The 288358-nt window shown below is 37.0% G+C and overlaps 5 protein-coding genes across 16 annotated transcripts in view; 3 read left to right on the top strand and 2 right to left on the bottom strand.

Moving 5' to 3' along the window:
* The window catches only part of disc1 (DISC1 scaffold protein), a 69638-nt gene extending 20174 nt beyond the window's left edge, over positions 1–49464 (top strand). Inside the window, exons 7-14 of one of the 3 annotated variants that reach the window (XM_079855657.1) lie at positions 2412–2466; positions 6173–6275; positions 8872–9060; positions 18885–18945; positions 26111–26345; positions 30542–30586; positions 36027–36144; positions 41187–42862. In XM_079855657.1, the coding sequence (XP_079711783.1) occupies positions 2412–2466; positions 6173–6275; positions 8872–9060; positions 18885–18945; positions 26111–26345; positions 30542–30586; positions 36027–36144; positions 41187–41365 (985 nt within the window). In that variant the 3' untranslated portion in view covers positions 41366–42862. Of the gene's footprint in view, positions 1–2411; positions 2467–6172; positions 6276–8871; positions 9061–18884; positions 18946–26110; positions 26346–30541; positions 30587–36026; positions 36163–41186; positions 42863–49297 lie in introns of those variants that run through there. The other 2 variants (XM_079855656.1, XM_079855658.1) reach the window with 2 other exon arrangements.
* Positions 49465–96894: 47430 nt separating this feature from the next.
* Positions 96895–235043, bottom strand: LOC307148969 (signal-induced proliferation-associated 1-like protein 2). Of its 6 annotated transcripts, XM_079854951.1 has the most exons (22): positions 234887–235038; positions 181736–183499; positions 177202–177335; positions 175918–176106; positions 167459–167633; positions 166608–166711; positions 164548–164705; positions 162309–162885; positions 150029–150303; positions 143124–143366; positions 140257–140406; positions 139037–139146; positions 137832–137914; positions 132659–133065; positions 129899–130093; positions 126673–126726; positions 124300–124450; positions 113859–114078; positions 106093–106224; positions 101938–102055; positions 99160–99241; positions 96895–97863 (listed from the first exon to the last, which is right to left on the bottom strand). In XM_079854951.1, the coding sequence occupies exons 2-22, from the start codon at positions 183123–183125 to the stop codon at positions 97717–97719; spliced, it is 5094 nt and encodes a 1697-aa protein (XP_079711077.1). In that variant the 5' UTR covers positions 183126–183499; positions 234887–235038; the 3' UTR covers positions 96895–97716. The 6 variants fall into 6 exon arrangements, with proteins under 6 accessions (XP_079711077.1, XP_079711080.1, XP_079711078.1 ...); XM_079854954.1 differs by lacking the exon at positions 129899–130093 and having other exon boundaries at positions 234887–235043; XM_079854952.1 differs by lacking the exon at positions 126673–126726.
* Positions 235044–236543: 1500 nt separating this feature from the next.
* map10 (microtubule associated protein 10) lies at positions 236544–240957 on the top strand. Of its 2 annotated transcripts, none has more exons than XM_079856350.1 (2): positions 236544–237522; positions 239209–240957. In XM_079856350.1, the coding sequence occupies exons 1-2, from the start codon at positions 236667–236669 to the stop codon at positions 240636–240638; spliced, it is 2286 nt and encodes a 761-aa protein (XP_079712476.1). In that variant the 5' UTR covers positions 236544–236666; the 3' UTR covers positions 240639–240957. The 2 variants fall into 2 exon arrangements, with proteins under 2 accessions (XP_079712476.1, XP_079712477.1); XM_079856351.1 differs by having other exon boundaries at positions 236550–237522; positions 239218–240867.
* Positions 240958–241716: 759 nt separating this feature from the next.
* ntpcr (nucleoside-triphosphatase, cancer-related) lies at positions 241717–252124 on the top strand. Its single transcript, XM_079855368.1, has 5 exons — positions 241717–241871; positions 243446–243608; positions 243682–243778; positions 249568–249768; positions 251905–252124. The coding sequence occupies exons 1-5, from the start codon at positions 241838–241840 to the stop codon at positions 251971–251973; spliced, it is 564 nt and encodes a 187-aa protein (XP_079711494.1). The 5' UTR covers positions 241717–241837; the 3' UTR covers positions 251974–252124.
* Positions 252125–266829: 14705 nt separating this feature from the next.
* Positions 266830–288358, bottom strand: part of mymx (myomixer) — a 50934-nt gene continuing 29405 nt past the window's right edge. For all 4 annotated transcript variants that reach the window (XM_079855364.1, XM_079855366.1, XM_079855365.1 and 1 more), the window contains exons 16-32: positions 287229–287485; positions 286656–286776; positions 285720–285917; positions 285439–285591; positions 283448–283665; positions 282527–282710; positions 281622–281777; positions 279419–279730; positions 273235–275181; positions 272553–272618; positions 272309–272389; positions 272068–272154; positions 271410–271501; positions 271239–271324; positions 270883–271155; positions 269763–269870; positions 266830–268806 (exon numbers count right to left, since the gene is read on the bottom strand). In XM_079855364.1, coding sequence (XP_079711490.1) covers positions 268577–268806; positions 269763–269870; positions 270883–271155; positions 271239–271324; positions 271410–271501; positions 272068–272154; positions 272309–272389; positions 272553–272618; positions 273235–275181; positions 279419–279730; positions 281622–281777; positions 282527–282710; positions 283448–283665; positions 285439–285591; positions 285720–285917; positions 286656–286776; positions 287229–287485 — 4569 coding nt within the window. In that variant the 3' untranslated portion in view covers positions 266830–268576. The remainder of the gene's footprint in view (positions 268807–269762; positions 269871–270882; positions 271156–271238; positions 271325–271409; positions 271502–272067; positions 272155–272308; positions 272390–272552; positions 272619–273234; positions 275182–279418; positions 279731–281621; positions 281778–282526; positions 282711–283447; positions 283666–285438; positions 285592–285719; positions 285918–286655; positions 286777–287228; positions 287486–288358) is intronic.

Raw genomic sequence — 288358 nt, 5'->3', positions numbered from 1 at the left:
ATTCATTTGAAGGCACCATGTTTGAAAAAGTGCAGATGTAAATGAGGATTGCAAGCTACAGAGGAGTGATTGAATCATACAGGTTTAGAAAATAAATTAATAATAATTATTATTATTTATTTTATTAATATTGTTAATATTAATAATAAAAAAGCAGCAACAACAGAAATAATAATAATTTCAATAATAAAACTTATTACTCTTGGTGTTATTGATAATAACAACAAATTCATATTATTTTTTATTATTATTATAGTGATTTAATTGATTGGTGATTTCTTTTTTATTATTGATGATGATTTATTATTGATGATGATAATAATATCACTAATAATCATTTATTATGATTTACAATTGATTTTTTATTATTATTATTATTATTATTATTATACAGTTTAACCATTTAACTAATAAATAATTATTTACTATGATTTACTATTGATTTACTACTACTACTATTATTTTTATTATTATTATAGATAATAATTATATTTATTTAATATAATGTATTCAAATATATTATAATAAGTTTAATATATTTAAAGTATTATTATTATGATGATGATGATGATAATAAAAATAATGATTATTTATGATTTACCATTGATTTATGATTTACTATTATTAATATAATTAATTGTAATTAAAAGTGGAAGTTCGAGTACATAATCTGATACTTTTGTGATGCCATCAGTTTGTATTAAGATTAAAATCTCTCTTCTTATTGACCTCTTTCTGTAACTTTTTGTATAATTTCTGTCTTCTGTCCGTCAGGTGAGGGCAGAACAGAAACCGAAAACTGATATTTTAAAGCAAATGAATGTGTACAGTCCTGTCACAACATCAGATGACACCTTGACACTTTAAGATTGACGTGCTTCAGTTGAATCTCAGTTTCTGGTGAAAAAACGAAGGGCATCGAAACTTCTGCCTCTGAGCAGAGAAGTATTGAACTCTAGATTGCCTGACTCTGTTTGGTCTCTCACAGATTGATTTTGATGCATATGTAGATTTATCGGAGGTACGGTGCAGATTGAGGTCATAACATTGAGCTGAGCTAAACAAACCCTGCTGAGAGATTGATTTATTTTCTCCTGCAGTGAGGGCCGATTTAAAGTGAGTTTTGAGGAGAAGCAGCTGAGTCCACATGGACTCTTCAGTGCTATTTTTGCTCGTGCAATCCTCTCTCCCTTCATCTCTCTTTTATTGTATTTTTACCCGTGCCTTCTGGAAGTGAGACGCACTTTTCAGCGTGGTTATGAATTTTTATTGCTTTCAGGCTTTACAGATCCTCGTGTGGTTTCTGTCCAAAACCTGTGCGTAATGTTTAAGAAGAAACTCTCAAGGCTCCTGACCTTTTCTCAGTCTGAGATGTTACTGAAATCATATCCAGGGATCTGTATGTAACCAGCAGGAGGCGCTTTATGCATTTGTTTAATAACAGTATAAAGTGCTGTATTTAAACACTCACAACCTGTTATACAATATTGCTTGCTTGTATTTATTAATGGTGTTGATAAATCAAGTACCATTATTACTGTTTGATTGGGCTGGGAGAAAAAAATCGAAAAATATTTTTATTTTTACGATTCTAAAATCGATTTTTTTATTCCAGAATCGATATTAATTCAAATTCAATTGCTTTATTTTTGTCCTTGCTAATAGACGAGGTTGACAGAAGTTAGCCACTTTCGTTCTAACAGAGGATGAAATGTGTCGTTATCTATCTTGACAAAATCATATCGCAACATTCAGATTTGTGTTGGCGCTGACCCGGAGAGAGTCGTCATGAAACCGCTTCACAGTCTTTTCAACCTCATAGTATCATTATTTCTGTGATGCAATAGTTCAAATTATCATAGAAGTACTGGGATAAAAGTTTAAAGTTCAAAAATGAGCACTGATGTCTACAGTAGAGATCAAAATCAGCTTTTGATAGAAATTTGGTGCTTAAAATCATGCATTTATCGATTACATTGTTTCACATTGTTAAGTGACTGTTAAAAAATGTATTTGTTATTGAATCATTTATTAAAGAGAATGTAGTGTTGTATGATGCTTCTGACTAAAACTCAGAAAGATGTGATGATTTGTTTGTGTAAATATGACTAATCATGAACACATCATGTACATGTCTGTATAAGTGTATGATTTAACTTTTTCGTGATGGTCTAGTGTTAAAAAAATTGCAATCTATTGCAATATCGAATCGCAATACTTGTAGAAACGCAATTCTTAATAAAATCACAATACATATCGTATCGGCACCCAAGTATCGTGATCGTATCGAATCGGGAGGTGCATCGTCCCAGCCCTACTATTTGGCATGATTTATTATGGTGAAATGTATGACTTTATTGTTCACATCTCATTATTGTCAGCATTATTTACATGGTTTATTTACCTTTCAGACTTCAGGAGCAGGAGCGAATGCTGAGTTTGTCCATCAAAGAGGCAACGGCTAAAGTAAGTCCACATATTAATCACATATTAATCGAACCAGTCAACACTGTATTTAATAAGTGTTAATGTCACGTAATTATAGGTCATAAAGAACATTCCTGTTAGTTGCATGAAATATTACTGATTTTGTTTGCAATTTGGGTGAGATGTTTCATTCACAACCTCATAATGTACGAATGCCAGATTAATGCACTTGTTTTAGGCATAAACCTCATTAGATTTAGATGATATACTGTATCTCACAATGCAATGCACTCGACTTCACCTTTCATTTCCAGTGTGATGAAAGAACAGTAAATGATCTCAGCCATGATTGTCAAGTGACTCAGTATTTGATTATATTGACCATTATTTTTTATTTGCATAAAATTTTATTAAAAAAGCAAAATAACCATTCTGATAACTGGACAAGCAACATAATAAGGTCATATGACAACAATGTAGCTTAGTACAATGTAAAAATGCATTTTTTGCAGCAGCAGCAGCAGCATATACTGTATTATCCGGACTATAAGATGCATTCTTGAGAGAAAATTGCATTGGTGAATAAGTCACATTTTATTATTACATATTCATAAATAATGTAAATAAACTAAATGTTTACAAGCATTATAAACTCTAGAAACATGCATTTTAGTTCCCCTCACTCCACAACGGGGCAAGGTCAGTGGATATTCGGGGCTTTAGCCCAAACTAAAAGTGGGTATTTTTATTTAAAGGAATTAGTGAAATAATTTGAACTATTTGCAAATATTTTATTTTTGTTTTATTTTTAATTATGCATGCATTCTCGCTAAATGAATCAAGGAAATTATAGCATATTTTCAATTCAAAAAGGCAAAATTTAATAAATAAATTAAAAAAAAAAGTTGAGTAATTTGCGTCACCGGATACTGTCGGTAGTTGAACATTTCTATTGTAAAACAGTCAAATGTTAAATGTTTATCTACTTACATTTTACCAGGCATTCGTTCACTTCTTTAATCATTTTGACATTGATGAGCTAGACCGCTGAACTTTTAGTCTTCCTAACAACAAACAGAGCGGTGCGTAGTGGAGCGCATCAGAGCAGCATCAAGAATATCAAATATATTGCAGTTAATCTCTTATTTGCATCTTAAGTTTATTGCCAATAATAATGACAGGTTTGCGAAAGTGTAGAACTCGGTGAGCTCGCGCAAAACACATCTTCAGCACAGCGACTCATTTAAATGCCTCTGATTGGCCGATGCGTTCAACAGACATGTCTGTGATTGGCTACAATGCTCAACGCTGCAAAAGCACATCGTAAGTATCTTTAATGCAAAGGGAAAAATATAAATAAAACTGTAATATGCACTTTTCATGATTAGGTAATTGCGGCTGCTGTAATCTTATTCACACTTATTTTTCTGATGAATTGTTTTGCTCTATGAGAAAGACAAGGTACCAAAATATGCGGGGCTTTACTAAAAACATTCTGGGTTAGCCCAGCCCTAGCGCCGCCCCTGCTCCACAACAAATCCTTTAAATGTAATGGTTTTCAGAACAGAAATGAAAAAGTTTTGAGGCATTCATTGTAAACACATTTTTTTTATAAACGGCAATCCTGTTTAAAGTGAAATACGGTATACAACTAAACTCTCATTCGGGACAAATACAAATGCGTGCACTTTTAATTGCATTATACAAGTCGCATTACTATGGTACTGGTGTCAGTTGAGTTCCTGTTGCAATAAATTGTGATGTGTGAGAGAGTTTGGTTAGTTAACTTCTGTCAGCTCTCCCACCACAATTGGAGACAAAATTAGATGCTTTCCTCCTGTGAGCAGCATGGGAAATTGTCATTTAGCTCTCAGTGTGTGTGTGTGTGTGTGTGTGTGAGCTGGTGTCAGTGGGATCGGTGTGGCTGCAGTGTGAGCCTCGGGCTCAGAGAGTGTGTGTTGGCACCGCGGGTTGGATCTGAGCTGCCTGAAAAATGGCACAGTGTGACTTTGCCCTCTGGTCTGCCATTATCTGATGCACAGCTTCGGCACGTCTGGCTGCGTCTCACAACCACTCTCACGTCGGGAGGTCCGTTGTGTCTCTACTGAGGCATCTGGTCCATGATTACAGACTTCCAGAATGTTCTGTGGCGTTTTATTTTATTTTATTTTATTTTATTTTATTTTATTTTATTTTATTTTATTTTATTTTATTTTATTTTATTTTATTTTATTTTATTTTATTATTTTGTATTATTTATTTATTTATTTATTTATTTATTTATTTATTTATTTTTAAGTCGCTTACCGAAAAGTAAAATAAAATAAAAAATAAAATAAATAAAATAAAACAATTTTAATACAACACATACATTTGTGCCTGACATAAATGAAAAAATAAATAAAATAAAAAATCCTACATACAACATAAATCAGTGCCACATAAACTTAATAAGAGAATATCTTAAATAAAATAAAATAACAAAATAAAATAAAATACAACATACATCTGTGTCACATATTTTATTTTATTTTATTTTATTTTATTTTATTAGATATTCTATTCTATTCTATTCTATTCTATTCTATTCTATTCTATTCTATTCTATTCTATTCTATTCTATTTTATGTGGCACAAATGTTTTTTTTATTACCGAAAAGTAATGTAAAATAAAAAATACAATAAATAAATAAATGAAATAAAAATCTTAAATACAGTACATACATTTGTGCCATATTTTTTTAGAGTATCTTAAATCAAATAAAACATAAATGAAAAAATAAATAAAATAATAAAAAAGCCTACATACAAGATAAATTTGTGCCACAAACTTTTTAAGATAATATCTTAAATAAAATAAAATACAACATACATTTGTCTCAGATATTTTTTTTATTTTATTTTATAAGATATTCTATTAACACAACTTTTTATTTGGCACAAAATGTTATTATTTTAATTATTATTATTTATTTTTCACAAGAATAAATAATAATTTATGTGGCACAGATGTGTTGTATTCCAGATTTTATTTATATATATATATATATATATATATATATATATATTTTTTTTTAACCTTTTCTTTTACTCTTAACAAAGAAACTTTATATGGAACAAATTGTATGTTGTATTTTATATTTTTATTTTATTTTATGCAAAAAATTCTCCTAACCGAAAAAGTTTATGTGGCCTATATACAACTTTATTTATATGAATTAGAGGCAAGACACTCTCATCCTTCTTAGGACACAAACACGTTATTTGAGACCCTAAATTCTAAATATCGGAATATTAACAGCTGTCGTACATTAGCATTCAGTATTGATAATGTGAAATTAAATGAAAAATGCGTCATATTTCGTATTTTCAACATAATTTAAAGTTATTTGGGTAACACTTTACAATAACATTCATTAGTTAATGAACTAACTAACCATGAGCAATACATTTGTTACTGTATCTGTTCATCTTTGTTAGCATTAGTTAATAATAATAATACAGCTGTTCATTGTTTGTTCATGTTAGTTCACAGTGCATTAACTAATGTTAACAATATTTTAATAAAGTATTAGTAAATGTTGAAATTAACATTAACAAAGGTTAATAAATGCTGTATAAGTGTAGCTCATGCTAACTAATGTTAGCTAAAGAACCTTATTGTAAAGTGTTAGCGTTATTTGTGACTTTTCGTGGCTGCTCTTGTCCTCCAGGTGTGTGATGTCTTCTGTGTGTCTTGGTTCAGGTGGTGATGGGTCAGAGGCTGTCGGGTCGTGTGCGGCGTAAGGTCAGCGAGAGTGAAGCGCAGCTGCTGGTCCTGCATGAGGCGAAGCTGTCGGCCATCTCAGGTAGAGCCTGTCCTCTGTCACTCTGTGCTCCTCCATGACGGGACTCAAACTCTCTGTCCTGCGCTGTGGTGTTTCTGCACACTCACGCCTGATCGCTCTGCCTTCAGACTCTACTGTACACTACCGCTCAAGAGTCTCTTCTGCTCATTTGAGCAAACATGCGGTTAAAACAGTGAAATATTATTACAAATTAAATTAGTTGATTTCATGTGAATGTAATTAAGTTTTAAATATCCATCCATCCATCCATCCATTTATCCATCCATCCATCCATCGTTCCATCCATCTTTCCATCTATCGTTCTATCTATCTATCCATCCATCCATCCATCCATTTATCCATTCATTTATCCATCCATCCATCGTTCCATCCATCTATCTATCTGTCGTTCTATCTATCGTTCCATCCATCCATCCATCCATTTATCCATCCATCCATCCATCCATCGTTCTATCTATCTATCATCCATCGATCTATCCATCTATCTATCCATTCATCCATCGTTCTATCTATCTGTCTATCATTCTATCTATCGTTCCATCCATCATTCCATCCATCCATCCATCCATCATCCATCCATCCATCTATTGTTCCATCCATCCATCCATCCATCCATCTATTGTTCCATCCATCCATCCATCTATCTGTCTATCGTTCTATCTATTCATCCATCCATCCATCCATCCATCCATTTATCCAATCATTTATCCATCCATCCATCGTTCCATCCATCTATCTATCTGTCGTTCTATCTATCGTTCTATCTATCGTTCCATCCATCCATCCATCCATCCATTTATCCATCCATCATCCATCCATCGTTCTATCTATCCATCATCTATCGATCCATCGATCTATCCATCTATCTATCCATTCATCCATCATTCTATCTATCTGTCTATCGTTCCATCCATCATTCCATCTATCCATCCATCCATCCATCCATTTATCCATTCATTTATCCATCCATCCATCGTTCCATCCATCTATCTATCTATCGTTCTATCTATCTATCCATCCATCCATCCATCCATTTATCCATTCATTTATCCATCCATCCATCGTTCCATCCATCTATCTATCTATCGTTCTATCTATCTATCCATCCATCCATCCATCCATTTATCCATCCATCCATCCATCCATCGTTCTATCTATCTATCATCCATCGATCTATCCATCTATCTATCCATTCATCCATCGTTCTATCTATCTGTCTATCATTCTATCTATCGTTCCATCCATCATTCCATCCATCCATCCATCCATCATCCATCCATCCATCTATTGTTCCATCCATCCATCCATCCATCCATCTATTGTTCCATCCATCCATCCATCTATCTGTCTATCGTTCTATCTATTCATCCATCCATCCATCCATCCATCCATTTATCCAATCATTTATCCATCCATCCATCGTTCCATCCATCTATCTATCTGTCGTTCTATCTATCGTTCTATCTATCGTTCCATCCATCCATCCATCCATCCATTTATCCATCCATCATCCATCCATCGTTCTATCTATCCATCATCTATCGATCCATCGATCTATCCATCTATCTATCCATTCATCCATCATTCTATCTATCTGTCTATCGTTCCATCCATCATTCCATCTATCCATCCATCCATCCATCCATCCATCTATTGTTCCATCCATCCATCCATCCATCCATCCATCCATCCATCCATCCATCTGTCTATCGTTCTATCTATCATTCCATCATCCATCCATCCATCCATCCATCCATCCATCCAATTATCTATCTATCTATCTATCTATCTATCTATCTATCTATCTATCTATCTATCTATCTATCTATCTATCTATCTATCTATCTATCCATCCATCCATCATTCCATCCATCATTCCATCCATCTATCTGTCTATCGTTCTGTCTATCGTTCTATCTATCGTTCTGTCTATCGTTCTATCTATCGTTCCATCCATCCATCCATCCATCCAATTATCTATCTATCTATCTATCTATCTATCTATCTATCTATCTATCTATCTATCTATCTATCTATCTATCTATCTATCTATCTATCTATCTATCTATCTATCTATCTATCTATCCAGCATTCCATCCATCATTCCATCCATCTATCTGTCTATCGTTCTGTCTGTCGTTCTATCCATCCATCCGTCCGTCCGTCCGTCCGTCCGTCCATCCATCCATCCATCCATCCATCCATCCATCCATCCATCCATCCATCGTTCCATCTATCTATCTATCTATCTATCTATCTATCTATCTATCTATCCATTGATCCATCATCTATCTATCCATTCATCCATCGTTCTATCTATCCATCCATCCATCTATCCATCTATCTATCTGTCTATCGTTCTATCTATCGTTCCATCTATCATTCCATCCATCCATCCATCCATCCAATCCCGATTTGCAGTTTATCTGTATTATATAGTGTGTGAGTTTGTGGTGAGTGTCCGAAATCATAGTGCGCTCAATATGACATGTCAAAGTTGCCTATCGAAATCACTATTACTTTCTGGTGGCGTTCTGAACTTTTCCAACTATTATGATGTTCATTTAGATGCATCTGTGTTTTGTTCTTGCTGCAGGAAATGACTTCAGCAGTGCGAAAGAACTGAAGGCAGAAATCAGGAGTGTGTACGGAGAGAGGGATCGTCTGGAGGCGCTGGTGAAGAAACTGCAGGCGCTGAGCGCTGGAAGTGGACTCGATCTGACCCGCATGAAGGAGCAACACAACCACATCAAACTGGAGCTGCGGGAGAGAGAAGCCCAGTACGGTGAGCAACACTCTCACACACCACACGAAGGAGAGACTCTATTCATAAGAACCCAGACCTTGAAGAGTCGCCGGCACAGGGGGGAGCCATTTCTTCATGTGTTTCGGCTGAAAACGTGTTCAAGTTTTGTAGGTTTCACTATTGATTTATATAGAGTGGATATCTCTATTCCTCACACAGTGTCTCTCTGAACTGTGTTTTCAAACAAAATCCTTTGACATTGAGTCCTTATTGAGCGAGTATAAAATAAAAAACAGCTCTTTTGTTATTGATTATGTTGAATTAAACACAGCCGGGTGAATCTCACAAAAACTGATCATATTTCAAAACAAAATTAGTTGGATAGAAATATTTATAATATATACATAATATTTTAATGTTCATAAAGAAAATCTTTATAAATGTTTCAATAAAAATCCAATAAATGTTATATTTAAAATCTGCTTAAATAATTTTTTAGTGTACAAATACTATTATAATGTATGATAATTATACAGAATTTTAATTTATATATATATATATATATATATATATATATATATATATATATATATTAGGGCTGTCAAACGATTAATCGCGATTAATTGCATCCAAAATAAAAGTTTGTGTTTACATAATATATGTGTGTGTATGGAGTATAATTATTTTCTATATATAAATACACACACATGCATATATATTTAAGAAAAATGTGTTATTTATATATAAAATATTTATATATAATATAAATTATATATAATATAAATATATATACACAGTATATACATGCAAATATTTCTTAAATATATACATGCATGTGTGTGTATTTATATATAGAAAATAATTATACACCGTACACACATATATATTATGTAAAAACAAACTTTTATTTTGGATGCGATTAATCGCGATTAATCGTTTGACAGCCCTAATATATATATATATATATATATATATATATATATATATATATATATATATATATATATATATATATATATATATTATATATATATATATATATATATATATATATATATATATATTTCTTTTTACTTATATTGAAACATTTATTTATGTACTTTTCTATTTAGCTTTATACTCAATAATGTTAATGATCCTGCTAGAGGATTTATTTTCATTATGAAAAATGAATAAACAATTTTTTTTATATTAATGAAGATCATCCTTTTTATTGAAAAAGTAGCATAAATTACATTCAGTGTATAAATACTACTATAATATATGAATCATATTATTTTACTGTATTTATTAATTTATATATGTATTTATTTAGCTTTGTTCAATAATGTTAATGATCCTGCTAGAGGCTTCTTTTTTATTATGCAAAATATAATTTCATCTTTTTTAGATTAATGCAAATCATCCTATTCAGACTTTTTATGTAAAGTCAGCATAAATTAAATTCAGTGTACAAGATATCCCATGAATAAATAATGTATGAATACTTATATTAGTTAATTTATATGTTTTTATATTCAACAATGTTAATTATCCTAAAATAGGCTTCAATTTCTTCATGCAAATTATAATTTCCTTTTTTTTTTTTGAGGTGCAATATGATCTAGACTCGTTGACATGTTTTGTGAAATTCATCCAGTGTTTAATGGTTAAAAAATGGAAAGCTGTCTGAATGTCTGGCTCCCGTCACTAGTGTAAATCCACTGGTAACGCACTGGTCTTGTTCCGGTATCGTCTGACTATAGTTGGCGATAATGACCAGATGCACATTCAAATCTTCCCAACTTGGCTGTGGCGTTCTGTCCTCCCATGAGGATTTGTGCAGGATGGAGATTGCGGGCGGTGGTCTTTCATTTATTCGGTTCTCTACACGTCCAACAACAGTAGGAGAAGCCGGCTGACAGCCAACGGGAATCTCGCCAGCTCTCGCCCTGCCCGTTATAGGGATTACACTCGTCTGCTTAATTTGACACACACACATTTTACTCAACAAAGAGCTCGGCTGGTCTGTGTCTTTGTGCTGGGATGAGAGAGACTGTGAGCTAATGATAGGCTGAGCGTTGATGCTAAATATGCAAAGCGGCTGAATATGATACAGAACACAAAAGATCTTTGACATGAACGGGCTGCTCCTGATAGGGTCTTATTAGCTTGTCTTCCAACCGGGGTAATAACATGCTGACACACTTATTTGCCACATACCTGCCATCAAATCACTGTTTTGGGCATAAGAAAAAGGGTTTGCGTGCTTCACTTGTCACGTCGGGGTTGTAGTTTGCGGTTGCGTTGGTATACTTGCGTAATTAGGAATATATTTCCACATATTAAATGGTATTTTTAAACATGAGTCTTTGTCCCAGCTTGTGCAAAAACAAAGAGCTGTTGTTTTCATCTCACTTTCAGAAAGGAATTCCTAAATGGAGCGGAAAAAGCTCAAATTAAACTTCTATTTGAGAAATATGATTCGTTTTTTTGGACTTATTGGGCATTGGTAGTATCAAGGTCATTTGCACATTTGCAGACTTGCACATGCATCCTGGAATTCAATTTAAATACTAATTTTTTAATACCGAAGTACCATTTTATTACCATCACTCTACCACAGTACTTTTTAGCAAGGGAATTGTACTTGTAATTGTAATTGTACTTTAGTATGCAGATTTGCAGACATTATAAATTCAGAGGTGATCAGTGCATGTTAGTCATATATCTCTAAAACTCATTGGGGAAACATGTCAACAGGTTACATTTATAGGCTGGACCACTCAAAACTTACAATTGATGTCTAAAATGTCTAAATTAATAAACAATAATAATGTTCTACACCCCAAAATAGTCCAAATTTAGCATTTTCTACACTCTCTTAGAAGTAAACGTGCAGTTTTTTGTTGCTGTGCCTTTAAGACTCCTGTATAAACCTCCTCATCGCATGAGATATGAAACTTATTCTGCACTTATTAATTAAAATGCATGTGTAATTCTTCAGGCTGCAAACTATAAACATGTTAACAGGTTAAATGTTTAGGCTGGACCGCTCAAAACTCACAATTGCAAGTTTACATCTTGCATTTCTGACTATTTTCTCAAAACTAAGAATTGCAATATGTAAACTTGCAAATCCAAGTTGCAATCGGCCTCAGCGGTCTAACATCGCTTTTGTGTTGCATTATGAATTGCATTTGGACACATTTCGTAATGCACATCACATGAAATCCTGCAATGCACTGGGTTTAGGTTTGTCTGTCATCTCTTGAAATCATTTGTCTTGTGAGGTGACGAGACAAAGTGTCTGTGATGACATTTCTGTAAAACGATTGCGTCTTGAACGTTTTGCGACAGTTTCCAATGAGTGGAGATAGAAGAGTGTTCAGTTTTATCCGAAATGAATGTGAATCTGGCAATTTTTTATTAAGTTGCGAGAAAGAGTTAAAATGTATACACAAGCCTGACTAGTCGAGTAGTTCAGGACAGTAACTGGTTGATTTAACTGCTTAATGCCTGGTTCAGATTACACCATTTTGACTCCTAAAATCTTGTCGTGTCGTGGACAAGAAACATGTCAGACTACATGTTCCTTTCCGACCAGTCATCGCGTGCCGTCTCACACACATACACACACTCATTTGCACACATACACACGCACTCACTCACACTCACTCGCACGCACACTCACACACACACACGCGCGCACTCACTCGCGCGCACACACACTCACACTCTCGCTCACTCACTCACGCACACACACACACACGCACACACACACGCGCGCACACACTCTCGCTCACTCACTCGTGCACACACACGCGCGCGCACTCACTCACACTCTCGCGCACACACACACACATTCACTCACTCGCGCACACACACACACACACACACACACACACACACACACACACACTCACTCGCACACACACACACACACACACACACACACACACACACACACACACACACACACACACACACACACACACACACACACACACACACACACACACACACACACACACAACACACACACACACACACACACTCACTCACTCTTGATGGAACTGTCGTGGAGGACCGGAAAAAAATTAAACATGCTAGTCTTTTTATGTTGTGAAGCGTCGCAGACACGACGTCGGTTGTCGCCCACTATGACACACTATACGAGATGAAATGATCGAATCTTGCGTCCCGTTGCCCGTTGTTGTTTACGAATCCCCACGACACCCTACGTCAGACGGGTCGTGCCAAAATCGGGCTAAAATCGTGTAATCTGAACCAGGCATAAGACTAGTCTGACAAGTTAGTTATCTACATTTCTTTAAAGATTTGTCAAAACTTACGTCAGATGCATAAAAAAACATAGACGGGTCTAATTTGAATCCGAAAAGAACTATAGTTCTTAAGACACAGTCATAACATATTGACTGTGTTTATGCAACTGACCCCAAGTCTGTTCTTTTCAGTCTGTCTGTGTGCTGTGATCATGTCGTCTTCCTCTTTCTGGAAGCTGCTGAGGAAATGAGTCTTTAACAAAATAAACAACAGGAGAAGACCTGCGTGCAGTAAATATATACAGAAACCTGATCGTCCAACATCTACCTCACAAGACAAATGATTTCAAGAGATGACAGACAAACCTAAACCCAGTGCATTGCAGATGAGACGCTTTATGTTTGAAAAGGTCATTATGTATAATGATAAAAGCATGCTGCGCTCGCTGGATTTCATGTGATGTGCATTACGAAATGTGTCCAAATGCAATTCATAATGCAACACAAAAGCGATGTTAGACCGCTGAGGCCGATTGCAACTTGGATTTGCAAGTTTACATATTGCAATTCTTAGTTTTGAGAAAATAGTCAGAAATGCAAGATGTAAACTTGCAATTGTAATTTTTGAGCGGTCCAGCCTAAACATTTAACCTGTTAACATGTTTATAGTTTGCAGCCTGAAGAATTACACATGTGTTTTAATTAATAAGAGCAGAATAAGTTTAATATTTCATGTGATGAGGAGGTTTATACAGGAGTCTTAAAGGCACAGCAACAAAAAACTGCATGTTTACTTCTAAGAGAGTGTAGAAAATGCTAACTTGGACTATTTTGGGGTGTAGAACATCTTTATTATTGTTTATTAATTTAGACATTTTATTCATTTTATTTCTACAAAGATTCACTCACCAAAATAATACATCAGACTCTGATGTTGAATGACAAAATAACCTTATAAAATGTATACACTACACGGATGAGTGCATAAGTGCATACCGTATAGATATATATAGTGATGATAACTCTGATGCAAAGCATCACTAGTACTTATATTGTCCTTGAAAATTCCTCAAAAAGGTCATGCACCTTTTTGTCGCTATTCCAGTCCACATTTATTATATTACATAGAAATCAAATCTCATTATTATCAAACACTTGTCTATGCTCACGGTTAGTGCAGTTGCCCCCAGCAGGTCAAGTTTAGATACTCTACGAGTGCTGACTAAGATGCTTTTGTGCTTCTCTCTCTCCGTGCCGTTGTGCTGAGACTCAGAAACACAGACAGAGGCCCATTAATCACAGCCGTCTCTGACTCAATTAAAACAACAGACTATTCCTCTTATGCCCTGTTGCACTAGCATTTCATGCCCACGCATCTGCATTGAAACAGGTGTATCGTCTGCTTTTGAGGCATATTAATGGTGTAAAAGAGGCTTTGTGTTCTTTTACACATGGCAAACAATTACCATCTTTCTCTGAATAAATGCATGCACTTTTTGCGATCATTAGCTCACGAGCGTCCTTCAGATGCATTAGCAGAATGTGTCTGTTTGTGTTCACACCACACGGCATGATAGTGAAGTTGTCAGAAAAGTGCTAATTAATGAAGTCGTTTTGCTTTTTGTCACATCTGAGCATACCTTCCTAATCAGGCAAGAAGATCAGCTCCTGAAAGCAAGAAAAAGAGACGCTGATCCGGTGTTTTTCTGTTTGTCAGCTTAATTAACTCTTATTGCAGGAAAGGTGTTGCAGCTTTCTGTTGCTCTTCTTCTGGTTGAAGTTATGCATGTTTTTATTGATAGATAATGTTCAGAATAGCATACTATCATACTAATATTATTTGTGTAGTATGCATACTGTGTACAGTATGCAAATGTTGTTTGCATGGGATAATGTGTGCAAAATGTGCGATACGGCCTGATAATGTGAAGTGAACCAGTTAAATAAATGTGAGAGCTGCATGTTCAAAGTCAGAACACGGTGATGCTGCACTTTCCACAGGCTTGTGGTTTCAGAACAGTTTGCAAACAATGAATAGTGTTTATTATTTAATTATTTATGCTAAGCTGTTTATTATGATCTACTGTTGATCCAATATGACAGTGTTTATATCTCTGAATGAGCATCAATGACATTTCAAAATTAGAGTCCTGGCGTATTTCAGGCTTGTTTATATTTAAAATCCTGCATTATGTATAAAATCTTTTTTTCTTATTCTGGATATTATTGGTTACACGATTAAATCTGGCATTTAGTTCAGCAAGAACTTGAATAGATTCTCTCTGAATCGTCCCATTACAGGAAGAGTCTATTATTCATATGTATTATTATATTAGTACATAAACCAAACACCATTTTAATGCACATGTGTATATTGAATAAAACATGTCTTGAGTATTTTAAACTTGCAATCACCCTGTTTTGCAGACGACTGTTTAATAAAGTAAAAGAAGCTAAGATACAACATTTATTTAGAGATAAGTTGTTCTGTATGGACATACGGTACAGGGTTGTTATCGTTGACTAAAACCAAAGCCATAAATTTAAGTTTAGTTACTTCAGATAAAATAAACGTTAACTGAAATCAAATAAAATATGAAAAAAGCCTTCAAATTATCCTATTCCAGCTAGTTATCAGTAAAACATTTCTCATTTTCATTTAGTTTGACTTGAAGTACTAAAATAACTAAAACTAAAATAAAAACTATGTTGACATATGTGACCCTGGATCACAAAACCAGTCTCGAGTCGCACGGGTATATTTGTGGCAATAGCCAACAATACATTGTATGGGTCAAAATTATCGATTTTTCTTTTATGCCAAAAATCATTAGGATATTAAGTAAAGATCATGATTCATGAAGATATTTAGTCAATTTCCTACCGTAAATATATAAAACATTTATTTTTGTGAGTGAATGCAGCACAATCACGAACATAAATGAACAACTTTAAAGGAGATTTTCTCAATGTTTCGATATTTTTTTTCACCATCAGATTCCAGAGAGTTGTATCTCGGCCAAATATTGTCCTATCCTAACAATCCATACATCAATGGAAAGCTTATTTATTCAGCTTAATTTATATGATGTATAAATCTCAATTTCAAAAGATTTACCCATGTGACTGGTTTTGTCATCCAGGGTCACATATTATAAAAAAGAGAAATGACAAAAACACAAAAAAGAAAATTTAAAATTTAAAATAAAAATTTAATTGGAAAACATAAAAGTAAAAACATTCAAAATATGAATAAAAACTAGTATCACAATTATAGTAAAGTAATTCTGATTCGAAATTAAATAAATGTTATGAATTATACATTTTTTCATTTAAATGAATTGTACTTGTGTAGGTCTTAAATTGATATTAAAATCTCTGCAGAGACTCTGTTGATCAGAGGTTATCCCTCAGCTCTGGATTATCAGGAACTCGACACAGGCTGAATCTGAACCTGCGGATCTACTCAAAGCTGATGCATGAGCACAAACCTGCTAGGCCTCGACTTATTATATTTTTCATTCTCTCACCATTTCCCACTCTCCAATGTTTAACAGATTGCTGCATTATTTACCATCCAAGAAAAACTAAATACATGCAACACTTCTTCACTATGTGCCACTATCACCATCTGCCTGTGATCTGCTGTTGAAGATCCTCACAGTATGTTGCTCACAGCATCTCTCACTGTAAAGATGTTGACCGGCTCGTCTGTGGGAAAGCTAGGCTCCATCACGAGGGCGAGGGTGACGTATACAGTGCTATGCATAAGTTTAGACACCCATGCTAAAGTTGACTAAAAAGAGGAATAAAAAATCATCTTTTGGAAATTGAACTTAATGCCTTAATTTAAAAAATTAGGAAAAATCCAACCTTTAAGGACACCAATTTTCTTTGTGAATGAATAATGTATCGTAAATAAATGTTCTTCCTTAAAATACAGGGTGCATAAGTCTGGACACCCCTATGTTAAATTCCCATAGAGGCAGGCAGATTTTTATTTTTCAAGGCCAGTTACTTCATGGATCCAGGATACTATGCATCCTGATAAAGTTCCCTTGGCCTTTGGAATTAAAATAGCCCCACATCATCACATAGCCTTCACCATACCTAGAGATTGGCATGGGGTACTTTCCATAAGATCATCTCTCAATGCAAATCAAACTAGCTATTAGGCTAACTGAAATAAAACCATGCCAATTTCCAAAAGATGATTTTTTTATTCCTCTTTTTAGTCAACTTTAGCATGGGTGTCTAAACTTATGCATAGCACTGTATATGGACCAGTGGCGGCATTAGAGCACATTTCAGTGATTGAATCTGAATTCGTGTCTGTCATCAGATCAGGTTCAGACTGAATCTGGGGTAAAATTCACAGATTTTTCTCTCTGGCTGTGTCTTGAGTCGGACTTGGATTAGGAAGAGAACGCAGTTTGAATAAGACACTGTCAGGATCAATGTTCACACATCAGTGGACATCGTGCTCGATGCTTTAAAATCAGGACACAAACAGGAATAGTAGTGACTCAATGAGAAAATGGTTGACATTAGCGTCCTTGAGCCCTGGAAAGGCGCTATATAAATAAAACATTATTATTATTATTATTATTATTATTATTATTATTATTAACATGCAGATTTTTTTTTTTTTTTTTTTTACAGTGATGATTAATGATTGTGTGATTTTGGGTGATATTTCATCCAAAAAAGCAAAAGTAAATACAATTTTGGGTAACACTTTGTTTTACAGTGTCCTTGTTGCATATGTTACATGTACTTGCATAGTAATTACAGTAAATTCTGCATAATTACATGCAACTAACCCTCAACCAAATCCTAATCCTACCCTAACCCTATAGTAAGTACATGTAGTTAATTAATATTATTCAGTACTTAAATATATAATTACACTGCAACAATGACACCTTAAAATAAACTGTAACCCAATTTTGCATAAAGAAAGAAAGCCTAAAACCTATTTTAAGGACCATTAAGATATTTAGCATTTTCATTCATTAAGCAAGCACATTTGCTCCCAATTATTAAACATTGATACAAAAAATCTAATTGTTCTATTATTTGAAAGTTTGTGTGTGTGTATATATGTATATATATTTTCTGTAATTAATCATGATTAATAAAACCTAACATGAAAGTTTTTTATATATTTTTATATTGTAATATTTTAACATTTAATCTCCGAATTAGCATAGAAACAACATAAAGATAGTAACCTATACTTTAAATATTTGTTTAATGGCATCTTTTAATGAATGAAGGCCAGTATCACCAATAACAATATTGCTTCTGATGTCTCTATGAAATTAATTTTTTCCTCCTGAATTTTAGCCATTAGGATATATAGCCGAAAGTAGGCTATATCCTATAAGCATATGTTCTTCTGTCTTGTTTTTTTAAATGTCACAAACAAAATAAAAAATCCATTGTCTACACCATGTGATGAGAATTTGAAGGGAAAAGTTTAGTCGTTATTGAAATATGACCTGGATAAGTTTTCAAGAGCCTTGACCGGACATGAATATGAATGATTTGCCAGCATCTCTCCTTGATGTACATTATTTTCTTTCCCCTCAACAGAGCGCAGTGTAAGAGAAAACACTCTGAAGTATATTGAGCTTCTGGAGGACAGACTTCACAGGTACTGGATATTTCTCATCTCGCCGTCTCTCACACTCTTTCACACAAACAACCCCTCGTTTCGTCCCTCGGGTGATTTTTCCTTATTATTTCAACAGTTCGCACTGTCTGGCCTTATTTCAGTCCTGTCTCTCTGGATGTTTCAGCGTATTAAATCATTCAGGTCCACGCTGACTGCATCAGTCCGTTCCTGATAAGCTCATCTTCATGTGTCCAAAGTGACATTTCCAAATTAAGAGGAAATGAAACGAAAAAAATGAGATGTGAGCTGCCACTTCAATAAATGTGCATTTGTTTTGAGCACTCTTGGCTCATTTTTTGCTGTTTTTAATGATTTTTTTTTAGCTCTAGAGGCACTTGCAGCTGATTCTGAACAAGCTCCGCCCACTTAGAATGAAATTCTGATTGACATGTGAAGCGACCAATCACAGATCTTCTTTTTAGTTTTTTACATTCCATTCCGTGGTGGGTTTATCTGAAATATTAATAATGTTGTTGCTGTTGCTGTTGTTTTAGATAAACCAAGATGTGCTTGACATATATAAACCAAGATGTGCTTGACATTTAAAATCTATAAAAATAATGCTAAATGCAAATAACAACTGAAACTATAGAAATAGATAGTTTATTTAATAGTTCTATTATATATAGACATAATATTACAAATATTTTCCACTTTTTTTAGACATCTAGGCTAAATATACTATATTGTTGGACTAATGTAGTTAAAGGATTAGTTCACTTCAGAATTAAAATTTCCTGATAATTTACTTTTCATCCAAGATGTTCATGTCTTGAAAAGTAATTAAGGTTTTTGAGGAAAACATTCCAGGATTTCCAGGAAATTATCAGGAAATTTTAATTCTGAAGTGAACTAATCCTTTAACTGCATTATTAATAATTTAAGTACATTATCATTTAGTTTGATACGTTAACATTTTTTGGGTCGTCATTTGATTTCCAGTGTAAAATCTGCGACCTGAAGCAAAGCCGTTTGAGAACCTCTGGTTCAATTAATGTGAAAATAGGAACACAATCCCGCCCTATTATTTTCGACCTTTTAATATTAAGTCTGCATAAGTGGCGACCAGAAGCTGTACATTTCAAGCATACTAGTAATAAAAGGTTAGACTTTCCTTCGCTCTGACCATGCTCCAGCTGCAAAGCTTTTATTTAGCATCTCTCTCAACCTAAATGCCACACAAATTGGCATAATTGAATGAGTTATTAGTTGCTGTACTCAACCGTAGAAATGTAGCATTCATTACATTTCAATAAAACACTATGGGCGTCCATCTGGAGGGAAGTATGGCATATGGTTTACCGTTCGCTTCTTTGGAATAGCACATGCTCGGATGCCAGAAGCGCTGTCTCTTGCCAAGGTTATTACTGTACGAGCTGAAGAGGAGGGGCTGTGGCACGGGACTGTCTCCAGAAAACCCTCTCTTCTCGCTTTCCTTCAATTTTATTTTACCCAGAGTGATTGTTCTCCTTGTTACTCACCATGGAAACCCGACTCCAAAAAGCAGGCAGGCATTAGCCGCCGGTCATACTCAACCCGACGAGGGTTTCTTTTGTTCGCCCAGCTACAAATAAATGGACCAAACTCACTAGCTCTCTCTCTTTCCTGTGGCACAAATGGGAATAATAAAAGAATAGCTCGCCTAAAAATGAAAATATTCCATTTGCTCACTCGTATGTCGTTCCAAACCTGTATAACTTTCTTTCTTCTGGTGGGACTGCTCGTTTTCATTCACTGAACGTATATATGGGGATTGACACTGTCAAGCTTTCAGAAATAAAATAAAAAAGCACCTAAAAGTACCTTTTTTTGTCATTTTGGAGCCTCTGGTCACTATGTATGAAAAGAGCAATTCTTCTTATCAAACAACATTTTTCACTTAAAATTCAAATTGGATGAACCACATTCAAAGCCGTCTTAGTTTGCAGATTAACACAGCTATTCTATATTGCAAGTTGCTTATGAACTATATTAATTTGTTGAAGGATTGTTCATTTTATGGGTGCATTTATTTGAAAAAAATAAAAACAGTAATATTGTGAAATATTATTACCATTTGAAATAACTGTTTTCTAGGTGAATATATAGTAAAGTGTATTTTATTCCTGTGATCAAAGCTGAATTTTCAGCATCATTACTCCAGTCTTCAGTGTCACATGATCCTCTTTAGAAATCATTATAATATGATGATTTAATGCTCAAGAAACATTTCTAATTATTATCAATGTTGAAAACAGTTGGTGCTTCATATTTTTTTGTGGAAACCGTGATACATTTATCATTTAAAAACTTTGGGTATGTCAAAGAATCAGGAAAAAAATGCATCACGGTTTCCACAAAAATATTAAGTTTCTTTCAAAAACGTACAAAAATCTTAATGATTCCAAAGTTTTGACTGGTAGTGTATATGCTTGACGGTGGCAGTTTTGGGTGAGTGTGTGTGTGTGTGCATATAAAGGAATAATAAGGAAAGCTCAAACATCCATTTCTTAACAGACATGCGTGTTTATTTTAGCACTTCCATCAGTGAAACAGCACACTACAACCTGTAAAACATTGAAATAAATATCAGTAAATAATGTTAAAGGAACACGCCGACTTTTTGGGACTTATTCATCGTATCCCCCAGAGTATGTGTACGGTTAGAAGATGGCTGTGTCTCATGTGACCTTGTTATTTGTACATGCTGTGACTATACAAATCACAACATGTAATTAGGAAAATGTTGGCGTTATTTTGTCACTTATTGGGAGCGGTATGCTAGCTGGAGCCATTTACCTCCAGTCTTTGTGCTAAGCTAGGCTAGCGGTGGGTGTGTCTGACAGAGTTACGGCACACACGGAGATGAGAAGGGTATGTGTGGACTTATCTAACTCTGGGGGATACGGTGAATAAGCTAAAGTCCCAAAAAGTCGGCGTGTTCCTTTAACCTTAATAATATAAGAAAGTTAAATATTATTTAAAAAAATGATTCGTTTTATATTTCCCCACAAGATGCACCCCACAAGCACAAACTGTGTTAAATAGAATTTGACGTGCAAGCAAAAAGGATTCTGTCACACAGCGTTTTTTTTCTACTTTACCAAAGGAAAGAATGCGATTGTAATAGCCCTAATTAAACGCGAACCAAAAGGAAGAAACGTTTATAATCCCCTGTGAGACGTGAAGATTTGGGTAAAGAAACAAGAGATCTCATGTCCAGTGGAATAACTAATGCAATACTGTTAAATTGGCTGATGATCGGGTGACCTGATTGCTAAACAGAATACAAAGCCAACAAAGCTTAAATTTATGGACTTGCGTACCTCTTTCATTCGGCAATAAATCCAAATGTTTCCATGGCTGCGATCTAACATTTAATTGTTGATAACCTATTATTTATTTTGTAATCAAAGCTTTGTGCTTCACTCGTGTCATAATGTTCACGTAAAACAGCATTCACATGCAACAAAATTAAGTGTTTTGGTGTATCACCGCCGGTGCCAAGTTTACCGGCACAGCCCTAGTAATGCTTCTTTACCTGCTTGTTCCTTCCATCACACACACACACACACACACGCACACGCACACACACGTACGTGTCTCTTCCTGAGGTGTTAAAATTAAGTTATCTATCTCTTTTTAGCACTGACTGGTGTCAGAAAATGCAGCGAGATGATAGATGGTCTTTTTTGTGGTGCCAACATTTTCATTGCTTTAATACATAAATAAAATAAAAATCATCTGGTGAGAACCATCAAGGGCCTGCTTTACTAAAGCATTTGATAAAGTATCACTAAAAATAGTATACCGTTTTTATTAGATTCACAATTGTATCCTGCAGGAATTGCTGTGAATTTAGGCATTCTAACATCAAATTCTGTTCCAACATTTTAACAGCAGCCCAACACATCAAATTATATTGACATTGAATATTTAGCAACATTCTAACATGTCAAATTCTATTGGAATCCAAAATTTTAGCAACATTCTAACGTCAAATTCTACTAAAATTCAACATTTTAACAGCATTGAAACACACCAAATTCTATTGACATTCAACATTTAGCAACATTCTAACATCAAATTCTATTGTAACCCAACATTCTGACATCAATTTCTATTGGAATCCAACATTTTAGCAACATTCTAACATGTCAAATTCTGTTGGAATCCAGCATTTTAACACATCAAATTCTAATGACATTGAACATTTAGCAACATTCTAACATGTCAAATTCTATTGGAATCCAACATTTTAGCAACATTCTAACGTCAAATTCTACTAAAATTCAACATTTTAACAGCCTTGAAACACCAAATTCTATTGACATTCAACATTTAGCAACATTCTAACGTCAAATTCTATTGTAACCCAACATTAACAACATTCTGACATCAATTTCTATTGGAATCCAACATTTTAGCAACATTCTACCATGTCAAATTCTATTGGAATCCAACTTTTTAGCAACATTCTAACGTCAAATTCTACTAAAATTCAACATTTTAACAGCCTTGAAACACCAAATTCTATTGACATTCAACATTTAGCAACATTCTAACGTCAAATTCTATTGTAACCCAACATTAACAACATTCTGACATCAATTTCTATTGGAATCCAACATTTTAGCAACAGTCTAACATGTCAAATTCTGTTGGAATCCAGCATTTTAACACATCAAATTCTAATGACATTGAACATTTAGCAACATTCTAACATGTCAAATTCTATTGGAATCCAACATTTTAGCAACATTCTAACGTCAAATTCTACTAAAATTCAACATTTTAACAGCCTTGAAACACCAAATTCTATTGACATTCAACATTTAGCAACATTCTAACGTCAAATTCTATTGTAACCCAACATTAACAACATTCTGACATCAATTTCTATTGACATTCAACATTTAGCAACATTCTAACGTCAAATTCTATTGTAACCCAACATTAACAACATTCTGACATCAATTTCTATTGGAATCCAACATTTAGCAACATTCTAATGCCAACTTCAATTGTGAGTCATGGAGAGATCCATGGAGAGATCCTTTATGCACATTTACTTTACTTTCTCTGCCCTTCATGATGCATGAAACCAAACACAAACATGTAAATGAATCTCTGTAGGTTTGTGTGGCAGCGTAATAAAGCCACCGGGAGGAGCAAAGAGGTTTCTGGAGAGAGTACAGCGTTGTCTGTCGTCGCTTTAGGAAGCTGTCTGTCTCTGGAGACAGTGGGTGTGAAGACCGTAATTATTGTTCTCTCCGTATGAGTTTGCCCACAGAAGAGCCGAACTCCAGTTTCATGGACTGTAGGAGACGGCAGCGAGCTTTAGTGTCTTTATATAGTGACATATATGACATTGAAGCCAAAAGAGTCCCTCTGAAAATAATGAGGGACCATGATATATGGTAGTCTATAGCCCTATTCAGACGGGATTAACTTTACAAGGGTAGATGGAGTAATGTAATTTTACCACAGGACGTCTGTAATATGAATGGCCAATTCGCACAGGATAAGATAGTGGGAGAGTATCTCCATTTACACACCGCCGTCACTCCTGTCGTCATGTGTGTATTACGTTGCTTCCTGATGTCACGTGCGCAAACACATATAACCCATATTTATAAAACAGTTATGTCTGGTCGAACGATGTATTAATGAACTTCAGATTGGATTGTGTTGGTAATAGGCTCTTACCTAACACTAAAAGATGTTTCGTGCCTCTGACAAGTGCTGTCGATCTTCTCTCTGATCTGAATGGTGTGTGTGTGGAAAACACTTGAGTTTTGCTACTGACTCGTCCCAGCGTCTAGAACACAACTGATGCTTCTTCAAGCGTCTCCATACTTGAAAAACCCGCGGAAAACTACTTTTAAACAGGAAATGATGGAATATTTACGTACATATTTACAGCGGGTCTATTCGCACGGGATTAGCATTACCTGAGGTCATTTTTCCGGACCTTTTTACTGAAGGTAAAAGTCGCTGTAATCTTCACTGACTTTGTCTGTAATGATCTCTGAGATGCACATTCGGACGGGACTAAAATCACTGAGAAGCTCTGGTAATTATTACTTTACCCCTCCTCTCCATGTTAAGTTTAGTCCGAAAAGGGCTAATGAAATGTTTCTTTTTATTATTATCTGCCAGGTTGAAAAGTCTGAACAAGTGAAAACTATAGCATGACGTTAAATTAGAAACCTTCTAGCTCTGAACAGTTCTCTTAAATGTTCGCAAATGGGATTATTCGCCCCAGGTTTTTCCTTGTTGGATAGTTTCTCATGCAATCTTGTTTTTTATATTCTACCGTTATTTTGAGTTTTTTAATGTTTTTGAAAGAAGTGTTCATTAAGGCTGCATTTATTTGATAAAAAAAAAACAGTAATATTGTGAAATATTATTACAATTTAAAATAACTGTTTTCTGTGTGAATATATGTTAAAATGTAATTTATTCCTGTGATCAAAGCTGAATTTTCAGCATCATTACTCCAGTCTTCAGTGTCACATGATCCTTCAGAAATCACTCTAATATGATGATTTGACGCTCAAGGAACATTTCTGATTATTATCAATGTTGAAAACAGTTGCTGCTTCAGATTTATGTGGAAACTGTGATGCATTTGATTTTTCAGGATCCTTTGATGAATAGAAAGTTCAAAAGAACAACATTTATTTGAAATGGAAATATTTGTAACATTACATAAATGTCTTTACTGTCACTTTTGATCAGTTCAGTGTATCCTTGCGAAATAAAAGTATTAATTTATTTTAAAAAACAAACAAACTTTAGTGGACATCTAATATTAAAAGTGGAGCATCTTCTCTGCCTTGCGTCTAAAAAAACGTATAGTTAAAAGACGCTGCAAAGCCACTGGCAAAGAAGTAATCTAATTTCATGAATATACATGAACTTTCAGTCTTATTTTTCATAAAAATTCATGAACTAATGGAAAGACTCCAATAGTTTGATACATCAGCTTTGACAGGAGCTCAAATAAATTAAGTTCCTCTGTTTTAGAGATTTGTCCTTAGTTACAGTCACCCCCAAAAAGTATTAATGCACTTAATTCAGACTTAGACGTGTGTGAATGTCGTTGCATATAAAGGTAAAGCATCAAAGCAAGTGTAATTTATTGTATTTCTCTCTGTAGCTGTGGCTGTCCAGCGCTGGAACACATTTGGGAGGCAGATTTGGAGGCTTGTCATCTTCTCCTGAAAGGCCTGGATCAGCCCAGCGTCTCAGAAGCGGAGGATCTCCCCTCGACACCTGGACCGGGTCCAGATGTTCTGTTGATCACTGAAGAGGAGGCGGACTGTGCCATGCTGACGGCTCTGGGGGGGCGCTGGTGTCCTGAGGCTGATCTACAGCACTCAGAGTTCACAAAGGTAAAGCCACACACACACACACACACACACACACACACACACACCATTGTGCTTTTATAACAATCAAACATGAAACATTAAAATTTGCTTTCTTTAAAGAGGTCCTATAATGCCCTTTTCACAAGATGTAAAATAAGTAAAAATTATAAAAAAAATAAGAGTGTGTATGTGAAGTTTTAGCTCAAAATGTTTCATCCCAATGTCAAAACATCCCCACAGATGTTTTTTATAGCATGTTAAAATTGTCACTTTTTGAGGGTGAGCAAAAACACGCAGTTTTTGTGTCTGTCCCTTTAAATGTAAATGAGCTGCTGCTCCTGGCGCAGAGGGCGGAGCGGACATGCATTGAAAAGTTCAGAAACTGTTCAGCCTTTTATGTTCAAACCGGACAATAATGGAGAGACTCAAGAAGAAATGACAACATGTAGAAGCAACAGGACATTTCTGAATGGATAGTTGATGAATTTATGTAGCTTATGTGTAGTTAACTTCTAGTCATTGATTCTGTCTTGATAATCTATAAATCGTGTTCAGGGGGCGGGGTTTATGTAAATTCTAGGGTTGGTGATGTCACTAACCCGGGAGGAATGTGGTGTAGTCTCTACCAGCCGTTTGTTGTAGTCCTTAAAAAGCAAATATCTCCCTTTGCTTTGAACTTTGAGCTTCGTAACTTTGCAGATGTTGTTCATGCTCAAACAGCAACATTACACACTAACTAAAGTTAAAAAAGTGAAATCATAATCAACCACCCCTTTAATGCATGTTCATGGTCTAAAAATGTTTGTCTTTGTAAACTTTCATCAAAATGTTTAACCTACTCCACCTCTGAAATTATTTGTATTTTTCGACTGACTTCACTATAGGCCACTTCAGTTGTCTTGCTAATGAAATAATAGTCCAAGAAATCTTCTTTTTTTTTTGTGGAACCGTTTGTTGAACCTTTAGACAAAATCTGTATCAATAGTATGATATAATGTGGATGAAAAAATGGCTCAATTTTATTCAGAGGCCCAAACTGAGCAAAAATATGCAGATGCTTGTATTTATTTTGGCCACAAAGTAAGATGAAATTCTATTACCTGTAATGTAAATCATTAAAGGACAAGTTCGGTATTTTACACTTAAAGCCCTGTTTACAGATCGTTTCTGATGAAATAGAACGGTTAAGATTAAAATGTGGACACATGCTGCTGTCCCGAGAATTTTAGGTTTATTTCGCTTTCCCCCCCACCTACACAATGGCAGCCTATGGGCACTGGAACAATCCTTCCTAAAACGCATTAAACTTTCGTTTACAAAGACGTGAAACTCACCGAGTGGTCAGGGGTGTTCAATGATATGCTCACACAAAAATCGCTGCAAAAGATGCTTTCCAACAGGTGTTTTACCATTCGTTGTAAAACTGTGGATCTATTTTTCCAAACGTCTCACACCCGCAGATTCTTCCGTTGAGAGCTTGAATAATAAACACTCCAGCCCAGTTGGTGGCGATAATGCACCTTTGCCAATTACAAGCAAACCACTGGCATTTAATTGAATACACCAGGGTTCACCAATCTCGGTCCTGGAGGGCCGATGTCCTGCAGAGTTTAGCTCCAACCCCAATTAAACACACCTGAACCAGCTAATTAAGGTCTCACTAGGCATACTAGAAACTTTCAAACAGGTGTGTTGGAGCTGGTTGGAGCAAAACTCTGCAGGACAGCGGCCCTCCAGGACCGAGATTGGTGAACCCTGGAATACACAGAAGAAGCAGAAGAAGAAGCGGCGGAGTAATACCGTACCGCACACAGCCCATCCAATTCAAGTCAATGGAGGAGACAAAAACTACGATAAAACCTGTTGGAAAGCATCTTTTGCAGCGATTTTTGTGTGAGCATATCAGTGAACACCCCTGACCACTCGGTGAGTTTCACGTCTTTGTAAACGAAAGTTTAATGCGTTTTAGGAAGGATTGTTCCAGTGCCCATAGGCTGCCATTGTGTAGGTGGGGGGGAGAAGCGAAATAAACCTAGAATTCTCGGGACAGCAGCATGTGTCCACATTTTTATCTCAACCGTTCTATTTCATCAGAAACGATCTGTAAACAGGGCTTTAAGTGTAAAATACCGAACTTGTCCTTTAAGGTCTTTATAACAGCATAACAAATACTTGCGTAAAATGATAGAAATATCAGTCATCACTATATCTGACAATAATATGTCTTAGTAAGATGATATTTAAGGTTGTTTTTTTGATCTAAGGTCTGTAGTTTTAAAACACAATGCAATGCAATATAACAATAATTGAGAGATTACCAAATAAACCATCCTCAAAAGCCTGATGATCATATTTAATACTTACATTTTTCTAAAAAAAATTATATATGGATAAGTTATTCAGTCAAGTAAGTGTTCATCTTGAAATATTACTAACAATATCCTATAGTGATTCTTACGTTTACTTGATAAAAACCAGTAAAGATTTCACAGCAAAAAAGACACGTGAAGAACGAGCTGAAGCCTGACGTTTGTACAATTATACTAAAAGTGTAAACTATCAATCAACCAACAGAAGGCATGCAGTAGATTGTTTGATCATATTGATACTTTAGAGGCCTTAGAAATATTCATATCAAATATGATACAGTAGGCTTTATAGGGTTAATGTTAACCAGCAGTGATCGTATTGATAATAATGGCATGGTACTGTGATAAAAACCATACTTTTTTTTACTTGATGAACATAATTTGTGTAGTTTGGACAGTTTTATATATGCACGTCATCTTGGACTGATTTTAACCTGAAGAGTACAGCACCAACTCACACTGGAAAATGAAAGACAAAATGAGAAACGTCTACAAATAGAAACCATGTTCCTTCGACTCCTTTCATTTCCATAAAAACCATCCATTTTCTGAATGACTCTAATTTCCACTCTTTTCTTTTTCTTCTCCGTTCTCTGCCCTTCTTGTTCATAACTTTCTCTAACTGGTTGTGATATGTTCCGGCTCAGCAGGACTCTATTGTCTGTAAGTGCATGGCTGTGTCTCTCTTTCTCTTTCTGTCTTTTGTCTGTTGAAGATCAGCCACTCCTCCTAACACTCCTCCAGGACTCCAGGTGAGGAGACACACTGTTTCCCTCTCCGCTTTCATCCTCAATAACGCCTGCACAGCATCTTATTGATGTTATTTTAATATTATTTGAATAAAAATCCAAGAAATATTCATATAATAACAGTATATTATTATTATTACTGTATTTATTGGACTATTATCTATTGGACACTCTTGCAAATAATAATTGCAATTAATAATAATACAATTTAATGTAATGTAATACAATAATAATATTGTATAAGTATTGTTGTTATTAAATATTGTAAAATATATAAATATGCTACATAATTAAATATTTAATATTATTATTATTATTATTGGACTATCTATTGGACACATTTATTACTGTAAATAAGATTTAATAATAATGTAATTAAATATAATGTAATATAATAATAATAATAATAATAATAATAATGTAAAATATTTAAATAAATTACATATGAATTAAATATATAATTGTTGTCTTCTTCTTGGCAGCCCAGTAGTAAATTATATTAAATATGTATAAATATTAATTATTTTTATTTACTATAATTAACAAATTTCGTTGTTATTGTATTTGTGCTATTGGATACACTTTTATATAAGTCTGTATACTTATATGCTTCTTTTTTTTTCAGTGCTATGTTTCTTATGAATATATTTCTTTGGCAAAATACCAATGACTTTCTGACAAACTAAATATGATTTTAAACCAAGTCAGAATCTAATAAGAGGCAGTGGTCTCCACTTTAATATTGCTCCCTGCTGACAGGAGATGATAATTAATATTGTGTCATTTAAATCCAAATCTATGAGAAATGAAGCTGTAATGTGTTTTACTGAGGTCGCCTCCCATCAGCTCGAGTTGAACTAATATATCTGCCACTGTGCTAATTATTGTCTGCTTTAGCACACAAATCCTGAATGCAATCATTACCACACAGATGGGCCGAACCCATTCAATTATTTTTCTTCTTGTCAGCCGTAATGACGAGTTATTGCGCACTTCCCGTAATGTCAGTGCGCTGAGTGCTTTTTAATAATAGATGAGGTTTATTGTTTTGTTTTAATCTTCTGCTAAAGTGAATCATTCGTCCTCCTGTCTCTTGCAGAAATTAGAGGAGTTTCTCTTCTGTTTGGAGGACGAGTCTCCTGAGGTGAGTGAAAGACTTCAGTCTGTCATCTCAGTGTTTACTCTGTGTTACAGAGCACAATGTTATCAAATTGTTTCAGAATATAACTTTATAAGTAGTGTGGTTTTTTTTATGGTACATTTAGTCAATTTTCCACCTTTACGACCCCTTTTTTTTAATCACTTGTAAGGAAGAAGCTCATAAGGTTTCGGAATGACACGGAATCATTCGGAATGATTTTTCTGTTTTTTTTATTTTTATTAAAGGAACACTCTGGGCCCTATTTTAACGATCTGAACCGCAAGTATAAAGCGCGAAACGCAAGTAACTTTGTGGGCGGATCTCTGGCGCTGTTGCTATTACACCGGCGGGATAAATGACTCTTGCGCCCGACGCAAATCTAAAATGTGTTGGTCTGAAGTCGCTTCATTACTCATAGGTGTGGTTTGGGCGTAACGTGAAATAAACCAATCAGAGCGTCATCTCACATTCCCTTTAAGAGCAGGCGCGCTTGTTCCATGGCGGATTGCTATTATAACGGCGGATTTGCCAGGAGCGGTTCACAGCCGAGGAGACCGACGTTCTCGTCAGGGCCGTAAAACACAGAGAAGTGACATTGGTGATGGAGAAACACACCCAGATTAGCTTCGGTTAAACAGGCGTATAATAATTTGGGTAAATGTGTAAGCTAGATTTATGCCTATTTTTTCACATCTTAATGGACACCACAATGATTTCCCTAGTGTGTTAATATTTTTCCTTGTAATAATGTATGGTTTTCTAAAAATGGGAACTGCTGCGTCTGTGTGTTGATGAGAGAAGCAAAGTGTATGTGCGTTGTGCACACGCTACATTGATTATGGCCAAACATGCGCCCTTAAAATAGTATCTGAATAACATGCGCAACGCGCCACTGACTTTAGACGAGGTTTCTCCAGGTCAGTGGCGGAATTGTTTTCTAAACCTGCAAAATAGCACCAGGGAACGTTTGCGCCGAAACACGCCTCCTCTTTTCGGTGAACCGCCCCCGGGAGCGCAAGTTCATTCCCTAATTTACCAACGTGCGTCTGTGGAGGGAAAAGTCCGCTGTGCGCGGGTGCAAAATAGGAATGATACATGCGTCGGTGTACAAAGTCAATTGCGCTGGGTGCAAGATAGGGCCCGCTGACTTTTTGGGACTTCATCTTATTCCCCGTATCCTCCAGAGTTAGATAAGTCCATACATACCCTTCTCATCTCCGTGCGTGCCGTAACTCTGTCTGACGCACCCACCGCTAGCCTAGCTTAGCACAAAGACTGGAGGTAAATGGCTCCAGCTAGCATACCACTCCCAATAAGTGACAAAATAACGCTAACATTTTCCTATTTACATGTTGTGATTTGTACAAATAACAAGGTCACATGAGACACAGCCATCTTCTAACCGTACACATACTGGGAACTATATTCTCAGAAGGCGAAGCACTGCTACTTGGGCGGAGTGATTTGCTCACAGCACCTGAGAAGCCCCAAAAAATCGGCGTGTTCCTTTAAAGAAAAGCACAAGCATCTCAAGCACAGTACAATCAGATTGTTACAGAATTAAGTGGGGGGGGGGAAGCAAAAAATAAACAAGCATAATAAATGCCCACATAATAATGAACATGTAATCACAATAATATATGCATATATATTTATAATCGGAATGATTCTTTAACTCTGATCTAAACAATCATATTAACAAGTGATGCCCCAAAATCGAACATTCAGGATGCATTTGTTCAAAAAACGAAAATGACTTGTCATTTTGTCATAATTTACTCACCTTCAAGTTGTTCCAAACCTATATTAATATCTTGTGCTGAACATTGAAGATATTTTGAGGAATGTTAGTAACCCAACAGTGTTTGGTCCGCATTGACTTCCATAGTTTTTTTTTCTCTATACAATGGAAGTCAATGCAGACCAGCGACTGTTTGGTTACCGACATTCTTCAAAATATCTTCCTTTATGTTCAGCAGAAGAAATAAATTCATACTTGAGGGTGAGTAAATAATGACAGAATTTTCATTTTTTGGGTGAACTATCCCTTTAAGCGTCTCAGTGTTAAATAGGCTGCACATCTCTTCGTAAGTAGGAATAGTGCGTTTGATATGATCAGAATTATATTGATCTTCCCTTCACGAATGATTTCTTGAGTAATATGCCTCTCATGATTATCACAAAGGTGCAATTTTTGCAGTCTATATGCATTCGAGTGTGTCGCCGTCCTATAAGACGCTATAAAGAGATTGTGGTGACCTTTAAAAACACACACGCCCAGCATGATTTCCATTAGGTCTCAATAACTGTATCTCACAGCTTTCTGTGGATGTTGTTCTTGAATTTGTCCCCGGAGACTCTAGCCCAGCCTCATTCAAAAGTGTTTTAATTCGCCCACAGTGTGATGTTAGCATCTATAAAAGGTGTTTCATTAGCTGGTGCGGTGGGTCTAAAAATAGACGAAGACCTCATTACAGCCGACACGAGGCCGTTCCTGAGGGAAATGAGCGGACGTGAGTCAGTCGACCACCTTAAGACGCTCCCTGACTCTGAGCTCGGGAGGAAAACAGTGAATCACGGTTTGATGGAATTGGGACAGACCCGGCCGTGTGGACCTGTCCCAGTTACCTGCCTCATGCTAAACTGTTGAGTGAAGTCATTAGAGCGTTACGGAGGTACAGACTGTCAGTTCTGGAGTCTTATGAGGGGAACTGGGGAAGAGGAGCTGACAGTCATTGACGGTTTTAACATGATCATTTTATGCTTCACTTTGTTTGAGATTTGCAAATAGAGATTAAGGATATTTCACTATTTTTCATGACTGACCCTGTTAGCTCATGTTTTTCTCAGTTGCTTGTAAAAAGATCATATGGAAAGCATCGCAATCTATTTTATCCCTTGTTTATGTTTACAAAATATGGTAACACTTTACAATAAGGTTCATTAGTTAACATTAGTTAATGTATTAACTAACATGAACTAACAATGAGCAATACATGTTACAGTATTTATTAATCTTTGTTAATATTTAATAAAAATACAGCTGTTCATTGTTAGTTCACGGTGCATTAACTAATGTTCAAATACAACCTTTGATTTTAATAATGTATTAGTAAATGTTGAAATTAATATTAATTAAGATTAATAAATGCTGTAGAAGTATTGTCCATTCTTAGTTCGTGTTAACTAATGAACCTTATTGTAAAGTGTTACCTAAAACATACAAATCATTGTTATTTTAGTATTATTGATTTACTCTTAAGGTATTTATTAATATCTTTAACAGGGTTATTATCGTTAACTAAAACTTATTAAAAACATTTCTGTTAATTGAAATAAAGCTCAAATAAAATAAAATATAAACAAATATTAGTTGAGAAGCTTGCCTTGGCAATCAACTGAAATAATCTTAAGTTGAAGCACTAAAATTATTAACTGGAAATAAAAAAAATAAACCTTTTTTTTTTTTACCAGCCATGAAACAGATTAATCCTTATTAAAGTTACAAAGGTTATGCAGAACAAGAGCAATGAGTGATTGTTCTTTGTCTTTTGTTGTTTGATTAACATTAATGACACAGACGGCTGCAGGAATATTAGGCTGCTGTCACTTTAAGAGCTAATGCATGGATCCAATATACTGTTACATGTGTTTTATTTCTCAACTGTTTACGTTCCGTTAAGACATAACTGACTATATTTAAAAGGATTCTTGCCAAGACAGGTATTTTGACACAATTTAGTTTGAATATGTCTGTTCAAGCGCAAGAAGATGTGAAAGAGAGCTCTTTTCAGTACTCGTGCGCTGGCTTAGGCGCGTGCTTCGAATAGTGAAGCGAGTAACAAATTGAGTTCCCTTTCGCATCTTCTTGAGCTTGAATATTTAATTCGGCAAGGCTTTTTTGTGATGATGCAACACTGCCCCGTCAACTATACCGAGTGTAGCATGCCCCCTGAACAAGGATGAGACTTTTACTGATGGTTTTATGATGTTTAATCCTTTATGAACCTTAATCCATACACCATATCACCAACGTAAGAGCTGAAATGTATACAAAACATATAACTGATCAGCTAACATTGTTCACATTCACATGGTGTCTTACATTTGTGCAAAAACGAACATATTAACAGACAAAATGCTCAACTGATTTAATTAACACACCTTTTGCCTCTTCGGAGGGGCTGCAAGTATGAAATTCGACGTTTACCAGGTCTCCGTATCGAAGCTATTGCCGTATTTGGGATAACAAGCTATATGCTATAAACTGCGCTAGCTTGGGAGCGCGCATTCAAAAAGAAAACAAATGCGCGTAGCTTAAAGGGGGGGGTGAAATGCTCATTTTCACTCAATCTCCTGTTAATCTTGAGTACCTATAGAGTAATATTGCATCCTTCATATCTCCAAAAAGTCTTTAGTTTTATTATATTTATAACAGAAAGATAGACTGTACCGAGTCTTTCCGGAAAAAAACGAGCGGCTGGAGGCGGGCCCTGTGGGCGAAGCTAAAGCTGTGCTAACGCGCCGAGCTAGTAACAACACACAGAGACAATAGAAGCAGTTTTACTCACCGAACCTTTATCATTGTGACTGCTCGATCCTTAAGCATTAGACGGTCTGCAAATCCGTGGATCTGGGCTTTGTTTATAAAACAATCATCGTCGAAATGCAGGGAACAACAGTCTTACACAACTCCGTTTATGCTCAGGAAAACAAACTCCATCCACTGGTCCCTTAACGCTGGGTTCTTTGGGAATCTGTGCAGGGTTGTCTTGCCCTGGCAACCAAAAACACACTTCTTTGGTGACATTGGCTTCCCAAAAGCCGGGCAGGGCGCTTTGATGGCGAACTGCTTTCGCTCTCTTGCTCTGGTCTACGAGTGCGCGCCCGCGATCTTACCGGAGAAGTGCCCTCAGGACCCATATAAGGAAATTCCGTTACATCTGACGTCACACATACCCATACTCGAAAAAAACTTTCCGAAACTTGTGACAAACCGGAAGGACGATTTTTGGCACAGAAATACTCCTTCAAACGTACAATTTAATTTTGGAAACTTTGTCCATGTTTAGCATGGGAATCCAACTCTTTAACAGTGTAAAAAACTCAGTATGCATGAAATAGCATTTCACCCCCCCTTTAAGATCGGAAGTCAACCATTTCAATACAGAAAATTTCAAAATAAAAGACAATCACCTTTTCTGTAACAAAATATACTTATGGTTATTTACACAGAGTGTCGTTCACGTTCTCACAATTTTGAATTGTTATAATTGACTCAATTTCATATATTCGCCAACAACAGTTTTTACTCGCATTTGGCTCTTGGCGAGTGTTAATTTTAGGCCTTGGCCACACTTGACCAACTAAAGATGTGTGTGAGCAACAGTGTTTTGCAGGTTTAATGATCTCCTGCTGATTGTGGGTGTGTTTTGTGTCTCAGGATCTGTGTGGAGAGACTTCAGAGCTGACGGAGCGCTGTGAACTCATCAGTAACCGACTGCATTACCTGGAAGACCAGCTTCAGTCCGCCATAGACAACCATGACAAGGACCTCACTCATATCCTTACAAAGCTAGGTGTGCGTGCATGTCTGTGCGTGATTGGATTTTTACTGATAGGATATAGATATAGGATATCTATTTACACTTGGCACATAAATGTGTCTCCGCAAAACGGATATAAACCCTATCTTCTATTCCCGCGCTATATTCAAATTTAATGTACACGTCAATGAAAGCATGCGTGTTGCAGTAGCGCTGTCATCAGGGTGAAGAAAGTAGTCTACCTGTAATATGAAACTTTCCTGTAAATGTGAAGATACATTTCTGGCTCTCACAGATTTTAAATCGTAATTTTGGCAGCCCTGTAATGGCTCATACCATTAACATTAACACATGAGCTGTTGAATACGCTATTAAACCACGCTCATTCAGAATGTGCATTTATTGCATAGACGAAGAACATAATGTGTTTAAAATGCATACACAGTTCAGTTGAATAACATTTGTCCTGTTTAACTCGTTAATCTGAACGAAGCAAACTGTTCATCCTCAATTTAACAACAACACTGAGATAGGAGCGCACAGTTTATATGCGTGTGTAATCAGATGCGTGTGAAAGTTGCGTTTATTACTACAATGCTAGGTAAATATTTATATATGTGACCCTGGATCACAAAACCAGTCACAAGTCGCACGGGTATATTTGTATACTCATTGTATGGGTCAAAATTATCGATTTTTCTTTTATGTCAAAAATCATTAGGATATTAAGTAAAGATCATGATCCATGAAGATATTTTGTAAATTTCCTACCGTAAATATATAAAACATTTATTTCTGTGAGTGAATGCAGCACAATCGCCAACATAAATGAACAACTTTAAAGGAGATTTTCTCAATGTTTTGATTTCTTGTGCACCCTCAGATTCCAGATATACAAATAGTTGTATCTCGGTCAAATATTGTCCTATCATAACAAACCATACATCAATGGAAAGCTTATTTGTATATGTATAAATCTAAATTTAAAAACATTGACCCATGTGACTGATTTTGTGGTCCAGGGTCAGATATGTGTTTGTGTGTGAATAAATCCATCTCGAAAGCGTTTTCGGAACGCATTTACACCTGGTCTTTTCACCCAGAAAACCCTAGTAACGCCCTAGCAACCACTCAGAACATTCTAGCAATGCCCTAGCAACCACCCAGAGCACCTTAACAATGCCATAGCAACCACCTTGAACAATCTAGCAATGCCCCTAGAAACCTGAACTCATTATTCTGCACTCATTACGGTGTCCTTGTGGGTTTCTTCACATTTATTGGTTGTCAGACTGGAATGAAATGATCTGTGCGCTTCATTCTCAGTTCTCATCATTCCTCCGTCACTTACAGCCACAGGAACACGTCCCATACGCTCATTAGAGCCCTTAATGTGACGCTTTAAAACTAGTCTCGTTTGACAGCACATGATGCTCTCTTCTGGACGGGAATTAAGGATAATCCTGAATGCATCACTGGCCATTTCTTTTCTTTTTTGAGAGCTATTGAATATGAGGGATAAGAAAAGGAACTGCTTTTAGTTATTAGAGAAATTCTGAGCTCAGCAAAGGTTGAAAGGAAGCGACAGACAGGGAAAAGGGGAATGGAGAGAGCCTAGTCCGCCCGTCACTCTCCAGTGAGATTAAAGCGTGAGATGAAGGGAAAGGTTATGACATAGTGCGCTGTCATCGCTCTGACATCTTCATATTTCTGCCGAGTGGATCCGTGCTTTGCTCTCACTGAGAGGAAACAATATAGAGGAGATTGATTTGATCTGGTTCTGCTTTATTCCGTCCAACTTTGTTCCTTTTTATAGAGTATTTCTCGTTCTGCTTCAGGATCAAGGTTTTACATTAGACATCAATGGGCACTACTTTCAGTTATTTTATGCTTAATGTATATGATGTTTACATGCACGTTCTTAATAAGCCGAAAATGCTTATCAGAGTAAAGTCATAATCGTCTCAAGCATAAACCGATAGTCGATAAACCCGATTTCGCTCAGCATGTAAACACATAAACCTGCTTTCTGTCGGCTTATTAAAGTGCGCGTGTGTGACAGGAACGTGTCCTTACTGTGGATTTAAGCGCATCCAGAGTGTTTTGCAGTACGGGAGGAGGAGATATATCGCAAACTCAATCTTTCTCGATCACACTCTTTTCCTGAAATCTCGAGCAGCAGCAGAAGTGGTTCTTGAGAGGATACATACAGTATATGAGCCGCATGTTTCCCTCTGACATGTTGCAATACTCCTCTTCGGTTATTAATGCTTTGTTTAACATCAAAACTGACATGACAAATGAAATGAAGTCAGATACGCAAATTATAAGGTTTTGACTTGGGATGCACGATATATCGTCCACCATATCGGTATCGGCCGATATATGTTCATTTTTGATGTTATCGTTATCGGCCCCGATAAGACAATTTGGCTGATATATTAAAGCCGATAAATAATGGATTATTTCCTTCAGCTGAGATACTTCGATGCGCATTGTTCAACATGATGCTTTCGAATAGCTTGAAATATGATTGGAATCACTTTGTGATTTGGAAAATACAGTTAAGTGCAACGTGCAGCGCAAGTCTGTCATATAAGTTATATAATATTATAATTAAAAACATTATAATTGTGTGTTTAGGACATGACGTTTAATGGTGAGACTTTTGTTTTTGTAATCAGGCTCTCAAAAATGATATAAAAATTTACATTTATCGGCCAATATATCGGTTATCGGCTTTCAAATATAAAGAATTAACGATATCGGCCAAAATATTTATATCAGTGAATCGCTAGTTTTGACATCACTACTGGGAAATAACCAGATTTATTATTAAAGTGTTGTATATGATGTTTACAGTACTTGCGTTGTCAGGTTATTGATTTGCATGTAAACCCAGACAACAGGTTATTTCAATAAGAGGATTTTTGTGAGTTATCAGCGTACTAATGTGCATGTAAACATGATCAAAAACTTGAGGAACACATAAAGCTTGTTTGATTGCACTGGTTAAGCAGACAGATGAGCAGATAAACACATAATAAGCCAAGGTTTGAGCCTGAGGAACTTCATTAGATCCGTCCCTTCAGCCGGAGGGAGATCTTACCGATCCTCTTTCATAATTCATGAAGCACTCTTTAACGGCTGGTTAATTATGAATGAGGACAATCTGGGGCCATTTGGAGAGCAAAACGTGCCCGTCAGGCCCCATCTGCCACAAGAGTGCCTTTGATTCGCCACTTATACCGGACACTCGGTCCCACTCCGACGAGTTAAACAATCCAGCGCTGATGAGGGTCTCTCCTCGTTCTCATAAAATGTGCATGAATTATTTAGGCAAGATTGCTTGAAGTGAGCGGGTCCGTCAGGAGATGAACTGAGCTTTTGAGTTATAAGTGGAGAGGGACGACCGTCGTGATCATATAATTGTGATTTCTGTGTCGGGTGGTCGGGCCAAACATAATGAAAGTCTTTCTAAGATGGGTCGTGATTGTGCTTTGTCTAACTCTGGCTCTAAAATTTGGTTTTGTCCCACACCTATTAATCTTGGGTAAAATAATTTTTACAAATAAATTATTTTAATAAAAATAATGTGATAATGCATATACCATGTACCAAACATATACCATTATATAAAATAAAAAAATATATAGATATACTTTTATTTAAAGTACATTTTTATACATACAAATATATACATTAGTGCTGTCAAAACGATGAATCGCATCTAAACTATTAATACGCACACCGGACAAGCGCAGCGCCACGTCTTTAAAATTCTAACACATTATTGTCTATGAGTGTACACACACTGGCGGTCTGTCCGCGGCGCCCAGCAACGGCTCCGGACCTTGCAACACTATCTCATGACCAATTCGTACGAGTGAGTAAAATGTGACTGATTCGTATGAATTCGTACGACCTCACTCGTACGATTTGTCTAAACCGCAGTGACGGTTTGGCTTAGGGGTGGGGACAGGGGTAGGTCATCGTATGAATTCATACCAATTGAGCAACTCGTTAAATATGTACGATTTAGCAAAAATCGTACAAATTTGTACGAGTGAGGTTGTATGAATTAGCCAGCAGCAATGCAAATTGCTGATGTTATCGGATTTTCAGGTGAGATTCAATTCATTCAGTTAACGGACGCTCTAAGGTAAAGTGTTCAGACTGCAGACTTAGCAACGATTGTATTTAATTGTACAGTACAACAATCATAACATAGTACAGACATGATCTTAATTTCATAATGTCCTTAAACATAACAATATTGCTGGCCATAAACTGAGAAAGTGCGCGTCCGGTGCGCGATACCTCAAGTTGTCCTAGAGCTTCTCGTCCGGTGTGCGACCGCCTTTACATACAAGTTTGTGTTTATATAACGTGTGTGTATATACACATAAACACACACACGTTTGTGTGTATATTATGTATATTACTACTAATTACTGCTAGAACTACTAATGGAGGGTGAATTGAGAAAAAAAAAAAATTACAAAACATAATGCATTATTGTCATTTTATTTCCGGCCATGCATTATTGCATTATTTTTATCAAAATAAGAGATCTCAGATAAACTTCTGATGGTGAATTTTGTTAGTAGAGTTGTGACAGATTTAGTTTTTCTTTTGCTGACTGTTAAAAATGTCTTTCATTTAAATTGCTTGTGCGAGGGTCAGTCTATCATTCTTACACTTCAAATTAACCCTTTCATTCATGAATTATGATAACCTCAGTCAGCATTTTTCTCCCATGTGTTTTTATTGCTGTTAGGGCATGAAAAACAAGACTGAAGAGATACTGTATTAAACATAATACAATAATCAAACAGATTTAGTGTGTGTATTTAACAAACCAATCAATAAAATTATATCGAATCATGTGAAAAGTATAAAATATATTCAACAAATATATATGCATATTTATTATAAATATAATCTTGTATTGTATTATGGATTCTGTTTGAGCATTTGTGATTCTGCTAGTGATGTGTTAGTGTGTGAATGGGTAGATGATGTTTGGTCACGTCTTCTTTAACTCTAATGCCCACTGTCCTTAGAGAAAGAGGTTCAAGAAGTGAAGGCCACTCTTCAAACCATGCTGTCACAGCTGAAGGAGGAGGAGGAGGATGAGGAGAATGAAGAGAAGTTTAGTGATGGAGAAGAAGAACAGGTTGAAGATGAAGCCCTAGAAGAGGAGCATTACTTCAGTGACAGCTGGGAAATCTGAACAGACTCATGAATTATATTTATATTGTGTCCAGTGTCTCTGGTTTGTGTATTTTATGTTGATGTTGCCTGTGAAAGTCTGTTGTCCATACTATTATGTTGCACTGAGCTCTAGCACTTAAAGGGAATTGATCATCTAAAAAATTAAAACATCATCGGTTCATTTACTCGTCATTCCTAAAGCATTTACGTTTACTCTAAGGTGCATTTTTAGTCCTATCCACTTTTGTTGGAAAGCAAAATCTTGAACATTTCCATTTAAGATCAATTTTTTTTTTTCATGCAAATGTTTTTGGAATGACATGTGAGTGAGTAAATGTTAACAAAATCTTTATTTTTCTTTATTAGGACCACTAACCATGTGAATCTTGTTTCCACAGTTGCCTTAAAATACAAAATCGAATTCCTGTCAGTGTTGCCAACCACTATTTTATTTGTATTCTAATGAGTTAGTGCTTAGTTATTTAATGTACTCTATTTGTCAGCCGTTTCCTTGCTTCTGCATCCAACAAAAGGCCTGATTTTGGAGCTTCCAGTTATTTCAGTATATTTAAAAAGCATGGCATCTTATTTATTTATTTAAATTGCTTTGATATATCATTATTGTTTCAAAAAAAAAAAAAAACATATACATGAAAATCTGTGTGGGACCAAATTTTTTATATATAGATTTAAAGACCAACAGACATCAAAAGGCAAAACCAGAAAGAGTGAAACGTAACCTTCCCAGTCAGGACTGAGTTTAAGTAACTCATTTGTGGCGTACGATTGAACTCTGAAGAGTGTTTTCAGGTTCATGACAGAAGTATGTGGTGCTTTGACTTGTTGAGCTTCACTTCAGGCGTGTTCAACGACTGTATTTCAGCCCTGCTGATTCTGTGTGAATTATGAGGGTCATGTGGCATCAAGTGCCTTTATTAGACTATTTTATATTGTCTCGTTATTTAAAACAGAAACAGGTGCTTTTTAAGTTTTTTTTTACTTAATTTCTTGAATTTTTTTAACAAAGCACTTTTCAGATGTAAGCTGTTTTTGTCATTGTTGTGAAAATGTCATTTGTTTGTTTGTACTAATCACATGAATGTGTGTTTGCATGTCTATCATCACTTTTTATATTTTGTTTTAAATACATTATATATACCCTCTGCAAAAATGCTTTTGTATTTTTTTTTATTATTATTTGCAAAATAGGACACCAGACCGCACAATTTAAAAAAAAGTCATCTTAAACAAATTCATCTTGAAAAAACATTTATCGCCTATTTGTGTAACGTGAGTTTCTGACTAAAAAGGCCTTCAGTTAGTGAAAAAATGAGGGCGGGACTTGATTTTAGGTTACTTTCATTGAAAATTTTCATTCAGAAATGTCAGATTGCAGCAATAAAACAGGGTTTAAACCAGGTAAAATTGAAAGTGCCCCGATCATGCTTTTTTGATTATTACCTTTCATACAGTTTGTAATATAGCTGATTTTGAATATAAAATGTCTGCAAAGATCAAAGTGCATGAATTTATTGTCTCCTAAAATTGTCTGTTTTCTGTGCTGCGAATCCATATTGCTGCACTTCCAAAGACTTACTGTTCACTGTGAGGAAAAGCTGAAATTCAGATATAGTAATGGGCATTTTGTTTCCGGCTCGCGCTGTAAGCATTCGACCAATCACAGCAGACTGGGTCTGGGCCGTCTGACCAATCAGAGCAGAGTAGCTCGCCATAAGGAGGGGTTTAGAGAGACTGAATCTTCGAACGAACCGTTTTCAGACTCTGAGAAAAGAGCTGATGCTGCAGTGTATGAGAAAATGAAAGTGTTTTAATGTATGTAAACCTGTAGTAGGACTCTAAAACAAAATTATGAACCTTTAAAATAGCATAATAAGGGCACTGTTGAGTTGTTGATGTTGAATTGAAATGACAGGAAGAATAATTAATAAATTGCAATTGAAAGAAATCAAACAAAATCGGGTGAGTTCTGAACGATGCTCAGCTCTGTTTAACACTCCGTTGGCATGTTAATTTCGATCAGATCACACTCGCATTGCTCTGCTTGAACACTGAGCACGAGATCCAGCAGAATAATGATCCAGACAGCGGAGCTCATGCTTCAGCTCATCTTTAGCGTTCAGGACGGGCACAATCTTGTCTCCTAATTGAATCTTTGTTTGTTCACGTTGCCGCTGCTCAGGTGGATTAGTTTCGCCCTTCAGTATGGAAATAGCTGGTTTGTGGGAGACGTGAAGAGCTGCTTATTATTTTACATTTATGCACTTAAGGAAATGTGAAGTATACTTCTGACGTGTCTGTTAACCTTGTATGATTGATTGAAAGTTGACGTGTTTGTTATGGACTCATTTCATGTCTAAATGTACGTCTGATGGTTTAAAGTGCCGTTAAAAAGCATTGTTTCCAAACAGGTTTCCCTTCTATTCTGCATCACTTTTGTAAATGTTCAAATTAATTCTAAATTTAATATGCAAATACAATTTTACATTTTCAGTTTAATATGCGGATACAAATACTAAACTGGCATCCATCAGTTGCTAAAAAAAATCTGAACCTAAAGCAACAAGCAACATTGTCTCAACCAATGATGTGAGTTGGGGGCGGGGCTACCCATTAGTTCGACCAATGGGAGATCACGACTTTGGAAACCCTGTTTGAACACATTTGTAATTCTGTGACTGTTATTTTATCATTATTTATATACTATTATTTATTAATATTTTCTTATTTAGTTTGCATTTTAATTTTATTTCAAGTTTTGTTATGTGCTTTTGCCATTTTTAGTCGTTTGTTTTTAAAGTATTTCTATTGGGCTTTAATTTATTATTATTTGAGTTTTAGTAATTTAGTACTTCAACTTGTTTCAGTTATTTACCAATGCAACATTTTTTTTAAGTCAATTTTTTGTCTAATATTTAATATTAATTTCAGCTTTATTTCATTTAATGAAATTATTATTATTATGCCATGTTGCACCTCCATCTTGAAAATACATTAGCCAAAGAGGGACATACCTGGAAATTCAAGCTTCGCCTTTCGCATTTTTACACTCAGTGCCGTGACGAATGCGAGGGGGAGATTACTCGTGACTGTCGGCAGATTTGAAATAACACGGCCACCGTAGGAGTTAAAACGCCCTCAGAATGGGAGGGGCTAGAAAGTAATATTCAGTTGGTAGTCAAAAACAATTTCACCGCTAGATGGGAGAAAATCCTACACAGTGTAGCTTTAAATTTTATTTAACAATAACCTTGTGGCTCATAAATGACACACTTCACCTTTAAAATTGGGAACCAGAATATTTCGCTTTTCCATCAGCAGTGAATTTAACTAGTCCATTTCTGGACAAACATTATATTTCTTGACTGGCCCTGGTTGTGACTCATCAAACATTTGAAGGAAAAACAACATTCAAATGTCCATTTAATTTGAAGAGAAAGTGTCCGAGGGCTTAATGAGCGTTCAGAAGGTCTTAAACAGCCGTCAGTGAAAGTGTGAGATGAAAAGAGGACATGAGCGAGTGATGAACGAGAGAACATTAATGGTTTCCCCTCATTCTTATTCCGTCATTCTGCCAGTGGAAATCACACTTAATTATGAGCACAATACCGGTGGGAGCAGTGCTGTCTGCCACACGCACGCACACACACACACACACACACACACACACACTTTAGGCCTGGATGAGATGTGACAGGCTGGCTGCTAATATGGCCCAAAACTGCAGGACTTTCACTGTCATTGTTTCACCACTAGATGTTTTAGCGTTTACCTCCTCTCAGGGACGTGCACAGGGGGGTTGCTCAGGTTGCCCGGGCAACTGACCATATCCCCTTCTCGACTCACGTTGCCCTTCCGAGGGGAAAAATTAAATAAATAAAAAGTACAGTGGATGCAGAATTTCACGTTGGCCTAGATAAAAAAAAATCGCAAAGCCTCATTCACTTCCATTCGGGCACTGAAAGTGAAAGTCAGTAGGGGAAGGGCAAACTCTGTTTACGTGGCTGCAGCGCTGCACGCGACCACCTGAGCTGAGCCTGCATTAGCGGCCCTAGATTGTCGCGGTTGTCGGGTGAGACGACTCAACGTTGTCGGAAAAGGTGAGTTTGTGATGTATAACAAACGAACGATCGTCATCAGGGTTCCAAACTGCGACCATTTTTTGAGAATGCGAGTTAAAATTTTATGTGGTCGCATTTGTGCGAGTGCATGGTCATGTACTCGGTTAAATTCACGTATGAATTTTCCTGCATTGAACTTGTTTTAGCTCCCGCCAAAGTGAATTTTTGTCCCGCCAAAGTCTTATTTGATCGGTGAGTAATGTAGATGAACTGCTGCGCTTGTGACAGGGCGCATGTTTAACTGAAAGAACGAGCAGAGAGAGAGAGAGAGAGACCCGGTCGTGCGCGCGCACTCTCTCTCTTCGGAGCCAGGCGAAAGTGTAAACAAGACTTCACCGTCTCCAAACTAAGCGCTGTCTTGCTCTCTCTCCCTCGCACATATTAATCAAAATAAATCGACACGGTGGTAAAAGGTCGGAAGACCAAAAGTTTCACGTGGAGCATTCAGAGATTTTTTTCCCTGAATTACCGCTGGGTGTGAATTGTGCTAAATAAGTTGCCTTACTTCTCTGAAAAGCGTTCCGGACATTCAGCTGGCATAAAACAACACTTTAATTAAACGGAAAAAAAAAAACTATCCAGTGATGAAATGTTTTCTGTGTTGACACAAATCTTGGATGTGTCCATGTCCTAACTGCTGGGATAATCACACAACGAGCATGACACGTCCAATTCGCGAACTAATGACTCCTTTGAACCGATTCATTTTACTGAATGGTTGAAACAACTGATCTTTCCAACAGTGAACTTAGGAGACGTCTGAATCGGTGTACACTCACCTAAAGGATTATTAGGAACACCTGTTCAATTTCTCATTAATGCAATTATCTAATCAACCAATCACATGGCAGTTGCTTCAATGCATTTAGGGGTGTGGTCCTGGTCAAGACAATCTCCTGAACTCCAAACTGAATGTCAGAATGGGAAAGAAAGGTGATTTAAGCAATTTTGAGCGTGGCATGGTTGTTGGTGCCAGACGGGCCGGTCTGAGTATTTCACAATCTGATCAGTTACTGGGATTTTCACGCACAACCATTTCTAGGGTTTACAAAGAATGGTGTGAAAAGGGAAAAACATCCAGTATGCGGCAGTCCTGTGGGCGAAAATGCCTTGTTGATGCTAGAGGTCAGAGGAGAATGGGCCGACTGATTCAAGCTGATAGAAGAGCAACTTTGACTGAAATAACCACTCGTTACAACCAAGGTATGCAGCAAAGCATTTGTGAAGCCACAACATGCACAACCTTGAGGCGGATGGGCTACAACAGCAGAAGACCCCACCGGGTACCACTCATCTCCACTACAAATAGGAAAAAGAGGCTACAATTTGCACGAGCTCACCAAAATTGGACAGTTGAAGACTGGAAAAATGTTGCCTGGTCTGATGAGTCTCGATTTCTGTTGAGACATTCAGATGGTAGAGTCAGAATTTGGCGTAAACAGAATGAGAACATGGATCCATCATGCCTTGTTACCACTGTGCAGGCTGGTGGTGGTGGTGTAATGGTGTGGGGGATGTTTTCTTGGCACACTTTAGGCCCCTTAGTGCCAATTGGGCATCGTTTAAATGCCATGGCCTACCTGAGCATTGTTTCTGACCATGTCCATCCCTTTATGACCACCATGTACCCATCCTCTGATGGCTACTTCCAGCAGGATAATGCACCATGTCACAAAGCTCGAATCATTTCAAATTGGTTTCTTGAACATGACAATGAGTTCACTGTACTAAAATGGCCCCCACAGTCACCAGATCTCAACCCAATAGAGCATCTTTGGGATGTGGTGGAACGGGAGCTTCGTGCCCTGGATGTGCATCCCACAAATCTCCATCAACTGCAAGATGCTATCCTATCAATATGGGCCAACATTTCTAAAGAATGCTTTCAGCACCTTGTTGAATCAATGCCACGTAGAATTAAGGCAGTTCTGAAGGCGAAAGGGGGTCAAACACAGTATTAGTATGGTGTTCCTAATAATCCTTTAGGTGAGTGTATATTTTAAGTTTCAATCACAAACTCAAACCTTTCCAAAAACTTTTTTATTTGACTAATATGAGCTCCCAAATGAGTTCGCCCCTGTTTTTAAGAGTTTCAATAGACATTTCAGCACATAAACAGAGAGTGGAAGGTATCAACAGATCTAAACCACGATTAAACACTTGATTTGAAATGTTTCTTAAATCAAACAGCAGCCTTGTCAGTGATGCACATTTACAGGTTTCAAATATTACAATTTATGGCTAAATATTGTATGAAATAAATGTGATATTTACTATTTAATTTATGTATCCTTTGCATTCATTAAACTGTATTATTTGAAGGCTAGATATCAAAGGTCTTTTGATGTTTCAGTCCATTTTAAATGTTTTAAATCATAAAACCATTAGGTCAGTATCACATGTTCGGTGTGTTTGGACAGATCTGTGTGAATGACCTGTGACGCTGAGTTTGTGTGACGGTCTCTCTCGACGTCCGCTGAGGTTGATGCAGATGCTTGTACATTCATAGACGATATTGTGTTGAGTCGTCATGGATCAGTCATGTTTTACCGCGCTGTTTAATCGCTGGACTTGGCAATGCTGTCTGTGATATTTCATCATGTTGAGGAGTGTGTGTGAGGTATGAATACACCGAGAGCTTCACTGCTTCATAATAAAACTGCTCTGATGAGATTATTGGTGTATTTTGTATCAGAGAATATCAATGGGATCAAGATCATCTTTCCACTGCACAGACAAAACAGACAGATCGATTGATAATGCATGTTCATATATATTTATAGTGTTTACATAGGCCTATAGTTAGTTCTGGCAAACACCTGTTATTTTGCAAATACTATTATTGTGTCACGGAATGTATTTTTAAGAGATTTTCAGGTGATTTATAGGCTTTTTTAAATGCTTAATCAAAATGAGCTAAAGCAACATGTTTCTTGAAGCATCATGGCACGAATCAGTTTGAACCACATGACAGTGTAAGTGTGTGTGTGTGTTGTGTGTTTTAGTTCGGCTTAAACACTGTATTAACCGGAACTAATAGACCTAATGTGTTTTATAATGCACTGTATGCTGTATTATGTGAAGTATGCATCAATAATCAATAATTCCTCCTCACATGCCCTCATTATGTTGCACGTTTTAAAGCAAGCGTCCAGTTCTGATCTCAGAGATAAATGGGTTACAGGCTTATATTATGTGTTATTTTGTTTTTATATGCCACTTTTGTGTAAAAGTTACATTTGATTGGACTGCAAAAGTTAGGAATAATATATTCAAAGAAGTCACAGTCAAACATGGCTATGCTCAGAAATAAATACTTCCATTGTATACTGCCTGCTATTTTTGAAAAATACTCACTACATACTAATTTTTAAAAACACAAAATTAAAAGTTTAATTATAAACTATATGCATGAGAAACTGTATCCTACAATGCAATTCACTCTTAGAAAAAAAGGTCAACTTATAGAGCAACTTATAAGTGCACTACATTGCAGGATACCGTATCTCATGCAGTGTGCATTGTTGTATACTGCACACATTTTGGCAAATGTAGATGATCTGAGTTTTCAATGAACATGGACATTTCGATATGCATACTGCTTTCTTTTAAAACTAGTAGCTAGTATGCGGTTTGAAACCGATGCAGTGGTTTTGTGAGAGAATCAGAATCCTGCTGTTTTGATTCATTCAGACACTCATATGATTAATATCCGGCTGTACAGAGACACAGCTTTTGTTTTGACAGTTCTTCAGTCAGCATTGAGTCGTTCACTCAGTTTTATCTCTAACAAAAACCCAAACAGCCTTCAGCTCACCTTGGGTTTGGTCTGAAATATCAGCATCTCTCACGACAGGGCCGGATCACACGCACCGCAGGAGGCCGATCGATGGCTGATGGATGAGGACGCTGACCTTTGACAGCTCAGATGTGAGAGCCGCAGGAGAATAAACTACAGGGGGATTCGCACGTCACCATCTCACGCTGAGCTTCATGTGAGGCCTGGTGAGACTCCACAAGGCCTTTTGTCTCTGGAGGTGAGATGGATTAAATGAAGAGGATTTTTAAGTATTATGGTGCATTAAAGCAAATATTCACAAGCATTCAATTCTGTTCCAGGATTATGCTGAAACTCTTTTTAAAACAGGCATGTTCAATGATGAAACAGTCAAGCATGTTTATCTTCTGAATGAGAGAATCTGAACGTCCGAAACATGTCAAAAAGCTTACGTTTATAGATTTTTAAAAATATGTTTTAAATATGAGTGGTGCTAGCCTGTGCAAAACTGCAGAATAATACCTTTATTTAGCAAGGACACACTGAATTGATCAGAAGTGACAATTTATAATGTTACAAAAATTTCTATTTTAAAATAAATGCTGCCTTTTCAACTATATTCATGGATCGTGTGACACTGAAGACTGACAAATCAGCTTTGATCACAGGAATAAATTACATTTTAAAATGTACTCAAACAGAAAACAGTTATTTTAAATTGTAATAATATTTTAAAATATTACTGTTTTTTTTTACTGTATTTTTAATCAAATAAATGCAGCCTTGGTGAGCAAAAGAGACTTATTTCAAAAACATTAAAAATCTTGCCGATCCCAAACTTTTGAACATTTGCAAACCATCATGTTGCATGGTACTCTGCAGTACTTCAAAAATTACTACGGTACCATGTCCAAAGAGCAAAGTGAAAAAGTGAATTTTTTCAACAAGTGGGCTGTGCCTTCACATCTCTGATTATCTCATGTTAGCATTTATCCATTTATACTTTGTCTCATTCGAGAAGATGATATTTTTTGCTCATTGTTAGCAAATGATGAGAATAATTAACTGTGCTGTTTTACATCCTAGATCAACACCACTCGACCCCTCCATCTGCTGAAGCATCATCCACTCAATCCTGCGCCTCAGCTGGACGTCTGGACCCTGTACCATGACCCTCATCATTAAAGCTGAAGTGCTGAGGACACGCTGACCTTCAGCTATTTTCTAGCTCACAGGTCCATAACCGCAGTCAGGAGGGAGTGAAATCACAGGCTCGGCTTTAAGAGCTTTAAAGTGCCGGGCAGATGTTCACAGGCGCACCAGGAGAAAACGAGAAAATCTCTCAGTGCAAGCGCTCTCGGGGACGATAAGTGGGACTGGCAGGCCTGGTCAACACCAGAGGGGCTCGAGTTGACTCTTGGCTTTTGTGAATCTTCAGTCGCTGAAGCGTTGCGGCGTTAATCTTTTTTGCATGATGTGATATTGAATCTATCGCTCACAGGCAAAGGCTTTTAAATGCATCAGGTTGCCATAAGAAAACACACGCAATATACACCATCCAAAACAATATTTAGGCTGGTTTGTGTTCACAAATTTATATGTTCAGCTATACTAATCTTTCAAATTCTCACCTTTATCATATTTATAGAAGGAATAAAACCATTTTTGCACCAGTTTAGCTGGGTACCACAGGGGTCTGTTGTGGGCCCGATCTTGTTTTCTTTGTAAAGGCTGCCCTTAGGGTCAATTTTCCATAAGCATGGAATCTCTTTTCACTTCTACACAGATGATATGCAGGTGTATTTCCCTCTGCAGAAGCACAACAAGAAGCAAGTAGAGTTTTTGTTGAATCGCTAATTTGGCTCCTCAGTATTTGAAGGAATTGATTTAGAAATATGAGGCGAAACGGTCTTTAAGGTCAGCTGACCATCTGGCTTTAACGATTCCTAGGACCAAACAGAAAACGGGTGGAGATTTGCAGCAGCAGCTCCTTAACTGTGGAATGATTTTCCTCTTTTTCTCAGATTGGCACCCAAGCTAAGTGTTTTAAAGGAGAACTCCGGTCAATTTTAACATTGAGCTCATTTTTTGGTACATTTGGAGTGCTGTCAATACAGAGAACAACGACAAAAATCGGTGTTGCCTACACCGTGTTATCCTCTTTTTAAAATTTGCACCCTGTTGACTTCAATGGGGCAAGTTTTAAACCTGCTTTTAGCCTCTTAACATCCTTGATGTGTCATTACAAGTGCACAGGTCATGTGAGTGATTCCTTCAGAGTGAACACGGTGAATCTGACTGCAGTAGATGTGAAAGATATGAATAAAAACGAAGTTAATTCGGCCAGCGCTCATACCTGTATTTATTTCCTGTTTTCGGTCGAAGTCCATAGTAGTCGATTGAAGAGTTCTCCACTGTTGCAATACAATACAATACAGTTTGTGTTTCAGCATTCAGACCTGTCAACTTCTGGCTTTGGGCGGGACTATCTGTTTGGCTGACCAATGACAGGCAGGGGGCGTGTTCATTATTTTTGCACTTCACCTTTAAATAACGAGTCATTGTTTTTTCACATTATAGTAATGAGAATGAGGTTTGTTTTTGGAATGTTTTTTTTTTTTTTTTTTTTTTTGTGCATTATGGTGTTTGATGGGTAAAATGCTTAATTGCATTAAATGCAAAATGTCACAATGCACAAAATCTTAATAGGATTCTTTAAGCATAATATTTTGCTGTGAAATGATGTGGAAAAGACAGGTTTCGTGAGATTCCACCCAAGAAAATTTGCAGGATAGACAGTGAGAGACGGCGCACTGTGACCACATCACAGCCAGACAGATCATAGCTGGAGGAAAGATGAGAGAGAAAGAGAGAGAGACAGTGAAGAAGGGGTGGGAAAACCACAGATGGTGATTCACTTCCTGGAGGGATGGAACCTAAAACTGAAATGATCTTTGCCTTTGATGGAGGAGATGATGCTGAAACCTGCTGCATCAGAAACCAGGGACAGTCATCATCAGTCTGCTATTCTATCGTCCATTGTGTAGAGGAGGCGGTGATGTACTTACAGTGTGCATTTATCTGTTGGAACTATCACCTTTTTGCCCTTAAGGCACTCGATGTACCGTAAAGGCTCACAACATGTTCCGTTCCATTGACTTGCATTCAAAAGAAGTTGTGGAATTTTCTGCATTCCAAAGTTCAAGTTTGGTGAACTCTGACCTGTACATCTCGAACCATGTGAAGACGTGTGACCAATAGAACAATACATACACAATACATCACAACGTGACGTCTTTTTGCAGTAGAGTAGATTTTATATTTATACATTTTGGGATTTATTATTATTTGTTATATGTTAAATTTATGTTTAAAAAAAAAGATGTTGCAGAATGTGACGAATGCAGCATGCTTAAAGAATAGTGTGACGGTGGTTTGAGGTATACTTGAAATTATGACTGAAGTGAAAGTCATAATTTTGACTTGGTGCATTTCATAGTGTCATATTTTTAGGACTACATCCATTCTAAGCACATTTCTTTCTCAATTCTCATTGCTGTGAAGTGCCCTAGTGATGGGAAGTTCAGATCATTTTAATGACTCTCTTGTTCGGTCTCGTTCGTTCATCAAAATGAACTAATCTTTTTTCGAGTCATTTTGTTCATTCAAGTGGCTTTGAATGTTATACATTTAACAGCCAAATTCCCCGAACACATCCACCTACGCAATCTTGATCATATTCTGAATTAAGAAATCATTATACTGTAATGCAGTAAAAAATAATTTACAGGGAACATAAATAATTACTTTACCTTCCGAGTCTCGTTCATTTGTCACGTGACAGACGCAATGAACGGATCGTTCATGAATGACCCATCACTGATGTGCCCAGATCGTTTGTTTCAGATTTGTTAATGTTGGTCAAGGTTATTCACAATCTGTCTTGTTGTATAGCGGTGTTCCACAGGGGTCTATTCTGGGCCCGATCTGGTTTTCTTTGTAACTGATGCCCCTAGGGTCAATTTTTCATAAGTATGGAATCTCTTTTCACTTCAAAAGTATCAAAATCAAACCATGGATGTCAAACTTTGAATATCTGAATGAAAATAAAACTGATGAATTTTTGTTTTAAAAAAAGACGTGTATCATGACCATTGCAGTTTTCGTAGAAATTGCACATGCTCAAAGAATAGTGTGATCGTGGTTTGATACTAATAATGATGACATAAAAAGAGATGAGAGAAAAAGTTTTGAAAATTGATTTTTTTTTATCTCATGACTAATTTCGACTTTTTAATGCCAACTTTTTATGTAATAATTATGACCTTTTTAAGTCATAATTTCGACTAAGGGTACTTTTTCATGACGATGTACCAAAAAACAATGGAAATGTTTTTGCTTTGCATTTTTGAAAAGTGTTGCATACAGACTGCAACATTTGTCAAAACGATCCCTGTTAAAGTCCACATGAAATCAAAATTGACTATATATTTACTTTGTTTGCCTAAATTGATCGGTTTGTGGTGAACAATTCATCCATGCAATCCATCCAAGTCAATCCACACAAAAAAAAATGTTTGGCTTCGTAATCTTTAATCAAAATCTGAAAATGCCCCTCCCCTCTGCATTGGAGGACCTTCCCTGATGACGTATGTTTGACGGCTTGGGTTGGGAAATGCTTAACCACTCCCCTCAAACCGTTAGTCTGCTATGAGCAGAGATGGAGAGGAGGAGCGCTAGAGTAAAACCCTGCCCTCTGTTCAATATTCCTTTTTACTGGGAAATACGTCACAACACTGGAGAAAAGTCGTTTGCAACTTCCGGTTCACGCAGACTTTAACATGGATCAGCGAAAACTACTAAAAACGCTGCATTCTGCTTCCATGTAAGTAGTTGGCGATGTCACTTTGTAAAGAAACACTGCGCACCTATAGACGTCTGGAATCGTTTTCAAAAATTTTAAAACCTATTTCAAAAGTTTGTTTTCAGGCCCTCAAAACGCTATTGTCATGTTAATGAACGATCAAAATGCATAATAGTTTTAAGTTTTTTTTTTTTGTTGTTGTTGAAAAGTTTTGTTTAAAACTGATTTTTTTTTTTTTGTTGCCTATGTCATAATTTCGATTTACAAAAGCATTATTTTTCTCCCCCTTCTGTGGTGGAAATGCGCTATTGTTCATGGACTGTACTGATGGCAAAAATTACATCACACAGACAGTAAGTATACTTTTCAGGTATGAATCACTTTGGATAAAGGCATCTTTTAAATGGTTGCCTTAACTTACAATAGTTCTCAGTTGTGTGAACTGACCCTTATTCCACCCACCCCGTCAGTCTCAAGATATTAGGAAACGTGTTTTCACATTTTCTAACCGGTTTTCTATGCTGTGTCCCATAATGTCTTGTAGCCTTGATGTGCAGCAACAAATATGTTGCCATTTATTAATTTTTGTTCAGTTAATAACCTGCAGCAGTTCATTATTGTTCTCAACAGTGGCTCAGTCTAACACACTTCAGCAGACGCTCACTATAGAGACCGCTGTAATGGCTGATTAGTCTTAAATGCATAATGACTCAGTACTTCATTCATTTGGGCTCCTCATTTAGTTTTCTCCAGTTTCCCGTTGGAAATGATTAAAATGCTCATCTATGTAGATCTAATCAAATCATGCCGTTATAAAACTCTAGATATCAGCCTGTGGGATTTGCTTTACATATTTTGCAATTTCATTCAAATCCTATAAAGACAAAAGCATGCACTATTTATACATTTAAAGTATGGTTTAAGCCGCACTTTCCAAAGGTTATATAGAGGCTGCATCTATTAAATCATTAATCTGCAACTCATGACCTTAATCTGGCATGTTAACCCTGTTTTAACCTCTTCTTGACTGGGTTATATGCTCATATGTGTTCACTCATGAGACTCAAGTTTTACACAGAATGGATTTTAAAATAGTAAAATATATTAAAGGTTTATGATTTTGATGGTTACATTAGTGCACTTATGGAAGTACACATGTGTCAAAAAATGAGCATACACACATTTTCAAAAGTATGGCATCAAGATGTAAATATTATCATGTGTGATAAAATTGCTCACTAACCTTATAAAGTTATATCCAATTTTTCAACTTCTGCTCATGTACAGTATATGATATGCTGGTAAACTTTTATATAACACAATATATAAAACTATAAAACATGATATAAGACTATTGAAAATGAAAAATGAAAATGAAATGAAAATGAAGAGTGCATTGCTTGTGAATTGAATACCGTAACCCTCTCTCTCTCTGTTTCTCTTATGAGTGGGAATAAATTTGGTTTATTCTTTAAAGGCTCTGAAGACAATAGGATGTGAGGCTGTCACTGAATGACACATGAGGTAATGTGTGCTTTAGTTTGCTTTAACAGTGTTGACAGCGTCCCCATAGGGCAGTCTGTGCATCAGTGTCGAGATCCTCCACGCTTCTGCTCGTGTTTATAGATGCTGGATGAATCTGAAGTGTCTGTTCGCTTTTTCACTGACCTGCTTTTGTAGAAATGAGATGAAATCTGCTGATGCATCTCTCCTGTCTCATGACTGTGGGCTTTAGAGACACTTTAGTGTGGACCGCTGGTCACAGAAGAAAGATCCAATCTCAGAAATGATTGACAGAACATCCATTTTTTATATACAGTATATAGGCTAATACTGCACAATACACACATATGTGAATTAGTAATACTAGATCTTACAGTATATGTGCATTAGTAATACTGATAATTTAAGGAGGGAAAGGAAAAAAATATTTTGCATAAAAAATAGGTTATCTTAGACTATTTCAAGACTGTAGTCTTGAATTGCATCACTGAATATATTTTTTGCATCAAAAGTTTCTTATTTCAATATATTTACATTTTTTTGCATTGAAATAAAAAACATTTGATCAAATTTTAGGGAAATTTTATGACATTCCCCCATAAAATCTTCATTAATATAATTTGTTTTAGTAAAAAATTGCTAAATTACGGTGATTTTTAATTAAAACCAGCATGGTTTTAACAAAAATACCATGATGTATAAATACAATTTATTTAAATTTTTTTACATTTTATTTTTAAGAATGTATGAAATGTGCTTTAAATTCATGAAAATAATTTCACAATAAACCTAAAATGAACCTTAAAATAGGTTTAATTTTCTTTATACAAAATATACTATATAGATATTGGTGGGAAATAGGCCTACGACTTGGCCTTTTTTTTTGCCAGTTATCCCGAGATTCACCCTGATGTGACACTTGAAATGAGTGAGCAGAGATAACAGCCAATCTCAGGGTCATTCTCGTGTAAGAATAGTTTCCTGCTGTCAGAGGAAGTTAACTGAAGTCTATTCCTCACAAGAGACTGCCAGGTCAAAGGTCAACAGGCTCAATCTGTCCCAGTGATTGAGACATGAAGCAGATCTTTGTGAAGATCCTCACAGACACTTCATTCTGCTGTTACTGTCATGATTCTGTGCATGTTATAGCCTAGTCTCATACTCACTCAGTGTTTTACAGTGGCTTTACTTCATGTGGACAGATGCAATCAAACCATAGACTGTAAAAAAATATGGACGTAGTGTCCGTGACGTCACCCGTAGGTTTCTGAAGAGCATTTTTGAAGCCTAAAGTGGGCGGAGCCGTCCGTCGCCATCTTGGCCTTGCATCACTCCCGGATAACAGAAAATAGGCAAACAGGCGGGGCGTGAGTGGAGCTGAGGAGCCGAGCCTGGCCATAGATATGAGCCTGGCTATCTGAAATCACCTAGCTCGACGTGATCGAGTTAGCTGATGATGTAAAGCCAATTAAAAGTTCCTGTTTTTGCCCTTCGAAATATTATAATAGTTAAAATACATGGCTACAAGTGAGACTGTGTATTACTTCGAGAGTGTTTGTGTGTGACAGTGATTTATGTGCATACATGTCAGTCACTCTTTCATGGTCCGTCAGCGCGGCATCGCTCAAGTTCGTAGAGAGCTTATTTAGTCCATTTTAAATTCTGATTTTGGCCGCCTCTCAAATGGGTTAAACCATAGATATATTGCCTTTGAAGTGCAAGTAAATGCGCTAGAAAATCCGCGCTCATTCATGGATGTGCATTTATTGCACGGACGGAGAAAGCGCCGACACCTGCAGGATTTCATCTGACGGTACATAAGCATATTATAATCCATCTGTTCCATGAGAGCAGAACGAACGAGCCTTTATTTGACGTTTTAAATTTGAAAACCCCAAAAAGCAACGGAATTGTCTGACATCCATTAGTGCATATTCACAGAGGAAAACAACTGAAATACAGCGCTGGTTGTTCTCTCAAACGATACTCGACGACAACGACTGAATCCAAAGACGTGGGCTTTGTACTCAAGTATTAAATTGTATGAAATAATCCCGAAAAAAGGCACAAACACCGCAGAGAAGGCAAGTTCAGCAGCTAACATTTGCTGAGGTGAAGTGACGGCTAGTAACAGCAGACAAACGGCTAGCATTGACATCAGCGGGAATCCACCTGTCACTCAAGTGGCCACACCCTTAAATTTAAATATTAATCAACTAAACAAATGAGTTATAAAAAAATTCACCCCCCTCACAGTTGTTATGAAGGGTCAAATTAGCTGTATAGACCAAAGCCACATAGAGATCCAGGCTGTAAACATGTTTTTTTCTGCTGTAAAGTTGGTAATTTTAACATGAGGGAGATACAGATTTGACTCACTTCTGCAGCCAGGCCAAGCGGCCAGTTAATGAATTGCAGTTTAACTCACTTCCGTGTTGGTTTCAAGAGAGAGACGGGGAGGTTGCCGCTTGAATCAAACATATTCCCGACAACAATTCTGATTGGCTGCCGGTGTTTTTATCATCATAATCAGCGGTTAAAGATTGTCCTGAAAGCGATTCCGGCGACATCGTTCCTCTGTGCCATTATCGTTTTTAGTTTTAGTGTGGACTACACTTTTCTTATAAGGTATAATCAGAACGATTAAAACTTTATTGTTACCGTTATCATCCTTTGCGTTAATTTTGCGTTGTGTTGTTTTTCTCGAATCTCTCTGGAATTGAGTTTAACCTGCTGTGACGTCACGTTTGCCCTTCATACACATGAATATTGACTTCCCTCCGCGCTCTTATATCTGTGTTTATGAATATAATATGTGCATATGTATGCGATGTGTGTCAGGTGCGATTACGGGTCGGACTGAGGGAGTCGTCCATGAGAGCATTGTTGGCATCCTAACGGGGAAATCAGGTGCTGTGGGACAGATGTCTTATTACTGCTGCTCGGCAGGACACACACACACACACACACACACACACACACACACACACACACACACACACACTAAGGCTCGAGCCTCGGATTCGCTGCGAGTAAAGGAATTACTTCCCATCGATCAGTGACCGTCTGCCTGAAACACTCCGCAGGGAATGACATCATCTTCAAGAAGCGCGAGGAGGTTTGTGTTTGTTTCTGGATGATTTCTGCTCTTCATTAACAGCAGAATAATGTGCTGAGAGGCTTAGGAAACATCTGTTCATGTGTGAGAGAAACTGAAGGGCAATGCACGCTGGATTCCCTCTTTCCCCCTCATCTTTTATACACCTTCCGTCCACAGGTTTTCTCAGTGGGCACTTTGGCTAAACAAAAACCAAAAGGATTATTAACTATGAATGCTAGATTCATCCTCGGCCTCTAGAATGAGTCGTTTCTGCGGTTTAGTTTCTATCTACTTTTTACATCATGATATGAGCCCTTTATTTATTTATGGTTTACTAATTTAGTATTTTATTGTTTTATTTATTTTTCAATTTAAAAATGATTTTAAATATTTCTTTAAAGGGGTCATGCCATGAGAAATCAAATTTGTCTTGATCTATTGACATATAAGAGGTCTTTGTACCATTAAAACATCCAGCAAGTTTAATGGCCTTAAACGTCCTTCTCATTATAAACAAAGCATTTATTTAATCAAGCTCCAAAAATGGCTCGTTTGGATATTGTGGAATCTGTGACGTCACACGGGCCAATACATTTGCATATGATTCCCCCCCAAGTGCAGCTCCTATCTCTCTTTGAATGGGGAAACATCAAATTCTCCAAAACTGTTCGCCAGGCTTACGATTAAATTTCATATTTGAAATCACCAATGAAATCTGACAACAACTGTCTCATACATTTTGTGTCTAAATGTTGGAATCATGAAAGAAAACGAAAATTTTCTGGGTGGATCAAGCTAATGCGTGTCTGACTGTTTCTAACACACGATGACTTTACCAATCGGCGATTGGCTCATATTAAAAAAGCCGGAACTTATTCCGCCATATTGAGCGTTGCACTTTTACCCATTCAAAACAATACGAGAAATGTGTCTTATGTTATTCTATAGCCTTTGGTTATACATCATCGCATCATGCGTTCAGTCACCGACACTGGCCTTCATTGAATGCAAGCGTCACGTTGCATCAAAAGCAAATAAAAGCCATTATAATCACTGATGCTGTCTACACTAAATACTTAAAACACATGAGTCTGTTGACAACAGGACAAATGGAAGAGTAAAGGAAAGTTCGCGTCCAGTTTAAACAGCTGGCTTGCGTCTCTGTACAGAAGGATCCCAGTGTCGGAAACAAGTGGACGGTTTATCTTAATGGCGTCCCGGATCGAGTCAGAGGATTATATGTTTAGAGCATTTAGTTTTGTGAACGAGGCACAGTGTACAGGAGAGTTCTCAAAGAAACTGTTGTTGACAGATGAAGCAGTCAGCGGTGTTAGATCCGACAACAGCAGCATCACAAACCACAAGTAAATGAATTCATAATTCGTTGTCTGTAAATAGTTTTAAAAACAACCAAACTGATTATTTTGAATGCTAACTAAAGATTCTAAAGCACTATTGAGTTTCATTCAGACCCACTTTTCTTCCTGAAATGGCGTGTTCTCCCGTTGCTCCTCAGTCTCAGTGGTGAGGTTTTGCTTTGCTGTATCAGTGGTTGGTGAATGTGATCTGTTTTCATTTGTCAGCTCTCTCTCTCTCTCTCTCTCTCACGGATGGTGGCACATGACAGAGTATCCTGACACACTCGACGGCTGATTGATATTTCCATCCCCAGCTCTGATGTTTTCTAGCAGGTGAATATGAGATGGGAAATGGTACAAAGTGCCCTGATTCTGCTGTCTGTTTTAACGTTTCTTACTCCAGCTGATTTACATAGAAATAAAGTTCTCTTTAGTTATTTTAAGCTCAAAGACTCTTAAAGTGAAAGTTCACCCAAAGATAACACTCGCCCTCTAAAGATGAAATGCAAAATGTGTTTTGCAGAAATTCACGCAGCTCTTTACCAGTCATTTGTCTAGTTGGATTTTTGTCTTAAAGTTGCAGTTACTGAGATTGAATTTGTTATTGTGTGACAATATCCGAAGGTTGTTGATTTGCTATGTTGGTAATAGAGGGAATGCATTGACGTCACTTTCCCGCAGGAACGCCCCATCAGCCGGACTGAGTGGCAGAAGAGCTGCTGTGTGACTGGATTTAATAGGAGAAACTGCGAAAACGTGAGTAAAACGAACGATTATCAGTTTAAACTAAAGGTTGGACTCAATATAGTGTTTCTTACAACTTACCAAAGATCCAGCGATCCGTGTATATTGACACGACTATATTGACAGGAATCCTGTTTCCTGACATTTATATGTGCCTGATTTAAACGCCGGAGAAATACATAAAGCCAATTTGCCTGTGAACACTGTATATAAACACAATATAGGTCTAAATCTGGATGATCACTTATATCAATGTTATTTATATCATCATATCGTCCAGCTTTAAAACTTGTATAGTTTTTTGTCAGTGTTTATTTAAAAACATCCAATTATGCAGAATATACAATGGTAAATATTAAATTGATAAGTTGTCAATACAATATATGACAATGCAATATATAGGATATGATTTTACCCCTAAATTTATCATATTGACACAAAATCTTTCTCTCAGACTTTCTCTGCCAGTTGTTTGCAGTGATCCATTTGCTTCGTCAGTCTGTAAAAATATACCTCAGATTTCTTGTCAAATCTAGTTGTACAGTCAATCTCAAAACTCTTTCCCATTTTAGATGTGTTTTGTGTGTTTTTCATGGCTTTCACGCTGAAAACCAATCAGTGTTTCTGCCACTCAGTGTGTGTGACCGCAGTCACTCCGGCCGATGCTCTATAAACAAAGTTGTGGAGCTGAGTCCAAGAGTTTTAACCAAGAGAAATCAGATGAATGTAACATCAATCCACTGAGATATGAAATAAATCAGGAATAGATGGGTAGTGACCGCTGACAAAGGTCAGGCTGGTTTTGCTGGTCCCATTAAACTGTTAGGCCTACAGATCAACCCCTCCAGACAAATACAGTTAATTCGAGGCAACTCGCGTAAAACAGGAATTGATGGCCTTTTCTAAAGTGATCCAGTAAAATGGAGATATACGAGGTAATTTTATACCCGTGGATTCCTGTTGTTGAACAGGGTTATGAATGTCCTTCTATTGTACATGAACAATAGTGGACATAATACAGGGATATGGTCTATTATAAAGCTGGAGCAGATGAAATGTTACACACTGGCTTCAGGAAAAGAATATGATAATATAACTTGAATGTTAGAAATCATGTTCAGGTCAATTTACATACACACGCACACACACGCGCACACACACTATACACTCACCTAAAGGATTATTAGGAACACCTGTTCAATTTCTGATTAATGCAATTATCAACCAATCACATGGCAGTTGCTTCAATGCATTTAGGGGTGTGGTCCTGGTCAAGACAATCTCCTGAACTCCAAACTGAATGTCAGAATGGGAAAGAAAGGTGATTTAAGCAATTTTGAGCGTGGCATGGTTGTTGGTGCCAGACGGGCCGGTCTGAGTATTTCACAATCTGATCAGTTACTGGGATTTTCACGCACAACCATTTCTAGGGTTTACAAAGAATGGTGTGAAAAGGGAAAAACATCCAGTATGCGGCAGTCCTGTGGGCGAAAATGCCTTGTTGATGCTAGACGTCAGAGGAGAATGGGCCGACTGATTCCAGCTGATAGAAGAGCAACTTTGACTGAAATAACCACTCGTTACAACCGAGGTATGCAGCAAAGCATTTGTGAAGCCACAACATGCACAACCTTGAGGCGGATGGGCTACAACAGCAGAAGACCCCACCGGGTACCACTCATCTCCACTACAAATAGGAAAAAGAGGCTACAATTTGCACGAGCTCACCAAAATTGGACAGTTGAAGACTGGAAAAATGTTGCCTGGTCTGATGAGTCTCGATTTCTGTTGAGACATTCAGATGGTAGAGTCAGAATTTGGCGTAAACAGAATGAGAACATGGATCCATCATGCCTTGTTACCACTGTGCAGGCTGGTGGTGGTGGTGTAATGGTGTGGGGGATGTTTTCTTGGCACACTTTAGGCTCCTTAGTGCCAATTGGGCATCGTTTAAATGCCACGGCCTACCTGAGCATTGTTTCTGACCATGTCCATCCCTTTATGACCACCATGTACCCATCCTCTGATGGCTACTTCCAGCAGGATAATACACCATGTCACAAAGCTCGAATAATTTCAAATTGGTTTCTTGAACATGACAATGAGTTCACTGTACTAAAATGGCCCCCACAGTCACCAGATCTCAACCCAATAGAGCATCTTTGGGATGTGGTGGAACGGGAGCTTCGTGCCCTGGATGTGCATCCCACAAATCTCCATCAACTCAATCTCCAGCAAGATGCTATCCTATCAATATGGGCCAACATTTCTAAAGAATGCTTTCATGGGCCTACAGGGTATGTTCTTTATTGTCATGAAAACTGTCACAATGCAAACCATATGAGTGGTTATACAAATAAGCTTTCTTTTGATTTTTGTAGTGAAATATCACGGGACGTGTTCTTGTTTTGTGAGATTCACCCAAAGCACTTTCAGCAGAGCTAAATATATCTTTCAGTTTCTGTTATCATTTCAATGAACATGAATTTTCCTGCCAAAGCCTGTATGTAATGCCATATAGACCAGTCAGTTTGAGCAGTGTGTACAGTGTGCACTTGGGCTGCACAATATATCGCAATTATCGAAATATCGCAAATGCATATCGCAACAGCTTACATGAACAAAATTCGTGGGGTCATGAACAAAAGACAAAGACAATATCACTCACTGCTCTCGGCTGAATAACTTTTGTAGCTTTAATAAGAATCAGTATATATTTAATTCATACAGTGAAAACTAAGCAGTGTTTTATTTTTACATTTGATTATTGAGTTTCTGTTGTTTAATAACCCTAATGTAGGATAACCTGAAACCCTAAACCCCTGTGGTTTACACTGATGTTAGAATAACACTTCTTATGCTACAGTAAAACACTGATGTTCACTTTCACAAGTTGTAGGGATCACAAAAGAGTATGAGGGTTATATAATTTGAAATATATTTGAAAGATAATTTAAGTTTATTTTACACACTTTAAGCATTATCGTATCGCATTATTTAATGAGTTATCGCATATCGCATTTTTCTTCAATATCGTGCAGCCCTATATGCACTACGTTCAGCATCGGGCTCCTAAATATAGACAGAGCTCCTGCATGTCTTCAGGCTATAAGCGTCTCTGTGCCGCTGACCTGCAGGGTGAGCTGGGAAAAGGCATTCGTTTTCCTTTTGACCTTTTGTGTTCCTGACTCCATCTCTCAGAGATAACCGTTTAACATACTATATTTCATTTAAAAAGCTGCACTTTAGGAACTGTATGTTTTGACATCCAAGTATTTAAATGTTTTGACTTTTTCCAGGGTTAAAGGGGAAACTGCATTTGTGAGTGAGCTAGACTGAATATATATGTGCCCTCGACACATTTGGCCCGGAGGGAAAGTCGTGTGTGTTTATCTGCCTCTCTGTGCTTGTGTTTGAGCTTGAATATGTGCAAACTGGTGTATTATATTTTGCCAATCTACACTGGAAGAAAAAAAGAAGTTGCTGCCTTAAATTAAGTACAATCAACTTAGATATGTAAGTCATTTCAACTTAAATTACATTAAACTGACTTAAAAATATTAGTTGAATCTTATACAACTTAAACTTATACAAGGTAGAACATTTATTCTTAACTTATTTTGATGAGATAAAGCAATGTAAAAACACGATGTCATAATTTATTGATCATATATATTTTTTTACAGTGTACAAAATATTCCAAATAATTAGTTAAACTGCAATATAAAAAAAATGATAAATACATTGCCAACAACTATCAAACAGAAAACTGTACATTTGAGTATGAAATGGAACTATGACTGTATAAAGAATGATTTTGAAGTTAATAAAACAACTTTAAAAAAAACAAAAAAGAACATAACATGAAACATGAAAAAACAACATGAAAAAACAAAACATGAAAGCTTGTTTCCGCCAAGAAAAAAAAAAAAAAAAATTTAAATGCAACTTTTTATCTCCCAATTCTGACTTTTTTTCTAGCAAATATAAGTTTATATCTCGCAATCCCCCCCCCCCCAAAAAACTTGCAATTACCTTTTCCTTTTTTTATTCAATTGAAGAAACAAGCTTCCATACAAAGATTATTGAAGTATGTCTTTTAACTTCAAAATTTCACATTTAATTCAATGCGTTACTTGCTGTTTCTTTGTATTTATTTGTGAAATGTACTAGCAATTTCTAAGTGAAAGTTCAAAGTAAATCCTACACCAGATGATATAATTTATTTATTTTATATATATATATATATATATCTTTTGCAATTAGAGCAGTTTTATCAGCATTAAACCTCAAGAGATAAATGTACAATAGATACAAGAAGAACTAACACTAGAAAACACTGTATTTAAAGACTGAGACTGCTGGTGACCCTCTGTACTCTTGTGAAGAACAAATGCATGAGTTTTATTCATCTGTCTGAAAGTTAAACTCTGAATCTTTCCTCCCACTACAAAGGCGTTGAGCTCAAAGGCAGAGACTCTCATTAGTGTGGGCGGATGAAGATCCTGGCAGCCTTTGTTATATCGAGAAAGCGCTAGAACAACGTCTGTGAAGTCCGTAACCGGAGGGACTGTCGGTCAGTTTAGATTGTGATCCTCATCAGGAGATGGGAAGAATCCTAGGTCGGTGAGAGTGATTTACACTACAAAGCGGAGATGAAGTGTAGTGTGCGACTCTTGAGGATAGACCACCCAAACACCAGAGATTGAGAACGCTTGAACCGATCTCATGTAACTGACCAGCATTTCATTTCCTGATATACTAGAGAGTGTGTGTGACAAGTGGGTGTTTGAGGTCTGTTCAGATAATTAAAGATGAGTTTGATGTTCAGACTGTGGTTGGGGATTTGTTCCACCAGCTTTTCAGAAAGTCAGAGTTTTAGGGCTGGCCGATATGACTATATATAACGCTGATAAATAGTGATCCTCCAGATTTAGATCTAGCTATATTGTATTTATAGTGTTGTCTAGCAGTGCTGAGTCTGAGCGTTCAAGGCAATGAAGAGATTTAAATATTGGTCTGTATTGTTTAATTTAGATATTTAAATGTTGATCGGTTTTGTTCTAAGTGATAGAAAAAAATTCTCAAAAAGTATTAACGTACTTAAAAGATTTAAATGTTGGGCTGTATTATGTTAAGTCAATCATTTTATCTTGTGAAACTCATCTTTGATCACCCAAATGACATATTTAAATGTTTTCTCCTTGAATAATTTTCTTCATGCCTTAAAATAGTATACGTGGTTCTATGAATATGCAAATGAGCCCCGCCTCCACTCACTCGCTCAGCTCAGAGATCCACTGGTTGACGATCACACGTTGATCTGATTGGTTACAAGGTAGTTTGTGACGTCAGAAACACCAGCGATTTCAAAGCGTGTTTTAGAGACTGTCTTTGGTTCACTGCAGTTTTAAGGAGGAAATACTCAGCAATGGTGTCAACTTATGAATTTACACATGGTTTGTCTTAAAGCGTATTAAAAACACCACATAGACACATAAACAACATTAAAAGCTGGATTTACAACACAGGGGGACTGTAAGAGATTCAAATTGTTCTATTAAGTGATTTAACTAGCTTCCGGTATTCCTGTATTTTTCTGTTAAGAGGTTTAAATGTACAGTTTTGTTCTAAGTGAGAGTATAAGCAATTCATTAAACGTATTAATGAAAATATAATAGAACTGATTTCATGCATCCATGAAAAGTCACCTTTGTGACCAATTGGATAAAAATATTTAAAATGTGGTTCAGAAAAGTGAAGTTAGTTCTAAGTAAAGCTCTAGAATCCTTTGAGTACGGATGCAACTTGGTTTGACATTGACTGAAAACCACAAAACGTGCTTACCATAAACTGCAAAAAACAAAGAACTGTTGCTCAACTTGTTGAACTGTTGCTGGTGTTCAACTGGGTAAGATATATGCTTGCACAGAAACGAAGTAAGTGTTCTGCAGTTTTGTGTTCCTCCGTACGGCACAGACTCCTGTCACTGTGATTGATTTAGTAAATCCCGCTGGCTAGTGTCCGTGGCACATGAAAGGGCTTTCAGATGTTGAAGAGACCCAGAATTCCCTCTGTGGTTCCTCGAACACTGGCCTTCTGTGTTTCTCATCTCACGATTTAAAATAGACAAGCACCCCAGATAGCAACATAATGTCGGCCCAGATCCGCATCTGTACACATGGATTCCACACGTTGGCCGTTGGCCGAATCTGGGACACTATGTTGCTGTCTGGGATCATATTCTTCAGAAGGTGATTCTGGACTGTTAAATTGTGTGTTTGAGTGACTGTAAAACAATAAGGAAGTGTCCGTGACGTCACCCCTAGGTTTCTGAAGAGCTTTTTTGAAGCCCAAAGTGGGCGGAGCCGGCCGTCGCCATCTTGGCAGCGTGTCAATCCCGGATAAACGAAAATGGGCAAAGAGGTGGATTGTATGAGGTGACGTGACGCTAACAGACAGCAGACAAACGGCTAGTAGTGACATCAGCGGCAATCCACCTGTCACTCATGTGGCCACGCCCTTAATTATGCAGAACTTTAAGGCTTAATATAATTTAAACGGATGAGTTATAAAAAAATCCACCCTCCTCACAGTTTTCATGAAAGGCAAGATTAGCTATATAGACCAAAACCACTTTTTGTTCCAGGCTGTAAACATGTTTTTTTCTGCTGTAAAGTTGGGCATTTTAACATGGGGGTCTATGGGATTGACTCTCTTTTGCAGCCGGTCTCTAGTGGCCAGTCGATGAACTGCAGTTTAAGTCACTTCCGTGTCGGATTCAAGAGAGAGACCGGAAAGTTGCCGCTTGGTGTAAACGTAACTGTGTTATTTTAGTATCATTGATATGCGATTATAGTGTTTGTTATATTATTTATTTTTATATAATTACACAATAATGGAATATTTCACCCAAACATGTATAATTCCTGCTGAAGTCTTGGGTTCAATTCCCATTTATAGCATGAACTGATAAAACATATACCTTCAATGCATTGTAAGTTGCTTTAGATAAATGCGTCTGCCAAATGCATGAATGCAATTGATAATTCTGTCCTCTCCAAACAAGCTATCATATAAAAAAATAATAATAATAATTTAGTGTTTTGTAGTGCTTTTTTTAAAAAGAGTCAAGCCAAAGAAAGTCATACAAGTCTTAAGATAAATGATGACAGAATTTTCATTTTGCAAGAATCATTGCTTAAACAATCGTAATTATAACGTGGTACTCTGGTAACATTTCAATTCAAAGTAAAAATAAACAGAATCTTCTGCTCACTTTCTTCATTTAATACTGAACAAATGAAAAGTCTCTTTGCAGTAGTCGTTCTATCGCTCCAGCTGTGGTTAAACTCTATAAATAGAATAATTTTGCTCTGTTCTGAATGAACACTATCACATCACATTATTTAAAGACTAACTGGATGAGAATAAAACCTCTAAAAGCAGAAAATGGCAAGGTGGAAACTGCAAACCAGGCTCTTTCATTCTTCTGAGAGGTATACAGGGAAGGCCTGCTTCGTGTCGGCTTTATTAAATTATTCAATTTCCTAAAGGTCTGTCTTGAGGTAGAATAGGTGCTATGTATAATTTACCTCATCATCCTCTCATTAGAAGATGCTTTTAATGTATTTGAGAGTCTTCTTGGATTTTTATATGGTCTTATGAATTATATGATTGTTCCTGTGCATACATTATGAATGCATCTCTCTCTGTGAAAAATAGTACCTTGTATCACAGTTTAATGTGTATAAGTTTGTCTCACATTCATTTTGACTAACAATATAAAGTCTGATTCAGATTCTGGATAAGAATCGCCTTTTTGCTTTGTGTTTGCTTTGTGTTTGCATGCTGTTCAGGGACAATAATGGAGTGAATAAATATAAATAAGTAACACACATAAACACACATAAATGAATAGTTTGCCGCTTCATTTGGCCCTGCTAGTGGTGCATTGTTTTACCTTTTAAAGTCAATATGAAAATATTCACAGCACCTTTTTTTGTCTGTAATGTGATGTTTTTTCTGAGTGAATCAGGATAATCAACGAGATATGAAACATCTATTAAAAACAAGAATTTTGATTTCATTGTGACTTTAAAGCAAATGACAGATGGTGCTCCACTTTCACATGGTCACCTCTTGCCAACGTCTTATCGGTGTGGCCGTGTGCTTCCGGATGCACTAAAACACAATTGTCATGTGAAATAGCTGGAGGGAAGAGAGAGAGAGAGAGAAATAGAGGGATAATGAGAGGAATCTCAGAGGAATCAGACATAAGAGCTCATCTCCAGTTTCCTCTGGTTCCTCTTCAGGCACAATAGAGGATGAGAGAAGAATTTGTGTTCAGCATCGTTCGTCCTGAATACATTAAGGAACCAACAATAACAAAAGCTAAGTGTCTTCTGAGCCAAAATATAGCTACTCATAAGCTGTGTCTGAAATCGCCCCGATACAGGGCATTATTTGAGGGGACAAACATTTGTAGTGGTGTCTGAAACCATAGTGGACGTTATTGAGTGCGCTCATTCAATCCCACAATGCACCGCAATAACGAGTGTACAACCAATTTACGCTCAATGGCTAGAGAATACCCATAATGCACTGTGAGAGCCGTGTGCCGAATTAATTCCTGCGTCTGACCAGAAGATGGCGCCATATCCGAATCATCCATTTTCCAAACCGCTGGTCCAATGTGGGTACAGTGTAATATCATAGTATAAATTCTGTGTTAATTGATTATTGAATTGTTTAATTAAGGTTTATACAGGCTAGTTTTCATGACAGAGTTCAAGATAAATCTTTTCATTTCTTCTGGAGCTACCACACTGTAAACCCTAAGGCTCAAAGATCTTTTATTGACAGTGTAAGAGTCCAGCACTTTGTAAAGTCTTCTCCAGCACATCCCAAAGACTGTCAATGAATTTAAGGTCTGGACACAATTCATGTGTGAAAATGATTCTTCAAGCTCCTCCCAACCATTCTTTCATAGTCTGAGTCTGATATGAATCTTGATATTGTCATCCTGGAATATGGTCATGATGTTTCTTCCTACATGGCTGTTTAAGAAATGAAAAGCTACACACTCCATCAATCAGGCTTAGAAGAACTTTTGCCAAACATATAATATGCCAGAAACATGATAATCACTGCAATGATGATCCAATCATAGACTCTTAAGCATTTGCCTATATGTGACTCTGGATCAGAAAACCAGTCTCGAGTCGCACGGGTGTATCTGTGGCAATAGCCAAAAATACATTGTATGGGTCAAAATTATAGATTTTTCTTTTATGCCAAAAATCATTAGGATATTAAGTAAAGATCATGTTCCATGAAGATATTTAGCAAATTTCCTACCGTAAATATATAAAACATTTATTTTTGTGAGTGAATGCAGCACAATCATGAACATAAATGCACAACTTTAAAGGAGATTTTCTCAATGTTTCGATTTTTTGCATCCTCAGATTCCAGATTTTCAATAGTTGTATCTCGGCCAAATATTGTCCTATCCTAACAAACCAGACATCAATGGAAAGCTTATTTATTCAGCTTCTAGATGATGTATACATCTCAATTTCAGAAAATTGACCCATGTGACTGGTTTGGTGGGTTAAATCCAAGCAGCGACTTGGCCTGGCAGTAAAATGCATGTTTGAATGTTTGTTTGTACTGTATTATGCGTTTCTTAATATGTTTGTCTTGATTTCTCACTGGTTTAGTTTTCTAAGCAGTTTAAGTTATCTTTATTGTTTGTGCGGTGTTTGGACAAATGTGCGCTGGAGATTCATGCACATTGAGAGCAGGATTATATATTATTAAACTAGTTTAATTTTAATTAGTTGTTTACTTGTATTTTTTTTACCTCTCATTTGTCTGTCTTGTACCTCAGATGATGTGAGAGTGTTGAATCTCGCAATGGGAGCGACTCTGGCAGGAATCCACTGAACATGGGGCACGAAAGAGGACGGGTGGTGCAAGCGTCCCACTGAGCTCAAAATGGTCCCAGATGGGCTGTGACAGGTTTGACGGGTGGCCTAAATCTCCAGTGTCAGTGTGTCCAGGGGAGGGTTATTTTAGGATTTTGGTGAGACTGTGTCCTCAGGCACCATTTTGCACATTTCTGAGTTGATGGTGTGACAACATAAATAAATGGCAGCTAATTAGACTAGGCACACAAAGCCCAGAGTACAACAGCACGGGAAACATCATGCTAATCTTTTGAGCTCAAGGGTTTATCGATAATTATTCATCAGCGGAGCAAAACTGCAGCAGCAAAATAAGCATGTCGGATGATTGACACACACACGTTAGCATCTGAAAACTGCAGAGCTGTTGTTATACTGTAATTGCAATCAGGTCTTCGGTTCATTAAAAATACCAGTCTCAGAGTTTTCATTCTCAAAAGTTGTTCGGCTCTCAGGTAATTTCAGGTCGTCACTTTAATAATGTGGTCATGCCTTTCACCCTAAAATATAAGAAATTATATTTTACATTAAAAATACGTTGGCCTGCTGTAAAGGCCATTGAGATATCTTGCATTGCAACATTATTTCGGTTAACTTAAACTAAAATAAACGATTACAATTTTTATTCGTTTAGTGAAATAAAGCTGACATAAAAGTAAATATTAGATGAACAAAATAAAACTTTAGATTAGAAATAAAATAAGTTTGAGTTGAAGTAATTACAAAAAAAAAAAAATACTAATAAATACTAAAATACTAATACTAATAAGTACTATTTAATAAATACTATTACTAACTAATGGAAATGTTTAATTGTAATTTTTAATTTGTTTGTTAAATTGTTTGTTAATTTGTCATTTTTAAAGGGGTGTTATAATGCCCTTTTCACAAGATGTAAAATAAGTCTCTGATGTCCCCAGAGTGTGTGTGTGAAGTTTTAGCTCAAAATACCCCACAGATATTTTTATATAGCATGTTAAAGTTGTCACTTTTTGAGGGTGAGGAAAAACTGTGTCTGTTCCTTTAAATGCAAATGAGCTGCTGCTCCCGACACAGAGGGCGGAGCTTCAACAGCTTGTGTCCTTTTACCTCACACACACATGTACTTAATTTCAAAAACGTTTAGCCTTTTAATGTTCAAACCGAAGTCAGACAAAATGGAGAGACTCTAGAAGAAGTGACAACATGTAGAAGCAACAGGACGTTTCTGAATGGTTAGTTGATGAATTTATGTAGTTTATGTGTAGTATCTTCTAGTCATTGATTAGCATATTCTGTCTTGATTATTATCATATTCTGGGCGGGGTTTAGGTCAATTTTAGGGTTGGTGATGTCACTAACCCGGGAGGAATGTGGTGTAGTCTCTACCAGCCGTTTGTTGTAGTTCTTAAAAAGCGATTTCTGTAAAATAAAATATTTCCCTTTGCTTTGAACTTTGAGCGTCGTAACTTTGCAGATGTTGTTTATGCTCAAACAGCAACATTACACACTAACTAAAGTTAGAAAAGTGAAATCATAATCAACCACCCCTTTAATTGTCCTAAATAGACAATCAATTTCAGCAGGCTTTAATATAATTTTTTTCTTTTTCATTTTGTGGTGACTTGTGAGATGTGACAGGTTCTGTGAGAATGAACAGAACCGTATTTATCATTTATCACCGTATTTCAATGATGTATGTGTATGGATCGTGGACAGAGCTGTACAAATGCCTGCCGGATTCTGGTGACACTTTGACCCCCTCAGTTTATGAGCTTCTCCGTTGATGAATGATCTCACAGCATGACCAGCCGAAGTGAAGTCTTGCAACGCTCAAAGGCCAACAGCAATCAATACACCAATCCTCCTGTCCCAGTATCTACAGGCCGAGACCACAGAGCTCACACCCAACACGGCAACATCTCATCGTTTCTGAGCTGTTTCAGATGATTGGATTTTTCCTATTTAACACGGAGACCGCTGTGTCAACCACATTACGAGAGGTCAATGCGTAAATCAAGGTTGAATTAGTTGCTCTGTGAGCGTGAAATACATTTCATTTGGGTGAGTGTCTTCAGCTGGGGGTTAATGGTCACTTCAGATCATTTTCTAATGGTTGGATATGTATGTGGTATATGAGCTGTTGATATTATTGGAGTTAAAAGGGTAGTAAAAAAAAGAAGAAATTAATTTTTGACCTCTGGACAGCTGACATCCATCAAGAAAACCAGTTTAAATGCAGAGAGGGATTTTCTTCCTCAGTGTTTTTCTCTTGTTTTCCAGTACAATTATCTAAAGATTCTTAAATCAAAATACATTTATTTGAGAAGGAAAATTACTTAAGATATAAAGTCTTGGATCAAAATGTATGCAAGAAAAATGCAATATCTGCCAATGGGTTAAAAAATTAAAAATTTTCTTACTTCATTGGCAGACCTTGGCCCGGTTTCACAGACAGGGCTTAGACTAAGCCAGGATTAGACCATAGATCAATTAGGACATTTAAGTAATTTTTATAAACATGCTTAGAAAAAAGCATTACCGATGTGCATCTTAAAACTAAAAAGGCACTGATATATTTTTAAGATCAGTCAGTGCAAGTTTATTTCAGTGGAAACAGCTCAGACTTACATTTTAGTCTAGGACTAGTCTTAAGCCCTGTCTGTGAAACCAGGGGCTTGTTTCGTGTTTTAAGCATAATGTCACTTAATTTAAATACGACAAGACAAGTAAATATATCTCGATTTAAGGATGTTAGATATTTTTACTGGAAAACAAGATGGTACCATCTGAATGAACATTTGGATATTTTCTTTGGAATATCATGGTATGATTATGGCAAACAGTCCTCCCCATGTAATGCATTAAATATTATCAAGGCATATACTTACATACCCCAGTTTAACATATGCATGATTTGAGTTTTTTGGGGTCAAACACATGTCGTCTTGGATCAATGCATTGACATTTTTGTTCCTGACCCATCAATAATGAACCTTCTCTGATACTGTGTAAACAACAGTTGTTACAATGTAAATACATTAGCATAATGTCTGTTGATATTTTGGGCTCTGATGTCTTTTACCCTGGTAAGGAGGGTTCAAGTGTTGATATTTTAAACTCCAGGCCTGAAGAGGTCGCTCTGACACCACTGCTAAACTGGTGCTCCGTCCTCTGAAAGAGGAATTGCATTTTGGGATTTGAGTTATGACTGCAGAAAAGTGAACCTTTATGATTGATTACTCTATGATACTACATTGCCACATGACCTCATCACTTTCCATGTGAATTGCATGACATCCTTAAAATAAAAAGTTATTTTGAAGCTTAATCCAATTTTGAGTAAAAAAAAAAAAAAAAAAAAAAAAGCTTATTGAAGATAATGCATTACCTTTAAAGTATTAACTATTAACACACATTTTGGTTACACTTTATTTTAAGGTGTCATTGTTACAGTGTAATTCTATATTTAAGTACTGAGTAATATTAAGCAACTACATGTACTTACTATAAGGTTAGGGTAGGGTTAGGATTTGGTTGAGGGTTAGTTGCATGTAATTATGCATAATTTACTGTTATTACTACGGTAAGTACATGTAACATATGCAACAAGGACACTGTAAAATAAAGTGTTTCCCACATTTTCTATATGCAGAGAAAACCCAACTGTAATTTTGTGTCAGTCTGATTATATAATGAGATGTTAAAAATCACAGCTGTAAATATTACACTGGAAATGCAAGATGTTGAGCATATTGCATTGTGATTTAGAGTATTTCATGCACTAAACACTTGTCACATTTTGGTAAAAGTAGTGTAGGTCATCTGAGTACTCTGGAAAATCTGTGCTAACACTTTACAATTAGTTAAACGGTTAATGCATTAACTAAGAATGAGCAATAGCTATATATTTTGCAGCTTTTATATTCCAGTTCATCTATATTCATTCTGTGCAATTTCTATAATGCAGTTATGAATGAAAGAAATGTTTACCGTAATTTCAGTTTCTGTTAGTGAACAATATATATATTTTTTAAGATTGTCTCTAAAACAATATATTCAGAGTTCTTAATCTTTTAATGACAAATATCAAGACATTACAATCATCTCAACCCCCGTTTCTCATTCTCTGGCTGCGTCTGAAATCACACAATCTCTTGAGCAGGGAGTAATTATGAGTAATTATAAGTCATTACTTCGCTACTGCTAAAATAGTAAGTTCAATATAGTGTATGAGTGTGTAGTATGAATGTAATTCGGATGTACTACATTCACCATGCTGACATTATCATGTGTCCTACCAGCATTGCTTCACTGTCATTCATAAATGCTCTCCCGTGGCCTCATGGGATAGTAAAGTGTCCATTGCATCGCGTCGGAAATAATAGGTCATCCGGGTACTTTCTGCCTGCTCCGTGAATTCTAACATACTTCTTTTGTGATATACTTGTAGGGAAGTATGTGATTTGGGACGCAGCCCATCCTCTCTCTGTGCTGGTCAGGTGACAGCAGGGCGGCCCGTGTGCTTTGTATTAATTTGTGGCTGATCTCAGAGGATAATGGGAGCAAATGTGTGTGCTCATCACCAGACACCCTCTCTTCCCATAATCCCGTCCAATAAGATGAGAGAACGCCACGGTTCATTAATCAGCGTTCTGCCGCCACCTGCAGTCATCAGCGCTTGAGCTCGCTCACCAGAGACCCGTCATCAAACCAAACTGAGGGATGCCCATCCTGAGAGCTATTTATATCCATCAATCTGTGCCAATGTGCTGGGATTAATTCACTGCTGATGTGTCAATCACAACAGCGTGTCATAAAGCTTCTCATGGCGTATCACGCGTGATGATTTCACATGCCTAGTCCCAATCAACCTGATGCATACATAGTGCTATGGTGTTGGGTGCTTTTGTGCATGTTGATATTATGGCTGGGCGGTATGACGATATATATCATTACCTAGGTCTTATTGTTAGAGATTTTGCTATATCGTATATATCGCGGTATGTAAATATATAGCACTATTGATGAAAGGCATGAATGAGAATATAAAGAGTGGGACGTGCTTAATGTTAAAAAGAGGTGTTAAAGGAATAGTTCACTTAAAAATGAAAATTCTGTCATTATTTACTCACCCTCAAGTTGTTTCAATGGGATCCATCAACTCTGGTGACAGTTTTAAGCGCAATAAGCCGTGAGAAAGAGCTAATGCGGTCAAGCGCTGACTGACACACAGTGAAAGCGCGAGCACAGAAAGCCGCTTCTATCATTATGCAATCGCAAATTCAGTTCTCTTTCACGTCTTATTGCGCTTGAACAGTCGAATACACGCGCAATTATGTCAAAATGCGCATCGTGTGCAGTATTCATGTAAACACAGCCGGTTATGTCTCAAGTGAAAGTAAACAGTTGTGTGTAAACCGGATGTGTATTGGTCTTACAGGGACAGCAACCTAATAAATCTATATAACTTTCTTCTCTTGACTGAATAACTTTTTTTTAGATTAATAAGAATAAATGTATATTTAATTTTACATTTGATAATTACATTTCTGTACTAATTACTAACTACATGTTAAATAAACCTATTGTACCTGAAAAATTAATTTATTAATTCAGATTTTTGTTATATTGTATTTGTCCATTTCTTTGTAATTTGCTGCTTTTTCCTATTTTTAATAACAGAAATGAGATAAAATAACACAAAATAACTATATATTGTCATATAAATTGTTTTCGTGAAATAAAAATTTTCATATCGTGAAATAATAATTTGGTCATATCGCCCACACCTAGTTGATACGAAGTACCAATATGCATTGTGTGGAACTAATGAATGCCTTTTGGTCACATGGCAGAGTGCCACTTTCACAAAGCCTTGTGTTTTTTCTCTACCATCATCATTAAAGTCAATGATTCGCGAGGCTCTCCGATGGCATAGCTTTAGCATATAAGCTCCTAAAGACTCTGATTCTGCATTTAATCGTCTACACAAAGCCTACTTAAAACTTCAACACTGCTCTTCTGCTGCCGTGCGCTGCGGTTTCCCTCAGGACATGCAAATCTAGTTATGTTTGAAGTGTGTCAGTAGTTTCTCCACAGATTTCTTTACAGTCTGCGAGAAGGTACTAAGATCCTAACATGGCCCTCCAGTGGGACCAGCACAACATAAAGCACTGAATCCTTCAAGTGCGCTCTGCCTTTCTATGCATTCACAGTGGGCAAGTAAATCTGAATACGCAGTGACATCTTAAAGCTTCATCATATTAGCACATTATCTCTCTTAAAGTCTCTAGTTCAGAGTGTGTTTACAGGCCCAGATGCGGTCGGTCTCCGCTAGACAGATCTCAGCAGCATGTGTTGGAGATTTCCTGAGACAGTGGGATAATTGTACTCTGGGTAAATGTGTCCTGCTGTTCAATGCCACTGAACACCGGGTGAATCTGATAGATGATCGAAATCGATTTCAGCTTTGAAGCCGGTTCAGAAACCCCATCTCTCGCACACACTGTGTTGGCATTTAGCAACGGGATATCAACTTCAAAAATACTGCGCTATTTATGTTGGCTTGAGAATGCCAGCTAACGCACTATACACAGTGCATATGTACTAAATGCATTCAGTCGTGTGGTGCATTCATTTTATAAGGTTATTATAGAGTCTGATGCGACGGTTGAGTGCATGACGTGTCCAACATTCCACACTTATTTTTTTCGATCATCATCCAGGTATTTGAAAAAGTGCACTTTTTCTATGTGGAGTTTTCAGTGTGAACACACCGACACTATTTATACTACAAAACATAGAAGAGTGCATAAGTATGTAAATTGGGATGCACCAAAGTGTCAAATCATATATTAAACATTCATACTTAAACATCAAGTATTAAACATTCTCCATGAAAGTAGATTAAACACTGTTAAAACATGCAGTGCTAAAACATGCTAGATTCTTGAAACATATTACCAATTTGTTGAATCATGCCAGCAACATGTTTATCCATCCATCCATCAAAACCTTCAAACTTAGGTTTCAATCATAAAAATACTTAAATCCTTCAAACTTCAAGCTTTTTAAACTACTTTAATCTTAAAACATACTTAACCTTTAAATTAAAAAAGTTAAAATCTTGGAAAACTAAAGCTTTACTTCAAACTTTCTGGCTTGGCTTTCTCAAGCCAACATAGAAGTTTGTCTACAAACTTATCTATCTAGTTTGGTTTAGAGTCAGTAAATACAAAGATAACCCTCAGGACTGGTAACCAGAAGTTTACTGGTCCATGCCCTGCAAGGAACGAGTCATGACCCATTATTTATTTATTTATTTATTTATCTATCAAGACGGTTAACCTGAGGCAAGTCTGTAAGTCACTTTGGATAAAAGCGTCTACTGAATGTTTGCATGTATGCCACTCAAAATAATTTTTTATTTGCACATGCAAGCAAGCAAATTAGTTTTATTTTGAATTAATTAGCATTGACCATGCATGTATTTAGATGAATTAATCCAAATCTAAAACCCAAAACAATCATTAACAAATAATATTATCCCACAACATATCATCAAAATCATATCACTGGTATAATAATGACTCCTCATAGATTAGAAATGTTTCCTCCTCAGTGTCTGTTGGCGGTTCTGCCCACACAGAAAACAACCATTATTATTCCATTAGTGGCTAAACCAGAACACAACTAATTACTGTACATCTCTAATTCACTCATTTCTCATTTCCTCTCTGGTCACTTGTTGGTTTTTCTTCATGTTTTTCATGAGATTATAGCGTTGGTGCATTCGTATTCCTCAGTTTATCATTGTGTTTTTATGTAAAATACCAGGCATCCTGTGAATCACGAGCAGAAAGGAAATACTGTGAGATGATCACATCCATCCATCCATAACCATCTGTCCAAGGATCCACTGAACATTTCACTGTCAAATCATCTTAAATGTGCGTTCAAGATAACTTGAGCAATGCTGCTTTTATGTGCAATCTGATTTATAAAAATACAACCGTTGAATTTTGTGACTTTTGAAGTCGTACATCATTTTGATGGTTTTTATTTTTTTGAGCAGTAAATGGTTGGAAATCATTTATTTTTCACAAATACAGCTTTATAATTTTTCCCCAGTCATATACATCTAGCCATTTGTTGCATATTGCACATTTTTACAGAGAGAAAAAGCAAGTATTGGACAATTTATTGCACATTGCGATGTAGAAAGCATCCAGAAATCAAGCACTTGAATGTGACACTCTTAAAACTTCAGAATCTTCTGACAAGCATTTGAAGGCAGCAAAAGACTAGATGAGTTTCATCTGTGTAAACACAGGAGAATTACTTCATATCGCTGCGTGCCATTCATCATCGGTATATCAATATAAGCTTATAAAACAGCATGACACAGGTGAAAGATATTACAGTGAAACAAGGTATTGTATTCCAGCTGAGCATGAATTCCACTGTGAAATGAGAAATAGGAAGGATGACTGAAGATTGGGCCATTTATCTTTATGTTGTTGTATAGTTGCATTGGTTCCTGCAGCAACAAAAAAGATTTTCATATAAGATGCATGCACAGAGAACATATTAGTGATGCTATAGCTTATGCGAAGCAATTTACAGTACACTAATGTTAGGAATAATTTCCCCTCCTAAAGCAATGTTGTCTTGATTGTGCAGGACTGTGATCAGTAGTTGAACTGGTAGCAGTGCATTAGGAAACTCACATAATGATGAAATATGAACCTTTGAATAAATGTAATCACATTAGAAATATAGTTCCTCCCAAAATTAAAAATCCTGTCATTTATTTATCATTTCATAGAATAAAGAAAATATACAGGGTTAGTGGTTGCAATCAGGCCTTTCTTTCTTCCAGTCCATTCCTCATGTCCAGACGACAAACAAACACATAATGACCTCCTCTCCCTTCCGCTGCTAACAGTGTTCTGTGGTGTTTGAGCCAATGCTAACAGCTAATTTGTTTTCTTTACTGTTTTAACAGGAAACTCATCTCATCCTACGCAGAGGAAGGTTACAGACCTCTTTACGCCAAACAAACGCACAGGCTATGGGAACGCTCCGGTTTAGCTGTCAAAAAACAGCCAAGCAAACAAAAATGCTAATGAATCAGTCAGCTTTGAGCGCAAGCCAGTGCTCCAGACATCTCCGTTTCTACAGCTGCATGAAGGTAAATAAACCGAATCTCAGCGATAAAGCAGCGTTCTGGAGGAGGAAGAAACATTCACGAAGAACAGCGATAAGGAAAGCTGTGCAACCACACTTAATGTAGCATATAATGATTAGAAAACCTCTCTCAAGTTATGACAATTACACAAGAAACACTACAATATTTTTTGCATGTGCTAAATTTCACGTCTGCCTAACATTTATTGATCCTGGAAAAACATCAAAAACAGTCAATTATTGGAAGTGAAAGAAAACAAGTAATAAAAACTCAGTGAGTGTTTTAGCGCAATTTTCTGACGTCATGGGATCACAACACTAAGAGATAGTAAATCTTTTTATGGTTTTTTTTTTTTTTTTTTTTTTTTGTGCGTTCCCGAGATTAGACCTTCCTTAACATAATGCCGAAAACCCGAAGTCTCTAGGTGGTCTGGTTGAGGAGGAGATAGAAGTGCAAGATTGGTGCGCACAGACAGAACAGAAATCATGAGTTAACAATCGCAATTTTGTCCGTAGGAAAATTGCGCTAAAAAGAAAGTTAGCACATGCAAAAATATAGTAGTGCTGTTGGGTACCCAGCATGCTTTGTGGCCAGATGCGCTCTGATCAGGTTTGTGTGAAATTACTTGAAGAGACTGGAGTTATGTGAAACGAATTTGTAAATAAGGTCACATGTTGTGTAGAATATAGTGTGTGTGTGTGTGTGTGTTTCCATTGTTGAGCTGTTTAGTCACAGATATTTAGTTCCAGTCTGCGGGCATTTTTATGAAATGTTTCCAGCTGTTTTGTTCTTAGTGTATTGTTTGCAACAATGACATCATCAACAAAATCACTTATGTTGAAAGTATGAATGAATGTATGTGTGTACTGAAAAAGAGACGAGCAAACTACAACTACAACACGACAGCCTTAGATGAAATCAACTATGGATAAAAGAAGACATTAAATCTCTCAAGATCTGATTTTATAACTCCAAAAATAGTATTACCAGCTTTACAAACCAGTTTGACAGATTTCTTTCACACATCTACAAAAGTTCTTATTGAGAAATACCAGAGGTTTTTCAGCTCTGGGTGGTTTTCATTTGAAGTCACCTTTATGATGATCAGTGTTTCCATTAGTTGAGCTCTTGGTTTTTTATTTGTTTGTCTTTGGTTGCTATAACAGTGTGTTTCTAAAACTTATTTGCAGTAACGAAGGAAATTAGATCAGGTGATGTTGGCTGACTATTGATGGTGTGTATATAACAATCATAAAGTGTGCTTATTTACTGATCATAAGTGTGTTGTGCCATTAATACGTTTAAATTATGTAGCACCAACTCATGAGATCCAGCAGTCAGTTATAGAGGTAAACTATCATAACACGTCAAAGTATCATCAAGTTATGTTTAACACAGGCTTTATTTTACATATAAATTGAAAAGCCCCATTATAAAACCTCATAGGAAAATCTCGAAAGGAACCAGCAGCAAATTAGTTTTCCGGGTTCTGACGTCACACCTGCACCACTCTATTAATGAGGGATTTTAGAAACATTACCAACAATTTTGAGGATTGTACGATGAGGGTTGATGTCTAAATGTGTCTCGATACTCGGTTTAAAGGTTTTGTACTTAAAATGTTTTATGTCATAGAGAGATGGTGTTCATTTTATAGTACAGTGATCTTTCTGTCACAACAGCTTTATTAACAGTCCACTACTGTCTCAACATTTGAGTAAAACATCAGTGATTAAGCCATTTTGTCACTCACTCAAATATCGTAAACATTTAACTTCAGTTCTTTACTTTTTCTGTAACAATACCCAATTGCCTTTAGTAAAAAAAACTATTGCAATTGTTGAAAGAGAATTAACTGTAAAAGTCAAGGATCAAGAGCACATCTCATGGAAACACCGATCACCATAATGGTGAGTTAAAATGAAAGTTTTAATGAACCATAAAAAAAAAAAAAAAAAAAAAAAAAATATATATATATATATATATATATATATATATATATATATATATATATATATTATGTTTATAGTTGCTTTAAGCTGAACATGCCAAACTGTATTGGATATTTTACAATTGTGTATTTTTCTTATGTCTGATAGACAAGTCTCTTTCTTTTATCGATGTCCGCTTGCACAAGGCTTAAGCTAGTCCCAGACTAAAATGCATGCTTAAAATATGTCATTGTTTTGTCTCAAGATACACACCACATTTTCTAAGGCACGTTTATAAAAGCTCCTTAAATGTCCTAATTGAACTAAGGCCTAATCCTGGCTTAATCTAAACCCTGTCTGTGACACCAGTCCCGAGTGTTTTGTCTTGTTCATTCATTCTCACACAGGTATTGCTTCACCAGTGAATATTTCCATGTTTCCCACAATCCTCTGGTGCAGTCCGTCTTCAGCGTCTCTAAGTGATGCAGGTCACTTCTTCAAACATGACAGATCTGGATCTTCTCCTTCTACTGTCTGTGCAAATTATGTGTTGTTGTTCTCTGCCGTCTGCCTCTAGCTTTGCCTCTGAAGAACACACTTCACTGGCTGTAAAGTATTGCATTACCCGTGACCCACTGTAGTCTGGTATTGAGATGCAGTGTTCTTGCCAAGAGTGATTGGGCCAACAGTGCATGGAATACATTAACATTCTCACTTAATAGCAAGGCAAAATAGAAGTAATCACAGCAAAGAAAATCTCTTTAATACCTCCCTTATTTCTCCTAGATGACAATGAGATCCAACCACAAGCTAATGGAGATGTTCTCCTGATTAAAAAAAAACAATGATATCATACACATCTCCTCTAGAGTTTCAAAAGTGATCCTGATGTCTCAAACACAGTTAAGTGGCATTTTCGGAGAAACATCTGATTCATACTTGGTTTATTATATTAATATATTTTGTTTTATGAATATCTGAACATGCGATATATCAAAAGAAAGAAAACAGAGCCTCTACTTATAAACAAACAAAAGCAAGCAAAAAAAATATTCTAGCTTCATGCATTCTTTTTTTCTCAACACTTGAATGTGTAAGTTTCATAAAAAAGCAACATTTTGAACAAAAAGCTGAGAAAATCACATTCACAAGGCAAAGTCAGGAACGGATTCAGAACGATGATCAAAACACAGATGGAGTAAATTGAGTCCATCAACGCCCCTAAAGCTTCACAGTCCAGTACCTCGTCCTGCTTTGACATTTCATTCAGTAACACTAGACAGTTTTGATTTATATGTTGTTTGATGATCGCGATTTGCGTCAGCAATGCTTCTATCGCTTGTTTCTGCTTCTTCACCTGTGTTTCACCTGTACTCTTTCAGATGATGTGTTAGAGCACCCCCTACCGTAAAACAGTGAAACATGGATTGCCGGAAAATTCCGTGAGGAAAGAGTTAATCAGAAAGAAATACCAGGATGCCACAAGCCAAGTGAAAAAAGTATGGAAGTTAAATAATGCCAAATGTTTTTGAAATAAAAAAGCCTGTTGAATTGCACTACTTGAAAACAATATGCATTGCATTAATCATGATTGCATTTTAATGCATTGTATTTTTAGGGCTTGCATTTTTATGGGCTGGTTGAATATTTGTGAATATTTCAATTCAAAACATTTCAAACACATTTTCATTATTAAAAATTCAATAATTGAGCATGCATTACATTTTTGTGATGATTATCTGGGTCAGTATATATGCGGAAAAGATGATAAAGACACAAAAGCTGTGTATATGTTTCATGCAATAACTTCATTGTTACTTTCCCTGTGTAGCCTACATGTTATCAGCTTTCTCTACCATGAACGGGATTATAATCGGTTTCCCTCTATACCTCATACTCAAGAATTCCCCTTCCGTCGGGACAAAACGCTTAACGTATCTTAATGGACTAATACAGTGATATAAAAGACCAAACTCGCACCTTACATGCTACAAGCCAAGTGAAAAAAGTGCATTCAAGATGTCAATTGTAAATATATTTCATTCCTTTAAAAAAAAAAAAAAAAAAAAAATTCTAATTAAAAAACAATTTTGAATTCTGACTCACCCATTATTGTTTGGGAATATTGCTTCATTAGCTTAACAACATGCTTTCGCCTGTTGACAGAATGGCAGCTCAGCAGGTTTTGTAATAGAGATTTTTTTTCAAGCATTAATCAAAATGTTAGATACAGAATGAGACAACTAAACATTGTGCAGTGACTTCGCAAAAACCCATCATATCTGTTAGCTCAGTTACCCATCATTCACTAACAAGCTCATATACTTTGGCACTGTGTCATGGGAAGAAAATGAAGCGCTTTGAGAAGCCGTCCTCCAGCAGTCGTGAAGTATGACACCAAACAGCATAACACAATTAAATATGGATTACTGAGCCACTGGTCTAATTACCAACAAACACACTGCTATTTTTACTGTTTGGAGGGAAGCCCAAATATGAGTAATCATCTTGAGCGGTGCAGAACTGATTTGATGCTAAGCCACGGCAAGAATTTACTAATAAGACTGCCTGGCAGGATTCATGGCCACATGAAATGCGAAACAGTGCCAACTATGTTGGGTATGAAGGTTATGAGCCCAAGTCCTCATATAATCATGATGCATATACAATACAGGAACAGTTTGTCCATAAAATTAAAGCTTTGTCATTTCACTCAAAAAAATAAACCTTTAGCTTTGTAAAGTCTTTAATTAATTAACGAGATCTCGCCATATGCGAGATCTCATAACATGAAATTTCAGTAAAGCTATATTTTTCTTTTATATTTTTCTAGATTTATTTGACGTCATCCTCAACCTAAACAAATGTTCCACTCTTCCCCGACAGCAACATAGTGTTGGCCCAGATCCGGCCCACATCCGGTACACGCTGAATCCACGTTCCAGATGTGGGATCTGGGCTGACACTATGTTGCTGTCGGGGAAGCAGTGGTAACCCTCAAAATGCCAATATAGAAACGGCTCTAAATCACAACAGCAGCATGCTTCCCCTTTTCTCAATCTTGCCCAAAAAAAACAACAACAACAAAAAAACCCTACTTTCCCCATCCAGTTAACGCAAAGCATGCAGGGAGCTATAACTAAACAACAACCATTCAATGCTGACAATGACAAAACCTGTAAAAATGTCCTGTATTTTCTAGCTCAAACATCATCACCACCATCTTAAAGTGGTGGTATAATTCCCTTTTCACAAGATGTAAAATAAGTCTCTGATGTCCTCAGAGTGTGTGTGTGAAGTTTTAGCTCAAAATACCCCACAGATATTTTTATATAGCATGTTAAAATTGTCACTTTTTGAGGGTGAGCAAAAACACACCGTTTTTGTGTCTGTCCCTTTAAATGTAAATGAGCTGCTGCTCCCGGCAGGGGGGGGGGGTATGGGGAGAGAGCTTCAAGAGCTCGTGTCCTTTTACCTCACAAACACATGCACTGAAAATGTCAATGTTTATGTTCAAACCGGAGTCAGACAATGATGGAGAGACTCAAGAAGAAGTGACAACATGTAGAAGCAACAGGACGTTTCTGAATGGTTAGTTGATGAATTTATGTAGTTTATGTGTAGTATCTTCTAGTCATTGATTAGCATATTCTGTCTTGATAATCTATAAATCGTGTTCAGGGGGCGGGGTTTATGTAAATTTTAGGGTTGGTGATGTCACTAACCCGGGAGGAATGTGGTGTAGTCTCTACCAGCCGTTTGTTGTAGTCCTTAAAAAGTGATTTCTTTAAAAGCAAATATCTCCCTTTGCTCTGAACTTTGAGCATCGTAACTTTGCAGAAGTTGTTTATGCTCAAACAGCAACATTACACACTAACTAAATTAAAAAAGTGAAATCATAATCAACCACCCCTTTAATACTCCATGAAGGCAGAGAAAGTCATAAGAGCCTTTTTTTCCCAACACAAAACAGGCTGAAAATCATACAACTCAAAAAAGCACCAAACTAATGGTGCTATAGCTCTTAAGAAAAAAAGGCTCTTATGCTATAGCACCATTAGTTTGGGGCTTTTTTGAGTTGTATGATTTTTAGCCTGTTTTGTGTTGGAAAAAAGGCTCTTATAACTTATGATTGGAGTGTATACACTCCAATCAGAGGCTGAGAAAAAACAACTAGTACCCATAATACAATGCAACATGTGCAGCCAAAGTAGTGAAGTTCCTCTTAACTTCTGTTCTCCACACATTACGTCATTACACAACAGTTTTCAAAAATAGTGGTCAATAACACAATTCACTCATGAACAGAGCTATTATTGCTGCTTACTAACTCCTGACAGACACCGCAAATTTTCATTGACAAGTAGCTCGGACAGAATGCCTTCTCAGGAGTTTTGTTCTTCCCTCCTTCCAGCTCTTTTGTAATCCGAGTTGATCACACCTGCCATTCACACTTATTAATCCTTTACTGATCCTTTAGCTTCATTACTGATATCAGCCACATCTCGAGCAAACAGCGCAGGGTCTTTGTGTGTTGAATTCGAGTCATTACGGGCCTGAACCTCCAGTGAGCGGAATCACAAACACACATCACACTGCTTTTGTTCCTGGAGAAATCCGCTTTCTGAGGCCAAGATGTGTTTTGTCAGGGATGCAGAGAACGCAGGATTTGTGCTGTAGTTCATTCATCTCTGAGGACCAACATGATTTAAAATAAATTCATCTTGTAATTCACAAACAATCTTGTCTTGTTTATTTGTGGGTAAAGAAATAGCAGGATCAATCTGACGGTTCTTTGTGACATGAATTGTTGCTTGAGTCCACAATCACAGAGTAATGGTGTGTTGACGTAACGTGTTAGTTTGAAGTAGAAACCACACACAGTTAATGTAAGACAGCAATGTAAAGGGTTAGTACACTCAAATTCTGTTATTTTACCTTTTCTAAAAAGAAAATGTACTGGTAATTTTCTGTTTTTTCATGGATTTTTTAAAGGTGGTAAATCTCATAAACCTTCATAAGCCTGTTAACAAGCAGAATCACTGAAGGAAAGAAGAGAACAGGAAAAGAGACGAGCAGAAACACAGGAACTACATCTGACTTATAGACGCACAACATTAGATCAAATCAACTGCAAATAAAACACATTAAATCTCTCAAGATCTGATCACACAACTCCAAAAACAGCATTACCAGCTTCACTCACTACAAACCAGTTTGATGTTATCTCTGTCATAAGACTTCAAAAGTTCTTATTTAGAATGAACTGGTTTAACTTGTAGTTTATTGAAACTTTTGTTTGAAGTCACCATTATGGTAATTAGCAAAATGCAAGGAAAAAAAGAAGAAGAAACAAGCATATAAAGCTTTGCTTATGCACATTGTAGCCCTTGAAAAAAAATGCTGTTTGTTCAAAAGGTTGCTTTTTAATTAAACCTAATCAAAAGTGTTGATTAAAAAGAATGCATGAAGCTATAATGTTATGATTATTTATTTTGATATATTGCATGTTCAGATATTCAAACAACAAAATATTCTGGGGGCCATGAAATTGCACAAATTTTTTTTTAAACGCTGGCGATGAAAGAGTTAATTACGCAACACACTTATTATCAGTGAATTAGGCCACTTTTTGATGATTATATTATCAGCAATAGTTAGGCAACATCACCTGTTCTCATGTTTTGCATATATGTTTCATAAACACACTGTTAAAGCAGCCAGAGAAGACAAAAATAAAAAGTCAAGGGCTCAACTAATGGAAACACCGATCACCATATGGTGACTTCAAAAGAAAAATGATCTAGAGCTAAACACCTGTTACTTCTCAATAAGAACATAGACATGTCAAAAGAATAAAAATCAAAATGGTTTGTAGAAAGTGAAAATGTTAATGCTGTTTTTTTTGTTTGTTTTTTTGCTGTGTTCACCTAGTTAAAGTGTAAACGCGAGCTCACACTTCAGGTCAATATTCCCTGTTGACCCTCTTCTGGAGACGGACGGCTCACTGATCGATCGGGACACTTCACTAGATCAAATTATCCCACACGTCTACGAGTATGAGCCCGCCACATCTCTCCTATTTGCTTTCCACATTCTCATCAGCAGATTGTGGTGTTTCACCGCGGCTCTGAATCATTACAGTAAGACGAGAGCGAGAGTGAGTTCCCACCGTAATAGATACGGGCCGAATAAACGTGCCTGTTGCTTAAGGACCGACAGCAACACTTATTTCATGCAAACAAAGCTCGGCTGTCAGAGGACTTCAGCCGTCTGAAACGTAATGAAAAAGCAGAACGCAAACACTTGAATTCCAATACAGTTCATTTCTCACGTACACAAGGGAAATGGTAACGCAAGAGAAGAAAAAACTGTCCGACTGGAATTGAGAACAGCAGAGAGAGAAGATCTGTCGCGTGTTGATGAAAGTGAAAGGTCGAGGAGTTTGTCGAGACTCTTCCAAACACTCATTGCTCAACACATTTTGGCTTGAAGCTGACATCGAGAGACACCAACCATCAGAGAATCAAACAATGTTTTAAAATGAAACAATTCAACAAGTTAAAATGAGGATGCAAGTTCAGATCAGTCTATAAAAGATTTTTCATTGAAAACAAGCATCTTTATTTTTAGCATCTTTAGTGAATATATTTTTATCATAGGCCTATATGTATGAGATCAATACAGTTTTTTCTCTAAATGCATCTGAAAACCATCAGTCTGATCTCAAAAATAAATAAAAAAAAAGAGCTAAACCCAAAGTTCTGAATGAAAATGTAAGCCTGATAAGCATTCCTTCATTCAGTAATTGTGAGCATGTGTGTGGTTATTTATCACCAGTGTACAGTCTGATATCAGATCCGTCCACCAACATCCATCTGAAGCACTTCATCACATGTGACTGTAATGGAAATATGATGCTTTATGGTTTTGCATTGAGTACAGTACAGTATGTGCTCAATGATGAAATCAGGTGCACTGTGTGATGAAAGATTGATGTAAAGCGCTTTGAGTGCAGAGAAAAGCGCTATATAAATGTTATGAATTATTATTATTATTAAAACAGAGAGTGTTTAATCCTGTTAACACAAGACTATAAATCCAGCCAAATGAACACTGAAAAGTGAGGAGAGGAACGTTAGGATAAGAAAAGGACAGAATATAATCTCTTCTGGTTTTGATTAAGCTTAAATAAAATAGCACAGAGAGAAAATATTAACAACTGCTAAAAACTTTTGTTGTTTGAATTAATGAAATATTCAAACTTTGACTTCACTGTTAAAAATATTGTTGGTTTGAAACACCTTTGTGCATTAGATTGGTTGTTACACTTTGCATTTTCAAAAGTAATGCCAACATAATTTACCATGTAAAGCAGAAACTCAATTGAGTAAGCTACAGTATGATTAGACATAAAAGTAAAGTTTTTGTGCTTGAAAAATCACCTCAAATTATAAGGAAATTAATTTTGATGTAAATTCTCAAATTGCTTAGGAAATCAGAGCATTCGCAGATTAATTAAGTGAATTTATGCTTAAAACAAGAAAAGAAATGCCAATGGAGACAGAACAATAAACTTGTTTTTCCTTTTCCTTTTCTAACCTCATTTTATCTCATATTTTTTCTTATCTTAAGTCATTTTGCATTTCAAGTAAATATTTGACATACATTTACATTCTTAAAAATCAAGATACATTTACTCTGACATGCAAAATGACATGAGATGAGAAGTCTTGTTTTCTGAGCAGCGTATCAATATTAAATGAGTTTATGCTTAAAGCGAGAAAAAAGAATTGCAAATGGGGTCAGAACAGTAAACTTGTTTTCCCACAAACATTTGATTTATGAAATTTTATCATGACATTCGATCTCAAGGTTATGTATCTTGAATTAATAATGATGTACTAGAAAATGTCAAAAATACTGAGGAAGAACATCACTTTCAATCAGTTATTATTGGTAAATGAAGATTTATTATCAGGCACCGGATGCTGCTCTTCTGGCCACTGAAATCACAGCGAGGTGTGTGAGGAACTCACCGGGATCATCCTGCATCTTCTGTACGAGCAGCGCAACATAGACACACACGTGTGTGAGGTCAGCGGGAGATGGACAGATGGACAGATGGTCGTGAGAAAGATAGGCTGCCATCTGGACTCCACCTGTCCTGAAAGAGTGAGAGCCTGTTCATAAAGCATTAGTTCAGAGGAGTGTGTTTGGCACTCCTGACGCCCCGCTGCGCTCGCAGGTGACCCGCATGAAGCACACACACTTCACATGATGCTTCAGAACACAACTGCATGGAGGCTTTTCTCTTCGCCACTCTTAAAAATAAAGAGTGTTTTTGCGGCGATGCCATAAAAGAACCTTTCCCCAAAGAACCTTTCAGTCAACTTTTTTCAGTTTTTTTTTTTTTTTTCTTACAGTGACAAACATATGAATCATTTAAAGAACCTTATTGGAAAGATTCCAAAAATGGTTCTTCAATGGCATTGCTGCCAAAAAAAAAAAAAAAAAAAAAAGAGTAGAATCTGCCAAAAGCACCTGCCATTATTGTGTGTAATTTGCATCAGGGCTCTTTGAAAGCTCTTCTCCACTCTTAAAAATAAAATAAATAAAAAACTCCCTCCCCCCCCCCCCAAAAAAAATTCTCTTTCCCAAAAAAGAACAAAACAAAAAAAAAAACCTTCCCTTTCAGTCAGTTCTTAAAAGCAACATTTTTTTCTTACAGTGAAGAACAATAATCATTTAAAGAACCTTATGCAATGGAAAGCTTCCAAGGTTCTTAATGGAACCATCAATTCCACTAAAGAACCTTTATTTTTGAGAGTGATAAGAAAAAAACTGGTTCTTTTGAGAGCTGTTCACTGAATGGCTCTTTGCTGAGCCAAAAATGGTTCTTCAATGGCATTGCTGCAAAAAAACCCCACACATTTGAAGAGTGTAGAATCTGCCAAGAGCTCCTGCCGTTTGTGTGTAATTTGCATCAGGGCTCCACGATCAATCCACATGAGGGCGGTTCTTCTGTTTTGGCAGGAGATCGCGGTCATGTGCACGTGTGATCTGAAGCTAAACCCGAGCGTCTGTGTATTTTGTCTTCATTATGTGCTGATGGCCTCTGGTGCTTCACTGGAGCTTTTTTTGGACGGTTTCAGGCAAACCCAAGCTGCCAAACCGGCTGCGCTTTGCACAACATGGCCGCAGTCTCAGACACGAGGTGGATCTCTGAGAGTCTCGCTTAATGGAGACATTTAATCTGTGTCTGGTGTCTCTGCCAGGACAGCAGATGCGATCTGGAGCTGAGGACTGCACAACTGCTGAACCGGTCAGTTTTACTGCGTCTTCTGGAGATCAGAGATGCAGGAGTTTGAGCAATGACTAAAGTGGTCGAGTCCAGGCTTCGGCTTCGAGGACAATGTGAGATTTTGCATATTAGTACAGTCAGTTTATGAAAAAAGGTTGAACAAATTGCAACAGAAGCAAACTCAACTGATTTTGTATCCTGTGTCCTGAGTAAGGAAAAAAAAGCCCAGAAGAATCCCATTAGGGGAAAGTTTTGAAAAAGACCCAAATATTCATACGCCTATTTATTCTTTTAGATATCATAATGAAAATTAATGAGTTGCTTACTTAAGACAGTATTCATTTTTAAGAGATGGGGTTTGGGGTTGGGTCCGTGGGACTGTTTCTGGGGGACGAGTCTGAGGGAAGAACAGGAGACAATGGTAAGGAGAATGCAGAAGACAAAAGGTATAGGCAAAATAAAAAGTCGGACCCAGCCCCAAACCCCATCTCTGCAATAATAATGAATAAAGGCTGGTTTCTAAAGTACTTCTTCCTGCCTCTATATGTATTAATGCTCATGGGTAGCCATAATGGGTTCCATTCAGACCTTAATATTAAGTATTTTACTGTTATGTGTCAACAAGATTCAACAAGACATTTTCACCTGGCTATACCCAATGTTTAGATCTGTTGTGGTATTCATGCAAATTAGCACATACGTAATTAGATTATGCACCGTTTGTCCATGTTAACAAACAATTTTAAAAAACATGTAATACATTTTTTGTTTGTCTTGATGTAAGTAATTAACTCAGTAATTTTCATGGTGATATCTAAAGGTTAAAATTTTTACCCAATTCACGTAAGAAAAAGAATGAATAGGCGTATGAATATTTGGGTCTTTTTCGAAACTTTCCCCTAATGGGATTCTTCTGGGCTTTTTTTTTTTCCTTACTCAGGACATATTGAGGATACAAAATCAGTTGAGTTTGCTTCTGTTGCAATTTGTTCAAGGTTGACCCCCATTTTGGCTTAAATGACTGGACTATATGATCTCCATGGGAATCACCCTGATTCATGATAAATCGATTGCATTCCATCCAAATGATGGTCTATGGAAGTATAATCTACCATTCTGTTTTCCATTGATGCCAAAAACATTGGTGATGTTCTCTTTAGGAAACCTCAAATAGTGAGCAATCTCTGGGATATCCTCAAAGAAATGCTGATGGTTCGGGTTTTATGATTGCATGCACAATAGGATGGAAAAAACGGATGGATCTCTCAATCATTTCTTCTAGATGGCAATGAGATTAAAAAGTGTCTTCTCTAGAGTTTCTCAACAAATTGTGCTCAGATTTATCCATTTGACCTCAAAATAAGAGAATAGGAATTGAAAAGAATTAAATGAGTTCATATGGATGAATCTGAGCACAATTTGTGGACAACTATCTCATTTGTCGAATATTCTGAGAGATTGATACTCAAATGAAACTCCACTATAAGAAAGAGCAACATCAGACCAAAAAATGTATTCACATTTTTGAGAAACATCTGAGATTAAATAAATGCAAAGATAAACTCTAACTGTGAAAGAACAATAAAAATATTCTGAAAGCTCAAAAAAAGATCTCGATATGTTTTCAAATTCTTCCAAAATCAATTGTTCAGAGATGCTCACGTCCAAGCTCTTGCATTTTCTCATGATTTCTTTCTAGAAACATCTGAGATTGAGTTGATATTTGGCGGTATTTGAGCATTTTTACTTTTATTAAAGATTTGGTTTGATTTAAAAGTGCACTGGGAATATACATGTGTGTACAATCTTAAAAAAAAAGGTTTTTAATTTTTATCCATGTCCAATAAACATGCCTACCGTATTTAAAGTTTGTACGTTAGCATCAGCGCTGCTTTTAATAAACCCAGAGGCCAGCAGTCGTGCGGTCGAGCTTCATGAGGGAATCCGCTCCATGAAAACCAGACGATGTTTTGAATCAGCGGCTCTCGTTGATGACTATAGCTGATGTCCGGCTGAGCTCCGGTCACATGACCACATGCTTCTTACCCACAGTCCTTTGCGGTGGGGTTGTGGACTGAACCACACTTGGGACAGCTTCTGCTACCACTGGCTTTACAGAGACAGAAACACATCCAGAAATATATGATCATCGTTCTGAAATAGAGCAACATGAATATGTGACTGTCCCAGCAGAGAGAGCAGCATCTGTGTCTCGTGTCTGCATGCCTTTCATCACTCGCTTTATAGACGTCTGTCGTACGAGTGGTTTCCTCTCTTCCTAATGAAGCAGACAGACGTCATTAATGCACTTTCACATGCTTCATGATGTCTGGGAACTCTTGAGTTCAGCTTGGAGTGGGAATTATGGAAGGGAACGAGTCTGTTGCATCACAATAAGTGTATGTGATTGTCAAAACATTTGATAACTAAACAGAATTTATCAAGTTTAGTGACAACGTGTTCCAATGTTTACTACTGCACTGTAAAAAGTGAATAGTTGGATCAACTTAAAAAAATAACTTCAAATGGTAACACCTAAAGAAATTAAGTTTTCTCAATTTAAATAACACGTTTTATCATGAAAAATCTGATAATTTAAGTTGAGAAAACTTAATTTCTTTAGGTGTTACCAATTGAAGTAATTGTTTTAAGTTGATCCAACTGTTCACTTTTTACAGTGTGTTTGACACAACCCAGACAGCAACATAGTGTCGGCCCAGATCTGGTACGCGTTGAATCCACATGTGGGCCGGATCTGGGCCGACACTATGTTGCTGTCTGGAAAATTCATAAGCTTGCGATTTGATTATGATCTTGATTCAATATCGATTAATTTGGATAAATATCAGGTACAGTAGCTACATGTTACTATAGCGCTGAGCACAACTAGAAAACGTTTTAATTTTGACAGAATTTTCTGTCTTTTATCACTGTTATACGGTAGGGGGCGCTGCTACTCATCTTCTGAACGAGTACTAAATCTCCAGATCAAAACACACATGAAGAAGCAGAAACTAGTGATAGAAGCATTGCTTACACACATGTAAAATAACACAATCATCAAACATTAAACAGAATATAAATCAAAACTGCCAAACATTCCTGAATGAAATTACCCAGGGCGAGAGACAGGACTGTGAAGGTTATGCACTCGATGGACTTTTGATCAACGTTATCCGATCCGGATGTATTCTTTTCAGATTTCCTGCAATATTCCCGTGTTTTCCGTGACCGTGGGAACGCTGAGAGCCGATGAACCACATTGTAAAAAAATTATGATCAATAAGTTATGACAACATATGTTATTACATTACTTTAACTCATCAAAATAAGTTTAGTTTTCAACTTTTTTTACAAGCTATACAAGATTCAGCTCATTTTTTTAAAAGTCAGTTTAATGTAATTTAAGTTGAAATTACTAACATCCAAGTTGATTGTACTTAATTTAAGACTTAAAGCTGTAAGCTGTTTCACGTTGGCTCAAATACAGTCAACTGTGACTCAAAGACCAAGTCTCTACATCTCACACGTGTCAATCTCCACTTCCTGTCTGGCTTTGTGTAAATATTATTAATGTCTTGTAAATGACGTTCACACACACACACACACACACACACAGGTTAATCACTTTTCAGTGAGTAAGAGTGTGTATGCTTGGAATGACAGTGTGTTATCCAGCTTACTAACACACGGCTCCAGAGGACTGAACATGCATGTGTTGCTTCTGTTCCCGGCGTTCCTCGTTTCCCACTTCCGTCTTGTGGTCTCTGATGTTGGGAAGAAGTTCCTGGCAGCTGGGATTTACTGTGCATGTAATTGGAAAGTAGATTCTTTAATCATAACGTAATTTATGAGTTTGGCCTCTTTGAAGCTTTAACAATTTACATATAAAAACAGAGAGAAGTGTGTTGTGGAGCTTCTACTGTACAGACAGAAACAGCGGCAGATCAACATCCATGTTTCTATTTAAGGAATAATTCAGTTTCATTTCTGGGTGAAATACTCTTTTTAAAAAGGTTTGCAAAATGAACTAAATCCATCAGCCTTTCCCTCACGCTTTGCTCTCTCACACGCACACACACTAAAACTCTCTCTCACACATTTATACACGCTCTCTTTCTCACACACACACACACACACACACACACACACACACACACACACACACACACACACACACTCTTTCACTCATTCACACTCTCTACATACACACACACTCAAACTCTCTTTCACATACTCACGCACACTTATATACACTCTCTTTCACTCACTCTCACTCTCTCTCTCTCTCTCTCACACACACACTCTCTCTCTCTCTCTCTCTCTCTCTCTCTCTCTCTCTCTCTCTCTCTCTCTCTTCACTCACACTCACGCACGCTCTCTATCACTCACTCACACACACACACACACACACACACACAGTCCATCTGTGGAACCGCAGATAAGTGTCCATCTCTCTTTCACTCATTCACTCTCTTTCACTCACACACACACACGCACACTCAAACTCTCTTTCACATACTCACGCACACTTATATACACTCTCTTTCACTCACTCACTCACTCACACACACACACACACACACACACTTTCCCTCTTTTTCACTCATACACGCACACTCTCTTTCTCTCTCTCTCTCTCACTCTCACACACACACGCACGCACACACACACACACACAAGCTCTCTTTCACTCAAATACACTCTCACATACTCACGCACACTCTCTATCACTCACACACACACACACACACACACACACACACACACACACACACACACACACACACACACACACACACACACACACACAGTCCATCTGTGGAACCGCAGATAAGTGTCCATTACATATGAACTTATTCTCAGGCAGGTTTTCCCAAAAGGGTCCTCAGTGGAATATGCAGCTTCCATGGCAACAAAAACCCATAGCAACAATAATTCTCCGCTTGCGCTGAACTGGAAAAAATGTCAGTGTCATCAGAAAGTGGATGAAATCACAGGAGGCTCACAGAGAGGCAGATGTTTGCTGTGACAAGCAGTCGTTCCAGACGTGATCTCAGGAGGAAACATCAAGCCTGGATGTGAAAATCAAATCCTGTAGTTGCATTTACTTTCATAAGGTTTTTTTTTAATGCATTGTCACATTATTGTTGTCACATACATTATTATCATGACAATTGAGAGTATTTCCCCTACAAATTCTCATTACCATACTGAAATAAATAAATAAAAATTTTGCACTTGCATCTCATTTGACATTTTTTGCAGTATTATTATAATGACAAACACATCCCCCTGCAAATTCTCATTGCCATAATTACAAAATAATAATAATAATAAAGTAAAAATATTTTGCACTTGTATCTAACTTTACAAAAAAATATTTTTTTGCATTATTATTATTATAATGACAATTAACACATCCCCCCCCCAAATTCTCATTACCATAATGCAAAAAAATACAAATAAAAATACAAATAAAGCAGCAATAATAATTCTGATGTATCATGATGTATACTCACAAATGTGATTTTTTTTTTATAAATTAATGTATATATAAAAAAATTGAAGAAAAAAAAAGAATTCTGAAATCATAAGACATGTAAATATTATAGACATTATTAAATTTGCTCATCAATTAGTTTATTCCTAGAACCTGAAATATTAAAAAAATGCACCACAGATTGATTTTACATACTACATTTATTTTAAAAAAGCAACCAATGTCCCATCTTACACAAACTCAATTTACAGAGAAACACATTTGTAAAAGCGTAGAAACCAAAGTGTTATCTAGCAGCATCCAAATGTTGGAATGAGGGAGAAAAACAAAAAAAAAGACAAATCATCAATAAATCTATGTATCGGACACAGTCCTGGCCGTCACAGTATCGCCTGCCTTGCCGTTTCCACTTTAATAAAATAAACTACTTTAGGTTAAATAAGCTTAAATAACAGTGTTAAATACAAGACACTTGATTGGAGGTTCTGTACAGAGATGGACAGTTTTGGCATGTGACTGTGGTTCACTAGGCGTGTGTTTCAGGAACAGAGAGCGAGCGACTTCATGCACACACACCGGCTTCGTCTTTCCTCTGAGGCACGATCTCAATCGCAGGACTTCTTCAGGAAACCTTCAGGGATGCTTCTCCGATCAGCGCCAGAACTCGTGGACAGAAATCATTCAGGAGACGTTGAACGTTTTGATTGTATGCCTTTCAATAACGGAGGCAGAAAATGGAACTTTTGTGAAGGAAATGCCTAGTTTTGATGCGTTACATTCATAATCCACCTCCAGGATCTGATTCAGTACATTCTGCCCCGCAAGTGAACCAACGACACCAGCGAACACCAGCCAAGTGGCTTCCTCAGTCCAACATGTACTTACATTCTACATCTCATTGGAATTGCAGTAGGAATTGGGCTTTGCTAGCGTAGGTGGATGCAGTTCTCCAGTGGTTTCGGCCTCTCGTTTGCCCTGAAGACCCGGGCCGACGGAGTCTCCATCAAGGCTTCTTGTCGATGGTGTGGAAGAACCACTCTGTGAACCTCCTGAGCTGAGCGGCTGCTGTCTGGCTCTCCTCCTGCAAACGCATGTTGTCCTGCCTCAGGTTCTGCACCTCCACCTGCAGGATCGCCTTGTCCTCCTTCTCCTGCACACACGAGAAGAACAGCGTTTTATGGTGATGCTTATAATATGATATCATTGTGTGGAAACGAGCAGCTTGGAGATTCTTCGAGAACATCAAATCAAACAGGTGGAAGGGCATGAGAGTAAAAAACTGGTGTAGTGTTTAACGTAGAAATTGCTAGTAAATTTCACCAATAATTTAACAAAAGTAATTAACACAAAACAGCATGTTAGAAAATTAAATGAAATATTTTGAAGACTCAAATTGTATTTTCTTGTAAAACTCTAATCATTTTTGTTTTATTTACAACTTCAAATAATCGTGTTTTTTTTTTTTTTTACAGTGTTTAGGATAAAGCAGATTTTAAAACTTTTAGATAATACAGATGCCCAAATATTCTCAAATTCTGTAAATTCTGAAGGCTCTAATGTTGTTGAATTAGAAATGGATAATACTGTAATTTGTAATTATTTATTATATTTTATCAAATGTTTATTATTTATTTGATTTTGTATTTTTTTTCAGTATTTTTTTAAAACGACAATTTTATTCATGACATTTTATCTTATACATTTTTTTTGTATATTTTTTTAGACATTTTTTACACAATATTTTAAGTGCTAATAATGTCAAACAGTAGTATTGTGAAGGCAGCAATGCTGTCAAATTAGAAATGGATAATGCTGTAATTTTTTTTATTTCTTACATTTTATCAACAAAAAAAATATTTTTGTAATTTTTACATTTTTTTGTAAAAATTGGTTATATTGTCAAAATCTAATATTTCGAAGGCGGTAATGCGCCCAAAACAATTAAATTCATTTAATACATTTTTACATGATTTTTCTCAAAAAAATTTCTCAGTATTTTGCACTGAGATGTTATTTAAGAGAAGGAAAAGTTTAACAAATAAAAACAATGGCACTAAGTTCTAGAAACTTTAAATGAATATAGATGATCTCCGTCTCATAACTCATGTTCATAAGGCCCTTTATGGTCATTTAGAGTAATTGTACACCAGCTGTACGTATATTGACCTCATATGAGGTTATTAGCGATTCCATCAAGAGCATCATCGTCTGTTCAGAGCATTTCTGCTGATTGAGCGAGAGCAGTGATTTAAAACCACATGAAGCAGGATATTAAATTGGGCCGAAGAGGTGGCGCTTCTCCATGCTGGGTGTCCATTACGACACGCTTTAACACATTGTTTGCCTATCCTTCCTCCTATAAACTCACAATCACAGTTGACGTACTTCCTAGCATTTACAGTGAGACAGAGAAAAACAGCTATTGTTCTCCATTAGCACAGTTCACCTTTTTCAAGTCATACTGCAGCTGTCTCAAGATCACCTCCAACTGATTGACTTTTCCCGTCAGCGTGGCCGGAGACGTATCGCTGAAGACAGAGACAGAAGTATTAGGCTATACATAAAAAAAACAAGAATGTATAGTGTGTGTGTGTGTGTCTGATCCATAGAGTGTAAAAAAAGATGGACGACTTCTTACATTGGTGAAAAGTGAAGCCGCCAAAGTCATCCCCAAAAAGTCCATTGGTGCCTCAGTGACTACTTCATTTAGAGAAGCTGTCAATCATGACGTCACATTCCCTTTTTTTATAGCATAAAATAACTAACTAAGACCAAATGAACACTTAAACTTACATTGGCATGATAAAAACTACCTAAAATGACAGAAAACATCTTTGGAAAATTTTTATTTGAAGTGTAATTTGATTGTTTAGCTTGACCCATGTCCATTAGACTTCATGAGGAGGCGGGGTTTATGAGCTATACTGGGACCAGCCACTGGGGGGCGATCGAAACGCTTTGGCTTGACTTTCAGGACTTGTGCAGCACACTCGGTCTGATCCGGTTAAACTCACAATTAATCGCAATGACACCGCACGCGATTTGGCAAAGGCTACGATTATTTTATGCGCAGTTTGTCAGTGAAGTACGACTCTCAGCAGTAAATGCTGCTCCATCTGAACACCAGAGGACGTCTCACACACACACGCCAAATCATCTGAACACCAGAGGGCATCTCACACACACACACACACACACACACACACACACACACAGCAAATATCCCTCTGAACACCAGAGGGCATCTCACACACACACGCCAAATCATCTGAACACCAGAGGGCATCTCACACACACACGCCAAATATACGCCGCAGAAGTATAATAACACACATCATAACCCCTTTCGCTGTAACTGAATAAACAGAAGATTGAAACGCTTTGATTAAACATGACTAATAAACACACGACTGCCTTATTCTGTGTAAGAAGCACATCATCTCACAGAAGGAGTAGCTCAACTGTCGTTATGAAGTGAGTTAGGAGTAAAAGCATGTTATTAAATATTGTCTTTTGTTGGACAGAGGTTCTAGCCTGACGTCGTCATACTCAGATTCTAGTCAGAATGTGAGTCTGATACTGCTCCATTGAGCTGTGATTATGGGGCGTGTTTTAACCGAACCAGGAAAAAAAATGCATCTGCACTCTATTGGATAGACCTACAACCAATCAGAGCAACGGAGTAAGTGACGTATGTTTTTCATTCATGTTTCCGATCGATAAATGCCTTGATCGCGGTTCTCTGTTCCTCTTTTAAAATGAATGCGCTGTCGATATCTTCTATAACAGACGCGATGGCGGAATCTACAAAATGTTTTATAAACAAAGTTCGGCAGGAGCACGTTCAAATAATCAATCCCATCAACTTGTCATCAAACAATTACAGTCTACACTATCAGCATGAGAAGAAGCATATATTTATACACTCTGTCAACTCACCTAACATTCCTTGACAGTTTTCAGCATCCCTCCACTCACTCTCGGCTTGTTCTTCCACAGCCTGCCCTGAATACGGGGGGAGTACTTTGGGTTCGGGCCGAATACCGAGCTCGGAGCCCTCTCCTCGGACAGCACGCCAAATATGCATTTATTCTACCTGACTTATTTGTAAGTGTGAAATCTCAATTCTCCAGCGGCAGCCATCTTTGTTGTAAACGAACGAATTTAACCCAAGCGCTCTTTGATGACGTGGATGATGACGTTACCGTTGCTCATCTGTCCATCATCGTATAAAGCCCGCCCTGACAATTTGATTGGTCCGAACAATTTTTGTTCGGGCATAATAGCTCCTCAACGGATCAAGTCCAGACCGAACTTCCCGACCTAAAAATGTTGTGGGCGGGGCTAAGTTCGGCTGGCATCCAGGCTACAGAGGTTCATAAATGCTTCATGTTTGGAAAGATGTTTGACGAGTGTTGCTTTTTCAAATGCACGTTATAAGCGACTTAAACTCTCAGTGCTTTCAGATGGAGCAGCGTTTACTAATGATCACAGAGCCGTACGTCACTGACAAGCTGCACATAACAAAAAAAAAAAGATTTATTCGCAGCCTTCAAAGGCAAATCGTGCGATTACACATAAATTGTGATTAATCGTGCAGCCCTAGTCTATAGTGTGTGTAGTGCAAGCGTGTCGCACAAGCCCTGAAAAGTGAAGCCAAAACATCTCGATCGCCCCCCGGTGACTGGTCCTAGTATAGGTCATAAGCCCCGCCTCCCCGTGTTATTCAACGGGACGTGAGACCAACTAAACAATTAAATTACACTTCAAATATCTATTTTCCAAAGGTGGTTTCTTTCATTTGCTGTCGTTTTCATCACGCTGATGTAAGTTCAAGTGTCTGTTTCAAAAATAAGTTGTTTTTTAGTTAGTTACGTGATGCGGTGGTGTAACGTCATGATGGACAGCTGTGATTGACAGGTAGTCACTGAAGCACCAACGGACATTTTTTTCGGGATCTTCGGAGGACTGAGGAGATTGTATTTACTTTATTTTAACAAGCCTTTATTTAAAAAGTGTGCAGAATGCACTCTCCCTGAGGGCCATTTCGCAGCTTTACTTCCTGCTCACGACTGCGCAGGTCTGGTCCCGAGATCGCTACTGCGCAGACTCAAGTTCCAAGATGTCAGCGCCATATCGGGACACTGGCGTCTTCAGTTCTCATCAATGGAAGAGAGCGAAGGGGCAGTCTATGGTGTAGTGTGTGTGATCCGGTTGAACTCACCCGGCCTCCAGCGCAGCTCCTTCAGCGGCCGCCACTCGTCTGGTGAGTTCTCGCGAGATCTGGAGCGCTTCGGCTCTCTGCATATCTGTCATGGTGCAGAACGAGGACACGCGCTGGTCTGGACACAAGCAAAGCAAAGTCAAGTCAAGTCCCCTTCATTTATATAACACTTTTAACAATATAGATTGTTTCAAAAGCAGCTTTACAGTGATAATAGGAAATTAAAGTAACAGAGATTGTTTTGGCTGTACAGCAGCTCTAGGATAAAGTTATTGTCCAGCTAAAGTTTTGATTGATTCATTTCAGTCGCAAAGATCATTAGTTATTAACTTAGGGGCTGCTAACACGACACCGTTTTAACAGAAAACCCTTAACGCGCTCCGGCCGCTCATCCTTCGCAAACTTCAAAAACGTGAACCTGTAAGAAGGCTGACGGCGTGCAAATGCGTATTATGTGTTTAGTCTATAGATATGCGCATTTGAATATATATGTGTGCAGGCGTGTAGTGCCTTCTTTTGGCCTCAACACACACACACAGATCAGGTGTGTTCTCAATCTGACAGTCGTCCTACACATGAGCTGGGCTGCTAAAACAAGACCAGACTGCTTCAGGTACCATAAATACACTTTAAAGTCTGATGCAATATTTGGAAATAAAGTTACAGTCTCTATAGAGGAGATGCTTTTTTCTGGGTCTTACTGAGTTGCATTTAAACACAGAGATAAATTTAGCTTACAACATATTTGCCCTCCATTTACATCAGCGAGCACAAATGCGAGTGTGTTTATAAAATGTAGAACAAACGTTCATAAACATGCATAAACACTCTTAAAAATTAATATACAAGTGGGTGACTTGAGACGACTAAGAGTCGTGCGGCTCTTTAAAGGCCCACTGAAGTGCCTTGGCTTTGTGTGATGCGTTGACGTAATGTCCACTGAAACAGGAAGGGAAGGCGGGACATATTGAATGGCTCCTCCCCCTTTTCAAATAGCCAACAGCGTTTAGTTTACCTCACAGGCTGCGAGTCGTACTTGGCAGCACCATGGAAGCGAATCCGAGCGCTGATGATACGCTGGATTCAGTAGTAGAGGTGTGAATAAATTACACGGAAATTAACCAATGTACAGTTGGAAAATGGAATAAAACTCGAGCGTTTGAGCAACTGAACACACATCTCAACACATATTGCTCTGTGACGTGTCAACTGCTGCTTTGACCAGGTGGTTTTATTGCATAGGGGGCGGAGCTTCAGATTCTAGAGAGCATTCGATTGGACAGACGATGTGATGAGAAGCTGAAGTCCGCGGTGATGTCATAAAGATCTGTGATCCATTTTAGTGGAATTGAGAGACTGTAAGTTTTGAATGCTTATATCTCCTACAGTAAATGCGAATTTTGTAATTGTTTTGGAACACACCAGCTCATTCATAACCTTAAGGCTAACATATTCATACTTAAAGCTAAAAAACATACATTTTGATTTCAGAATTTCTACTTTAATGCTACTGCCAAGGCTCAAAGTCTCACTGGTCATTCATTACAAACATAAACCAGATGTAAACCCAAAATTATTTATAAAAAACTGCTCTGAGACCTGTTTGCCACATAAATGACTATTGTGCAATGTCAAGGGTTTAAATCTGTTCCCATTGTGTCATCAGATGCAACATATGGGTAGATGACACACGTTTAGCAGAAAGACAGCAATGAGAATGTGAATACAGCTGTACTTTATTTTACTGCGTCTCGCAAATCAGTGATCATACTCTCATCACAGCATATGGAGACAGACGCTGCTGTTGGAAATAATCTGAACGCTTTCAGCAGAACGTAAAGAGTTTAATTTACGGTCGTCTCTCAGGAGATTCCTAACATGTGTGTTTCTGATCAGAACTGGCAGTCTTTCATTAAAAACATGACAATAAAACCTCTGTGTCTCTCCTCAGAGCTCTGATCATAAACCACGTCATGCTTGAGTGGACCACATGAAAACCAGAGCCTGAGTTCTCAGAGTTCAGTATGTTGTGTTGTTTCTTCACAGAAATCAGTGTTTGTAATTAAACACTAGACTTCTCCTGTGTGTCGCCATGTTAATACATCCATGCATTCTGGGACTTGATCGATGTGCTGCATGCAACAGACCCCAAACAAGATAGTGACTATTAAAATGCAGCTGCAGTTAATATATAAATACAGTTTATCTCAACCAGATTTTCATGCATTAAATTATGCATTCAATTAGAGGAGTAAATGTATTTCCTATGCAGGCCAAAATTACAATACAAAAAGACATATATAACATTTTGCTTAAAGAAACTTAAGCCTTCAGCATCAATGTTTTGATTGTGACATTATTTTCATGCCAATTAAGTACAATTATCTCCTGTAATTAACAATACATATAAAGTATATATATATATATATATATATATATATATATATATATATATATATATATATATATATATATATATATACACTGTATATACAGTATATATTGTATGTGTTTTGTGTCTCTCTCCTCTAGAGTTCCTTTTAATAATAATAATAAAAATGTAATCTAATTAGAATCATCATTAAAATAATGAAATTTACAAAAGCATCTAGATAAATTAGAGTAATGAAAATTTGGGTGAGATTAAAGCCACAATGAAAACAGTCTTAATGATCCTAAAAATAGGCTTCATTTTGCAAAATATAATTCAATAATTAAATTTCTCTTTTGATTTTGTGCTTGAATATGACCTCGGCTCAATTTCATGAGATTCACCCAAGAAGGAAAGCTGTGTGATGTTCTTTAGTTCATGCAACGAGAAGCTAACAGTGTTTATGCTTATGGGCAAAATAATTGATTTACGCATGAACCTCAGGTTTAACTCATGAAATGTATTCTTTCTGTGATGATCCTAGATCATGAAAAGCCTCAATATAAGAGACAAATGAAGCTCCACAGAAACATGTGCTTGAGGCCTCATCCTACGACAACAGAGAAACACAGGTTCAATGACTTTAATGAATACAGGAGCCATGAACAAAATAATGACAGCCTTCTTACTAATCCATTTACAGAAATGACAGGCTCACACAGAAGGGGCCGAACGTTTCTGAACACCAGAGACGTGATCACATGCAAATGTCCGAGGACGGGACGGTTCAACAATTACCCAGCATGCTGTGCTGTCTGAGGGTTTAACTGTTGGAAGCTCGTGTTCTTTGTGTGAGTGATTCTGCAAGTCTGTCTACACTAACATTTAGATCAAAGTTTAAGATTTATGTTTTTGAATTGCATTACAATACATTTGGATTACAATTTTAACATAAAGTAATAAAATTAATGTGATGCATATTTTGTTTCTCAATTAACTTTTGTGCAGATTCCCTGTTGTTTTCTACTATGTGAGCTGAATGTACGCACCCAGGAAATACTTCTGACTATAGAAATTTGTGCAGGACAAAAATCAAGGCATAGTTTATTATTAACTATTTGCATCTATTTGATCATATTTTCAATATGCATTTATTCAAATCGCTTAGAATCAGCATCAATCTGTTCATTGTTCAAACCATTACAGTCATTCAGTGAAACAGTGTATGAACATGGTTAAAATATGGCATGCTGTTGATCAAACAATATTTAATTAGTTAAAATGTGTGAGATTGAAACAAATTGGATTTATTGATTATAATGTATCATATATAAACCTGGTTATTGTGTATTTAAAGCTGCAGTCCGTAGTTTAAGCCATCTCTGTTCGAAATCTACCATTGCGGACTTCCCAGTCTGTCAGTAACGCTCTGTTTAGTTCCTGTCTCTATGAAGCCCCTCCTTCTGAAAAGCACACTGTGCTCTGATTGGTTGGCTGGATCAGTGTGTTGTGATTGGTCAAGAGCTTTGAGCGTGTTTGGGAAATGTCCCGCCCCTTACCATAACCGACAGTTTCAACACACTACTAACCCCGCCCCTTTATTCTACGCATTAATTATTTAAATGAGGAATATTGTGATGTGTTCGTTCCCGGAAGAAACTCAAGACCACAATAGAATTAAATTCAGGGAGTTCACAAAAAGTGACACTGATATAGAGAATAACACAGTACACCCCCCCCCCCCCCCCCCCCACCCCACACACACACAGTGTTTTTCCACATACCTTCAAAAGCCCTTGCCGCGTCTACGAGGTGAGACCAGTCCAGGCCCGTGGCAGTGTCTGGTAGAGGCATGAGACCCGGGTCGCTGAACTTCGCCCGGTCCGCGAGCGAGCCGTCAGAGAACCAGAACTCATCTATAGAGATGGTTACACACACACAGAGACAGATCAGTGACACACACACACTTGCCGCCGCACATTACTGTCAATCTAACGGCCTCTTCCATCTCGTGAGCTTCCCCTGGGTTTCCACACATCAGACCGGGACAGAAACGGCTCAATCCGGTCCATCTGTCTGGAGGTCGTGAAGGTCACAGTAATGAAGGCAGTGGGAGTGACAGTGCTGGAGAATAATGAATCGGTCACATGCTGTCTTTACCACATAATGCCTCTTTTTATGAGATCTCAAGAGCGCGACTGACAGCAGAATGAGAGCCATTAATTTAAAGAGTGGATCATTCATTGAAGATCTGCTCGATTGGAGAGGAAAGTCTTCAAGAATGTGGACGACAGAATAAATAGAAGAAAAGAGCTAGCGCCTACCTGGCACTGCGCTACAAAAGTTTGAAATTAACGCTGTCAAATCACTGGCCAATTTGGCGAGTTACTTATTATGTTTATTCACTTTACTGGGGAAGCTTGTACTCAACAATACAACAATTGTACTCAAAATACTCAACTCGTGAGCCATCATGATATGTGACCCTGGACCACAAAACCAGTCTTATTTTAAATTGAGATTTATACATCACATGAAATCTGAATAAATAAGCTTTCCATTGATGTATGGTTTGTTAGGATAGTACAATATTTGTCCGAGATACAACTATTGAAAATCTGGAATCTGAGGGTGCAAAAAAATCGAAACATTGAGAAAATCTCCTTTAAAGTTGTTCATTTATGTTCGTGATTGTGCTGCATTCACTCACAAAAATAAATGTTTTATATATTTACGGTAGGAAATTTACAAAATATCTTCATGGAACATGATCTTTACTTAATATCCTAATGATTTTTGGCATAAAAGAAAAATCGATAATTTTGACCCATACAATGTATTGTTGGCTATTGCCACAGATATACCCGTGCGACTCGTGACTGGTTTTGTGATCCAGCGTCACATATATTAAATACAGCATATTGCGCAGAATCTGCAGTATCTGGCTGACTTGATCATGACCGTCACTACGCAACAAATAACAGCGCGCTTGTTCATTTGCATTGAAGCAAAAGCGAAGATTAATAGAAAAGACATCCTAAATCTTTTTGATGTTCTTTGTACTGTATTGATCTGTCCACCTTAAAACACATTTTTGGTGAAAATGATGAAAGAGGAAGGGAGGAGATGCTAGATGACAGGATTTTGTTTGAATAAGATATTTTAATACAGTGAGGAAAATAAGTATTTGAACACCCTGCTATTTTGCAAGTTCTCCCACTTGGAAATCATGGAGGGGTCTGAAATTGTCATCGTAGGTGCATGTCCACTGTGAGAGACATAATCTAAAAAAAAAAATCCAAAAATCACAATATATGATTTTTTAACTATTTATTTGTATGATACAGCTGCAAATAAGTATTTGAACACCTGTCTATCAGCTAGAATTCTGACCCTGAAAGACCTGTTAGTCTGCCTTTAAAATGTCCACCTCCACTCCATTTATTATCCTAAATTAGATGCACCTGTTTGAGGTCGTTAGCTGCATAAAGACACCTGTCCACCCCATACAATCAGTAAGAATCCAACTACTAACATGGCCAAGACCAAAGAGCTGTCCAAAGACACTAGAGACAAAATTGTACACCTCCACAAGGCTGGAAAGGGCTATGGGGAAATTGCCAAGCAGCTTGGTGAAAAAAGGTCCACTGTTGGAGCAATCATTAGAAAATGGAAGAAGCTAAACATGACTGTCAATCTCCCTCGGACTGGGGCTCCATGCAAGATCTCACCTCGTGGGGTCTCAATGATCCTAAGAAAGGTGAGAAATCAGCCCAGAACTACACGGGAGGAGCTGGTCAATGACCAGAAAAGAGCTGGGACCACCGTTTCCAAGGTTACTGTTGGTAATACACTAAGACGTCATGGTTTGAAATCATGCATGGCACGGAAGGTTCCCCTGCTTAAACCAGCACATGTCAAGGCCCGTCTTAAGTTTGCCAATGACTATTTGGATGATCCAGAGGAGTCACAGGAGAAAGTCATGTGGTCAGATGAGACCAAAATAGAACTTTTTGGTCATAATTCCACTAAACGTGTTTGGAGGAAGAAGAATGATGAGTACCATCCCAAGAACACCATCCCTACTGTGAAGCATGGGGGTGGTAGCATCATGCTTTGGGGGTGTTTTTCTGCACATGGGACAGGGCGACTGCACTGTATTAAGGAGAGGATGACCGGGGCCATGTATTGCGAGATTTTGGGGAACAACCTCCTTCCCTCAGTTAGAGCATTGAAGATGGGTCGAGGCTGGGTCTTCCAACATGACAATGACCCGAAGCACACAGCCAGGATAACCAAGGAGTGGCTCTGTAAGAAGCATATCAAGGTTCTGGCGTGGCCTAGCCAGTCTCCAGACCTAAACCCAATAGAGAATCTTTGGAGGGAGCTCAAACTCCGTGTTTCTCAGCGACAGCCCAGAAACCTGACTGATCTAGAGAAGATCTGTGTGGAGGAGTGGGCCAAAATCCCTCCTGCAGTGTGTGCAAACCTGGTGAAAAACTACAGGAAACGTTTGACCTCTGTAATTGCAAACAAAGGCTACTGTACCAAATATTAACATTGATTTTCTCAGGTGTTCAAATACTTATTTGCAGCTGTATCATACAAATAAATAGTTAAAAAATCATACATTGTGATTTCTGGATTTTTTTTTTTTTAGATTATGTCTCTCACAGTGGACATGCACCTACGATGACAATTTCAGACCCCTCCATGATTTCTAAGTGGGAGAACTTGCAAAATAGCAGGGTGTTCAAATACTTATTTTCCTCACTGTATATATATATATATATATATATATATTTTGTGTATATTGACATGCAGCCAGAAATCCTGTTACCTGACATTTATATGTGCCTGATTTAAATGCCGGGGAAATACATAAAGCCAATTTGCCTGTGAAAGTTTTATATAAATACAATATAGGTCTAAACCTGGGTGATGACTTGTCTCAATGTTATATATATATAAGCCTATATAAGCTGTGATGTAGTTATTTCTTCGGCTAGTAGAAGTTCTGAATGGCTGGTAACTTAAAAAATGTGTAGCCAAATTGGCCGTTGAGTGAAAAAGTTAATTTCAAACCCTGATGCTGCTTTAAAACGTACAGCACAATAAGGCATCTGAGGATATGAGGCAGACACACACTCCTCTCAGCGCTATTAAACTGCTGTCTCTCTCGGCAGCCGTCAGGAGATCCCTGAACATGGCTTCATTTTTCAATCAATTGCGTGTGTCCAAACCTCTCATTGTACATCTCTCTCTAGCCTGATAGACAGGACATGCCATAAACATTTTCCCATTTCATAAAGAACTCGCTCTGAAAACGATGTGAGGGAAAAACAGCAGAACGCTGGAGGTAAATGTGCCTCTCTCTCTCTCTCTGTGTGTGTGTGTGTATGTGTGTGTGTGTGTGTGTGTGTGTGTGTGTGTGTGTGTGTGTGTGTGCCTCAGAGGGACGCAATCTGTCAAATTAGACCATTCACTAGATGAGCAGGGTGAGGAGAAAAATTCTGCAAACTGCTATCTGTCGAAACAATCAGAAATTTATCATGCGTGACAGCAATCAGCCACCGCGGGCCACTCGAAAATCCAGCTATAAATGAATCATCTCTCACACACTGATTAAAACTGTTAAATGTGTTCATATTAGAGATCCTTTAGTTCAAACCAAATTATATGTGATTGTTTGCTCTGGTGTGTAACTGTGCCTTTATCTAATATAAATTTCAAATGTCGCTCGCAGCACATCTCTTTTTATCAAGTTTTCCCCCTTCATAAACAAGCAATCTTCAATTGGGGTTTATACTGTCACTGTGGACCAAAACCATATTTAGAGATTTAAGTCACACCTAACACTTAAATAAATAATTATAATAATTAATAATAATAATATTGATATTATTAAGATATGTTCTTATTAAAAATAGGAATTATAATTTATTATGAATATATCTTTATAAATATATCAACTATAAGTATTATTATTAACAATTAATAATAATTAATATTAAATATAGATTATAAAGACTAAATATATTAACTTTAAGTATTATAATAAACATTAATAAAAGTTTTTATTAATAACATAATAATGAATAACTTGTAATATTATATATAAATACAAAATCAATATGGAAAATTAGAAATGTATATTAAAAACAGTTATTATAATTAATAATATGAACGATAATAATATAATAATTAATTAGGATTATAGATAAATATATTAAATATAAGCACTATAATTAACAATAATATTTTATTCATATTAACAATTAATAACAAAAATAAAAAATATAGAAAAATAAAAATTTAAATATGGTTATAATAAATAATAATATAATTAATTATGATTATATATTAATATGAGTATTATAATTAAAATTAATATTAATATAAACAATATTAAATATATATAAATAAATACAATATATATTTTATATAATATAAATATATTATAGTATTATAATCAATAATAATAATAATAATAATAATTAATATTACTGCATTAGACCACAAAATATTAAACCAAGAGTCATTAATTACAGAATAAAAGCACAAACACACTTCAAGCAAAACCACTGTTTGTGGGAATGCTGAATATACAATTGATTTCATACTGTACATTTACAAAAATCACCAGCTTGAAATGAAGAAAAGTGATGTTAGTGAAGAGAAAAGATTTATCCAGACTCTTGGTTTGATATTTTCTTACAATGACATATTTATAAATGTGAGTTAAGTGTGTAAAATACTTTGAGCAGGAACAATCCCAGCATTGGTGCAGTAATAGCACATAATCCTGATCCTCATGGCTGTGACAGGTGTCTTCTCCGTGCTGAGCAAGAGCCGCTTTAGCCGTGACATTTTCTTCTTCCTGGCTTTTAATTAAAGATGCCATATAAAAGGACTCACACTGGGTTCTGTCTCACATGCACGTAACTGCCTCTCTGGTCAGGAAATTATACTGTCTGGTTAACCGTATGGGGCTGAAATGCACGGATCATGATGAGAGGCGTTTATGGATGACATGTGCTTTAGTCTCAAACCTGTATGGTTTCTAATGGTTTTATTTACAGTGACCAGCGGCTGTTATGCTCCAAATCTCCCCTATGGCTATGACGCATCTTTGAAATCTCACATATGTGACCCTGGATCACAAAACCAGTCACGAGTCGCACGGGTATATCTGTGGCAATAGCCAACAATACATTGTATGGGTCAAAATTATAGATTTTTCTTTTATGCCAAAAATCATTAGGATATTAAGTAAAGATCATGTTCCATGAAGATATTTTGTAAATTTCCTACCATAAATATATAAAACATTTATTTTTGTGAGTGAATGCAGCACAATCGCCAACATAAATGAACAACTTTAAAGGAGATTTTCTCAATGGTTCGATTTTTTTTGCACCCTCAGATTCCAGATTTTCAAATAGGCGTATCTCGGCCGAACAATACATCAATGGAAAAGTTATTTATTCAGCTTTCATATGATGTATAAATCTCAATTTCAAAAAATTGACCCATGTGACTGGTTTTGTGGTCCAGGGTCACATATGTGCATGTGCACATTCAGACAGACATGCTATGTGAAGATGCATCAATGCAAATTTGACATTAATGATGTAAAATGTCATTTCTCTGCGTTTTCACCGGCACAAAAAATCCGATCTTTTACTCACATCTGACACAGATCGGAATATGTTGCACACGTGTAAACACAAAAATACGCACGAGATCCGATTTCTTCGCATCCGATCTGAGCCACTTCAAAATGTGGTTTTAAATCAAAAACATATCCGATATCTGGACATCCGACCTATGTCTAAACACGCATATCCGATTCCCCTTTAACTTCAAGCCACCACAAGACGAGGATGACACGTTTATTCACAAATATAGCTTTTTAATGTTGTATTATGAGGCAGACGTGCCAGTGTGCGCTCACTCACAGCTTTTTATTGAGGAGGGAACTTTATATTTATCTTTGTAAAGAAAAGAAATTGCGCGAACACAAAAACCTTCAGGAGCTGGTTTTTAACCTCTACCCGTGACTTTTATAAATAAAACAGCTTCACTTCTGAAACCTACATTATATTTCTCAGCAATGAGGTGATAGCTTCACTGCAATTAAACCAACAAGCTTCACTATTCGGTCTCTCTCTCTCTCTCTCTCTCTCTCTCTCTCTCTCTCTCTCTCTCTCTCTCTCTCTCTCTCTCTCTCTCTCTCTCTCTCTCTCTCTCTCTCTCTCTCTCTCTCTCTCTCTCTCTCTCTCTCTCTCTCTCTCTCTCTCTCTCTCTCTCTCTCTCTCTCTCTCTCTCTCTCTCTCTCTCTCTCTCTCTCTCGAATTCATAAAGTTTTTTTTTTAAATTTCATTTCAGAATTCTAGATCTGAGCTGTAGACAAACGAAAATAATTTCCAGACTATAAATCTGTTCCGTCAGATTTTGCGCTGCAAAACATTCATGAGTCATGACAGCTGTTATCTTGTTCATGCTGGCAAATAATCATGACCACCCGACATGAACTATATAAATAATTTTAAAAGCACGGCCATTCAAAACCATGTGCATGGTAAAATCACAGAAAATCATTTTGGGCGGGAATTAATGTAAACACAGATATCGGATTCCAGTCCTGTCTAAAGTGAATGTAAACAGGAAATGTATGTGAATGTAAAAAGATTGGATCTGTGCATTAAAGTGGTTGTTGATTATGATTTGACTTTTCTAACTTTAGTTAGTGTGTAATGTTGCTGTTTGAGCATAAACAACATCTGCAAAGTTACGACGCTCAAAGTTCAAAGCAAAGGGAGATATTTGCTTTTAAAGAAATTGCTTTTTAAGGACTACAACAAACGGCTGGTAGAGACTACACCACATTCCTCCCGGGTTAGTGACATCACCAACCCTAACATTTACATAAACCCCGCCCCCTGAACACGATTTATAGATTATCAAGACAGAATATGCTAATCAATGACAAGAAGATACTACACATAAACTACATAAATTCATCAACTATCCATTCAGAAATGTCCTGTTGCTTCTACATGTTGTCACTTCTTCTTGAGTCTCTCCATCTTTCTGACTTCGGTTTGAACATAAAAGACTAAAAGTTTTTGAAATTTTCACTGTGAGAAGAAAAAGGACACAAGCTGTTGAAGCTCCGCCCCCTGTGCCGGGAGCAACAGCTCATTTGCATTTAAAAGGACAGACACAAAAACGGTGCGTTTTGGCTCACCCTCAATAAGTGACAACTTTAACATGTTATATAAAAATATCTGTGGGTTATTTTGAGCTAAAACTTCACACACACACTCTGAGGACATCAGAGACTTATTTTACATCTTGTGAAAAGGGCATTATACCACTCCTTTAAGACTGGCAGTGTAAATGCAGCCTTTGAGTCATACATGTATATATATAAATGGTAATGCAATGCATTATAAAAGGAGTATGAATGTGAGTCTCTGTAGGTCGCTCACTGGGTTTTGCACCCACCCCGTGTTTCAGCAGTGATGTGAGGTGCAGGACTCACTCTTGAGCTTGGTTGCGGGCTGGTTGAGGCTGATGCGGGGGGGCAGCGTGCTGTGGTACGGTGGAGTGCTGGAGAACAGTATATCGTTGGGCATGGCCTGGTCCAGCATGGAGCTTCGTGAGCTGGCATAGGACGACCCCTTCCTATTACTGCACACACTCTCGTCTGAGAGAGTCCGGTACAGGGAACGCCTCGGTGACAGGCTTCCCGCCGCTGACGCCTGACAGGACACACACATCAATACTGTAAATCACAGATGTTAAACGATAGTTCACCCAAAATAAAAATTCTGTCAGTAATTATTCACCCTTGTGTCGTTCCAAACCTGTAAGACCTTTGTTATATTTATCTTTGGCTCCATGCTGGACCATTTACTATGCGAATAGTGTAGGAGTCTGACAGAAGAGAAGAAATTGTTGAATAAAGTCATTTTTTGGAGGGAGTTTTGCGCACAAAAAGTATTCTCATAGCTTCATAACATTACATTTGAACCACTGGAGTCACATGGACTGTTTTAATGATGTCTTTACTACCTTTCTGGACCTTGAAAGTTGCAGTGACATTGCTGTCTATGGAGGGATTAGAAAGCTCTCAGATTTCATCAAAAATATCTTCATTTGTGTTCCAAAGATGATGAAGGTCTTACGGGTTTGGAACGACAAAGGGTGAATGATTGACAGAATTTTTATTTTTGGGTGACCTATCCCTTTAATACCAGAAAAATGACATGTATATTAGTATAATAGTATTTACTAAGACATATAAAGGTATATGCACAAAGTCTCCACTATCGCTCCCAGCAGGACGTGGTTAGTGGGTTTGTTTTGGACTGAATACATGGAAAATCCTCATGGTCTTGTGTCGCTAAACAGCCGGATGTTATAAATAAAGCCTGTTCTTTATCTGCAGCTGTGCACTATTGAGAGTGTGTTGCTTGCGACTAAAGCAGAGCCATATTCGGTCAGCTGGATGAGAGGGGTAAGTGCGGCCCCGGGGCCCGTGCATCACACAGAGCTCACTATCCAGCACATATTAGTTAGTCTTCAAGACTAGTTGAAGGGTTCCTGTGGCTCAAAGAGTAGATCATGGATTGGATTTCTGGGGAATGCATGAACTGATAAAATGTACACTTTGAATGTTGCTTTGGATAAAAGCGTCTGCCAAATGCATTAATGTAAAGTGTTGAAGTCTAAAAGCTAGTGAGCATCCGTAATGTCAACTAGGCAGCAGCATAACAGAAATGAAGCATCATAAATGAGTGATTTGACACTCTACATAGGCAACAAAGTCAACGCACATCAAAAATAATACTCTTCACGTGACACACACTCACTTACAAGTGATTTCAATGGCCTTAGCCATCTACATAAACTTTAAAATACATGACATGCACAAATCTGGCTTTGATTTTTTTAAAAATATTTTAGTAGCACAATATACATTACTGTTCAAATGATGGCCAGCAAGGATTTGTTAAATTGATCAACAGCGACAGCTAAATATTTCTATTTTAATTTTAATTAAATGCTGTTCTTTTAAACTTTCTATTCATCAAAATTGATTTTCAACATTGATAATAATCATAAATGTTTCCTGAGCGGAAAATCATCATATGAATGATTGATCATGTGACACTGAAGACTGGAGTAATGATGCTGAAAATTCAGCTTTGATCACAGGAATAAATTACATTTTAAAATACTATATTCACATAGAAACCATTTATTTTAAATTGTAATAATATTTCACAATATTACTGATTTTACTGTATTTCAAATAAATAAATGCAGCCTTGGCGAAAATATTTAAAACATCACCAAACATTTCTCAACACAGTCTACCATTGTCATGTTTTTCTTGTTGCAATGCATTCTGGGACTGCAAAGACATATGCAATGCTAAATTTGGACAAAACGAGGTATCTTAGAAGGTAGCATTCACATGAAGCAGCTTCTCATCAAGATCACACTGTGTGATCCCTATGTACTGTATACGCCGTCTAGGTAGATAGCTCACTAGGTAGTCCTACATGTCATATATCACTGGCATGAGGACAGAGTTAAACGCACCCATGAGCTAACAGGCTTAAACTGTGCCAAAGCTATTTAGATACATTGTATATGTTTTCCATTCAGAGCGTGAGCCAGAGGAAGTTGGTTCATTCCCAAGCGGAGTCACTTGATCCTGTTCATTTTATTTATAGCACACAATACGTCTTCCACCATTTGAGACCTGATCAAAAACGTCAGTTTGCTGAATTGCCATTACCGGAGGGAAAGCAGACGTCATGGCACATGGGATTCAGCAAAGCTAAACGCCTCCGGGCCCGAACCCTCTGTTTTCACTTCCTTTAGACCAAAATCCCACTCAAATCCCATCGCTGAACCATGAACCACCCTCAATATTTTCCCCCTCTCTCTCTCTCTCGCACACATGCCACTTTATAAGACTAGATCCAGTCTGGTCCTCTCGGATTAAAACAGCCTCAAATGGGATTTAAGAAGCAGCTTCCGTAAAACTAAAACGAGATCAGGCTTTAGCACGCCTCGAAACAACATCACTGCAAATAAAGCAGTCGGAGATATTACACAACTCACTGTCTTTACTCATCTGGAAAACAGGGAAGCAAATGGTGTTCAAATTAAGAAGTCTCTTCTGCTCACCAAGGCTGCATTTATTTGTTTAAAAATACAGTAAAAACAGTAATATTGTGAAATATTATAAAAGTTTTAAATAACTGGTTTCTATGTGAATATACGTTAAAACGTAATTTATTCCTGTGATCAAAGCTGAATTTTCAGCATCATTACTCCAGTCTTCAGTGTCACATGATCCTTCAGAAATTATTCTAATATGATGATTTGCTGCTCAAGAAATATTTCTGAAAATTATCAATGTTGAAAACAGTTCATATTTGTGTTATATCAGTTCAAATAAAAAAAAAATTACTGTAATTTGATCAAATAAATGCAGCCTCTGAGCAGAAGAGACTAGTTCTTTCAAAAACATGAACTAAATCGTAATTACTCTAGAACATTTGACCGGTAGTGTACAGTGATCTTAAATAGACTTTCTTTCCCCTGTTCTTCATCTGCTCATCACTCAGTTGTGTTGAGATAAAACCAGAGGACAGAATCATGAAAGTATTGAAAGCATGAATCTCTCAGATGAGACTGGGATCCCTTTCCTCCAGCTTCTCAGTGTCTGTAATCTACTTCTCAACAGCAGGTTTAACAGGACAGAGGGACGCTTACTTCTCACGCTCTCTGCATGCAATATCCACGAGGAAGAAAAACCAGATCGACAATGATTTCCATTCCGGCTCGTGCTCCACAATGACAGGTCTGTCTCCGGGGGAACGTGTGGCCTTTAAAATAAAAACCCGTCGCTGGTGGAAATCTGTGATGGACCAATAATAGCTGCTTTTGTACAAAATAAACAAGCTAATATTATATGGCATAATTAAAATGTTCTAAAACATAAAACATGCATACAAATGAATATTTCATCATTTGTTTTGTAAGGAAATGGTTCTGAATGGTATACCATAAAGCAGTCAAATCTCTCAAGTACCCCATATATTTTAAGTTAATATTTCAATAATTTAATAACATATCATATTCAACTTGTTCACGGCAAAGTGATTATTGTTAGCAAAATCTAAAACTATAAAAAAAATTGTTGAATTAAAGCTGAAATCAATTAAAATATAAATATTAGATGAAAAACGTCAACTAAACAAAATTGAGAAATGTTTCTTCTGTAAGTTTAGGATGAAGCACTTAAATTATCAACTGGAAATAAATAAAAACTAAAACTGAAATAAAATAAATTCAACCTAAATAGTAATATTTTAAAAAAAAATGTTAGTAATAAAAAAAATGACAAAAGCACATAGCTAAAGATTTAAATGAAAATGGAAAATTTTAATATAAACTATAATAGCATATAAATAATAGAAAAATAATATTATTTTTCATATATTTAACAAATAATTTATTTGGATCTAAAATGTTATTTTTAAGTTAATTATTGTAATTGACCATTTTCAGGATTTAATTATTATGAATTAATATAAGTAAAGTAATAATGTACAGTATAGTATTTTGATTAATATTTAATCAGTATACATGTAATATTTTGACTTAATAGATGCATTTATCAAACTGCAGGATTACTTTAAATCTAGAAAACTAAAACAAAACAACGATAACAAAAAAAATATTGAATGAGGGACTTAAGAAACCAGAATATCAGAGAGACTTTCAGTGGGCTCTAGCAACTACATGTAGAAAACAGTAGATGTTGGAGAACTGCAGATGAAGCACAGATTTCTGAGTTGCTGTAACATGTATGATATCACGCTGGTTTGAAGCACAATGACCCGTCTGCTTCTGAGGGCACTGCAACATGACACACACCACTGAAAATAGGGCATTGTGCATTTACTCCAGCCTTTGCTGTCAGATAACGGGCAGAGGGAGAGACCCGGGAACTGGAAAACACAATTAAGCGATCTCCAGGAGCAGAGGAGACTTCAGAAAAAACACACTCCAACAACAACTTCCACCCTTGAATCCTGTCAGACTCAACACGAAGAGAAGAAACACAGCAAGCGCTCGTCAATCAGCTTACCTAAACAGAATCTGTTCGGTCTGGGACTCGCGTTATCGTGTGTGTGTCCAGAACCAGCTCTGGCTGATAACACACACGTTTGTTCAGCCCTCAATCACTTCACACACTGAGGTTATCAGCGCTACAATGTGTGTGTGTGTGTGTGTGTGTGTGTGTGTGTGTGTGTGTGTGTGTGTGTGAGACACACAGCCCAGACTGAGACTACATTCACATACTAATCAGAGCTAATGGAGAGGCATTCCATTGGTATTATTTGACACCAGAAAGTGCATGTAAACTAATAATTATTACCATTTTTATATACTAGTTTTTATATGGTATTCCAAGGTACTTCAAAGACAACCATGGTACAGATGGTGGTCAACCAGAATGAGACTTTTACCGCCGCCGTTCCCGCGGCGGCAAAATTGGGATGTGTATTTGCTGCCTTTTACCGCTGAGTGGCGCTGTAATCACAGACTTTGAAAAGTGTCAGTTTATTCTCTTTATGACGTAATCTGCCGCGGCAGTAATTTGAGCTGAGGTCACAGATAAATTCAAGATAAATATTGTGGTTAAACGAATTCAAATTCATTAAATTTAAACAAAGTAGACACACGTTAACATTGTGTGCCCAGTTTTTCTATAATTTAGAAAGGCTATGTCAATAGGTTACTTGTCATTTTCTTCGTGTTATTTTAATGTGTTTGTAGATTTATTAACTGAAACATAACAGTGAAATAACTTAAAATAATTTACCGTGAAATTAAAACATTTTCAGGACTTGCAGCTCCTAACCGATGTAGTCGGTTTAAGCATTCTTTGTTATATTCAGAACTAAATAGCCTTACATGTTACAAACTTTTAAAACAGAGAAAATAGTAGACGTTGGCGATTCAGACGGTAGCTCTGTGGTCAAAGCATTATCAATAGCCTCTCGGAGCTTCAAACGATCTGAGATCGAATCTCAGTGTAGCCGACAGTGTTTATGTTTTTCCGTTCTTGATGCTTAAATATGTATCTGTTTATTAAAGTCAATCATCTTGTTTAATTATCAATTGTACATTACAACATAAATTTGCTACATTCCCGCTGCAAAGACGACACATCTGATGAAGGAAGACTGTCAGCCGATTGCACCAGAAAATGAAGATGATTCGTCTTTAATCTGCTAAATTATTTTTTTGTGTGTGTGTGAATCATTCACGAGATTGAGATGACTGACAGTGACCCGGCCATATCAACGGAAGACATTTTTCAAAACAGATCGAACAAATCAGAAAAATACTTTCAATACAGTATTGCTTTCAATTAAAAAATAAACAATGAAAATGTAAAATAAAAATAAAATTAATTAAGTTTGAAAACCCATCGCACATTTTAAGATATGAATAAAGTGTCGGGACAGTTTATTTATTTAAACAGGGTTGCATCGATAGAGTTTATTCCCTTTGTGATGCAAAATAAGAAACACAGAATCTTAGGCCTATTCTTGCAACATTTTAAATTTCTATTGTCAAAGAAATTGCAGCTAAATTAAAAAATTAAAACGGTACAAAACGGAAAAAGTTCAAAGCAACATAAATTAAGAACAGGCGTTTTTCTTTGCCTCTCTCGCGATGGATATTTTTTTAGTAAGTTTGGTCTCCCTCACTGCGCGCGGCGGGTCTTTCTCGAAATTAAGCATTTCAGCGTAAAAAAACACCATACAGCTGATAATACTGTATATGTCGCTGTGTGTCATCCACACAAATCACGAAAGAAAAAACTGTAACAAATAGCTTTTGTTCCTTCAAAGATACAACATGCCTTGCTGAATTCACCTTACAATAAAACGAGGTGGGTCGCCAATAAAAGAGCTCTGTATCTGCTAAATTTAAATTGTTTGTGGAAAACCTATACAATCAATAAAACTACAATATATAATTTAATAAGATATAGGGCCTACTGTACATAGGCTATGGACTTTTGGAGATTTTGAGATTAATCCTTAAAAGAATTTTGCCTTTGCCTCATCAGGCTGGCTCCGACACTCTCCATATGAAAGACGGAACATTAACACCTCTGTCCTGCACCCCCACGATAAAGCAAAGTATTGCCTTCTCCAAACCCCCCACAGGCTAGCTGAGTTTGCAAAACAAAACAAAGAGTTTGCCACTCGTCGTGCCAAACAAATTATAAACTTCAATATTTAATTCAAAACAATCTCAAAACGCTTTGTGACATTTTGAAAAGCCGTGGATGTATTACTGCCACTGGAACCATGAACGCAACAGAATATAAAATGCATTAATAGGCTAATATAAAAACACCAGTAGTCCAAGTTAGTTCGGGATTCGAACCCGTGTCATCTAAATGATCGTAACGTACGTTCAACCACTCGGCCACTATTCACTCGTTGCGATACGGCCTAACGTTCCAGTGTGTGTTCGCTCGCACGAGCGAGAAACGCTCTTCATTCAAATGAACGCGCCGCCGCATTTGTTGAACACTAATTCAACATGCCAGAATAAAACCTGGCTTTAGAACAATGCATAGCGCCACTCGTCGTGGTGTGCCAAAAAATTACAATAATTTAGTTTAATTTATTTCAGTGTTAATGTTTGAGTTAAAAAATCCTCTACAAATTAAATTAACCCAAAGTCGGCTATAAGAGTCCTTTAGGCTACGTAAAAAAGCAAAGGGCTTACAGTCTTAACATTTAGGCTACTTTGCTTAAATTCGATACATTTATTTTCAGTAGGGCCTAATACATTTGTAGGGATGTAATTTCAGTATGCTTTACCAACGCTATGTATTCAATTAAAGTTCCAAGAGGTCTGGTCTCTATATTTCCTTCCCAGCTGACACTTATATGCAAGTGCACAGCAAAAATCACAACTTGTGCTTGCTGGAACGCAAGTTATTTAAGGTGTCTCAGCTGTACACAGTCTACCCTACAGTGTGAATTCGTTACAAGGTTTCATTTAATTACATTAACGTGCAGCAATTTGTACAAATAGAGTCTATAGGCCTACTGTTGTAGACATTAAATAATCTCATTTAGTATCATATTTGTTAAAATATTATAATGTTGTTTTTTCAATCTATGTTGAATATGAAAAGTGAACAGCATGAGTAAGATAAGATGCATTATATCGAGAGATGGATATGGAGTGGGTCAGACATGATTTTGACCACTTCATTAAGTTTTGTTTAGTAGAAACCTTTTTTTAAAGTGAATTTCGTTTTCTATAAATTGTATCTTAATTTTAATCATTTTTTCATCACCCAATTGTCTGGATTCAATAAGTAAGAGAAGCAAACAGACACTAGAGGCGCCCGTGAGGTCACTTGCATTGCACGTCAGCTGGAGCGCATCTCATCCTCCTAACTTAACGAAACTCAGCGTATGCCTCACACAGACATGATAAATACATCAAATACACAAAGCTTGAAATGTCTTCAAACGAAATAATTCAAAACGAAAAAGAAAAAGGCTACTCTCTGATTATGTCTTTGTGCATTTCTCTCTAGGTGCGTTCACTACAAATATGGCGATCGTCAACTTCATCGTTGCAGTCGACACTGTCAGAAAACACTAGTTCATTGATAAAAATCATATGAAGACAAGGCATATATTAAGTTATTTTAGCTGTTATGAGAAAAATAAATCTAACAAAACCTAAAATCTAAATCTAATAAATAAAAATAAAAAATATTAACGCCAATTCAACATGCCAGAATAAAACCTGATTTTTGAACAATGCGTAACGCCACTCGGCCTGGTGTGCCAAAACACTACATTTTAAACTTCAATGTTTAATTCAAAACAATCTCAAAACGCGTTGTGAATTTTTTTTAAAGCCTAGCCTATATACATTAAGGGCATTGAAACCAGGATCTTAACTAAAACGTGTTCCGCGTAATCTCTCAAAAATTATGCCACACTACTCCATGTAATTTTTTTTTTTTTTAAGGACTGCTTTTGAAATCACTATAAATTGTATCGCTCACGAGAGCTCTTCGTTTATCTAATTCCTCAATAGAATAGTAAAAATATTCAGCGTCATTGCTCCTCCTAACATCGTCTCTATTTTTAACTTTTGATTCTATTTTTTCAGCTGTAAAATTGATTCTATCTTTGGTTCTATTCTGTTGTAGCCTAATAGGCCTATTTATATATATGAAAAATATGCCTATTATTTAACCCACTTACATTTTAAAATACGGCAATTGCTGCTGTTTTGCACAATGTCCCTTTGCGCCACCTGGCGGTCATTTCGGGAACGACTTTGAAATGCGGCTGGTTTATTTTCGCCGCGGTAATTTCGCCGCGGCGGCTGGCGCGGCGGTAATAGGCATTCTGGTTGACCACCATCTGTACTTTGATGGTACATGTCCAAAAACCAACTTATTACTATAATACATCAAAAACATGGTATTACTATTGTAAAAATGTATGTCTTAAAAAAAAAACAATACATCAAAAATATGGTATTACAATGGTAAATATCTAAAAAAAAAAATCAGTTTTACTTTTGAACAACAATATTAAAGTACAAAAACAAAGCATTGTTACAAAGTACATCAAAAAATATGAAATTACCATTGTAAACGCCCAAAATCATAGTACTATCAAGGTACATATATAAAACACTATGGTAATACCATGGTACTTGTCTGAAAAACAGTATTGCCATCGTACATGTACAATACCCTGGTCCATTAAAAAAACTAAACAAAAACAAACAACTATGGTATTACCATAGAAAATACATGATTACCCTGGTAAATGTCTTAAAAACATGGTATTATTAAAGGAGAACTCCGGTCAATTTTAACATTGAGCTCATTTTTTTGTACATTTGGAGTGCTGTCAATACAGAGAACAACGACAAAAATCGGTGTTGCCTACACCGTGTTATCCTCTTTTTAAAATTTGCACCCTGTTGACTTCAATGGGGCAAGTTTTAAACCTGCTTTTAGCCTCTTAACATCCTTGATGTGTCATTACAAGTGCACAGGTCATGTGAGTGATTCCTTCGGAGTGAACGTGGGTCAATCTGACTGCAGTAGATGTGAAAGATATGAATAAAAATGATGTTTATTCAGCCAGCGCACATACCTGTATTTACATCCTGTTTTCGGTTGAAGTCCAGAGTAATCGATTATCGAGTTCACGCGCGTGATCATAGGTACTAAACCAATGCGCGTGAACTCGACAATCGATTACTCTGGACTTCGACCGAAAACAGGATGTAAATACAGGTATGTGCGCTGGCTGAATAAACCATTTTTATTCATATCTTTCACATCTACTGCAGTCAGATTCACCCGTGTTCACTCTGAAGGAATCACTCACATGACCTGTGCACTTGTAATGACACATCAAGGATGTTAAGAGGCTAAAAGCAGGTTTAAAACTTGCCCCATTTAAGTCAACAGGGTGCAAATTTTAAAAAGAGGATAACACGGTGTAGGCAACACCGATTTTTGTCGTTGTTCTCTGTATTGACAGCACTCCAAATTGACAAAAAAATGAGCTCAATGTTAAAATTGACCGGAGTTCTCCTTTAAGGAATTATGTCCAAAAAATCCTGTCTAAATGCCCTTACCAGAGAAGGTACTTCCATGGTATTTCTGACATACACCATGGTACATTGTACCACAAATTGATACAATTTCTAGTACTCAGAAATTGCTAGTAAATTTAACAAATAATTACAAAGAAACGGCAAGTAACACACTGAATGCGAAATTTTGAAGTGGAAAAATTTCAAGAATATTTTCTTGTCAAATAAACTGCAATGAATCAACTTTAAAAAGAGCATGTTTGACGGCGTACCTTCCTGTGTCCGCTCTCTCCAGGCGGGCTTTCAGACAGCATCATCTTCATGTATTCTTCTTTACACATGTTGGGCTGCAGACCCGTGTCCTTCAGTTTGTCCCGTTCTCTCTCCTGTATCCGACCGGAAGTCTCTCCGGCGTACAGCTCCCTGTGGAACACACACACACACACCGATCATAAACACAGGCCCATGATGCTGGCGTTCAGGACTCAGGAATGAACAAGGGTTACTCAAACACGAAGGATCCAGGGTCTGTCTGTGTCTTATTCTTTTGTCTCTTTTTCGACAGCATGTGTGAAGCATTGAGGAGATGGACAGTGAGGATTACAGGAGATCTGGTTCGTGTAATGATCATCAGTATCACACAGAACACTAAACTGTGAGTTCAGAACACTAACATCTTGAGCATGTTTGTAACACATCCTTCCATCGGGTAAAAAGGAGGAAAGGGAAAGATAGTGGCGGGAGCAATGTGACCTTGATAGTGTTGTGTGTGTGTGTGTGTGTGTGTGTGTGTGTGTGTGTGTGTGTGACTGGCAGGGTGTTAGATAGCTGTCAGAGAGCATATACACACACACACTCACTCACTCACTCACTCACTCACTCACTCACTCACTCACTCACTCACTCACTCACTCACTCACTCACTCACTCACTCACTCACTCACTCACTCACTCACTCACTCACTCACTCACTCACTCACTCACTCACTCACACAGACTAAAACAACACCGGAACAACACAAGAAATCATTTTATATTTCATAAAACATTTCATATTGAATACAAGATAAACTCTGTCGACAGTACCTGGAGCAAGACATTAATCATCATTTAACTATTTAAACATTAAATATGTGGATAGAGATTAACAACCGAATACATGGCACACTGACAAAAGACAACACACACACACACACACACACAAAAAAATAAAAATAAATAATAATAATAATAATAATAATAATACTATATGAAGAGTTCAGATGCAAAAGCCTCTAAGTGCCATCTGAAATTTTCTTCTAGAATGATCATTTTTATAAAGCTTGTATATTTAAGCTCAGTAATTTCACTTAAATTACAATTAATAGGTCATTTTCATTGCCATTTAGGTGAAATTACTGAACTTAAATATACGAGCTTGATACAAATGATCATTCTAGAAGAAAATTTCAGATGGCACTTAGAGGCTTTTGCATCTGAACTCTTCATATATATATATATATATATATATATATATATATATATATATATATATATATATATATATATATATATATATATATATATATTTATTTATATATATATATATATATATATATATATATATATATATATATATATATATATATATATATATATATATACATACATATGTATATACATGCATACACACACACACATATATATATATATATACATATATATATATATATATATATATATATATATATATATATAAAAATTGTATTGTTATTATTTAATAGCTTTAAAAAAAGAAATACATAGCATAACTATAATTAAATAATAATTTTACATAAATATTAATAAAATAACATAAAATAAATACTATTTTTGGGCATGTACACACATACACATACCCTGTTTACACCTGGTATTAAGATGCATTTTGGTCGATCGGATCACAAGTGGACAACACTAAATACAGGTTTAAACGGGGTATACAACGTTTTTAACATATAGTTCAAAAACTTGAATGCACTAGTATATATGTCGATTATTCCTGCGGTATTCAGTGGCTAACATCCTCGGGCTGACACACTTCCACAGGGGAAACAATGACAGGCATTTCCATGCAGAGCATCATTTCTTCTAGAAAGTAACAGACAGAACGTAAAGGTAACTAATATACAAGCTGTTAAAATACTTAGTGATTGTGTAAATACTGCAGGTGAGTTAATTAATACGGTGAGAAGGTCACATTCAGACGGTGCAGTGTGTGTGTCGTCAGGCTAAAAATAACAAGTGAGCAATGCAGCGAAAATCCAAATGAGTGCAATAGTGAAGAGGTCGTATTAAAACTCACTCAAAGCCCGCAGGCGCTGGACTGTGTCATCACAGCTGTCTGGCACTAGCGCCGCGGCTTCAACACACTTGGTGACCCGTTGGCCTTTACTGGTGTGTGTGTGTCTATGAGCAACTGTTGATATGAGCACTACAGGCTACGTCTGAGCCTGACAGAAACTGTCGAGGTGAGCAAGGAGACGAGGGTCGGTGTGGCACAGCGGGGAGGATTTCAACTCGAGACATTTACACTCAGTGTGGAGAACAGAAAGGTCAGGGGTCAAAGGGGAAAGTTCACTAACAGTGTGAGCACAAACATACACAGTGGGGGTGTGTGTATGTACCTGGACCGCTCGGCTAGAGCCTTCAGAAGGAAAGACAACAAGCTCTCGGCTCCACTGAGCAAAAGAAGCCGAGGAAAGTAGAAGAAACAGAATAAAGTTAGCAGCTGGTGAGAGGTTTATTGTGTCAACGGGAAAAAAGCTTCATTAGCAGGCACAATAAATGTGAGCATTATTAGATGATTTGTCTAGAGGCTGAGTTGCGTAACGTGGAATAAACAAAGAATGGAGATGCTAACTGCATTACAAGGCTTCTTTTATAACAGCTGGGGAAAACAGCTCAGCCGCACCATCAATCTAAGAAGAACAAAAGACATTACTGGAGAGATGGACCAGAGAGAGTTTCAACAAGCGCATAAGCACACACTCGCTTTTTTAGCTGAATGTAGATGTAACATAGGCGTCTATTGTTTTCAGATAAGTCTAATTATAAATAACTATAGACAATAGAGGGAATGCATTGACGTCACTTTCCCGCAGGAATGCCCATCAGCCGGAGTGGCAGAAGAGCTGCTGTGTGACTGGAAAACTGCGAAAACACCAGTGAAACAAATGATTATCAGTTTAAACTAAAGGTTGGACTCGATATAGTGTTCCTTACAACTTACCAAAGATCCAGTGATCCGTGTATATTGACATGCAGCCAGGAATAGTGTTTCCTGACATGTATATGTGCCTGATTTAAACACCGGGGAAATACATAAAGCCAATTTGCCAGTGAATGCTTTATATAAATACAATATCTAAATCTGGGTGATCACTTATATCAATATTATTTATATCATCATATCGTCCAGCTTTAAAACTTGTATAGTTTTTTGTCAGTGTTTATTTAAAAACATCCAATTATGTAGAATATACGATGGTAAATATTTAATTGATGAGTTGTCAATACAATATATGACAATGCAATATATAGTGTATGATTTTACCCCTAAATTCAGCATATTGACACAAAATGATAACTGCAGATCCACCTTTCTCTGCCTGGAGTCCCATTGTTTCTGTGAATTGCAGCGATCCATTTGCTCTGTCCTGATGCTTTCGGCAGTCTGTAAAAATATACCTCTGATTTCTTGTCAAATCTAGTTGTACAGTCAATCTCAAAGCTCTTTCCCGTTTTAAATGTGTTTTGTGTGTTTTTCGCAGCATTCGCACTGAAAACCAATGCTGTCGCTCAGTGTTTCTGCCACTCTGTAACCGCAGTCACTCCGGCCGACGGTGCACACACTCTATAGATAGATAGATAGATTCAAATTCCTGTGAGGTGTGACCAATTCAATTCAAATTCACTCTTCTATAAGGTGAATTAAGGTATTTTGGGCCACTTTTTGACCATCATCTCAATGCCGAAAGTGACCAAATATACATTAATTCATTCAACATAAATGAATACCAGTCTTTTCTCAGTAACATCATCATGATCTAAAAACAAAAACATATAAAAGATCTCCACCATGGCTCCCTAGAAGGAGGGGAAGCAAAACTAGAATACTAAAAGAAAAGTATCTGTGGCTCAATCGTTTCCCCTTCAGGATCTGTCTAGAGTCCAGTGCTAAACACCGATCTTCTGTGTGGAATGGTACAGTAAACAAAGACTGGACATCAACGTGTAGATCAATAATGAGGGGAGACACATGCCAAGTATATTACGTTTGCGTGCTTACAGAGCTGCTACTGATGGTTCATTCCAGGCCACGGTGAAACTCTGATCGATAGAGGAAATATCCGCTTTGATCAGTAACCTATTGCAGATGTTTTTTTTTTGTCCTTGAAAACTGGAATTGCATGATGATTGTGCCAGAGGAGAGATTAATTGGATAAAAAGAAGTGAGAGACCTTTGCCGGTGGCTAAATCCAGCCTCGGAATAGATTGGTCTCTCCTGGCCTTTTAAACTAGACGCTTAATGAGTCACACTGGCACAAGATTGGAGGGCAAGAATAAATTTAATCAAATCTAAAGCCCAACCTAATTGTTCACATTAGGAAATCACAATACAACTCCTTTTAAACATACTTTTACTTGAGTGCTTTACATGCACTAGAGATTTTGAGGTTTCAGAGTATGTGGTTATGGCCAATGTTAAATTAAATTATACAACAAATTACTCTCATAAGTGTCTTAGCTTTTATAATGCTGCTTTTAGTGGCCTAAACAATTAAATAAAACCTTCTTTCCAACCATACCAGTAGATGCATCCTATTTAGTTATGCACTGATATGGAAATTTTGGTTAATACTGATAATTAATGGTCTCTATGAATACAAGTTCCAAATCAGTTTAACACACATACGTTTGACTCGCACGCAGAGATTGGAGATTGTGCTGCACACACACAGAAACAGGAGCACAGAAGCTTGTTGTGAACGCTGACCCATGACTTTTAATAGCCTAATACATTAACTTTGCTTCTGAATCGCTAGATTATATTACTCAGCAAGGAGGTGGTAACGTCACTGTTTTTGAAGTAATTCAACTCACAGCTTTATTGCTAATAGAGAGATAATTCACACACACGCATCTCTCTCTCTCTCTTTCCCTCTCTCTCTCTCTTTCTGTCTCTCGATAGGCAAATTCATTCAAATAAATGTTATGATTCAAACAAATAAATGTAACCTTGCCGCACTACTTTATCTCTGTGTCTGATTTAAAGCTGACAAAATGCTAGATCTAACAAGTCATAGCTGATGAAAATAACTGCCATTATAACATTTCCAGTCAAATTTAACACTGTAAACATCAATGATAGCTTTAACTTGTCAATGCTGGCAAATTACCATGGTATAAATGGGACAATCCACGCATTAAACGATTTGAATGATTTGTTGCCTGACGTAAAAATAACAAAAACAATGCCTGAATAATGCAAGCAAGTCATTCAAATTTCCTTGAATGTCAAATAATGGACGACATTATCAAATCAAAATGCATGTGTCATGGATCAATAACACGGAACGTTTACTCAGATCCAGCATGATTGTGTCTGTATATATGAATGGATAGGTCAACAAAAAATTATATGGGATTGTACCATTTGGCTACTTCATATGTGAAGGCACCAATCAAAGTCATCATGGTGAGCAGTGTGCATTTGAATTAATATAATCAATAATTTATTGGGTTTAATCTATCAGCCTAATTTTCTTAGTGGACTGATAGCAATAACATTAAAAATGAAAGCCGATACTGATTATTGTGCATCCCTAATCCACACATCCACACACTCACCCACACTCGGACTGAATTGGGGGCTCGTCCGGGACCGGTTTGTCATCGGCCTTCCTACGGCGGCTGTGTGTGTGTGCGTCAGTGCAGGGCCCGGGCTCCTGGCTACTGTTGGGAACGGCTTGGGCTCCGGGATGTTCTGGAGAGGGCGTGAACTGGGAGCTGTGGGGTAAGGGGCTGCCGGAGTGGTGGGAGCCACTGGCCAGCGCACATGGGATAGTGAAACGTGAGAACCGGCAATCAAAACAATATGAAATGACTTCCTGTACTAATTAATTTAAGCAGCGGTGGTTAGATGAAGAAGGGAAATAAATATACAGGTCTGAAAACGCCCTAAGAGTAATTAGATCAATAGTGATCTAATTCCAAGAACGATCCCCTGGGATTCTGCATTCACAGTGTTCTGTTCGGGCATCTTTTGAAATGCATTCACAAGACAAACATGCACTCAAAATCACACACATCAGAACTGACAACATGGCTACGAGCAGGACCCTGACCTTTCTACTACAACATGACAGCTGCCATTCTCTCCGGTCCATCTCAAGGAGACTTTTACCATTTTTCTGCCTTTTATGTAACAGTCTATGCTTTCAAGGGTTTAGTTGACATAACTGGCCTCCATGAGGCTCCAATAATACTCCCTAAAATAGTGTACTTTTGAAACCTCACTTATCAATGAATTTGAAGACAACTCGCCCTGAACAATATAATAACACTCTGAACATAACAGAAGGTAGTTATTTTCTTCCTGAATTGCTCTGCAGTGCAAAACAAAAGAGTTTCATTGTATGGATGGAAAATAACCCATGTAAAGATTTAAGCACCATACACAAAGCTATCTATATTTCCTAATATCCTAAGTTATCTTAATTGCAAAATCCCCACAACCACCCTGGAATATGCAAAAAATCCTTGTAGTGGGTCTGTCCCATTTTCACTATGGTTCTCTAGCAGGAAAATCATCTACATGAGTAATATTGAGGTAACTGACCCAAGACTGGATCTGCTACTTGAAGATTAACTGATTAACTGGACTGGAATCACAGGAAATCATTTCCAGATTTTTCCGCTATGCTACCGGAGTGTTCCAGATATATTGTTCAAAAGTTTGGTGTCAGTACGTTTTTTTGCGACAGACAGTAAAGATATTTATAATGCCCCAGAAAATTTCTATTTCAAATAAATGATGTTTTTAAAAAAAAAAAAAAAAACCTTTATATTCATCAAACAATCCTGAAAAAAAAACTATCAAATTTGTTTTTTGGTTGGAAGCAAAACATGCTGTTTTTGTGTGTATATCTTTAAATGCAAATGAGCTGCTGCTCCCCGTCCCCTTTTCCAGAAGAGGGCGGAGCCTTTACAACTTGGGCGGAGCCTTTACAACCTGGGCCTCGTAAACTCCAGCAACAACAAAACAGGAAACAGCATTGGGCCGCAAACGCGTTTTTGAATTTTCCATTATTTTCTATGTAAACAAGCGCTAAACGGACCTTGCATTGTTTTCTCCCATTCGGTGCCATTCACACACACTTTGTGTCTAAAACGCAACGTTTGATCTAGAAACTTTTTTTTTTTTTTTTCAAAAGTTCAACTTCTTTTAAAGGTTGTATCAGCGATTTCAGGCCCAAACATAAATGATCACATTCATCTAATCTTTCCTAACGATCCGCTAGCTGCCCGCCCCATAAGCATGCCGTCAAAAAAACGTGTCTCTGTAGGCAGCCTAGGCTCTGAGATCTGCACACAAAAACAGTTGGTTTCACCACCACTCAAAACCAAAATAAATAGTGTTCCAACTAATCACAGACAGGGGTGGGTGTTGTGAGGTTTTGCGCTCGTGCACGGCTGCCTATGACGGCTGCACGCGAAAACCTCACAACACCCACCCCTGTCTGTGATTGGTTGGAACACTATGCAGTGTGCAGATCTCAGAGCCTAGGCTGCCTACAGAGACGCGTTTTTTTGACGGCATGCTTATGGGGCGGGCAGCTAGCGAATCGTTAGGAAAGATTAGATGAATGTGATCATTTATGTTTGGGCCTGAAATCGCTGATACAACCTTTAACTTGAGTGCTGCATTTTTTGAATGCCATTTCCTGCGCGAGACACTGTGAAAGATGTGAGCGCCAAGGTCAAACACGTCCATCTAGCACGTTAACATAGAAAAGCAATGGAAAAGTAAGGCAGTGTAATGGAAACATGCATTCTGTTTTCATTGATAACATTTAGACGGTTTATCACGTAGCTGAGGCATTCTTGTGAAGCTCACTCAGAGGAGGAGCTAAGCTAACAGGGCAGATTCTGTGAATTTTACATAATAGGTCACTTTCAGCATCTTCAAAATGAGAACAGAAAGTCAGTGATAGCAATTTAAATGCAAAAAGTCTGTTGGCTTGCTGTTAAAAAAAGCACCATCCCTCTCTCTCCAAGAGAATACACACAGCTGGATATATAAAAATATCCAGATACTGTGGACTGCTTCCAGTCTGCTATCTGTTATTGTTTATAAATATGTGCATATTCTTCCAGTTACACACATACACACAATTTTTGTATCTGGATATGTACAAAATAAGAGTGGAAGCATTCCACATGGTCTGAGTGGGAGTCTAACCATTAGGCTAATCAATAATGTTGGCAAAAACACACCGCTTGGAACCATTTGAATATAACCAGCCAGGAAATGCATGATCCGTTCAGCCTCATGCTACATATCTGACCTGTTTATGTTCTCCTATACATCAGCACTCTTTTGCTCACCTGGAATGAGATGAGATCTCGCTCAGGTCTCCTATACTCCCCTCCGCGGGTGTGTGTCCAGCGGCCAGAGCCGAGGCGTAGTTCTGAGGAAGGTACAACCTCCCTTGGTCCTCCTCCATTGAACCTTCTTCAGTCAGCTCCGGTGTCCAGGGGTGTCCCGGATCAGACGCGCCCCGGCCCTGGAGCACGACGCGGGCCACAGATGCATTGGCCACCCCTGGGGTCATGCTACAGGGCGCAGTGTCAATGCCACTGTCAGTGGAGGCTCCTTTAATGTAGGTGAGACCCAGCATCTCTGGATCCATCAGGTCCCCGGAGCCGAAGTGCTTCTCATCACTGTTACTGCTGGAGGCATTGCTGGATAGAGTGTTACTGCTGGAGTGGCTGGAGTTCTTATCGCCGCCCTGCTGGAGGAGGAAGACACACACACACACACACACACACACACACACACACACACACACACACACACACACACACACACACACACACACACACACACACACACACACACACACACACACACACCAAGGAAACATTAATGATAGGGATAATAAACCTGCTGCTGTCTGTCATTAAGGATAATCAAAGAACAAAAGAAAAAGAGAAATCATTCACTGCTCTAGACTGAATAACTTTTGTAGCTTTAATAAGGATTAATCTATATTTCATTTATAATTTATGCAGTGAAGACTGTGAAGTGTTTTATATCTTTATTCAATTTCTGTGTATATCATACCTTTTAGACCTACCTGAAAGTTAAAGGTTACATGGATCAAAAACAACGAAAACAATAACTTTTTGTGCATTTTAACAGGCCAAGTAGAAACTGAACTGGTCTGTCTGACTGGGCCAATAGAAACAACTGAGCCCTGATTTATTGAAGGACAGGTAACCGTGACATTAATTTTAATGGGTTTATGTGAAGATTGTTTGAATGGCATCTTTTTATGAAAGAAGGCCAATACTGATATTGATGTCTCTATGAATTTTTTTTCTATGAACATTCAGCATCACAGTATAATTGAAAGCTATAAATATAACACTTATTAGGCTTTAAAATATAGTCTAGTGTCTTTATGTTGTTTCTACATTAATTTGGAGATCAAATGTGAAATTATCACAATATGAAAATATATTAAACTTTAATGTTAGGTGCGATTTTTTTAAATTGATTGACAGCACTATATATATATATATATATATATATACATATACACACACACACACACACACAAATATAAAACAAAAAATGTAAAATTAAGAACTGGCAGCATAAATACCAAGGCTTAATTTTTCTGTAGCTCACATTGCAACAAACAATACATATCGTGCCATTGTCTACGTGACGTTTTGTGCTTGCTAGCATATTTTATCATCTATAATTCTAATTAGCAGATGGAAAACGGGTCGCAAACGCTGTCATATTCTTTGTCATGTGACACCTTCTTTAGTCCAAACTAATATCATGCCAATTTAAATGTACCACTGCACACTGCAAAGACCAGCAAAACTAATTACAGTGAGGTAATGAATAATTCTGTGACTGGTGGTAATGTATGCAAATATGAGCTGTATTCATTAATTAGTGCGCAGACAATAGGCGTAATAAATTAAAAGACGGGAGCCTGTGGTGAATGGCGCCATGTACATCTCCCAGTGGATACGGCCAACAGCATTTTAGACAATGCAACAGACATTAGAGACCATTTCAGAGATGAAAAGGTTTGTAAGTTATTGATATAGATGGTAAAAGGCAAACAGACAACAACAAACATAATTAAGAGACTGTGATTCTAACATTAAACCTGCTTTTAGACTGACATGAACTGATCCAATACACTCATTAATGCAGCTGTAAAACACATTCCACTTAACATGGATAATGAGACAGTCCTTTAATCTATCATGGTTTTCCATATTTGTTCAGAGGCTCTACAGCTGCAAACCCCCTATAGCTCTTCATCACACACACGATAAATCATATGTTGTACATTAAACATCCCCAGGATCTAAAAGTTTTCAATGCAACTGAGTTGCTAACTGAGAAAAGCATTAGAGAACATGGCACTCGAGATTCATTTGAACAGCATGAAGTGGTAAAAATTGATTGGGTATTATACTTAACGTGAGATGGAATGAATTAAGACATTATATGCCATTTTCTTTAATAGAAATTGTTAAATTAATAAGTAACGTGATTAAAAACTGCAGTGATTGCAAATCAGAATAGAGGCAAACGCTTCCTACAGTCACTGAAAGAGAAAAGGCCTGATTTGAAGGAAATTACAAGTAACAACATTAGTGTAAGTGAAACGAAGTAATTAACATTAATTTACCTTAAAGGAAAATGAAGATGTTCGTACTACAACACAGTTTAATAGCAAAAAAGTATCACTATTATACGAGGCCTGGCAACGTTTTACTTAATTTCTGTAAAAATACATTTAAAATCATCCAAACACACATCCTCCATAAACTCTTTTGCTTGGTGGTCTAAAGTCTGCATTTACATGTATGCATTTAGATTCTAAAGTACGATTGGTTAATAACGTTTCAAGCGGGGCTCAACGAAAGCTCAATTATATTGAAGTAAATCCAAATGTAAGAGAAATACAGCAAGCAGCGAAATTACAATGCTTTCTAAGATACTTCATGTGCAGGCATACATCCTTACAAACATGCATTTGCAACAAGCTCTAAATAAAATATTTCAAATGTAATTAAGAATGATTTCACTCAATATTTGTGTGCACTACTCATTTTCTACGCTTATTAGAGCATAACACTAACTATGTTTCCATGCAAAGTTGCAATTTTAAAAACATCTGTGAACAAAGCCCTGTTTCCATCCCATGTGTTCAAGAGAAAAAAACCATCACTTCCTAGGAAATTGAAGTAAAATATCTGTAATAAAACTGGAAGTTGCTGCAATCGGGAAAGAAACTGTGCCTCTTTTTTCATACATGGGTCTCAGAACGCGCAGACGAAACGCTATAAACGCTTGCTATCTTGCGTTCGGAGAAGGATACCAGATGTTTGGGAGCGCAATCGTGCGAGACAGTTCTCATTATACAAACTATTTAGATGACATTTCAGGCTTTTCAGAATGACCGAAACAACATTTGAGATGCTGTGCGATGCAATTGGTCCGCTGGTTAGTCCGGTTATCCAATCACATCCCCTGTTGAGGAGTCACATGACTTCTTTTTTTTCATGCGCATCAAGGGATTTATTTGGCAAATGTGTTTCCATCGTAATTTATGCGCATATCTTCTCATCCAATGTTAAAACTGTATACCTCAATTAAGCACATGAGTTTTCTTAATGCACATTATTTTGCATCTAGCATTCCCAAAACTTACATAAAAATAGGTGGATGGAAACATACAGTTAACTTAGTGCTAAAGCCAGACTCATTAGCAGAGATTCTACATACAAACATAATTTCAAATCAGTCTACAGGAGCCCTGCGTTAAACGACCGTAATTTACTTTGAATTGGCTGCCGGTGGTCAGATGCTATTACTGGAGCAGGGAGTGAGAGATACTGGGTAAAACTAACATTGAAGGTGAGAGAGATGGCGAGAGAGACAGACACGAGCACAGAGCGCCAGCACCAAGGGCAGACTGACCTTATCACCATTCATTCATCACACTGATGCACACACACACTGACAGCACGACTAGCGGGGCTTCGTGTGTGTTTGTGTGTGTGTGTGTGTGTGTGTCATATCAAGATTTTCAACCTACTGTACGTAAAGACGAGCTGGAACGTCTCCAAAGCAGCAGATCCAGGAGAGCCAGTGTTACTTGATTATAGGGTTGATATGTGAAGTGTAAGTCTCACTTACCACATTAAAACACATTCTGACACTGTTCCCGCAGTAAATTTCCCAGAGGGAATTCCCCAAGATTATGAATTAGTCCGGCATTTATAAACATACAGTTGCATATATAAACAAATGCCTGCTGGCCAGCCAACTAACCGACTGAATTATAAATAAACCACATGGTTTATTTTGTCAGCGGTCTTCTGAACTTTGAATGAACTGGACCTCATAACCTTCTTTATTTACAGTGTGTGTGTGTGTGTAAGACGACCGGGATTTTGCCAAGTAGGACATCAATGTTGGTCTAAACCACAAGTTTTTAGCGTTAGATTTGCGGCTTCAACAAGATTCTTATGTCATTTTGATTTTAGGGCAGTGGTCCTCAACCAATGATTTATAATAATACAAAACAAGCATTAAAGATGCTAAACAACTAAAAATCTAAATATTTCTATTCATCCTCTCAGTAAATATGAGGTAGCCTATTTTTAAAAGTGTGATTTTTTTAGACCTGGAAAAGTTATGTACATTAATAAAATCTTAAAACGCCATGGGCATTTTTATAAAGAAAATTTTCAATACATTTATGCCAATAACTATAATATTTTCTAATTATGATCATATTTTAAATACATTTATGCCAATAACTATGATAATATTTTCTAATTATGATCATATTTTATTGGGTAGAGACTCTAAGCGGTGTCATTTTAGAACACCGATAAAACTATCATTTTCAATTATTTTTAATTTTTTAATTTTCCATTTTCCTTTTAGTAATTTTTTTTTTTTGTCATTTTTACTAGTTATTGTTTTTTTAATGTCCATGTATTTATTTTTTTTCAGTTTTAATTGTAGTACATCAAGTTAAACTAAATGAAAACAAGAAATGCTTTGGCAACTAGCTGAAATAAAATACTTTTATATTCTATTTCAGTTAATGTTTATTTTATTTCAAGTAACAAAAGTGTTTTTTTTTTGTTTTTTTTTTATTTTTAGTTTTAATTAACTATAACAACCCTGATTCTGAAATATATTTAAAAAAATCTGTTTTTAATTTCCAATTATATATATATATATATAATATAATATATAATTTTAATTATAATTAGTTTATTTACCTATTTTAATCTATAAACACTCCTAGTTTCAGTAAATAAATAAAAATGTAAAAAAATAAAACTTTATTATTAAAGCAGATGTACCAGAGGAAACAACTTTTTTAAGGGTACTCAATGATTGGAACATGTTTGTTCCTCCCGAGTCTTCTTTCAGGATCAGAATAAATGATGTTGATCTTCAGTTTTACTCTAGCGGAGTGTCACATGGGAGTAGTCTTACCCGCCTCAACTTGTTCGGAGAATCCTTGCCTCTTTCCTTCAAAGAGTTGAGGATCTTGGTGGAAGGGACGTGCCATTTCGCCTCTGTGAAGAGAGAATAAAGCACAAGCTTTGAGCTTCCCAGAACATCTTACTAAAGAGAACATAAGAGCATAGACACGGTCTAATACGGCCATTAGATGCTGCAAACTGGTCTAGATGGTTAGATGGGCTGTTAGACTTTGGGGCAGTAACTAATCATCTATGATATTCTAAAAACCAGATTGACCACGATTAACTAGTGCTGCAGGAAAAAGAGAATTGCGTTTTTTCTTATAAAAGTTGCATTTGCGATTTAAAAAAAAGCTCTAGGTTTGCTTGTTTGCTGGGCTGCACAATTTGGCCCAAAATTTTGTGATTATATATTATTATTAATAATACCGGTAAGACTTTACAATAAGGTTTCATTTGTTAACATTAGTTAATGTATTAACTAACATGAACAATGAGTAATACGTTCATTACTGTATTTATTTATCTTTATTAATGTTAGTTCATTTAAAAAAAAAGTTAATTGTTTGTTCATGTTAGTTCACAGTGCATTCATGTTAACAAATACAACATTTGATTTTAATTATGTATTAGTAAATGTTGAAATTAACATTAACAAAGATTAATAAATACTGTAGAAGTATTGTTCATTCTTAGTTCATTCTAATGTTAATTAATGAAACCTTATTGTAAAGTGTTACCATAATAATACTAAAAAATATTATTATTTTTATTATTATAATTAATAAATAAAAATTTTAAACAAAATTACTTTTTTTAAATGCTTTTTTAAATCACAGTGAAATATTACAATTTACAAATGACCTCACTAATGTTCATGGCTGTCTTAATTTCTTCCTTTTCAAACATTAAACCATCAAGCTTTTATTTTGGTGGGAAACCACAAGCTGCTCACGAGTAAATGAACACAGTGCCTCGCTTCACTCTGAAACACACATGTATTTATTGAATTATACTGCAGATTTTTGCATCTTGATAATCACACTAACCCCAATCCCGATTTCGGTTTTAAATAATCGTGCAACCCTAACATTAACCTATTATTTCCCAGCAGGACGTGTTAAACTTCCAGTATATTTTCCGGTCAGTAGCTGATGTCCATCTGACCATCACTCGTGAGAAGGAGAAGTATGAAGCTCAGTGTGTGAATCTGACCTGCAGAGCGAGTTCTCTCGAGAGTGGGCTCTCTCTCCCTCAGCATCTCCCCGTCTCCCAGCATGCACTGGGCTTCAGCGGAGCGCTCACGGAGAACAGGAGACTGACACCTGTGGAAGGAACAGGCTGGAGTTTAGCTCTTTCGGGAAGGGGAAAAGGACTTCAATCAGCCAGAGGAGGATGATGATGAAAGCCAGTTTTTTGGGCTATTCATCTTTCATTGCAGTGCATTGATGTTCAGTTTGACTGAAACACCTCACACCTCCAGCTGTGATCAAAGCCACTACGTTTGAGGACACGTTCACATTCACATAGCAATAGCTCATTTCTTTACTCACACTAAGAAATGTCAGCCTTGCCCTTGATTAGATTCATTATGGACTGATTATCTCACACTCTTTCTCTGTGTGAAGGTTCTGCTCTAAAGACTTAACGTCTAAACGTATTTATGGACGAGTACCAATTAGTAAATGACCAATTAGTGTGCCTGAACATTAATCAGGTTACTCGTTACTTATCAAGTAATTTCTAAAACCCAAATCAACCTATATCAGATAAACAATACAATAAACAACAAATTGTTTACAGTTTTTATGTAAAATGGAAAAAATGTATATGAAATAAATTAATATTAATAAATATTTATTCTGAAATTAACAAATGTTTAATTAATAAATTTAAAGTTAATTGCACTATATTAAATAAACTTCAAATCCCTATATTACAATTCAAATCAACCTACGTCAGGTGGGCAATATGATATACATAAAAAAAAATTAAGTATATGAAATAATAACACATACATTTTATTAAATAATAGTAATATTAAATAGTTTAATACAAACTAATAGTATAAGTCATAAAAATGAATACATTTTTCTTATTAATACTTTATAATACTTTATATTTTATAAACTAAATCCAAACTACATAAATAGTAAATCATAATTATATTTTAATATAATTTAATCTATTTATTTATTAATTTATATTAATCAAATTACTCATTGGACCAATACAATAATACTTAATTAAACTTAAATAACCAAAATTTTACTTAAATATTGCAATTAATTGCATTAATAGATTTTAATCAAATTATATTATTTAATATTAAAACATACAATACATACCCCTTTTTTTCTTTTTTTATACAGAATAATTGTATTAATTATGCCACACAAAAAAAGCTTGTCTGTGAGTTTGTGTTGGGATGTTACCCGTCGTATCCGGGCTGCTGGTTCCAGCTGGCGCTCCCACAGGGTCCGGGGTCACTGGAGGACGACTGGTTACTGGGCGAACTGCGGTAGTGTTGGGACGCCTCTCCTTTACTGCAGGACATCTGAGGGCTCTCCGTATCTTGAGCAGTCCTGTAGCGTGAGAAAGACACAGAACAGATGGGTTTGCATTCTCACAGCAGCTGTGCCACTGACACTGATCCGACAACAGCACAGGTTCCAGCCGAGCCTGTAGAGTCAAGAACACGACATCAAGCCTGACATCAACGTGTCTGATCCAATCACTCGGCTCACAAGAGCAACAAGCTGAACGCAACAATAAACATTCCTTTTTTCTACTATGACATTCTTATCAATCTTGAGGAAGATTAATACAATAATAATAAACTAAATTAAACATATTAAATCAAATTTACTTAATTTATTCAATTCAAATCAACCTACATCAGATACATTTTTTAAATAAAAACCTACATCAGATAAACTACATGATATAGATATTAAAAGATAAGATGAAATATAATATATAATATGATATATACTGTATAATTAATATTATCATGACAAAGTACATGAAATAATCAACAAATATTTTATTTAATCATATTTTTATAAATATTTTTTATTAATAAAAACATTTTCAATTAAACATAATATAAATTTAAAATATAATTAACTAACAGTGGATTAGTGAAATGGATAATTAGGCAACACATAGACCGACCCATCAATAACAGTCAGATTTTCAAATCAATTTTAACCATTTTAAGGTAAATATAAATACAATTTTCCTTTTATTTACTTGACATTTGGGCAAATGTGCATGTGGGGTTTCCATGCATACAGAAGATGTGCACAGAATATCAAGATTTTGCAAATAAAAGGTAGATAAAAGGGTAAGTGCAATAACATACAGTATTAACATAAAACATAATGCATACTCCAAAAATAGCACAAGTAGAATGGTAATATGTTCCTCCACTAATGGATGCCTCACTAAAAACCTGTCTACTAAACCGTCAGTGATCCAATCACACGTCACCTGGTGAAAGTACTGGCGGTGAAAACTCCTGCATCTGATATTCCCACTCCCACTCTTACTGTTTCTGTCAGCTTTAATAATGGGAATCAGCAGTGCTCTCACTCTCCATGCATACATCGCATATACACCTTCCAAAACCGCAAAATATTACGTGTAGAAACATAATGAAGGTGATTTGCACAATTGGCATGGTGACTTTGTGCACCAAAAATGGCACAGGACAATATGCATGCTAGTATATTAATACACCACTGTGACAGAAGCATACAGATCTGCCAAGTCCTATAAATCTTTTACGAAAAATGTGAGAAGTGTTTGCATGTGCAAACATTGTCATATCATGTGTCCAGTGTGCTTTTAGTGATTTAGCATGAATGCACCAGCATGATCAGAGGAAGCACAGTTCAGTGGCATTACTGAAGCGATGCACAGCTCTCCACATGCGGTCTCACACAAGAGTCTGGAAAGGTCATCAACACCACGAGGGGCTTCCAAGTAAGAACAAATGACCACATTATAACAAACCATATTTGAAAGGCATATTGCATGCATACCAAATACAGGAACCTGAATTCGTGATGTTCTGGGTCAGTAAGTATCCCAAAAACTCTGGAAATGCAACAAAACACTTTCCAACAGCAAGTAAATGATAGTGCACATTGAAAACGAAAATGTTGCATGACACGGAACAAACACAGACAGTTTTTTTGTGTGCAATTTTCACAAAAAATTGTATTAGAGTATTTTTATCTTGTTTTACAGTTAAATAAAAAAAAAAGATATTCATAAGCATCACAAGAAGGCGATTAGTGCCATATTAAAGCAGTTTTATTTCTTCCCAAATTCAGTTTTCTTTATCCCAGATTCCATGTTTTCTGTTTTAATTTTCTTGATTCTGTTTCAATGGTTTAATTACATTTCAATAATCAAAAAGCTAATCAAATGAATTCATAAAACTTTAACAATTTAATAATAATAATAATTATTTTTAACAATGATAGGGCCCTAACAAATTGTTTTATTTTTATTCAGTTTTTCTGTTAAAATATTTCTGGATTTAAGATTTAATACAAAAGTATTATTAAAAACTGCGGCAATCAAATAAAGGCATAAAATAAAAATATAATCTTATTTATTAATTTAACTACACTTGTATTTTTTGGCAAACAATGTGCAGCACAAAATATGTTTTTTACTGCTAATTTTAACATGAAGTCCATGTGTTCATGTCTCACTACACGAATGAACAGACTTCATGAATGCAGACTTCAGATTTCAATAGGAAAGATACAAAAACGTGTCATGAAATATAATAAATAATATTAATAATATTAATTTAAAATATTTTGTTTAATCTTATATAAAAACTTTAAACAATTTGTTGTTTATTGTATTGTTCATCTGATATAGGGTGATTTGGGTTTTATAAATGAACTGATAAGTAACGAGTAACCTGATTAATGTAACGGTGCCGAACCCAGCGAAGACTTCATATGACGCAAACTCCGAATCAACATGGACCAATGCTATATTATCTAAATGTCATAATCATTTGTTAACAAACAAGTATTCATTTCTTCAATGAGCTCCTTATATCTGCATTAAATTATTACATTTTTTAAATTAATACATATTTAGCCAACTATGATTTTGTATACACATTTCTGAAATACATAACTTTAGACAGTTACCTCACTCTAAATTGGACTCATGCACTTTCTGTAAAGCTGCTTTGAAATGATGTGTATTGTGAAAAGCGCTATACAAATAAACGTGAATTGAATTGAATTGTAACCAGAAGTGATACCTGGGTCCATCTGGCAGCTTCCTGTCGAAAGAGGTGCTGCGTGGGATAGCGTTCTGGAGGACCTGCTGGCAGGGCGTGCGATCGGGACCCTGTGTGGGGGATCCGCGGGGAACAGGCTGGCTGCTGGTGGGCACACGGTGCCAGGTGGTGTTTCTTTTGAAGGGCGTCTTGTACTCGCAGGGCGTTCCTTCACTGTCCAGCTTATACTCCACCATAGGAATGCGGTAAAGCTCTGAACATCCCCTGAGACACACAGAAAGCAGAAAATAAGCCACCGATATTTTTGGAAATATGAACACTGATTAATTGCTCATAATAAAATCAGGATTGTATCAATTATGCCCTCTTTTTAAATCTTGATTTTGCCTTTAGGCTCTACTAGAACAGGTTTTCATGCTTGAATGTTGATTATTTTCCCCATTTTCTCCATTGTTGCAGCTCCTCTCTTCCCAGTCTGTCAGTAACGCTCTGTTTAGTTCCTGTCTCTGTGAAGCCCCTCCTTCTGAAAGCACACTGTGCTCTGATTGGTCGGCTGGATCAGTGTGTTGTAAATTGGTCGAGCGCTTCGAGTGTGAGCGTCTTTGGGAAATGTTTTCTCTTATTGAATATTGTTTCTTTTGGAAAAGCATGGGTTTGCAACAACGTTTCGGTCACTGCAAACAAGCGTCTTGCTCAAGGGCTCAATGATGAGAACTCATTTTTCACTTCTTCAGGGATTGAACCAGTAATCATCTGGTTACCAGTCCAGAGCTTTAACAACTGCACCATATACCACTGCATACAATACAGTCAAGCCAAGTCAAATTTATTTATATAGTGCTTTTCACTATGCACATTGTTTCAAAGTAGCTTTACATAAAATCATGATGGTAATGTTTATAATAATATTGTTTACATTTTGCAATGAAAAAAAAAAAAAAATCAGGCAGGTGAGATTTGCTGTATTATATCTCACTTTACGTGAGTATAATGTAAAGTAAGATCAAGTAGGACGTACTTATATAATCAAAATGCTAAAAAGTGCTGGGTGATAATATAGGCACATTTTCCGAAATAAAAAGTGACAATTTATTGTGACAAAGCTGATATTTTATTTGTTTTTGTACAATTAAAATAACAAAGCGAGTGACGCCGAAGTCTCGCACATTCAAGTTACCAATGGACAAGTTAACACTAAACATAAGCTGGATAAGAGTAGTGGGGGAACTGGAAGATGCACAGAAATGGAGAAGCTGGATGAGGTGGGGTTCCTGTGTTGAAAGAAAAGAGCCCGAGGGTTCAGCGCTGCACACAGGTCACGAAAACAGTCCGCTTTCCAAATCGAAAAAAACAAAAAACACTTTTGCAATTCAACTCTGCTGCTATTGTCTCCATGAAGCTCTTGGGGTGAGGGTTTCACATTCTCCTCTGACATTTACATAACCAGCCCTGCAGCCCACAGACTCACATCAATTAGATGCAGAAGACAGCCCCAAAAATCAGAGAACGTGATCTCTGCATCGGCTGAAATGTGTTTTAAATTGAGCTGCATTCATCAGTTATTTGCCCATCGCCCTCTGGTTATCACTGACCTCGAGAACACTCCACGCTACGCTTTACACTTTCTGGCAGAATCTCTTGGCATGAGCAACGGCAATGCAAAACATCCTCGAAAGGGACTTTTTTGACCGACAAATCATGCTGGAATACATTAAATGGAAAAGATCATCAATAAATTAAATTCTGACATCATTTACTCACACTCATGCCATTCAGATTCTGTATGATTTCCTCATATGAAAAACAAGATAGTTTGTAATAGGGAATGAGTTGTTTGAGGTCTGAATACACACACACACACAAACACACAAAAGTGTCTTATGCTCACCAAGGCTGCATTTATTTGTAAAAACAGCAATATTGTGAAATATTATTACAATTTTTTTTCTATTTTCAAAAGTCAAATTTGATCCTTCAGAAATCATTACAATTCTGATTATTATCAATGTGCTGCTCAATATTTCTGTGATTATTTAAATTTTTTCAGGATTCTCTGTTGAATATAAAGTACATAAGAACAGAATTTGTTTGAAGTAAAAATCTTTTTTTAAAGGGCACCTATTATGCCCCTTTTTAGAAGATGTAATATTGGTCTTGGGTGTCCCCAGAATGCATTTGTGAAGTTTCAGCACAAAATACCCCACAGTTAATTTATTATAACCATTTGAAAATGTCATTTTTGGGGCCTGTTTTAAAAAGAGCTGTTTTGTGGTGTACCACTTTAAATGTAAATGAGCTGCATATCCCCGCCCTGCTGCTGGACCTAGATGATGAAGAGAGTCCGGCACAGAATAAACACGAATGAGAATGGACTAAACGTCTCGCAATGGTTATTTGATACATTTATGTACTTACAAAGTTTTAATCGCGTCCCTTTTGCCATTATGGATGTGCAACACACACACACACACACACACACGAACTGTGATAACGTTCGCGCAATTTTTTGAAACTACACACACACACACACTACTGTGAAGTACAAACAAATTTTTTTATTTATTTCTTAAGGGGAGGGAGATAGACGTTTATATAGCCTACTGTCTATGGAGATAGAGCAGACCTTAATTTATTTACATTTGTAAATGCTGCAAAAAAAATGCCTACGTGACATAAAACTGTCTGACGTTGTTTGTTGAGACATCCTATGACGACGACAATATATAGCTTTAGACGCATTTGTTGTTGAACTGGCTGACATCGATTGAAATGACTATTTGCTCAAAAATCATAAAATACACTTACTTTTTCTGGAGGTGACGTTGGATCGCGAATTAGGCAACGATCCACACTCTAGGATTAACTTTGACCCTCGTTCACTAAACAGTCAGTCAGAAAATGAATCTCGTATTTAGGAAGTTTAAGTGGTGCCTTTTCTTCATAAATAAAATCCATCCGCTGCGTTTTCAGTGGCTCTGATGTCAGTGAAGACTAGTATGTCCATTCTTACATCCCACAACACACTTCTTAGGAGACATTACGGCTGTCGTTGAAACAATGGAGGATGCAGATCACCGAGGGCGGGGTCTATGCCAAAACCAGATGTCAATCAAATCACGTCGGTGGGGCTTAGCTCATTTCTACGTCACAGTGAGGAAAATCTAGAACAGGGTGTTCTGAGACAGTGCTTATGATTTATTGAGATAGTAAAAAAACTACTGGGTGGATTTTTATCATTCTAGGGTGGTTTTGCTCACACACTGCCAACACACATTTATGTTCAAACACCATGTAAAAGTGAATTTTGCATAATAGGTGCCCTTTAACATTATAAATGTCTTTACTGTCACTTTTGAACAATGTATTGCTCCTTGTGGAATAAAAGTATTAATTTCAGCCTCAATGCCCATTAATGAGAACCAGTATACTTTGCATGCAGTTTAATGCATTGCAGTATATTGAGGTGAGTCATGTGACACGTCTTTAGTTCTGGGACCCAGATGTCTCTTAAGTGTTTATCAATGACCAGAAATCAAACAAAAAGCATGCAAAAGCATCCAGACGCGTCTTTGTAAAGCTGCTGAAACATTAGCCTCAGCGAACAGCGTCGGCTCGAGTGTTTGAAAAGTCCGTCAACAGAAATGCATTTTCTGTACATCGCTCACAGACATAATGAGAACCAGTTGGAAAGAAACGTAAACTACTGAATCCAACATTTGGCGCCTCGAGCATTTGAGATGTTGAGTGTTTACAGTGTCTACGCAGGAGAATAAACTGGTCCGTTTTCTCATTAAAAGTGGAATAATATCCAAAACCAGTGATAAACAATCCACAGCATAAGCTGAAGGCATTTTAAAGAGGATGATAAAGATAATGTGAGTTTTCCACAAGTGATTTACTTCACTATTAACTTCAACTTCAACAAAACATTGACTTTTTCCACATCAAAACCTGAAACCTCTGACGTACATGGACATAATCTGGAGAATAATCTACAGTGAGCGGCGTGTGAATGAGCCGAGAAACACGAGCCCGACGCTCTTAAAGATTCAGTGTTGTTTTAGAAAGACACTTGATCCCACATGTCCAACGAAGCAAAAGTTATTCCCAACATTAGTGTCCTTATCCGAGAAAAAGTAGGTATTGCTCGTGGCTCTGCTCACATTTACAGGCTCAGATTTATAGAGCGATGTTTTCCACTGCCGCCCGCCAACAACTGCTCGACTGACTCAATCCTCTCACACGACTGCGTCATAATGGAAAACAGAGCGTGATGTAAAGGTGAGATTAATGACCCTGCAAAATGCAATAATGATCAGTATTGACTGACGTTCTTAATGCTTGTTTAAATACCGTAAGAGTTTAGCAAAACAATGCAACGAGCGTTCATACTTCATCGCATCGAGTGCTCACACATGCAAAGCTTAAATCTAGCATTCATTTCCCATTATGCACTATGCATGGCGTAAATAAAACACTGCATTTATAAAGAAAAGTTTCACATTAGATCTTCAAGTTAAAGCACACTACTATTTAAAAGTTTGGGGTCAGTAAGATGTTTTGGTTTATAAGGAAATTAATACTTTTATTCAGCAAGGACGCATTACATTGATCAAAGGTGACAGTAAAGACATTTATGATGTTAGACATTATTTATATTTCAAATGCATGCTGTTCTTTTGAACTTTCTATTCATCAAAGAATCCTGAAAAATGTCATTGATCACAGTTAGCACAAAAATATGAAGCAGATACATTATTCATTATTCATTCATTCATTACATTATTCATCACTGATAATAATATTTTTGATCCTCAAATCAGAATATTATAATGATTTCTGAAGGATCATGTGACACTGAAGACTGGAGTAATGATGCTGAAAATTCAGCTTTGATCACAGGAATAAATTACATTTTACTATATATTCATATAGAAAACAGTCCTTTTAACTTGTAATAATATTTCACAATATGTACTGTATTTTTGATCAAATGAATGCATTGGTGTCTTGGTGAGAAAAAGACACTTGTAGACCCCAAACTTTTCAAGTGCATATAATAGATCTTCAAATTAAAGTGCCTTCAAGTAAATAAATATCAAAGTACCATCAGTGTACCAGGGTAACATCACAGTACTTCTTTGTAAGGGTGGGAAATCAAAAAAAAAAAAAAAAACCTGGACTTTTCCAATCAAACACACTGTTTTTACATCCGCTCTTATTTTAAAGAGCCCATACATGTCTTTTTATGGTTGCGCAGAATCCAGTCTGGGCTGGTGAAATATGGCTCTAATATTAGCCTAACCCAGAAAATCTATTTATTTACACTAGAGCAGCGGGATGTGGCCGGCCGTAACCCTGCGCGGTCCACAAGAGTTTCTATACACGCCGCCCATACATCACACTAATGAGAGAAACATTTCAGATGTGTCCACACTCAAAATTACTCACTTATGGATTGAAAATGTAAACAGTGAGTAAATGTTTGGTTTTCAGACTAATCAGAGAGAGTATGTAATATTATGAGGCTCTGCTCCTCGAATTCAGACCTGAAACGTGAGATTTATCTGGGTATAATGTTCAAACATGCTGGACATCTGGAGTTCTGCTAATTCTAGGAATATTCCATGGTTGTTTAACTTTATCACTTGCAATTAGATTTATGCACTTGTCAGACGCTTTTATCCAAAGTGACTTGCACTGCATTGAAGGTACAGTGTGCATTTGATCAGTTTCCGCATTCCCTGGGAATCGAACCCATGACCTTGGCATAGGAAGCGGCAGAAAATGATCATTGGCTTTAATGCACATTTAAAGCAAACACATATTTTACAAATACAACAATCTAGCAATGACCTAACAGCACCAGAATATTGTTTTACATAGGTACATTTCCTTTAGAAAATGTAAAAATGATGTCATATGATCATGTATGATGACAGATGATCATGTATGATGTCAGATGATCATGTTTACATGTGATATGAATAAACTATGCCAATTTTAAAGGCACAAGCATAAGGCTCATAGAATCACTATCTAGATGTGCAGTGGTCTGTCCACGAGGCATGTTTGTGAGCAAATTAATCGGACGAATGTGGATAAACTGGTTTACTTAACCCAATTAACCCAGTAAAAAAAAATACTTTTATATTACAAATGAGACCGAGCAGCTGAATGAATTAGTCAGCTCGTTTCAACGCATGAAAAGACTAATTAATTAATATGATTTCTTTATGAAATGTAATCAAAAATGACGGTAAAAAACAAAACAAAATAAATATGAATAAAAAAACAAATCTAAATAACTGATATATATATAAAATTACAATTGAAAAATATATGTAATAATAATTAAATATACAGTAAAAATAAATACATATATATAATTATATATAATTTGTGTTATATATAATTTGTATTAATAATTAATAATTTATATATAACTCTGAAATTATATTACAGTACATTAATTTTTTTTATTCATTATATATATATATATATATATATATATATATATATATATATATATATATATATATATATATATATATATATATATATATACACACACACACACATTAATAATATTACTATAATTATTATAAAAATAATAATAATAATATAAAAGTATTATAATAATATAAGGAATTATATATATATATATATATATATATATAAATATATATATATATATATATATATATATATATATAAATAAATATAATGAATACTTTTTTTATATGTACTGTAATATAATTTTAGAGTTACATAACCTTTTTAAAAACCATTTCAACACACTCAACCAATTAGTACGTTTTAAAGCAAAGCAACAATCAGGGAAAAATTGGAAAAGGCCCTACTTCTACAGGGGATGGATGTTAATAGGATAGATGTTAATGATGGACAGAACGAATCACTGATACCTTCTGGGAGCTCCGTCCTTATAGGGCTGTATGATGATGACCTTGACGGAGATGGAGGTCCTCAACAGGTCGATCATCTGTTCGTGGGTCAGCGTCGCCACCGCCACCTTGCAGATCTCCACCAGCCGGCTGCCCTGACGCAAGCCAGCTTTCCACGCATATCCGAACGGCTCCACGTCAGCCACGATGCCCTCGAAGTTCACGTGGAAGCCGAGCTGGCCGAGACCGTTCCTGCGCAGGGTCATTTCTGTGGTCTCGCAGCCGCGGGTCACGATCTGATCAACACAGAGAAATCAGCCTCAGAAACCAATGGGACTTTCACTCGTACAAATCATCAGCATCACATGACTCCACGTAAGAAAAGAAAAGTCACATGGGTTTGGAACAACACGACGGTGGGTAAATAATGACAGTATTATTTCCGGGTGAACTGTTCCTTTAAGTAGCTCTGTCGTGAAGGACAGATGGTAACAGGGAAAAATGCCAAAAAGAGAGAAAAAAAAAACAACATCCCGAGGCAACATTTAAATCCAACCGGGGACGGATGCGTGAGTCTATGTTCTCTCAATCTAAAGAGCCTTTCATATGGAAATAAAGACAAGGGCACTCCAGGGAAAATGTTTTTTGGAAAGTAAAAAGCTAAAGATGCAGTGAGTCAGTGGAGAGAGAGAAACTTCTGTCCGGAGCAAAAAGAGGGAAATGTTTACAATGGAACAAGATCAGAAAAGCAAAGTTTAATAATAAAAAAAGTCAAATTAAAACTGTTGAAAAAAAAAAAAAAAAAAATGAAAAAAAGCATATGCATTAAAAGGATGAAAATAAATACAAAATTTTTAAATATGAACAATATAAAATAATATAATATATGTATGATTAAAGCTATTGAACAATCCTCTAACCCTAAGTATTAAACTTCTAATAATGCATTTATTTATTTTATATAATATAACACACATTATAGTAATTTTATATAATTTTATATTATATTAATATTACATAAAAAAATATATATATATATATATATATAAATAATAATATTTTATAATTAGAGTACTTAGAGCTGTTGAACACATCTCTAACAATAACTACTAAAATACATATAATATATTATATTACAACAAACCCCTAAACCAAATAATATTACAAATATTAATATAAAATAATATAACAATTAAAACTGTTAAACAAACCCCTAACCTCAAGTATTACATTTCTACAAATAAATAAAATATATATTTGATATAATAAAGTAGCATAATATAATATAATATATTATAAAATAATGAATAACACCAAGTTTTAAACTTCTAAAAAAGAAATTAATTAAAAAAGAAAAATCTATAAATAAGATAAATTTGATCTCAAATCAAGCGTTTGTTTAAGGAGTAGTGTGTGTTTCCATTCGGTGCTGCTAGTGGGGCAGAGATGACACACACCAGAGTTAAAGACCTGCCTGTTTTCAACTGGTTTGACTGTTTCTTTGGGCTGTTAATGGGTGTAATTAGCATTAATCTAGTATAAACATGGCATTCTGGTATGGCGAGAAGCTGTGTTGAAGCACACTTACAGGGTCATGTACAACATCACCATCACACAATCTCAGTCACTCATTAGACAGCATTAACAAGAGCTGACCTCACACACAACCTCCACATCACTGCTCTATCAACGTGAACTACAGTCTGAAACTACAAGGCCTGAGAGGACATTTAAGAAAGTGTGTGTTGATCAGTGAATGTACATCTGATGACTCAGCAGAGTCAGAAGACAGAGAAAGGTCACAGGAGTGTGAGGTCTGGTCATGAGTGAGTCAGTAAATAACTCTGAGGAGAGGCTGATCCGTCTTAAGAGCTTTACTGTAATAAGCCGAGCTAGTGAGAGCGAGTCACCGTAAACTTCATTTGCACTTGTTCGCAATGTTAAAGCATTTTAAAGCCCCTGATTCGATGACTGACCTATTAGATTGGATGAGGCCTCACTTTATTTTCAACTGATATCAATTCATATAAAAATGACTTTGCATGGGTTATTTTAGAATAGCAAAATAATCAAAGTGCACAAAATGTTAGTATTGCTTAATCTTCATTTATATACAGTTACAAACAAAAGATTATTCAATTTAGAACACTAGAAAATATATAATAAATTTATGATGTAAAAATCTAATTGTATGTATAAATATAGAATGAATACAATGTATAGCATAAAATTAAAAAATTAGAAGGTCAGAAAATATATTAATTTTCCTTCTTGTAATTAATGGTCAAATGTTATGTAAATATATAATTTATAAAACTGACAGTATAAATGAAATAATATTAATAAAAAAAAGAAAAATAAAAGAAAAAATATTTAAAGAAATTAGAAGCCCAGAAAGTATTTCAATTTTCTTTGATGTAATTAATGGTAAAGTGTAATAGAAATATATAATGAACAAATAAAATAAATAAATAATAGAAAAAAGGGGAAAAAAATCATAAAAATTATATATATATATATATATACACATTTATAAATTAGAAGGCCAGAAAGTATATAAAATTTATTTTATGAAATTAATGGTCAAATGTAATGTAAATAAATAATGAATGAAACTGATAAATAAATAATAGAAAATCAAAAATATAATAAGAACTTAAAAGGCCAGAAAACCCATATGTTTAAAGTTTAGAAAACCCATCCGAAATAAATAAAGCAAATGTAAATATATAATGAATAAAAGTGCAACAGACAAAAACCCTCTAAGAAACAATTCACCCAAACAGCGTGAATAAGAATGCTATATGAATTAGGGTGATCCAAATCTTGGATCCATTTGACTTTAAAACAGCACAACCTCATGCTTTAGACGGATCAACGAAACGCTGAAGAACTGCTGGTCGATCAGCATCAGGGTTTTAGAAGGAGAACAACACACACACACACACACACACACACACACACACACACACACACACACACACACACACACACACACACACACACACACACACACACACACACACACACACACACACACACACACACACACACACACACACACACACACACACCAGTTAGAAGTAAAGAAAGCCATCAAGTGAGCTGTGAGAAACTAAAAGAGTGCAGTGGTGATCCTCTGAGGGAGGAGCAACTCTCGTCTTTTCCCACACAGTGTCTGTCTCTCCGTTAAACTCTTCTAAAGAGAGCAATCGCGATTCACATCACATCAGCAGCTCTGAAACTCAGATGTGGGCGCTGAGAAGCTGTCGGACAGTCCCGTGATCTGCTTCACATCACATCAGCAGCTCTGAAACTCGGATCTGAGCGCTGAGAAGCTGAAGAACCCTAACCCGTCCCTGATCCGCTTCACATCACATCAGCAGCTCTGAAACTCTGAAACTCGGAAGTGAGCGCTGAGAAGCTGAAGAACCCTAACCCGTCCCGTGGTCCGCTTCACATCACATCAGCAGCTCTGAAACTCTGAAACTCGGATCTGAGCGCTGAGAAGCTGAAGAACCCTAACCCGTCCCTGATCCGCTTCACATCACATCAGCAGCTCTGAAACTCTGAAACTCGGATCTGAGCGCTGAGAAGCTGAAGAACCCTAACCCGTCCCGTGGTCCGCTTCACATCACATCAGCAGCTCTGGAACTCAGATGTGGGCGCTGAGAAGCTGTCGAAGCTGTCGGACCGTCCCGTGATCCGCTTCAGACTGACATGTGAGAGACAGATGTACACTCCTAAAAATACAGGTGCTGTTTTGGGATTCACAGTTCCAAAAAGAACCTTTATCATCCACTACCTTTCCATTATACAAAATGGTGTTTATAATTTAAAAAGGGTTCTTTAGACTTTTTAAATGTTCTTTATTTCTTTCTTTATTTAAACTGTATTTATTTCTTTAAAAGAACACGTTTTACTGACAAACTTTTGAACGGTACTAGTGCATTTATATATTACATGGTAACACTTTACAATAAGGTTTCATTAGTTAACTACTTTAGTTAAGAATGAACAAGACTTCTACAGCTTTTATTAATCTAAATTAATATTAATTTCAATATTTACTAATACATGATTAAAATCCAAAACTGAGTTTGTTAACATTAGTTAATGCACTGTGAACTAACATGAACAAACAATGAACAGCTGTATTATTATTAACTAAGATTAACAAAGATGAATAAATACAGTAACACATATATTGATCATTGTTAGTTTATGTTAGTTAATACATTAACGAAACCTTAAAGTAAAGTGTTTCCATTAAAATGATCTAATGAGTTTTTCTTTTTATATGAATATGATTTATACATTATATTTATATATGTGTATATAATTAGCATTATTATTATTGATACTAAATTAGAGGTAAACATTTTTTTTCATATTTACTATGGGCGGAGGCACTCAACATAAAAACCAATGTAGGAAAGAAAATGTCTTATTGCAATATAAACTCACAGAGCAAGCTGTTTGAAGTGGAAGAGAAAAGGATTGTGGGACAGTTTAAGGATGAGGACTGCTGTGATCTGCCAAATCTCCATGCAAACAGAAGTAAAGGTAGAAACCCTCCCGGCCAGCCTGAGAGAAGCGGCTGAGACGAGCAGAGACACAGATGGTGAAGCGGGACAGTCGAGAGCAGACCTGTGTCTTCTGACAGCTTCTGGCCCGAGCACGCACACACACACACACACACACACACACACACACACACACACACACACACACACACACACACACACACACACACACACACACACACACACACACACACACACACACACACACACACAAGATCCCAGCAGCCCTCTGGAGGAACATATCCTGGTGAAGCGCTCAAAGTGTTTTACTGATTTTAGCTGTACCATGAAAAGTCAATGGGGTCCAATGTTGTTTGGACAGGAATTGTTATTCTAAATACTTTTTTTTAATATATTTTTTATTTTTTGAGTTCCACAGAAAAAAGTCAAACTAGGATATCTGCAAGGAAATCTATCTATCTATCCATCTATCTGTCTGTCCATCCATCCATCTACAGTATGTCTGTCAGTCTATAAAAGTAAGTAAAATGTTCAAATAGCTTCCAGCACCGTGAACTGCTAACTGGCACAGTTTCTGCTGTAGTAAAGCAGACACAGGAAGTCAAATACGAGGGCATGATTAGCATAAGCAGTGAGCAGACCTATCCTGTCCTTGATATTCATTGGCTCATTCCGTATGCAAATGTGTCTCGTCCTCCAGGAGCAGAGCTGGATGCTCTACAGGTACAGGATGTCATTTTCCTCCTTACGCTCAGAGCTCACACACACACACACACACACACACACACACACACACACACACACACACACTGCGAGCCCCTGAGGTGAGAGCGTTTGGCTTGTCTGTCGCAGTGTGTGATGTATGGGGGGGGGGGTGCTCTGAGAAACAAGGACACACTCAGCTTTTGTGCCGGCCCGCGGCGCGATGACTTTGAAGACACACAGATGAAGGGGAGGAAGAGAGAGATCCTTCATTGAATAAGGCTGACGGTGATGTTTACAAAGCAGCACAACCTCTACTTTAACACCCACCAAATCCACACAGCTTGGCACTGAGGATGAACACGGGACATTAACACACTCTCACGAATCTGAATTAAACCGGCCTCACCCACAGGAGGCTGAACTGACTTTGAACTGCAATGAATTGTAATTCAAACAGATGATTTACATAAATAATTCATAATTACTTTTGACTGATTATGTCTATTTATGTACTGACGTGATAACATTCATATTATTTACATTTATATTATTTATCAACTCAATACTCATTAATAAAACTAAAATATTAACCTACATGAAATGCCATGCATTGAATATAATTCATTAAATTTCACTGTGCAAAATAGCTCAACACTTCAGCAAAATATATGTAAAAAATTGATACTTTTTGAAAAGAAAATGTAAGATATTTTAAATCTATACATATACAATTTAATATACACAAATAAAAACAAAGAATTTATATATATATATATATATATATATATACTGTATATATATAACACACAAAAATAAAATGTAAGTCCTTATTAGCATAATATAGTCACTTTTTTTTTTTGAAAAATTTACATCCGTTTTATAAATGAAGTTCTGCTATCTTAAATTAAATGTCAGAAGTCACCAATACTTCAATATTTTAAATACTAATAAATATTACTATAAAGAATTCTAGATTTATTTTATATGTATCCATCATAAACATTTATGAAAAAAAAAAAAAATTCTATATATGAAAAATTCTGCCACTAGGCATTCCTACTCTGCTTTGCTGCACGCAGCTTCAAAATAAAGACGCTGGTTCCTAATATGAACGCAATCCCATTGTGTCACTAACTGGGGAATATGTAATCTCCATCAAATCACCTAACCGCCCAGGCAGGTGATCCGGGGCTCGTCTCATGATGACTCTGAGCGGCTCCTGAATGAGAAACATATGTTCTGGGAGCGTCGTGTCTGACAGCAGTCCCGAGTACACAAAGTGCCATCAGGAAATGAGGCCAAAAACAGTGGGATGTTGCTAATCCCACATGTGCTTAATCCCTGGAGATCTCCCTGTCCCAGAACCATCCAGGTAACCCAGATGAGCTCATCCGTCACAGCACCATATTACGTCTTTCTCTGCCTATCTATGTCCTCGCTGCTGATAAACAAGGAAACCTCATCGTAAATCAACAGCTCTGATCCAAAACATGCAGTCTATACCTAGACAGGATTTAAGGCATCATAAACACACTCCTGGGACAAAAACTGCTTCAACTGGTACACTTAACCCACTAAACTGTCCATCCTATACACATTTCACAGAAACTCATACTGTAGAAATTGCTTAAGTGAGATTTTTTTCAAGAGAATTAGATGGTACCAATCATAATTGATTTTTGTAATATATAAATGAATAAATATTTATGTTTTTAATATTTAAAAAAACAACACCAACAACAAAAAATATTATATATTAATATTATATATTATTATATTATTTGTTGTATTTTTTATATATTCAAATGTTATTTATTTATTTATTAATATTAGGAATGCATAAACATACATATACACATACACATATATATACACACACACACACACACACACACACACACATACATATATATACACACACACTATGTAATAATATTATATAAATATATATATATATATATATATATATATATATATATATATATATATATATAAATAAATAAATAATAATAATAATATATCAGGGTTCCCACACCTTGGTTAACTTCAAATTCAAGGACTTTCCAGGTCCATTCAAGGACTTAAAGTGGGGACACATTTCAAGTGAGAGCAAGGTTAGATCATGTTACCTTGTAAGATACATTGTTACAGTTTTGCACGCGTAAACGTCATGGCAACATACAACACAAAGTACCTCACACAGTAAACATTTAACGCAACGCGTAATTGTGTGCATAGGCCACGAAGTGTTGGTGAAATAACACATTAGCGGACCGGAGGGAATAATATGGAATTTTATCCACAAAACGTCTTGCACAGCATATATGTACAGGAAGAAGATTCAAATTTTTAATTACAGATATTTTCTGATAAAACATAAGCCTGAATTTCCCCAAAGAATAGGCATTTAAGGAATAATTAGAGCGTTACCCAAGATTAAACGACCACAACTGGAAGCACTCGCTTCTCCAGCCAAGAGAGGAAAACAATTAGCATGTTTTCATTCAACCTGATTGGGTTTCTGTAAAAGGGAAAGGACTGAGATGAGAAGATAGACATCTGAATGAAACTATCCTGAAGACACATCAAAAAGATGAACAGGAATAGAGCATCATGGGAGTTTTAGTTGCTAGTTTAAATTCTTAAATTAAACATGCACTACTGTTCAAACGTTTGAAAGATTTTATTCGTTTCTAAGCAGCTTTACCGAAATTCATAATATATATTAAGGTAATAAAATTGAGTAAATTATGACAATTTTCATTTTTTGGATGAACTATCCCTTTAATGGTCAATAACATTTTTCAAATTGGCACAACAGATATTTTTTTTACGTTGCATTATTTTTTATTATTATTATCTCCTGCACTACATCAAGCCACCCGTACAATAGCTGTCACCGTTCAAATTAATCCACAGTTCATATTAACCGTGTAATGTAATTCAAAGTAGCAATGGTTGGGACAGACTTTCACCTTTAAAAAGACGCAGTCAAATCTTAAGCAGGTTTGAACTTACAGACTTTTTACTACAAGCTTCGATGAACCCAATAAATCTGGATCATGTCAAATCGTCAACAGTAAAATCCAGATAACCGAGTAATCCACGTACAAAGAACTACAGTGTTTGAGAGTGGGGCAAAGCAGATGTTGTTCGCGGACAGCAAATGAAAACCATAGGCTGGCAAAATGCAAATTTGTTACAAACAAACATAGGTTTGTGCTGGAAGTAAGACTGGAATTACTGGCGACTCGTTTCGGCAGTTCAGAATTAGTTATTTCTTTTGGGAGATGATGATAACTTCATTTATCTGCACTTTGATCTTTGAAACTTTTTGAAGAGCTTTTACATTCACAAACAGCTTTATAATACGGTGACCGGGAGGGGACATGTTCGGTTCACTTAGTTTTGTCGTGGCCACAACATATAAACTCGTGGGAACGTGATAATATGTTGTTGCCATGAGATAATAAGTCGTGGGAACGTCATATTAAGTCGTGAGAACGTGATAATAAATCGCGGCCACGAGATCATTTTGTTGAGGTAACGACATCATTATATCATGGCCATGCGATGTAAAGTCGTGGCCTCGAGATCATATGTTGAGGGAACGATATATATATTATGTTGAGTGAACCACACCGGTCAATACTGTACATATACAGCAGTCGGAGATGGAGATGATCTGACGAAATAACATTTTACTTTGAATTAGGAATTAGGGGTGCACGATATATCGGCCGCCGATATAATATCGGCCGATATGGTCATTTTTTTTACACATCGGTATCGGTCCGATGTCAAAATAGGGCCGATGTGAACAGGCCGATATTTGACGTGTGAAGTTGAAGTTACTGATGCTGACTCCTGATCTTAGCAGTAGTGAACGCCCTGAGAGAAATACACATTTCATACAGATGACATAAGCAGAGAACAGTCTGTTTTCTTTTGTTTTGAATTGTTCTGTTTAAAAATAGATGTTTCAAGCTTTCTATATAGGCTATGTCTCAGGTCTGTGAGGCAGGTTGGTTTCGGTTCATTTGAGACGCGCTTCAATTCACGCGTCGCCTCAATGTCCTGATTAAATATTTTCTAATATTTACTTCTTGTTTATTTTTGATGAAACATTGATCAAAATTAAGATACAATTAATACAAAACGAAATTAAATTTAAAGACAGGCTTTGTGCTTTCTGTTTGAGGTCTCTGTGAAAGTTTTAAAGCGGTCTTTTAGTGCGCTTTCAGACGTGCGTAACAGAGAACTTTCCCGTCAGTAACATTGTTAACGCAGTCCAGTGCGACTTATGTTTTTTCCCTCTTCATGACACATTTTTGATTGATCGTTTTTTGACTCGTAGATATTTGAATATATTGTTTGATATTTGATACCCGTTCGAATTTGATTTTTCTCAAAAGTGACAGCACGTGTGATTTGTGGATTACTGATAAGCGCGAGTGGAGAAACAGGCGTTTATTTATTCATTCTCAGTGTTGAGAAACGTAGCCTTCATGTGTTACGTTATTGTGTTAATAATAACTAAAGTAGCCTACCTAATTATGTTACATTTTTATTTTGTATGAAAACTAGCGCGTTCGTTACTTATGGATTAAAAAGTAGGCGTTGTATCAGTGCTGCGCGAGCTCTCCCTCACAAACGGACGCGCGCACACAGAGAGAGAAGATAATTGTAAAATGAAAAATTGACGGGCTAAATTTAAATTTTGTTCTTGCTTGTTTTTTTTTCTATCAAAATGTCAAAGCATTTTGTATTATCCATCCGTGTTTTTAAAATTCGTTAAATGACGGACGTTTTACTGTTAACACAGCCCATATGTCGGATTCGTCTTATAGCCTACTTGTTATTATTTTTTAGAATAAGTGATTCGTTATGCTATTATTGGACTCCTGTCTATTCATTGTCAACTGTTTTCTATAAATATGTTTGTATTGGCTAACATTTATTCAGCTAATGCGTGTTCTGTTTAAAATGTGCAATGTTCAAAGGCAAAGACAGCAGGTCAGAAATAGAAGCCCTTTTCCCTGTGGTATTTAGTATCATATTTGGATATTGGAATAATAAATTAAGAAGCCTATCTTAATTGTACACAATATTCCTGTTTTTTTTTCTCCTGTTTTCTAAGGGTTTCTTAATTTTAGACAAGTTGACCAGCACACATTAGGCTATATGCAATGCAATATAATGCATGTGTGTCGTATGTGTGACATATTTTGCATACAGGTAAAGGTGCCCAATATCAGTCATTTCTAAAGTAAAAAAAAAAAGTGTTTTGGAAAATAGCTCTTTATTTGATAATCATTAAAATTTGTTTTCTATACAGAGATATCGACATCGGTAAATATCGGTATCGGCCATAACAGCAATATTAATATCGGTTATCGGTATCGGCCACAATTTTCACATCGGTGCATCCCTATTAGGAATGTTATATAAAGATACAGTGCGGTCTCTGGCATTAAGACATGGATAACTTACATAAGTGAAAGACACCTGAAACGCATTCTTAAGTTGAATGGGCTTTTTCGTTGGAAATTTGCTGGCTTGAATGAAATAAAGCCACTTGTTTGAATGGAAAATGAGCGACGTCTCGTGGTTCCATCACAGAAAGCCACAAAATCACTTTCCAGAACATTCTCATTCATAGTTCCATGCTGGTGGAATGCTCTCCCCACCCTCATCCGGAATGCAGAATCCCTGACAACATTCAAAAGACAGCTTAAAACCCTCTACGTGAGCTCTTAACCTCTTAAAAAAAAAACAACAACTTTCCTTTTCCTTTAAATCCTCGCTTATCAGGCTTATGCTATTCTGAACAATGCCTGAACTTCATATTTTGAGCACTTTTTGCGTTGTTTTTTGCCTCTTCACGATGACTCGTTTAATTTAGTCCTAATTTGTAAGTCGCTTTGGACAAAAACGTCTTCTAAATGAATAAATGTAAATGTAAATGTAAATACTCGTGTCACGAATAAAGTCCTGTTTAAGGTGTAAGACTGAAAATACTGGTTGAGGCCCTGGTCTGAGACAAAGGGCTAATTACCATTTGACCTCCCCCATACGACCTCACTTCCGCAAACTACTAAGAACTCACACAAGAATATGGTTTAATGTGAATGTTTATCATTGACTGTTATGTTTTTGGTGTCATTTGAAATGTCTCAAAGTGAGTGGTACAGATATCTCATATCCAGATAGATAAAATAAAAGGTAATAAGGTTTATAGAAGATTAGAGAAAACTGGTTAAGCCATTTGAGGGAAGCCATGTGATTATTCTAACTGGTTAAAAGGAATAGTCAAACATTCGCTCACTCTTAGTGAGGCACAGATATTATTAAAACCTTTCATTTATGGAGTCAGATGAATTAACGAGAGAATACATGATTAATGTATTTAACCAACCAATACTTTGCATGAGAAAAGGACAGTAACACGTGATACCTTCCCCGTGTATTGGCGAACCGGCAATTGGACCAATATAGCGGGCCTTACAAAGGCAATAAACAAAAACAAATTATGAGAAACTTAAATGAACAAATAACAAAGTAAATTATGACCAGGGTAAAAGGAGGAGCCCGTATCGCGTGTGTAGATTCGGTTCCCACATGTTATAAAACTCGTAGCCACGAGAAACGGATGTCGTTCGCTCAACATATTAAGTCGTGGCCACGAGAAGCAGATGTCGTTCCCTCAACATACGATCTCGTATGAGATATTATGAGATATTACGACCCACGAGATATTATGACGTTCCCATGACTTAATATCACATTCCCACGAGTTTATATATTGTGGCCACGACAAAACTAAGTGAACCGAACATGTCCCCTCCCGGTCACCGTAATATAACACTCTACATGAAAGGTGAATAAATAAATAAAATCCAAACTGTGACAGAAAGTAGTCTTTGATAATGTCTAAATATATATCCAAACGCAATACCTAATAAAATGAAGTAATTATACCTAACCTAGTGAGCAATATGCATTTACTGTAAAAGCGTGTAGTTAAAGAAGAAGAAGAGCGCTCTTACCTCGAGTCTTTGTACGATCTCTCTAATGTCCTCTCCACAGTTGTCGTGCGCGGAAAACATCACGCACTCTCCGCGTTCATAGAAGATCTTGATGCTCATGACACCGGAAGACCAACCGATGACATCCCGACAGGAGCAGTTAAAGATCACATTCTTGGACTCCTCCTCGATCAGCACGATGAACTCGTTGGAAATCCCCAGCAGGCACTCCACATCCGCGGACTGTCCGAAGTCTCGCGCCACGACGCTCCAGGTGACGGCCCCCACGCTGTGCAGATGCGCGTCCCTCCGCGGCTTCACGCGCTCCTTCTTCTTGGCCCCCAGCGTGATGAAGCTGAACTTCACCGCGGAGTCCACCGTCGTCGTGCTCACGAAGTTCTCCGCGAGGTCCTTGAGATACTCCTGCCGCGTGCGGGTCGCCATGGCGCGAAACTTCTCGGATTTGTGCGCCGCATTTTCCCCGTTGATCACCTTAGCCAGCAGGAAGTCCCTGAAGACGGCGGACTTGGGAAAGGTCACGGCTTTAGGAATGGGAGGGCCGAACGGAGGCACGTCTTTCGATCTGGAAACTGCAACACTGCAGAGAGAGATTGGAGTGTGTGGTGAAGCTAATGCAATTCAACATGACTCGAGATGCACTTCACGGATCCAAAAACATTTAAAAGAAATCATTTCTATCTTCCGTGTAACACAAAGAAGACATTTTATAGTCAAAGCAACAAAACATTAATGTAGTCCATATGACTTGTGGGCTAAATTTCATTTTCTGAAGTCAAACAACAGATTTTTCTGATTAACCGATTGAAATATATATCGTCATTTACTGAAAACACAAGGACTTTTATGCTGCACTTTTTTTTATTTATTTTATGCTGAAAGATTTTATTTTTATATTCAGTTATATTAGACTCAGTTTTCATTTTAATTTTAGGTTAGGTTTTGTTAATTTTGTTATGTGGTTTTATCATTTGCATTATTATTTTTAAACATGTCTGTATTTATATATCTTTTAAATGTATATATTTATATATATTTCAGTTGTAGTTTCAGTGATTTTAGTGCTTCAACTTATTTCAGATAATTGCCAAGGAAACATTTCTAAAAAAAATGTTTACAATTCTAAATTTCTATTTTTTTAAGTTAACATTTTTCATCTAATATTTATATTTAAATTTTATTTCAGCTTCAGAAATGATGTTGTGCTTTTGTCATTTTTATTAGTTTCATGTAACAAATTGCTTTAAGGGTTTTGCCCCCCCCAAAAGATGACATCATCCAGTTCAATTCAGCTAATATGTACTAAAAGAAACTCTAATGAATAAAAAAATATTTTAATTTCAATCCTTGCCAAGTGCCAAATAAGAGTAAAATAAATAAATATTTATAAATAATAATATTATTAATAATAATAAGACATCTTATGTTACAAAAAAATACTGCTAAATACATTTTCACAGCCTGTAAAAAATATTTATTATAATTTTATTTTCATCTAACGTTAGAAGGTCTGGCAAAAAAGTTCAAGACTTTTCTGAAAATTTCTAGGTTTTTTAAGTTTTTTATCTAATGTTTATATTTTATTTCAGCTTTATTTCAATTTCTATTAAATTATTTTTAATAGTTTTAGCTCTAGTTAACAATAAAAAAACAGGATGGGAGGGAAGATTATCAGTGAATAACAACTTAAAATCAACTTTAACTTTAGCCTAAGACTTCAGAAGACTTATAAAATAGGAGTCATATAGACTTTTTCATATTATTTTATTATATTAACAATATTGTCATATTGTTTTTATATTACTTTTACATGTTTTTACCCCTTTTTGGGCTTTACAGACACTGGTTACTGCAGGTTCATTACATGGGAAAGAACTCAAACCTTCTTTATAATGTCTCTGTTTGTGTGCCATGGATTAATTATTGCAATTAAAGGATAAATTCTCTCACTCGTCCACATGCCGTTTGGAACGGCATGTGGACGAGTGAGAGAATTTATCCTTTAATTGCAATAATTAAATGACTCAAACAGCCTTTGACACTGCTTTTAAAAAGAAGATAAAAAATTACAGGCAAGCCAAGCATTTAGGCACATTACTGATTCCAGCATTTAATGTCAATTCTAAAGTTTTATTGATACTTTTATAAAATCTCAATTGTAAATACAATCACTTAATTTCTCTTAACAGAACAAAGTAAATCCAAGGCATGGTTCTCAGACAGATGTTTGCGCTTCACTTGCCTGTAGCAGACATTCTCAGTGCACGGATTGTGAACTTTAACGATGACGAACACATGCTGGAAATGGGACCGGATGTTTTTGGGTGTGAAGGGCAAGGCACCGGGCTCCTGAAACACGATGGTGACGATGTCATTTCCTATGTGCCTCTTTCTGAGCAACTGGTGAGAGAAGAGAACAAACAAAGGTGAAGGGACTCTACAGTGTCCATGTTCAAAGAACAGTTCAAACACCATCATAAACGGGAGGTGAGGGTTTAGGAAATGCGAAACGTTGTATTGGCAAGTCCATCAGCCCTGAAAAAAGATGACATATTTTACTATGAACTGTATTGATATGTACTAAAAGAAACTCTGATGAATTAAAACTACAACACAAAAACATTTTTAATCCTTTTTTTGTAATCAGGGTTCAAAATGAACACTTGCCGATTGCCAAATAAGAGTTAGTTAAATAAATAAACAATAATAATATTTTATGTTGTTAAAAATATTGCATAATACCATTTCACAGCCTGTAAATTTTATATATATATATATATATATATATTTATTTATTTATTTATTTATTTATTTTAATCTAAAATTAGCAGGTGTGGCAAAAAGTTCATATTGGACCCTGTGTGTAATACAAGTTTTGCTGTAAGGATTTCCATTGTGTTTGGCTCTTAAATAAAGCCATTCTGAGGAGGTTTAAAGACTTAGAATTAAAGAAAAGAAACAGATTAAAAATATAAAAGATCATTTTTTGTTAAAAATGCAAATAATCACCAGCAATGTGCCATCTGGTGTAATGTTGCTGCCATAAATGACACAGAAGACGTCTGCAGATGCTGTGGAAGACTTTAAAATCTCTTAAGCTCATGCATAAGTATCTGATTCTGGATTTTTTTAGAACAGTCGGCCTTGATATCTCAAAGATGTTGGATAAGAGCGTTCAATGGCGACATAGTCAGGAACTTAATATATTCTATTAACCCTGAGCCGCTCTATAGGGACGTCATATTAACGGTGAGCCGGCCTTCCTGAGAGTGGCCAAGGGTTACAAACAGGATTATGTGTGAGACGGGACGATGAGAAGATGAGAGGCTGAACTGTGCTCCAGTCTTCTGGAAGCTTACGGTCAGGGATTTATCCGCTAATCCGGCACAATCGAATAGAATTGAAGTTGGAGAAGAAAAAGACAGAAAATCTTCTAATCCTGCCAATCGACTGTCAGAGACACAAGTGACAGTGATGCGGCTGGAGTGGCTCTATTACTAAGTTTATGCATTTGATAGACTATAAACCTGTTATGATATATATTATAAAAACATATCAAATATATCTCATGGGATTATATTTAATGCATTTACCAAATCTGACAATTGTAATTGGAAATCAAATCCAGACTTTTAACAAAAGTGAAGTCATCTTCATTCTGCAGGAGTGGCAAAATTCCAGCTTTGTCACATATTATTTTGTTTTCTTCACTAAAAAGATGTAAATGCTTAAAAATGCATATGCACACATTTTTGAAATATATAAAATAAAGAAAATAAAAAATAAATTCTAATATACCATACAGTTCAGAAGAGTTAGAAATAATTACAGTAGATGTTCAAACCTGAGAGGAAAACTCTCAATAAACATTGTTCAAAAATGGGGGGAAAGAAAATCATAATTATAAATGCTTATATATTCAGATTTAAGTTTATATACTCAGATTAACATCTATATTGGATTAAAACTATGTTCATAAGTTCTACTTTAACTTAACATCATTAACCTGAAGATCATGTTCTCCAGCATGATTTGAGAACGGATGGATGGATGGATATTTAGATAGATAGATATTTAGATATTTAGATAGATAGATAGATAGATAGATAGATAGATAGATATTTGGATGGATTGATGGATGGAGATTAGTTAACTAGCTGTTAAAGAGAACATATCATGAAATGTACCAGTCATTATCACACAATAAAAGAAATTTAGAAGATTCTGGGTAATCATAACCCCTATGTCAGGTCATTAGCCAATCACAAGAGAGCTCATTAGCATAACGAAGAGGACACACACCTGCTGCCTGTTGTTGGGTGTGTAGGGCAGAAGTGTGGACACGTGGAACATCAGCTCATAGTCCTTGTAGGTCGTGTAGAGCGAGTGAGTGCCGGTCGAGTCCGCTGTAATGGAGGACAGTTGTCAACAACACATCTTGTGTTTGAGACGCAAGGGAACAAAGAGAGGAGAAACAGGACTCGACATTTTTCTCTGGAGTCTTTACTTGCCCTGACAACAGTATATATACAGTGAACTAGAAAAAATATGTAGTGCTCCAAACAGGAAAAAAGTCCTTGTACTACATGTGCGTAGAGCCAATGGTATATTGAAGAATGAACAAAAAGGGTGGCTGACCGCACACTGATCCACTCAAGACTGGAAAAGTCTACAAAAATATTTTTTTATTTAAAAAATTGCATCGTGCAAAAAGTGCAAAGTGCATGTGAGTTAAAAACAAATAGACACCAGCAAACAAATGTTTCAGCACATTGCTATCTTCAGTACTCCAAAACTGAAGTACTGAGTACTGAAGAAAGCAATGTACTGAAACGTATATATACTTTATATATATAATTTATATTATATATAAATATAAATATTTTATGTATAAATACAATTTTTCTTAAATATTTAAATGCATGTGTGTGTGTTTATATAAACAAAATAATTATACACATACACATATTATGTAAACACAAACTTTTATTTTGCATGCGATTAATTGTTGCACAGCCCTAATATACATATAATATATGGTGTCATATAATATAACTATATAAATGCACTGTGTTGTATGTGGATGGTGTCATATAATATAACTATATAAATGCAGTGTGTTGTATGTGGATGGTGTCAGCAGTAACACATACTCTTGTTGTCCAGCTGCGCTCTGTACTTGGTGAAGCCCTTCAGTCGGACTCTCTGACCGAGCAGATCCAGGAACTCGTCCAGCGCCGGCCCGGCGTTCTCATTATTGTACATCTCCTCCTCTGTGCTCTGACCCGCTTTACAGTACAGGACGCCCACTTTGTGCTGGAAACTCAGCTGCAACACAACCAAACACACACACATTACATTTATTACTGATCGGATATCAATAAAACTCAACCCAGTTATTCATTTAGGTTGCACTTTATTTTGAGGTGACGTTAAGTTCTATTAATTAACTACATGTACTTAATATAGGGTTAGGTTTAAGTTAGTTACTTGTAATTATGCATGTTATTACTGTAGAAAGTACATGTAGTTTTATATTATGTTATATTATATATCGGTATTAAATGTTTTATATAAAAAATATATCTATATTTTTCATATATTTAATATGAACATATTGTAATTTATTATATATAATGAATCTGTATCTGAATACTTTTTATATATTTTTTAAAAATATATTTTACAATTATATATATATATATATATATATATATATATATATATATATATATATATATATATATATATAGTATATCATAATAGATTAATATTGAATATATGTGTGTGTGTGTACTTTTAGCTTTTTTTATTCAATATTAAACTATTATGATATACAATATTTAGCATAATTAAAATATCAGATTATTAATTAATATATTAATTTGAAAATATTAAAATGATATAGTATATATTATACACCATCTTTTCTGCAATGATTGCCATTTGCAATACTGCATTTTGTTTACCTTTTTAATTTCTAAAAATGTTTTTGCTTCAAAATCCAAGTTTGTAATGCTTTGATTCATCTCAAAAGTGTTAATATCATATCAGAAAATTGCATAAAAAAAAATGGCAAATGCTGAATGTGAAAACCCTTCCGGAAGCAGCGATCGCTCACTGTTGTGCTCGTATCATCATGTGTGTGTTTTACACAGTTTAACAGTCAGCTCATAAAGCGCTTGATGACGACTCTAGCCGTTTGCTGGTGTTTAGTCTACGAGTCGTGAGGAGTCAGGACTGTCCCGAGGGCTGATGGGTACGGAAGAGGCGCAGTGATGTCACAGCGGTCAGGACACCGTTATGTAAAACACTCCGGGGATGGCTGACTTTCTTTCCCTCTATCCCTGTGTTTCTTCTTTCTTGTGGCGTTTCATGTCACTCAGAGGCTTATCTGAGTCTGAGAGCCGTGTTGACCTCTTTGTTATGAACAGACAGAAGAATGTGTTTCTTCTGTGTATGTTTGATTAATATGGAAAATATCTGTGCCAAAGATTTCAGACTTAGATATAGAGATTGTCTGTCTTTTTTGAGCCAGAGTTTCAAACCCTAGTGAGCTGCCTTGGTGTCCACTGTCTGACTAGTGTGTTTGCTTTAAAGGGACCAAAGGGTAAATATGCACTAGATAGTCTTTGACCATTTTTAAGATGGCATGTCGAGAAAAGTTAAAAATGCATCCATTATTTGATTCCGCCATGGCAGGTGAACTGAGAAAAATGACCAGCCAGGAATAATATTTGCATGGCTAGTGAATTCTTTATCTAAGTGTAACAATATATCAAGTCCAGTTCATAAATTTTTTAAATTTCTCAAAATAAGGTAGAAGGCAGTGAAATTATGCTTCCAATCCTATTCGTTTTCCCATTGATCATTCCCATTAAATATTTTAAATATTAAATAATTTTATTTTTATAAAATACAAATGTAAGTTTAACATTTAAAAATTTTATATTTAATTTTTTTAACTATTAAATTAATTAATATTAATAATTAACTATTCAAATAATTGATATTAAAATTATTACTTTTAAATTGTTATTTTAATTGTAAACAATTATTTAAAATTGTGTATATATAAATTGTGTACATATAAAAGTTAAGCTTAAGCTCAAGAAATGAGAATATACTATATTATATATTGGTATTCAATGTTTTAATACAAAATACAATACATAGAATTTTATTTCATATTAACATATTATATTTAGTATATATTTAATCTATATATTTTGAATAATTTTCTACTTAATTATGGTTTTAAAATATTTACATTTTTTATATTTATAATATATTTAATTATTCTCGCTCTCTGTAAAGTATACATTTATGTAAATTATTACATATACAGTATATACTTTTATTTTAAAATATTTTTTATATTATGTTTTAATTTGAAAAAAATATTTTATTAAAATACTTTGTTGCTGGTAAAAAGCCCTTATGTATAATGCATTATAAAGGTATTCATAATGTTTATTATAATGCTTTAGGCTATATCATTTCATAAATAATAAGTTAAAATGCATTATAACACTTGCAGATTCTTCTACATCTGAAATTTGTCATGTATTTAATGTATTATACTTTTTTTAAATGAATGAATAGATAAGCATTATAATGTATTATAATTGTGCTTACAAAAGACCATACAGTGCATTACAAGGCATAATTAATGCATGAGAAATCATTTTATAGTGCATTATATATATATATATATATATATATATATATATATATGAAGGGTTTAAGTGTTTTATTATTTTATTATTAAGTGGGCATCTTACTAGGGTTTGTTTGACTTTTTGATGCTGTTGAAATGGAAACTGACGTGAGGAAGCAAGCGCATGACATCACTGTTGGCTCAAATGACTTCTTTGACTCCTGCAAGCATTTTATGTTTTCTCACCATTTGCTTAGTCTAAAAACTGCCTGTTGGCCGTATACCTTACCTACCCGTTCAGAATGTGTCAGCGGTTTGCATGTCGTTTTATAACTCAAGTTTACTGCACTTATCCCAGAGTGTGTGTGTGTGTGTGTGTGTGTCCTTTCTAAAGCCAAGTAGGGCATCTCCTCTGAACTGCATTAGCGCTGCTCGACTAGATGCCGGGGAAGTCACTGGCTGTTCCTAATCCAAAACAGTCGGATGAAGGTTTCAGAGGACGAGGTCGCCATGACAACAGCATGGTTTCCAAGCTGGGAATACTTGACCCGCGTAAGAGAGCCGTGATTCCTGAGCGCTGAAACATCAGCCGTTTTCCTCTGCCTCATCAGACCCGTTCAGCGCATCTGAACTGGGTTAGCTTGCGTAAGGAGCTTCGCTGCGAGGCCAGGGGTTCTGATGGCATTTCACCACGTCTTACTGTGGGATTGTGACTGATTGTTCCTGAAGAGACTTCTGTCGCAACTCACTTCCCATCAAATGAAATGAGGGAAATGCTAGAGATTTAGTGTTTGAATCCAGATTGACTGGAAGTGGTTTTATGTATATTTTGGTCACTTGTCAGCTAATGGTCAGACTTTTGGCTATTGGGATCCACTTTTTTCTTCTTTCGCACCTAAATTAAGTACACCTGGGTATCGTCTACAATCGACGTCCCCGAACGTCTACAGTCGTTCATGATACATTACATAATTTCCCTACAATTTGATTGGTTCTTCATAGGCAAACCCTTCTGTTACTAGGTAGAAGCGAACTGTTTTCTTGATTACTTCATTGTTAATCACAAGTTGTCAAACCTAGACATCTGTCTAGTTTCATTTCCCCTATTTGTTATTTATACACTCGCACACTCAAAGTCACGAGTTTTCGACCAAACGGTTTGGAAACATTTAAAATTCAAAAGCATATATATATATACTGTATATCTCTTTACTTGTTTTAAATGCCTCAAACCAATCTAGTTGTCATTAGCTAAAACAAAGACTTTTTTTGTCAATTGAAATAAAGCTAAAAAATGTTTTGATATTATATGAAAAACAGTCAAATGCTGCATTGGCAACTAACTGAAATAAGTTGTATAATAATAATAATAATAATTAATACTTCAAATAAAAATGTTGAAGTACTAAAACTGCTAAAAGTAAAATTTAAAATATTTTGGAAATAAAATAAACAAAAAAAGAGCTTAAAATCAAACTAAATTTAAAATGAACATGGAAAATCTTAAAATAAAAGCGAATTCAAAATAGTAGTAAAAACTAGCCTCAAACGAATTATATGCGGGCACAAATGGGGCTTGTTGTTGTTTGAGAAGCTCGTTTGTAAGTGATCATTATTGTGCGGTTGTTTTTGTACGTAAATGACACATTTCACAGTCAGAACTTGATGTGATCCCACAGACTTCTGTTGAGTTTACCATCATCCCATCCAATCCCTCAATTTCCATAATGATTATTAAATCCTCCTCCTTGTGATCGCTGAATCTGTTTGAACTGATGTTTACAGACTGAGCTCTTCTGAAGGGACTCGAGTATCACGTTCCCATCGGACTTCGCTTCATCCACTCGCAGAAAATAAATGTGCATCTGCCTGATGATTTCATTAATGACTTAATCTGTTTACATGCACTGATGCGTACCTGACTAATTGTTTCTCATAAACTATGCCTTGAAGAATATTCTGTGGCTCTTACTGTTTCTTAACAAGGCAACGTATGAACCTTTGTTGGGATCCTCGTTTGACTGCATTTTTTCTTTGCATCTTCCACATAAATTAAGGTAACAATTTATTTTAATGACGTAGTTACAGTATAATAATCTAATATAATCGAACATAACATACCATAACAATCTAATTTCTTAAGCTTAACTTCAGAGCTTTAACTTCAGTTGCTAAAGATCAACGGGAAACAAATGAGATCTTCACTTTTTTCACTTTCAAAACAAGTTTTGTTTCTGCCGTCGCTAATTCTGTCGTCCTGTGAGAAGACATAAACACGCAAGCGTAAGAGAAGAAAAGAGCAGGACACGGAATGAAAGAGTTCACTTCTCATTATCTGTCACCATCAAGTGAGCAGTGAACCTTTCCCGCAGCAGCCCAAGGTAACGCGATACGGTTTGCTAGCCGTGTGGGAGGCAGACTGGGGGTCTTTAGCACATTATGTGACATAGGTGTTGTTTTTCACACATACGTCCCCAGAGGCGAAGACCACCATTCATCTCCAAACCAGATCTTCAGCAGCCAGCTGAACATGCATGTGCAACAGTCAAATACACAAGACAAATATAGTCTTTCCTTAAAGGCGATCTATAATGCCCTGTTTCAAAGTCTTGATTTTGTTTTTGGGGTCAAAACACATTATTTCCCCCATATTCTCCAATGTTGCGGCTCCTCTCTTCCCAGTCTGTCAGTAACGCTCTGCTTAGTTCCTGTCTCTATGAAGCCCCTCCTTCTGAAAGCACACTGTGCTCTGATTGGTCGGCTGGAGCAGTGTGTTGTGATTGGTCGAGCGCTTTGAGTGTGTTTGGGAAATGTCCCGCCCCTTACCATAACCGGCAGTTTAACACACTACTAACTAACTCAACCAGGCCCCGCCCCTTTATTCTGCGCATTAATTATTTAAATGAGGAATATTGTGACGTGTTCGTTCCCGGAAGAAACTCAAGACTACAATGGAGGCGTTTCAGGGCGAGCGTTTCAAACACTGACTCTGATATAGAGAAGAACTTTCTTTACAGAGCAACATTACACACTAAAGAAAAGTTTTTTAAAAGTGAAGCATGTCATTTTAGAGGCACTAACAGCAGCAAACGAAATTGCAAAATAACTACATACCGTTTCTGAAGGAAATTTGAGTGGTATGTGCCAAACCAAAACTTGATGCCTGAATTATAAACATAGTAAGCATGAACGCCCGTACAAATGACACACTCCGAATCTGAGGCCCGCATTCTGCTGTTCCAACTGGTAGCAATTCAGCGCACGCTATCCAGATTTCCCTGCTCGAGTTGAGACAACTCCCAGAATCCTTCTGAGAGTGCCAAACGGTATTAAACAGTTGTTAAGTGCTTCGCTGAGTAACTTCGACTAACTAAGAAGGAAAACTACACTAAAACACAAGCCTTCTGGGACAAACCCGTATATGCTCCTGCACAGAAACATGAAACTGTAAATCAATAAAGTGCTATTGCATCCAGCAATGGAATCTTTGTTTCTTTCTTTTTTCTATTTGTGTCACTTATGTAAGAAAAAACACCCTGGGATTTTTCTGACAGCTTCAAGCCACAAGATTCATAGCCCGTGTCGATGGGAATCCACAGTTTGGCCAGAGGAGAACTGACTGGTTCCTCACAAGGGTTTTTCTCCATTCTGTCATCAAAACTATTGATATTGTATGAAAACTGATCTGAGCTGGACGATAACATCATTTTTTGCAGAACTGCTTTATAGATTAAATTAATAATTTAATAGTTGATGATCTTTACAACTGAATCAACGCTGAACTGAACAACAGCCGACATGCATCATTTCCCTGTTTATCACTGTAAAGCTGCTTTGAAACGATCTGTATTGTATAAAGCGCTATAGAAATAAACGTACCTTGACTTGATATGACAGGGAGTTATTAAGATATATAGTATTTCCCTGATGTCTACACTTCACACTGTTCAATAGTTTGAGTTTGGTAAGATTTTGTGTTTTTGTTTAATGTTATGTTCACCAAGGCTGCATTTATTTGATAAAAATACAGTAAAAACAGCAACATTGTGAAATAATATTTTTTTTTGTTGGCTCTTTGTTCTCTTTTGTAAGTCGCTTTGGATAAAAGCGTCAGCTAATTATATATATTACAGTTTAAAATGAAGTTTTATATGTAAATATGTGTTAAAATGTAATTTATTCCTGTGATCAAAGCTGAATTTTCAGCATCATTACTCCAGTCTTCAGTGTCACGTGATCCTTCAGAAATCACTCTAATATGATGATTTGATGCTCAAGAAACATTTATGATTATTATCAGTGTTGAAAACAGCTGCTGCTTCATATTTAATGGAAACTGTGTTCTTTCAGGATTCTTTGATGTATAAAAAGTTTAAAAGAACAGCATTTATTTCAAATATAAATCTTTTGTAACAATGTAAAATAATTTACTGTCACTTTTGATCAATTTGATGCATCCTTGATGAATAAAAGTATTACGTTCTTTACTGACCCCAAACTTTGAAATGGTAGTATATAAAGTTTAAAGTCACTCGGTCTATATTTAGCACTCGAGAGAACTTCAATAATCACTTCTCTTTAAAGACGATAATGAAACATTATTGAGAGGGTGGGATTGAAACGTCTCTATCTATAAAATAAAATGTAATTTTGGCTATATTTGTCTGTCCTCATTCACATTTCCACTCCAAGTTGGGAAATCAATGGGCGACTGGAGCTGTTATTGATCGAACTATAACATGATATTGGCTGATTTTCTCCCTCAGAACCAAGACGACCATCTGAATCCATGTTGAGAGACGCGTCATGGGAAAAACAGCTCTACCTATGGTGCATTTGAGACCCAGTGCATGTTGATTTTTAGTCATATAACCATGCACTATTTGCATTAACACTTTAAGAACTGCTGTGTTACACATATAACTTAAGGCTTAGTTAAGGCTGCTCTGTGCCTGCACAAAATGCGGTGTAAATATACAATGTTTCATTAAAACCAGACTAAATTATGGCTGTTGTGGTACAAATCACAATACAATAAGCAAAAAAATCAAATGTAAAAATGTTAAAGATTCAGTCACCATATTGATTGACCACTACAATGAATGTTGCTTATTGCTATTAAACATAAGCAAAAGCAATATAATAAAAGACACTATGCATTAGGGCTACACAATTCATCTAAAAATAAAACCAAAATGATCATATTATGAGAATCAAATCACAAAGGCTGCATTTTAATTATATAAATATATGTTCCCTACCTGCGGTTTTCTGTCTAAATACAGGTTTGATGGTTTAGTGTTTGAAGAAATTAATGCATCATTTTTTAAACACAATTTTTTCATTGAAATATTACAATACTATTTCTTATTTTGTTTTAATTTAGTACATTTTATATATTTTATTTATTTATTAAAAATAAATAATAAGAATAATAAGTGTTATTATTATTATTAGTAGTAGTAGTTTTATATCCATATTGATCTGTAATCACAAAATCAAGCGAAATTGTGCAGAGCAAACCTGGATTTTTTTTTTGGCCCCACTTTATATTAAGTGGCTTTAAGTACTATGTACTTGCATCGAAAAATAAGTGCAATGTACTTATTGTGTTCATGTTGTACTGTAAAATGCTTTTGCTGTTATTGAGGTGTGATACGGGTAAGGTTAGGGACAGGTGTGGTGGATTGGGTGGGTTTAAGGGTGAGTTAAGGTGTAAAGGAAGGAACAGTGTAATTATAAATGTAATTACATAAATTAATTACAGCTGTAATTAAATGCAGGTATTTTTTTTAAATATAAGTACAATGTAAAAACATGTATGTACACAATAAGTCAATTGTATGAGAAAAATTGCTAGTAGATTTTCCCCCCAAATCGTGCAGCCCTGCTCTGCATATCTGAATATCATTAACATAACATGAGATTTCAGCGTTCTAGAGGAGTCCTCACCCCCTGCTCGTCCAGCTTGAGGAGCTGCTCGGGGACTTTGGGTGAGTTGAGGGCCAGTCGAAGGCACTGGATGTTCAGCTCGGGCACCACGTACTCCAGCACCTCCTTCAGTGGGAGACCTCGGGCCGTCCCGTGCCTCGCCGTGGACGGCACAGCGTCCTCCAGAATCGCCCCACGCAAGGTGGTCAACTGAGGAGGGCCAGAGAAAGACAAGAGCTCTTAGTGTCTAATCTAATCATTAAACATGCATTAAACAGCAAGGACATTTGCCTGCCTCAAACAATCAAAATCCTTATTATCCGATGGCTTAATATTGTCATATGAGTATGTGACCTCAAGTACTTATTCTTTTCTTATAAACTAACAGGATTCTTTCAATTCAAAATATGTATTGATATATTGGGATATCAAGTTATTGTCAATGAAATCTTCCCCCTTGCAGGAGATTTGAGGGCGCGCTCTCGTCCGAAAGGAAGAAATTGAGTCTCGACCCTTTTATCTGCACTACAGAGTAAAAGCCTTTTATGCTGAATCCTCTAGCATCTCTTTAAAGGGTCATTCTGAGATTTTGAGTCATTTGAGCATCTATGGCATGTAGGAAATGACAAGAGGCTTTATAATTCAGATTAATTGTGAACCATTAGAAGCTGAAGAGCAAAGCCTAAGGTTTAATGCGGTGGAGGAAAAAAAAGGAAATTATATTTTGCATAAAGGATTGTAAAAGTTTATTTTAGGACTCTTAAGATGATCCGTCCCAAATTAATAAATACCGGTAATTAAACAAGTAAATGAAAAAATAAGAAAGCAAACAAACAAACAAACATATAAATAAATAATTTAGAAAATGAAGTTCATGTTAGGACCATTAAAATTCCTGCATTATAAAATTATTTTGATGACAATTCACTAATAAAATTATTAGCAATTGATATCGTAGGGATTATTATAAATATTGCCAATGCAAACCAAGACATTTTCAAGCTTGAAAGTATGAAAGAGGGAGGGTTTTACCTCTTAATATTAATTAAATGCTTCCTTCATTTCAGCAGGTAAAACTTTAATTAATTATTTAAATGTTTGGAGCTATTATTTCCAGTGCGACACCATTAGTCCTTCTAAAACTACTAAAAATGGTATTGCAATTAAGGTCATCAATCCATTAATTTTTAATTACACATGATATGCTCATTCATTAATCCAATTAAAATCAAAACTAATTATCAATAGTTATTTATATCAATATTTGCTGAGAGATTCATGTCCATTTGTCAAGCGCTGGCGTACCTGACTCGTCCTGAAGGTGACCCGATAGTTATACTGCGATGCCTCTTTGTCTTTCCCATCATCCAGCTTTTCTCTCCGCACGCTGATGGCCACCGGGCCCAAGTTCTCATCCACCCCGAAGTAGTTCTGGTGCTCTGGGGGTTAATGACAGGAACGAGAGCAAGTTATGAGGTCAGGTTCAAGAAGGACAGATAACACTTTCCGGGAACACCCTATAAAGCGAGTGAGAGACTGTTAGAGCTGTGTAAACTCTTCACAATCTCTCTGGTGCTGGTCATGCTGAGGAGATACTGCACACACACACGGGAAACTCCACTGAGAACCGTCTACAGACCTTCTTATTTTAGGATTCTTGCATTGTGACATTATTTAAAAAAAAGTAAAAAATAAAAATAAAGCAAGCAAGTTTATTTTAGGACCATTATGATTTTTGCATTTTGACATACATTGTGACATTATTTTCATGATAATTAAGATCATCTGTCTCAAATAAATAAATAAATAAATAAATAGAATTTTACTATAGGCTTTTTTGCATTTTGACATTGGATGGATGGATGCATGGATGAATGGAAGGACAAAACGACAGATGGATGGAAGGACAAAAAATGGATGGATGGATGGATGAATGGAACAACAAACCAATGGATGGATGGGTGGATGGATGGACAGAACGGAAAAAAATTGGATGGATGGAAGGACAAAAGGATGAAACAAAAAAGAATGGATGGATAGATGGATGATGGATGAATGGACAAAAGGATGAAACGAAAAAAGAATGGATGGATGGAGAGATGGATGATGGATGGATGGAAAAAACGATGGATGAATGGAACGACAAAAACATGGATGGATGGATGATGGATGGATGGATGAATGGATGGATAGATGGATGGATGCATAGATGGATGGATGGATGGATGGATGGATGGAGCAGAAAAATGATGGATAGATGGAAGGACAATAGGTTGAAACGAAAAAAGAATGGATGAATGATGGATGAATGGACAAAAGGATGAAACAAAAAAAGAATGGATGTATGGATGGTTGATGGATGGACAAAACGATGGATGAATGGAACAACAAAAACATGGATGGATGGATGGATGATGGATAGATAAAATATAAAAAAAATAATAAAATAAAATAACGGCAAATGTGGATTATTTTAATATGGCGCTATAATGGAGAAAAATGTCCTAGTTATCTGTCATGTCTACATGGCAATGATCTCGTCTGGTCCAGGGAGCATCTCCATAGATTTTCACAGAGTCCCGCAGACACATTAGTGTCATATATGATCCATAATCTCTGATTTCACTGGACCACAGGAGTCCGTCAGAGATTAATAAGAGAAATAAAGCCGCCACAGACGAGGCTTAACCTCTTTCTTTTTGATATCCTTTTCAGTAAGCCCCTTTGTAGACAAACATGCATTTGGACACAATGTTGAAAACCTGAGGCCAAAATTATGCAATATAACAGGCAATGTGTACTAAAGCATGCCATAGCGGGAAAAACATTAGGATAATGTGTATTGATGCAAAACACACACACACAAAAATATGGGACAACAAAGAAATTAGCAACAGCTCAAGCAGTGTGTGGGATCCTGCTGATGGCACAACACGAAAAACAAATACAACCTTATTCAAAGTTACGATAGCAGAAGCGAACTGCATGATGGGAGAGATCTGAAAATGTTCAACAACAGCCCTTAATCCAACTCAAATCCAGAGGTGAACGACAACAAACACCAGTGTCACGTCATCTCATCCACTTGAACACACTCGTGAGGGTAAAGCCTAAAGCTGCAGTAAAACACTGCTGAATTCTTCTCTAAAATACACTTTAATAGAACGATAAAAAGACATCAGCTTGCCCATCACCAACAGTAGGCCATGATGCTTAACAAGATGAAGTATTAATAACATTCATGCATTAACGCAACCGTAGTGTAAACCTTCAGTAGGCATGTCACATCTTGCCTCCTCTCCGATCACGCAGATCTTGGTCACGAAGAGAGAGGAAGTTAATGGAATCAATGCTACTCCCTGGGTGATAAAAGCATCATGGAAAGTAAGGTGTGAAAGGGATAGTGGCTCTTGGGAGAGACATGTTGACAGGTCTGTCCTTCTCAGGTCCAGTAGAGACGCTGATGGGGTGATGAGCAGCTATAAAGGTTAAATGGACTCTGACTGTTAGTTTGAAGTCAGGAAAGTCAGTCAGACAGTCAAAATAAAATCAGTATCTGTCTCACAAAATGCATTCCATTTAATTCAATTTCAAGCCATGCATTAAAGTTATGCATTCAATTTAAAGTTATGCATTACATTTAATTCAATTTAAAGTTATCCATTCAATTTGATTTAATGTTAGGTTGTGCATTCAAGTCATGCATTTATTTTTAATTCAATTTAAAAGTTATGCATTCAATTTAATTTTATTTAATATATAATTTTGTATATATAAAAGTGTGTATATTTATCCATTAAATTTTTTATTCAACGTAAAGTTATGCATTCAAGTTATGCATTCATTTTAATTTAATTTGAAGTTATGCATTTAAATAAAATCAAAATGAAATGGGATGTTTGAGTGGATGAGAACCTTGAGAGGAAACCAAATGTCTTTTCTTTCTTGACAAATGTGTCATTATTTGCTATTAATGCTTTTATCTTCGTTGTATTAATCAGCAATAAATTACTATTAACCATTAGCAATATATTAGTAAATCTGCATTTACCTGCAATTTACAGTATAAGAATAACTAAATACATTGATTTGGCTATTAGTTTAGAATTAATGAAAAGCCTATACATCCCAAAAAGTTGTTTGAATAGGGTCCATTTGGATTTCATTTCGAGTTTAAACTCCCTCCCTCTTTAAACGGCACTTAAAATATATAGTTAAATGCACAAGACTAATCAGTGTCTTAAATATATCCCTGTACAAATGGCGGCAGCTCCGCTGCACAGAGGAAATTGAGCTCTTCTGCTTGAAAGGTCTTTGGCGACACGGCAAGGCGGATGATTATCTATTTCCCAATAGAACGAGCTTGCTAACATGATTTATTGTCATTTGAGCTGAGCTGTAATTCGCTCATTCGCTATGGCTGGAAAGCCCGTGAACGTGCAGGACACAATCGCAGCTTTCACCCACAGGCTGCAGCTCATTATTCAGCGTAGTCAAAGGAAAGAAACGAATTTCTGCATGGCAAGAGGTGGAGCAGCTGTTTTCCAGAGCTTAGGAATGGGTAACACAATCCTGTCAGGCCTATGCAGATGTGCAGACATGCAAAAAAAGCAGTCTGACAGCCGCTGACACCTTCTCAGTCAAACACCAATGACATTGTGCAGGATAAGTCGAAGTATCGTTTGCTCGTTCCATTCCCAGACACGCTGAGGTGTTTTAATGAAGAGCGGTGGGACTGCGGTGTGAGGAGAGGGTCCCGTCTCACCTCTCGCCATCACGGCTCCTCGGAGGGGAACAGCTGCACCTCACCCTGTCTATTCTCACATGACAAATCACAGGCCAAAGACAGGCGAACATTCTCACACCTCAATCCATGCCACAAGCGTTTCTCCTTTCAGAATGTGTAATAAACATCAGGCTTACAAAAAACTGCTATTGTCCGAGTCCCTAAATCACCAGAATAGCATCCAAAAGGAGAAAATATTAACACTGCAAAAAATTGATTTTAAGTTTGTAAGAAGTATTTTGTACTCATTTTCGAGTTAAAGCTAAAGTTCACCCAAAGAAACAGAAATTATTTACTCACTCTCAGATGGATCACAATAGAAGATATTTTGATGAAAAGTTCCGAACAGCATTGAAACCCAATGACTTTCATTGTATAGAAAAGTTGGTCATACAGGTTTCGAATGATATGAGGGTGAGTTAATGAGGTAATTCTCCTTAAAATATCTAAAAACTCTTTCAATTTACTTGAAAGGCAACACTGAAGGAGATATTTAGACTTGTTTTCATAAATGTGTCAATAATATGAATGTATTTTATCTCACTGAACTGGCAGATTTTTTTTGTGCGTGTATTTTATTTAGATTTTTTCACTTGTATCTAAACTACTTCAAAGCAAGTGAAATTAGCCAAAATGCACCTCAATTCAAGAGAAAATCTATGAAAACTCTTATTATTATTATTATTATTATTATTATCATATCTTATTCAGTGTTGCCTTTCAAGTGAATCTATATAATTTAAATTTTAATTTTTTTTTTGCAGTGTAGCTTACTCATCTTTTTTTGGGCACTTTAGTTTAGAGTTTTTACTTGGGTTGTGTAATTTAGTATAATTAATAAAAAAAAACAAATAAAAAAAACACCACCAACACAACCTTTATGACATCCACTAAAGAGGAAAGATGTTTCAGAAGCAAAGCAAGATCACAAACAATAAAAACTTTGTTTTCTTTGGAATAACATGAACTGATGAATATTCTAAATACAACATGGAATGAAAGATTTCATGTTGCAAACCCCATTTTTCCATGCAAAAAAATAACAAGGCTTACCTCTCCCATAGAAAAATTTGTGGTAATAATACGCTCCCAGGTCGATGTGCTCGATGATGTACCGCTTGACCTTTTCACGGTGGATTGCCTGGCTTTCCCGTGGCACCTCCAGTACAGACACACCAGCATTGGTACAGTGGGAGCTCAAGGACGACTCGAAAGAGCAGTTTTCTCCTCCAGCACTGTAGTTGGTGTTAGTGGCCCTGGAGAGAGAGATCCTCCTCTCCCCCTCTCCACCAACCTCATTGCGAAAATGCGGGCAATTGAGCACCAATCCATTGCTTTTCCCATCCCCCTCATCCGCATCCAGGTTTTCCTTGGGATTGAGGTCTTCCCGACTTCCCAGTGGCGATTCGAACATGGATGCAGGTCCAGTATTATTCCCACCCACCTGTCCACCTCCTGGGATTTGGTACTGCGAGGCAGCAGAAGCTCCGGTTGTGGTGTTTTTCCTCTGGTTGAGGCTGATTCGGTTTGCCACCGCTTCACTGATGTTAAAGAGGACGCTCTGGACGTCATAGTGAGCAAAGCATTTCTGAAAACTGAGCGGCCGGCGGTCGTCCTGCTCGGTGGAGAGCCGTAAGCCATCGTTCTCGCTCTTAATAGTCCTCAACTTCCTGAACAGCGAAGTCTCGGATGACTCCGACTTGAGACGATGCATGAAAGACTTCTCTCTTTCTCGGCTGTAGAGGAGTGAGCTGTCCACGTAGTCGTAGCCTGAGATTCGGACGATCTCGCCGCGGGCTATTTGAGCGGCGGTCTGCAAGCTTGGGGAGAGGGTTGTGTCGTAGCGAAGGAGTTCTGGGAAACCGACAGGCGGGGCGCTGCGATGGTCCAAACTGTCAATCCGGTATCCTCGCAACATGGTGAAGAACCCTTCATTCCCGAGCCCCTGGCGGTCAATAGAGGAAGTGCTGCCGTATTCCCGATGCAACGAGGCACCGGTGTTTGGGTTGACGGCGTTCTGGTCCAATATGTCCTCCGCATCAATGTCGCTGATGGTCACGTCACTATTACTCCGCTGGCGAATGGGATAAAGTCCCTTCAAAGGGGATCGACTTAGAAGGTCACTCAGGGAATATTTTGTATCCGAATAATCAGGCTCCATTGGTGCTTCGCCCAAATCCGTGACCTCCGCACTTTGGTCTGGCTGCCCGTTCTGAAAGGCCATGATGACGCTTTCGTAGTTGGGTCCGCCTCGGCTTTCCCAACCCTCCTTTTTCGGGGGCCAGTCCGTCACCCTGGCTCGCACCCCCATTTTAGGCATGGCGGGCGTCCCGTTCGTTTTACCACCCCCTTCCAGCTTGCCCTGTGTGTTGGTCGCTGGATGTCCCATACTCTCATTCAATGCTTTCAGCTTCCTGGTAAACAATTCCTCAGATGACTGCATGACGTTAGAGAAGCCCTCAAGCGATGGAAGGTTTGTTTTATCGTCGATACCCACGGCTCAAGCTCATATCCGTCTTGCAGCTGCTTGGGAAAGCGAGAACTCAAGTCCCCTTATCGGTTACATTGTCATAGGTCACCCATTTGAATCCCAGGGCCAGCTATCTCAACTAGCTTAAGAGTTGTCCTAGAGTCCACATGAAGGGGTTCCTTTCACTCCAAGTCCATTTCTCTTCAGGAGTGACCAGTTTGATGAAAGACAGGCAGCATTTGGGTGTCACGGACGGCTGGAGCTTCAAGGAGCAGAAGGGGTCAGCTGAAACAGCTTTCCTTTCACAGAGCTCAGCTAATTTAGGACGACAGCTGGAGGAGAGCGATCTGTTGGGAGCAAGGAGAAAAACAAAAGCACATTAAGGCATCTCACAGAGAACTGCAGAATACATTTATTCAGACACTCTTCCAAGACAGTGGGATGTCTTTCTCAAAACCTCCTTATGACCACAGAACAATGTAAGACTGTTAGATAAGTGGCAGGGTGTGTACCGCAAAACAGGCCTGATGACTCCTTCAACTAGGTCTTCTCACAAAGAGACTATTTACAAATATGAATGTCCATTTCTTTTTGCTTTTTTGCTTACTTGTATTGGCCAAGAAGGGGTTCAAATCAAGAGAACATTCAGTGGTTTTCAAACTGGATTATGCATTAGGCAAGGAGAACTCTTTATTTTCATGCCACATTTATTCACTCCCACCGAGTACTGGAGCCCCCAAATGCAATACATATATGTACTCTGTGTGTCTGTGTGTGTCTGTGTGTGTGTGTGTGTGTGTGTGTGTGTGTGTGTGTGTGTGTGTGTGTGTGTGTGTGTGTGTGTGTGTGTGTGTGTGTGTGTGTGTGTGTGTGTGTGTGTGTGTGTGTGTGTGTGTGTGGTTCCCAGTGGGGACTCCAGCATTTGAACTTCTGCTACCATTTGTGGGTTGGGAAGGTGTCACTGATGACCTTAATGGGGTTTTCATGTTCATGAATATCGTGCGAATGCCACATTCATGCATCCTGGTTTAATGTGCTATACAGAATCATGTAACATGACCTGACATTGCAATATCAGCAGACAAAAAATCTGCTAAATCCATTATATAGCTTGACCTACAACGTAAAATGCATGACCCTTTTTTTCTGAACAGAACTACTAATTTTCATTCTATTTTCCCTAGGCTTAAAAAAAAAAGAAGAACAGGAACAAGGGACAATACATCCCATCTTCACCGTGTTCACCTTCTCCCACGGTTCAGTTTCTGATGTACAGCATAACACCACTGAGAGGTTAACATAGAGGTTACAAATATACATTAAACAATATATAGGCCAGTGCTGCATGTTGTAATTTTAGCATTATGCAAAGGTTTAAAAGGCATTTTGATTTGATGACATGCAAGTGCAGGTTTGACCCAAATTCACAGTTGGTGTACATAAAATGCAACTAGGATTGAGAACACTGAATTTGGAAGGGAGATTGCTGCCCTAGTTGTAGTTTTTGGATAAAAGAGTGTCTTCAAATTGTTATTTTTATTACCGTGAATTGATTTTAAAAAATACCTTGCATGTAGTATAATCAACTGAATAAATGCATAAAATCACAGTATTTGCCTGGAAAAGCCCAGAAATTAAGACAAATTCAAACAAATTACATGATTGATGCAGAATAGATAAAAATGTCTTTAGAAATCAAAATATTGTTTGTACAGAAAACCATTTTGCAAATCCTTTAACTGGGTTTGTCTTTAAGAAAAATCATGGTATCACATAGTGCTTTGAAAGGTTATTATGGTGATGAAATCATGCTAGTACTAATACATTTTTGTAAGCAGACTCACATAAATGTAAAAAAAGAAAGAAAATGTAACATTTTATATATTATAGCTATATAGAACAGCTAGCTTCATGACATTTTATGACTGCATTGGTTAACTTGCATTGAGTTTTCCTACAGACTGTACTGTCCTTAATAACAATTCAAGAGAGCAGGATTTTGGATCCCAGTGCTGTAACCTAACTAACAGTTTTCACACTGAAATGCAGAAGCAGCAAAAGTGCTTCCTGAAATAACTTCATTAAATGAGACGGGCATTTCTGAAAGGATGAGCAAGGACAAAACAGAGGGGCTCCGATTACGTAATCCCTTTTCACATCGACACAATCATTAAGATACACACACAGACACACAGCAGGGTCACTGTGGAAAAACCTCGTCCACAAAACACTCAAGGACTATTGAACTGTGCCTAAAAGTGTCTCCTTCAATGTAAAGAGACTCAGAACAAGCTGCTGAATTCCAGCAGAAAGATCCCTCTCCGAAAGCTCCTTACAAATCTAAACATCTAAATCCAAATGATACTTTAAAGTACCAGTTCATCGAAGCAAACCAAAACCCTGGCAATCACTTCCAAAGGCTTTTTGTGGAGGCCTCAATGTTCTTATGTTCAAAGAAACCTAAAAAAGAAGAAAAAAATCACAAGCAATTTATCATACAAGATCTAATAATGCAATATTGCAAAGGCAAGATTCAAGTTTAATCTAGTTAGAGTAGTGCAGAAACTAGAGCAGAATTAAACACTAGGGATGCAATGATATTAAAAATCTATCAATTATTTTAATGGCATATTGTGAATGAATGAATGAACAAATGAATAAATGAACGAATGAATAAATTAATAAATTAATGAATGAATGAATCAATCAATCAATGAACGAATGAATGAATGAATCAATCAATTTGAACGAATGAATGAATGAACGAATGAATGGATGAACGAATTAATAAATGAATGAATTAATGAATGAATGAATAAATAAATGAATAAATCAATGAACGAATGAATGAATGAAACATTAAAAACTAAAATCAAATGTTTTTTGCTAACTGAATTTAGCCATTATAAATGTATAGTATGAAAAATGGATATTCATCTTGAGGTTTGCTAGAGATTACACAATTATAATGTACTATTGGCAGATGAATATATATCCAATAATGACCAATTTAGAGACATTTATATAAAAAAACACTAATACTGGCCAATAACTAACGTGGTCCCGACATATTGTTCATTGCTAGTAAAACTGCAAAAATGTAAAAGAGGCAAGTGCTCATGGATAGTGGTCGACCAATCTGGATTTTCTGATGGCGATGCGATGGCTGATGGCAATCCAAAAACATTGGCTGATAAATGTCAGCATTGGCGATATATTGGTCAACAACGACAGACAAGATGCGTCTTCAGGAGTTTCTATCTTCAGCAGATCAGATGGATGTTTCTTGTTCACCACAGAGAAACAGAGGGAGGAAAGGTTCTGGAAAGTGTAAACATCTGCCACCTCATAAACAAGACATCACGGTGGTCTGAGAACCGATGAAGTCCATCTAGAACACAGACAGTGATAAATGTTCTCCATCGTGTCGTTCTCTACAGGGACCCCTGATTGCAGCACAACCTGGTGGTGGTCAGCAAAAATATATCATCCCTATGACCTCTGACCTGCACCGGGTTTGTTTTGTGACCGGGGGCTTATGTGTGTGTGAAGGAAGCTGATGATGGGAGGTCTGACACACACACACATACTCAAAGGTCTTTAATGAGAAAAACTCAGCAGTCATTATCTTTGGTCAACCTCCAAGGCCAAAGAAATGAAACTGGGGAGAGGGGGTGGTGGCTGCGAGACTAATTATAGCAATGAACTCATTTTCTGTCTCTGGCTGGGCCCTTTTTGTGTCTTTTGGAGCTGTTTCGCCAGGTCTTAAAATAATCTTTTGACACGGTGGCCTGATTACAGGCTGTGTGAGTATTAATGTGCCGTCACCAAGAGAACCCGCTGCTGTCAGCCTTCTTTAAAATGATATGGCACTGTCAGCTTCAGACGTGATCGCTGGACTCGGGGGAAAATATTATAAGCACACCATGTTCAGAGCATTTCCACCATTATTTTACACTTGCCATCATTTAATGCACAGTTAAAGCTGCTTTTAGTTTAATTTGTAATTTGAATCTTTTTAAATGAACCTTATTTACACATGATAAACCACGTTGTAGACATCGTGGCATTGTAGCGTCGACTTGTGCATGGACAAACACTGTCATTTTCTTAAATGATAAAATCTAATTATTATTATGGGGGTTTCTATTGGAAAGATTGAGATTTTATATGCTTTCAATATGCTTATTAGAAAGGTTTGTGGGAGATTTGTGCTCATAAATATTACATTTTGTATTTGTATTGAGTAAAAAAAAAAAAGCAATGCCACAGAATTTTTTTGTGCATTGCACTTTTTAACGCAATACAAGACGACGTCATACATGCAGGGCAGAAAGAGCTGAATCCTGTGATTCTCTTGAGGTCATTCCAAGCCTCCTCATCATCCAAACCGGCTCTGACAGGAGAGCTGTGCTGCAAAGTCAGGACACCGGGAGAGAGTTTAAACACGCTGCTTTGGTGTTACACTGATAGGATGAGTGAAAACCTAACCTAGGATCATCTCCTGACTAAACCCACCAAACACAACAACCCTAAAGCCCCGTTCATACTACCAGCGAAAGGCAACAACAAAGCGACATGATCCAGTTCGTTCAAGAGCTGGCGATTTCCGGCGACACAAGCGACAGTAGGTGCGTTTTCATTACAGATTTGCGCAAAACTTTTGCGATTTTTCTAAATGTCGACAAAAAACTATTGCGAAATGACACCGTTTCCATTAACCGATGTTATGCAACTAAAACTAAATATTTTCCTCTCGCGATAAGTAAAGTTATTCCAAAAACAATGGCAATGGACGTTGGTAGGTTTATGTAGCCTACTAATCCCAGCCACTGCACTGGCCATTATTATTAACCGAAGGAGATGTATGTGTGTTTTCCAAGCATTAATGGTAAGAAACGACCCTTATACTTGAGAGCGGCACATATGAGGTGTTTCTGGGTGTTTCTCCCTCAGATCTGCTTTGAGGTCTTGATTGTGGCATTTCTTTGAGGTTTAGAATCCAGTATTCCTGTAATTATTTTGTCTAATATGAATTTAATAAAGAACTCCGTCTCGTATTCTGTCCAAACACACCGCGTCATCTAGTCTACGTCAGGTGACCTATAAATGCGCAAAAACTATTTCCATTGCAGTTTTGCGAAATATTTCTTTTTCGAATTGCCTGAAAAACCACCTCATGCGAGCGCAAAAACTTTTTTGCGATAAATGGGAGTTTTTGCGAAAATTACGTGTTTCCATTAAGCGCATTTTCAATTTGTGCAATTTGAAGGGTAATGGAAACGCGGCTAGTAACCATCTTCCAATTTTCAAGGCTAGCAATAGTGAGCTTTGAAAGCATAAGATCCCACCCTCCCCTCAGAGTCTTGAAAGGCATGCCTCCTTAAATACATGAACGTGTAGAGCAGGAGAGACGGCGTTAAACTACCTCATGTCTCAAAGCACATAATACAACAATAATAATGAACATAAACAACTTAAAGAGCTCTGACCTGTACCACCTGACTGCTGCAGATTAATTTCGCCGTTGATAGTGTTGAATTCGAGTCACAAAAATGCAGCATAAGCTGGATGTCTTGGTTCATACACACACACACACACACACACACATACACACACACACACACATACACTTAAACCACTTAACTTAGTGATTGCTCTCAGGATATGAAGAGACTTTCAACCAGCATAACAAAAGAGAACAAATTTCTAGAACAAATACCCTGCCTTTAAACAACACTCTCCATAACCAGACACCTTACGGCATGAAAAAGCACTAAACAGCTTTCATAAATAATAAATGGCTGAATGTGAAAATGAGGTAATGAAACCATTCAAGGAGGCCTTCCTTTTCAAACTCAACTAAAATGTACGTCATTTAACCAACGATGTTTATTTTTGTCCTTATTCAGGTTAAATAAAGAGATCACAGCCTATTATCTGAGAACATGAAATAACACACACACAAGCAATTTACACCTCGCTCAGGACTTCAAACTATTTTTCTGGTTTCAATCAAACTTCAAGGGCCGTTTTTTTAACCTTGAGGTGATACGGATGGCGATTATTAAATTCCTCACACTCGCGGCCCAAAAAAAAAAGAAAAAAAGCCTGGTAACGGTAACCAGACACTGGCATCTCTGGTTTCATAAACACTCGTATTTCTGCTTCAACGGAGCAGTTCGCAGCCTTGAAGGGGCAGATTAATAGTGCCATGAAAACGAGCCAAATCCTGTCAACAAAATCCAAGCAATTAAACTGTTAAGCCAGTTAATGTGTTGCTTTTAAATGTAAGAGTTCATTAGTAGGTTCTGGGAACTCATTCTCATCCTACTGACGGAGTTATTCTAAACGGTGGGTGTTTGTTTGGGTCGAGGGCCAAGTCGGGCCATCCCGAACACGGATCCAAACAGCCCCCTGAAACACACCCTTCCTTTAATCTGCGGCTCATAACTCAGGGCTCTCGACGGGGAGGCGTCCACCACAAGCTGACACTCAAATTAGCACCAGCGTGCGGGTCTGGACGTTACGAGTCTATAACCTCCTCTGTAATAAGACGGGCCCCCGCATCAGACGGGCTCTTTGAGGCCTGCCACGGGCACCGCTGGGGATTTAAAAGCCAGTTTTTGTAGGGGAATCACACCCTTCGGTGATCAACAGTTGGTGGCTGAAAGAAATTTCCATTTTGTGCGACAAGGGAGAGCGACCAGACCGACTCAGATTAGACAAGCAAAGAGATGCTGATAATGTGTCCTGAGTGGAAATAAGAAAATGAGCAGGGAATAAAAGACTAAAGCGTAGAGATAAACCAACATCTGGTGTATTTTAACATCCTCTAACATTGGCATGGAGGAAAAAGCAGTGTGCATTTTAAAACATCAAGCTTTTGTTGGGTCTAGTGACAATGTGCATGATGATATATTGATGGAAAAACTGACATGGCACACACCTCTCTTGAAGAAATCAGCTGAAGGCAACGTCATGAACTATCTGAAGTCTGTAAAAGCATAATGCAGTCAAAGTTCAAACGCAGTAACAGGTTAAGTCAGCATTTGCATTTTCTAATGCATTCAAGTCCCCACTGATCGCTCTTAGTGCTTTTATAAAGAGCAGTTCCCTGCGCTTTTGCAATGCTGTGCAAATAACCAAGGGTCACTTTTCATACAGCTGATTTTTTTTTCTTTTTTCTATGGAATATCTGTAGAATATTTTAGAAATGTATCTTGTTTTTTTCCAATTAACAAGATCTCCCCAATTAGGGGAGACACCCCAGGTGAATAGAAAAATAAAATAAAAGATATCAGCATGAAACTTCCCCAGTTGATTAAGACAAATATCTTTTGTATTACAAGTTTTTAGAATATTTATGTTTAAATATGCAAATTAGGTAGTATCTAATTAAATATGCCCTAATTTGCATATATTTCCAGAAGAGAAATCTGAACATTGGATAAAACCAGATTCAAAATTCTTGTTTCATTTTGTTGACATATTAGAGTCAAAGGTTTTTACAGAGGGGATTTTCGATATATCAAGCATAGCGTTAGTTCTGACAGGTCAGGTTAGTCAAGCTCGCATCAGCTGACCCTCAGCTGATCCACATCTACCACGTGGAATACGACGCCTATCACCGTATACATATAATAAGCTCCTTCAGTATTATCAGCAGCTATCGCGTTTCTCAGGAGCTAATTACCCTCCTCCATCCCCAGCTCCTCCTCTTGCCCAGTGAGGATTTGGCATTCTGATTCCCCTTGAATCAGAATAAATTCTCGATTATGTTGTGCTTTAAAATCTTGAATTATATATATTTGCAAACTTTCATGTTGGTTCTGTTCTGTTTACCCCAAGAGGGGTTATTGCTGCTCTCCCTGCTCTTATCCATGCTATCGGCTGCATGGATGCGCAGGGAGTTCTCGCCCAGACTGGAACCATACCGCCAATCCAAACTGTATGCTAATTGTCAATCGTATTTGACGGTAGTGGTCCTGACAGAACTCTTTTTTATCACTCCATTAATCAGAAAAAACTGTCAACAGCCATAAAAATCCATTTTCGCCCCGTTTTTAGGTATAAAATGTTGTATTAATCAGAATCTGAATGATATATGAACAAACCCCTCAGTAAAAACCTTAAGAATATAGATAGGAACACAACTGGAAAGTTTGGTGTATGTAAGAGCTGCTGAAGTGGAGATTTCTGGCTCAGAGTATGAGAGAAAAAAACATTTTTGAGAAAACGGCCTTTAAAATTGACATCAGCCAATGAGATTTTGCTGAGTTAAATGCTCCATTGTACTTTCACGATTAGTTGCTGATAAAAAAGGAAATGCCCATATTTGGATCCGACAACATTGTACAGGAGAGAGAGAGCTTTCCATCGGTGTATGTGATGACAGGGTGCAGACAGCGATCGTGTTGATTTACAACGCCAACTTTTGTTGAATTTAGGAGAAATCTACAGACGCAAATAGTGTAGTAAAATAAAGACCTAAATGTGTATTTTGGACTTTTTTTCACCACAAGTCTGAAAGAAGACTAAAATCAACTAACGTATCTGTAAAATAAACTGTTTAAAACATGCATTCACATGCATCAATATCGAGTCTCCAGATGGTATAAACAAATGTAACTTGTGGAGTGCTCTCGAAGTATGCATTTATTTGTCCTTTTAACTGATGGAAACGGAGAGTAAAAGATTTGACATAAAAGATGTTTTATCCTTTGGCCCCCTCTATAGGACAGCATCAGTATTACAGCCAATGTAGCGCGAGTAACTAGCTATAAACATGTCAACAGTTTAAAGCAACACCAAAGCACTTTACCTCTTCGGTCCCCCTACAGGTTGGAAGCGGAATTGTCCATTACCGCTGTCGGAAATAACTTAGCCTACCGTTGCACGCACGCTATTTATTTATCCAGCACCGGCTTTGGAAATAACGATGTCCACAGACACGGTAGAGTATGTTGCATGATTTAATGAAAGTATGATGTATTGCGACATCAGAAACGGCTATTTTTTTTTTATGTAGGCTCCACCTATCGGCTATAGTAACGTTGCCGTAAAGCAAGTCAAATTTGTAGTTTCTTATGTCTCATTTGAACTACAGATCCGCTACCCGATCTGGCAAACTTGCATAGTGCGGTTATAAGCGATAGAGGGTCGCGAAGCAAATGCGGAAGTGCCGTTCACCGTTACGAGTTGATGAACCACTGAAACCATTTTGGAAACATTATTTTAAGGTACAAAAGAATCTTTGGTGTTGCTTTAAATAACCTGTTGAGCAAGATTGTTCTTAAACTGTTGCTCCACAAAGGCTAGAAAAAAAACACACTAATTTAAACTAAAGTCCACTATCGCAATGCTGAGAATGCAACATCTGTTTCTCTTGTGTTGAGTTCTGACATATTTCCAAACACAACAATGTAAAACCAAGCTTGTGCATCTAGAAGCATGGCTATACTTGCATAGATTCTTGGTTTAAAAACAAAACAAAAAATTAAGTAAGGAAAATGTTACATTCTGATGCTCGAAATACAAAGTTTTAGAGCCAAAGTATCCTTTATCCTTGGCGTTCATGTCAACTGTTTGCCCTTGCCCTCGAGCAGCTGGAACAGTCCTCAAACCCCCCGGTGCCTTCCTTCTACAGAAAATAGAAATGGGCTGTTAGCAGAGCCATCTATCCATGGCGCAAATGAAATTGCTGGCCAGAAGCCCATATAAAAGCACCCGTCCCTGAAGACACGGCACTTTTTCCTTATGTTTCTGACAATCCTTCCAGGAGACCTGTTGCTGGAGGAACCACATCTCACAGCATGGGTCATTCACTGGAGAAACACTTTATATGCTCTTAAGTAGCAGCAGTCAAAACACAGAACAGAAGAAGAAGGAAAACCTTTTTCCCCATTCAGTATGACTGTATATTAAAGATAAGATTTTATTAAAATGCATATTATAAATATTAAATCAATAAAGTAATAATAATTAATCAAAATACTATTTTTATATTATTAAAATTATTTAAAAAAAATATAATGACATTGCAATTATACTATTGTACTGTAAAGTAAAAGCATAGCATAAATTTTATAATAATAATAATAATAATTATAATAAGTATTAAATTATTCAAAATATTTTATAAACATCTAAATTACAAATTAAATCAATTAAGAAATTCAGTATTTTACTATTGCAACAATACTATTGTACTGTGAAATAAAAAAAGTATTTAATAACAATATTGTAATAATGCTTACTATTATACTTTCATTTTTGAAGAAAACAGTTGTGAGACTTCTCTTGTATTAACAGATTCATACACGATTTTTATTACAAATGTTAAATATTAAATCATGATTTTATTTTGTTTTATTTTGTCATATATATTTTATTGTACAGAAATCCATATAATTTCGATAAAAAAAAAACACATCCCTGAGCAGTCTTTATGAAGACAGTGATCTGACCCAAAACACAAGGAAGTGCCGTTTACTGCAAATAAAACAAGTGGCAGATCCATGGAGAAACTGAAGAGGGAGAAACACTCTGATAGGCTAGAATTCATTTGTGTTTTCTAACAATATACGCCTCGCCTTGAAACAGGAAGTGCAAGAACTGACTTCTGACTCCATGATGCATTAGAACATCTAAGGCTCCTGTATTCAACATACAATGAGCAAAGTCAGAAAGAGATTCAATAATGTTTCCAATCCACTTATATATGATGCTTTACAATCCTCCCTTATAGGTTTAAGTGTGCATAATCACCTTGATGCAAACAAGCAATATGCTAATGCCATTCAGGTGCTCTAGTTTATGCAGTTCTGAAATCGTAAAACCAAAACAATACCCGTAAAAACACGTACTGTATAAGGTGAATAAATATGGATCATGGAAATGCGCAATACTTGTCTAAGTCTGAATGAGGTTTCTGAGGCTCTGAGGTTTAATCTGTATCCCATTTCGGTTGTGGGCTGAAACTTCATCCAAAAAAACACAAATTAAATATATCATTTCAAAACCATATATTTCAGAAGCACCCATGGCAAGAAACCGATATCAAAGTCATGACTGGGTCTGTTCTCATACCCTTGACTTTGATCTTGTCCAGCTGGTGGAGCGGTTCAACAAACCCGTAGCATCTCGCTCATGTTTGTTCTTGGCCACTGTAAAGGAGACATCTGATGGCTCAAGCTCCTCGGTGGGACTCTTCCAAATCAACCATCTGTTGTGTCAGCGTAAGAAAAGCTCTCATACAGAGACGATGTGCCTCAGCGGGCCTCCACAATACACCAGCACCACACGCCAGCCATTACTGGACGCTCAAACCCTCCGCCGGCCGGCACTATAATGGCAACCTGTCGTGCAGCGAGTGCGAGAGAGCACTTTACTCGAAATGGGGTACAAAACAGGTTCAGAAGTCCATTTTTCCTCTTCTTCAGCAAAAGTTCAGTGAAACGAGGTGCTTATCCATCAGAAAATTGTCAACCTCAAGAGCTCAAGCTAAATATAACATGAGCTGGTTTATTTTACCCACGTTCAACCATTTTTTGCAATAAATATAAATATTTATTTATTTTTTATATAAATAAAAAAATTATATATCATTTATATATATATATATATATATATATATATATATATATATATATATATATATATATATATATATATATATATATATATATATATATATATATATATATATATATAAAATATTATATATACACACACATACATAAATATATATACATATATATATATATAAAATATTATATATACACACACATACATAAATATATATATCAAAATAAAACAACATTTTTATATTATAAAAATATTATTTAATATTTAATATCTAAAAACTAATTTTTTGCATACAATTTAAGTCAAATTATCTTATTAAATATAAATGTAACAATTGAAAGAATAACATAACAAAAGTTATAAATAAAAATAAAAGAATAAAATGTTTTTAGGGTGAGGTGTAGATATATTGGGACTAAATGTCGGTTTATGTTACGGATTCCTCAAATTAAGTGAACAAAATCAATAATGATTTATAAAAATGAATTAAAACTGAATTAAATAATTATAAAATATATTTGTATCAGGCAATTTTGGCCATTAAAATGAATTAAAAATAGTTCACTATAATTAACTGAATACCAAGTCAACAGATTCTCCATACAAAGGGGATTTGAGCTTCATTCTTTAAAACAGAATCTGTGCCAGTAAAATCTGGACATCTGAAAAACTTATGAGAGGCACTGACCCATCAAAGAGGACAGCAAATGCCCATCAGAGCTGTGAGAGTGTTAATGTGGATCTGTTAAAGTGCAGAGGTCATGGTGGGAACTTTTCACTTGTGTTTTCTCACCTCATCTAAAACTGCTCAGGTCAGAGGAAGTGCACTTAGTCACCGCACTGTCAAATCACAGTCAACGGAGAGCAAAACCGTAGAAACATCTTCACAAAAACTTTTTGAAAAAAATGATAAAATCCTGCCAAGTATCATTATTACTAGTTGCTTTTGTCACGTCTGGTGTAGACATGGTGTTAGGAGTTCATGAACACTGAGTATTGAACTCATTCCACAACATATGTGTGATAGACATGGATGAAGACATCAGACTAAACCTCTGGCGCTTGACTGTGCAAAACTTGCTGGCACTATCTCTCACATTTACCATTTGCAAAATATTTTGTCTACCTACACTGAAGAAAAATAATGTAAGATTTACTTTTAAACACTTTTCACTCAGAAACTTATCATAACTTGATACTATCTTAACAATAACTTACCAAATTATTACAAAGGAATGGCAAGTAACAACTTAAACATAATATTTTGAAGTAGAAAGACTGAAACAGTATTTTCATGTAAAACGCACTCTAATGATCTTTATGTACAACTTCAAATAATCGTTATTTACAGTGTGCTGCAAGGGACATTTACTTCAGTCTTGAGCATTTAAGATCAGCTGATTGCTTTAGCTAACACCGTTTCCTAACTACACGCGATGCACGATAAAAAGTTATTTTCCATGTTAATCAGAGTGTTTGTCCTAACCAGCCGCGACGGCGACACGCCACGATTGTATTTTAGAAACGGTTTCTATTTTTCTGCGACGTCGAGCTGGAACAACAAACACAAATTGTGGCAATGATAATCACGGGTAGGCTACTATTTATGTGCTTTATTTAATGTTAAAAGCGTGTAATGTGACTCTGAACATCATTTAGTGCTCCAGCTTTGAAGCTGTAAAAGCAACAATGGATAATTCACCTCAGATCCTGAAATTAAACAAATGGAAACAAGAACGTTCAAACTGTGAACAAACAAGTGAATTCTTTGACAAAGATTGTTTTAGTAACTCAGTAGCCTATGTATTTTTAATAATGGTTAAATGGTGTAATATTTGTGAATTTGATTATGTAGCTAATTATCCATTTTCTTGCGAGTGCCGTCAAGATTACTCTCTGATGCAGCGAGACTCCGCCCACGCGCTGTTCTGATTGGCTGACTCCGCCCACACGCTGTTCTGATTGGCTGTGGGTTTTGATTGATTTCAACGCATCTCACAATCGCATCACGTCTAGTGTGGACAGACACATTATTTGTCGCTGGAATCTTATCGCATCGCGTCTGGTTAGGACACAAGACCTTGATCGTCCGAGACCTTGATCATCAACTCTGAAAACTCACAATACACATTACAGACAGTGAGCTTCAGTAAAGCATTCACAACGACAGTAATTTGCAACAACAAAGTGGCGACTGAATTTCATTGAGCTCAACTTTATGCAAATAAGCAGTGACACAATATGACAATGGGAATACAGATCCGTCGAGAAATGCACTTACCAACACCGAGACTCATTAATTTATGAAATCACTGTCAGTGAACGTCTCTTAAACTTTGTAAACCCCATTTATATTATTCCGCAAACATTTGGCAAAATATCTTGACAATGCATGCTTCACATAGTCTTTTAGCATTGTTTTTGACTCTGATAAGTTCAACCGCAGCAAACTAAATTAGTTTATCTGAGAATCATTTAACAAACCCAAAATACAACCACATGATGTTCAATCCACACCGGCTCCTACATCCACTGCTCGAGTGCAGGTCTTCAAACACATCTTTATAGAAAGAAACCTCTGCAAATGATCCGAAACAACCCTGTCCTCCTCAGTTCTGATCCGAAGACAAGCAGAAAGAGGAAAGAAGGAGGTGAAAGTTGAGGAGAAAGTGCTGGCAGGCACTGAGTTCGAGTTCGCTAAAACGCTCACAGCTGCCCTGCTAATCTACACAACGGCCTCATTATCATATGTAAAGGGCCGGCGAGGGGGGCGCTAGACTGTGACATTCAACTTTACTGGAGAATAAAGAAGAAAGACACAAAGGCTAAAAAAAAAAAAAAAAAACACCTCTATTGTTCCTCCACACGGGTCAATCCGTGACCTTCCAGATGCCGAGAGATGGTTTTGGCGCTGGAGGAATCCGGTCGACTTTGCCTGGAATCTTTACATATAATCCAGCCCGAAACATCTGCATATTTTCCACATCAAATCAGTATGCGACCACCAACATCTGGAACAATCCATCACCTCAATACAGAAGCGTTCTAGACATCCCTCTTTGATTCATAACTCAGAGAGAGGAATGTGACCGCTGAACATTACTTTCTTCTGGAATATTCTGTGAAATTTCGGGGCGCTTTAATTCTGACCATTATTGACAGATCAACTGAGGTGTAGATTAATACACAACTATGCACCTGTCGTTGTAGTGTCTGCTTCTTTAACTGATAAACTTCTATATTGAACAATAAAATGTTTTCAGATTATCGACCGATTAACAGCATCTGTTATATATATTATTGATATATTAATATATATTATATTATATATATATATATAGAATATTAGAATTTGGATGGATGGATGGATGGATGGATGGATGGATGGATGGATGGATGGATGGATGGATGGATGGATGGATGGATGGATGGATGGATGGATGGATGGATGGATGGATGGATGGATGGATGGATGGATGGATGGATGGCAGAGAGAACAGCAGACAGAATGAACACGACAAACATATAGGAGAACGACAAGAATAAATAGAAAAAGAGAAGACAGACAGATAAAATATCAGATCTAACAAACATTAGATCAAATGACAGACAGATAGGACAATACAAAATGATAAATAGAACAATAGAATGACAGACAGACAGACAGATAGACAGATAGACAGATAGATAGATAGATAGATAGATAGATAGATAGATAGATAGATAGATAGATAGATAGATAGATAGATAGATAGATAGATAGAAATGACAGACAGACAGACAAACAGAGATAGTAGAAATGACAGACAGACACAGACAGACAGACAGACAGACAGACAGACAGAGATAGATAGATAGATAGAAATGACAGACAGACAGACAGACAGACAGACAGATAGATAGATAGATAGAAATGACAGACAGACAGACAGACAGACAGACAGACAGACAGATAGATAGATAGATATAGACAGACAGACAGATAGAATGACAGACAGCAGACAGACAGACAGACAGCAGACAGAGATATATAGATAGATAGAAATGACAGACAGACAACAAACAGACACAGAAAGACAGACGATGACAGACGGACGATGACAGATGGAGAGAATAACAGACAGACAGAAACAGACAAAAGAAAAACAGACAGATAGAATGATAGAACAATAGATATAACGATAGAAAGACGGACTATGGTTCCCACTCCTCTGCTATGGTTGTGATGTGTTTGTAGTAAAGGCCCTTGCACACTGAGTCCGAAACTTTCGTCCGTCATAAAAAAATTCGGATCAGGTTCGATTTTCTGCGTTTTCGCATCCGTAGCAAGCATTTTGAATGGTGTTGTGACAATTCAGAGCCACCGAATCACGAAAACGAAAAAACGCATGCGAAAATTTCAGACTCAGTGTGCAAGGGCCGTAACTCTAATGCAGGATGGTGTAAGTCTCACTGAAGACAGTTGTGCTGTCGTTCTCAGTGATCCTGCAGTTTGTTGCGCTGCTGTCGACTGTGTTTGTTGATGGTTGACTGGTTACGCTCTGTGTTCAGCAGTGCAGTGAGCTCACAGCTGGTTTTACTTCCACTCCTCACAGTGTGTGTGTGTGTGTGTGTGTGTGTGTGTGTGTGTGTGGAATAATCCGCTCACTCGTCTACATCAGGACATTCATGTTCAGCTATATTCCCTCCCCCGTTCCTCCTCAGCATCAATGCAACTAAGAAAGAATCTAATAAAGGACCATTTGAGTGGAAGGAAATGGCGGATCTTAATTACGCCAAATTCATGAAAGTCTGGGCTTCCTTTCAGAAGGATCACTTTGATCTGCTGCGCGGGTGGAGGAGGGTGAGGAGGACAACATGCCATCTTAGGTTCAGTTAGAGAAAAAGATGGACTTCATACGGTCTCCACTGAAGAACTGGCACTCCACACACACACACACTCACTCATGCCCACTTGAACAGCAGGACCTGGAGGAGCTCAGCATAATTCACATGACAGTGTGGCTTTTGATACGTGAATGGGCACTGCAGATGCCACACACACACACACACACACACACTGAGAGTTGAGAGTGTTTGTGTGGATGCACTACAGACGCAGAGAGTAATTATCAGTGAGTAAATCTCTGTTTGCAAAACATACACCAAAATATGCAGTATACGACAGATGTTCCCATAATGCAATGTGTTTGATGTCTCTTTCCAGTGTGACGAATAAAACCGAGGTAATCTTTACGACTTATTATTTTATCATCTTTTTACAAATATAAAACAAATTTATTTCTAAGATAACTCAACTAACCTTGAGAATCAGTTTGACTAAATAAAAATAAATTAATAATAAATGATTTTCAAGAGATGACTTGTCTTGAATAGCTCTATTTGGAAAGAATCTGCATAGAAAATAATAAACAAATTACAAGCACAAATAAATACAATAGAACAAGGATACAAATGAAATAAACAAATATTCAAGTACAGAAATTCAATAATCAATTGTAAAATAACACTGCATAGTCTTCACTATATAACTTTAAATACAATTAATATTTGTTACAGATACAAATATGTTTTTCTCTTTGTATTTTGTTTTTTGATTACAGGTGGCTTCAAGTTTATTAGGCTACTGTCACTTTAAGAGCTGAGGCACGGATCCAATATAATGATGCGCATTAGTTTTCTTTCTCAATAGGCCTATTGGCCCTTCACAGGGAGTTTGATTGACAGGCGATCTGACCAATCATAATCCACCATCCGCCGAATCCGCCATTTTTGTCCGACAAAGCAGGAGAGTTAGTAGATTAACGGAGTGTCCTGACGTCTTTCCGCGGTTAAAACAACATTCCTTCTGATGTTCATTCATGTTTATTTGATGCTATAAATGAACTAGAAGGAAGAGATGATCGGTTCACGAGCTGCTTTAACTACAGAGATCTGTCAGACACATTAAAGAGCCACAAAACGCTATTTATTGTTTAAATTTCTTTAAAACATGACAGAATTTGAAAGCTGAGACTTTGTTTCATATCAAAAGTGCCCTGGTCTGTCCTGTGTCTCAGTGTGTTGTCAATGTCCTCTCGTCTCCGCGATGTGTGTTTCACTGCATGAGAACATGTGTGGCATGAGAGAGGCGTGGCTTGTTGGACATAGCAACAGTAACTAAAGGGGGCGGGTCTTTGCGAACGGTCAATTGTTTATGTTCACATTCATTCGTTCGAATGACACACAAAAACTGTGGTAACAATGTAGTGTACTACTGTCTCGGGTTTTTATCATTGCATACTGCATACTGTTTCACATCCTTTTCTAAAATAGAGAAGGCAGCATACAGTGTATACTAAGCACTACACTGTTAGAAGTATGCTTACATTCCAGTCTAAACATAGACGGTCTCTCTAAAGCAAAATATGCTTTGATATACATACATACACACACATACACATAGTCATAGTCTAGTCATGACGGTTTAGAGGAGTGTTCTGGAGGTTTTCAGTGAGCGGCAGGGGAGTGTGTAAATAGGATAATGAAAATGACCTAGTGGATGAAAGCAAAACACAGAAACGCTTCTAGGAAAGTGATGAATGCCTGAGAACAGATGCCATGTAAGGGCCCCTGAGGAACGGGCCTCGTGTGGGCCACGAGTAACGCATGTTCAACACGATAGAGGCATTTCACCTGTCAGGTCTGAGAAAAAAGAAGAAAAAAAAAAACTTTTGGTTAGTGCTGGGTGGTATACCGGTTCATACTGAGTACCGGTGTTTATTTTTGTAATGATATGAATTTTTAAATATACCGCAATACCGGTATATGTCGCTTTAAGAACGTTGGGAACGCATAGCGACACTGTTTGAGAGGGTCTTTTCACTGTTGATAGCTGTCAAATTATATTACAGTGTTTCCCATACACTGGTTCACAATATCAACACAGCCTTTTGGAAAATCTATTTGTGGTTGGCTTTGACATCGTTGAATAAACATGAGCACTGCACGTTTCAAAGTCAAAACGCGGCGCGGGTGTTTTCATATGAATGTATCTGAAGTGAACTGACTGTCTTTAGAAAAGTTTCGATATTATTTCGATTGAATCTTTCTTTATCTTTCCTGATAAAGCAGCGTTTCTGAGCTCTGGTTTGTGTACAGCCGTTACCGGGGAAACCGCTGTTTCTGCCGCTCTAAAGCGCCTCCTGCTGAACCTCTCTGTAAACATTGCAAACCTGTATTAGTGTGGAACTAAAATATTCTCTAAATGACTCTAAAACTCTCAAATATTCACTCATGACAGTAAAATAGGGCAGTCTAAGTCAATCTACTGCAGTATTTCCTCTCTCAATCAGTAGAAAATGTGGTTAACACCAAGTCATGCTTGAAAAACAATTACTGTCAAATACCGTGAAACCCGTAGCCTGTAATTTAGAAAAATACTGTGATATGGATTTTTGGTCATACCGCCCAGCACTACTTTTGGTAGCTTTATCAGCTGATGAGAAATGTTCAAGTTAGCGAGTAGTTCTTTAGAAGATGCTTTAGGTCAGGTGTCAACAAAGAGTTTTCAGCCAGTGTTACTAGAATCTGATTTTGCAGGTAGTTTGTGTCTGAATATAAAAAATGTAGATACAATATGCTCTGGCACTTGTTTTAAATGATTTTGCTCGGTTGTTGTGCTTGTTGTTGTCGTCTGTTGTCGCTGTACAAGAAGGATGTGGCGATTGGTCGGTATGGTATTTGTCCCGCCCCTCCTCCACTGTGATTGGTCGGTGTATAAAAAGTGACAGTGAAGTAAAGTTAAACATTTTTCAACTCTCGTCACGCTGCTGGCATTTATTAAATACGCAGCACTCCCATTAGAAGCTATTGAAAAAAATACACTGGCCGTAGGAAAAAATGCTTTGGTGGACTTAATCCAAACCAACAAACATAGCACTTACTAAGTCTTACTAAGAGTAATGTGAGGTTAAGTGATCAAGGTCTTGAACAAGGTCACAAGTAACAGTGATATATAAAATATGGAGGCCATTTACACCTGGTTGCATGTGTATATAAGTACATGAACGCCTCAGAGTAGAAAAGGCCTGGACTGAACAGCAGCCAAACACAGAACAAGGCCAGGTCAACCAGAAACATGGTAGTTTGTCGGCCAACTTGACCACAGCTGACCACTAACAAGGCCACGTATTTGGCAGGAAAATGTGCCCGTGCAAAAATGAAACATAATAAATATGGAAAAATGTCTTGAGTAACTAACTAACTAAATAAATAATCAAAATAAGCTAAATGACTAAATAATGAACTACAGTAATTGACTAAAATGACTAAAATAACTAAACTAAAAATAAACTAAATGAATAAAATAAACAAACAAACAAACCATCTAAAAAAAACTAAACAACTAAAATAACCAACTAACCAACTAGATAAATAAAGTAAATAATAAATAAATAACCAAAAAATTAATTAAATGACTAAAATGAATAACCACAATAACTAACGAACTAACTAAATCAACAACAACAACAAAAAACTATATATATCTATATATCGATCGATCGATCGATCTATCATCTATCTATCTATCTATCTATCTATCTACGGTATCTATCTATCTATCTATCTATCTATCTCTCTATCTATCTATACGTGTGTGTAAATGAGCTCATCGCAATGCATTTTGGGATTGCTTTCTATTTACAAAGTTTTATACCAGTAATCACGTCTGAAATAAAAGTGTTGTTTAGACGAGCAGCGCTTTACGTTTTAAAACTAATATATTCACACAGAATATTATGCAAAGATCATATGCCTGTAGAGTGCAATTAATTGTTCATATTCCTCAAGAATCCATCAAGGCTGATTCTTCAGACGGCTTTGCTTTCAGTGACGGCGAGAGAACGTCCCACAGCAGCAGCTGGTGAGCGATCCGGGCATCATCCAGTCTGTCTATTCATTCACGGTTTCGCTCTCAATCTTCCCATCCCTCCATCTGATGTCAGCTGTCACCAGTAAACACACACTCGCTCCCATCAACCCTCACCAGTGTTACGGAGAGGGAACACGCAACACACCACTGACTCATTGCTAGGCAACCTCAGCATGATCCGGCCGTCCCCAATGACAGCATTTTACTAATGTCTAACTTGCTTTCAAAACTGAAAAATGTACATATGAGATATGATATGTTTGCAACCCATTTTACTTAGGTATTTGTGAGTATATCTGAGGGCAAGGACATTTACTGGGGGAAAATGTAGGGCAGTACTTATATATATATATACTTATATATGCATGTTTGAATAAATTTGGCATGAAGACAAGAGCTTATAAGAAAACTTCTTATATGAGTTGTATTACAACATTTCAGTTCGTATTTGTTATATTTATTATATCTGAAAATAAATAGCAGTTTAAAATAATAGGCCTACCTCAGTTGTTAATTGCAACCAATATTACAGTGTACCAAGTGAGAGGGTTCTCTATATAGTTTGCAACATTATTTGGGAGAGATCTTTTTTCCATAAGAAAAACCAAACTATCGGTATCAGCTGATATCAGTACCGGCGGAGAAATTTCTATAATGGTGCATCTCTAAAAAAAAAATAGGTTGACATGTTGACTTTCCCACAATAAGAAAGCTCACCTCTACACAGCAGACACGAGAGCAGAACCTGGCAGGTGTTTTCATCCTGACACAAAGACGTGTGTCATATCCAGCTCTGGCAGGCTTTGTTTAGTCACACCAGACAGAGAGCAGAATGCTGGCACCACAGGACCACGACTGAGCCACTCAACCAAAACTCACACGCCAACGGACATCAGGAGGCCGAGCGTGAAGGTTTAACTGCTGCTTAAACACACACTGGAATAAACCACTCACTTCTGATTCATATCTGTGCCATCCAATAATGTTCAACTGAAAACCTGTTTGCCAAGTCAACAACATCATGCAACTCCTCAACATGCAACACTACATTTGGGCCGTGAAATGTACATTGCAAAGGCATCTATAAAAGTTTTTCCAAATGCATAAATGCAAATGTTCATATTTTCAAATTCAACTAGTTGTCTTATACAAGACATTACTCACTAATCTTTACTATTAAAAACTAGCACTGATTGGTGCTTGAAGGCACAGATACGCAACAAATAAATTTGGGAATGCATGAGCGCATGAATGCATATCATGAATGCATTGTAATTCACCTTTGGATAAAAGTGTCTGCCAAATACATAAATGTAAATGTAAATATCAGTGTCATCCAATTTAATGTCAACAATGTCATACAAACAATCAAACTACAGATGTGCAATGCTAGATTTTCAAATTCAAGGTTGTCTGGGCAACTAGTTGGTCTTAAAGTCTTAATGAAGTTTGTTTCTAAATGGACATGCCATCTTAAATGGTGATGGAAAGAGATGAATCAATGCATCTACAAAGACTAACTATTAAAAACTAGCACTGATAGGTGCACAAAAGCACAGCGATGACAGATACTTAAGTAAATATGGGAATGCATGAACTGATTAAATTAATTTGTAATGCGCTTGGCATAAAAGCAATTGCCAAATGCATAGATGTAAGTATATTTGCCATCCAAAAAAGTTAAACTGACGTTAAAAGTTTTTAAAAAAAAAAGTGTAAAAAAAAGTTTGCCAAGTCAACAACATCATCATACAACCATCAGACTGTAGATGTGCAACATGTTTTCATTCAAATTCAACTAGGTTGTCTGATAAACTTGGCATTTAAAGTCATTATGAATTTTGTTTCAAATTCTATTAAAAACTAGCACTGATTGGTGCACAAAGGCACAGCACTGATAAATACTCAACAAATAAATATGCATGATTAAACGCCTTTATGCATGTCTTAAAATAATGCATTGTAATTTGCTTTGTTTAAAATCATCTGCCATATGCATAAATGTAAATATCTGTCATCTATTAGCGCATCAATCCTAACAAAAATGGAGCATTATATATTATGCATACATGTATTGCTCACCTCGAGGTCAGTGACTGTCTTGAAATATTTATTCAATTTTGTTATACAATGTTGCACTAAAGCTGCTTTCAAAATGATGAATTTAGACATGCACCTTCTCAGATGTTTCTTACAGGTTTGGCATGTAGAAGCTGTACCTGTTTTGGCACACTAAAAATTGCATCTCTGAGCTCACTCACATTAAGCACGGACACAGCTCAAATCTAGATAAACTCACTAACTGCCTAAATGTTCGTTTCATTTCTCCATCTCCACAGCTGATGATGATTTCATGCGCAGGGCTGGGGTCTAAAATTAGCACATGAAAAATAAATGAACGGCTTTGGAGGTGATTTATATAGATTTGATGTTCTGCGAGCACAGAGCAGTGCTGCCAGCTGACGGGCACCGTGACAGGGTGTGGGCACGGGTACAAGAGGAAGGAAAACACACCGAGAGGCTTGCCATCAGCTCCATTACCTGTCTGTCTACAACAGAAACCGACAAACTGAGAGATAAGAAAGAGCTAAAAGCACAGAGGGAGGTTTTGTTGCTCTTGCCCAGACGCAGGAAAAGCCATGATAAAGACTGCGATGTCATAACTAGGGATGGGCTGATATACCAGTACACTGAAACTGGAGAAGTGACAGCAATGACTGATTATCAAAACACGTTAATTGCATGACTTCAAAACATTTCACACCGATTAAAGTCCAGTAAAAATGACAGCATGCTTAGGAACATGCTTAGGTTTCAGAGCTACTGCTTACTTGGTTCATAAGAGTCATTTGTTTGGGAATCAGACTACAATGGTCACAATGTTTTTGTTGCATACATAACACAAAAACTGTCTTTTTATTTTTGCGCCATATTTGTTAGTTATTGTGCATTAAAAACAGGCAGATTTAGCACAACTGAATGGATGTTTCAACAATGAAAGTTGAACTATGATTAACTTAAAGGGCTCCTATTATGTTTTTTTTTTTTGCATGTTCATCTTTCTTTAGTGTGTAATGTTGCTGTTTGAGCATGAAGGGGCGGGACATTTACCAAACACGCGCTAAGTGGTTGACCAATCACAACACACTGATCCAGCTGACCAATCAGAGCACAGTGTGCTTTTTAGAAGGAGGGGCTTCATAGAGACAGGAACTAAACAGAGCGTTACTGACAGATTGGGAAGAGACGAGCCACAACAATGGAGAATATGGGGAAAATAATGTGTTTTTTGAACATTCAAGCGTGAAAATCTGTTCTAGCAGAGCCTAAAAACCAAATCAAGACTTTGTAAAAGGGCATAATGGGTACTTTTAAAAATGTCCACATGCAATGGCTAAAGGAATCTATCTGACACACATCTACAGTACATAAACCATTAACAAGCAAAACTGTAACTCACTTCATCTCAAGTGCTCAGATGATTTGTTGAGTACTCGCGATCAATCAACCAAAATGCACATTTCTAGTCTTACTGGTGGTTTAAACTGGTGTGATCATGCGATGAAGAGTTCATGCATTGGCATATGGAGGTAAAGGTTCATAGTGGCCTGTTGAACAGCTGGATATCAAACACAACCGACAGAGTGAATAAACAACGACAAAGAGGAAATGGTGGCAGCCTTAAACATCTGTCGTATCCCAGCAGGAACTTCCACTACCCTAATTAAAAGAGAAACTCCGACAACAGATATTTGATTAACTAAAAACCGCTAACTTATTCTCCAAAGCCCCGACGTACCCCGCGGGGAGATGGTTTCGGTAAAACTTCATGAGAATCTGACTGTTCGCCTCAGTCACACAGCTGCCATCTCTCTCTCTCTCTCTCTTTTTAAGAGTCACTTTGAAAGCTCTTCTGAAAGTGTCATTGGAAACATCTGTTCTGTGGGCATCAGCCGTGAGACGCAGGGCCGGTTCTGACAAGACGAGCGGCAGATGAATCCAAATCATGTGGAAATGGCCGGACAAAACCAATAAAGCCACACTGACCAGCTCTCAAACAAAAGTGCCAAGAGGAACAATAAACAAAATGAAAAGAAGGGAGATGATGAAGAGGAAAAGAAAACGAGAAACAAAGTGCAAAAAAACAAAACAATATTTTTTTTTAAACAAAATTAGGGATGCACCAAAATGAAAATTCTGGAAAATTGAAATGAAAATTCTGGAAAATTCCGAAACCTAAAATTCTGGATGCACTTGGCTGAAAACCGAAACCTTTTTCTCAATATTTATTCATTTCTTATTTTAAGTGTTTATTTATTTATATATATATATATATATATATATATGTGTGTGTGTATGTAAGTAAGTAAGTAAGTAAGTAAGTAAGTAAGTAAGTAAGTATGTATGTATGTATGTATGTATGTACACATGTATCTCATATACATACATACATACACAATTGTATTAATATTATACTTTTTAAATAAATTAAATACAGTTTATTGAATGAATTTAAAAAAAAGAATACTAGCCAATAAAATAACCACACTATTATTTAAAGTAACACACCAAAATTGGACAGGAAATATATTAAAATAATATTAAATATCAATATATTATTCTTCAATGTTATTCTCGCAAAGTTACGTTACGCTGCACGAGAGTGAAACCCTTCCGGCTAATAATTTTTTTTCGGCGGCCACAATTCCTACAGGTCACAAAGCACTATTTAGGTTGAGAAAATATGTTTTTCAATATTACAGTCACACATGGGATATATCAGACACTACTACTGCAGTTTGGACTGAGAGACCAATAATATGACGAAAACCCACCAAACATCCGCAAGGATTAATGTATTCTCCTCTGCACTCTGCAGTGAATAAAGCCCTTATTAAAAGGAGTGGAAAGCAAGCAAATGCCCCATAAAAAGAAACACAAGAACATGGTCCGAGTCATTTCCATTCCCTCATCCCGCTCTCAGACGTGGAAACATTCGAGGAAACTCTCATGGAAAGCGAGAGACAAGGACCGAGAGCTGCTGCTACATTTAAAGTTCCCATTTTTCTTCTGAAAAGAATCTCGCTTGTGTGTGTGTGTGTCCTTCATTGTGAGAGTCTTCCCTCAGGCTCAGTGCACTAAAAAAATCCATTTATCCTTCCTGAGAGTTTGAAGCAGCAAAGAAAAGAGCTAAAGAATCCGGCAGGAGTCACGTGCCGGGTGACATGGCTTTTCCCTTGTAAAGACTATGGGCCCGTCTCACCGCCGTGGGTCCTTCAGAATGGCATCATTCCTAATGACAGCAGAAGAGAAAAGCCCAGTACATCTGTTCCCAATATTTGCATTTCTTTGGTAGATTTCACAATGCACCACTTGACTCGATGGATAAAAAGGACATTCTCATTCAGGCGTGAGAAACAACCCCGTGAATGAGTTCCTCTTTCATTCTGTGAATCGACTCATCGAGCGACTTGCATTTAGCGGTTTTAATAAATGAATATGCATTATGTGTTAATGCGTGATACTGCGTTCTCCTCTCCGACCCTGGTTTGAACCAGAGATGTTTTGAAATATATGCACGCAGACATGAGGGCTGTCCTTCAAAATGAGACCAAATTACTCTGAAGTACAAATTATTCAGCATTACATTTTAGATCATTTCATTAATGGTGCATTGAATAGTATTACATCTGTGGCACCAAGCAGAACTGCAACCACTTTCAAACAGGTTTGGCATTTGGTCAGACATACAGACAGTCCTGCCTTCCAAGTGAACCTTGCTTATTTTATTTCTTTTGTGCATTTTAACGTAAAAAAAAGAACATCTGAGAGACACACTCCATAAACATAATCTGAGATGTTGTGAATAATTAGAAAATGCATTGACACACAGAGACAGGGCCTAAAATTAACACTCGCCAAGCACCAAATGAGAGTAAAAAATACATTTGCTTACTTTATAACATTTTTGTTCCTGAAAACTACTGTCAGACCAGCCTGAAAAACCTTAAAAGCACAGTTTATTTAATTTGTATCTTCGTTATGTACTGTATTTATTTGTGCTTTTTCTTGTAATTTGATTGGTTTTATTTGACTACCGTTTACTTGTATTTAACGTTTTAAATTTAGGCCTAATTTTAGCTAGTAGTTTTAGCTGTGGTATCGAAATTGCAACCGAGAATTGTGAACTTTCACTGGTATCTAAACTTTTGGTGTGTTTACTGCATGTTTTTGCAAAAACAGTTTCATGGCCGGTAAAACATATTAATGGCTGGTCAATTTTCTGAAGTCACGGGCCATTGCGCCATTTAATTTTAGGCCCTGTTTATGCACTTGCAATGGAAGTTTCTAGGACTGGCACACAATCGCATTATAATGCATTATGGGACTTAATCTAGGAAGGAAACAGGACTGATACAACACAAGCGATTAGGGATGAACCAATATAAAAATGTTGGCCTACACCGATAAATCTGTTATATTTGAAAGCCGATAACCGATATATTGGCCGATAAATCTAAATCCAAATTTTTATATAATTTTTGAGAGCCTGATTACAAAAACAAAAGTCTCATGATTAAAAGCCATGTGCCAAGCACACAATTATAATGTTCTCATTATAATTTTACGTAGCTTATATGACAGTCTTGTGCTGCACATGTTTTTCTTTTTTGAAGTGATTCCAATCATATTTCAAGCAATTCAAAACCATCATGTTGAACAGTGCACATCTGAAGTGTCTCAGCTGAAGGAAATAATCCATTATTTATCGGCTTTAATATATCGGCCAAATTTTCATATCGGGGCCAATAATGATAACATAAAAAATTAACATATTAGGCCGATGCCGATATGGTGGCCGATATAGCGTGCAATCTCTACAAGATATATTCAAACCTACATGGGTCAATGACGTATAAGGATTTTCAACAGGCCAATTTTAAAATACGAAAATTAACAATATATATTGCAATTGTTCAATCATTAAGAATGTTGTGTACATATAAATTCAAATCAAAAATTTAAATTAAGTGATTTTAGTGTTTTTTCATCTAGATGAATTGTCCATAGGCTTAAAAAATGTCATGTGGGGCGACCGTGATTTATCTTAAAATTAATTAATTTCCTTAACATAAATGTATTTTTTTTTTACATGTTCTCAGTAATTAAAGTGTTTAAAAACAGAGTATTTGAATTTCTTTTGAGTTTTTGTATATAATGATCTCATATTTTTGTTCTGCAATTTCAGTCGCCTTCTAAAATGCAGTTAACAGACTTATTTTTCCTGTAAATCGCATAAAACTAATAGAAATGTTTTAAAAATATAATTTACTAAAGCATACTGTATCAGTGATTCATATTTCAGCCACAGAAATAAGATATTTTATTTTAAATTTAATACAGTGATAGCTTTTATTGGTCGCACCACATGATAAGTGGTCGCTCCAAATGACACGAAAACCTTATATAGTTAAAAATCTATTTAAAGAGATCAATGAACAATACATTTTATACAAATTTTTTTATTTAAACCAGATTTTATACAAATTTCACAGAATTTTCCTGAACACAAACATTTTATAAACTCACTTTTATAAATAAAAAAATCACTTCACAAACACAAGTGCACCATTTAATTTAACTTGACTTAGAATTTCTTTCTAACAAATAATAATGTTATAGATATAAATTATTTCATAAAAGTATTGTATACAGGTAACATTTGGGGTCTATAGTTTTTTAAAGTAATTAATACTTTATTAATCAAGGACCCATTCAGTGTCACATTCAGGCGCAGGCTATAATGTTCCGAAAGATTCTATTTCAAATAAATGCTGTTCTTTTGAACTTTATATTCATCAAATAATCCTGACATATAAAATGTATCACAGTTTCCAAAAAAAATATGAACATTGATAATAATCAGAAATGTTTCTTGAGCAGCAAATCATTAGTGACCCTGGATCACAAAACCAGTCACAAGTCGCACAGGGTATTTGTGGCAATAGCCAAAAATACATTGTATGGGTCAAAATTATCGATTTTTCTTTTATTCCAAAAAATCATTAGGATATTAAATAAAGATCATGTTTTATATTTTGTAAATGTCCTACCATAAATTTATAAACATTTATTTTTGTGAGTGAATATAGCAATATTGCAAACATAAATGGACAACTTTAAAGGCGATTTTCTCAATGTTTCGATTTTGTAGCACCCTCAGATTCCAGATTTTCAGTTGTATCGGCCAAATATTGTTCTATCTTAAGAAATCATACATCAGTGGAAAGCTTATTTATTCAGCTTTCATATGATGTATAAATCTCAATTTCAAAAAATTTACCCATGTGACATTGACCCATTGAGTGGTTTTGTGGTCTAGGGTTACATATTAGAATTATTTCTGAAGGATCATGTGACACTGAAAACTGGAGTAACGATGCTGAAAATTCAGCTTTGATCATAGGAATAAATTACAGTTTACTATATATTCACATAGAAAACAGATATTTTAAACTCTAATAATATTTCACTCTTCTCCTATCAATGTACTCTGCTCTTGCTGCAGGGTCAGAATTTTTTCGCTTGGCAGTGGCATCTGGTAAAATAGATTAAAATAGTTTTAAATAAATAAATAGGCAATAATAAATACACTACTAATAAATGCATTATTACTAAACTGAAATTTTTTGTTGCATTTTTCTCATATTGTACAAAGAGTAAACACAAACTGTCTGAAATCTATAAAAAAGATCTCAAATTGCATAAAAATCTATTCCAAATGATACTAAAGTAAAGTACTTTTTTTATATAAACCATCAATTGAATATAAAAGCATAAAACTGCCAATCTAGGACATATATCTATCATGGAAAACAGTCTGCAGTGGTCGCACCACATGATATTTGGTCGCACCACATGATATTTTCAAATTCAGTCATAATTTACAGGCACAGAATTGGCCACCTAAACAAAACAAGCTAGCTTGCCAAAAAAGGTCACTATGAAATTTATAATAAAAATATATATTTGTAGAAATAACTTTAATATAAATTTTTTTTTGAGGTCATACCACATGACATCCAAATGTGGCAACTTACATACCAACCATTACAAAGGTTTATTTTTTTTCCAATTTGAGAGAATTACAAACCTGCTTGCTGCTTCCATGGGTCCTTGGTAAATTGGTTTATGATGTAACTTCCTGTGTTTGAATAGTTTTCAACATATAAGTCCCAAAATGGTAGTTCCTTGATGGTCGCACCACATGATATTTCATAAAATGGACATCATCGGACAAAGTTTGTTTGTATATTATGATGGAATTATAAATACAAATGCTTTGAATTTTTTTAAAGGATTACAAAACATTTTGGAAATCATGCCAAATGGTGCAGAAAATAAATTTGAATAAATTCAGAGTAATTTCAAAGACGTTTTCAAAACAGAAGTTATGGCCGGACGGTCGCACCACATGATGTTTTGACACTTTAAATAACAAAAAAAATAACAAATAAGTAAAGGTTTTTTAAAAGTTAAAGTGAGTACATACATGGGAGAGGTACTACAAATATACAGTATCTTTTTATGCATTTAAACCCATTTTTGCCTGAAAAAATGCAATCGGACAGAAAATTTAGGCGTCACGTCATTGACCCACATACAGTAAGTGCCATGATACTGTAGTACACGTGCGTACAGCTGCGCCACAGATCTCATTCATGACAGCAGCATCTGAAGCGCTGTGCAACTCTACAGGGCCTGTTTTCTTCATAAAAGAGACTGTGTTCAAAGCTCAGAAGAATCTCACGGCAAAAATGTTTATATAATTCAGAGTGACATAAAGGGAGCTTCAGTTACACCAAGAGAATGTTTCTTCCAAGCCCTCGAGACGAGATCAGTCATCAGATGAAAAATGAACAGAGGACGGTGCTTGTCCTTAAATCGCAGCACCAGTGGAGCCGAACTTCACGGACCCAAATAAACCCGTCGTTCCTATTCCCCTCTCCCTTATCGCCTCACTGCAGGGCTTCTGACTGAAGTCTGGAGATGTTTTCAAAGCTTTGGACGACTGCACGGCACCACAGAGGATCTTCTCCTTCACAACTTCATTTCACAGCCAGAGAAAAAAGTTCCCCCGCAGATATAATAAAAGCCGCCACAGATAAATATGACATTTACGGTGAAGAACGCTGTAGGCTTGAGATTTATTGAGCCCAAAGGGGACTAATTTAAGAATGTTCCACAAATAACGTACTTTAATTATTTTATTAAATGTGTTTTTCGCATAATTACAGTCCAGAGCACGGGAACAAACTCTCCATGAGCCATCACATGGGTAAGCCTATCTTAAGCTTATATTCTTACAGGCCTCAGATCACATGCTATATTGAGTCGAGTTGTGGGGTCTGTGAACGAGTCCTACTGCTGAAAACCGTTCTGAAATCAACAACTAATGGGAAACACTACAGACAGACACACATGAGCAGGGGTGAGAGATACTGACAAAAAAAAAATATCTTGATATTTAGCGGAGTGTGTGTTTTTGTGCTGGTACCATGGCTGGTTTAGGCATATCTAAAACCACTATTAGGTCTTAATGTCTTATTGAGTGATTAATTTAATAATTCATTCAAACGATTCGTTCAAAACGGTTGATTCGTTTAGAAATAAAGCATCTGAAATCACATACTCTCTTGAGTAAGTAATTATTTTTAATAAGCAATAACTATGCGACTGTTAAAAAAAGTTTGTCCTATAAAGTATGTGTTGGGGCTGCACAATATATATCAAAATTATCAAAATATCGCAAATGTATATATCGCGATATGCATATCGCAGCGGCTTGCAATAACTGGGGTCATGAACAAAAGACGAAGAGAAAATCACTCGCTGCTCTCGGCTGAATAACTTTTGTAGCTTTAATAAGAATCAGTATATATTTAATTCATACAGTGAAAACTAACTATTATTTTTACATTTGATTATTGAGTTTCTGTTGTTTAATAACCCTAATGTAGGATAATCTGAAACCCTAAACCCCGTGGTTTACACTGATGTTAAAATAACACTTCTTATGCTACAGTAAAACACTGCAGCAAAAAGAATGTGAAACACATGTGTAGGTTATATAACTTTAAATATATTTTAAAGATAATTTTAGTTTATTTTACACACTTTAAGCATTATCGTATCGCATATCTAATATCGCATTATTTAATAAGTTATCGCATATCACACTTTTCTTCAATATCGTGCAGCCCCAGTATGTGTGTGTGTGTAGTATGAATGTAATCTGGACGTTCAACATGCGCCATGTTGTCATTATCTTACATCGCTTCACTGTCATTCATAAATCCTCTCCCGTGGCCTCATGGGATAGTAAAGTGTCCATCTTATGCACACTTCAGAATCTCACAGGAAGTAGTAGATCATACAGGTACTTTTTGCTTATACTCTCTTATTGTGAATTTGGATACTTCTTTTGTCACGTTCTGTTTTTCGCCAACTACATAGCAGGGAAGAAAGCAATTTTGGATGCAGCCAATGACTGTCTTTATGAATGGGTCATTGAATCATTGACTCCCAATTATTAGTTTAAAACAGATTCATTCAAGTAAGAAACATTTTGCTTTGCTCTGGCTTTGTTTGGACCTATTTTTGTTGGCGAAACAGACAATTTTGTGTCCAAATGCAATTTGACTACTCTCCCAGCAAATCGTTGGCTAAGGTTACGGCAGATTTGGCGCAACTGAATTTGAGTAAAAACAAATAAAAACAAAATGGACGGAGGCTCGTAAAAATCAAGAATACCAGAGATGATAAAACGGTTAAACTGAATGAAAAACAAGCTCATCCGTCACACTAAATTCGGCAAGCTGTTTGTTCTTAATGTTTCAGTTTAGACCATACCATGTCTACACCGGACACGAGTGGCGCGATGCAACACACAAAATCCCTGACGGTAAACTGATGCCGCCTCCTATTCCTGACATACTTTTAACACGAAGAACAAATGGATTTGCAATGGTCACTTTGTCGCGTCCACTATAGACATCCTCAAGATGTTGCAGCAAGGCGGTGTAAACAAGGTTTTGCACACAGTATTCAGCATATTAAGTAATATAGCAATCATGTTTGAACTCATCAAGTAATATATCAATGATCGCGTTATTTTTTGGGGGGCGTGAGTGAAATTAGATAAAGGTTGGGGGGCCTAAAAGGGTGAAAACCCCTGATTTAGATTATCCAGCAAGCCAGAGGTGAGCTGGTCAAACAACAGGTCACTGTGCAATGACAATCAAAGTGATGACAAAATTTCATTCCAACATCTGCCTGTCAGGACTGAAAGCTTATAGAGGATTAAAACAAACTCATGATGAAACAATATTTTCTGGAAGTAAACCATGTTTGTTGTGATTTGTGGCATTTGCTGCGATTACTGCATTGTAAATATGTCCCAGACAAAACCCATCTGGGGCTTCAAGTTCAAAGATACGGATATTTATGACCTGGTTTCCGAGAAACCCCCCTCCTAAAAACATACCCATCTGAAAACCACTGTGGTGATTTCAAGTGCTGACATCATGTAACAGAACTGCAATAATAAACTCGATATTTCAAAGCAACGAAGACCATCTCTGTTGCATAGCAATCCTTTCAATTCATTCCGTTCCGGTACAGTGTGGAGGGAATGATACATCGGTCTCATCCCTTCTCCATTTCGTCCCGTGGCACATAAGAAGGCTTCTGTTTAACTGGACATCTGTACTGGGAACTTGGATTAAAACTTCCAGAGAAGAAAAGGCTAAACTGGGAGGAGAGGGGGAGGGAAGGTTGGAGCCGGAGATCTGTGATCTGCTCGACATCGCCAAGGAACAATGGATTACAAGAAAATAGGGGATGAGGAAGAATCAGGCCACTGTCAGTCCGGATCATTATCTGCAGACTACTGTGTTTTTAAGGTGGATAAAAGACTGGCATTTGTACAGACAGTACAGCTCAAACAGTGGAGCATGGCTCTAGCAAACCCAAGGTCATGGGTTCGATTCCCAGGAAAAGCAAGAACTGATACTTTGAATGCAATCAAGTCGCTTTGGGTAAAAGAATCTGCCAAATGCATAAATGTAAAGCAAAAAGCAATCAAACAACACTTTCTTTCTATTAGTGATGTCTTTAAGTCAACATAAAATGGTGTTCGCAACCAACTTAGTTGGTAATGTATAAGTAAATAGGATATTCAAAATGTTTAGCAACCAATTCTTTGAGTGATGATAGTGGTTGGTTAAATAAAATTGAAGTTTTGTGGCTTTTAATCAATGGCTGTGTCCAAAAATCACCTCCTCGTTTGGGCGCAGACGTCACAGTTACGTCACAGCAGCTGTGCATGCATTTTGGTGGTGGCAAAAAAAAACTGTGGAAAATGGCCAAGACTCACGGAATAAGAAAACATGTCTTGGAATGGAAAAAAAGCATTTTGATAGAATACCAAGGTCAAAGACGCCCTTCAAAGCTAAACGCGGTAGCAAGCCATTAAATGGACAGACATGATTGATGAAACCGGCGACCATTTCCCTACTATTAAAGCATGAATTTAATAAACAATAGATCTAGATAATAAATGCAGTTCATAGGGGGCATAATGTATTAGCCCTACAGTTACAGCATGACATTATATTTAAACCTATAACATTTTACACAGATAACATTCAAAACAATTTTTTTTATCTCCCAATTCTGACTCGCAACTGCGAGTTTATATCATAATTCTGAGAAAAAAGGCAGAATATTGGGTTTATATCTTTCAATTCTGCTTTTCTTTTCTCAGAATGGTGCGACAAACTTGAAAATACCTTTTTTTATTCTTTTATTCCGTGCCTTTCATAGACTGCTACTGCAAACACCCAAATAGTCTATATATATACCCTCAAACAGTATATATATAAAACTCTTCAAAATACATTTGAAGAGACAGCCATTTGTAGTGGTGTCCAAAACCACAGTAGATATTATGAGTGCACTCATTCAATCCTACAATGCATCACAATAAAGAACGTACAACCGATGTTAGTGGCTAGATAATACCCATAATGTACATTAGGGTCACATCAAATTAATTTCCGCAACTCGCTGGAAGATGGCATCCAAAGAGGAATCATACAAGTGTGAGTTCCTTTAATTAATTTATTTATATAGTGGACAAATATAGGGAATAGTGAATGTGTGTTAGCTTTGAGGCCATCAAAATGCTAGTTTACTCTAAAAGTGGAATGAATCAACTTAAGAAATATATCGGATATATTCATTTAAAATGTAAATGTAAAAAACTAATTCAACATAATGACATCACTGCTTAGGAGTGTACAGAAAATGGAGACAGTCCTTGATCTCATTATCACCTTACACCAATGGGCTGCAATGTAAGTATTGACTTTTAGCTACTTAAAGGACAAAAGTTCCTACATGTTCAACCCCAAATTATTGTATCAGGAAATATGCCAATCTAGAGCCCTTGAAATGGTTTGGAAATCAGAATTTCCTATTTTTTAAATCATGGTCATGTGGGTCAACATATCAAACTGTGATGCTCATATGCACAACAAAACTCAAAATGTCTCAAAATGTCAAAAACATTGGCCAAAGAACCATTTGGCATCATTTGTCCTTATTTTCACTTTCAGTAAATGAGTGACCTTAAGGCCGTGTGTCCACCAAAGCATTTTTAGCCAGCTGAAAAACACTTGAGAGCGTTTTGGCAGCACAGCATTTTTTTTCAGTTGAGACGCTTTGCTTGTTATGATACGGAATATCCGCGAAAGTGTTACTAGTATCTCATTTCACACATATTTTGTTTCTGTGTTGACTCTATATTAAAATGTCGATACAATGTAACGTACTTTCTCTGGCTCTTGTTTTAAATGATTTTGCTCCGTTATTATGCTTGTTGTCGTCTGTTGACGTTGTACAAGCAGAATGTGGCGGTTGGTCGGTGTGGTATTAGTCCCGCCCCTCCTCCACTGTGATTGGACGGCTGGGTAAAAAGTGACAGAGATGATAAGCGCTGCGTTTTACGCAAAGTTGAACATTCTTCAACTCTCGGCGACCTGTAAAAAGCATGAAAAAAAGCACAGCGCCTCGTTAAAAACAAAATTGAAAACAATTGAAAAAAATACGCCAGCCGCGTGAAAAAAAACGCTTTGTTGGACCCACGGCCTTAGCCTGAGATGGACAACATGATCTACAAAAGCGTATTAAGCCCTGTTGAGTTTACACTTCTACAAGATAATGTTACCAAACAGTGTCAGGTTCAATCGAATGTCAAACGCATCAGTTGGTTTTCAATGCGGTTTTAGTGACAATAAATGCATCCGTGTCCTCGAAGCACTTGTAGAGTAGGCTATATACAAGAGTGAAGAACAATAGAGTGACCAGCATGACAGAACACAACAGGAAATAAAGGCCAATTTCCTTCACACGCTTGATAAAAGGCTCTTTCTGAGAGCGACAGCTCTTTCCTGTCAAAATTGCTTATATCCTGTAAACAAGAGTCCAGTAATGTACAGTGATGTCATGAAAGAGTTGACACAATGTTCAGTGAAAATTTTTTATATTTATACCAATTTAAATATTTTAAAACTGATTTTTCAGACAAATTTTGACCGAATGAGCCACGTTGTAAGAGTTCACCCGAAAAAAATAAAACTCTGTACTCGCGCTCATGTCGTTCCAAACCCGTATGACATCATGAACGAATCATTCTTTTGAGTTGAATCTTTTAAATGAATCATTTGATCCAGTTCACAAAACTGATCTGAATGATTTGTTCACAAATTCAACAGATTTTTTTAAGCTTGACGACTAATGCCTTCACTCATCGACCCCTCAACTGTTGACAAGAACATCATTCAAAATTCATACAATTTCAAGAAAAAGGTCATAAAGGTTTAGAACAACATAAGAATGAGTACATTTTTGCAAGAAACAAGTGTTCTTGGAAGTTCAGGCAATGTCAACAACGTGGTAAAATCATTGCAATGGATCTTTGCTTTATTATACTAAACCATCAATGTGTCACGCACCACTACAATAGCACTAACTTTAAATAAACAACCTGTTAGATCGTGTTTGATTGAAATATTGTTTATTGTCAACCTCAAGAGACTGTAGTTCATTCATTTCACTGATCTAATCGACATAAAAGGAGGAGAGAATCTTTAGTCTGTCAAATCAAAGCACTGCAGCGTTCACATCTTTCACGTCAAAATAAAGCCTGTTCTGCTACAGATTATCAAAGCATTTGTGAACATCTCTCCTGGCAAAAGAAACATAAATCAGATTGTTTCCAGAAATCAGTCAAGACCACATGACTGCAGAAACGAGACAATCGACTCACATACATGAAACGGTCATCAGCAATTACACATGGCCACAGGAAGTTTCTGGGGCAAGAGAAGAGATAAGATAAGCCTGGAAGAGAGAGAAATAACGTTGCAGCAGAGAAGACATGCTTAAAAATGTGATTGCACGATGCATTTCAGCAACTGAATTAGTGAAATCTCAGCTTTCATGCATCACTAAATGAGCTTTGACCTGTGACAGAGACTCAAACAGGCTGCTCCGCTGACAGGGAAGGTTAAACACAGAACTGCTTGATAAGTGACTTTCCAATTAAACATAATTGGCCTTCATTAGTTGAACAGGAAAAGAGAAACAGCAACGTGTTTGAGGACAAGCCCAGCACTGAAAAGCAACCGAGAGAATGTAGGACTAGAGCGAGATGTTTTACTGTGACGTATAAATTACAGATCAACAAGTCGAGCAGAATGACCATGTGACCAATGATGAGTAAATTAATAGAGTGTATTGCATTTGCACACTAACCATTATCAAATCAACCAGGTATCCCATGCATGCATACAGAAATTTGCACACAGCATGCACATTAGATACTGAAAAAATAGAATTAGTAGTATGTTATTCCGAAAATAGCCTTGGTTAGTTGTTACACAACTTGAAATTCAACATTAGAATAAGTAATATTATGTTGTTTCAACAAAAAAGTAAGCGTTCGGGCTGTCTTAAAATTTTACGTTTAATCAACTTGGATTTTTGAGTCATCACAACAAAAAAAACACTAAATTTTAAGTTGTGATAACTAATTGCAACAATATTTTTTTACAGTGCAAGCATACTACAATATTATCTGTATAGTATCAATATTATCTGCAGAAAACACTTCACTTAGAAATTGCTGGTAAATTTCACAAATAATGACAAAAAAACGGCAAAAAACACAATGTCATTTTTAAGTGAAAGACTGAAATAGTATTTTCTTGTAAAACATACTGCAATCATCTTTATTTACAACTTCAGGGAAAAAAATGTTTTACAGTCTAAGTAAAAAGCCCATTTCAACATCAAAATTAAATAATTTTTCATTAACCAAGAATGTCATTCATTTTCCATGAGACAGTGCTTGTCCCTTTGTGATGCATGTTAAAGTAATTATTCTTAGAGTAAATTGCTTCGTCCTAAAAAATAGTCACAGAACTTCACATCAGCATTTTTGTTTTGCAGGTCTATTGTTCCCATACGGAGCTTTTGTTTCACTTAGAAAGAAGAACTACAGGAATACCATGGTACAGTGATTGTATCAGATTATAAGAGATGCACTGACATTGATTTTCAAATTTATGCACCATGATATTCACTAGACACTTCCAATAATGCATGATAATACTATGATAATACTATGTTTTGTCTAGGAATCATGGTAATAGGTCTATATTATCATAATTCCTAGACAAAACATGCCAAATAATAGGGCCATTACTGTATACACACTTTGTAAATCAGGACTGATACAATTCATGTATCTAACAATCAAATTAAGAATTTTGATTGATTAATACCAATCAATTAAACTTGTCTAACATTTGATCAAATTCAATCTTGTTTACAAACAACTGAATTTAACTTATGTACAAGATAAACATGTAACAATTTAAGTTGTTTTGTTGAGCATTCTGTTCTTTAATGATTCATTATACTGGCAGCAGTTTGACATCATCATTGCATCAAACCTGCTGTAATATTGTTATCAAGTGCACGTGTAATGCATGAAGGAAGAATCTGATTTGTTGTCTTGCCAAAGGAAGGTCATATGAAGGAGGTTAGAACATCAATCCATCCAGCATCAACTCCCATGAGGCTCATACTAACACAAACCATATTATCGTGACCACATTACCGCGCATCTGTCAAGGTTACGCTCCATTTGACACAATAATTGAAACTCCTCACCCATAAAAACGGCATTTTAAGAGTTCATAATAAGAAAGCCCAGTCTAATAAATACAAATCCACTCCAACCAACACAACAGCTGATGATTTTTTATTATTACACAAAGAATGATGTCAGCTTGTTTTTGAGGTCTCTGGATACTACAGGTGAAAATACTTTTTAAATCAATCAAATCAACCTTTAGGTTTCAGGCTTATGTTATTCAAAATCCTGTCTTTAAGAGTAGCATAATAATAAAAATGAAAAAGCATGGTCATGGATTCAATTAGGGCGGGTGGTGGGTGCGGGTGGTGATGGCGCAGTGGATAAGACACAAGCCTTTGGTGTGAGAGACCCGGGTTCGAATCCACTGTGAGACACCAATGTGTCCCTGAGCAAGACACTTAACCCCTAGTTGCTCCAGAGGCGTGCAACCTCTGACATGTATAGCAATTGTAAGTCGCTTTGGATAAAAGCGTCAGCTAAATGAATAAATGTAAATGTAAATGTAAATGTAAATGTAAATTACACGGCATGCATGAACTGCTAAACAAGTAAATATAAAAATCACTGTGGATAAAATTGGATAATTAAATAAAAAGAAACAAAATATTAAATACAGTTACAGCACATACTTTATCACTATAAAAAAAAAATTAAACAAAATTTTAAACATGAAAGTATTATGCAATCATTTAAAACATTTCTCTTTTTATAGAGCTTGTGTAGCCCCGCCCCTTTTCAGCGCCACACTTGTTGTGTTTTGTCTTCCGGTTTATATTTCCACAGCATGAAGGGAAGATCTTACGGATTTATGAATGAAGCGCTCGTTTTAAAATCTTCCCGGTCTACTGATATTAGTTGCATTGCATTAGACATTAAAGGGTAACTCTCGTCAAAATTGAACCTAGGCTATTTTTGTTAATCTACCCGAGTCAAACTTTCGTGTAAAGGCATAATTAGAATGGAAACGCCACTTTTAAGATTGACCGTATTTTCGTTTTAGGTCAAAATTCCTTTTGAATGGGAGTGCATGGGGCACTACTATGATAGCATCAAAATTGCTATTTTTAAAACACTAAGAAGGCTCGACACAACATGAAACTGCTGGAAGTATCACCAAAGGCTCTACACATGAACTCCAGCATTGAGAACATTGTGTGTGTACACAGAGATTACTAAAAAGAAAGATTTTGTACGACTCACTTTATCAGTTAGTGTTTCCGGTGGCTGGAATTTGGTCAGTCAAAAGTAGTCGATCTCTGTCATGAACTTGTAATTTCAATGAAAAGCATGATAACTTAGATAAAAAAATTATCCGTGAATTTTATATGGAAACATGTTACGTTGCATTCGGAAATCAACTTCTTTTGACTGACAAAATAATGACATCCGCTTAATACATTACAATGCTCATGATAACTTTCCTTAACTCTAATATAAGTAAATCCACTTCACCAGGTAATTACTCTTCGACAGCGACACCATAGAAATATACAAAGCTATACGGAAGTTCAGAGAAAAAAATCTTTTGTTTAGAATTTTGTTTCTCTGGTGCATAAGGTCTATATAGAGCCTTTTTGGCATAAAGGGTTCTTTAAAATTGAGTCAAGAACCCTAGAGTTCTAAATACAACCCTTTCTTCTAAAAGTGTTAAAAGGTTAGACTGGCAAGAACATGTTACCCATTCATGGCCTTACCAACTGTGCAAACTGCACTTCACTATCTCACACAGCAACTGTGAAAATAGGAAAAGGAAAAAGGCTGATTCGAGAGAAAGTGAATAGAGCCGAGTCCACAAGCGCCCATCACAATAGGGCAGAGGTATGTGCTCGAAATCCCTCTCATCTCAGATCCGAGGTCGAGAGCGTCGAGGTCAGTGTCCCAATTGTCTGGAGCCACTGGAGAAAAGCGAGCGGGTTAACCCTCGTGACCCCGGAGTCCAGCTCCAGCGCGGTTAATGACTGTTCCGCTTTCACTGTCTCTACCGTGAGTCAACAGACAGAACATGATGTCAGGCCGGTGACTCAAACGCACTGTGTGTTATTTTAACGCTTACAATTACCACTGGAAAATATGTGAGACCTGGATGTTGAAAAATAGCCAATGTATGCATATCTATTTCTCAATATTATTAATGCATCCCTATTATTTGTATTTCTCAAACTTACAGTTAGGGGTTTTTAATCCATAAATGCAAGTATTAAACTTCAGTATGCAGATTATTGAATGATTTTCACTTGGCAGACGTTAAAATAGTTGTGAAAATCCCATAGACTTACATTGAAGGAGGGACCAGAGACACATATAGACACCAGAATATCACAGAGACTTGAGCAGGTAAGTTGACATAGACTGTCAAATTGACAAACTAGAATACGAAAATAGTTTTGCCCGACCTTTTGAATTTTTAATCCAAGCTTCCAGCCTCACTCGAACAGATTTTAAGCTCCAATGCAAATTGAATTCCATAAATATAAAAAGAAAAGGATTTTTTCCCCCCCAACTCAAATCCTATAAAGCGACCTGAGCATTTACTGTATCCTTTCAACTGTTTTGTGTGACGGGATGATTTTCACTCAAACTGTTTATGAAAACAAGAACTGAAGGGTCAAAAGCTAAAGAATCATCCAAGCGATGAAATCCATTTTCCCTTCTACATTCAACACTTTGTGATAAACAGTGCAGGATTGAATGCATGTAAACCGTATGTCGGTCTTAGCCTACATTTCACTGAACCGTGTGCAGCTCATACTTCAGATGGTAAGTGGGTCATAATAACATCTCAGTGGCACAGAGTGGACTGTAGGCGTGTTTCCATTACAGATTTGCGCAAAACTTTTGCGATTTTTTTCTAAATGTCGACAAAAAACTATTGCGAAATGACGGCATTTCCATTAACCGATGTTATGCGACTAAAACTTTATTTTTTCCTCTCGCAATAAGACCTTTCAAAAATCATGGCGACGGATGTTGGTTGGTTTATGTATATCTCAGCCACTGCACTGGCCATTATTATTAATCAAAGGTCGTATGCGTGTCATCCAATCATTGACCCTTATACTTGAGAGCGGCACATATGAGATGTTTCTGGGTTTCTCCCTCATATCTGCTTTGAGGTCTTGAATGTGGAATTTCTTTGAGGTTTAGAATCCATTGTAATTCTTTTGTCTTTTGTGAATTTAAGAAAGAACTCTGTCTCGTATTCTGTCCAAACACACCGCGCCATCTACGTCAGGTGACTGTAAATGCGCAAAAACTGTTTCCATTGCAGGTTTGCGAAATATTTCTTTTTCGAATTGCCTGAAAAACCACCTCATGCGAGCGTAAAAACTTTTTTGCGATAAATGGGAGTTTTTGCTAAATTTACGTGTTTCCATTGGGCGTATTTTCAAATCGCAATTTCAATTTGCGCAATTTGAAGGGTAATGGAAACGCGGATAGTGTCACCATATATCTCAACCCCTAACCAGAGGGGTCTTCGGTCCTGACCCGCGTGGTGCATCTGCCGTGCTGATGCTTCACTGGTTTTCCTCTGACCTTCACTATCGATTTGGCCTCAATAGCCATTTTTCCACTGTTGGGCCAGTGCGAGCCAGGGCGAACAACGTGGCGGGTGGGGCCAATAGCCTCGGAACTAGAAAATCCCCATCGAATCGCAATCGGAAGTTATTTCAGACACTCGCTGACCTGTGGTCTACTGCATAAACAGCCACTATGATAAGACTTTTAGAAATAAGGTCTTTGCACACTGAGTCCAAAATTTTCGTATGCGTTTTTTCGTATTCGTCATTCGGAGGCTCTGAATTGTCAAAACACCTCTCAAAATACTTGCTACAGATGCAAAATTGTTTTTAATGACGGACGAAAGTTTCGGAGGCAGTGTGTAAACGTGACTGACAAAATGTGAGGTCAATTTCAGACGAGAATTTTGGACTCAGTGTGCAAGGACCTTTAGTCTGATCAGTGCTTTTTGGATTCAAAGTAAACTAATCTACTTTTTCACGTAGTCTTGAAAAAAAAAAAGATAACTTGTAACTGACCACAGACGATCTCATTGATGTCTGACATAAGTGCACAAACAGCTTTACATAAAAATGAAAATACCCAAAACAGCAAAACTAATATTATAAAGCATAGTTCCAACCCTAAATTCTCTAAAAGTCTGTCTACATGCACATGAGTTGGATTTTATTTTAATGCACTAAGATGAGACAGCGAAACTGCCCATGTTGTGCTCAAAATCCATTAACAACACGTTCGTACTTATCTTGACAAGATTAGTTGCACAATCCCACATGTTTCATCCATTAACACTGAGGAAATGTGTTAATAATGGGCCTCCATCCATCCATAAATTGACCACAAATGTGCATCACTGATACATCCTGGCACATATATATGATGGGGAAAAAATTAATGGAAAATATATAAAAAAAAATAAATAAAAAAAAACAGGTGATACAAATCCCATTGAGTCTACAAAGTGATTTTAAAAAGCAAGCAAAAAAAAAAAACTGCTACCACTTTTTTGCTTCCACTACGGTCCCTGATGCATAAATACTGCAAGATGTGTGGCTGAAAAACGCTAACATTTCTGACAACAAAATGGACTTGATGTGATTTTTTCAATTTTCAAATACAAATTACCCACTTCAGCATCATTTACTGCCAAACATCCATAGATGTTTCAGTAAAGCCATGATGGCAGAAACAGAAAGGGATGAGTGACAGAACGAGGAGATAAACAACTTATGTAGAGCGCACTGTGCAGAACATAACATGCTTACATTGGGCCTGTAACATGATTATACGTGGCTGGAAAACACACACATGATCCAACTAGTGTCACTCAGTTACCCATTGGGATTCAGAAACTGACTTTAACTGGCTAAGTTTTGGCTATACGTCACAACATGGGACTAGTGTTCAACCAAAGTGGGTTTTTCAATGGCCAATGACGATACACCATCCAAATGGTTGGCATGGCAAGACTTTTTTGAAAGAAGTCTCATATGCCTATCACCATCTCTGAATGCTCAACATGTCGAACCTTGAAGCAAATGAACTAGTGTCACTCCTGTCAGATAACAAACTGAAGCAAACTGAAGCTACAGTTCACACGGACTCATCAAAAGTGGACAATAGAAGATTGGGAAAACGTTGCCTGGTTTGATGAGTCTCGATTTCTCCTGCAACATTCAGATGGTCGGGACAGAATTTGGTGTAAAGAGTGAAAAGCATGGATCCATCCTGCCTTATATCACCAGTTCAGGCTGCTGGAGGTGTAATGGTGTGTTATATATTTTCTTGGCACACTCTTAGTACCAACTGAGCATTATTTAAACACCACAGTCTACCTGAGTATTGTTGCTGACCATGTCCATCTCTTTATGACCACAGAGTATCATCTTCTGATGGATCCTTCCAGCAGGATAACATGCGATCACAAAGCTCAAATCATCTCAAACTGGTTTCTTGATCATGACAGTGAGTCACTAAACTCAAACGTCTCCACAGTCATCAGATCTCAGTCCAGTAGAGCAGATTTGGAATTTGCTGGAGCAGGAGATTCACATCATGGATGTGCAGCCGATAAATCTGCAGCAACTGTGTGATGCTTTCATGTCAATATAGACCAAACTCTATGTTTCCAGCACCTTGTTTAATCTCTGCCACCCACAAAGAATACAGTACACATTATATTTCTCTCTCTACCATACCACAATGTGACAGCACACAGAGATGCATCATGGGACTGAATCCCTGCACAATAACAGACAAAAGGGTAAAGCAATGTCAGTGACAATGCCAAAATTAGCAGCAACAGATATTCCCTGGGCCAGTAAATCATCTCGGTCTGAAACCAGCGCAGAGACGCACGACATCATATTAGTAACATCTGGAAGAAGAAACTCTATCAGGGCGTCTCCTTCACTAACCTGCAAGATGAGACCATGTTGAGGTGGATGCGTGTATTCCACTGAATGATGGATATATATATATATATATATACCTGCTCAGATTTCATGTGTATTCATGTCCTTTAGCTAAGAATAATGTCAAGCTCTCAAGCCAAAGATCAGGATACAGAACACCGCCAGAGGTTAAAGAGGGTGTTACACAAATTGACTTGCAAATAAAATGAATGTTTCAGCAGCGTCCAACCATATAAATAAAAAACATTTTTAAATGAGATAAAGACGCACAATAAAAGTAACTTGTAAACATAATAGAATTGGCGTTCAGTGTTTAACTTTATGCAACTTACAATGTTAGTAAAGACGGTGGAGGACCACTCAAATATGAATAAAATGGACATTTATTTGAAATTGGTTGTGTGACATGCAATGTGTGTGTGTGTGTGTGTGTGTGTGTGTGTGTGTGTGTGTGTGTGTGTGTGTGTGTGACAAGTTAATCCATGCAAAACTATTTTAAGAAGCATTTTGCTTATTATTATGCATGCATATTTAATGAACTACCGGTACATGGAAAAGTTCATTTGTCACACCGCAGGACAATTGAAAACGAACTGATGAAGGCAGAAATGGAATTAAATGGTGACTGGTTAGAGGACCTAAAATGTACTTTCCCTTATACATACACACTGTAAACCCCAATAAGTTGGCAAAACTCAAAAATTTCAGGTAATCAGTTAAATCAAAAAGTTAAGAAATTTAAAGTCTAAGTAAGCGGAACAGGCAGGTTTTTATTTTGTATTTCCACATTTTAATTGCTCTTAACTTGAAATATTTGAATAAGCTCTTTTTTTTTTATTTAATTTAATTGTATCTGTTCTCAAACTAAACTCATGCTCCACTCGTCACCATGATGGCAACCCCCAAAAACCCAACATAACAGAAACTCTTCTCAATTAGCATAGCTAAACATTAAACACTACTACGTCTCCCACTTAACATTAATCTTGCACGCGCACAGACACACACACACACACACACACAAAAATATTATATAACACTTAATTTTAGCATTTACTCTCCCTTTCGAATGTCATGGCAAAGCATGCTGGGAAATAGAACTCCCAGCCCAGTTTCAGTTGAATTTAAGTTTGTCTAAATTAAAAGAAATAAGTTCATAAAACTCAAAACAATGAAACAGTGAAGGTTTCCTTAAAATGTGTCGGTTTTGTGAACTCAAATGAAAAAGAAAGTCAAATCAAACATTTGATTTAACCAAATTTGTTTAAGTTGACCCTACTCAAACCAATTAATTATTTTGAGCAGTAGGGTTTACAGTATTTAAACTTAAACCTAAAATCTGATGTTGACCATAGTCAGTCCATAGGAGTCAACAAAATTGAGAAAGTAGCTGCATAATAAAATCGGCCTGCTAAATAAGCATGCTTGATAGCACTCTTTTCAAAACACTCGTTATAAAAAGAAGATTTAAAGGGATATTTCACCGCTGGAAAGATGAATGTGTATTTAAATTGGGTCATTTATGTAGTAGAAATGTGAAATTATTTAAGAAGTTGGTGCCTTCTAGACTCAGAAAAGCCAGTAAATGTATTTTTGGCTCATGTGGATGAAAGACAACAACTCCCAGAATGCACTTGCTTCGCTGCCCTACGAGGACACTCCCAAGCCACGCCTACCGGTTACAGAGGACAGTATCAGAAGACATGATACAACTAGGCTACTAGTCGACTCGAAACCGAAAAGACAGTGTTTTATCGTGAGATCCCCCTATGGGCGGGTTGAAGACATGCGGAACGAGCTCCTCCTACTGGCTGGAGTCTCTCGCCTCTGGACAAAAGAGCCTCTGATGAAGCTAAATGACGATTTTTGCGTCATCTGAGGTTTCTTTCCAGACACACAATACAGAAATCTCTCGTCTCAGGGGGACATGAGGGAGGGAAGCACGGTCATTCGAAAATACTACCGGGTTTCTACTGATACAAAGCTTAATGCTAATCGGTGAAGTATCCCTTTAGTTTGCCACATTCCAAAACCAATAAAAATAAAAAAAAAACATTCATTGTCATGATAATTGTGTCTCCGCCAAATGACAACAGTTACACAAATACGGTTTAAATAAACAGACAGGCTTGTTGTGGAGTCAGCTGGCAGAGATCTGCTCTGATGATGCCAGTCACAACTGTTGGTCATTAACAAGTACAAGAGAGAATGAACCAGACGGGTGACTGATTACAAACCAAGCACAAATTCACACGACTAAAGATCCATACATGATGTACAATTAAAAAAAAATACCAGATGTTCTTGTTAACCTATTAGTACTTATTTCTTCTCCAATGCACCCAAACCAAAAGATTCCTACACCCTCAAGTTTCTGTGAATCTCTATATGATTTGAGTCCTTACTGCAAGTCGGTGAATTGTCTCTTTTATCGTCTGCCAAGGAGTAAAAATCGATCATATATTGAAAATAAGACCAATAATTTGAGGAATCATTCACTTATGGAGGAGCGCAAACGTGTTGGATGAAGGAATTAAATACCGAAGTTATATACTTTAAGTCAAAGGTTTGTATAAATCACGAATGTTATAAGCATTAGTAACAGAGAGAGACTGTTGCCTTTGGAAAGGCCATTTCTGATGGGATCCATCCATTATTTGTTGAATGAGTTGCCAGTAAACATGAAGAGCAGATGGCCCATACTAATCCATTTCATTTGGAGTCCATCTCGTCTCTTCTGGTTAAACATGGAATATCCATGTAATATCATGCAATGAGGGAGATAACAGTGATAAACGGTTGTCTTGGCATCCTTTGGTCCTGATTGCCACATCTCAAGATACTTTATTCCTTTATCCGACGGATTAGAAGCACGACTAAGATTCGTATGTTTGAGAAATGTTGTCTCACAACCCCATCGTATTCAAATAACACATTTCCGACACTTAAACAATGCACATAACCCATCAAAAAGCATACTAAATAGTGTTGTTAACCTGGTTCACACATTAAACAAAACTGCTTGACGTGAGGGTAGCGAGCAGCTGTCCACCTGTCCCAACAGATGTTATTTCCAAGACGAGTCTCCAAAACGAGCTTTAATTTCCTGTCATTATGTTATGAATGCATTCAGGAGTGCAACGCAAGACAAACATCCTTCTGCAGTCACTGTGCCATCTAAGCCCAGCGATGGGAAGACAAGCCTCTCGTTTCTCCCAGGGGAACATAAGAAGACGACAAAGAAGAAAACTTAAACACGCCAATTGCAATGAAAATACATAATTTACCTAAACTAGTCAAGTCACATTTATTTATATAGCACTTTATATAATACAATACAGCAATAAAAAAATGCTATGCAAAATTTCATCAATTGTTATATATAAGATCAATTAGAGCTATAGAGTTTGGTTGGATATGCAGCCTTCAACATTAAAACCAACAGATCTGGGATAAGACAAGTCTGTTTATTTTGCTATCCTACCCATGCACGACTATATTGTGAGTTGCTGTTTATTATTTGCATTTCAAGTCAACAGTGAAATGAAAATGTACCCTATCAATTTTCTAAATGCAAGTTATAGATCTTATTGTGAACAATTCATCCATTGACTTTGTAATGATTAATCAATAAATATCATAACTAGATCTTCAGATGAAAACAACAGGACATATGCAGGACTTCTCAAATCATTTTAGACATGATTGCGAGTGCTTATCTGCCTCCACATTTGAGTGCAATCTCAAAAATCCAATAAACAATAAATGCACAGAACCAACACATTTTTTCTTTTTTGATAATGTTACAATCAGATGTTTGTCACAATACGGAATAAAAGAAAAGTCACTCACTACTGCCGTTTCATTGTGACTTTAAAAGTACCCCTTGTATTGTTATTATTATAAAGGTTCCTAATTTTGTTTTGGAGTCTACAACAGGTTTACATGCATCCACGTTAAAAAAAAAAACATGTTAATTTTCTCATAATATACATTCCACCTCATTTCTCAAAGTCTGAAAACAGTTTTTCGAAGATTCAGTCTCTCTAAACCACTCGTTTTACGGCGAGCCTACTCTGCTCTGATTGGTCAGACGGCACAGTCTGTTGTGATTGGTCGACTGCTTACAGTGCGAATATGAAACGCCTATTCTCATATCAGAATTTCAGCTCTTCCTCACAGTGATACGAACAGTAATGATGGCGTTGTTTTTTCCCATATCAATTCAAGTCAGAGTCTCATCCTTTGGAAGTGCATCAAAGTGGATTTGATTTCGCAGCAAATCAACAAGCCAAACTCTTACAGTCTCAGCTGAAGACCATAGGCGGGCATTAAGCAAATTTGTTACGAACCTACGTAGGTTCATGCAGGAATTAAAGGGGTGGTTGATTATGATTTTACTTTTCTAACTTTAGTTAGTGTGTAATGTTGCTGTTTGAGCATAAACAACATCTGCAAAGTTACAACGCTCAAAGTTCAAAGCAAAGGGAGATATTTGCTTTTAAAGAAATTGCTTTTTAAGGACTACAACAAACGGCTGGTAGAGATTACACCACATTCCTCCTGGGCTAGTGACATCACCAACCCTAGAATTTACATAAACCCCGCCCCCGGGAACACGATTTTATAGATTATCATAACAGAATATGCTAATCAATGACTAGAAGATACTACACAAAACTACATAAATTCATCAACTAACCATTCAAAAACGTCCTGTTGCTTCTACATGTTGTCACTTCTTCTTGAGTCACTCTCTCTCCATTATTGTCTGACTTAGCTCTTGAAGCTCCGCCCCCTGTGCCCGGAGCAGCAGCTCATTTGCATTTAAAGGGACAGACACAAAAACGGTGTGTTTTTGCTCACCCTCAGAAAGTGACAACTTTAACATGCTATATAAAAATATCTGTGGGGTATTTTGAGCTAAAACTTCACATACAAACGGGACATCACAGACTTATTTTACATCCTGTGAAAAGGGCATTAAACCACCCCTTCAAAATACTGACGACTCATTTCAGCAGTTCAGAATCGATTCTCTCATTTAAAAAAACAATAACTTTAATTGTTGAGCAGCACTTAAACTGCAAGCCTTTAACATTTACAATCAGCTATGTTACACACTGCATGAAAGGTATATTCAAAAAAGCATAACAGGGGCACTTTAACTATGCTTTTCCCCCCACCATCTGCAACCAAACCACTTTTCAGGGAAATAAACATTCTGATAGTTCACACACAGTTGTCTCTGTTTATTAAACTAGAATATGTCTATGAATATAGGCTTTCCATGTGGTTTTCATCCTCAGAGACAGGGATGTAATTTTGTGTGCTGGTGGGAAAGAACTGACCATCAGAAGGATTTTCTCCAGTCCGTGTCCCCCACGTATTATTACTGATACGGCTATAAAGAAAATGGCTTTATTACCCTTGACACCGCACCGCACAAGGACTCGGCTGTGTAACTTGTCTAATCAAATGTGCAATTATCTGACCATAATCTGATACGAGCTGGCTGTCCAGAAGACAGAGAAAACACTCATACTGAAGTCCTTTGAGTGGCACAGCACAAAGACTCCTGCATTAATATCTACACTGTTCACAGATACTAGAATACTTCTGATCATTTCTTTGTTTAGAGCAGAATAAAAAATGACAGCTCATTATTAACTAAGAGGAAGCTGTTCCTTCCCTTACAAAGAAATACCATACAATGGTAGAGTAATGGTTTCAGATATGGTAATGTGATATTGCAGTGCATCATTACCATATTCATTTTCAATGGTACATAGAAGAATACCATGAAATCACCATGGTGCATGTCCAAAAACATGTCATTAAAGTGATAGTTCACCCAAAAAATTAATATTCTGTCATGATTTAGGCCTCATGTTGTTCCAAACCTGTATGCATTTCTTTCTTCTTCTGAACACAAAAGAAGATATTTCAAAGAAATAATCAATAATCAAACAGTTCCAGTATTCCTTCCGAATATGGAAGTCATAACTGTCTGGTTACCAACATTCTTCAAAATATATTTTTAGTCCAACAGAATAAAGAAACTCATACAGGTTTGGAACAAAGTGAGTAAATGATGACATCATTTTCATTTTTGGGTGAACTATTTATTTTTAACATGTACTTTTGTTATTGATCAAGGCCTAAAGCAGGGGGTTTTAATATACAATACCAAAGACCCACAAATATGATCATCCTTGTGCGAGTGTTGTTCAAAAATCTATAAATATACTCAAATATCATCTCATATCAAGTTATATACAATCTGTCATTTGTCACTCAAGCACTATACATAAAAACTGCCATTAAATCATCTTAAAACTCCTAATTCTGAAGAATGGATTGGTAATATGTGGTACAGATAATCAGTTCAATAAAGAAAATTTGACAATCCCATCATCATGTAACTGGATTGTTGATCCATAAGAACATTCAAGAGCCCTCTAGTGGATTTCTGACAGCCTGTGTTTAAAATCAACTTTATTTTGACTGCCTTTGTGTTATTTAAAGCACAGTCCCTGGGCTGCATATGAACCTGATAACTCCACAGTCCATGATAAAGACAATAACTGTACAAAATGACAAAGTGCATGTGTCTAATACATGCATATGTGTGATATCTTCACCTGAGTTCTCAATATTGTTTCAAGGACGCGCATAACAGACAACAATGAAAAACCTCCCAAACAGTAGGACTTTTTAAATACCTAATTAGCTGTCAATCAAACATCATGATTTCTGGGCATCATTACCGTTGACAACAAGGAACGCGCCCAAAACGACCAAACCTGCAACACGCGACTATGACGCCTAGGTAGGCAGCTCACTAGGCTGTAAGTCACAAAATAAGGGTTTATATCACCAGAACTGAAACTTGTTTACTGAACTAAAAGAAACTCAATCACTGTAGTTTTTCAACGGACGCTATTCTTACAAAAATCACAACACAATACGCCAGTAAGTGAGTAGTAACGGCACAAGTGGACCTTACCTTCAGCATTCCGAGTTAAAGAAAGTCCCATGATGTGCAGATGAACGCCAATCTAATTCCTTTACAATACAAAGCCAGTGATTTGATCATATTCCATACAGAAACACTTGTATGTTGTCGGAGCAGCCGCTATCTTCACCCTCCACTCACTCAAGCCAAAATACTGCCGTTTGCTCGGATCGCGTGAAGCCGGTCTGTGGACACGCCCCCCGCGACAGCTGATTGGTCGAGCTGTTGCCAAACTCCGCCCACGCACTTGTTCACAAGAGTGGACAAGAATATACCATGGTAAATAGACTTTTCAGTGAAGGTATTTCAGATAACTTCATAGTTTTCACACCAGGTCATTTAAAATGATGTTGTTTGCTGTTTGGGTATTTAAGAATGAAATATTCTTGGATTTCAGTTTAATATCAACTATGAACTGAACCTGGAGTAATAGTGGCCCCAACTGGAAGACTGAGGCAAAATCTACTTTTTAGATTATCTTCTTTGTTTTAAAAACAAATTAGGATTTTGAAACAAACCAGATTGAGAGTATAATGCTTGAATTAATGTATAGTACCAGTCAAAAGTTTGGAAACATTATTTTTTTTTTACATATAGCACATAAACAATTCTATCATGTGACACTGAAGACTGGAGTAATGATGCTGAAAATGTAGCTTTGATCACAGGAATACATTTTCTTTTTAAAGTATATTAAAATAGAAAACCATTATTTTAAAATGCAATAATATTTCACAATATTACTGTTTTGTGTGTGTGTGTGTGTGTGTGTGTGTGTGTGTGTGTGTGTGTGTGTGTGTGTGTGTGTGTTTGTGTGTTTGTGTGTGTGTGTGTGTGTGTGTGTGTGTGTGTGTGTGTGTGTGTGTGTGTGTGTGTGTGTGTGTGTGTGTGTGTGTGTGTGAAGGTAACTTCATGACATGTTTTTGTGCACTTTTAAAGAATTGTCTATTTAAGTATTTTTCACCTTATATTAAAATGCAAAGAAAAAAGACTAAATAAATAACGATTCACGCCGACTGACCACAGGTTCATGTGTAGCTATGCAATCCTTTTGATGCAATATTGTTAATAATGAATGGAACATTTCTATTGGTGTTGTTCTGTGGTTGTTGTTGTTAATAATAATAATAATAATAAGGAGAAGAAGAAGAAGAAGAAGAAGAAGAAGAAGAAGAAGAAGAAGAAGAAGAAAAATACATATCAATACTATAAATAATATTTAAAAATATATATTTTATTATTATTATTATTTATACATTTATTATTATTATTAACAACCACAGAACAACACCAATAGAAATGTTCCATTCATTATCAACACGTTACCAAGTGTATGTACCAATGTGTAAATTATGCAAACCATAAAATAAGAAAATAATAATTTAGGTATCAGAGTATAAAAAAGAAAATAAGTAGAACAGATTTCCACTTATCTATCAGTAGTATTATACTTAGTAATAATATATAGGCGTTAATAGCATTTTACTTCTGAACAAAACAATATAATATAATATAATATAATATAATATAATATAATATAATATAATATAATATAATATAATATAATATAATATAATATTGCTTAAAAATCAACTACATCTCCCAGAATCCCACGGCGCCAGTGACGTATCAATCCTGAGCCGATGTCGTTGCTAGGCGATGCGACGCTCTCAAACTCACACACTCACTTCCTGGTGCCGTTTCATCTCCGTTATAGATAATCTTGTGCTTTAAAATGATTATTTATATGTAAATGCGTATATGAAGGAGCATGTCATCAACGCTAGAAACTCTCTTCTCATTAGAACTGGTGATCGATTACGTCCGCGTCGATGGATCACGTGGCAATGTTTTGGATCTTGCAGTGGGAGTCCGCTTGTTAGATTTCCCCACACTTCTCATATACCAATCAGGACAAGAGGATCTCTCTTCTAAATCAGGCTATACTGACCTGTGCGGATCACCTGAGGCTTTATCTCAACCCGACGATGGAAACAATCGGAAGTATTCCTTCCATAAAGGCAAATCCTGTCTTTTTAAGATGAATTTGCACTCGTTACACACCCATCTCCTAAACACCCCTCTCTACGCAATGGTACTGGATGTAAAAGATGAGATTCCCAAACTTATAGGAAGCGCCTTGATATCCCTGGCTAAAGTGATGGAGAGAATTAAACTGGATGTGGGTAAACATGGCATTGGCACTCCGAGCGCTCATGGAGAGAGACTGTTCACCCCAATCTGCAATCTGATGGGAAACAGCATCGGTGCCATTTCTCTGGTTTATAAGATTGCAAGTCTAGGAGCGAATTTAATCCCTCATATCCCAGATAACAGAGTCTATGAAGTCGGCCTGACCCATGGAAAAGGAGAAGAACTCACATCAGTGCATGCAGAATGTAAAAGTGTGGTGTACACTGGAAAGAATGAGATGTCTGAGAACAATCCTGGTAATGTTCTCTCACAAGATGGATGGTCAGCTGATATAGTGATATCAGAAGACAAGCAGCCAGGGCTTCCAGATGAACAGAGCGTCTCGTGGTCTGAAGAAGCACAAGAACACACCACTTTCTGTCCTCCTCCTCTGTTTTACAGCTCCGACCTGAAGAACCAACAGGAGAGGACAAGTAGGATGTTTAGCTTACAGTGTCATAATTTATAAATGGATTTCTAAAGGCTCTAAATTATCAATATTATTAAGGCCTGGTTTCACAGGGTTTAGATTAAGCCAACATGTTCATACTGGTGTGAATCATGAGGCAAAACAATGGCTCTGACACATTTTAAGATATGTTGCTTTCAGTTTAAACAGCAATGGATTTCTAAGGGCTCTGAATTATCAATATTATTAAGGCCTGGGGCTGATTTCACAAAGATGGACTTTGACTATGGCTTAGATATAGTAGATAGTCAGACTTCAGATAGACATCAAAATCAAACTGTTTCACAAAGCACTTAAGACTCTGACTATCTTAAGTAGGACTACACTGCAATGCATTCTGGGTAAAATAAGACACTTTTTAGACCTAAGTTAGCCTGGTGTCTAATTTTTTTTGTCTAAATTAAGTCAGTCTTTATTTTTGTGAAACAGTCTAACTTGCATTAGACTAGTCTATGAGCAAATTTTAGACTTGTCTAACACTATAGACCGGTCTAAAATAGCTTTGTGAAACCGGCCCCTGGTTTCACAGACAGGGTTTAGATTAGGCCTTAGTTCAATTCAAGTAGCTTTTACAAATGTGTCTTAGAAAAAACATGTTCATACTGGTGTGAATCATGAGGCAAAACAATGGCACTGACTCATTTTAAGATATTTTGCTTTCAGTTTAAACAGCATCAAACATGCATTTTAGTCCGGGACTGGGTTTAAAGGGTTAGTTCACCCAAAAAAACGAAAATTATCCCTTCATTTACTCATCCTAAAGCCATCCTAGGTGTATATGACTTTCTTCTTTCAGAGACACAATCAGAGTTGTATTAAAAAATATCCTGGCTCTCCCCAGCTTTATAATGGGAGTGAATGGTAACTTAGATTTTGAAGCCCAAAAAGCGCATTATCCATCATAAAAGTAATCCATATGACTCCTGGGTCAGAGGTCACTCTTCCGCCGGAACTAGACTTGTGTACGGTTGTTACCAGAAGCCAGTGATTATAGTTTATAAAGTATATTTTTCTTAGAAAAACACTTCAGAAGCCCCTGGAGTTGGGTGGATTACTTTTATGATGCATAATGTGCTTTTTGGGGCTTCAAACACTCTATTTACTCCCATTATAAAGCTGGGAAGAGCCAGGATATTTTTAATATAACTCTGATTGTGTTCGACTGAAAGAAGAAAGTCATTTACACCTAGGATGGCTTGAGGGTGAGTAAATTATGGGATAATTTTCATTTGTGGGTGATCTAACCCTTTAAGCCTTGTCTGTGAAACCGGGGGCAAAACTGAAAAGCCTGTTTTATATGATCTCTGATTGATAGCTCATACTTTTAAGTATTAAGTATGTGTCCATCAGCACCGTGAGTCAGTGATGACTGATATTTATATGCATTTTATGTTAGTAGTCTGCTATACTGTTATAAAATCTGATTGATTTACATTAGCTTCAGAATTTCATCTTACTTTTTGTCCATATAAATATCAGCATCTGCACCAAATTGCATATTTTTGCTCAGTTTGGTTCCTTTTCCTCCTCAAATATGAGTGCCATTTCACTATATCATACTACATGAGCCATAAAAGCATGATGTTTCAAATATGATGCAAAACATAAAATCAAATATGCAATCTGTTCTGACTATTATTTCATATGTCAGGCTTTACAGGCTTACATGCAGCAATGGGGAGTCTTAATCTAGAGGATCCAGAAGATGGAAATAATGAAGGATCATCTGTCATGCATGATGTTCCAGAGATAACATCTGCAAAGGTGGAAAGATTGAGTAAGCCAGCTTTAACTCCAGGATCACAGCATAAAGAGACGGATTCAGCTCCACTTGGGAACGTTATCAGGCAGTTACCGCTGCTGAATGCTTTATTAGTTGAACTATCACAGCTTCACGGAGAGATGCCACACCAGCAGCCGTTATCCATCCATCCTAACCTGGCGTGGCTCTACACATCAGATCCGTCAGCATCTGAGTATCAGAAAACTAGTCCTAAACAGAGACCTGGACAATGCAAGATCAAATCAGTGAAGAGTGCAAGTGGTGCAAAGAAAAATGAGGAAAAGTTGCAACCTAAGAGGACGCTTAAATATGGCTTGACAAACACTTTTCGTCTCAGACTCAAGCTGGTCAAACCAGGTCTTACCAAACGGCACGAATGCATCGAATACCAGAGCATAAAACAGGTCCAGGCGTCATCTGACCATAAACGTGTTCGTAAGTCAGTTTACAGAGATGTCAACTTAAATGAAACTACATTAGTGAGCAGTTTTGAAACGGATCCAACACCAGTTAAAACAGCATCAAAATCACAAACAAGACCAAGTTCAAATGAAAGTAATGTTGCGTCCTTCACAGAGTCGACTTTGACTGAGAAACGCAAAAAAGTTCATAGAGTTCATATTCCAAGTGCGCTCAGTCAGTATTCAGACCGCAGTGACATCCGTCCAAACTCAGATTTGAACAATCCTGGCGTCCAGAGCTTTAAAGAAAGCATCAGGGTGGATAGTCGAGCGAGCAGCCGTCCTCACAGGTCAAGCCTGAGCAATGAAGAGTATCAGGACGACTTCACCAGCCTCAACACAACCGACGGATACTCACCTGACCCGCTTAGCAGTCCAGAACCACACCGGCGTAAAGCAAACAGCGCTTCCAGTGCTTCAAGTGCCAGAAGTCACAATAAAGGTCTTCCGGTTCCTATCAAAGCGGAGAAATCTCCTCAACGTTCAGTCAAAGGCACACATGTCATCCGCCCGCGTGTGCAGACCTCGGCTCTGAGTCTGTCTTCAGACGACAGTGAGGATGAGTTCGTGTCCTCAAGCGTTAGACGACGAAGACCTGGATCTCACACTTCATCTGTCCGGAGGAAATCCCAGAGCTTTGGCAGTGACTCTGGCGAGAAGAGCAGAACATTTAGCCGGGAGTCAAAGGACTCGGATTTGCCTGCTAATAACCCTGTGCTGAAGTCCAGTTCAGGCGCTGAAGAGGAACGGGACAGACTGGGCTCTCTGGGACTGGACAAGAACTGCCATCACATTTCAGAACTGGTCTTCAACAAACTTCCAGGATATACACTGTGATTAGACCGTGTTGATCTGATGTAGAGGACAAGAGTTAACACCAGACACCAGCAAACGTCGTCTTTATATCAGTTAAATATGTTTTTACATGCATAGACATTCATTCATTGGCACAGTTATTTGTGTGTTCAAATACAGCTTCAATAAATATTTAATGGTTTTATTGTTAATTCATATATTTGTAATTGTTTGTGAGAAACCAATTTTTACAGCAATAAACACAGTTGTTGTTTCTAAAGCAGAACCTTGAATGTATTTGTAAATGACTAATGAATCAATGTACAGTCATTTAATATGGATAAAATGGGAATGTGGATTATATTGAATGAATATTTGTTTTAAATGAGATGCTTCATGCTTTTTATGCAAAATGATGCCCTAAATGCTTCAGTTAAGTATAACAGCAATGTTGTTGCTATCAAATTGATTAATCGCATCTAGCATAAAAGTTTGTCTTATTATAATATATAAATGGTGTGTATATACAGTATATGTATATATATATGTGTGTGTGTGTGTGTGAGTGTGTGTGTGAGAGAGAGTGAGTGAGTGAGTGAGTGAGTGAGTGAGTGAGTGAGTGAAATACAAAACAAATTAATGAAAAACAAAAACAAACACACACACATTTCAAGTTGTTACAGCCTGAAAGTGGGTGCAACCGAATCTGGCATGTGATGTCAATAGGTGGAAAATAATAAAATAGCATTATTTCTTAGTTATTGGCGCAACACCACCTCCACATTCTCTATTGTTTAACTTTAAATAAAATAGTAATTTTAAATAAAACAGTTATTGGTTTTTGTTTTGGGGTTTTTAACAGCATGAATTAAAAAAAATAAAGTACAAAAGTGCAGATAATCAGACGAAACTTTAAATTAATATAGTATTAAATCCTATAAATAGTATTATTACAATTTATTATTTCTGGTTTCCTTTAAACCTCTTTGAGAATAAATTATTTCAGAGTAAAATAAATCTTTTTTTTCTTTCTCTCACGAAAATAGCACATGATTTAATGTTCCTCGTGGTGAAGGAATAATTTCTTGCACAAGAAACATTATTTCTTATTTATAAACTTGAGTCGCTCGAGCGCGTGACTCCTCTGCGCCTGCGTCATAACTCTGCTCCCGGAAGTAGCAGTAATAAGTGTGTGGGATCCTGACCTGAACCTGAACTAAAGCAGCAAGAATCATCTGTGAATGATGAAGCACGTGTTCCTGACTGGCGTTCCCGGTAAAATGCATCAGAAATTTACTAAGTAAACACAAAAAAGCCGTGCATCCTGTTCTGCGTGCCATGGAAATGTGAATAAACGCGCGTTTACACTTAAAAAAGTTAAGTTCTTTAAGCATTTACACTTAAAGAAAGTATAGACGACATGCTTTTAGAGATAAGGACTCGTTTCCATGTTGTTAAATATTATTAATGTACTATTAATTGTAGAATAAACTTAACACATCAACAGCCCTCTGAGCTTTGAAAGAATTACCACAGTACAGTAATGATATCAGGTGGCATATGTACTACTTTAATATGCAAATTAATTATATTAATCAATTTAATATGTGTTACAGGCCCCAGGGGGGACTATAAGCTGTTTACAAACTTAGCAGTAAATGAGAGAGAGAGAGTTTGTGGTTGCTTAAAAGATCCTCTTTGTTGTCTTTTAATAGACATTGTACTTCAGAGTCATTAAGATAAACAGTTTTCATAAATACATTGAAATAAATAATACATTTAGGTACTTAAATTAAAACACAATTAATTACATTATTAATCAATCACAGTATTCTGACCACTAACCCAAGCAACCAATTACATACATTACATTGGTCTAGAATATCACTTCACAGCATTTTCCTTCTTACATGAAATAATTTTAAATTGGCATTTCATCAATCAATTAATATGTGCATGTATTAATTTATCTGTTAAATAGCCATGCGGCAAGATCATTTACTACAAAACCCCTAAGAGGACAGGGTGGTGGAAAAAAATATGAGATGGGAGGAAAAATAATGTCAATGCTTTTGCATTCTCTCGCAGATGTTTTGCATAATACCCCCAAAAAACGTTTGCTCGCAAAACCTGTTCATTGCAAGTGAATGCAAAGTTTTTCAGTGGAAGACAAGCATTGCCAAATACATTTTTTAATTATTTATTTAAATTCTAATTATTTCTTTCCTTCACATCCCTTTAGGAGCTCTGTAATTTACAGTCAGACATAGGGGTGTAACAATATGTATCGTGGATAGTTCACCTAAAATAAAAATTACTGTGTGAAAAAAAAGAAAAGAAAAAAAAATCAAGTTTTCAGAGTTTTAGTGTCTAACTATGTTAAACTACTATAAATAATGTTGAATATAATGTATAATAATCCAATGGGGGGAATATTTGTGTGTTCTGATAATGCCAAATGTCTGATGTTATCAGTAAAAAGTGTCCTACATTATTTTAAATATATCTAGTCAGTGACAGGGCAAGCATATTCATCTAAAATAATTCTGTATTTTCAGCTTCAGAATCATGAATATTTTCATTCTGGTGTCTCTATTGTCCTGTGCTTTGGGTTTCCAGCACCAAGTCCAAGCCTATTAATTTACACACACAATGTAAAAACAAATTCAGCATTTTAATCAACAGTTAATTTTTTTTCAGTTAATTTAATTTAACAGTTCAGTATCGCATTAATATAATATTGTGAGTTCAGTATTGTGATACGTATTGAATCCATGAAGGCATCGTTACACAAGAGAGCAAATGGGTGAGAGCAAATTACCCCACAATGAAGTGTTTTTCTCCACCAGGTGTGGGTAAGACGACTCTGGTGAAGAGTGTGTGTGAGGCTGTGGTGTCCGCCGGGGTCTCTGTCAGTGGTTTCTACACAGAGGAGGTCCGAGAGAGAGGCAGGAGAGTGGGCTTTGATGTGGTCACGCTCACAGGTGATCGAGGACGTCTGTCCAGACTCAGGTATCGTCTCTCCATCAATCAGACGCTTTTAGTGCTGTTGTCGTCCACTAACACACTCTCTGTTTGATCCCAGCTCTGAATCCGGCGCAGGTGGACGTGAACACAGGGTCGGACAGTACGTGGTCGATCTTCAGTCGTTTGAGAGTCTCGCACTCCCTCTTTTCAGAAACGTATGTATGGATGGATGATATAAACCACCTACAGTAAATACATACTAAAAACAGGGCTTGACATTAACTTTTTGAGGCACTTGTCCTTCGGACAAGTAAATTTATGTTTTACTTGTCCATGCACAAAAGTCACTTGTCCGGGTAAAGATTTATAATTTTATCCTTTTTTTTGTGTGTGTGTTTTGCTAATGCAGAATTCGAACAAACCATTGAAAGCATCCAAACACTATCAATATTAATAAAATTCAGTTGAAACAGTAGAAAGGAACGTGTCCCAAGAACAGAGTTCCCCTTCAACAAGAAATAAGGATCTCCAGACTCCAGATCTCCAGACTCTGGTGCGCGGTGTATTACCAGAGGAAGTGGTGACTCTTGTAGGTATCCTCAGTATTTGCAAGCTAGCTAATTTTGTAGACATAGAGATGCACCGATTACAATTTTCTAGGCCGATTCCGGTTTTTCATTGAGTTTGACCTGCCGATTCCGATTAATTTTTTTCTAACCACTTTACAGCACACACAAATATTTCTTTTTGATCTTTTCTTTAACCCTTTCACGCGTAAGTTTAAAATATTCTAACTGACATCCCCACCCATAGACATAATATACATAGACGCCCTATTGGCCGCTGGATCGTACGTCAACGGCGCCGCCATACTGCGGAGGGCAACTTTCCCATACCTCTCATAACGAGAATTGAGAAAAATGCCTATTTCTTGTGCTGCTTGGGGCTTTTCAAATCGCCACACAATTGAACACAGGTCTCAGGGAATTACATTTCACAAGCAAAACTGAAAATTTGTTTCTGGTTGCATTTCATTTACTATTTTTATTTTCAGAGGAGAAAGGCCGCGAAATTTAAAAATACTACTGTTATTGTGTCACGAAATGTAGTTTTAAGAGTTTTTCAGTCGACAATGTAGTTGTTTAAAGCTCAAATCTGTGGTTTATTTATAAAGATAGCGCCTTTTTAAAAATGTTATCTGACGGTTTCGGAGTTGTGAGATCCAGCGATCACCGCGGGCACTCAGCGCTCATGTACCCCGCCGAGAACAGCCTTGCCTCGGCTATAGTGCTTCTGAGTTCTGACGTTCGTCGCTGTCAGTCTAGTGAGAATAATTCGTCTTGTGTTTATCTAACGGGCGATCTTTGGTTTCATTAATCTATAATTTGTTCCTTGGCAGATTGTTTTGGCTGAGGGCAAAGTGAAGTTTCATAACTTTATATATTTAGGCTATTTAACTTTAACAGTGTAGCCTGCTGTATGTTTGACTGGATCGTTTACTTTATTTCTTGACTTGTATAGCTTCTTATACCTTTTAAAAACTGAAATTTAACTAAAAGAGACAGGGTTGCGTCATTTTATTTTATATAGCCTATGTAATAATATTTTAAAATGTATAAATTTACATTATTTATTATTGTTATTATAATAATATACCACTTGTGATTATCAATCTATTATAGTTATGCTGTTAAATTATTTTACTATTCATAGTAACTATTTAACTTATTATTTTTTGTCTATATTCTGTAATTGATATTTCATATTCTATTGCTATTATTATAGTATTATACATAAACTATATGCTATTATCAATATATTATTATTATTATTATTATATTAGTACTTATGTTACTATATACTTATACTTTTCATTACTATTTTATTTACTGTAGCCTATACTGTTTATTTGATTGACTAAACTATTTACTATTAGCCTACCTCTCACTTTATCTTATATTTACTATTTGCATTGCACTGTAGTTGTACCATATCATATGTATTACCATAAAGGATCCATCAGTTATCTTTGTTATTGCTAAAATCGGGTCAATGACAGAATATGCTTTTCCCAGAATAAGAAAACTTTATTTAATTTAATGTGAAAATTAAATTATATCTCAGTATGGGGGTGTTCACAATTCTTATTCAAGAATGAAAAGCTAAACACATGACAAGCCTGAGCTTTGGCCATTCCTTATTAAAAAAAAAAAAAAAAAAAAAAAAAATTATAGCCTAAGTCTAACTATCGAGAGTTTAACTAACTACAGGTGGAACTTTTTTGTACACCACATACAAACCACCGAAATCGGTTGATAAATGTAATTTTTTTTTTGGTTTTTATACAAAAACCGCAGCTCACCTGTTTACTTGCATTTGATTACAGCGCAGTCTTGCCCTCCACAAAATGGCGGACGCGTTGACGTATCGCAGCAACGTTCCAAAGCGGCCAATAGGGCGTCTATGTATATTATGTCTATGTCCCCACCCGCCACCCCCAGAGTGAGTTTTTTCAAGGCGAATGTTTCCATGGCGACGCGTCACGCGATATTATATTTGAATAGATTGTTATTGCTGCTTCCACAGACATCAGTGTGTATTTTACAAACTCCAAATGTATTGTTTTACTCGTGCTTATGTGTATTTAAATATCTGAAAACTAAAATAAACATTATGAGGTTGAAAACACTGCTTAGTTGTGATATATGACAGCGCTGAACGCGTCCGACTCTGGCTCAGCGCCAGGCAACGCGCGAAAGCACAGTTTGAATCTGGCAGTTATGCGACGTCTCAAATCGGTAAAATTAAATATGTAAAATTATAGACGTAATGAGTGGCACATAACGTGAAGTAACATGGCATTTTATTTTGTTTGAAATTTAACTTGTCCAGTGGGACAACTAATTTTCTCTTCCACTTGTCCTACAAAAAAATCCACTTGTCCCGGACAAGCGGACAAGCCTTAATGTCGAGCCCTGCTAAAAATATAATGGATTTTCTCATCTAAATTGATGTATGATATAGAATATTGGGGGGGATGAGGAAAGCATAAATTCAATATGTTCATCATATAAAGCGATCGAGTCTATTCAGAAAATTACAATCTCTTTATGAACTTTTTGAAGCATCAAGGTGGTAGTTGCGTAGCTGTCAATGGATGGACAGAAAGCTCTCAGAATTCATCAAAAAGATCTTCATTTGTGTTTCGAAGATGAACGAAAGTCTTACAGGTTTGGAATGACATGAGGGAGAGTAGCCTAATTAATGACAGAATTTTCATTATTGGGTGAACTATCCCTTTAAGAGACTGAGCGTCAGTGGGCGGGGCCTATGGTGCAATGATGTATAACTATTCCTTGATGTCTTTCTCATATGCAAATGTATTTGCCCATGTGACATCACAGATCCCACAATATCTACACAAGCCATTTTTGTAGCTTGATTAAAGGTGCAGTGTGTGAATTTTAGCAGCATCTAGTGGTTCGGTTGCGAATTGCAACCAAAAGCCCCTCCGATGTTAATACAGGATTTATGCCGACGTATGTCCCGACTTCGCCTGGCTGCATCCTGTTTTCTCTTCTTTGCCGACGAAGATTGCCACTCTGTCGGTTCTTGTGCAAAATGACACGTGTGATCCTCCACTTGTTAAAATTCCACTACTTCTAATCGTACTTCGTTACTACTACTTCTACTACTACTTCGTGCGTATTCAACGTAGTGACGGTGTAAGTTGCCTCTAAAAACACCAATGAAGAAGAAGCAAGTTTGTCCGTTTAGGGCTACTGTAGAAACATGGCGGCGCAAAATGGCGACTTAAGGTGCTCTAAGCGATGCTGGGTGACGTCACTTCTTGTTGACGTTCGAAGTATTGTCAAACAAAACAGAGGCTAGCTCGACCCTCCCTCATCCCGTCCCCTCCCCCTCCCTTTCGTGCTTCCTGAAACAGTCATGAACCATTTAGAAAAACCAAACTGGATTTACCCTGTCCAGCAGAAACACAGCCTCCTGAATGTCGGATTGGAAGCCCTTCTGCCGGCGGAGTTCTCTCCACCTTTTGAGTGGTTTTCCGATGTAAATTAGAGACTTCGCGTTCCCTCTCATTTACCCTCTTCTTTGTTATTTGTTCATCTTTGGTCGTGTGTCGCCCATATCAAAATTCTCAAGAATATAAAATTTTTCACGTTAGTCGTTGTCATTGTCTAGGACATCTCTCCTCTAGCTAACTTCCCTCCTCATGCTTCTCTCTCTCCTCCACCCCCCCCCCCCCCCATCCCCCCTCCCCCCTCCCTCCCTCCCTCCCTCCCTCCCTCCCTCCCTCCCTCCCTCCCTCCCTCCCTCCCTCCCTCCCTTCCTCCCTTTCATGTGCACGCACACTAACCCCTCACCCCCAAATCATTCTTGTCGGTTATTGGCTGGAACACTGTTTATTATGTTTCGTGGACCGGTCCAGGCTGGGCCAGTTTGTTTTTCTTGCCGTTTGTGGAGCCTGGGCTGTTTACAGAGACCGCGTTTACAGTGTGTTCAGGGGACAGGCAGCGAGCGGATAGTGAGGAGATGTTTGCTGGATGTGACAAAAAATGTTGTGGCCTAAAAAACGTGTGACATCGCTTAGAGCACCTTTAACATGTAAGGTGACCCGTGGTGTCAGTTATTTCAGGTAATAAAAACATAACGGTTCATTTTGTAAGGTCTTTAGACACCACTCAAAACATAGTTATGTATATTATAATGGGTTTTTGAAAATAGATACTCGTAAATTTTACACATTGCACCTTTAAATAAATGGTTTGTCTATAGTGAGGAGGATGTTTTGAGCTATGAAACTGGCAGGATGTTTTAATGGTGCAAAGACCTATTATATGTCAACAGATCAAGGCAAATTTGATTTCTCATATCATGACCCCTTTAAGTTCTTATTCACTGGAAATTTTGCAGCACTCAGTCATTTCAGGTTTGAACTTCCTTATCTTCGCCACTATGCTACCATCATACACACATATTTCATCTGTCTGTGAGCCATAGTCATGCATTCCTGACTGACACATTTAGTGTGTCTGGAGCCAGAGCCTTCATGTTCATCATCTTTGCTAGTTAGCGTAGGATGCGCCGTGTACGAGACCTGAAACCTTTGAATGAACTTTAATGTTATTTGAGTATCATTAAAGGGATATTTCACACAAAAATGAAAATTCTCTCATTAATTTCTCACCCTCATGTCTTTCCAAACCCTTAAGACTTTCGTTCATCATTGGAACACAAATGATCAAATCTTTTTTGATCTCTAACATGAAAGATGATGAATGTTTATATGTGAATAAAATCCTAAATTCAATCTGTTCATCATATAAAGTGATCATGTCTCTTCAGATTTATATGGATTAGTTTTATGATCTCTTTATGAACTTTTGAAGCATCAAAGTGGTAGTTGCGTATAGTCAATGGAGGGACAGAAATCTCTCAATTTCATCAAAAATGTCTTCATTTGTGTTCTGAAGATGAATGAAAGTCTTGAATAGTTAAAAAAAAAATTGGGTGAACTATCCCTTTAACTTCTATTTTATTTCAAGTAACGAAAATGTTTTAGTTAATTATAATAACCCTGATGCATTTGACGTACAACCACAAGTTATCAACACCAGAAATTGTATGACTAAAAGAATAATTCTGGCATTGATGTATATTAATACGAACTTAAAGATGTAATTGTGAAAGTGTGAATGACATTTGAGAGTTGTGGAGGAGGGGAACATCATCACACAATAATAAATTCATGTTATGATCATATTAAATGCTTTTCTGTCATTTTTTTTGGAGCTTGGCGGCCACAGGTCACAGTCTGCTTTTGTGTTTCATAAAAGTAAGAAAATCATATGGGTTCGGAACAACATAAGGGTGATTACTAAATAAGTAACACTGTAAAACGTCATGCAGAAAGTTTGTTAAACATGTTTAGATTTGAGTTACTTTATGTGAAGTTTCATTATCTGGTGTTCTTATCAAACAGATGTGTGAGGGAAGCAAGAAGGTGTTTGTCATCGATGAGATCGGAAAGATGGAGCTGTTCAGCCAAGCGTTTATCCGTGCGGTGAGACAGACTCTGGACGCCTCCAGCTGTTCAATCCTGGGCACCATCCCTGTTCCTAAAGGAAAACCTCTCGCGCTGGTGGAGGAAGTGCGTAGCCGACAGGACATCAAGATATTTATGGTAAAAATGTGATTTACATCGCTGGAATTTTCCATGCAAACATCCTTGGCACCTTTCATTTACAGGCAACACTTAAACTTACTGTAGAGAGATACTGCAGATGGAAACTTTTTTTAGTTTGTTCTTATCCTTTTCCTACTTAAAAGAATTTATATCACCCTATAATACAGTCATAATACAGCCTAAATTTAGGATTTATGCATTTGTTTTGCATGTAAAATTTTCATCCATTTGGATTACTCTTTTAACAAACAAACAAATACCACTATGTAACTTTTGGCCTGCTAGCAGTTAAAAAGCAAAACTGCATGCATTTTGTGGAAGAATATTTTGGTTGTGCTTTGGCTCTGCGTGACCGTGCGGATGAATATGACCCTTCACAATAGATATTGCTTTACAGTGAACTCTGTTAGAGAGCTATATATGGCAGTTTATCTTATCAATAAAACACCTTACTCAATAGGGCTGTGTTTCCCAAGAGCATCGTCAGCTGATCATAGAACAATTAACATGCCTAAGACTTTTGCACAGTCCTGTACATTAAAGGGTTAGTTCACCCAAAAATGAAAATTCTGTCAGTAATTACTCACCCTCATGTTGTTCCAACCGCGTAAGACCTTCGTTCATCTTCGGAACACAAATTAAGATATTTTTGATTAAATCAGAGAGCTGTCTCACTCCTCCATAGGCTGCTAGGTGACCGAAACTTGCTGGCCCAGAAAAGTTATTAAAGAGATCGTTAATATAGTCCAAGTGACTCCAGTGGCTTAATCTTAAGTATATCAAGCGGCGAGAATACTTTTTGTGCGCAAAAACAAACAAAAATAACGACTTTATTCCACTATTCATTTCCTTCTCTCTGGGCCTCGTAGTGTTTTTGCGCTGCGCGTCTGTGTTGCACGTCAACACGCATTACACACATGACCAGCTTCGGCCAATTGTGAGCCTACGTGGTGACGTGTAACACAGACGCGCTGCGCAAAAACACTACGCGAACCAACTAGAGGCCCAGAGAGAAGGAAATGAAAAGTGGAATAAAGTAGTTATTTTTGTTTGTTTTTGCGCACAAAAAGTATTCTCGCCGCTTGATATACTTAAGATTAAGCCACTGTAGTCACTTGGACTATATTAACGATCTCTTTAATAACTTTTCTGGGCCAGCAAGTTTCGGTCACCTAGCAGCCTATGGAGGAGTGAGACAACTCTCAGATTTAATCAAAAATATCTTAATTTGTGTTCCGAAGATGAACGAAGGTCTTACGCGGTTGGAACAACATGAGGGTGAGTAATTACTGACAGAATTTTCATTTTTGGGTGAACTAACCCTTTAATGAAATTGTGAATTGTTTCACATATTAAAATGCATAAATCGTAGTTTATTTTCATCACCAAAAGTGCCGTGCGCAAACTTCCCCAGAAGATATATTATGCACAAAAAGGGAAATGGAAGCGTGGCTACATTTGAGCGTTCATCCGTGAGTCATTGTCCAGTGTGTCTAGACCAGCATGTGATGAATCCAGGCGTCTGGAAACATACGCTGTGAACCAGTGCAGGTTTACATGTGTCGTGTGCTGATCTGATGCTTGATAACTTTACACTGCTGATTGTTTGGCCTGTATGGAATCTGCGCCCACATCAACAGAAGCTCCACAGGACTCAAACTTGCATTGTTCACCAAATTCTATGCATTCCACAATTACTCGTTTATTTATTCAATATTCTTCGTAACGGCATATTGAAAGTGTTTTGAGAAATAAGTATTTAAAGGGGCTAAATGTACGAATTTTCATATTTTAATCACTTTTTTTTATTGCCAATGTGTGAACAGTTTGTAATGAATCTTAAAAATTGAATCTATATCACAAGATAAAGGCATTTCTAGTTATTGATCCACTAGAACTTGCTCTTTATGAACTTGCAAACTCTATGAAATTATTTAAAAAGTCTTATTAAATCACAAACAACTTGGAAAAAATCATGCAAACTTGAGCTGGGAACTTTCTGCAATGGATGTTTAACAAACAGTTCAGCCTTTATTTTCCCTCATTTCACAATTGCTCATTTTTTCCATTCTCATTTTCTTCAGAAAATGTAATATTCCAGTTAAGTTGTGCTGTCTGTTGTTTCTCCCACAGGTCACAAAGGAAAACAGAGACACGATCTTTGATGAAATTGTGTCTGCTGTACAAGAGTGCGTGAAGTAAAAGAGGAGGAACTGATAAACTACTGATAATATATTTCTCAAGTCATTTTCATTTCATTCAAGCGCTCCATTCTTTTCGTGTTAAATACATGCATGCATTATATGTATTAACACGTCTCATAATGGATCGACCCCTGCATTATTGATTCGGGGCAAGCGCACTGGAGGAAGGGAGTGTGAAAGTCACGAAGACGAGATGATGCTCCTATGAACTCTCGTCAGGCCTTAAATGCTCTTCGACATCTTCAGATCCATAAAGAGGCCACTAAGGCGCCGACCTTTCCTCTCTCAGAGACGTGTACTTCCTGTGTCGACATTTCCCATTAAACAGGAAAATAAATTCATATTTGAGTTGACAACACTGTCAAGCTTCCAGATGTTTAATTTATCCTCAAATATGGAAAAGCGTGCATTAATATGCCTTTAAAAAATGTCTTTTTAGAACACAGAAGGAAAAAAAAAAATTGTATGATTCTATTTTTGAATAGGAAAATACTTAAATTGATGTTGTTATTCACTAAAACCTTCCTCTGTGCAAATGAAATTTGAGAGCTACAACTCTTGAAAGGATAACAACATAAATATCGATGGAATAACACCATAAATTTGGCTTTTCTTCACCCAAAGCTATAATGTGACTTCAGAAGACTTGGAATGTAATCACATGAACTACTGTTATGGTAGGGTTTTTTTAATTTGTTTTTTTTGGGTACTTGACAATCCCTGGTCAATATATGCTTTTGCCAAGCAATTCTGGACAACCTCTTGCGTGTTGAACAAGAAAGATGGACAGGTTTTGAACAACTAAAAAGTAAATGATGACAGAATTAATTTTTTATAAACATAACATTCATTAAACACAAAAAAGTATTGACAGTAATGCATTGAGTATAATTTAAAAAATTGACAAATTAAGAGTCGTTCAGCATGGTCACAGATTGCCAATGCAATGCTATTAATCGAATCACAACTGTTAATATTTTTATTGTAGGCATATTGACATTAATGCATGTAATATTGTTAGAGCATGCAAAAAAATAATGATCACAGATGGCCAATGCAATTCTATTAAGCCAACCTCAACAGCTTTCCCCCCAATTTATCATTTTTGATCTCACTTTAAGCATTTTTAAGCACTGAATTTGAAATAAAAAATAAGGTATTTAGCAAGAAAGTGCTTGAGAAAGTTGTGTGCTCGTGTTATACCTATAGTGTTAATATGTGAGATCAATCAAATAAAAAATTATCTATCTACCATTGCATTTGCATTAATTAGTGAAGATATTCTCTTACATATGCTGTGGTCAGACCTCTTTCACAAACACAACTCAACTGTGCTTTTGTCTTGTATGAATAAAATTGTGAGTTTTTGCAGGACTGAGGTCTAGAGATGAACGGGCCAAGGGTCAGTTGGATAACAGTTTGTCCAAATGCAAAGGAAGGAGAAAGGCCACTGCCAGGAGAGATGTGCGTCACAGACCTTTCCATGCCAGTTTTCAGACACAGGTCTCTGACTGATGAATCAGCTGGTGAAGTCCATGTTTTAGTGTGTATAAAGTGTTCTCAAAAAGTCTCAAAGTGTTTAAAATTCAATACGAAATGACATTCACAGCCTATTTTACTTGCATGGTCTGTCACAAGTAACTCAAGAATGTGTCTTCAGTGCACGGCCCCATAAAAAGTGTTGAAACGTCACTTTTAAAGTATGAAATGGAAGTTGCGATAGTCTTTTCTTCCCTATTGTGACGTATATCCGAGTGAAATGGCTTCTCAAACAATAAGAAATGTAGGGCGGGGCTTGATTTTGTCTCTGGGGAATTGGTGGGATGGTTGTGGTTTGCTATTGGTGGATCTCGTGTGAGTGACAGGTTGCCCCGCCCTCATCATCAGAGAAGAGATGCTGCAAAAGGGCTTAAGGTATTAAATGCGGTTAAATGTCACTCTTAAAGTTGTGTGGGATGGAGGTAAATTAAGCGCGACCTTCTGTGACGTCACAATTACGGTGCATTGTGGTCAATGGATCTGCATGAAGTGTACATATTGAGGGTCTGTCCAAATAAACTTCCCTCTCCCACTTGACGAAGTTGAATGCCCTTCAAAATGGCGGCGGGGAAGTTCTTATGGAAGTTCACGAGTGCATATCTTAAAGTTAAACACAGCCCAGGTCATTTGAAGGTGAAGGGCTGCAGAGGGCCAAACAGATTGAGAAGGGGATTGTGGGTAGAGTTGTGGCTGTCAGGGGACTGGCGAGGGTCATCCGTCGCTATTCTCCTAAAGTCAGTGCCAATCGCCTGCAGTGGCAGCACAGATGGATTACATAACCGTGCTGACGCCCGTCCCGTTCCTCACCCACTGCGACGGGCATCTCTGCCAGAGACCACTGACCCCATATGCATCTGTTCTCCAACCTTTATTTCTATCTGTCTTCTTGCATAAGCAACCAGTGAATAACATGTGCCTTGGGAAATAAATGTAACCATGAATGTTTCACATGAAAGGGTAATTGCATTTGTTTTCAGTTAAGTAGACATATATAGACTAATTTTACTAATAAAGACTATATCTTTACATTTTCCAATGTTTTGCCTATGCAAAACTCACCACCACAATATGGTGTTATGGGAGGGTGTCATGTGACTTGGGTGGTTGCTAGGTCATAGCTATGCAATTGTTAAGTAGATTTTAGCATATTGATATGCAGTTGCTAGGGTATTCTGTGTGTTTGCATGTTTCTATGCAATTGACTGTTAGCATGTACCCATGTGGTTGGTAGGATTTTTTTTTTTTTTTTTTTATGGTTTCCAGAGTGTTTCTATGCAGTCGCTAGGGTATTATGGGTGGTTGCATTGCTAGGTTGTTGCTGTGCAATTACTAAGTCATTCTAAGGAGCTGTTAGTATGTGGCTATGCAATTACTATAATGTTTTGTGTTGTTTCCAGGGTGTTGCTAATTGCTAGGGTGTTTGTACTGGTTGTTAGATCGTTGCTATGCAGTTGCTAAGGTGTTCTAGGTGGTTACTATGTCATTGCAAATTCTATGCAATTGTTAAGTAGATGCTAGCATATTGATATGCAATTGCTATTAGAATGTTGACGTGATTACTAGGATCTTTTGGGTGGTTTCCAGGGTGTTGCTATGCAGTCGCAAGGGTATTCTGGGCGGATGCATTGCTAGGATGTTGCTATGCAGTTGTTAAAGCATTCTGAGGGACTCTTAGTGTGTTGCTATGCGATTACTAGAATGTTTTGGGTGGTTTCCAGGGTGTTTCTATGCAGTTGCTAGGGTATTCTGGGTGGTTGCATTGCTAGCATATTGATATGCAGTTGCTAGGGAATTTTGAGGGGCTGTTAGAATGTTGACGTGATTACTAGGATCTTTTGGGTGGTTTCCAAGGTGTTGCTATGCAGTTGCTAGGGTATTTTGTGTGGCTGCATTGCTAGGATGTTGCTATGCAGTTGCTAAGGCATTCTAAGGGGCTGTTAGTGTGTGACTATGCAATTAATATAATGTTTTGGGTGGTTTCCAGGGTGTTGCTATGCAGTCGCTAGGGTATTCTGGGTGGTTGCATTGCTAGGATGTTGCAATGCAGTTGCTAAGGCATTCTGAGAAGCTGTTAGTGTGTTGCTATGTGAAAGCTAGGATGTTTTAGGTGGTTTCCAGGGTGTTGCTATGCAGTTGCTTGTGTATTCTAGGTTTGCATTGTATTGTGTTGCATTCATACAATTGCCAATTAAAAATAATTAAATGGTAAAATAATTCCACCCTCAGGCTTCTATGACATTCTGGTCTCTAGAATCTGTCGCTTCTTTCAAAATAGGCCACGTTTTCTCGTCTGTTTAACGGTCTGATGGGTAAGTTTGATTGCTTAGAAAAGTAATTGCATTATATTTGAAGTAATATTAGCCTACTAAAGATTCAGCATAAATGTTGACTCATTCACTTTTAACACCCGAGCATCATTACGCCCAACGATTTTGCATCCTGTTTTTCATTCATTTTCCTCTAAAATTGCTTTCAGAGCCGTTCCCTTGTGCGCACTTAAGATGAGTTAAGCCTCAGCGAAAATGGACAGAAGCAATTTCTAGAAGTCTGCTTTATCTTAGCTTGCAGAACAGACTTGGTCATAACCACGAGCGTCTGCCCATAAGAGCCCCTCCATCCGGTGCCAACACATACAGATGGTGAGAAGAGTGAGTGTGTGTGTGTTTGTGAGTGTGTGTGTATTTCTACCCTCATTGACAGAGCCATCAACACAAAGCCTTACTGAATAAGCATGTTTGGACGCCTTCGAATCGGCTTTCATTTCCATATCGCTGACATGCATTCATAGAGGGCAGACGCTAAATGCCCGAGCCCTCCCTGACTGAAGCCCAGGGGGTTTACACAGTCTCGGGACTACAGAAAAGAGCGAGGGAGCTTTTGTGAGCACCCTTTTAATATATTACAGTGTACAACAAGCTTCCTCACACATTGAGATGAATCACAACAGACAGGCGTGCTGCCAATTAACCACTGCCTCAGAATACAACAAATGAGAGATGCTCTCTGAACAAAGCAGCGTTTGGAGAATAAAGAGGGAGACGGCAGCATATATTAGTCTGAGATAATGATGAATTGGTAAATGCATAAAAGATAGACTTTGGAAATTAAAGTCAGCACAATATTTTGTTCAAAAGGATAGAACAGAATTCAGAGGGTCTTGAAATGTGTTTGATAAGTTAAAAGTTAATGATAATTCAAATAAAATGATTATATACAACAACAATAAAATTACATCCAAAGCCTTTTTTGTCATTTTAATAATTAATAATGTAATGTATTTGAATGCTCTACATTTAAGGGCTTGTTAGTTTTTCAGAGAATATTGTTGCAATGCTGAAATATTTGCAAATATTTTAACAAATAAATTTAAGTTAATTTAATTTTATAATTTAATTAATTTATGTATGCATATGTATGTTTGTTTTATTATTATTTGGTTTGGTATTTTAATTGATTGACAGCAGAAACAGTCAAAACTGCTTATTAGATTTATAATTACTTTTAACCCTTTGTTTGTGTATTGAATTATTTGCAATTGATAAAATAATTAATTCAGTTATTTTTTTAATTGATTGACAGCAGAAATAGTCAAAACTGCTCATCAGATTTATTTATATCAGATTTATCTATTTTACCCTTTGTTTATGTGTTGAATTATTTGCAATTAAATCAAATTCAAATGAATTCAGTTTATTTTTGTAAATCATTCACAGCTCAAATACAGGCAAACCTGCTCATCTGATTCATTTCTATGATGTTTTATTAAAGTTCAGGAGGAGCATGTTCAGATAATTAAGCTGATTAACACAAGAGGAGCACATTCAGTTAATCAACTCATTAACGATAAGAGGCATATATACAGCAGAACTCTTCCCTCTTTTCGTCGAGTTTATCCCTCCTCCACCCCTTCTCCTCACTATAGTATTCTTATCACAACCAGCGGGTCCGGGCCAAAATTCAGAGCACATTTAACCATACGTTTGCATACTGAATTATTTGCAATTAGTTAATAAATGATAATTATATATATGTATGTGTGTGTGTGTGTGTGTTTCTATATCAGATATTAATATTCTACATTTAATAATTTGTTTGCATAACCTTTAACCTGAAAGCAGAACAAAAGTACAGGGCCGAACACAAGAGCAGAAGTTCAGTGTAAAAGCGCTGCGAGCCGTGATCAAACACTCGACGCGTGTAGAGTTTCACTTCTGAGGACACACAGATCAAAGCCATGAGGAAGACCACAGTAAAGAGAGATATAAAAGCACAGATCACTGGAGACCAGAACACGACTACAAACACTCGATACCAGACACCCGTTCATGAGCAAAACACTCTCACGTCTATTCAACAAGCACGTTTGATGCGATAAAGCTAGACTGCAGGTTAAATTAACTGCATGCTTCTCTCGGTTTATTACAGGAATGGGATGTTATGCGCAACAAACTTCCATATTCTGTAAAACAGGTTGCATCGCTTCCGGTTCAGGTCTTTTGTAAGTTCTTAAATATAAAGCCTTTTTACTCAAGATGTCTTCAAAGGAGCAAGCAAAGATGAGCATAACTGATGTCTACAAAAAAAAAAATTCTTCTTTTCACTAACATTTAGATGTTTAAATAGAATAAAATGCCAACAATAAAAAGAACTAGTTAGTGGGTTACCTTAAAGGGTATCTCTCGCCAAAATTGAACCTAGGCTCTTTTTGTTAATCTACCCGAGTCAAACTCTCGTGTAAAAGCATAATTAGAATGGAAACGCCACTTTTAAGATTGACCGTATTTAGTTTTCGGTCAAAATGCCTTTTGAATGGGAGTGCATGGGGCACTTCTATGATAGCATCAAAATCACTATTTTTAAAACACTAAGAAGGCTCGACACAACATGAAACTGCTGGAAGTATCACCAAAGGCTCGAGCATTGAGAACATTGTGTGTGTACACAGAGTTTACTAAAAAGTCAGATTTTGTACGACTCACTTTATCAGTTAGTGTTTCCGGTGGCTGGAATTTTGTCAGTCAAAAGTAGTCGATCTCCGAATGACATGAGGAGAGTAAAGATGGAATCTGTTCATTACGTTGCATTTGATTTCATTCCATTTTTATAAAGTGAGTCGTACAAAACCTTTCTTTTTAGTAAACTCTGTGTACACAAACAATGTTGTCAATGCTGGAGTTCATGTGTAGAGCCCCTGGTGATACTTCCAGCAGTTTCATGTTGTGTCGAGCCTTCTTAGTGTTTTAAAAATAGTGATTTTTGATGCTATCATAGTAGTGCCCCATGCACTACCATTCAAAAGGCATTTTGACCGAAAACGAAAATACGGTCAATCTTGCATTTCCATTCTAATTATGCTTTTAGATGAAAAGTTTGACTCGGGTAGATTAACAAAAAGAGCCTAGGTTCAATTTTGGCGAGAGTTACCCTTCAAAAGTCTATAGATATTACCGTCAGTTCATATTGCAAACAAATATTTCAAATCTGAATTAAAATCTAACAATAGTCATACAAACTGGTAATAAAAGTTTTCCTGTAGTTCAAATAAAGCATGACGCCGAAGCATGACGCAATGATAAATTGCAACGCCAAAATCATGGGTTCAAATCCCTAGAAACTCATAACTAGTCAAATGTCCACTTAGATTAAAAGTATCTGCCAAATGCATGAATGTGAAATAAATATATTTGGTAATCAACAGAATTGAGACAAATGCTACACATCAAGACCAAACTGGCAGTACAATTTCTTTATGATGTAATGAAACGTTTGCTTCAGTGAAGAGCTCTTGTTTCTCAGCATTCTTCTCCATTTGACAAACACATCCTCAGTTCCCTGAGACGGGATATAGGATTCCAGTCGGTGAATACTGAGAGAGGTCGTGACCTCTGAGGGTTCTGGCCAGTGGTGACAATAACAAGAGAGATGGTCAGAACCGGCCCTCGGGGACACATTTAGACAGAGAGTTTCCCATGACACCGGGTCAAACCCTTCAGCTCGCGCTCAGAGAAAAGAACATACTAAAGTTACAAGAGGAATCTGTTGAAAGTCTTCCTTTACTTATCTAGATTTAACTCACCACCAAGACGCTTTGCAAACACCAATAGAAATATACCATTAAATACTACTGTATATTTTGAAGTATATTACAGTACCATTCAAATACAAAAGCTTATGAATGTGATAATCAAACAAAGGTGAACTCGCTGCTTAACTACCAAAGTATGATGTGTACCAAAGCTCACGACCGTTTCCACAAACCGTATTGTAATAAAAGTAATAAAAAAATTTAATGAATCTGTTTGAGATAGTTTAGTGCTATATTTTTCATTATAAATGGCATGGCATCTGAGGACTAATTTTTATTTTTCTCAGTTATTCTGCTTTATTTCCAGATTCAATCATAGATCGTACTAGAGCACGTTCACACATGCGCACTCTTCAAAAACGCTACTTTAAATCTCTTAACAAATTAAGATGTAAATGACACTTAAAAAAGATAACAATGAAAGATCCAGATTGTACTGAATGTCAGCTTGATTATTTTGCTCAAGATAAGGATTTATTGAGTCCACGTCATGCAATCTAGAAACTCTTCTTCTAACCACAGGTCGAGAGCCGTCGTTCAAACACACAAGTTTGCGAGGCTGTTTGCGAATGTTTGTTGGAGCGATGCTTTCGGGAAACACAGACTATGCTGATAACGATGGAATAATTGGCAAACGATGCTTTTGTGAAACGCACAGTTCAGTGGTGTACAGTACCGGTCAAAAGTTTGGAATAATTAATTTTTTTTATTGTTTTGAAAGAAGTCTCTTCTGCTCACCAAAGCTACGTTTATTTGATCAAAAATACAGTAAAGACTGTAAAATTATGACCAAATATTGGATTCAATCTTTTTGTCAACTTGTTTTCTTTCAATTAGGACAGGTTTTGTATTTCTTTTTGAAACTGAATACAAACTGACTTTGTAGGCCTCATTGATCTGAGAAAAATGACCATCAATTGAAAATGAATGGGGGAGATCAATAATAAGAGAAATATTTAGTGTTCAGGAGCATGTTCATCAAGTTCATGTTCACATATGACCATGTCCACACACACACACACACACACACACACACTATTTAGTGTTAGAGTATTACAGGCTTTTTACAACTTATTACAACTTTATCCTCAGATCAATGAGGCCTATGATCAATCAGTTTCAAAAAATAAATACACAACCTGTCCTAATTGGAAGAAAAATGTACAAAAATATTGAATCCAATAATTGGTGATAATATCGCAAGTGATTTACAAGTAATTTTTAAAAGGTCGGTCATTTTTGATCGGGAACACCAAAGGCGTTTCAGGGTTTTCAGCACGGCGTAAGGCTTAATGTTTTTTGGTGAGCATATGGAGACTTTTTTTAATAAAAAATGAAGTGTTTCTTTGGTTCAGGCAACGATAGACTATTGAGAATGTGAGACGCCTGTTAGTGCACATTGATTTCTTCAGTCAAGTGAGTTTGACCTGTGACGTGATCAAATGTTGACAGCGGGACAGGCTACAGGAGCGGGTCACGACCTCTGTGACACGGGCCAGTGAAAGCGGCACATGCCCCTCTGCCCCGCCATTGACCCGATACTCTCCGATTCAGTCCTTCTGATGACCGGCAGAGAAAGACTTCGATTGTTGGCTTTCATCAGTGTAACTGACTCGTGACACCAGTCAATGGCCTTCTTAAACCGGCTCTGCTCATTTATCAACATCATGGAGTAAAAGTGACACCAGGACCATCAAGAAGTGACTGTGGTCCCAGACTTTTGGACCCCAATATGACATTTAAATATCAATTTTTGCTTCAACACATTAAGAGTATAGAGTTAATGGATCGTAACAAACAGAAATGCTCTCTATTTTCTGTATTTGATCTTGAGATCTCATCTGTGATTTTCTTTCCTGCATGATGTTTTTAATGACCACGGATGAATGTCTTTTGTGAAAAGTCCTGGAAACTAGAGAGTTTCCCATTCTTCATTGATTCATTATGGTCGTCAGGGTCCTGAGGGATAAAACTGGGGGAGATGTGATGTGAACGGACAGGAAAATAGCAGCAATGCTAAACTTCGCTCAGGATAAACGACTGACTCATTGAAATAATGAGTCATTGACAGAGATGTGGGTTTAATTAATGTCCCGTCTCACTGGTGTCAGACAGTCAGCCATACACAGGAATAAATTACATTTTAAAATATATTACAATAGAAAGCAGCAACTGTAAAAGTAATATATTGCTGCATGTTTTTACTGTTTTGGTCAAATAAATGCAACTTTAGTGAGGAGAAGAGACTTGTTTGCAGGTTTTCTGAGTGGTTTTAGCATTACTAACTTGCTATAGGCGATTGTTTCACAGCTAACAATTTTTTGTTAAATGGGAACGTTGTCAAAACATGTATTTGTAACGTTTGTTTTTAGTTAGCCAGGAAAGTTTTCGTTACGGAAATATAATGTTTTTTTTAAGCTTGCATAGCATTCCACTAACCTTCCCGTAACGTTCCTTTAATAAGAATTTGTCACTTGTATCACTTTACCACAGTAACAGAATTATATTTGATTTATTTTAATATATTTTATTCACAGACTTTAAAAAGTGAATAACAATTATGTGACTAACAATAGTTAGGATAACATTACATTAATTTCTTACCACTGAATTAACGGGATGTGCATTAGACGTGCCAAATATCTCTGAAATTACACTATTCACTCATATATATATATATATATACACAGTGAGGAAAATAAGTATTTGAACACCCTGCTATTTTGCAAGTTCTCCCACTTAGAAATCATGGAGGGGTCTGAAATTGTCATCGGTGCATGTCCACTGTGAGAGACATAATCTAAAAAAAAAACTAAAAAAAAACAGAAATCACAATGTATGATTTTTTAACTATTTATTTGTATGATACAGCTGCAAATAAGTATTTGAACACCTGAGAAAATCAATGTTAATATTTGGTACAGTAGCCTTTGTTTGCAATTACAGAGGTCAAACGTTTCCTGTAGTTTTTCACCAGGTTTGCACACACTGCAGGAGGGATTTTGGCCCACTCCTCCACACAGATCTTCTCTAGATCAGTCAGGTTTCTGGGCTGTCGCTGAGAAACACGGAGTTTGAGCTCCCTCCTCCAAAGATTCTCTATTGGGTTTAGGTCTGGAGACTGGCTAGGCCACGCCAGAACCTTGATATGCTTCTTACAGAGCCACTCCTTGGTTATCCTGGCTGTGTGCTTCGGGTCATTGTCATGTTGGAAGACCCAGCCTCGACCCATCTTCAATGCTCTAACTGAGGGAAGGAGGTTGTTCCCCAAAATCTCGCAATACATGGCCCCGGTCATCCTCTCCTTAATACAGTGCAGTCGCCCTGTCCCATGTGCAGAAAAACACCCCCAAAGCATGATGCTACCACCCCCATGCTTCACAGTAGGGATGGTGTTCTTGGGATGGTACTCATCATTCTTCTTCCTCCAAACACGTTTAGTGGAATTATGACCAAAAAGTTCTATTTTGGTCTCATCTGACCACATGACTTTCTCCCATGACTCCTCTGGATCATCCAAATGGTCATTGGCAAACTTAAGACGGGCCTTGACATGTGCTGGTTTAAGCAGGGGAACCTTCCGTGCCATGCATGATTTCAAACCATGACGTCTTAGTGTATTACCAACAGTAACCTTGGAAACGGTGGTCCCAGCTCTTTTCAGGTCATTGACCAGCTCCTCCCGTGTAATTCTGGGCTGATTTCTCACCTTTCTTAGGATCATTGAGACCCCACGAGGTGAGATCTTGCATGGAGCCCCAGTCCGAGGGAGATTGACAGTCATGTTTAGCTTCTTCCATTTTCTAATGATTGCTCCAACAGTGGACCTTTTTTCACCAAGCTGCTTGGCAATTTCCCCGTAGCCCTTTCCAGCCTTGTGGAGGTGTACAATTTTGTCTCTAGTGTCTTTGGACAGCTCTTTGGTCTTGGCCATGTTAGTAGTTGGATTCTTACTGATTGTATGGGGTGGACAGGTGTCTTTATGCAGCTAACGACCTCAAACAGGTGCATCTAATTTAGGATAATAAATGGAGTGGAGGTGGACATTTTAAAGGCAGACTAACAGGTCTTTCAGGGTCAGAATTCTAGCTAGGTGTTCAAATACTTATTTGCAGCTGTATCATACAAATAAATAGTTAAAAAATCATATATTGTGATTTCTGGATTTTTTTTTTAGATTATGTCTCTCACAGTGGACATGCACCTACGATGACAATTTCAGACCCCTCCATGATTTCCAAGTGGGAGAACTTGCAAAATAACAGGGTGTTCAAATACTTATTTTCCTCACTGTATATATATATATATATATATATATATATATATATATATATATATATATATATATATATATATATATATATATATATAATTATTCAATAATAAACTTAGTGAGTGAGAGACTTCATTAAATATATTTTTCGTATTCCCATTTGCTCAAATAGCAAAAGAAAAACTACACAATGGAGTTTTCATAACTTTCAAAAGAGGAAAGGCAATTGGAAAAAGAGAAAGATGTCAATTTTATCGTCACTCATAGTATTAAAAACTCCATCAAAGCAGCGTTAACTAGTTTTTTTTTTTGTAATTTGGTGCAACGGTAATATACCGGTAATACAACGTATAGTGTTATAAACATACATTTAAAAAAAAAAAAAAAATTATATAAAATTAAAAACCGTAGTGAGATTACACGAGTGCGCGGCTTTCTGTGGAAGACAGTCTACTGGCAAACATCAGTAATAAATGCAAGGTGGAAGCTAAAACAACTTTTAAAATGACCTAATTCTTTTTAATGCTTTGTGTGGCCAATATTTAAGCATTTGCCTTTTCGTTTTAGGCTACTGTCTCAGAAGCAATAGCTAGCCTACATGTGTGACCGTTTCTCTTTTTTCATACCTGACTGGATATCGTATTGCATGATGGGAGCCGCTGTTGAACGATGCTACACGGTCCATTAAAAAATCTGGCCGTCCCTTTGCACTTGGCACATTTCGAGTACTTAATGCATTCTAATCCGACATTGACCGTGTGGTGAAAGCCATTGTTTGAGCACTTTCACCCCCCTCTGTCAGCTCGGATTTACCACGGATCCTCTTTTGTTTAGCATCCTTTCGCGCGTCATTTCGAGTGGCGACTGTACCGTCTCTTATTATCATTTCAACGTGAAATACTCACCAATTATGTATGCCGAGATTCTTTGAAAGCTTAAAGGGATTGGAGGGGCATCCAGCTTCCAGCCATAACAGCTTTTCATATGCAAACTCACGAGCCCAGTATCGACCTCTGAGGGTTTGGGTTTGTGCCGGAAGGCTCAGATCTCCTCCGCTCAGTTTTAATGATTATTGTGGAGGATTTCTTACTGTTTGTTTGTAGTTGGCATATCAGCGCTTTTGAAATCCCCATCGGAGAGGGAAGGACGAGGGTGTGTTGAATTGGAGGTGATTGTGTGCCCGGTGGATCGTTAAACAGGCATCAAACAAACAAACAGATAATTTCTTCACTATGAGAAGCTGCTGCCATTGATTTATCCCAGACGAAGGCGGTGTCCGCTTTTCTCTGCTTATAAGAACACATTTTGCTCATTTTACAAATAAAGATGCTTTCAAATATTGTCAGTCAGATAAACCATCGAAAAATACTCCACTGTTATATCCATATACGGTTATATATCATTTCTCTCCTGTCTGAATGTTAGTTAGAATACGGAGATATTCACTGTGATAAAACCTTTAAAGGAATCCTATTATTATGCGTTTCCACCTTTTCAACTTTAGTTAGTGTGTAATGTTGCTGTTTAAACATAAAAAAGATCTGCAAGGTCGTTTGGACTACAATGTGATTTTTCCGGATCTAATGAAGTCACAGTGGTCCTCATTTAAATAATCCCCACCTATGGAATACACAAAAAAAGGGGATGAGGCCTGGCGAGCTGCCAAAACTCGTTTGTTTGACCTTCCTAAGGCTGAGGAACTTAGAGTGGTTAAAATTTATTTTAAACACTGTCCCTGAACATTAAAACCCAAACGTTTATCTGTGCGCTGCACATTTTATGGAGAATAGCTTGTTTTCTGTTTCTTTAAGCTCTCGCTTTTGTAAGACTGTCCACCGTCCACCAAATTAACCATGGTTTTGTGATTGATTACTGTTTGTATTACCTTAGTTTTCCTAACAGACATCACAATTAATTGGTGGATAACATCGTATCTATAAGAAAATTCCAAAAAACATACCACTCTGAAACGTCCTGTGAAATCCATGCTTGCAAAGTCCGAAATCTGGTCAGCACAATCCTTTTGTTCATTAATATTGTCAGGGTCTGAATCGAGCTCCAACTGGTTTGAAATTGACGCCATCATTATTTACACTAGAGAAGAACTCACAGTTATGGAGGGGCGGGACATTTCCCAAACACGCCCTATCACTGCCAATCACAACACACTAGGCCAGCTAACCAATCACAACACATTTCGTATTTCGGAAGAAGGGGCTTCATGGGTAGAGAAGATCTGTGATAATGTAATATATGTGAAAGAAATTCGTTTTTTTTTTAAACAATCAATCATGAAAACATATTGTAGTACACCCCAAAACTTCGTAAAGGGCATAATAGGACCCCTTTAAAACCAGTTAAAGTTAGGCAATTTCAGAGCAGCTAGCAAAAGACCTCATTCACATCAGCGCCATCTTTGATTTTTTAACGGGAATGAAAGCGAGGCTGTGAGGGATAGACATACATCTCTACAGTGGGCTGTACTTTTATTTAATGTGTTTTTGGATTGTTCTGCTGATGAAACACTGCAAACATATATTTCCAAGAAGTTTCAGTACACAAGAAACTCAAAAAAAAAGTTTTAAACAACTTTTTACAGCGGATGCCATTGAAAACACGGTAAGTCTATCCCTCACAGCCTCGCTTTCACTTCACACCTGTCATGACGCTGCTCTGAATAAAGTCTATCCCCCTTATTTTTCACATAAGAGTGAATTATTTAACGTGTCTGGCTTCCGGTGTCATCCGCTTCCAGTTATTCCAGAGTCTGCAAATCGTCACGAGAGACAGCGTTAAATTACCTCATGTCTCAAAGCACATAAAATGACAATAATAATGAACATAAACAACTTGCAGAGCTCTTGTACCACCTGACTGCTGCAGATTCATTTAACCGTTGATAGTGTTGATATAGAAATGCATAAATCCGAGCCAAGCTATAGAGACAAAACTGAGCTATACTTTAACAATATTTACTTTTTAATTTTTTTTCTAATTCATTAGTTTTAGACACTCATAATTGCATGGTTTATGGTGGTTTATGTATGTATATCATTCAATAAATTGATCACCAGTGCAGTTTCTGTTTTGCCACATCTTCAACCACAAAATCCCATTATGCAAAACTCGTTTAAACTGCTGTAATGACCTTATTTTCTTTTTAAGGCACAATTCAGCTACTTTTTTCTTCTTTTTTTTTTTTTTTTAACAAACTGAACATATCAGCATAATCCAAAAATGTTTTCCACTGTGAAAAGTCTAAAATAATGCATTACATGTTTAAATTTGTGTACAATTGGTCATAAACACACAGGCCACCAATATCAAAACAATAAGCATCATATGATACAGTTAACCCAGACCGTAACAATACTTCTTCCCATAAAAACCTCCTTCTAAAATGCACATGACACAATGCATTAGTTTAAATACCGAAAGCAACACTAGAATAAGTGAATCAAATGTTTAGTTTGGAAACACACGTGTTAAAGGGATAGTTTGCCAAAAAAATGAATAAATGAATGACAGAATTTTCATTTTTGGGTGAACTAACCCTGCAAGACCACACAGAACTCAAACCAACACAGAAAAACATGACAAGCTGACAAGTAATATGTGCCAAAACCTAATAAAAAATAAACCATGACTGGACAGATTATTGCAATCCAGGCCAAAAGAACATACATGAACTGAAAACACATCAGACCACCTCAACTGGAATATGGTGGAAACACTGAACACATTACATATCAAAAGTCTCGTATCAGTAGATTCATTATGGCAGCTGTCACCGTATCCACAGCAAACTTCACTCATTAATGCACATTTAAAACAACAATGGCAAACAAGGGACTTTTAGCATGAGGAAATAAAAAAATCATCCAGAAATTAAACTCAACTCACCCTTTGGATGTTGCAAACTCAAATATCTCTCTCTCTCTTCATCCAGTCCTTCTTCCAGAGGGCCACTTTCCTGCAGAGTTTTGCTCCAACCTTAATTAAACACACCTGACCCAGGTAATGAAGGCGTTTGGGATTACTGAAAATATCCACACAGGTTGAAGCTAAATTCTGCAGAATCGTGGCCCTCCAGAAGGACTGGACACCCCTTTTACATAACAAAAGGGGTCAGTCAAGCTCCAAAAATGACAAAAAAAGCACCAAGGGAAGATTCTCACACAAAGCTGTTTTATGACTTGAGAGCAATTGAAATATAGTGGACAAGTCATATGCACTACAGTCATGATACTTACGTGGTGCTTTTTGTCATCAGAAATGATGAACTGTTATTCCAGGGTTGTCTTCTCTGCATTTTCTCCTCTTTTCTAGCTTGTTTGAATCTAATAAACCTGGCATTGTATATTATGAATATCATTGGCTCTGTGACAAATTGCTTTTGTTCCTCTTTGGATAACATCATCTGCTAAATGCATAAATGTAAATATAATGTTCCGTGAAAGAAAGGGTCATATTGGTTTTGAACAACATGAGGGTGAGTACATTTCATTTTAGGCTAAACAAACCCGATATCAAAACGGTTGAAGGAATGAATATTAAACAACCATACAAGATCTCATTTAAAAATGACAAAAAATGATTCTCGCCATCGAATCCATAAATAAATTGTAAGAAAAAAGTTTTTCAGAAGTGTTTAACTTGTGTCCTGCACATGTCAGTCAGGGTCTTTGTCACAGAAAGTGTCAGTCACTCCTTTTTCCCAAAGAACTTCCTGAAGACGGATTTGTTGGGTGGCCGCGGGAGGCTCATGTAGCTCCTCATGGGCAGATCGGAGAGGGACTCCTCGGCCATCGCTGTGCTTCTACTGACCGACGGCATCTCTCGATCTCCGATGAATAAAGTCACAGAGTAGCTGGAGCTGCTGTCCTGGCCTTTGCCTGAAGGGGGCGCTACAGGCTTTATCCTCTGATACGTGGCTGTGGACAGAGATATCAGTGTTTCAAGTTCATATATGCATAGACTACCAATTATGTTTGACATCTTCACGCTTTATTTAAATATGAGTAAAAAGTCAGTTGTTTTATTTGTGATGATAAGCAATGAAACATCAAATTTTGTGGGACATCATTTTTGGTCAGGCTGTCATTCAAAGAAATTATGAACAAATGCAAAAACAAGAGAGAGCCAACAAAATAAACATTAATAACTGATTATGTTGCAGTCATTGTAAAGCTTTCCTGTAGCCAAGAGTAGGTCATGGTTTCTGTTCCTAGGAATGCATGAACTGATTAAATGTATACCTCGAATGCAATGCATGTCTTTCGGATAAAAGCAACTGTCATATGCATTAATGTGAATATACAGTAGTGGCAAAAAGTGACGTCCGGAGGGGATATTTGTTTTTAATGACCCTACAAGTTCGATTAAACCATCAAAATACAAGGGAAATATTTTAGCTTTTTAAATATGAGGGAAGTACAAAAGACTACTTGATAAAGGTATTTATCTGACAAAATTATTTGGCAAAAAAAAGGCTAATTACAGCTACAGGTTTTATTTTACAATGCGAAAAAAAGAAGCATAGATAAACAGAAAGCTCTCATTGACTACATAATTAGTTATTAATATTTCGTTGGTTCTGTCTTGTTTTTGCATGTGTTCATAATTTCTATGACAGCCTGGCCAAAAATTATATCAGCACAATTAGCATGTTTTTCATTGCGTCATTATCACAACTAAAACAATTGACTCCAAGCACAACTATGCAATATGCTTATTTAACACATTTTTGATAATATTTGAATAAAGGGTGAAGATGCCAACTTTCCTAGGCCGGACATCACTTTTGGACACAACTGTACACCATTATATAGCACCGTTTCATAAGAATGACCGGTTTACATGGCAGATGTTGTGAGTGCAGTGGCTGTACCTGAGGTAAAGGAGTGTGAGCGTCTCTTTTCACTGGTCCAGCCCTGAGTGGTGGACATAGAGGACAACTTCTGTCTCAGAGACTCGCCATGAGACTCAAACTCATCCTCTACAGAGAGAAAAAACAGAACATGAATCATTCAACCTCTACAGGACAAGCGCAGACAGTGTAATTGAGTAACAAAGTACTTGAGGTGAGAAATAATGTGACCAAGTTGGAAATGACAAAATCCAGAGCGCTGAATAGAAGTGCTTCTCCAGAAATAGAAATGCGCTGACAGCAAACAGATGTGACCATGCCTCATAATGTCTGCGTGAAGCTCGGCTCATGTTCAACAGAGGCCTCTACTGCCCTCTTTTGGATGTCCAAAACATTTGTCTTGCATATTATTTATTTATTACTTGCATTAGTGGCCAGTGTTGAGGAAGCTACTGTCAAACTAAATGCTAAATTTATCTCATGTATGCTTTTAAATATATTATACTAGCATACTTAAGATAAATTATATATTTAATTTGATATTTATTTTAAAAATGTATTCTACAACCAGGCAAAATACTGATTAAGAAAAAAAAAAATTTAAACTAACTACTTTGAAGCTATTTATGGATCAAATATCCAAATTTATACACATTTATTATAAATTATACATTTTATAATACACTTGGAGCCATTTTTCTGGAACAATAACAAAGAGGGTTTATGAAATACAACTATAAACTTAATTTATAAACAAAAATAAAATAATTTATAATATAATGGGGTAATGAACAGCAGCATTTCAAGTCAAATTAAATGGCTATATATATGGATGGATGGATGGATGGATGGATGGATGGATGGATGGATGGATGGATGGATGGATGGATGGATGGATGGATGGATGGATGGATGGATGGATGGATGGATGGATGGATGGATGGATGGATGGATGGATGGATGGATAGATAGATAGATAGATAGATAGATAGATAGATAGATAGATGCATAGATGGATAGATAGATAGATAGATAGATAGATAGATAGATAGATAGATAGATAGATAGATAGATAGATAGATAGATAGATGCTGAGTTTTTAGCAGCCATTCATTCCTCCAGTCTTCACACAGTTTCTCACCAGAATGACCTGCATCTGTGAATGAGGGGAGCAACAGATCCTGATGTGTTTGGTGGATCTGCAGAGCGTCACTGGTGTGAACTATGATCTCTTTGGTTCGGCCTGAGGTAGGCTGACTCTGTGCTAAAACCGTGGTGGTGACATAATTTCTCACGGAGCAGCGACATTTATCTCCATACTGACAGTCTGAGATAGGAGGAGAATGTCTAGAGAGCGTCGCTGATGCTGAAGACCCATGACACTTCGATCTATTCACTACAGAATCACTGGATCCTGTAGAGAGAGAGAGGATCTCATTTGAATATGACTGTAAAAACAGACTATTAAAGACAGACAGATAGTAAATGGTATAATACCAGTGTGTGCTTGGATTCTAAGGATCCATTTCTTCATCATAAATCGGGAGGAGGCACTGAGGAGATACTCAGATCCATCGCTCAATCTGAGAGAAAATGGTAAAACAAGTGAAGCGATTCAAACTACTTCCCATCCCAACTAAAACAAATCTTTAGTTGTCCATCATTTACCTCAAGCAAAAGCAGTTGGGTTTTTTGGTGTACTCCGGCGACGGTTCACACACTGCTCCAATTAGGTTCAGAGGAAGGCTCGTCACACAGCTCTATAGGGTACAAATATAGACTCGTTTTGGTGAACTCATATCCTAAGCTGCTTTACAGCTGCCATTGAATGTAATTCAAATCACAATTCAACCTTGCAATTGGATGTACCAATATGAACATTTTGGCCGATACCGATAACCGATACTTCTATATAAATTATAACCGATATAATTTTTGAGAGCCTGATTAAAAAAACAAAAGTCTCACCATTAAAGTACATTTCCCAAGCACACAATTATAATAATCTCATTATGTTATGTAGCCAAATGACAGCACATGTTGCACTTAACTATATTTTACTTTTCTTTTATATTTCAAGCAATTAAAAACCATCATGTGAACAATGCGCATCTGAAGTGTCTCAGCTGAAGGAAATAATCCATTATTTATCAGCTTTAGTATATCGGCCTAATTTTCTTATTGGGCTGATAACGATTACATATATCGGCCGATACCGATATGGTGGCCGATATATGGTGCATCCCTAAATATAACTAATGATATCTGTTTGCAATAAAGCAACAAAAGGTTTTGCAAAGCCAGATCATGAAGTCTTCAAGCTTACCTTAAGTGCATCTTTCCTGTCCTGATAGAAACATATTGTTTGTTTGTACAGCACAGCATGATAGGAGTTCCACGCCCTGCATGGTGCCTGAAATCGCACATTTAGCTTATTGGTTACATAAAGACCAACGAAAAATGCACCAAAATAACCTAAACCACAGGTAAAAGCATGAGGCCTGTGACACAAAATGCTCCTTTGTCTTGGTCTGTGTGAAGAAAATATCTGTAATTGTGATATTTACCTTCTTTCCACCAAGTTGTAGTTTGTGTTTCCTCTCCAGTGTGCCTTCCATAGACGGCAGTTCCAGTTCTTCTCTTGCACTCTGAAAAAGATCGGTCAAAGTTCAGAATTAACAACCATTATTTCACAATGAATAGATACAGTAATGTCTTTTATTTCTCAATATTCCGAAGAACTTTAAAGCAGACTTGTAAGTAAATATCATGTAAACTTCTGGTATGGTCTGCAATTTAACTTCTGTGTACCTGGATATCAGAGTCATTGGTGCCATCCAATCCCATGTGAACAGACAGGAGGCTCATTGACTGGTCCTGTGGAGAGAGGAGGACACATATCAATGCATTAAGTACTGTGACAATAACAGATTAAACAGCACTAATAATAACTACAACAACAATGAGGATAATGATATGAAATGTGCTGGCCACAAGATTTCCAAAAAAAACAAAAAAACTCAATCCTCCTGGGAAGATCCTATTTTAGCCTTTCAGTGCAAAAGCAACAAAATAAAGAGCATTTTATTATGTATGTTATTTATTACACTGAATGATGGGAAATGTAACCTGTCACCTCATAAACCAGCCAAATGAAGTAGTATTTTCTGGCCTTAAAGAAAGCCATAAGCTGTTGATTACAATACTCATCTCATAAAAATCATTCTGACATGTTGTGAAGGCAGAACAAGTCAACAGCTCAACTACTTAACCCAGAGGTGTCCAATTTTGGAGGGTCAACATCCAGCAGAGTTTAGCTCCAACACTTGCCCTGAGGTTCCAAGTAAACCTTGATTTCCTCGGTTCAGATGTGTTTAATTGGGGTTGGAGCTAACCTCTGCAGGACATTGGCCCTCCAGAAGCAGGACTGGACACCTCTAACTTCCTAAACGACAGGGTTTGACAGGATTAATTGTCAACTTGTAGACCTCACCTTCATAAACCCTGTTTCCTTCTCCTCCTCCTCCTCCTCCTCCTCCTCCTCCTCCTCCTCCTCTCTATAATGGTAGATATACTTTTGCTGGTCCTCTATTTCAGGTAGTTTCACCGGATCTGAAGCGGTTTCATTAATGGCCACCTGTTTGTAAACCTGTTCCCGCTGAGTGAATGCAGCCCAAGACCTTCTGTCCCCTTTATCCAGAATTTTCCACTCTTCCACTGAGTTCTGCCGCTTCCCACAACCCACCATAGACTGGATAGATGGTGGCAGTCGAAACTCCGCCACAAGAAGGTTGGGTGCGGAGGCTGTGACCAACTTTCTGAAGAGTCCTGCTTGTTCTTTGGTCGAGGGTTCCCTGTGCTGGTCTGGAGAAGAGGTGGCTGTCAAAGCCTGGTAGCCGTTATACATGATATCAGAGTTTAGACTCTGTCGGTAGCTGTTGGTGTGGTTCCAGATGTCCTCCAGCTCCTCCTCTTCCAGCTCAAACTGTTGGTGGTCAGGATGAACTGGATCCTCAACATCAATTGATAAAGTGAGGCTTTTGTCTTTGGAGAACTCTAAGTTCCTATTGGAGACTCCTGCATCCAGGGATTGTACCTTCCCAATGGTCCTCTTGGGAACTGGACACTCTGAGGAGTCGACGTACAAACTCTCTGAACACAACTTGAAACTTCCCGAGCTGGAGTGACCAGAGTCCACTGAGTCCTCTCTTCCATTGGCTCTGAAGTTCAACACCACCTGAGATGCATGGCTTGGACTCAACTGTTGAGTGCTTGAGGTCTTTGTTGGCCTATTGAAGATGTGTCCATTAAAATTGTGAACCAAGGTATGGATGCTAGGACATACATGAATCTCTGCTGTAGTTGAGCTGTGACTGGAAATCCCTTGGCTTGCATCTTCTGGCGGACTTACATAGTGGTTTTCTTTGTTGTCAAGTTTAGTTCCAATTGTGTCCCAACTGTCCGCCTCTTCTTTGGGCATTGTACTTATCCCAGACAGGTGTTTCTGTTGGAGTAATGAGGGATGATTCTCCTCAAATGAGATGTGTTCAATGACTGGAGAAGGTGGAGGAGGAAATTCATCTTCAGTAAATGAAATAGTGTCAATCTTTTTGGAGTCTTTACAATCAATCTTAAGGATTACTTCACATGGAGAGGTTAGTTTGGACTCTTCTTTTTGCGTTGGAGGTGAACGGGCGGTTTTAAAGGTGCTCAGAGGTGTTGGACGATCAACCTGAGAGTCCTGGTGTTGAGAGTCTGTCTTCTTTTGCTCGGGAGGGCCAATTGTAATGACATCTTGAATGCTAGGGATAAGGCTCATATCCTTGGGCAGGTCGAAGCTCAACACTGAGCCCAAGGACAGAAATCTGCAGTGGTTCTTCACATGTCCGTGGGTGGCAACCTCTAAGGTCTGATGAACTGAAGATCCAACCTCTCCAGAACATTCTGCATCTATGTCTTTCACCAAAGGGTTCTTCATGTAGTCCAAGACCTGAGTCTCATCGCTGTTTGGTTTTCTTGCATTTTTCCGCTTCTTCCTTTCCTTCAGGGGCCAAGTGTGCGTATCATATATGACTGGTTCATGTACAGGTGGCAAACCAGCCTCTTCTGACACCTCTTCTCCCATGATTTTCTTAATGGTGTGTCCACGGTCATCTTTCTCCTTCTTCCCCTTCTTGCTCTTTCTCTTCAGGCTGCTGAAGATTGAGATGTTGCCGTTCTTTGGCAAGTGGTGAACAGAGGGGTTGTTGCTGGCCTGTTGAAGGGTGTCTTCTGTGGAGGTCGAGGGGTGCGGAGAGGTGCAAGGGGAGGAGAAAGCATACAGGGATGTTCTGGGAGAGGAGGATGAGGGCCACTGGGCTTTGTCTCTGGGTAGCGTCATACTCTCATACACTGGGGCTACTGCCATGTTGTTTTCCATAACATGCAAGTAAGTACTTACCTAAAACGAAAGGAAAAGATTGCTTTAGAGTGTTATTTTATCACTTTTTTCTCCCATGCATGAAGTGTTTAGCATGCATAAGTGTCACGCTTCAATACAAAGTTCACCCTTTAAAGATACATCATGCTAATTATCTGATGTGCAATGGTCCAAAAATCATTTGAATACTTAGGTCACATATTAAAAAAAATGCATGAATGTCGTTGCATTGCATAAAAGTTATGAAGTGGCATATACAAACTGTTGCTGGTCTCTAGGTCATTTTTCATGCATGTATGAAATTGGTTAAAGTCTAGTTCATACAGGTGCAGCTTATCACATATAACTATCAACATTCACTCATGTTTCACAACCACAACGTGTTTTCATTTTGGACCTTGTGTTATCTTTATAATAAATGTAACTTGGTTTGATATTTTATCATATTATGCAATGACATTCATATTTAAGTGTGGCTTAAGCGTCCAAAAACCTTTTATGGCCAATGCAATTCATAATTCAAACACTGATGCACAAAAATGAGAATTTGTATAATCATTTGTGTAAATAAGTGTTTTAGTATCTGAATACACAACACTTCTGTGAGTGTCTGGCTCACATAAGCACACACTCCATTAGATTTACAAGAGAACAACATGAACACATACAAAAGAACACTAGCATCACTACACAAGCACACTTAGGTTTTTTTTTACTCTGGGTTTTAATAAGAATCATATGCTGTTAAACATGTCGTCATACACAGCTGTAATGGCTTGACCTTTCACCCCGTGACTAATCTTGTGCTTCTCTGGCAGCCCCAGACCATAAATCACGCAGGCCAGTCAGGAGGGCCTTCTAGAAAGTTCACAACAAATTTCTCCAGCACCCCCCACTCCTGCTGGGAGCCATTTCAAAACTCAGCGATCATGGGAAGCGGAGGGTGAGGTCACATCTCAGCACAGCGCTGCTGTCATCAGGCTTAAAGATAGCTTATGTTAGAGTGAAAAACTTCATGCATCTTATTACCTCTCTTATCATCTGCTTCCTCCGTCTCTCTCCGTACATGCATATCTGATTAAAACAACCGATTTGCAGCATATCTTTAGATCTAATAAAAGCCCCTGGCCTCTGTTGGTTTCAGACTCTTTTGTCATGATGGAGCAACAGTTTAAAGAGAATGAAGACTAAACTTTTGCTCTGTTCCTCAAGTTACTGTATAAGTTCAGAAAACTTGAAACACTCATTTTAGAGTATATGTCTGGTCTTAAAGGTGCAGTAAGTGATTTCTGAGAAACAAATATTTGAAATCACCAAAAGAAACACGCCTCATCTTGATAGCTCCGCCCCCAAATTCACGAACACACTATGGGCCCTATCTTACACCCGGCGCAATGCAGCGCCAAGCGCGACGGAAGTGATTTTTGCTATTTTCAGTCCGACGCAGTTATCATTTTCACGTCCTGCGCCACGTTGTTTAAATAGCAAATGTATTTGCGCCCATTTGTGCGCCCATGGGTGTGCTGGTCTGAGAACGAGGTGTGTTCTGGTGCATTGTTGGCACGTTGCTATTTTGAGGAGCTGAAATAGACTGCGCCATTGACCAACTGAAACCTGGTCTAAAGTCAAGGGCGCAATATATATATTTTTTGGTTATTTAAAGAGCGTGTTAGTAATGTGCGCCTATAGCCCGGTCCACAACGCGACATGCCAAATATTTAAAATAAAAGGATTACAATGTAAAAGATTATTATTGTGTACTTAAAGATCTGGTGGAATCCATTATTATTATTAATAATCCTTGTGTATTGTTACGTGTATCCGGCTTGTCCCTTAGATGTTCTGCTTGCGCACTTTTACCTCGTGCACGAGCAGATCCGTTTGCGCTCTGGAGACATGTAAATCCGTCATGTAAATCCGCCATGGCGCGAGCGCAACTGGCATTTAAAAGGAATGGGAGATGAGACTCTGATTGGTTTAACTCACGTAAATCCCAAAACACACCCATTATTCATTTAGAGAATAGGGACAACCCTTTTAGACCATGTACCGGGAGCGCCGACCATTTTTCCCGTCATTAAACTAGCAAAAGTGGATTCGGACACGCCCTAAGTCAACTTGCACCCTGCGCTTTAGACCATGCGCTGAGATCGTTAAAATAGGGCCCTATGGGTGCTTCTCATTTCTTATTTGTGCATCCTCGCTCCCTTTCCTTGTTTCCTTTTCTCATGTCTTAGCTAATGGCTGAGTTCGATCGATTTCCAGGTCACGTGCTGGAGGACGGAGGAGTGAGGAAACGAGGAAACGAGGAAGCATCAATTTGAGTATTGAGAAGCACCCTATGCTACACAGGCACCTCCCCCCTAATGAGTGGACACACCCCTCACTGCTGATAGGCTACAAGTGTGTTTTGGTGATCGATCCGATCCACTCTCAACACCGTTTCTCAGAAATCGCTTACTGCACTTTTAATTTACAGATGTCTTATGGATGACACTGTAAGAGACTCAATGCATGCACGTTTCAATTGATCATTTCTGACTCTTTGTGATTATACGCTCTGATCTCTGTGGTGTCAGCAGCATATAATAATACAATGATCATTGAAACATATGTATTGAGTCTCACAGTGTCATCAAGCAGCTCTACATGTGCTGAAAAGCTCAGAGGACACAAAATAAATAAATCCTGCTCACAGATATCAAAATGCATCTAAAATTAGATGCCATGATAGAAGCTAGATATCTTCACACAAGCCCTTATCCTCATGATGTTTTCAAAAAAAAAATCTGAGAGCTATAAACATACAGCAATGGACAACATTTCCAAAATAACTTCTACTACTGACTGAAGTCTACACTTCACAGACCCTAATGGCATAATAAAATTAGGATCCTGCAAATCCATGTAAGGCTACTATATGCTACTATATTTTGAAGTCCCTGTAACCGTTCCAAGAAACACACACTTTTATTTTTGTTGCAATTACTTTCAAAACTTTCCCAAAGACAGTTCTGTAAACAACCTGAATGTCTGAAATGAGGCTTTATGTGTGTCTTGGAAGAGTTTCTTGCCTTGGTTTCTAATGCTTCCTATCTACTGGCAGTGGAAGTGGCAATTTCCTCAGTAATTTTTTCATTACCTATACCTGTTTGCAATCTCCCCTTAACCACAGCGACTCGTCTTCCAAAGTCTCTTTGGCTTTATCGCGTTTCCAACCACCAAACAAACAATTGATCAGGCCAGTGGCTCTTTTTCAGAATAGCGTACTATTATACTACGATTTTGAGATGTACTGCGATGCGTCTTTTTTTAAATGATACGATGAGATGATTTCTCTTCTGAAGATCATGGTGTTAGTCAGTCCATCACACTACAGTCCTCATGCACACAAACAAACCATGTTTTTGTTTTCTCATGCAGGGCCACCGACCAACTGTATTTACCTCTTCTGCACTGTGTCGATAAATCTTTTTCTTTTGCTTTAAACTACCAAAAAGCCCCTGGCAGCGCTTCCAAAAGCTTTTACAGGCAGAAGAGTGAGACTCAGCAGGCTGAAGGAGAACGCACAAGAAAATCAAACAGAGAAGGATGTCGATGAGGAAAGAGAAGAGAGTCATTTCTTACTCTCTTAGAGAAAAGTTAGAGAAGAACTTAGAGAAAAATTTCTGGCACAATCAGGGGTAAACACAATAAATAAAATGTAAATATTTCACACTTATTCAGTCATGTGTACCACTATAGCACAAGCAGGCCTACGTCTGACATTGTTGTTACTGGTATTATCATATATATCTTGCTTTTGAAATGAGGCCAACACTAGATCAGAACTATGTCTAACACTGTAACAAAAAAAAAAAAAATCCTCTTCCCCAATATCAAAACAGTATGTAATGTGATATTATGATATAATGAAATAACTGTTTGGCAGAGGTAGTTACAAATAATGAAAAATCAGGAGTGTTAATATACAGAGCATTAATATTTAAGAAACTTAATTTAAGAGAGTCCGAAGTTTTCGTATTCGTCATTCTTTGACTCTGAAAAATGATTGCTACGAATGCGAAAAACGCAGAAAATCAAACCCGATCTGATTTTTTTTGTGACGGACGAAAGGTTCGGAGGCAGTGTGTAAAAGTGATTGACACAACAAATTTTTTAACGTGCGAAAATTTCAGTGTGCAAGGACCTTAATAGAGAACACAAACTAGAGCATAGGGTGATGTTTGTATGTTTGTGGTATTTGCATTATTCTCACCCTGTGCAAAGGCTCGGGCACCGGCACGCCACTTTCCCTGCCAGGTGCCTGTACCTGGATCTGTGTGTCTCCAGAGTTGCTGAAGCTGAGGATGAGGTTGACAGTTCCTCCTACAGCAGTGGGACTGGGTTCCTCCAGAACCAGGTACGGGGAATCCGGACTCTCTAAATGACTACTGGCATCGCTTCCTTTAGGACTGACACTCTTCATCACCTCATATCCATAATTGTGCTGCAAACTATCCTCCATGTCACCAATGAGATTTGAGAGGCTTTCTATTCTGTTCTGGGGGACTTCGGTTGAGGTTTCCACCTGAAACAAGGCAGAATTCGCATGCTTAATGAGGAGACTGCATTTTTGGGTCAATCTAATGCAAATTGACTGTCAAGGATTTGCCAGATCACATTTCACAAACAAAATAAATAAATAAATAAAAATCTTATTTTGGGACCAGTTAAGGGAATGTCTAATGCTATTTCGTGCCTTCTGACTTAATGGATTCTCATGCATGGCCAAAGTTTTAAAAAATGAGTTTTGACTCAAAAACACTCATGACACACACATGAGTTTCTGTGCCAAAAACACTCCTTCAGGATTCTTTAAAGTTTCGGAAAGTTTTTTTTTTGAGTATGGCCCTGTATGACGTCAATGTTATCCATCTCGGTTTATTTGTATTGTTTCATGTCTTGTTTCTATGTCATGTATATTGTACTTTATTGTAAAGCGACCTTGAGTTTCCTGAAAGGCGCTATATAAAATAAACGCATTATTATTATTATTATTATTATTATTATAAAGGGCAGAATTCCTTATATGGGCACTTCTCTCGGAAGAGCGCGCGCACACATCAACCAGAGCGAGAGCAAGAGCAATGTCGGCAGCGCTGTCATTTTATTTTTAGACCACGAAATCAACAATGTCACCAAAGAAGTGTGTTCTTGGTTGTGAGGAAAAGATAACCTTGTTCAGCTTCCCAAAGAACCCAGTGTTAGGGGAACAGTGGATGCAATTCATTTTTCCGGGGCAGCAACTGAGTTGTGCAAGTGTGTTTTTTTGTCAAGTCAAGTCACCTTTATTTATACAGCGCTTTTTACAATACAGATTGTTTCAAAGCAGCTTTACAGAGATAACAGGAAAATAATGCAACAATGTTTGTTTCTAGAAGAAAATAGCATCACAGTCCAGCTTAAGTAAGCTCAGTGATGTTTAATTCTTGTTGTAAAAAATATATATAATATAAAATATATAATATATATAGCCACTCCAAAACCGTGATGTCATCGTCCAGCTCAGTTCAGTTCTCATATAATGGTGTCAATGCAGGCAGATCAATATTATTGTTGAATATTAAATTAAATGTCCCCAACTAAGCAAGCCAAAAGCCAATGGCGACAAAGGTGGAAAAAAGGCGTAAAAGGCGACAGTGGCAAGGAACCAAAACTCCAAACTGTTATTTTTGTTCCTGGCTTTTCGGTGACAACTGTTTTATAAACAAGCCCAGTTCGACACTGCATTTGCAGACCGTTTGAAACTGAAAGATGGAGCGGTCCCAGTGCTAAAATATCCCGGTCATGAGTCGGGAATTGCAGACGGTAAGTAACATCAAATGTCTGTGTTTTGTTGGCAATCAATCAGTGACGACGAATTATTATTTTTTCCGAAGTGTTGACAACTTAGTGTTAACTTATAATTGTTGCAAACTGGTACTACCAACAAAATATTAGTGCATTCCTGGAACTGGGCGTCGTTACACTACATCCTTATGCATCGCTTTCTGCCAGGACTTTTACGTGGTTTTCCCAAATCACTGAAGTGACCTCGACTACCGGGTTAGCGGTAGCATTAGCCATCAGGCAAGTGTTATTTAAATAAACTCCTGATGTACTTACAAACTTTCCAATGCCTCGTTTTATGAGTACAGAACCTATTTGTACTACTGTAGAAGTTTGGTGCCATTCTGGGCATTATTAGTGGGGTAATTTACCAGATACATCCTTGGATCAATTAGCGCCTGCACTAAGACATCCGGCTGATCTCTCTAAATAAGCTCTAACTTTAATAATGTTCGACCGAGGGAAAAAAAGCTTCTGGGGGGTGTTTGGCTCGAGGTCATGGTGCAAAGGACCCTAGGTTGGTTTCACTCCGAACCATCCCTTTAAGTTGATTTTTATGATAACTAAGCACCATCATTAATGGGATCTACCTGTGTTTGCGAGGTGCAGACCGTGGCTTCAGAGTAAATGGCATCTGTCTGAGGCTCTTCAACCTTCTGTCTGCTCAACAGCTGATCCTTCTGAGCCCTCCAGTGGACCAGGATCCATCCCAGCATGCTCCTCAGCTCCTCCATCCGCTCTCTGATCTGATCACAAGACAAAGAGCAATGGAAAAAACATCTGATCATTCTTGTTTCTGTCATCCTAGAGGAAGCTTTTATTGGTTGTACTCTCATAGGAGACATGAGGTAAATTAGTTGTCAAACAGTAAGAGTAGAGCTATAAATTGGGCAAAGCAACTGAAATCGATATTAAAGAGGATTTATGCTTTTTTTTACACGTTCATCTTTCTTTAGTGTGTGATGTTGCTGTTTGAGCATGAAAATGGTTTCCTCCAGCGGGAGTTCTTCTCTATATCAGTGTCAGTGTTTCTGAACTCCCTGAAACGCCTCCAGTGTAGTCTTGAGTTTTCTTCAGGGAACGAACACATCACAATATTCCTCATTTAAATAATTCATACGCAGAATAAAGGGGCGGGGCCTGGTTGAGTTAGTTAGTAGTGTGTTGAAACTGGCGGTTATGGTAAGGGGCAGGACATTTCCCAAACACACTCAAAGCGCTCGACCAATCACAACACACTGATCCAGCCGACCAATCAGAGCACAGTGTGCTTTCAGAAGGAGGGGCTTCATAGAGACAGGAAGTAAACAGAGCGTTACTGACAGACTGGGAAGAGAGGAGCTGCAACAATGTACAATATGTGAAAAATAATGTGTTTTTTGATCATCCAAGCATAAAATGCTATTCTAGTAGAGCCCAAAAAACGGTATAATACAACCTCTTTAAAGAAACTTTATTTGTGATATCTCTTTTATTTATACAAATCATACTCTACCATTTTGTTAAGGTGATGCTCATCGCCAAAGAGTTTTTCTCCAGCCACGGTGAGCTGATCAAACTCCTCAAACTTCTGTTCTATCTGCCGGTCCAGAACCTCGACCAGAGGCTCCTGGTTCTCTCGGCTCTGACGCAGAGCGCTTTCTGAGAAAATGCAGGAGCGGGTGTCTTCTGTCCAAGAGCTGTGGGAGAGAAGATGAACAGCAGTGGGATGAACACAAGAGCTTCAGGCCAATACACACAGCTCAAGATGATGCTTACCAGACCTTGAAGAGATGAAGAGAACACAATGTGAACAGGCATTTCCCATTAATAAATAAAACATTTTAATAAAACAAGCTCTGCAAATAAACTTAGAGAACATTCCTGGCGAATCACTCAAAAACATGTCCAGGCCACATTTCACCCCAAAATCAAAACAAAGAAATAAAAAATTATGTGTTGCATTTATTTTTAGGATTAATTTTTTAAATACTAAAATTATGCATACATATTAAATACAATTTTTTTTTAACCTAATTAATTACATGATGCGCTGATTAATTAATCACAAATGAATCGCTCCTTAATTTTGTCTGAGAAACTACAGCCCAAAGATCATTTAAAGTCATTATTGTGTTAGATGAGATAGACATTACAAAAAGTAGCTTTATAAAGAAATATTTGGATTCAACATAGAATTTATTGAACATATAAACTTAAGATTACAATGTGGCCACAGCATTTTATTTTATTTTTCAGAAGTTACATCTGAAGTGGCATTTAGATGCATTAACACAGGCAGCTTGATGGTCTTGATGGATGGTGATTCTGGGGTGAGTTATGACCTGGACATGTTCCTGTGAGGTAAATCTTTAGTTTTAACAGAATGTGAGATAAAAGAAGGCCTTATTATTTAATAGTTTCATCGTTTCCTTACATCATAGCCAGGTAGTTCCTGAAGAACTGGCGCAGGTGCCCAAACTGCAGGAGTCTCTCCTTGTTTTCAGACACACTCTTGCCAAGCTCTTCCCAGGAATGCAGACTGGTCTGAATCTCAGATCCTACAGCGTTCATCCTTTCTGGACAAACATCTGACAAACGGCTCGCCAGACTCTTCATGGCCTCGACCTCCTCCTTTAAGATCCCGTATTCAGCCTGGAGACAGAAAAGACACCCGTGGTATTCAACCTGTGCTATTTTGGCAGTATAAACCCTAAAAGGAACCATATGCTTTACATATGCAATGCTGGCATCCCTGACAGTGTTTCTGAATGTAATTAACAGTGTTAAAGGCTTAATAAGAATCAAGCCGTTCAGTGTTTCAGATCTGCGCCTGCAAAACAGAGATTGTCAGATGCCTTATGCATGAGCGTCAAACTATTTTAGTATGAGCCATTAGGTCATTTCTTGCGCTTTGGGGTTTCCAGGCAGATGTGTGTGTGTTTGTGCTATGCACGCTATTGAGGTTGCATTGCAAAGCACCTCACAATGCACAATGCTGCAGTCACAAATAAATCAACCGACACGTACAAATGCACATCATAAATGCCAAAAAACTCTCACACAATGGAGTCCTGTGTGGATAATTAAGTAATGTGTGGGCTCACTGACTTTATTAACATCTATTGAACGAAACAAGGGTCTGGCTGAGCCTCAGTGCATGTCAAACTTCAACCACAACAGGAAACTAGATTCTAGAAACAATGTGCTAAAACAAAAGAGAGAAAGCCATTTCCATCAGAGGTCACCGAGTCCCGGCAAACAAGATGCTTCCTGTTCTCAAGAGCGCGTTCGCTAGTAAGTGCTTTGGATGTGTTATGGTTTTGCAAAAACACTTGGTTGCTGTCTGGAATGACTTTTGTTGAAAAATAAACAGCCCCACAAAAATGTGAATCTCATGAAGATATATTCAGGTCATATTTCACCACAAAAATATGCATGAATAAAACAGCTCTATTTTTAAGACCTTTTTTTTCATTGTGATGTAATAATAATAATATAATTTATATTTGTGTATGATGATACTAAACTGTATTATTTTCCTACAACTCTATGCAAGTTTCATGTCTCTTATAACCCCATAGTCTCTTTTGTCTCACATAATAAAATTTCAACTCAACTCCACTGTGATAATAATAATAAAAATAGTACATCTATAAGATATTTGTGATTATTTTCATGACAATTAAGTAAAGAAAATTGCTGTATAAAAGTATTTTTTTATTTAACGTCCCCCTGTGGTGAAAATCCAGCTTTTAATGTTGTTTATGTGTCTATGTGGTGTTTTTAATCTGCTTTAAGACAAACCATGTGTAAATTCATAAGTCGACACCATTGCTGAGTATTTTCTCCATAAAACTGCAGTGAACCAAAGACAGTCTCAAAAACACACTTTGAAATCGCTGGTGTTTCTGACGTCACAAACTACCTTGTAACCAATCAGATCAACGTGTGATCGTCAACCAGTGGATCTCTGAGTGAGTGAGTGGAGGCGGGGTCATTTGCATATTCATAGAACCACGCATACTAAATAAGGCAAAGGTGTCGAGTTACATTCAAGATATTTTAAGGCATGAAGAACATTTTTTTAAAGGAAAAAACGCTTAAATATATCATTTTGGTGATTAAAGATGAGTTTTAAGGGATAAAATAATTGACTCCAGGGGACTTTAAATAAAATAAAATAAAAATTTGAAAAAAAAAAAAAATAATTTTTTGATTGAACTTTATAGTATTATTTTGCATTAAGTAAAAATTATAAATTATGGCAGAATCAGTTTGTTTTTTGTTTTTTTGCATTACAGCAAAAAAGAATATGAGGCGAAAATGTGCTAAACTGTCATAAGGCATGTTCTCGACAGGTTTTGTGAGATTCACTCTAAACATGTTTCTCTGTAAGTCCATTAGCAATGTTCAGAGTCGCCGTACCTCCAGCTGGTCCTGGTACTCCTGCAGGACATCCAGACCGCATCGATCCGGCTCACACCTCACAGCCATCTCACTCTCCATCTCTAGCACATCTATGGCCAGTTCAGCACAGCGCTGCACACACTGCTCCACACGCACACACACCATGGCATGCTGGGAAACGAGGAGGAGATGAATAGTAACGGGAATAACAAACGCTTATGCTTACACAAAATGCTTCCTTGCCAGGTCTGCCTTAACACAAACATTAAAAAGTTGATCTGATTTCCGATTCTACACACCCTGGTGAGCAGTTCCTGGATGCTCTGGTCATGTGACTGCGAACGGCCCCGCTCTCGAGCCGTATCGTTGAGCATCTCCACAGCTTCTCTGAGTTCCTTCACAGGGTTTCCGATGGCTTCCATCAGGGGCTCGTCATGATGTTCGTTCCCCTGTAAACCCAGAAGAGACGGTCCAGAGTCCAGTTCACTGCACAGCGGCTGCAGGAAAACACAGCAATAAAGAATAAGACTAGAACAGCTAGGAAATCAAACCAAAAGAATAGACTAACATGAGTCTCACGTTATTATGCGGCTCTCTGGAATACTCGATTCTGATTGGTCGACCATGCCATTCTAATCATATGCTTATATTTATAATATTATTATTATTTATGCACTGATAGGAACATTTTGGCCGATACCGATAACCGATAACCCTTTATATTTGAAAGTCGATAACCGATATATTGGATGATTGATCTAAATCCAAGTTTTTATATAATTTTTGAGAGCCTAATTACAATTATAATGATAATTATACATAGTATAACTCATAATTTTATGTAGCCTATGTGACACTTGCGCTGCACATGTTGAACTGAACTGTATTTTCCTTTTTTTTAAGCCATTCCAATCATATTTCATGCAATTCAAATCCATCATGGCGAACATCTGAAGTGTCTCAGCTCGAGGAAATAATTCATTATTTATCGGCTTTAATATATCGGCCAATTTTTTTTTTTATTGGACCGATAACAATAACATTAAAAATGAACATTTATTGGCCGACACCGATATGGTGGGCGATATATTTTTACAACATTTATATTCAACGACAAGGTCATGGGTTCGATTCCCAGGATATGCATGAACTGATCAATGTACACATTTCAATATAAGTCACTTTGGATAAAAGCATCTGCCAATTGCACAAGTGTAAGTGGGAAAAACTCGAACCTGTCCCACGGTGCTGTAGTGACTTTCCTCAAGCTCCACCTTCTCCAGGAACTCGGTGAGCATCCGCGTGTCCTTCAGCTCTGAGCTCTGTTGGGTCAGCGCCATCTGCACACGGCTGAACCTGAAAGAAATACTGACGTTCATGCATGTTTTTTGATATATAAATTGTATGAAAGTGAAAGAAAAGACTTGAACTAATAATAATAATAATAATAATAATAATAATAATAATAATAATATGTTTAATTTATACAGTGCCTTTCCCAAGCTCAAGTACACTTAACAATAACAGTAAAGAACAAACAGTACATACATAATAAATGGACAATAGACATTTGCCCAGTACAAGAAATCAGCGATTGCATATCGCATTCCAACAGAAACAATAACAGAACAAAAGAAAGTTAATTGAGTTAAACACAACAGTTAATAGTTAAATGTTAATTAACTTAGGTCTGTCACTACACATTTAAAGCGTCAAAATGCCATTTATTGTTTGAATTTCATGATAAAATGGACAGAATGGACATGATTATAAGCAGCATCTGTGCGTCCTGAACTGACAGCACATACTTCTCCTCCACGGCCTTCAGTCGAGCTGGAAGCAGCTGAGTGTGGAGATGTCTCTGTTTGCTCAGATGATCTACTTCCAGTCTGAGGTTCTGTAGCTCCAGTCCTCGGGCCTCCAGCTCCTGCTCCAGCTGACAGCTCTCCTGCTCCGCCACGCTCACAGACTCGGGGTCTCCAGCCAGAGACGCCTGTGTGATGGACAACTCCACCGCCTCTAACCAGGCCTCCAGACTGGCCAACGCCTGCAGCATCCGCACCACCTGGCAACCAACAATTCATTCAATTCAATTCACATTTATTTATAAAGCGCTTTTCACAATACACATCATCTCAAAGCAGCTTTACAGAAAATGCATGAGTTCACATTACAATTTACACAAAGCTGCTATGTGCTTTTTTAAAATACTGTAAATATTCGTTGTAATGCATAGATGCACTCATGAGGCAGAGCACACTTACGTCTTATAATAAGAAATTTGCTGTATTGCTTTGTGGAATACAATATTCCACACAGGTCGCTCTGATTTTATCCTGCACAATGTAGGGATATACATACTGCATACATTTGCCAAAATATGGTTATTTTGCATTTTAAATATTTTGTGTGTGTGTGTGTGTGTGTGTGTGTGTGTGTGTGTGTGTAGAATATTTTTTGAGAGTCAGATGAAATAATGAGTCAAAAGGATGCAAATATGTCCTTGTGTTTTTAAAATAATTTTTATTGATTTTGTTATTTTATAATTTATTTATTTATTACCCCTTTTATACTTCTGTTTTAATCAGATATCTAATCTTTTGACAGTCCAATGAAATAGTCCTAGTGTTTTTAATTTAATTATGTTATTATTTACTTTTTTTTTTTTTTGCCCCTTTCATGTTACTTTCTTTATCAACAATTTATTTGTGTTTGTGTGTGTAGAATATATTATCTTGTGGCACTCCAATGAAATAATGAGTCCAAAAGATTAAAATCATACAAATATAGTGTTTTTTATCAAATATAATATATTTTTTATTTTACTGAATTCATTTTTTAATTTTATTACATTTTTCCAATCATATTTCCTTCATCACACTGGAAATGGATTCTCAATGTTGTTGCATGCATTGCATTATGGGATACAGTACTCCAC

This window comes from Squalius cephalus (assembly GCF_949319135.1).
Source record: "Squalius cephalus genome assembly, chromosome: 21".
Taxonomy (NCBI): Eukaryota; Metazoa; Chordata; class Actinopteri; order Cypriniformes; family Leuciscidae; genus Squalius; species Squalius cephalus.
Note: the sequence above shows the minus strand (reverse complement) of the source record. Positions and strands in the feature narration are given on the sequence as shown.

What these genes read in the sequence shown, in the direction of transcription:
- LOC307148969 (XM_079854951.1), bottom strand. Translation starts at nt 183,125, where the DNA reads ATGCAGTCATCTGAGGAATTGTTTACCAGGAAGCTGAAAGCATTGAAT. An exon ending in CTCCGAACAAGTTGAGGCGG is followed by an intron (nt 133,066 to 137,831) that starts GTAAGACTACTC and finishes TTCCTCCTCCAG; the next exon opens with CAGGGCGGCGATAAGAACTC. An exon ending in GCCCGCAACCAAGCTCAAGA is followed by an intron (nt 106,225 to 113,858) that starts GTGAGTCCTGCA and finishes CCATCTCTATAG; the next exon opens with ATGAGTTCTGGTTCTCTGAC.
- ntpcr (XM_079855368.1), top strand. Translation starts at nt 241,838, where the DNA reads ATGATGAAGCACGTGTTCCTGACTGGCGTTCCCG. An exon ending in CACTCCCTCTTTTCAGAAAC is followed by an intron (nt 243,779 to 249,567) that starts GTATGTATGGAT and finishes CTTATCAAACAG; the next exon opens with ATGTGTGAGGGAAGCAAGAA. An exon ending in AGGACATCAAGATATTTATG is followed by an intron (nt 249,769 to 251,904) that starts GTAAAAATGTGA and finishes TTTCTCCCACAG; the next exon opens with GTCACAAAGGAAAACAGAGA.
- map10 (XM_079856350.1), top strand. Translation starts at nt 236,667, where the DNA reads ATGTCATCAACGCTAGAAACTCTCTTCTCATTAGAACTGGTGATCGAT. An exon ending in GAACCAACAGGAGAGGACAA is followed by an intron (nt 237,523 to 239,208) that starts GTAGGATGTTTA and finishes TTCATATGTCAG; the next exon opens with GCTTTACAGGCTTACATGCA.